At 46.0% G+C, this 288358-nt stretch overlaps 1 protein-coding gene across 3 annotated transcripts; it reads left to right on the top strand.

Annotated features, from left to right (window-relative positions):
- Nucleotides 1-36101: 36101 nt before the first annotated feature.
- Nucleotides 36102-42054, top strand: LOC125513733 (vesicle transport protein GOT1). 3 transcript variants are annotated; one of them, XM_048678913.1, is made up of 8 exons: nucleotides 36157-36366; nucleotides 37508-37598; nucleotides 38517-38609; nucleotides 40558-40649; nucleotides 40749-40829; nucleotides 41232-41329; nucleotides 41403-41478; nucleotides 41638-42054. In XM_048678913.1, exons 3-8 carry the CDS (start codon nucleotides 38582-38584, stop codon nucleotides 41665-41667), a joined length of 405 nt encoding a protein of 134 aa, XP_048534870.1. In that variant the 5' UTR covers nucleotides 36157-36366; nucleotides 37508-37598; nucleotides 38517-38581; the 3' UTR covers nucleotides 41668-42054. The 3 variants fall into 3 exon arrangements, with proteins under 3 accessions (XP_048534869.1, XP_048534867.1, XP_048534870.1); XM_048678912.1 differs by lacking the exon at nucleotides 37508-37598 and having other exon boundaries at nucleotides 36102-36362; XM_048678910.1 differs by lacking the exon at nucleotides 37508-37598 and having other exon boundaries at nucleotides 36105-36366.
- Nucleotides 42055-288358: the final 246304 nt, after the last annotated feature.

Here is a 288358-nt window from a genome sequence, read left to right as displayed (position 1 = left end):
AACATGTCCCGCCGCACGGCCGTAGCAGCAGAGAGGTCCCGTCATGCCACCGAAGCAGCATGGAGGACCCGCCGTGCCGTCAACGCAGCAGACTGGTCCGGCAGCGCCGCGGAAGCAGAAGAGATGCCCCGCCATGCCGCGAATGCAACAAATATATCCTCCCTTGTCGCGGCGGCCTGGGAAAATGCCTCGCGGGCAGGCGAGGACTCTTACAGGCGCATGCGTGCCCTCGTCCATAGGCACATGGATCAGATCTCCAGGTGGGCAAGGTTGCAGGATGACCTGCAAGCCTCGTTTGAACAGTCTACCAATGTCATCCGGCAACTAAATGAGAGCAATGCGAAGCTCCGGGCTGAGCGCGACCTGCTGAGGGCGAAGACCGTCGGAAGTGCGGAGTAGCTGGAGCAGACCACTGCCTTGTTGAAGAGGACCGGCGTCATCATCGAGAAACTTATGGACAAGAATAACAAATTGCGCATCGAGCGCAGAAGGCTGGTGGAGGAATCCGTGGATGCTCTCAAGCAGCATCTTGAGGACAAGAAAGAGCCCGCCGCCGCTCGCCACGGAGACTAGTTCCCGCGGCCTGCAGCAATGCATCAAGAAAGTAGAGATCAGCGAGCCAGATCATTGTCTTCCTTCTTCTTTTACCCTTGTGTATTTCGGGCGTTGCCGCATGTGGCTTTTTTAATTATGTTTCTAAATATGTAAGACAACTATTATCCACTGTCATCGTCTTTATATTCATCATGCTTGCTATAAGTCGTAGTCGATGCTATATAGGTCCGTCAGATCTTACATCAAGATCCATGCAAAGATTTCTTTTCAGATTTTCATTTTTCTCTCTTAAATCTCAGTCCAGTGAGACATATAGCCACGCCGTAGAACAGGTGCTCGGGAGGAGAGACGTTGGGAGGGAGGTGCGCAGCGGGTAGCGGTCAAACGGCTCTCCTCCCGATGAGCACGCGCAGGGGTCTGATCGCACACCTCCCTTACTCAAATAGCTACCCTGCAAGGCACCTCCTAGCCAATAAAAAAGGGGACGCGTGGCCGCACGTAATTGGTAAGTCAAATGCCCACAGTTTCAATAATACTTGTGTTTCCGATTTGTAACGTGATAGCTCTTGTTCCAAAATGACTTTGTTGATTGTTAATGTGTGGGCCCTCGCAAATCGGACAGAAAAATTACCACAGCATGTTGGTGCCATGCCATGAGACCATGCCAAGTTTCATGATTTTCAGGCGTGTTTTGGAATTACAGGAATTAAAAAACCGAGTTTATCAATCTTTCCGGCCGAGCCACGACGTCCATATGTTTGAATTTCACTCCCATCTCTTGCATGGGACCTAGAAATTCACCCCAAGGACACACATGTGATTTTTCAAACAACTTTGGTGCACTGGGGCATGTGCTTGTAGTTCAAATTTGAATTATGCACATTAAATGCCCAGAAACTCAATTAATGTATAAAAAAGGCCAAACGAATCCGGAATAATTCCAAATTTTAGCACGGTACTTCTATTTGGTCTAATTTAGCTGTGTAAAAAATACGGTGGGAGAAGGCAGTGTACGTATGTCGTTTCGCACATGGAGGTGACGCGTTCCATCTCAGAACCACGAGCCTTCTTGAGGGAAGCTCCGGTTTGTAAGAAGCTTACACCAAAGCTTGTCCCAATTCGGCCAAAAATATTACCGCAACATGTTGGTGCCATGCCATGAGACCATGCCAAGTTTCAGGATTTTCAGACGTGTTTTGGAATTACAGGAATTAAAAAACCAAGTTTCTCAATCTTTCCGGCCGAGCCACGACGCCCAGATGTTTGAATTTCACTCCCATCTCTTGCATGGGACCTAGAAATTCACCCAAGGACACACATGTGATTTTTCAAACAACTTTGGTGCACTGGAGCATGTGCTTGTAGTTCAAATTTGAATTATGCACATTAAATGCCCAGAAACTCAATTAATGTATAAAAAAGGCGAAACGAGCCCGGAATAATTCCAAAATTTAGCACGTTACTTCTATTTGGTCTAATCTGATTGTGTAAAAAAATAAGGCGGGTGAAGGCAGTGTACGTATGTCGTTTCGCACGCGGAGGTGACAAGTTCCCACTCAGAACCACGAACCTTCTTGAGGGAAGCTCCGGTTTGCAAGAAACTTACACCAAAGCTTGTCCCAGTTCGGCCAAAAAATTACCGCAGCATGTTCGTGCCATGTCATGAGACCATGCCAAGTTTCATGATTTTCAGGCGTGTTTTGGAATTACGGGAATTGAAAAACCAAGTTTCTCAATCTTTCCGGCCGAGCCACGACGCCCAGATGTTTGAATTTCACTCACATCTCTTGCATGGGACCTATAAATTCACCCAAGGACACACATGTGATTTTTCAAACAATTATGGTGCACTGGAGCATGTGCTTGTAGTTCAAATTTGAATTATGCACATTAAATGCCCAGAAACTCAATTAATGTATTAAAAAGGTGAAACGAACACGGAATAATTCCAAAATTTAGCACGATACTTCTATTTGGTCTAATATGTCTGTGCAAAAAAATTAAGGCGGGAGAAGGCAGTGTACGTATGTCGTTTCGCACACGGAGGTGACCCGTTCCCTCTCGGAACCAGGAGCCTTCTTGAGGGAAGCTCCGGTTTGCAAGAACCTTACACCAAAGCTTGTCCGAATTCATCCAAAAAAATTACCGCAACATGTTGGTGCCATGTCATGAGACCATGCCAAGTTTCATGATTTTCAGCCGAGCTTTGGATTTACAGGAATTAAAAAACCAAGTTTCTCAATCTTTTCGGCCGAGCCAGGACGCCCAAATGTTTGAATTTTATTCCCATTTCTTGCATGAGACCTATAAATTCACCCAAAGACACACATGTGATTTTTCAGCAAACTTTGGTGCATTGGAGCATGTGCTTGTAGTTCAAATTTGAATTATGCACGTTAAATGCCCATAAACTCAATTAATGCATAAAAATGCCAAACGAACCCGGAATAATTCCAAATTTTAACACGACACTCATGTACTAGTTGCATGTTCACTGTACATAAATGTTCTAGCAATTCAAACACCATCCTTTCCCTCCGTAATACCATTTGGTCTTTCAAAACATAATGAAAAAATCAGGTATACCACAAACAATTTACTAGAAAGAATCGTGTGGGATGCGATATAAAATATCTTGGCGCACCGTCTTGTCTGGCTTACGCAGGAAACTTCGTCGTCTACAGTCCACCGCCCCCGCTTGAACCACACTTGTGCGCCAGTTTCTCTCGGCACCGAGCAAATTTTTTTTGCCACTGCAGAAATATCTATCTCCCCGCCCCCTCCCTCCTACCAAAAGCCACATTTCCATTGTTCCTCCTTGCTTCCCAAGTTCAAACCTTCACTGCTGCTTACTGGCAGCTCAGCCTCCTCGCCGGTGACCCTTCTTCTTGCAGCGCCGCCTCCTCGCTGGCTACCCTTCTTCTTGCAGCGCCGCCTCCTCGCCGACGACCCTTCTTCTTGCAGCGCCGCCTCCTCGCTGTCGACCCTTCTTCTTGCTGCGCGGCCTCCTCGCCGCCGACCCTTCTTCTTGCTGCGCGGCCTCGTCGATATGGTCAGGTAATCCACACCCCACCCACACCATCCTCCTCCTTTCCCATCCCACATGCCCCGATTGACGGGGTGACACCTTCCACCGAAATCACTGCCCCTCCTCCAATTAAGCGCCGCCCACGGACATTTTACACGCAGTATAACGTGGAGGTGAGTAGCATGTGGCCGCACGCGCAAACAAGGTCGCTATGGCTGACATGCAGGGTCCTTTGTCTAATAGCACATTATTGTGCAGTTGCAGGAATCATTATAATATTTAGGTTTCTTACAATTTGGTCTTGCACATGTAGGTCCTGCTGTCAGAGGCTTAGACCCACTGTTCGACCCATTTTGCATATGGGGAAATGAGATGTCCATGTATATCAGTCAAGTCAAGAAACTCAGAAAGATTGTTAGGATGAAGAAACTTGCGACGAATAATAGCAAGATCTTTGTTTGCACAATGAAGAAGACATCAGTCAACTATAGGATGGTACCAACTCTTTTACCTTGTTTTTACCCCTTGCGCCATTTCAAAATTTACAACGGCGATTTATGCATAGCTTTGTTTTCAGTACTTTTCAAAGCAGTTTACCGATGATTACCTCTCAAACCACCTACATGGTCAAGAGGTGAGGAAGGTATTCATTCAACACCCACGGTACAATATTGAAGTCTTGCTGAAGAGGACGAAGGTTGGGCGAGCAATTATCCATGGCCACTGGCCTAAAGTTGGAAGGACATTCAACATCACCAAAGGCTCAATATTTGCCTTCCACTTCTGCAGTTTCCCAGATGAGATTCATTTGTCTATTTACCGTGTATGATGATACTTTCCAAAGGTTTTTGATGCTGCATGTGAAACTTGGTGCTGTTGTGTAATGGTGTAACTGAGTGCCGAAGCTATCTGATGTAATTCGATTATGAAATCCTGGTTGCTTTTATACGGATATGAAATATCTGGCGTGTTTTATAAGAAATAGCAGTTTGATTAGTACATGGATTATCAATAATAGGCTAATTACCCTACTTATTGGGGTTTTCTATTGCAAACGGTTACTCAGACAACACCGTGGGCGATGAACTCAAACAACCCGCACGGTTTCTAGAAAGTAGGCGTGTTCGATCAACTAACAATCACACACGGCTTCCGGCAGCGAACTATTTGCGTTAGGCCACCTTGCACACACGTTTCCACACAAAGAACTATGTGGGATGTACATACCTACGGAAATGATTTTTTGGGATTCACCGTGTGGGATGTACATACCTACGGAAATGATTTCTGGGATTCACCATGTGGGATGAACATACCTACGGAAATGATTTCTGGGATTCATCGTGTGGGATGTACATACCTACGGAAATGATTTCTGGGATTCACCATGTGGGATGTACATACCTACGGAAATGATTTCTGGGATTCACCGTGTGGGATGTACATACCTACGGAAATGATTGGGTTTTCATGCCTTGCCTGATCGCACACGGCCCCAGCCTGGGTCCCACGATGGCCTATCCCCGACGATTTCTGGGTCGTGTGGGAAGGACCCCCTATCGCCCACACTCACTTGGCAACGGTTCCAAATGTCGTCGTAGAAAGGGGTTTTAAACCGTTTGTTTAGGAGCTCGACGTACTAATGTCACCACGCCGTCGTGCTGACGAAACTCTCCCTCGACCTCAGCTGGATATAGAGTTCGTGGGACATCACCGAGCTGAACGTGTGCAGATCGCGGAGCTGCCGTACCTTCGGTGCTAGGATCAGTCGGATCATGAAGACGTATGACTACATCAACTGCGTTGTCATAACGCTTCCGCTTTCGGTGTACAGGGGTACATGGACAACACTCTTCCCTCTTGTTGCAATGCATCACCTAGATGGATCTTGCGTGTGCGTAGGAAATTTTTGAAATTACTGCGTCCCCCAATAGTGGCATCTGAGCCAGATCTATGCGTAGATGTTATATGCACGAGTAGAACACAAAGGAGTTGTGGGCGTGGGTATATACATATTGCTTGCCATCACTAGTTGATTCTTGATTCAGCGGTATTGTTGGATGAAGCGGATCAGACCGACATTACGTGTACGCTTACGCGAGACTGGTTCTACCGACATGCTTTGCACACAGGTGGCTAGTGGGTGTCAGTTTCTCCAACTTTAGTTGAATTGGATTCAATGAACAGGGTTCTTTTTGAGGATCAAAAAGCAATCACTATATCGCATTGTGGTTCTTTATGCCATAGGTAAGAATGTTTCTTGCTAAGCCCGTAGCAGCCACGTAAAACTTGCAACAACAAAGTAGAGGACGTCTAACTTGTTTTTTGCAGGGCATGTTGTGATGTGATATGGTCAAGACGTGATGAGATATAAATTGTTGTATAAGATGATCATGCTTTGTTAAAGTTATCAGTAACTAGCAAGAACCTTACGGACATGACAAGGAGTCTCGAAATGGTCGAGGCGTAAAGATCGATATATTAGAAGGCTATATTCGGACATCGTAAAGGTTTCGAGTGATTCGGGTATTTTTCGGGGTACCGGAGAGTTACGGGAATTCGTCGGGGGAAGTAGTGGGCCTTAATGGGCCATACGGGAAAGGAGAGAAGGGCCTCAAGGGGTGGTCGTGCGCCCCCCATGGGCTGGTCCAAATTGGACTAGGAGGGGGCGGTGCCCCCCTCTTTCCTTCTCCCTCTCCCTCTCCTTCCTTCTTCTCCTACTTGGACTAGGAAAGGGGGAAACCTACTCCTGCTAGGAGTAGGAATCCTCCCTTTGGGCGCGCCCCCTAAGGCCGGCCCTCCTCCTCCTCCCCTCCTTTATATACGGGGGAGGGGGCACCCCAAAGACACACAAGTTGATTATTTAGCCGTGTGTGGTGCCCCCCTCCATAGATTTCCACCTCGGTCATATCGTTGCAGTGCTTAGGCGAAGCCCTGCGCCGGTAGCTTCATCATCACCGTCACCACGCCGTCGTGCTGACCAAACTCTCCCTCAACCTCAGCTAGATCTAGAGTTTGTGGGACATCACCGAGCTAAACGTGTGTAGATCGCGGGGGTGCCATACCTTCGGTGCTAGGATCAGTCGGATCGTGAAGACGTACGACTACATCAACCGTGTTGTCATAACGCTTCCGCTTTCGGTCTACAAGGGTACGTGGACAATACTCTTCCCTCTCGTTGCTATGCATCACCTAGATGGATCTTGTGTGTGCGTAGGATTTTTTTGAAATTATTGTGTTCCCAAACAATGATACCGTGTGCACTTTGATCCAAATGATGACCAATCACAAAGATCTCAAGCCCACGGAAGTCATTGGTAGAATTTTTTCTCATGAGATGTCACTCAAGGATAAGGAAGAGCTCCACAACAAGTCAAGTGGTGCTTATAAAGCTTCAAGTGATGCTCCTACAACATCAAGTGATAAGCAAGTCTCTAATGAAGAATTGAGCTTAATGGTGAAGAACTTCAACAAGTTCTACAAGAATATAAGCAAAGAGAGAAGCTCCAAGTCAAGGTCCTACAATGACAAAAGATCTTCTAGTCATAATCGTAATTGCTACAATTGTGGAAGACCCGGACACTACTCCAATGAGTGTACGACTCCCTACAAGAAAAGAGAAGACTCACCAAAGAGGAGGAGTAGAAGAGATTACTCACCTCCAAAAGAGAGGAGTAGAGATGATCGTTACGAATAAATACCCTCTCGTAGAAGCAAGGATTCAGAAAGGAAGGACAATTCATCAAAGATCTACACAAGACAAAGACATCAAGCTCACATTGGTGAATGGGTATCTGGTTCCGACTCCGACAACTACTCCGAGAGAAGCTATCACTCCGACTCCGACTATACTCAAGATGAACTTGCTTCATGGCTAAAGTCCCTAAGGTATCACACCCCGAGTATGTTGATTTTAATAGTGATGAAGATGATTTGCTAGGTGATGATGATTTACATGTTGACAACACTAATGATGAAAACTATGATGAACTTGCTAGTAATCATGCTAATCAAGATGAAACGAATGACAATGATAAGAAGGAGATTGAGCGTCTAACTAAAGAACTAAACACTCTTAAGTTAGCTCATGAAACAACTCTAGAGGATCATAGAGATCTCTCAAAGACTCATGAGAAGCTACGCTTTGAGAAGCTAAATTTAGAGCAATAGTGTGAGTTTCTTAAAGCTATCAATGATGATCTTCGAAAGAAGAGTTCTTCTTATCTTGCCAAACGTCTCCTCTTGTCTACTTGCATGCCACAAGTAAAATCTGGCAACAAGAGCAAGAAAGATTCTTCCTCTAGTAGTAACAATAACCATGTTAAATCCAATATTGTTACTTCTAATAGTTCTCTTGATTCCACTATTGATTCTCTTAGCCAAGTTACACTTGAGCAAGAAAATAGCTCATTGAAGGGAATTATAGAGAAAGGTGTTTACAAGAGCCTTGCCGGGAGTACGCAATTTGAGGAAATTGTACGCAAGCAAGGAAGGCACCATAAGAATCAAGGTGTTGGTTTTGAACGGAAGTTCAATGCCAATGGAGTTGAGTGGGAAGAAGATAATACCCCAATACCAAGTTTGTTCCTCAAAAATATAAGTATGACCCCACTTCTTTCAAGGGAACACAAGCTCAATATGATCTTCCACCACAAGACCACAAGCTAAAAGGCAAGGACAAGCTTCAAGAAATGATTGACTCATTTGAAGAAGCTCCTAAGGCCATGGTCAAGTGGGTTCCCAATACTACGTCAATCTCTACGTCATCAAGTTCAACTACAACTCCAAGGATTCCCATCAAGTTGATGTGGATCCCAAAGAAAAAGAACTAGAGTGTTCTTGAGGGTGACTCCGCCATCATATTTCACTCACATTCATTTTGGCGAGGACTTGTGCAATCAACTTTCATATCTTGCACTAGTTCATGGAGTCACATACCCTCTTGTTGGTAAGACAAGGGACAAGGTAACCTAATGCTTTCATGGACATCATCATATGTGCAATTTACTCCATGTCTATGGATATCCTTTATGTTCCTTGTGGGACTAACCCATGTAGGTATTGAAAGTGCAAGTGCAACACTCCAATGGATTGCTCCAAAAGATCTACATCAACATTGAGCATCCACATCTTCACTATCTACATGAATTCATCATCGACAAAACCCAAGGTTAGTTCATCCCTCTTAGGGGGGATATCACATCTATGGGGAGCTTTGCTCTAAAATTCAGCTAAAGCAACTCTAATGGTGTGAACACATCAATGCTTTATATGAAAGTGGTAACCCCACTTGTGCTTAAATGATGAGTATGACCTACGATCAAATGTTCTCATTTGACTCCTTAGTCAATATACTCATATATAGATGACCTAGTCATCGCCAATTTCTTGATAGATGCTAGAATTGGTTGTGCATGCTTTGGCACATGTTTCATTTGCTATTTTATTGTGTGAGCATGTTGGTTGCATAATTTCTCCATTCGAGGACATCCATTTGTTGTTTTTGATTGTCTTGGTTTTTATTGGCCAAATGGATGGACAAGAATGCCTAAGAACCTTCTCTAGCTATCTATGCTTTTCTCATCTCAAAGTCTATTCATGCTACACCACGAAAATTGAACAAGTCCTTTTTAGACCCTCTGGCTGAGGAGCACTCGGAGTCACTGATCCATCAAGGGATGCTTTCCAAAACCCTCTTGTGTATTTCGGTTAGACCAATTCACTCGTATTCGGTCCCACCGAAATCACCAAACTGATCTAGATTTTCATCTCGGTGATACCGATTAGAATGACTCAGTCCCACCGAGTTGCACTAACTGCATGCAGTTTTGCATCTCGGCGCCACCGGACCATTCCATTTGGTGCCACCGACAGCAACTGGGTATATATCCAGCGAACCCGTACGGTTGAAAATTTCTTCAAACCACTCGTGCTCGCGCCCCAGTGCTGCCACCCCTTGGTCTCCGGATCGTCGCCGTCTCCGCCTATGCGCCTCCATCGCAGGTCTCCGTTGCTGTCAATGGAAATCTTCACCGTTGTTGTCGCCATAGAGAATCATCACCAAGTTAGGGTACGGTTCGACCTCTTTGTGCTATTCCCCTTTCCAATTCACTGCACAAAGATATTGCCCAGCTTCTTGCCATGAATGAAAACTTTCTATCCACACAAAAGCTCCATTAGATTAGATTCAATGAAATTTTTTAGGGTTAGGTTTCCACCGAGCTCATCTCGGACTGACCGAAATGAATCTTTTGGTCCCACCGATTGGCCCTAGCCATTGCGCTAAGTATAACTCGATGCCACCGAAGTGTACTGATCGGTGAGACCGAAAGCAAAACCTCAGTGAAACCCTAGCATCTCGGAATCATCGAACCAAAACTGGGTCTGACCGATCTTGTGTGTTTAGACTCTATTAATGCTTCAGTGTCACCGAGATTTCATATCGGTAGCTCCAATATGCTTTCTGCAGAAAACTAAAACTAAAGTTTTGATTCAAAATTTTGAAAAACCAGCTACTTTTTGTGATGTTCATCCACTCTGCCCATACCTATCTATTCATAGGGTCTGTCTGCAAGATGTCCGAAGCAAGTGACAACCATAATAGGTCAGAGGAAGAGGTTAATCTCGGTGAGGGTACAAGCCCTAGTGGAAGCTATGACGAGGGCAGCAAAAGTACTCCAAGCAATCTGCACAAAGCTGCCACAAGACAAAGGAAGAAGAGAACCTCAGACGGTGAGGATGAAGATTTTGTGGTTGAAGAAGAGGTCACTTCAACAAGGAAGAAAGTGCTAAAGAAAGAGTATGGCACTACTACTGCTACAAAGTCAGGTCTACAGAAGAAGGCCCCTGAAAGAGAGTTCCTATGTCTAAGGGCCAGAAAAACTACTCAAGAAACAATGACATTCACACTTGAATAGTCAGATGATGATGAGGTTGCTGTTGGAAAGAAGAACAAGAGAGCTAGGAAGACCACTGCCACAGTGCTTGGCAAGCCTTCCATGATAGAAGAAGATGAGGAGGAAGAGGAACCAGTTGCACCCCCTGCCAAGTCTCAAAAGCTCATGGTTGATGCCATGAAGTCTACAGGTGCACCCTCCAAGCCCAAGCCCAAAGCTCTAGCTCCTACACCTAAGGCTGCTCCCAAGAGATCCACAAGAAACATCCCTGCTGCTGAAAAGAACAAGGCCCTAGTGCCAGAGGTTCAAGAGGATAAAGAGCCAGAAGTGCTCAGAAAATTGAAGCTAAAGATTCCAGACCATGATGATAGACATCCAGTGGCCGAAAACATGAAGCTCGGGAAGGATAGTGGACTGAGAGAATGGAGGAAAATTGATACCTATTCTACAAGGAGAAGAACAGCATGTGACCATCATTTCCATACCAGAGAATAACAAGATTTCTATGAGACAGTGCTGCTTGATAAGAAGCCCATCATAAGAAACATGAAATGGGTGGATTGGAAGTATATAGATGTCAATGAATACTACTTCCCCCATGTTCATGAGAGCTTCAGGCTGACATGTGTTGATGCTTTTGTTGGACAAAAGCTCACCAAATGGAATGATGAGATGGTAATGTAGTTCTATTCCACAACACACTTTTACCCAGATGGAAGAATTGTGTGGATGACTGAGGGCACTAGATACCAGTCATCAATCTCTGAGTGGGATGCTCTCATCAATGCCCTAGAAGAAGGAGAAAATGATATTGATGTATATGGAAAGCCTGTGATGGATCACAACACTATGGCACACATGTACAAGACCATTCCTGATGAGGCTTTAGAAACTCACAAGTTTGGCTCCATTTACTTTCTGCTTGTTGGTTTGTCCACCATAAACTATATCTTGAGGCACACCTTGTTGCTCAAATCTGGAGATGAGAGGATGATCTGTGGCCACTCCATCAACCCACTCCATTTGTTTTGTTGGGGAACGTTGCATGGAAAACAAAAAAAATACGCACACACAAGATCTATCCATGGAGATGCATAGCTACGATAGGGGAGAGTATGTCTACGTACCCTCATAGACCATTATGCGGAAGCGTTTATCAACATGGTTGATGTAGTCGTACACCTTCATGATCAAACTGATCAAGTACCGAACGTAAGGCACCTCCGCGTTCAGCACATGTTCAGCTCGATGACATCCTTGCCTTCTTGATCCAGCAAGACGGGCGAAGTAGTAAATGAGTTCTAGCAGCATGACGGCGTGATGATGGTGGTGTTGAACTTGTCCCGTAGGGCTTCGTCGTGCACTGCAGAAAACTAGACGGAGGATGAAACCGGGGAGGGGGGCGCCACACACGGCTTGTGGATTGTCGTGTGTTTGTGTGGCGCCCCTCCCTCTCATATATATAGGTGGGAGGGAGGAGGGGCAGCCAGGGTGCGCCCCAAGGGTGGCCTCCAGCCCCCTTGAGTGCCTGCCCTATGGCCCCCCTCTTCCTTTTCTGGCGCCTGGGAGAAGGCAGGAGGGGTGGCGCCCCCTTCCCTTTTTCTCATGTGGGAGAAAAGGCAAGAGGGCTAGCCCTCTCCCCTTCCTTCCCTAGGGCTGGCGCCATGAGGTGGAGGTGCACCAACCCCATATGGGTTGGTGTGCACTCCCTCGTTGGCCCGTTTGGCCCATTAAACTCCATAGGCTTCCCAGAACCCCTTCCGGTGATCCGATGACTACCCGATACAATCTGAAACCTTTCCGGTGACCAAATACCATCGTCCTATATATCAATCTTTACCTTCGGACCATTCCGGAGCTCCTCGTCATGTCCATGATCTCATCCGGGACTCCAAACAACATTCAACCACCAGCTCACATAACTCATATAAAACTATATCGTCAATGAACGTTAAGCGTGCGGACCCTACGGGTTCGAGAATGATGTAGACATGACCGAGACACCTTTTTGGTCAATAACCAATAGTGGGACCTGGATTCACGTATTGGTTCCTACATATTCTACGAAGATCTTTATCGGTCGAACCTTTATGACAACATACGTAATTCCCTTTGTCTGTCCTTGCCCGAGATTCGACCGTCGGTATCTTCATACCTAGTTCAATCTCATTACTGGCAAGTCTCTTTACTCATTCCATAATACATCATCTCGTAATTAACTCTTTAGTAAATTTTCTTGCAAGCTTCTTGTGATGTGTCATGTGTATTACCAAGAGGGCCCAGAGATACCTCTTCGATACACAGAGTGACAAATCCCAATCTCGATTCATGCCAACTCAACAGACACCTTCGGAGATACCTGTAGAGCATCTTTATGATCACCCAATTACGTTGTGACATTTGATAGCACACAAGGCATTCCTCTGGTGTCCGGGAGTTGCATGATCTCATGGTCGAAGGAATATGTATTTGACATTAAGAAAGCAGTAGCAATAAACTGAACGGTCATATGCTAAGCTAACGGATGGGTCTTGTCCATCATATCATTCTCCTAATGATGTGATCCCGTTATAAAGTGACAACACATGTCCATGGTTAGGAAAACTTAACCATCTTTGATCAACGAGCTAGTCTAGTAGAGGCTCACTAGGGACACGGGATTTGTTTATGTATCCACACATGTATTTAAGTTTCCGATCAATACAATTCTAGCATGAATAATAAACCTTTATCATGAATAAGGAAATATAATAATAACAACTTTATTATTTCCTCTAGGGCATATTTCCATCATGTTTCACATACCATAGAAGTTCAAAGTCATGAGCCTGATTGTAGAGACAATCAAAAGGACTGTTGCTGATCAAAAGAGGTCATGTGGATATGCACCACACATCCAGATGCTTATCAACTCCAGGGTTGGTACATGCACATATCTACTTGACAGAGAGCACCTTCCTCTTCAGCCAAAGTTTGAAGATAATGAAGTGGTGATGGATCCTTCACATCCAACTTCTGTTGAGGCTCACGAGAAGGCTGAGAAAGCAAAGGCATCTAAAGAAGCAAAGGCAGCTAGTGCACCCAATGCATCAATAGTGAATCTCAAGTCAAAGCAAGACCAGCTAACATATCTACTAGAAGCAACTCTGAGGATTGAGTGAAGTCTAGCCAACTTAGCCAAGAATCAGGAGAGCCTAGAGCGGATAGTTGAGGACAAAATGTATAATCTTGATGTCAAGGTCACAGAGATACAATCTATTGTTGAGAAGCTGAGAGATGATGATGAGAGTGGAGATGATAGACCAACTACTGACAGATTCCAGACAGTGCCTAGGGCACAAAGGTCATTAGTTGTGCCAATTGCAGACACCAGGACTACACACTCTGCACCTGCTGCCACTACCAGAGTGCCACCACGAGTGTCAACACCACCAGCTCAACAGACATCAGCCTAGACATTTGCAAAAGCAGTTCTCTCAACACCGTATGCGCACACCGGAGCAATAAGCCAGAAGACCCCTTCAGGAGTTCCCGAAGATCGTGCCTAGAGTGGTGTATAACACTATACTTTTTCAAGCTTTTTGGTAACTTGTTGCCAAAGGGGAGAAAATGTATAGATCATAGGCTGAGAGAGAGAGAGAGAGTCTCGTTCTTTTGCTTGTTGGTTTTATTTGCCAGTTGCTACTTCGTCCGTTTGGTTTGTGCTACTCATTGTTTTATGCTCGTGAGATACTTTGCGTGGTTGTGTGTTTGATCATACTATGCTTAATGTGTGATCTATGCTTATATCTATGATTATTTGTGTATGATCATTCACTTATGTTTTTGGTGATGCGTGCATGTTATTTAACTCTTATCATTTTGTGCACTCCACCAAGATGTATGTGACATGGAAGAGTGACCCATGATCCTAATCGACTGTGCATTTGCATTCAAACACAAATTTTAAATAATGCACAAATTTAGGGGGAGATCTTGCTTATCATATACTTCTCAAAGCGACAATGTATTTCACTTACTTTATCATTTGTTGAAGCTTTGATCTATATGTTGTCATTAGTTACCAAAAAAGGGAGATTGAAAGTGCAACTAATCCCCGGGTGGTTTTGATAATTCATAACAACATATAGCTCATTGAACTAATATCCATTCAAGATAAAAAATTTCAGCAAGTTCAATGAATCGGTGAGAGAGAGCTGAGTGTTGGGGAGACTATCATTTGAAGCACAAGAGTTCATCATCAACACACCATCTATTACCTTTTGGAGAGTGGTGTCTCCTAGATTGGTTAGGTGTCGCTTGGGAGCCTCCGTCAAGATGTGGAGTTGAACCAAGAAGTTTGTAAGGGCAAGGAGATCGCCTACTTCGTGAAGATCTACCCTGAGTGAGGAAAGTCTTTCGTGGGTGATGGCCATGGTGGGATAGACAAGGTTGCTTCTTCGTGGACCCTTCGTGGGTGGAGCCCTCCGTGGACTCGCGCATCCGTTACCCTTGGTGAGTTGAAGTCTCCATCAACGTGGACGTACGATAGCACCACCTATCAGAACCACGCCAAAAATCTTCGTGTCTCATTGCGTTTGCCTTCTCCAAACCCTTCACTTTACCTTTATATGCAATGTTTTACTTCCCACTGCTATACTCTTAGAATTGCATGTGTAGGTTGATTGCTTGATTTGTGCTAATAGCTAAAATCTGCCTACAACTAAAATTGGGAAAATATTAAATTTTTATTTGGGCAAGTAGTCTAATCATTCCCTCTAGACATACTTTTGATCCTACAACACGTCGCAAAATCATGGGACTTCTTAACGGGATTGTAGAGATGCTCTAGATGCCTCAGGATCCGTTAAGAACAACAACTCCCAACAACTCCCGTAAACCTTAAATAACTATCATTTATGAAAAGTTGAGGCAAAATAGCTCTTCAACAATTTTCCTAAACTAGATATTTTTATGGGACATCGTAAAAACATCCCACCTTCCGGCAATTATATGGGAAGATAGCTCTTCGCGTATAATTTGACAGGTGCAAAACCACCTGAAAGTTTAGAGCACGCGTCGTGCGCCGCCGTGTCGCCGCCACGCTGCGCCGAGTCGATCTCCATGCCGCACCGCCTTGGCCACTGCCATTCTACACCGCGTCGACCGCCTTCACTACCCCGTCGCACCGTGCTGCCCGCTGCTGCCACCACGGGAGTCTCCGCTGCCCCGCCTCACCATGCCGGGAACCGCCACCGCGCCTCCCCTGCTGTGCCGCCTCACCGCTCCAGCTGCTCTGATGGCTATTGCCACACCTCCCAACGCCGTGTCACTAACTTGCGGGACCAAATGACCTTCATTATCTCTACCACTTAAAAAGAACGTAAGGTTCTCATTTCACCTTTCTTCCCATCATCCCTGTCCAACCTTTCATGTGTATCATAATCAATCACCTTAATTTACTTACCTTATGAACCAATTTCATTTTAATTTACTTACCAAACTTCTAATTTAAATATAAGGTAATTCACAGACAAAATTTGATGAACATTTATTTATACAATCGCATTATTATTGACATGTAAATCACAAACTAACGTACTAGAATATTTATATCCCGTTGCAACGCACGGGCATTGTTCTAGTATTAGTGAGAAATAGGAAAATGGTTTTTTTGTGGGAAGAAGTTTTATTGTAACCGAGAAATAGCTGTCTGACAACTTTACGTAAATTACTAGCTGACTGCCCGTGCGTTGCTACGGAGCAACACAATAATGTTTTATTGTTGTATTTGTCCCACTTCACCCTTCCCTTCATGTTTTCTTGACACACATCTTATTTCTCATCCCACCAATAACCAGACAAACATTGATCTTCCTGGTCCGCACTTCACTCTAGCTTTGATGTCCTGGTTTAACTTCACTTGATATAGCTCCAATGAGAGTATAAGCTAACACTTACGATGTTTGTCATTTGTTCTTTTATGGATAGTGCTCATGTGTATGTGTGTTTTCATGAGGATTTTTTACTAACCAGGCCATTAAAATAAATGCTTCCTGTGTTTTCCCTCTTTAATTCTCACGAAGCATGACAAAATTCTTAGAATAAGTGAATTCATCATTGTGCTCACTTGTGCTCCTGGTTAGCTAAGACCCTAAATGTACTTCCAGTCTGAAGTATGGCCGGACCAGTGAAATTTACTCCTAATGGCTTTTAGTATGAAAGTATGGGTTGGCAGCTCTTTGTTTCCCTCTATCTAGTGGTTCATATGTACAACAGAGCAACAACAAGCTTGTGATTAATCACTGTCCTCATCTTTACATTTCAGAACTTGTACACCTGATAGATTTGTTATGCCTTGTGCTAATTCCTCACCTAGCTACTGAATGTAAACTATCCCTTGTGTTAGTTCCTCACATAGATACAGAATGTACATTCTACTTGGTTCCTATTATCCATTTTATTTCTGATCACCGCGTTTCACATGTATACCCTTGTAGAAAGAATAACGAACCCAATTGCTTCCATCATAGGTGAGATAGTAGAGGTGATCAAGTATACCTTCCCTCTACTCTACGACAAGCTCCGTCTCTAGCAGACCCCTACTTTGAGTTAAACTCTGATGCTTATGCGCTGAGTATAGTAAACCAAATCGAAAGGAAGGCATATCAAGTTGGAAGTTGGAACCAACAGTTTCACCTAAAAAGGTAGAACTATTATGCAATAAAAAAACAACCTCAAGAAATTTAAGAAAATGTAAATTAATTCATCACTTTCTTTTTTAGAATTGTAACAAGGGCACAAGGCAATACCATTAAAACATTTCTTAATTACCATGTCAAACCATCCTACTAAACATGAAAAAACATGCTAGTCTGAGGCACGATGAACCAAAATCCAACTACAATATAAAAGTTTTGGAAATATTGCACGAAGGTAATAATGAGCTATATATAAAATAAAAATGAAAAGTAAGGCCATGTCCAATGTAAGTCGTACCTGCAATTTTGCTAACTTGCGGGATGCCTTATTATTTACTTCACATAAACTTGTACAGGATGTAAAAGCATGCACCTATGCAGTTTGTCAAGAATCGCATCCAGCGCCTGCTAGTGGGGCACCCACATTTGTCCTTGGGTCCTTGCCATCCCTAATTCCACAGGAAAAAATAGAATAGGAGGAGACTGAATAAATAAAAAACAAAGAAACTGAACCTGACACCAGGAGCCGCTTCACACTCCGTGCGCTGGTAGCATCGCTTCTCCTAGTCCCAACAATCTGAAAAAGAGCAGAAGTCACGTTACACCGATGAAATAAAATTTGGCGCAAAATGAATACATCGACACCTTTCATGACTTGATCCAACGCTTCTTGGGTGGCTTGGTCTGCTCCTCCCTGCCACTACTGTCGCTTCAGCTTGCGCCGGCAGGGGTTAGAGGTGGAGGACCCGTACATGCCGCTGCAGAGCTGGAGGCAAGGCGGCGATGAGGGGGAAAATCATCCACGAGAAGGCGAGAGGATGCGGCACAACGCATTGGTGGGGATGCCGAGGGCAGCGCTACGAGCTGACGTGATTCCCGCATCCTCCAACACGCGGGTAGTTCCTCTCTGGTGACAGCGACCGCGGCATGGCTGCTGCTGCCGTCGCTCTCTTGGATGCCCCCCTCGCCGTCGGCGACCCTAACATCCATGATCCAGCGGAGGAAGGATCTAGCATGCTCGACACCGCTGCCATGCCACCGCTGTAGAGCACCATGACCTCCAAGTCCTTGCACAGATGGTGATGGGGGTATCCCACGCAACCAGTGTGGATGAAGGACGATGCACATAGGCGGCGGCAGCGGCGAGTTTTCTGTTGAGACAGACGGGATCGAGAATGAGAGGGCTGGGGGAGGTCGGGCCTTGGACATGGGTCGCGGTTCTCGTTTTAGTTTTTTTCAAAGTGGAGATGGGAGCGTGGGCTGGTTTTCCGGTTTCTTTGTCCTCGTGCGTGCGGGGTGGACTATTTTTTTACTGCGCTTGATCGAGGGGTGGAACCAAGGAAATGAACGAGGCGGGGGGATAGAACGAGGTTGAACCATCACGACGTTCGATCCCCCTTTAATGGTAGAGAAATAAAAATGAAAAGTAAGGCCATGTCCAATGTAAGTCATACCTGCAATTTTGCTAACTTGCGGGATGCCTTATTATTTACTTCACATAAACTTGTACAGGATGTAAAAGCATGCACTTATGCAGTTTGTCAAGAATCGCATCCAGCGCCTGCCAGTGGGGCGCCCGCATTTGTCCTTGGGTCCTTGCCATCCCTAATTCCACACGAAAAATTAGAATAGGAGGAGACTGAATAAAGAAAAAACAAAGAAACTAAACCTGACACCAGGAGCCGCTTCACACTCCGTGCGCTGGTAGCATCGCTCCTCCTAGTCCCAACAATCTAAAAAAGAGCAGAAGTCACGTTACACCAATGAAATAAAATTTGGCGCAAAACGAATACATCGACACCTTTCATGACTTGATCCAACGCTTCTTGGGCGGCTTGGTCTGCTCCTCCCTGCCACTACTGTCGCTTCAGCTTGCGTCGGCGGGGGTTAGAGGTGGAGGACCCGTACATGCCGCTGTAGAGCTGGAGGCAGGGCGACGACGATGGGGGAAATCATCCACGAGAAGGCGAGAGGATGCGGCACAACGCATTGGTGGGGATGCCGAGGGTAGCGCTACGAGTTGACGTGATTCCCGCATCCTCCAACACACGGGTAGTTCCTCTCTGGCGACAGCGACCGCGGCATGGCTGCTACTGCCGTTGCTCTCTTGGGCGCCCCCCTCGCCGTCGGCGACCCCAACATCCATGATCCAGCGGAGGAAGGATCTAGCATGCTCGACGCCGCGGCCATGCCACCACTGTAGAGCACCATGACCTCCCAGTCCTTGCACAGATGGTGATGGGGGGATCCCACGCGACCAGTGTGGATGAAGGACGATGCGCATAGGCGGCAGCAGCGGCGAGTTTTCTGTTGAGACAGACGAGATCGAGAATGAGAGGGCTAGGGGAGGTCAGGCCTCAAACGTGGGTCACGGTTCTCGATTTAGTTTTTTCAAAGTGGAGATGGGAGCGTGGGCTAGTTTTCCGGTTTCTTCGTCCTCATGCATGTGGGATGGACTATTTTTTTACTGCGCTTGATCGAGGGGTGGAACCAGGGAAACGAACGAGGCGGGAGGATCGAACGAGGTCGAACCATCACGACGTTCGATCCCCCTTTAATAGTAGAGATACAGTCATCAAGTAAACTAATGTGTTTGACAGACTATCAGAAAACAGTGATTCATCGACGGACCGCGAAGAGAAGGGCCGCCGGACGCCATGAATTTCTTAGCCTGGAACTGTCGAGGCTTGGGGTTGTACTCGATGGTTGGCGAACTCAGGGACTTGATACGGTCATACAACCCAACGGTGGTTTTTCTTTCAGAAACTAAGAATAAGGCGAGAGTGATGGAGAAACTGAAGTGGAGTTTGGGTTTCAGAAGTGGTGTTGCGGTAGATTGTCAAGGTTTGAGTGGGGGTTGACTCTGTGGTGGAGAGAAAATGTGCAAGTTAACATTAGGCCTTGGTGCCAATATTTTATAGACGCGGAAATGATATGGGAAAGTAAGACCTATAGATTCACTGGTTTCTATGGGGAGCCCAAGACGGAGTTGCGCAAGAAATCATGGGATGCAATTAGGTTTCTAAAAGCACAAGATGATCTTCCTTGGATTTGTGTTGGGGACTACAATGAAGCTCTTTTCCAAACAGACCAACTCGGTGGTAATCAGCGGCCTTTTGTACAGATGGAGGACTTTAGAGATTGCTTGGCGGAATCCGGATTAGTAGATTTAGGGTTCTCGGGCTACCCATACACATGGGATAATAAATGTGACGGGACAGAGAACGTCAAGGTAAGACTGGACAGAGCCACGTGCACGGATAAATTTCTGGAGCTATTTCCAGAAACACATGGGGAACATCTAGTCACGGAGGAATCAGATCACCAAGCCATTTTGGTTAGAGTGTTGGAGACGACTCCATGCGCCAAAGACCGAGGCCCGAGACCTTTTCAATTTGAAGAGGCTTGGACGAGGCACGAGCAGTATGACACCATGATCGCACAGGCCTGGTCAGAAGCTGGTACAGATGAAAACTCAGTGGCAACGGTGTGGGCAAAGCTGAGCAAGATGACTGGGAGCATGCAGCGCTGGGCGCGAGAGGTGTTTGGGTCCATATGGCGGCAAATAGCAAAACTTAAGACGCAGCTCGCGGAAGCATGCAGTAGAGCGGATATGTCCGGTACCTCACTGGAGGTCAGAGAGATAGAAAAGCAGTTGCGAGAAATCTATGGGCGGGTGGAGCTACTGTATAGACAGCGATCACGCGTGGACTGGCTGCGGGCGGGAGACCAAAACACAAAATATTTTCAGAATAGGGCGTCGCACCGCAAGAGGAAAAATACCATACGAGCTCTACGCAGAGAAGATGGTACAAGATGCACGGTCGATGAGGACATGAGGGAGATGGCAGCCCGCTTTTATGAGTCTTTGTTTACTTTCGAAGTCGCGTTGTTTCAGATGGGGCCGATGAAGGCGCCGGGTCCGGACGGGTTACCCGCTCTCTTTTACCAAAGACACTGGTCATTGGTAAGGGTTGATGTATGCACGGCAGTTCGGGACTTTTTAAATGAGGCCTTGACCCCGGCTGAGTTTAATGACACGATTATCGTCATGATACCGAAAGTTATCTCACCGGAGTTACTTTCGCAATTTCGCCTGATTAGCCTATGCAATGTTTTGTACAAGATCGCCACAAAGGTGTTGGCAAACAGGCTGAAGGGTATTCTTCCACTCCTCATCTCTGAAGAACAAAGCGCTTTTGTGCCTGGGCGTCTGATCACTGATAATGTGTTGGTGACATATGAGTGTGTACATGTGATACGAAATAGAAAAAGGAAGAAGAGTTTGTGTGCGATTAAGTTGGATATGATGAAAGCGTATAATCGGGTCGAGTGAGTTTTTCTTGAGATGATTATGACACGATTTGGTTTTGATTCCCAGTGGGTCTCCATGATAATGAGATGCGTCACCTCAGCTCGTTTTTCTGTTAAGTTAAATGGTGGGCTATCCAGGAGGTTTACACCGTCTCGTGGATTAAGACAGGGAGATTTGTTGTCACCGTATTTGTTTCCATTCTGTGTGGAGGGATTTTCAACTCTCCTCAAGAAGGCTCAGACTGACAAACAGTTGTCATGTGTGAAGTTTGGGAGCACTGGCCCCCATGTAACTCATCTTTTGTTTGCACACGATAGTATTGTCTTCTTGGAGGGAACCAAAGAGAACATGGAGACTTTAAAACAGATTCTTGAGAAGTATGAAAAAGCGTCTGGACAAAAGGTAAACTTGCAGAAATCCTCGATCTTTTTCGGAAAAGGAAGTCAAGGTGAGATGAAGGAACAGATGAAGCAGATAGTGGGGATTCAGACCGAGGCTCTTAGTGAACGGTATTTGGGGCTTCCAACACTGGTTGGCAGGTCCAAGGATGGCACTTTTAAACATGTAACTGAGTGTGCTAAGGGAAAAGTAGGGGGTTGGAAGGGCCAAGGATTGTCCAAAGTTGCTAGAGAAGTGCTCGTCAAATCTGTTTTGCAAGCGACACCGATGTAACACCCCGGATGTAACTACCTTATTTGTATTCCAACTCTTGCCATTTCCGGCTCTAAGTTATTCTATTTCCTCATTGTCGGGTTTTTGTCTTCGTGTGTTTTCGTATTTGTCATGCATCTCATATCATGTCATCATGTGCATTGCATTTGCATACGTGTGCGTCTCATGCATTCGAGCATTTTCCCCGTTGTCCATTTTGCATTCCGGCGCTCCTATGTCCTCCGGTGCCCCTTTCTACCTCTTTCCGTGTGTGCGTTAATCGGATTGGACCGAGACTTGTCATGCGGCCTTGGTTTACTACCGGTAGACCGCCTGCCAAGTTTCGTGCCATTTGGACTTCGTTTGATACTCCAACGGTTAACCGAGGGACCAAAAAGGCCTCGTGTGGGTTGCAGCCCAACACCCTCTCCAAAGTGGCCCAAAACCCACATAAACCCCCTCCATCATCTCGGTCGTTCGATCACGATCATGTGGCCGAAAACCACACCTCATTTGGACTCTCCTAGCTCCCTCTACCTATAAATATGTGCTCTCCTCCGAATTTTCCGCGCAGATCAAACCCTAGCCCCACTCCTCTCGCGCCGCCGGACATGTCCGTTCCGTCGCCAGACATGTCCACCGCCACCGCCACCTCACCTCCACCAATCGGAGCACGCCATGTCACCTGCGTCGCCGCCCCGAGCCACTCACGGCGCGCCACCTGGCCCGCCGGCTCCCCTCCCACCGCGCCAGGCCCGTGGACCCGGATCTGGCCCTCCGGGCCCAAGCCGCCCGAACCGCGCCTCCGCTCCTCGCCTCTCGTGCGCCCGAGCGCGCCGCCGCCCAGGCTCGACATCGTCGGGTCTCGAGCTCCCTGTTACTCCGCCGCCAAGACCTCCCGCCGGCGAGGCTCGCCGCCCGATCTTGCTTCCGCCGCGCCGCAGGCCTCCTCCACCGCGTCTCGACGACCGAGCCTCCCTGTTGCCTCTTCTCGCCGCTGCATGCTTCGGCAGCCGCGCCGGCGTGCGCCGCCTCGTCTTTGACCTCGCCGGAGTTCGTCCCTCGCCGGCCGGATCCGGAGAAGAAGGTGGACCAGATCCACCACACGCTCCATCCAAACGCCTCCCTCCGTCCCGGATCTCGTCGTCCCGCACCATCCCGTCCCGGGTTGACTTCTCAGAGGGTATATTTCCACTAAGTCCCCGGTATTTTTGGGCATTTTCATCGCATCATAACTTCATCACCGTGGCTCCGATTCGTGCGTGTAGCATATCAAAATGTTCGTCTTGACGAGTACATCATTTAATCTCAATGCATCATTCTCATTTGAGCTCATCTTGATGCCCGAAATGCTGTTAGAAGAGGGCTATGTGGTGTTAGTTTCAGATGTGTTTCAGCAAATGCACTTTTGTCATTTTTGCCATGATTAATGTGTGCATGCTATGATCCTGAGCTCTACATGTGTTTTTAAGTATGCCATGTTATATTTACAGGGGTGTATGCCATGTATTTTTGTGATCTTTGTGGTTACTAGCACAAGAATGCAAAGTAGCTTACCTAATGTTGCTGATTTCAGGGACTTAGAAATATTCTAAGTCTTTGTCCTGCTGTAATTTTTATGCCATATGTTCATGTTGTTTCCTAGTGATCTGTGCCTCTTTTGAGCATGATCAGTAAGGATGTTTTGTAGATATTGTGGTGCTATATCCATACATGTCTTTGTTTGCATTTATGGAGCACCCTAGCTTGAGTCAATCGAGCTCTACTTTTGCTATAAAATGTTCTTGGCAGATTGTTAACATGTTTTGCAATTTTGCCAAGCTTGTTGTAGTTGATCCATGCATGCTATGATGTTGTTCTTTCCATGTCTAGCTTCTATGCCATGTCTATTTGCTAGGTGTATGCTTAGTTTGTCATGCAATGCCTCGTAGTGAGTGCATCGAGCTCGTAAACATGCCTACTCGTTATCTGTTTTGCATGCTCCAGTTTTTCACTAAGTCTGAATCTGTTAACGATAATTGCTATGTTCACTTTTGGCTCATGGTCACTAAGGTACTTGCAATTGTATGCTTTGAGTAGCTTCATACCATGCCTTGTTTTGCCATGATATGTTCCTTTAGCATGTAGTTTTCGTGCTCTAAACATTGCTTCCTGATGTTAAATTCCAGACTTGTTGTTATTTTCACTAAGTCTGTAACCTGTTATCATTTGCACTTTTACCATGCTTGTTTGAACCTGCTATTGAGTGAATTAGCCGTAGCTCCGTGTTCATCTTTTGTCAAGCATCATGAGTGGATCCCTGCCATGTATTTTGTTGTCATGTTGGAGTGCTGTAGCATATTGTTCTTGATGCATTTAGGTGGTCTCGTGCTGATTATCACAGACCGGTGCCATATTTGTTTTGCTTGCCATGTCCAAACCGTGCATCCGATTCCGGTGATCTTTATATCGATTTTGACCGAAATCACCTCCCCTTTCCAGTGGCACTCTTGGTTTTCCAAGTTGAGGCCAGGTTCAATCATTCCTTTCCAAACCATGCCTATGCATCACATATCGCATCCCGCATATCATACCATGTTTGCATCATGTTGCTTGAGCATTGCACGTGGTTGGTTCTGTTCCTTTTTTTGTTTGTTTTTCTTGCTTGGGTAGAGCCGGGAGACGGGTACGTGAACGAGGAGCTCGTTGAGTACGCTTACGAGGATCAAGTCAACTATGAGAACTTTGCAGGCAAGATGACCATACCCTCGAAATCACTTCTATCTTTGCTTGCTAGATGCTCGCTCTTTTGCTATGCCTATGCTACGATACCTACCACTTGCTTATCATGCCTCCCATATTGCCATGTCAAACCTCTAACCCACCTTGTCCTAGCAAACCGTTGTTTGGCTATGTTACCGCTTTGCTCAGCCCCTCTTATAGCGTTGCTAGTTGCAGGTGAAGTTTGGAGACCGTTCCTTGTTGGAACATGTTTATTGTTGGGATATCATAATATTATCTTGTTTATCTTAATGCACCTATATACTTGGTAAAGGGTGGAAGGCTCGGCCTTATGCCTGGTGTTTTGTTCCACTCTTGCCGCCCTAGTTTCCATCATATCGGTGTTATGTTCCCCGATTTTGCATTTCTTACACGGTTGGGTTATAATGGGAACCCCTTGATAGTTCGCCTTGAATAAAACTCCTCCAGCAATGCCCAACATTGGTTTTACCATTTGCCACCTAGACTCTTTTTCCCTTGGGTTTCCGAAGCCCAAGGGTCATCTTTATTATACCCCCCGGGCCAGTGCTCCTCTGAGTGTTGGTCCAAAACAGAGCCACTTGCAGCGCCACCTCGGGGTAACTTGAGGGTTGGTTTTAGTTGTACGTAGTGTTCATCTGAGTGTGCCCTGAGAACGAGATATGTGCAGCTCCTATCGGGATTTGTCGGCACATTCGGGCGGTGTTGCTGGACTTGTTTTACCATTATCAAGATGTCCTGTAACCGGGATGCCGAGTCTGATCGGATTGTCTTGGGAGAAGGAATATCCTTCGTTGACCGTGAGAGCTTGTGATGGGCTAAGTTGGGACTCCCCTGCAGGGATTTGATCTTTTGAAAGTTGTGCCCGCGGTTATGGGCAGATGGGAATTTGTTAATGTCCGGTTGTAGATAACCTGAAACTTAACTTAATTAAAATGCATCAACCGCGTGTGTAACCGTGATGGTCTCTTCTCGGCGGAGTCCGGGAAGTGAACACGGTGTTGGAGTAATGCTTGACGTAGGTTGTTCTAGGATCACTTCTTGATCATAGTTGTTTCGACCGTGCTGTTGCCTTCTCTTCTCGCTCTCATTTGCGATGTTAGCCACCATATATGCTAGTCGCTTGCTGCAGCTCCACATCATACCTTTACCTTACCTATAAGCTTAAATAGTCTTGATCATGAGGGTGTGAGATTTCCGAGTCCCCGTGACTCACAGATTACTTCCAAAACCAGATGCAGGGACCGATGATACCGCTCCAGGTGATGCGTTTGAGCTCAAGTGGGAGTTCGATGAAGACTCTCGTCGTTACTACGTATCTTTCCCAGATGATCAGTAGTGGTGCCCAGTTGGGGCGATCGGGGGCTATGTTGCATTTGGGGTTTATCTTCATTTTGGTTCCGTAGTCGGACCTTGAGTGTAATTGGATGAATGTAATGATATTTATGCATTGCGTGACGTGGCGAGTGTAAGCCAACTATGTATCTTTTCCCTTATTGTATTACATGGGTTGTTTGCGAAGATTACCTCACTTGCGACATTGCTTTCAATGCGGTTATGCCTCTAAGTCGTGCTTCGACACGTGGGAGATATAGCCGCATCGAGGGCATTACAAGTTGGTAATCAGAGCCTTCCCCGACCTTAGGAGCCCCCTGCTTGATCGAATCGTTGGCGTTGTTGAGTCTAGAAAAATGTTTTGAGTCATTTAGGATTATATATATCGGAGAGTAGGACTTCTTTTTACTCCTCAGTCCCTTCGTCGCTCTGGTGAGGCATCCTGACGTAGAGTTTTGACTCTTTCTCTTCTCAAATTTCACTAAATTTTTTTTAGGATCACGCGGGTATCTTGGAATTGTTCTGATGGTTTTGTGACAAGAACATTGTTCTTGGTGCCTCCTGACATTTAGGGGTTGTGGCAGTGTCCCGGGGAGTTGAGCTCCGAGGTGTTGCCGTCACAATTTTATCGTTGAGATTCTGGAATACCTGAGTTTCGCCGACATTGAAAATCTCTTTTATGCAGTTGTTGGTGAGATAACCTCGACGCCACCCAGTACTGGGGCGGGAGTTTGGGAGTATTGCCATAACTTGTATAACGGATGCTTTAAGAAGGTTGAGGTAAATGATTTCCAAAGTTTTCTTGGTTATGTGTTGAAGGGTGGATACAGCTGGATGTAGGATTTGCTAGTTTTGGGTGAGATATTATGCTTCCCCTGTATCCCCAACACCTGATTGCATAACCGGGAAGTTTCGGGAGTTTATAAGTGGGAATTCAAGTAGCTCTTAGGATATCTTTCCGACAGATGTATGATATGAAATTGGGGTTCGACGTCTAGTGGTCCGCCTATCCACGGTCGGTTTTATAGTGGTCTCGTTGTGTCTTAAAGAGTCCTTGGCTATGCTGACTTGGGGACGCTTCGTATGTCATGTGCACTGCCTTGTGCATGATGGTGCTGTACGATCAAGCCCGTGTAGGCCCCACCACGAAAACTTTGGACGAAATCTCTATCATATGTTTGTTCCGGCTTATTATGCAAGTCAATCCTTTGTTTTGTTTTTGAGCTGTGGTATTCGAGTTGCTTCGAAGTCAAATGTTGATTCCATACCTTCCCCAAGCGGTGTTCTCATACTCCTATGCGAATACTAATCCTTCTCGATAATTGAGATTGTCATGTCAATCCTTTTCACCGGTGTGTTTCTCTTCAAGTGGATCCGATCATTTCAACATCCGCAAGATCAAGTATCAGTTTCTTCTCAACGGTGTTTTGTTTCATCCGTCTCCAAGTTGCCTTTGTTTTTCCCGCCCACCCACCCTTTTTCTTCAAGGACTCAGATTTCTTATTCAAGTATCCTTTTATTGATATGAAGTCTCTCCATTCTTTTCAATCAATATTCTTACCCGGGGATTCTCATGAAGATTCTAACGGAGCTTCAAGTTCGTCACTCTTCACTCATTTTCTTCTCCGGGTGGAACCAATTCAAGCTTTGTTGATCATATCTTTTCCTTGTTTTCAAAAGCCTTCTCATACCGGTGCACCTTATATTCAGTCATTTCTCGCTATTCAATTATTCCAGAGTGCTCAAGATATCTTGAAGATTCGTGTTTCCACTCTGCATTCGTTCAAACTCTTTCGAGGATGTTATCTAATTCAAGCCTTTTAATTCAACCGGCGCAATCTCTCTTTTAAATCGTTCAACGGTGTATCTTTTTAGTGGGCCCTAACCCACAGGTCTTTTCCCAGGATCTTACCTGACTCTTCTTATTTTCCCGGAGCTATCCTAAATTCTTTTCAAAGTTTGACGTAAGAATGATTCATCATCAGTCATATGTATTTATCCAAGATCTTTCAAATTCTTTTCACCGTTGGCTCAACCTTTCCATTCTTCATTCCAGTGTGCCTCAATAATTCTTGGTGGTGTCTCTCGTCGTCATTCTCAACATTTGAAGATCGAAGAAGAGTTTTACCTCCATATCTTATCCGTTCTCTCAGAGATTCGTGGTTCTAGTTCGAGGCCATCCTCTCATAATTGTTTTGATTGTGAGAATTCTTTTCACCTATCCGGAGCAATTCAAGAGTCTTCTCAGTTTGATTATCCGGAGTCCGTCAATTCAGGTTTATTAATTCTCAGCTTTCAGTTATCATTCTCCAAACTAACCGGTGCATCATTCAAGTATATTCTCTAATCAGTTCATGATCTCTTTGTTCTCTCGTATCTAAACTCTCTCATGTATCTCCGTTCATTTGCTAATTCTTACCGGTGATTCACCCCTTTACTTCATTCGTTTTCAATTCTTACGGTGGTTCGTTCAAGATCTCTTCCTGGGTTATCATATCAATTCTTTCGTTTTTTCAAATTCTACCAGTGGTTCGTTGAAGACCTTTCTCAAATTGACGCTATATCTATCTTAACCCTTTCTACGAGAATAAGTAATATGTCAAATCCATTGATTGTCATCAATTTAATTGGTGAAGGATAAGCATTATGTAATTCTTATTTTTGTTTCATTGAGTAAATTCAATTCCTTATTCCGGAGTGGTCCATCATATCACATTCTCGGTTCGAGATGCCTTATCTTTTATTCCGGTGTTACGAGTTTCCACTTTATCTCATCGCAAAGCTTCATCCAATCATTGCAAGGATTCACCTTGCGTTTTCAACTTCTCTTTTCCTCTCGGTTGATCATTCTTTATTACCGGAGTTCTTCATGGAGGCTCTGCATGATGGTTCATAAAGGATGTAATTTCTTCTTGAAGTTTTCATCGAGATTCTTTTCAGAGGAGCTCAAGTATTCTTCATCTTGCATTCCGAGGTGCAATTCTTTCTAACTTATCTTTTGAGATGGTGTTATGTCTTTCTTGACAATTTCCCTTCATGTTTCATGATTCAAAAGTTGTCAAGAATGAAATATTTGAAATCCATCAATCTTGTCATTGGAGTTATCTGGGGTTATATTTCACCTAAAGCTTTCCCTAAGGATTGTTGCTATTAATGGTGATAATATATGATCCTAGTTCTTCATCTATCCTCCCAGTGAAATATTTTCTGGTCTCCTTGTTCATATCAATCCAATCTATTGTTTCCATTGGTGGCAGAATTTCACCTCATTATTTCGAGAAGTTTTCCATAAGCCCACTACAAACTTATTTGTTTCGTTGTTGTTTTTTTCAACAACTCCGTTCTAACCTTCTTGGAAGAGTGTTATCCAAGCCCAATTGTGGCAGAAGTTGGCATTTTCTTCTCCATCCTTTTCTTTCAATTATCTATCTTCTATTTCTTTCTTCCGGAGGCATTGTGAGGTTGCTCTCTTCAACCCATCTTCTTGTTTTGTCAGGATCGTGTTCTTTTCGTGTTTATCCATTTAACTGGAGTGTTGTGCCCTCTGCTCAAGTCCTTTTCATCCTACCAAGTCTTGCATCTCTTTTCAACTGGAGTGCTATACGAATTTGTTCTTCCTTGTTCCTCTTTTCTAACGGAGTGTTTTCAATTTCGTTCATCTCCATTGTATTCTTTCTCCAAGTTGTTCAACCTCTCAAGGTTCTTTGGTTTCACTCATTGGTCAAAGAAGCAACTTAGTTTTACCTCTTCTCTTTCTCTTCCGTTTTCCCTCCGGTGCCATTCTAGATCTCGGGACGAGATCCTTTCGTAGTGGTGGAGTGTTGTAACACCCCGGATGTAACTACCTTATTTGTATTCCAACTCTTGCCGTTTCCGGCTCTAAGTTATTCTATTTCCTCGTTGTCGGGTTTTTTTCTTCGTGTGTTTTCGTCTTTGTGATGCATCTCATATCATGTCATCATGTGCATTGCATTTGCATACGTGTTCGTCTCATCCATTCGAGCATTTTCCCCGTTGTCCGTTTTGCATTCCGGCTCTCCTATGTCCTCCGGTGCCCCTTTCTACCTCTTTTCGTGTGTGTGTGTGTGTTAAACGTTTTCGGATTGGACCGAGACTTGTCATGCGGCCTTGGTTTACTACCGGTAGACCGCCTGCCAAGTTTCGTGCCATTTGGACTTCGTTTGATACTCCAACGGTTAACCGAGGGACCGAAAAGGCCTCGTGTGGGTTGCAGCCCAACACCCTCTCCAAAGTGGCCCAAAACCCACCTAAACCCCCTCCATCATCTCGGTCGTTCGATCACGATCGCGTGGCCGAAAACCACACCTCATTTGGACTCTCCTAGCTCCCTCTACCTATAAATATGTGCTCTCCTTCGAATTTTCCGCGCAGATCAAACCCTAGCCCCGCTCCTCTCGCGCCGCCGGACATGTCCACCGCCGCCGCCACCTCACCTCCACCAATCGGAGCACGCCATGTCACCTGCGCCGCCGCCCCGAGCCACTCACGGCGCGCCACCTGGCCCGCAAGCTCCCCTCCCACCGCGCCAGGCCCGCGGACCCGGATCTGGTCCTCCGGGCCCAAGCCACCCGAGCCGCGCCTCCGCTCCTCGCCTCCCGTGCGCCTGAGTGCGCCGCCGCCCAGGCTCAACGTCGCCGGGTCCCGAGCTCCCTGTTACTCCGCCGCCAAGACCTCTCGCCGGCGAGGCTCGCCGCCCGATCTTGCTTTCGCCGCGCCGCGGGCCTCCTCCACCGCGCCTCGGCGACCGAGCCTCCCTGCCGCCTCTTCTCGCCGCTACATGCTTCGGCAGCCGCGCCGGCGTGCGCCGCCTCGTCTTCGACCTCGACGGAGTTCGTCCCTCGCCGTCCGGATCCGGAGAAGGTGGACCAGATCCACCACACCCTCCATCCAAACGCCTCCCTCCGTCCCGGATCTCGTCGTCCCGCACCGTCCCGTCCCGGGTTGACTTCTCAGAGGGTATATTTCCACTAAGTCCCCAGTATTTTTGGGCATTTTCATCGCATCATAACTTCATCATCATGGCTCCGATTCGTGCGTGTAGCATATCAAAATGTTCGTATCGACGAGTACATCATTTCATCTCATTGCATCATTCTCATCTGAGCTCATCTTGATGCCCGGAATGCTGTTGGAAGTGGGCTATGTGGTGTTAGTTTCAGATCTGTTTCAGCAAATGCACTTTTCTCATTTTTGCCATGATTAATGTGTGCATGCTATGATCCTGAGCTCTACATGTGTTTTGAAGTATGCCATGTTATCTTTACAGGGGTGTATGCCATGTATTTTTGTGATCTTTGTGGTGACTAGAAAAAGCATGCAAAGTAGCTTACCTAATGTTGCTGATTTCAGGGACTTAGAAATATTCTAAGTCTTGGTCCTGCTGTAATTTTTATGCCATATGTTCATGTTGTTTCCTAGTGATCCGTGCCTCTTTTGAGCATGATCAGTAAGGATGTTTTGTAGATATTGTGGTGCTCTATCCATACATGTCTTTGTTTGCATTTATGGAGCACCCTAGCTTGAGTCAATCAAGCTCTACTTTTGCTATAAAATGTTCCTGGCAGATTGTTAACATGTTTTGCAATTTTGCCAAGCTTGTTGTAGTTGATCCGTGCATGTTATGATGTTGTTCTTGCCATGTCTAGCTTCTATGCCATGTCTATTTGTTGGGTGTATGCTTAGTTTGTCATGCAATGCCTCTTAGTGAGTGCATCGAGCTCGTAAACATGCCTACTCGTTATCTGTTTTGCATGCTCCAGTTTTTCACTAAGTCTGAATCTGTTAACGATAATTGCTATGTTCACATGCTTGCAATTGTATTTTCTGATTCCTTTTGGCTCATGGTCACTAAGGTACTTGCAATTGTATGCTTTGAGTAGCTTCATACCATGCCTTGTTTTGCCATGATATGTTCCTGTAGCATGTAGTTTTCGTGCTCTAAACATTGCTTCCTGATGTTAAATTCCTGACTTGTTGTTATTTTCACTAAGTCTGTAACCTGTTATCATTTGCACTTTTGCCATGCTTGTTTGAACCTGCTATTGAGTGAATTAGCAGTAGCTCCGTGTTCATCTTTTGCCAAGCATCATGAGTGGATCCCTGCCATGTATTTTGTTGTCATGTTGGAGTGATGTAGCATATTGTTCTTGATGCATTTAGATGGTCTCGTGCTGATTATCGCAGACCAGTGCCATATTTGTTTTGCTTGCCATGTCCAAACCGTGCATCCGATTCCGGTGATATTTATATCGATTTCGACCGAAATCACCTCCCCTTTCCAGTGGCACTCTTGGTTTTCCAAGTTGAGGCCAGGTTCAATCATTCCTTTCCAAATCATGCCTATGCATCACATATCGCATCCCGCATATCATACCATGTTTGCATCATGTTGCTTGAGCATTGCACGTGGTTGATTGTGTTCCTTTTTTTGTTTGTTGTTCTTGCTTGGGTAGAGCCGAGAGATGAGTACATGAACGAGGAGCCAGTTGAGCACGCTTACGAGGATCAAGTCAACTCTGAGAACTTTGCAGGCAAGATGACCATACCCTCGAAATCACTTCTATCTTTGCTTGCTAGATGCTCGCTCTTTTTCTATGCCTATGCTACGATACCTACCACTTGCTTATCATGCCTCCCATATTGCCATGTCAAACCTCTAACCCACCTTGTCCTAGCAAACCGTTGTTTGGCTATGTTACCGCTTTGCTCAGCCCCTCTTATAGCGTTGCTAGTTGCAGGTGAAGTTTGGAGACCGTTCCTTGTTGGAACATGTTTATTGTTGGGATATCATAATATTATCTTGTTTATCTTAATGCACCTATATACTTGGTAAAGGGTGGAAGGCTCGGCCTTATGCCTGGTGTTTTGTTCCACTCTTGCCGCCCTAGTTTCCATCATATCGGTGTTATGTTCCCCGATTTTGCATTTCTTACACGGTTGGGTTATAATGGGAACCCCTTGATAGTTCGCCTTGAATAAAACTCCTCCAGCAATGCCCAACATTGGTTTTACCATTTGCCACCTAGCCTCTTTTTCCCTTGGGTTTCCGAAGCCCAAGGGTCATCTTTATTATACCCCCCGGGCCAGTGCTCCTCTGAGTGTTGGTCCAAAACAGAGCCACTTGCAGCGCCACCTCGGGGTAACTTGAGGGTTGGTTTTAGTTGTACGTAGTGTTCATCTGAGTGTGCCCTGAGAACGAGATATGTGCAGCTCCTATCGGGATTTGTCGGCACATTCAGGCGGTGTTGCTGGACTTGTTTTACCATTATCGAGATGTCTTGTAACCGGGATGCCGAGTCTGATCGGATTGTCTTGGGAGAAGGAATATCCTTCGTTGACCGTGAGAGCTTGTGATGGGCTAAGTTGGGACTCCCCTGCAGGGATTTGATCTTTTGAAAGTTGTGCCCGCGGTTATGGGCAGATGGGAATTTGTTAATGTCCGGTTGTAGATAACCTGAAACTTAACTTAATTAAAATGCATCAACCGCGTGTGTAACCGTGATGGTCTCTTCTCGGCGGAGTCCGGGAAGTGAACACGGTGTTGGAGTAATGCTTGACGTAGGTTGTTCTAGGATCACTTCTTGATCATAGTTGTTTCGACCGTGCTATTGCCTTCTCTTCTCGCTCTCATTTGCGATGTTAGCCACCATATATGCTAGTCGCTTGCTGCAGCTCCACATCATACCTTTACCTTACCTATAAGCTTAAATAGTCTTGATCGCGAGGGTGTGAGATTGCCGAGTCCCCGTGACTCACAGATTACTTCCAAAACCAGATGCAGGGACCGATGATACCGCTCCAGGTGATGCGTTTGAGCTCAAGTGGGAGTTCGATGAAGACTCTCGTCGTTACTACGTGTCTTTCCCAGATGATCAGTAGTGGTGCCCAGTTGGGGCGATTGGGGGCTATGTTGCATTTGGGGTTTATCTTCATTTTGGTTCCGTAGTCGGACCTTGAGTGTAATTGGATGAATGTAATGATATTTATGCATTGTGTGACGTGGCGAGTGTAAGCCAACTATGTATCTTTTCCCTTATTGTATTACATGGGTTGTTTGCGAAGATTACCTCACTTGCGACATTTCTTTCAATGTGGTTATGCCTCTAAGTCGTGCTTCGACATGTGGGAGATATAGCCGCATCGAGGGCGTTACAACCGACCTACACCATGAGTTGTTTTCACCTATCGAAGAAGATGTGCCGAAACCTGACTTCAATCTCGTCCAAATTCTGGTGGGGTGCAACGAATGGTGAGAGAAGGGTCCATTGGGTCGCTTGGCAAAAGATGTGTGCGAGTAAGAGGGATGGCGCATGGGGTTTCGTGAACCCGAGGCTTTCAACCAAGCGTTGTTGGTGAAACAAGCATGGCGTATCCTTCAAGTCCCAACTTCTCTATGCGCTAGAGTGCTTAAAGCGAGGTATTTTAAAGATGACTCAATCTTGTCCGCTTCCTGTCCTGCTTCGGGCTCTTTCACCTTCAGGAGCATTTTGCATGGTCGGGATTTACTGAGGGAAGGCCTGATATGGAGAGTTGGCTCAGGTGTCAATATTAACATCCATCACGACTCGTGGATACCAAGGAGCGGGAGCACTAAACCTCGGGGCCAAGTTTACATGCAGGGCATAACCAAGGCGGCACACTTACTCAACCCCGATGGTATGTCTTGGAACGAGCAGCTGGTGGATCAAATGTTCACTATGGAGGATGAGAGGGACGTGAAGCAAATCGCTATTGGGGGACCGGAGGCTGATGATTTTCTGGCATGGAACTTTACGCGTAATGGGGTATTCACAGTTAGGTCGGCATACCATCTGCGAATGTCTCTGAATAGGGCGAGGACCGGACAGCCGGCGTCCTCAAGCTCGGTGGCTATGCATAAAGGATATTTGGCGTTGTGGGATACGTGTGTGCCGGGCAAGGTTAAAATTCACATGTGGCGCATGATCCGCAACGGGCTCGCTGTGGGTTCAGAACTCCATTGTTGTTGGATCAAGCCGGGCGTTTTTTGTGTTGTGTGCGCCCGAGAAGAGACCATCATACATAGATTTTGGGGCTGCCAACATTCAGTCATGTTTTGGGAGATGTTGAGAGCACAGGTCGGGCTGGTTTTGGAGGAACCACCGAAATATACGGAGACTCGGCGAGCCATAGCATCTTGGCTACTTGACTGGTTTGCTCGGGCGAGTGGTGACGAGAGGGAGGTGATGCTTCAGGCGGCCTATAGCCTATGGTGGCGCGCAACGAGACAAGGAACGGGCGAAGGATCACACCGCCACATGAAATAACAACTACTGTGCAGGTCGCAGAGTGGAGAGCATCTCACGAGATGAGGGCGTCACAATCGGAGCCAAAGACTGTTAGCGCTGGGTACCACCGGCTGCTGGATGGGTAAAGATCAATTCCGACGGCGCGGACTCCAGGTATGGGGAGAAAGGAGGAGGAGGGGCGGTCATTCGCGATCACCAAGCGGCGTTCCGAGCAGGGCTGTGCCACTTCTTTCCAAACATTGCCGATCCTGAGATAGTTGGGGTGTTGGCCTGCAGACAGGCTGTTCGAATGGCGAATGATCTAAACTTCAGGCGGGTGCATGTCGAGCTTGATTGTCTGGCTCTGGTCAGGATGCTCAACGACCCGCAGAAGAATCTGTCTGCTGTCGGGCCTTGGGTGGAGGAGATAAAGGAGATGTTGCGGTCTATGGAGGAGTCCAAGGTGTCATGGATTCATCGTTCCGGGAATGTAGCCGCTCATAAGCTAGCAAAAGTAGGGGTAAGGGAGAAGAGATTTGGATGGGCTCACCACCAGACTTTATCTTAGATGTAATTTCAGACGAGATTCCCAACTTTGGTTAAATAAAGCGGCATGATTTCCCCTAGAAAAAAACTAAAACTATTTTTACCGGAGCTGTTGGAGTTGCTCCCTTGAGCTAAAGCTTTTCCCTTTTTCTTTTCAAAACGCTTTACCTCTCAGTTCTCTTCGTCCCTGGACATTCTTCCGGTCACCATCGGAGCCGGCGACCGGTGGCAACCGCGCGGGGACGCCGTTCCCTCTCATAACTGTCGCACGGCGGGACGCCGCGCGATCTCCTACCCCCACCCCCATCCCAGTCTACCACAGCGACACCGTGTGAGATCCGTGCTTCATCGGTAGGTAATAAACCCTAATCCCAGTCCCCTAGTTGCTTCCTCCCCGCAGCCGATCCATTCCCTCCATGCGCGCCGAGATTTCCGCCACCGCGGGCGGTGTGCTTCTTCTTGCCCGTGCTACGAGTGGTCGTGTTGGGGACAATCCCTCGCACCACGTGTCTCGGTCTCGTTACGCGCCGGCAACGCCGTTTCCACCCCATCGAAGTTTCTAACCATCCGAGCTGCCACTTCCCTTCGCGGTTTTGGCGCCGTATAAGCGAGCTCCTCGGTACTCACCCAGGCAAGCCCACAGCCGCGCGCTGTGTTGTGCGGCAGTGGGTTGGAAATGGGGAACCATGGACAGAGGCGCAGCACCTAATATCTGCCACTTTTGTGGTGACTTAATCATCTGGCTCAGCGTCTACTGACCTGGCATATAGGTGTAACTTTTCCAAGTAAAATGCCTGTAGCTCTTCTGATTTGATTGTATATCTGTTCTAGAGAAATAGATCTGTGGTAATATGCCAGACCAGTGCCTAGCTATTTGCTGTGGCAGAATCACTCTCCGGTAGCTCGCTCTCCTGCAAGAAGCTAGTGACTGCATCGGAAGCCTGGACATGGAGATTAGTTGACACTTAGTTGATCTTATATCTGTGAAGATTGGTCGTTAAACTCTGCTCCTCTTGGAGTTTGTTACTGCAAGTTATTTGTCTTGTGTGATTCCCATAGTTTTCTGTAGCAGATGGTGTTTTTTTATATAGCAATTGTTTCTGCAGAAATGCCTTTTAGTGCTCAGGCTCCATGGAACCCGATTTTTTTTTTTGAAAAATTCAAAAAACGTATTTTGAAGTTTCAAGAAATTCTGAAAAATATCCACATTGTTATATGGATGTATACTGCATTTATGTAAATTTTCATGATGAAATACGTTAAGAAGCGACAAGTGAGCTACACAAAAATGACAGAGTTGTGATTTTGAAAACAGTGAACAGTGTGTGTGTGTTCACTATAAAAAAATCAATGAGTTTCCCTTTATTGTGTAGCTCGCGTGTTAATGTATTTTCTCATTAAATTTTGCACACATATAGTATACATCCATATGAACGTGTAGTTTTTTTTTCAGAATTTTTGAAACTTTGAAATACGATTTTTGATTTTTTTTTCAGAAAAGAAGGGCGCCATGGAGCTCGAGCACACAAACGCCGCACTCTTGTTTCTTCACAAGTTTGGGAATATTATAAATTTGGGTCTGAAGGGGTAGGGATCCTTAGGCTATGGAACTTGCGTTATTTCCATATTTGTTTAAATTTAATGCATCAGGTACTCTAGGCATCAGCGCCGCTGTGCTACTGTTCTAAACACCTCAATTTCCTGCAAACCAGCACTGCATTTCTTCCAAATGTAGAAATAAATGTTGGTACTAAGTGATCTATGTGCAGGTGTGGATTGCTCATTGTATATCCTCACTTTCTGATATGGACCTATTTTGTTGTTCCCCTCCATCACAAGTTGTGATAGATTGTTGGTACCTGTTAGGAGCATTAACTCAGAAATAATATAGTTATTGTATAATATCTTTTCTGTTTGTATTTGACTTTTTTTTGTGAAATAGTACCACCATAGATCTGCTTAAGTGCCAGTTAAGAAAAATATCACCAAAATTTTCTGCCTTAATACTTTTGGAAAATGTGCAGTTAAGTTTGTTGTCATGGTGACTTAACTGTTGGCAAGGTTGGATGAATTTGATAAACACATTTAGGGATTGGAGAGGTTTGAAGGGGATTGGGGAGGAATTTGACTTACAGGGGATTTAATCCCTCACAATCTCATTTAATCCCCCTCAAACCCAATGCAACCGAACAAGGCCTTAGCTTCTTTGTCTTTTTGTGGTCCAACATCTCCTCAGGAAGGCACACACAGCCCTTGTGAAACCGCCCTTATTCCGAGTGGAATATCCCTAGCTCAAAAGGAAGAGTAAAAAGAGTTTGAAGAAACGTTTTTTATAGTGAGCATTTGTAGTTGGGTTTTTCGAGATGGGTATTTTGGTGCTCTGCTAATGTGGTGACTTTGGAGTTAAACCATACCAAATTTCCTTTCTTTGATTAATGGTTATATTTCTTTGGAAGGTTTGAAATCTGGACCCTTCTTGATGTATGCGTATTTGAAATTTTGTAGGCTCAGTTGGTGCCTTGGTGGACTAGTGAACTGAAACTGTATTAATATCTTCAGGCTCTGGTGCAATGGCCTACGAGATCAGTGAGATCAAAAGTAAAGTTCTGCTCTCATTTATGACTAATACTCACTGCAAGTGACCAAAGCACTTACTTGATTTATGGCATAATTGGTTTGGTGCCAAAAATTGGCATGCCATGTTTGGCATTGTGCCAAATATTGGCCACTAATTGGTTGGTTACCGAGTTGCCTTGCGTATCTCACATAAAGTTGCCAATAAGTCTTGGTATTGCCAACATTTGGCTAGCCAAATATTGGCAGCAAACCAATCATGCTCTTAGTTTGACATTCAATAAACCGGGTACATCTACCGTGTTCCCTTCCTTTTAGGTGTAATTCTCAAAATAGGAAATATCATTGAAATGGAAATTGTAAAAGTACTGTTGCCAATGTGTGTAATAGTATGTCTTTACAACTCTGGAAGACCTAATGGATACCAATGTTAAATGACCATTCATACGTACTGCTCTTACGAAATTCGAAGGGCATATTTCCAAATTTTGAATGTTCTAGAAAAATTCATAGCTATACATTTTTGGGTCCACAGTCACCAATTTATGTGTGTATTGATGTTTTAAGGAAGCTGCATACATGTACAGTTAATGTTTTAGACCAACCACCCTGTTTTTTTAGTGTACACATGAACGCATTTGTAGCTTCACTCTTCATGCTATAATGTGCATCTAGGATTTTTCAGGATTATCTTAAAACTTGGAGGTGTTCTTTTGACCTCATCTTGACATTTCCACCTTGAGTTTAGTAGTGCATTTTGGAATAAAATTGTTGCTAGCAATTGCAAGAGGACACTTACCACCTCGTTGCGAGGTAGTTTGGCAATTACCCTCTTTGCAATGGCATCTTGACTGTTGGATGTCTTCAATAGTATTTTGACAATTTTCTGTCCTATTTACGGCAAAACTGAGTGTTATATGACCACTTCATTATTGTTAGAAAACTATCCAGATAATTCCTGATCTTTGGGGTAAGTCCATTAAACCCCCAGAACTGAGAACTACATATTAACCCCTGCATTATCCTTAATGCCAAATCACTTAACTGTGTATGTCATTTTTTTATTGGTGGTTTTGCTTTGGTGGGCAAATGTGGCGAACTTTTAGTGCCAGTTTCAGAGGTGGTTACATGACTTGGGAGGAAGAGGGGGTGTATGGACTGCAAGGGTTTAATAAAATAAAAATATTGTCAGTTCTTTTTTCTAGCACACCCTTTGGCTCAGATACGTCTCAATGTTTCTCACGTTGAATTTATTAAAAATTTGAACCAAACTGAAATGTACATGTTAGAATAAACTATGGAGAAATGATGCATATTTTCTTCTCCTGGGCACATGTGCTCTTGTTATTTCGAAATGTTTGGCCGGTGTGTTTTGAAGTTTCAAAAAGTTTGTAACAAATTCTGACATGTACATGTTAGAATAAACTATGTATCTGAAAAGTTTCATAAAAAAATGAGATCAATTGTTGTTCTGCACCAACACGGTATTTGGCATTGTTGGTGGATTGTAATCCCTTTTGCCTAACCAGGTTTTGCCTATTTAACATTTTGTTAGTCAACCTATTACTGCTTTTATGGCTGTTTTATTGCAACAAGCTGTAAAACAATTTGAGTGCAATATAGTTCACCAACCGCAAACTGTGCCTAAAAGGGTGGACCAATAATGCTAGCAAATGCACATAATACTCGGTTATCTATATGTCTTAGTTGTCTTATAAATATTTGGAGCACGAGAATTGTTCTAATTAGCTAGCTTTATGTGAGCCCGAGCTCAGATTGAAGTTACACCTTGCATAAGGGCTTTAAGAACAGCAAATATAATTGCATTGAAAAAAAGGAGCCATTATATAGTATATGCGATGATTATCAAGTTCATGTTACATAAGTGTGGCACCTGTTCCTATTTTCTGATCTCATGTATTTTCCTCTTTTCACATGTAAGTTGAGTATTAATGATCATATTTCAATGTAGAAATTGGCATAGGTCTGGTGGGCTTTGGCATCCTGTTCTCGTTCCTAGGTGTTATCCTTTTCTTTGACAGGGGTTTGTTGGCTCTGGGTAATGTATGATACAACAATACACCAAACCTTCTTCAGTTTCGTTGCTCCTTATCAAATGAGATCATAGTGTCACCTTATTCTTTTCTATCCTGTTTCTTCAAGATTTTCTTCTTGACTGGAGTAGGCCTTCTTCTCGGTTGGCAATCTATGTGGCAGCTATTTACAAAGAAGGCAAACATTAAGGTACTCAACATTTGGATAGATACATGGCGCTATCCTTCTGCTTCTTCATACTTAAAATTGTAATCGGGTAAAGTGTGATGCTACATTATATTATTATTTATCCGTTGCTTACTGAAGTTAGATTTCTTTTCTTGCATGTGTACATAACAGATCACATTCTTTCAGACAACTATATTCATCGAGCAAAATTTGAATGTTCTCGGCGACAGTACAATATCATCTTGCTCTTTATTAGTCTTGTCCTTTCAATGCAATATCATGTTGCTCTTTATTAGTCTCGTTCATTCAATGCAATATCGTGGTGCTCTTTATTTGTCTTGTTCATTTATCAGTGGAATGCTGACCACATTGGTGTCTCTCCCAGTTCCATGTGTTAAATAGGGCATGCTATTTTTTCTGCAGGGATCTGTACCTTTCTTCCTTGGTCTCTTTCTTCTATTTGTCAGATGGCCTGTTGCTGGTATAATCCTGGAACTGTATGGATCTTTTGTCCTCTTCAGGTCATCACCTACATCAAACCATTTCTCTAATATTCATTTCTTGGTTGATACTGACTTTGCTTTTGTTTGGCAGTGGTTACGGGGCTCCTATCCAAGCCTTCCTATATCAGATTCCAATCATTGGATGGATTCTGCAATGCCCCTTTCAGGTAAATTTTCTCTTGCATATAGTAGACAGTATAATCTTAGCTGCTCCTCCTGACACAGTTGCCGATATCCTCTGCCCATACTTCTTTGGAGCACTTCCATTGTATTCGTTCTAGATTGTAGATATGACCAATGCTTCAATTTTCATCTTATTTCTGCAGCTATTTGGTCTGAGGCGTAAGCGTGCTTGACAATTATGGTGGCAGAAATTCATGATAATTCATGGGGAAATAGTATATTGCCCAATGTTAAATTGTCAGTAGAAAATTCTTGTAGCCTTCATCTTTTGTAACTATGCTCTTTAACACTGCATCTGCATGACATGGGCTTTCTAACCTTGGTTGTGATGACTTCTATTTAATCAACACTCAGTAGATGATAGTTTAATATTTCAAGTTCATACGTCAACAAAGTAATGCCATCAAATATGTGGCTGGATTATGGGTTTTGTTTGGACTTGAGAGACACCGACCTTCGTCCCTCGTTATGCCGTCAACCTGACAAACTGCACAGCATACTATTGGGTCTTGTGTATGTGTTTATGGATCCAGCTCCTCCCTTATTTTTCTTATTGGTAAGTTGTTTATGCTGTCATCGTTCTTTGTTTTGAAGTTTCAATCATGATTTTGGTGGAATTTGCCTGTCATGCCGAGGTCCTCTTGTGCTGGTATGATCGTAAGGTTCTGATGTGATGGGCGCAATTGGCGCTAGGCAATGGGGGCTATCATGGAACACTAAACCTACGACGAACTAGAAACTTCGTACTAGTATTGTCCTCAGTTATTTTTCTCTGAAATATAAATGTCATCCGTTAGGTGCATGGCACTTCGCCCCTGACCTTTTTTATGGCAATTTTGGTCATGCAGGAACTAAACTTGCCTTCGAAAATGTTAGGAGTTGTCATGTGCTCGTATCTGACATGTGACACTTACTAGGGTCCTATTTTTTTTTGAAGAATATTCTTCTCAGTTTTACTTTTGATAGCAATAGGAACCCACATAGAAATATCATAGCAAACCGCTTGAACCGTACACAAATACACAACCATCCAAACAAACTTCATGGTGATGGTGATGAGGCGAGTATGGTTTTATTAGGTTGTGTCGAAAGTGTAGGCTTGGCCTGGGGAAATGCTCGCTTCTCTGCATCATGCATCAGTGGCTCAGCTAGGATATGTTGATGTAATACAAGCCAGAAACCATGTTGTGCACATTGTTTGATAGTTTGTTATGTTTTAGCGGTGAGCAGATGCAAATCACAACTGTTTGGTTGTGTGCAGTTCTTGTTCTGCTCGCCTCTTGCAAGCCACTTTGCACCACACTTCACAGCAACATATATCACATACCAAACATGCGCACAATTAGCAGTACTCATGCATTTTATCACGCAATTAACATTGTACATTATCACTTAAACAAGAGCCCCCTGCACAACATCATAGTATTATTCCCTGAGCAAATATTCAGTTTAACAAGGATTGACATACAAGAGGACTAGATCGTGCGAGCCATGTTGCCTTGATAGATGTGCTTGGCACACCTGTGCCGACAAAGGATGGAGTTAGCGACGTTGTAGATCTTGACCTGGAAGCCAAGGTTTGACAATTTGAAAACGAGAAGGTCGCCGGGGATGAGCCTGTGCTTCGTGCAGAAGTAGGCTAAACCCCTCGGTAGCACGATCTGCTCCTAGACCTACACCTAGAACTCGCATCACTTGTTCACTGACAGCTTGACGATGCATTGAAGTCTGAGACGAGCCACCTCTTCATCACCGGCTAGAAGGCCTTCGGGATGACGAGCATGGCTATGTCTTCAGTGTCGTTGATCGACACGTAGAACCTTAGTGGCTCCTTTCCTGCTAGCTTATGCACAAGCCTTTGCCTGCAGCCAATCCCCAGAGGCTTTGTAATCTCCGTTATCCTCGAGACACATCCTCCCCTTAAGCCACATGTTCGCCAGGATAATGTCCTCAACGTCCTCCATGCCAACGACAAGATGCATCTCTTGATCATGCTATCCTACTCCATATTTACAACCTTGTCAGTTAAAAAGATCAGAGTGACTAACATGTTGTTGCAGTCGACAACGATGGCCTTGATCATAACAAAGGCCAATGAAATTGCGATGATGCACTATTTAGGGTGAGTGCATCATTTAAGGAAATTGTCATTGCCATGATTAGTGCATCACGCCAATGCCCAATTGCAATCGTCATGATCAGTGCACTCCCTTATCATGTGAATGCCCAATTGCAATGGCCATTTGTCCTAATCTGATCATGCATGCACATTTGTCCTACGCATATAACAAGCATGGTCCTAGTAATCATGCAAATGTAGCAATCATTTCGTTCCTAGCATTCCATTCAAACCGATAGCATTCCATTCATAGCAAGCACGGTCCTAATAATGGTATGCATGTAAGGACGTAAGCAAGAACATATTGTAAGCAGGCATAACAAGATCACACCATGAAGCACTAGGCTAGCAATGTATACTCATAGCAAAAACACAACATGTAGCCTGGATGAAATCGATTCAAATCGAATCCTATCAAATGGAAAACCCTAACGGAGCCAAAGGAGGGGTGTAGATCGGGGTCAAGATTAACTTACTGCCTATGCCGGAGCAACTGTCGGAGGGGCCTGCCGACGCGGACCAAACCCTGGCAAGAACAAGGGACTGTGTGACACGGATGACCCGACCAATGTTAAGGCCATAGTCGTCATTGCCTCGCTCCTCATCATGAGCACATTGGAGGAACCGGGCATCACCGACGAGGTTCCAGCCAAGGCAGCCTCAGCTTGCTCAAAGGAAGGGGAGAAAATCCTCACACGGGAGTTAAAATACCCACCCCGAGCACGGTTGATGTGCCTCCCATAGCTGCCGCCAGAACCGATGTACTACCCTCCGCTGCTGGAACGGATGAACTGCTCGCGACTGCACCGACCAGCATGAACACCGACAGTGGGTCAGTGGTCGCATACCGCAGCTTGGTGTAAATGGGGGACGATGCTCTGATAGGCGTGGGCATGTCAATGCCCAGCCTGGTGACGCCGACCAGCCACATGTCTTGGATTGGGTTGCCACCGGAGGGGGTGGAGAGGGGCGACACGGTTGATGCTCAACCATTGTAGAAACTATAGAGATGGTGAGAGAGTGAGGTAGTGTGGTGTGAATGCTGAGTGAGGGTGAAGGGAGAGAGGTGAGGGAGTTATGAGATGTCCCCTCGTATCGTATACTTCTGAACACGTGTAGGTGAGAGGCACGCGTGGCTCTGGAAAAAATGGTTGATTCGGTCGTTCCCCCTTAGCCTGGCTAGGGCCCACTTTAAGGTTTATGCGGGCTGAAAATCAGTGCAACCCAAACAACCAAACAGGCGAAAACTGCACCACATGGGCCTAGATGAGCAATCTGCAGTCTACTAGATGCGCCCTTACTGGTGTCCATGTGCAACTAGTCACTGGGCATCCATTCTGGCCCATGATCAGCCAGCAAGGCGATTGGGGCGCAACGCGCATGTAAGCACCAGACTAGCATGGACCAGTTTGAGACCGTGAGGCATTGAACATGTCTGCAGAGTGGGGTGGGCTAATTTTTTATCACATGATTAAAGATGTTTGTTGTCATCATGCATTAGATGTTTTTTGTTTATCATTGAGTTATGAGTACAATTATTGTATTAGTCTTCATTATAGTATTTCCCCTACTAGTGGGGATATAAAAACAAGAGCCATGGAGGCCACAGATAAAAGAGAGAGAAAGAGCCATGGAGGCCACTAAAAGAGAGAGGAAGAGAGAGGGAGGGAGGGAGGGAGGGAGAGATATAGATAGATAGAGAAGAGAGGGGGCACATGACTATCCCTTTTTCATACATATGTGCTTTCAAGTGGAGCATTGCATTTCATATAGAGAGTTTTCATATGCTTCACGTTCATATACAAATTAGGAATTTTCACATTATAGAATCTGGCTTGAATGCTCTAGGTCCCCCGGAGCAAGCAAGTTGGATGCACACCCTTAGTTCATTTGGAGAGCTTTCATACATTCATAGCTCTAGTGCATCCGTTCCATCACAATCCCTACTCCTCGCACCAACATCAATTATAAGGCCTCTGCATTGCCTAATGATCAGCCTGGTTGGTGTGAGAATTTATTCCACCTTTTTACTTCTCGTAAACCCCATTCATCACTCTCTTTTTCCATCAAGTGCAAAATCAAGGCTAGCACTCAAGTATTGCATAAGTTATTGATTGGTTGAAATAGGAGGTTATGTGATTGATTTGCTTGACCGACAGTCCATTCGATTTATGATACTATGCATACTATGCTTTCATGCTATGAAAACTTAGCATACTATGCTTTCATGATACACTTGACACTTCTTTCTATACCTAAAGGCGTTGATGAACATTCATTGAAAGCATTGATTCATGAATAAGCAATAGTGATTTTATTTGCATATTTTGGTGTTACTTGCTTACTATCAACTATAGACAATCGCCTTGAATGACTTTCCTTTCGAGTTAATTTTTTGTGAGATTGAATAAGATAATTGTAACATCCCAATTTTCAATTTGGAAATTATACATAGATCATCATGCATATCATATTTTTATTTGCATTTGGCTGTGATCCTAGAAATCTTAAGCAATTCAAGTACCCAAGGAGAGAGTTGGAGGTTTCACAAATTTTCCTATTTGAATTTATTTTCAAATTTGAAAAGAGGATCAATTTGATTTTTATATTTTTCTCTCCAATAATTTCCAATAACAAAAATAAATGAGAGAAGATAAAATGACTTCTTCAACAGAAGATAAATATTGGAGAAGAAATTTTAAAATCAAATTAATATTTTATTCGTATTTTATTTGTGATTTTATTTGAATTAGAGAAAACATGCATTTTTGAAAATTGCATTTTAGTCCAGAAAAATGTTCATCTTGTCCTAAATATTTAGTTTGGACGGTGAAAATTGTTTATGGTATTTTTAGAATTTTTCTTTTATTTTATTAGGATTTTTCTTCCGCGGCGAAATTTATTTTAAAAAAAAGTTTCTGGGCCGGCCCAGCCGAGCCAGGCCTTGGCCCAGCAGGCCGCCACCGCCTCCCCGTGCCGCGCAGCCGCCGGACTCCAGAGGAGTCCGAGCGCGCCCCGCCACCACCGCCCGACCCCTCCTCCAAGTCGGCCGCCGCCGCTGCCCCGACCTTTAAAAGCCGCCACCCCCCTCTCGACCTCCACACACCGCGCCGCAGCCCCACAGCCAAGCCGCTCCGTGCCGCCGCTCGTCCCCGCCGCCTAGCCACCGCCGCAGCAGCCCCGCTGCTACCTCTTGAGCACTGCGTTGTTTTTCCCTTGAAGAGGAAAGGGTGATGCAGTAGAGCAGCGTAAGTATTTCCCTCAGTTTTTGAGAACCAAGGTATCAATCCAGTAGGAGGACACACACGAGTCCCTCGCACCTACACAAACAAATTGGGATGGCCTAGCTTATTAGGGATGATAGACTACTCATATCAATAAGGAATTCCTTCTTTTCCGGGAGCCCATTCGGACAGAACTCCAAAGTTAAGCGTGCTCAGCTTGGAGTAGTGTCAGGATGGGTGACCGATCGGGAAGTTGCTCCCGAATGCGCACGAGTGAGGACAAAGTGCGCAGAGAAGACTAATATTGATCTGTGGGGCCAGTCTAGATCCCTCCAGGAGTAACGACCACCGGCGTGTGTGTCCGGGGAGTTACAAGTTGGTATCAGAGCCGACCCTCGCGGTTATACGAATGTTTGCGGACAGGTGCACGGTCATGTTGTTCATAACATTTGTGACCCGTCGTGGCACACGGCATGGTACATGTACCGGCATGGTACATGTACCGGACTGGATGCACAGACGTATGTACCAAGAGGGAACGTTCTTGTGGCCCGACGAGGACGTCGGTTCCTCTGAGTGGGGGTGTCTGTGATGGCCTGGCTTATTAGGGATGATAGACTACTCATATCAATAAGGAATTCCTTCTTTTCCGGGAGCCCATTCGGACAGAACTCCAAAGTTAAGCGTGCTCAGCTTGGAGTAGTGTCAGGATGGGTGACCGATCGGGAAGTTGCTCCCGAATGCGCACGAGTGAGGACAAAGTGCGCAGAGAAGACTAATATTGATCTGTGGGGCCAGTCTAGATCCCTCCAGGAGTAACGACCACCGGCGTGTGTGTCCGGGGAGTTACAAGTTGGTATCAGAGCCGACCCTCGCGGTTATACGAATGTTTGCGGACAGGTGCACGGTCATGTTGTTCATAACATTTGTGACCCGTCGTGGCACACGGCATGGTACATGTACCGGCATGGTACATGTACCGGACTGGATGCACAGACGTATGTACCAAGAGGGAACGTTCTTGTGGCCCGACGAGGACGTCGGTTCCTCTGAGTGGGGGTGTCTGTGATGGCCTGGCTTATTAGGGATGATAGACTACTCATATCAATAAGGAATTCCTTCTTTTCCGGGAGCCCATTCGGACAGAACTCCAAAGTTAAGCGTGCTCAGCTTGGAGTAGTGTCAGGATGACCGATCGGGAAGTTGCTCCCGGGTGCGCATGAGTGAGGACAAAGTGCGCAGAGAAGACTAGTATTGATCTGTGGGGCCAGTCTAGATCCTGCCAGGAGTAACGACCACCGGCGGGTGTGTCCGGGGCGTTACACAAATAAACTCCTCGCAACCAACGCGATAAAGGGGTTGTCAATCCCTTCACGGTCACCTACGAGAGTGAGATCTGATAGATATGATAAGATAATTTTTTTGGTATTTTTATGATAAAGAGAAATAAAGATACAGGTATAATAAATGGAAAACGAAATAACTAAGTATTGGAAGATTAATATGATGGAAAATAGACCCGGGGGCCATAGGTTTCACTAGAGGCTTCTCTCGAGAGTATAAGTATTACGGTGGGTGAACAAATTACTGTTGAGCAATTGACAGAATTGAGCATAGTTATGAGAATATCTAGGTATGATCATGTATATAGGCATCACGTCCAAGACAAGTAGACCGACTCCTGCCTGCATCTACTACTATTACTCCACACATCGACCGCTATCCAGCATGCATCTAGAGTATTAAGTTCAAGAGAACAGAGTAACGCTTTAAGCAAGATGACATGATGTAGAGGGATAAACTCATGCAATATGATATAAACCCCATCTTGTTATCCTCGATGGCAACAATACAATACGTGCCTTGCTACCCCTACTGCCACTGGGAAAGGACACCGTAAGATTGAACCCAAAGCTAAGCACTTCTCCCATTGCAAGAAAGATCAATCTAGTAGGCCAAACCAAACTGATAATTCGAAGAGACTTGCAAAGATAACCAATCACACATAAAAGAATTCAGAGAAGATTCAAATATTGTTCATAGATAAACTTGATCATAAACCCACAATTCATCGGTCTCAACAAACACACCGCAAAAGAAGATTACATCAAATAGATCTCCACAAGAGAGGGAGAGAACTTTGTATTGAGATCCAAAAAGAGAGAAGAAGTCATCTAGCTAATAACTATGGACCCGTAGGTCTGAAGTAAACTACTCACACTTCATCGGAGAGGCTATGGTGTTGATGTAGAAGCCCTCCGTGATCAATACCCCCTCCGACGGAGCTCCGGAAAAGGCCCCAAGATGGGATCTCGTGGATATAGAAAGTTACGACGGTGGAATTAGGGTTTTGGCTCCGTGCCTAGTAGTTTGGGGGTACGTAGGTATATATAGGAGGAAGGAGTACGTCGGTGGAGCAATGTGGGCCCCACGAGGGTGGAGGGCGCGCCTGGGGGGGGTAGGCCCCCCCCTTCCTCGTGCCTTCCTGGTTGATTGCTTGACGTAGGGTCCAAGTCCTCTGGATCATGTTCGTTCCAAAAATCACGTTCCCGAAGGTTTCATTCCGTTTGGACTCCGTTTGATATTATTTTTCTGTGAAACCCTAAAATAGGCAAAAAAACATCAATTCTGGGCAGGGCCTCCGGTTAATAGGTTAGTCCCAAAAATAATATAAAAGTGTATAATAAAGCCCAATAATGTCCAAAACAGGATATATTATAGCATGGAACAATCAAAAAATATAGATACGTTGGAGACGTATCAAGCATCCCCAAGCTTAATTCCTGCTCGTCCTCGAGTAGGTAAATGGTAAAAAAAACAGAATTTTTGATGTGTAATGCTACTTGGCATGATTTCAATGTAATTCTCTTAATTGTGGTATGAATATTCAGATCCGAAAGATTCAAGACAAAAGTTTAATATTGACATAGAAATAATAATACTTCAAGCATACTAACTAAGCAATTATGTCTCTTCAAAATAACATGGCCAAAGAAAGTTATCCCTACAAAATCATATAGTCTGGCTATGCTCCATCTTCACCACACAAAGTATTCAAATCATGCACAGCCTCGATGACAAGCCAAGCAATTGTTTCATACTTTTGGTGTTCTCAAACTTTTTCAATCTTCACGCAATACATGAGCATGAGCCATGGACATAACACTATAGGTGGAATAGAATGGTGGTTGTGGATAAGACAAAAAAGGAGAAGATAGTCTCACATCAACTAGGCGTATCAACGGGCTATGGAGATGCCCATTAATAGATATCAATGTGAGTGAGTAGGGATTGCCATGCAACGGATGCACTAGAGCTATAAATGTATGAAAGCTCAACAAAAGAAACTAAGTGGGTGTGCATCCAACTTGCTTGCTCACGAAGACCTAGGGCATTTGAGGAAGCCCATGGTTGGAATATACAAGCCAAGTTCTATAATGAAAATTCCCACCAGTATATGAAAGTGATAGCATAGGAGACTCTCCATCATGAAGATCATGGTGCTACTTTGAAGCACAAGTGTGGAAAAAAGGATAGTAGTATTGCTCCTTTTTATTTATTTATTCTTTTTTGGGCCTTTTTTATTTTTTTTATTTTGGGACAATACTCTATGAATGATGATCATAACACTTCTATTTATTTACAACTCAATGATTACAACTCGATACTAGAACAAAGTATGACTCTATATGAATGCCTCCGGCGGTGTACCGGGATAGCAATGATGCATGAGTGACTTATATGAAAGAATTATGAATGGTGGCTTTGCCACAACTAAAATGTCAACTACATGATCATGCAAAGCAATATGACAATGATGGAGCGTGTCATAGTAAACGAAATGGTGGAAAGTTGCATGGAAATATATCTCGGAATGGCTATGGAAATGCCATGATAGGTAGGTATGGTGACTGTTTTGAGGAAGGTATATGGTGGGTGTATGATACCGGCGAAAGGTGTGTGGTATTAGAGAGGCTAGCAATGGTGGAAGGGTGAGAGTGCGTATAATCCATGGACTCAACATTAGTCATAAAGAACTCACATACTTATTGCAAAAATCTATTAGTTATCGAAGCAAAGTACTACGCGCATGCTCCTAGGGGGATAGATTGGTAGGAAAAGACCATCGCTCGTTCCCGACTGCCACTCATAAGGAGGACAATCAATAAATACATCATGCTCCGACTTCTTAACATAACGGTTCACCATACGTGCATGCTACGGGAATCACAAACTTCAACACAAGCATTTCTCAAATTCACAACTACTCAACTAGCACGACTCTAATATCACCATCTCCATATCTCAAAACAATTATCAAGTTTCAAACTTCTCATAGTATTCAACACTCATAAGAAAATTTTATTATTTAATCTTGAACGCCTAACATAACTAAAGCAAATTACCATGCTGTTTTGTAGGACTCTCAAAATAATCTAAGTGAAGCATGAGAGAACAAAATTTTATATAAAACAAATCTACCAACATGCTCTAAAAGATATAAGTGAAGCACTAGAGCAAAAACTATATAACTCAAAAGATATAAGTGAAGCACATAGAGTATTCTAACAATTTCCGAATCATGAGTGTCTCTCTCAAAAAGGTGTGTTCAGCAATGATGATTTTGGAAAACTAACAAATAAAGACTCAAATAATACAAGACGCTCCAAGCAAAACACATATCATGTGGTAAATAAAAATATAGCTCCAAGTAAAGTTACCGATAGAAATAGACGAAAAAGGGGATGCCTTCCGGGGCATCCCCAAGCTTTGGCTTTTAGGTGTCCTTAGATTATCTTGGGTGTGCCATGGGCATCCCCAAGCTTAGGCTCTTGCCACTCCTTGTTCCATAATCCATCAAATCTTTACCCAAAACTTGAAAACTTCACAACACAAAACTTAAAGTAGAAAATCTCGTGAGCTCCGTTAGTGAAAGAAAACAAAACACCACTTCAAGGTACTGTAATGAACTCATTCTTTATTGGTGTTAAACCTACTTTATTCCAACTTCTCTATGGTTTATAAACTATTTTACTAGCCATAGATTCATCAAAATAAGCAAACAACCCACGGAAAACAGAATCTGTCAAAAATAGAACAGTCTGTAGTAATCTGTAGCTAACGCAAGATATGGAACCCCAAAAATTCTAAAATAAATTTTTGGACGTTAGGAGTTTATATATTAATCATATTAAAAAATAATTAACTAAATATCACTTTCCAAATAAAAATGGCAGCAGTTCTCGTGAGCGCTAAAGTTTCTGTTTTTTACAGCAAGATTAAAAAGACTTTCCCCAAGTCTTCCCAACGGTTCTACTTGGCACAAACACTAATTAAACACAAAAAACACAACCAAAACAGAGGCTAGATAAATTATTTATTACTAAACAGGAGCAAAAAGCAAGGAATAAAAATAAAATTGGGTTGCCTCCCAACAAGCGCTATCATTTAACGCCCCTAGCTAGGCATAAAAGCGAAGATAGATCTAGGTATTGCCATCTTTGGAAGGCAATCCATAAGTGGCTCTCATAATAGATTCATAAGGTAATTTAATTTTCTTTCTAGGGAAGTGTTCTATGCCTTTCCTTAACGGAAATTGGAATCTAATATTCCCTTCCTTCATATCAATAATTGCACCAATCGTTTTAAGGAAGGATTGCAATCTATGTCAAGAACAATAAAATCCACGGGCACATAATTCCTATTTGCAACAATAAGAACAACATTAATTATTCCCATAGGTTTCTTAATAGTGGAATCCGCAAGGTGCAAGTTTAAAGAGCAATCATCAAAATCACGGAAACCTAGCAAATCACATAAAGTCTTTGGTATCGTGGAAACACCAGCACCCAAATCACAATCATAGCATTCATGATCTTTAATCTTAGTTTTAATAGTAGGTTCCCACTCATCATAAAGTTTTCTAGGGATATAAGCTTCCAACTCAAGTTTTTGTTCATAAGATTGCATCAAAGCATCAACGATATGTTTGGTAAAGGCTTTATTTTGAATATAAGCATGAGGAGAATTTAGCACAGATTGCAACAAGGAAATACAATCTATCAAAGAGCAATTATCATAATTAAATTCCTTGAAATCCAAAATAGTGGGTTCATTAATATTTAAAGTTTTGACTTCTTCAATCCCACTTTTAACAACTTTAGCATCAAGATCTAAAGACTCCGAATTTTTGGAATGCCTTCTTGGTAAAGGTGGATCATATTCAGTCCCATCATTATCAAGATTCATATTACAAAACAAAGATTTAATAGGGGACACATCAATAACTTTTAGATCTTCATCTTTATTATCATGAAAACTAGAAGAACACACTTTTATAAAGCAATCTTTCTTAGCACGCATCCTAGCGGTTCTTTCTTTGCACTCATCAATGGAAATTATCATGGCTTTAAGAGACTCATTGATATCATGCTTAGGAGGAATAGATCTAAGTTTAAAAGAATCAACATCAAGAGAAATTCTATCAACGTTCCTAGCCAACTCATCAATCTTAAGCAATTTTTCTTCAATCAAAGCATTGAAATTATTTTGCGAGGTAATAAATTCTTTAATATTAGATTAAAAATCAGAGGGTATCTTATTAAAATTTCCATAAGAATTGTTGTAGGAATTACCATAATTATTAGAGGAATTACTAGGATACGGCCTAGGATTAAAGTTTCCTCTATACGCGTTGTTACCAAAATTATTCCTACCAACAAAATTCACATCCAAAGATTCATTATTATTCTCAATCAAAGTAGAAAAAGGCATATCATTAGGATCAGAAGAAACACTTTTATTAGCAAATAATTTCATAAGTTCATCCATCTTACCACTCAAAACATTAATTTCTTCTATCGCATGCACTTTCTTATTAGTAGATCTTTTAGTGTGCCATTGAGAATAATTAACCATAATATTATCTAGGAGTTTAGTAGCTTCTCCTAAAGTGATTTCCATAAAAGTGCCTCCCGCGGCCGAATCTAAAAGATTTCTAGAAGCAAAATTCAATCAGGCATAAATTTTTTTGTATAATCATCCACAAATTCAAACCATGTGTAGGGCAATTACGTATCATTAATTTCATCCTCTCCCAAGGTTGTGCAACATGTTCATGATCAAGTTGCTTAAAATTCATAATATCGTTTCTAAGAGAGATGATATTAGCGGGAGGAAAATACTTAGAGATAAAAGCATCTTTGCACTTATTCCACGAATCAATACTATTTTTAGGCAAAAACGAAAACCAAGCTTTAGCACGATCTCTAAGCGAAAAAGGAAATAGCTTAAATTTAACAATATCATTGTCCACATCTTTCTTCTTTTGCATATCACACAAATCAACAAAGTTGTTTAGATGGGTAGCGGCATCTTCACTAGGAAGGCCGAAAAACATATCTTTCATGACAAGATTCAGCAAAGCAACATTATTTTCACAAGATTCAGCATCGATAAGAGGAGCAATCAGAGTGCTAATAAAATCATTGTTGTTGGTATTGGTAAAGTCACACAATTTGGTATTATCTTGAGCCATCATGACAAGCAAGTAATCTGACACACAAGCAAACAAGAAACGAGCAAAAAGAGGCGAATAGAGAAAGAGAGGGAGGATGGAGAGAGAGAGGGCGAATAAAACGGAAAGGGTGAAGTGGGGGAGAGGAAAACGAGAGGCAAATGGCAAATAATGTAATGCGGGAGATAAGGGTTTGTGATGGGTACTTGGTATGTTGACTTTTGCGTAGACTCCCTAGCAACGGCGCCAGAAATCCTTCTTGCTACCTCTTGAGCACTGCGTTGGTTTTCCCTTGAAGAGGAAAGGGTGATGCAGTAGAGCAGCGTAAGTATTTCCCTTAGTTTTTGAGAACCAAGGTATCAATCCAGTAGGAGGCCACGCACGAGTCCCTCGCACCTACACAACCAAATAAACTCCTCACAACCAACGCGATAAAGGGGTTGTCAATCCCTTCACGGTCACCTACGAGAGTGAGATTTGATAGATATGATATGATAATATTTTTGGTATTTTTATGATAAAGAAAAATAAAGATACAAGTAAAATAAATGGCAAAGGAAATAACTAAGTATTGGAAGATTAATATGATGGAAAATAGACCCGGGGGCCATAGGTTTCACTAGAGGCTTCTCTCGAGAGCATAAGTATTACGGTGGGTGAACAAATTACTGTTGAGCAATTGACAGAATTGAGCATAGTTATGAGAATATCTAGGTATCATCATGTATATAGGCATCATGTCCAAGACAAGTAGACCGACTCCTACCTGCATCTACTAGTATTACTCCACACATCGACCGCTATCTAGCATGCATCTAGAGTATTAAGTTCAAGAGAACAGAGTAACGCTTTAAGCAAGATGACATGATGTAGAGGGATAAACTAATGAAATATGATATAAACCCCATCTTGTTATCCTCGATGGCAACAATACAATACGTGCCTTGCTGCCCCTACTGTCACTGGGAAAGGACACCACAAGATTGAACCCAGAGCTAAGCACTTCTCCCATTGCAAGAAAGATCAATCTAGTAGGCCAAACCAAAATGATAATTTGAAGAGACTTGCAAAGATAACCAACCATACATAAAAGAATTCAGAGAAGATTCAAATATTGTTCATAGATAAACTTGATCATAAACCCACAATTCATCGGTCTCAACAAACACACCATAAAAGAAGATTACATCGAATAGATCTCCACAAGAGAGGGGGAGAACTTTGTATTGAGATCCAAAAAGAGAGAAGAAGCCATCTAGCTAATAACCATGGACCCGTAGGTCTGAAGTAAACTACTCACACTTCATCGGAGAGGCTATGGTGTTGATGTAGAAGCCCTCCGTGATCGATACCCCCTCCGGCGGAGCTCCGGAAAAGGCCCCAAGATGGGATCTCGTGGATACAGAAAGTTATGGTGGTGGAATTAGGGTTTTGGCTCCGTGTCTGGTAGTTTGGGGGTGCGTAGGTATATATAGGAGGAATGAGTACGTCGGTGGAGCAACATGGGCCCCACGAGGGTGGAGGGCGCGCCTGGGGAGGGGGGGGGTAGGCGTGCCCCCTACCTCGTGCCTTCCTGATTGATTGCTTGACGTAGGGTCCAAGTCCTCTAGATCATGTTCGTTCCAAAAATCACGTTCCCGAAGGTTTCATTCCGTTTGGACTCTGTTTGATATTCATTTTCCGTGAAACCCTAAAATAGGCAAAAAAACAACAATTCTGGGCTGAGCCGCCGGTTAATAGGTTAGTCCCAAAAATAATATAAAAGTGTATAATAAAGCCCAACAATGTCCAAAACAAGATATAATATAGCATGGAACAATAAAAAATTATAGATACGTTCGAGACGTATCACCCGCCGCCCGTCGCTGCCGCCTAGCCACCGCCGTCGCAGCCCCGCCGCCGAGCCACGCCGCTGCCGCTAGCCGACGCCGCCACTGCCGCTAGTCGCCGCCGCCCCGCGTCGCACCACAGCCTCGCCGCCGTCGCCCCGCCACCGGATCTCGCTGCCGCTCGCCGAAATCCCGCCGCCGGTTTTCTCCGGTTAAACGATATAAAACCGTTCGGTTTTTCTCGGTTTATTTTTTAGACCAGTTTAGTTTAGATCGGTTTTTCGTTTTAGTTTTAGTTTATTTAGCGAACGTTCACTGGTTAGATCATTTTAACGAATGGACATTCGTCCGATAGATTTTTCTTTTTAATTTTATTTTCCGGCTAGGGACCTATCCATGAATACTTTTCTTACAGATTAGTCCTTGATCTTCAAACCCTCGTTACTTTTTACTTGTTTGTCCAAATCCATTGAAACCAATGCCAAAATCTTTGTCATGTTCCCCTTTGTCTAGATAATCAACTTGAACATGATTTTGGTAATTTAAAATTTGGTTTCAAGCAAATTTGAATTCGAACTTCTTTTGGTCGTAGTTTGAGTTTCGTAGCTCCGATTCGATTGATTCTTTTTGCAAATCGAAGCTCTTCACTTGAACTTTCAGTTTGGATCTTTTCATTTGAGTTTTACCTTTGAATCTTATGCTTGAGTGCTTATGTATGCTATTGTTTTTTCACGATAGAGTTTCCAGAGTGCGAGGCTTGCTACTACGAATCACTAGGGTTTTCCGATCGTCAGCAAGGCAAGTAACACTTTGATAATATCCCTTATTACCCAATTTTTTTGTGCATTAGTTTCAACCCTCAAACATTGCATGTGTAGGTTTGATTAACATGTGGGTATTGGGAAGTAGTTGATGAGGTAGCACCTATTGTCTTATATCAAACCCTGGGTATTTACTACGTATGCTTATACTGCTATGCTATGCTCGTAGACGTGGTTTGGTTTGAGAGAATTCATGAAATATGTGAGAGATTATTCTTAACTAAGGTTTAACTTAAGGTGGCTACTTTAATACACATCTGGGTGGATTGGTTTGTGGTCACCTAGGGAATCCAGTGTTTTCCAAGGAGATCACGGGGAACCCGTGTGATCATCCTATGGTTTGCCACCCAGGCCCAAAGGGATCATTATGTTATTCATGCTGGAAACTTCCGTGTGCAGCCACAAGCCATTATGGGCTCTGGCATAGTTGAATATGTTGTGTGACCTCTTATAGTGGTAGACTAGCAGATGTAGGGGGTGTAGGTGGTACTTTCTACCCGTCGTAACGAGCTAACGCTTCTGAAAGTCTGTGTCTCAGACATCTGTTTCTCAACCATCATGTAGTGCGAGAAATTTAACGGAGGAGATCGAGTCTTGTGGGGAGAAGTGCGCAAACCTCTGCAGAGTGTCACTGGTGCGCGTCGGTCCTAAACAAACGGGTTTTAACCCCTTTCCGCGACGGCATATGGAACCGTCTCCAAGTGAGTGTGGGCGATAGGGGGGTCCTTCCCACACGACCCAGAAACCGTCGGGGATAGGGAGCCTTGATGTATACAGTTGTCCCTGTATAACCGTTTCTGATATCTCGAATATCCCAAACACTTCATCCTTGCTACGCGTTTGTGCTCGCATTGCCATCGCAGTCGGAGTTTTGTGGTTCTGCCTAAAACTAGGTAGATTCTAGGCACGGGAGCTTTCCAGGCAGATTCCAGGCATGGGAGATTTACGATGCCTGGCACATCACAAACAGTTCATGATTATAAACCGTGTATGATAGGTAGACAATCACACACATTTAGTTTTCCGGCACCTATGTGATAGTGTCGAACATCACACACGCTTTGCGAACGGCAACTGTGTGCATGCTTGCACACATTTCCTCTCTATGAACCGTCTCGGATTACGGTGTATATCACAAACGTTTGTGTTTTACCAACCGCGTGTGCCTTAATGACCTGCACAACGTAATTTCGCCCTAATTTAATTGCTACTATTTATAATTGTACCTAATTTAAACTTGAAAGTAGGCTATAGCTTTATTCGTATCCATCATGTTGGAACAACCAATGCATTATTTGATTCACAGGTACATATGTTTACGAATTACAGAAGCACCAAATAAAGAATGATGTACCAGGGTTCTATACTTGTACTATTACAGATGGTAAAGAAAGAGACGACAGACATTCCAGTTGCTGGACAAGGTGAAGCGGAATGGCCCTATTGTGCTCTCCTGGATGCAGAAGGCATGCAGGACTCTAGTCCAACCCCTTGTGATGGCCGGCCGCCAATCATGTAGTTTGAGAGGTAATCTTGAGTAAACTGCTTCAGGATGCACTGCAAAAGAAAAAAAATCAAATATAGTCATCTAACACAACTCATTATGGGTAGTAAAAAGAAGGCTACAAGGTTCTTACTTACCATCCTGCAGTTCACTGTTGTCTTGCATAAAGTGTAAACAAATAGTTCGATTGACATCTTTTGACCCATTTTAGTAAAAATCTTTATCAGTTTCCTCACTTGATGCTGGTTCATGAATATCTCATTGCCCCATGCGCAGAAAGGGTCGAAGTGTGGATCTTTGGCAACGATATATGTACCTAAAAGCACCAAGTTAATATTAGAAGCTAAACAACAATTGAAAAATGATGCAGTACAACATTCCATCCATCCCACTATATAAGATTTTATTACATGTATATCTAGACATCATCAGAACATTAATGTAACACTCTTCCTTGTTGCTATGTAGCCTGAGATTGCATATTTAGTCATTCAGTACAATGCATGTTGGTAAACAACAATTGAAAAACGAAAAGGCATGTTAACTGCAATATCCTTAACAACAACCAAATATCGTAATTCATAGTGGTATTGTTGAAACTGTTATTGATGAAATTGAACTGCACATCAAATAGTTGCACATATAGAGCATCACATTGTGAAGAACTGAAATAAACAAGTCATAAGGACATCTCTAGGCGATCCTTAAAAAGTTAAAGGACTAAAACCCTTAGTGGATATATATATATATATACACTCCAGCAACTTTTGGACTTTTCTAGTCGATCCCCTAAACTTAAGGTTGTAAACTTCAATTTGATCAAGTTCAAAGCAGGTTCAACGGAAAGTAGCATGCATTCAAACATAAACATAGATAGTTTTGCATAACCGAACATAAAATATAAACTTAAACTAAGCTAAACTACTTTCGGTCGAAGTAGAGGTTGAGCCAATCCTTCCTCGTCATGTACGGTGTGCCGCGAGCCGGGTCCGGGCCAGAACCGTCGTCAGGGTCGTTGGGGAGGGCACTCCTCCACTCTTCGACGTCGATCTCCTCGTCCTGGGGGCCCATCTCGACACCCTCCGCTCCGCCGTCGCTGACGCCTTCGACCTCGCCATTAGAGGAGAGCGTGATAACCTCGTCGCCTGTAACGCCCCGAGACTGATGTGCCAGGTGTCCTCCAGTTATTCGCTGTTGTGCCTTGTCATTGCTTGCGTGTCATGCATGCCTTATCATGTCATCATGTGCATTTCATTTGCATACATGTTCGTCTCATGCATCCGAGTATTTTCCCCGTTGTCCGTTTTGCAATCCGGCGCTCCTATGTCACCCGGTGCCCCTTTCTACCTCTTTTCGTGTGCGGGTGTTAAACGTTTTCGGATTGGACCGAGACTTGTCATGCGGCCTTGGTTTACCACCGGTAGACCACCTGTCAAGTTTCGTGCCATTTGGACTTCGTTTGATACCCCAACGGTTAACCGAGGAACCGAAAAGGCCTCGTGAGTGTTGCAGCCCAACACCCTTCCAATTTGGCCCAAAACCCACCAAAACCCTAGTCCCTTCCTATTTAAGCAAACCCCCTTGCCATTTTGGGCGTCCCTAGCCCCTAAACCTACCCTAACCCTCCTCCCACCTCTCAGCCGGTAGCCACCTACCCCCGCCTCAATCTCAGCGCCGGCCTAACCCGCCGCCACCACTTGGCGCACCGCCATTTGCCCCCGCCGCCATCTGCGCTGGATGCAACCAAACGCCGCACGCCACCTCAGTGTTTGCCTCCCTCCACCTCCCGCAAATCCCGGCCAAGCCCATGGCAGACCCGCCGCGGGCCGATCTGGGCCCGAGGCCACCCGCCGCGAGCCCGGGCGCACGATCCACGTAGCACCCCACAAACCTCCCGCTGGCGACCCGATCCCCACCGCTGGACTCCGTCGGCGCCGTCCCGGACGTTCCTCATCACTCCGCCGCCGGCGAGCACCAACCCAGGCCGAATCCCGCCACCTGCTCCTCTTTCCTTCCCCTGCCTCTGTTTCTTCCTCTCACAAAGCTCTGTCTCCCCATGTTCCGCAGGACCCCGGAGCCTCGTCGCGCCGCCGCATGGAGTTTGCCGGATCTCGCGAACCCCGTCGTTCCTGCGCTCAGATCCGTGCCGCACCTTGCCGTCCTCGTCCACCTCCGGTCGGATCCGGTGCCCAGGGACCGGATCTGCCCATTCCCGCCGTCTTTCCTTGCCGCTGGAGTCCCAGATCCCGGCGGAGTTCATCCACGCCGCCGCTGCTCGTCTTCCTATCGAGAAGAGGAGGAGAACGTTTCTGCTCGCTGCGGCCTGTCCAGCCTGCATTCCCCCACCGACCGGCCCAGGCCCAGCTCGTGTCGGCCCAATGGCCACGCTGGTGAGCAGCCCCCGTTCCTATGCACTTTGGGCCGGCCAGATTCGGCCCAGTGTATATTTTTTCCAGATCAGCGATTTATCTTTTTATCCAGAGCCGTCCAGTTTTACAGAAAACCCCCCAAGCATCATGCATTTAATAACTGTTGAACCGTGCATCGGATTAAAACAAACTTAATATGAAAGTTGCTTAGAATCTTGTTTAGTTTCATAATATGCCACTTTCATCTATGTTTAAAATGTTTAAAATGATGTTTGCATATATTTTGCCATATTGCCATGTAAAATGATTTATTTCATAACTAAATAACCGTAGCTCCAAATTTAATAAACTTCATATGTAAATGGGGTGGAAAAATGCCTAGTTTAACATGGTGTACTTGTTTTGCATGTTTAATAACTCTAAAATTGTGTTTAGGGAAGAACAGTACCAAATCTAAAATAGGCATATGGGGATTTACTGGAATTTGTTGTTCGTTGTTTCCGGCCTCATTTAAACTTGCATAGATAGGTAGTTTTGTTTTTCTTCACCCCTTGCCATGCTAAACAACATTGAATATTTTTGAGTACATAAACGAGATCGAACTAAATAACTTGTTGTGGTGTTTCGTCAATATGCAACTCGTTGCATATTGATCTCCACTTAATTTGTAGAATTGCTTGTGCACTTTGCCATGCCATGCTTCATTAATCCGGACATGCATCATATTTGGTTGAGCATCATGTCATGCTTATGTGGTGGTTGTTTACTATGGTGTTTGCTTCTTTCCGGTGTTGCTTCTTCGGGTCGGTTTCAATAATGTCGCGTTTGTGAGGACCCGTTCGTCTACGTCCGTTTGTCTTCTTCATGGACTCGTTCTTCTTCCTTGCGGGATTTCAGGCAAGATGACCATACCCTCGAAATCATTTCTATCTTTGCTTGCTAGTTGCTCGCTCTTTTGCTATGCCTATGCTGCGATACCTACCACTTGCTCATCATGCCTCCCATGTTGTTGAACCAAGCCTCTAACCCACCTTGTCCTAGCAAACCGTTATTTGGCTATGTTACCGCTTTGCTCAGCCCCTCTTATAACGTTGTTAGTTGCAGGTGAAGATTGAAGTTTGTTCCTTGTTGGAACATGATTACTTGTTGGGATATCACAATATCTCTTATTTAATTAATGCATATATATACCTGGTAAAGGGTGGAAGGCTCGGCCTTATGCCTGGTGTTTTGTTCCACTCTTGCCGCCCTAGTTTCCGTCATATCGGTGTTATGTTCCCGGATTTTGCGTTCCTTACGCGGTTGGGTTATAATGGGAACCCCTTGACAGTTCGCCTTGAATAAAACTCCTCCAGCAATGCCCAACATTGGTTTTACCATTCGCCACCTAGCCTTTTTCTTTTCCCTTGGGAGTCGCGCTCCTGAGGGTCATCATTATTTTACCCCCCCGGGCCAGTGCTCCTCTAAGTGTTGGTCCAAACTAGAGCCCTGTGCAGTGCCCCCTCGGGGAAACTCGAGGTTTGATTTTAGTTGTATGGAGCGTTCATCTGAGTGTGCCCTGAGAACGAGATATGTGCAGCTCCTATCGGGATTTGTCGGCACATTCGGGCGGTGTTGCTGGTCTTGTTTTACCATTGTCGAAATGTCTTGTAACCGGGATTCCGAGTCTGATCGGGTCTTCCCGCTAGAAGGAATATCCTTCGTTGACCATGAGAGCTTGTGATGGGCTAAGTTGGGACACCCCTGCATGGTTTTGAACTTTCGAAAGACGTGCCCGCGGTTATGGGCAGATGGGAATTTGTTAATGTCCGGTTGTAGAAAACCTGAAGTTGATCTTAATTAAAATGCACCAACCGCGTGTGTAACCGTGATGGTCTCTTCTCGGCGGGGTTCGGGAAGTGAACACGATGTTGGAGTTATGCTTGACGTAGGTTGTTATAGGATCACTTCTTGATCATAGTTGTTTGACCGTGCTTTTGCCTTCTCTTCTCGCTCTCTTTTGCGTATGTTAGCCACCATATATGCTAGTCGCTTGCTGCAGCTCCACCTCATACCTTTACCCTACCTATAAGCTTAAATAGTCTTGATCGCGGGGGTGTGAGATTGCTGAGTCCTCGTGACTCACAGATACTTCCAAAAACCAGCTTGCAGGTGCCGATGAAACCGTGCAGGTGACGCAACCAAGCTCAAGGAGGAGCTCGTTGAAGATCTTGCCCCTTGTGTTGTTTCGTTCTAGTTGATCAGTAGTGGAGCCCAATTGGGGTCGATCGGGGATCTGTGTAGCATTTGGGGTAGTCTTCTTTTATTTTGGCGCCGTAGACGGGCCTTGATTGTAACTGGTTGATGTAATGCTTTATTCATGTAATTGTGTGAAGTGGCGATTGTAAGCCAACTATGTATCTCTTTCCCTTATGTATTACATGGGTTGTTTGCGAAGATTACCTCACTTGCGACATTGCTTTCAATGCGGTTATGCCTCTAAGTCGTGCTTCGACACGTGGGAGATATAGCCGCATCGAGGGCGTTACACCGCCGTCCTCGATGCCTTCGACCTCGTCATCGGAGGAGAGCGTGATAACCTCGCCGCCCTCCATGCCGGCAAAGACCGCCCTCTGGGCCTCCACGAGCTTCGGGTGCTACCGGCGGAGCTCTTGCATGTAGGCCTCGTCGACGGCCTCGGCTTTGAGACGCTCCCACGCCTCGCGGTCCTCCCGCGCCATAGCCGAGCTCACCACCCCTGGCTCCGGCGGAACGAGGTGGACCGAACGTGTGCCGAAGGGGAAATTGAGCCTAACCGCCGCGCCGTGGTAGCGGACCTGCCAACGGTCGTACTCCATGGCCGCGAGCTCGGCTGTGTGGAAGCTACCGAGCCACCGGCGGGTGTGGGTCTCTCGATCTGCAATCTCGGCGACCCACGTCCCCCACCGTCGCTGTCGGACCCTGTCGGGGATATACCCCGCGGTATGACCCGGCCGGAATCATGACCCGGTCGGACTTGGCGACTCACCAGAGACCTGGCTGGAGCTTGGCGACTCACTGGCGATCCGCCCGGACATGGCGATTTACATGTAACCCGCTGGGATATTGTGACTCACTGGAGACCCGGCGGACGGATCAGACGAACGACAAAGCCCAAGGCCCAGCGGGCCGGCTTATACTCTGGTGGGCCGGCTTAAGAGGAAAGGGATGACGAATATTTCCTTTACGAGGAAGCAAGACCCGGACTTGTATTCAACTTGTGAGAAAGGATAGACTAGTCCTAGTCCTACTAGGACTCCACATGTAATCCGCCCCTTCAACATATATAAGGAGGGGCAGGGCTCCCCAAAATGGGACAGAAAATAATCTCTAGGGCTAGACACAAAGAGCCGGCTTACCGGCGACTCCCTCATGATCATAATGAGACCTAGCCACAAACAACATGTAGGGTTATTACCGGATGATGTTTCCCGGGGCCCGAAGCTGTCTAAACCCTTGTCTTGTGTTGCGTCTCTCGATTCCGCTCAACCCCTCTCAAGCTACCACATAGATGCGTTGGCCTCGCGACTAAGTCCTCACACTAAGGACATCTGCCGTGACAATTCCACGACAGTTGGCACCCACCGTGGAGCTCACGCACGATGGTGTTGAGTTTTTGGAGGGATCTTTCCTAGGGATCAAGGAACTCGCAATTTTTTGGATAAAGAAGAGCCGGTTTAAAAAGATCCGCATTAGTTTCAAGTTCGTCGGATCTGATTTTTGATCCGTGAAATTTAAAGGTTAAAACAAAAAATTAAGGCTGTGTGCGTCGCCGTCACATCGTCTCAATCCGTCAGAGTCCGAGATGACATCTTCTGCACGAGGTACTTTATCTGCCACGTTACTGCTCCGAGGCTAACTGGAGTTCAAGCGATCCGTCTGACCACAAATTCTGCTAAGTTGCCGCAGCCGCACTCGTCCTGGCTGTTCCACCGCGATACCCAGTGGAAATCCCTAAAAGCTGCGGCTGTCCTCGCTGTTCCACCGGGTTGCAACTACTGATCTGTACGTATCAAGTCCCGAGGCAAAAATCAATCTGGCGCTGCTGCTTTGTGCGTGAAGACCAAAATCAAGTCAACAACTAGTACTACTCCAATATCCACTGTGACGTGGGAAGGTATTAGCCTTTTGCTTTTCCCATCAACTACTGATGCGTCTGCCAAGGCGTATTACCACCTGCAAAAAGTGGTCGTACAGAGGAAACCGATCTAAGCCAGCTTGCTCAGCCATGTTTAAAAAAAAGGGGGAGAGGGGCCACGACCCGGAGGAGGAATCAATGTTTCGCTTTCCTCTGCTGCCTGCTCGATCACGTTTCGCTTTCCTCGGCTGCCGTTCCGTGTCTGCCATGGTTCTTCTCGGCCTCTGTGCTACGAACCGCTGCCGCGCGGTGAGCTTCATAGGAGAGTCGCCCAGCGCCGTGAGCCGCCCGATCGCCCTCCGGGCTGTCCCGCGTTGAGCCGCCATGTCCTGCCGGAGCCTCTTCTGCTACTACCGTCGCGGCCTCCGAGCCGCCCCCGCCGGTGTTCCAAACCGCCGCTGCGGTCGGCCTGCTTCAAGTCTGACCCGCCGCCTGCGAGTGTTGCTTCTGCCACGCCTTACCGCGTCTCGGTTGACCTCTCCTTGCTCGACCGTCGTTGTTGCGCGCCGTCGAGCTGCCTAAAATTGCTGCCATGGTTGCATGAAGACCCGGTCCCTGCTAAGTCCACAGCCGTTGCCGTGAGCCACTGCAGAGCCGCCGTGCCGACCAGGCTTTGAGTCGCCACCACGGACCGCCCACTGCTGCTGTCCCCCCGAGCCGCCGCAGCGCTCCTCACTGCCCCGTTACTCCAGTTTGCACAGATTTTTGAGGAGTCTCCTAGCAAGGTGCTGCACAAGTTGAATGCCAAGTTCCAAAGGCTCAAGACCAACGACAAAACTTGTGCTATTTTAATTAAGAAGGGTCTGAGACTAATCATTGTTGGTGGTACGGCTGCCCCTCGAACAAAAAAGGTGTCAGTACAGAAACAATTCTGAAAAGGCTTCATCCCAGCGTCGCCGTCGCCGCCACGTTAAACCTTCGGGGCCACGTTGAGCTGCCTCTGTTGTGATGAGCCGCCGGGAGTCATCGATCTGCCTGAGCTGTCGAGATTATATTGAGTCGCCTCTGACGCGGCATATAGATCACCTATCATTCACAAACATCAGGTGATATCTATCTGAACTTATCTTATTAAATACTTATTGTTTTTTGTCAAAAGAACAATTACTCTGCCCTGTAACATTTTTACATAGGACAATTGTTTATGCCATTATATCGTGGATGCACGTTCGGCTGTGTCGCACAGCTTCACGGACATGTGTGCTGCGGTCCATTTTGCATCAACACATTGGCCGACTTGCCCGTCCGAACGGCTTACTTTGCCTGTGATTAACTAACCCGTCTGAACGGCTTATTGCGCTTGTAATTAACTCACCCGTCCGCACCGGCTTACAACGCCGCGGCCAACTCATCAGTCTACTCCTGCGGTCGACTTGCCCGTGATTAATTTCAACTTCACCATAGTGATCACCAACTCCGCGGCGGATAATTTCCGGCCTAACATATCAGGTGAAATCCATCCAGTATATTTTTATATTACATATTGCTTTCTTTAAGAGCAATTACTCTGTCTTGTGAGGTTCTCCAATGTAGGACAAGTTATATCACTGAGCTGTTGAAGGACTCATACCGGTTTATATCACGGTCAAAATATGGAGAGTCTCAAGCCAACAACTCAGGTAGTCTTAAGACTCGGGGGCTATAATGACATGACTCGGGAACTCTGGGTCATTGGAGGGAATGATAACCCGGTTTCGGAGGACACCGCCATATTGATGAGAATTTAAAGGCCGTCAGAAAATTGTCGGTTCAAAATAAAGATTTCGGTTTAAAATCCGGTTCAAGAGACATCTCTCTCCCGCAAAGCTTTGAAGCTCTCAAATCCGGTTCAAACATCCGGCTCAAGGTAAATTTGTCTCTTACAAAGCTTTTAAGCTCTCAAATCCGGTTCAAACATCCGGCTCAAGAACAATCTGTCTCCCACAAAGTTTTGAAGCTTTCAAATCCGGTTTAAAGTTCCGGTTTAAAAAGGATTAATCTCTCACAAGATTCGAGTTCTCAGAAAAATTAAAGGTTGCCAAAGAGAACTTGCTGCCATGATGCGCGGTTCAAACATGGGTATCCTGCCTTATGGCTTATCTTATTATGGTCACTTGGGGGCTTCCTGCTCATCGAGCATAGCTGTCGGTACCCTCTTGATTGGCGCGATGCCAAAATTTATATGGTCACTTGGGGGCTTCCTGTTCAAACATAGGTCGTATTTGAACCAAAGAGGACATAGCTGTCGTAACCCTTTTGATCGGCACAAAGCCAAACTCACTAGGGGGCTTCTTCATCGTATCCGAATCATAGCTTAACCCCTTTTGGGTCCGACTTGGATCGTATTCGAATCAGGGTCATTAAAAACCTCTCAAGGTCATTTGGGGGCTTCCTGTTCAAACATAGGTCCTATTCGAACCAAAGAAAACATAGCTGTCGGTACCCTCTTGATCGGCACAACACCAAAGCCACTGGGGGCTATATGATCGTATTCGAATCTTAGCTCAACCCCTTTGGAACGGTTTTCTGATCGTATACGAATCAGAAGCCTTAAATTTTTTAAGTCTTTTTTTGCGAACAATTTTGGGTTTGACTTGAGACCTTTTTTGGATTATATCTCAAATGTATATAAGTGTTTTATGCTTAACCCGGCTTGACTTTTGACTATAAGTCGCCAGCTTATGACAATCATCATCTATGTGGAAGCATTGGCTTCTAAGGATTGGGTTATCACCCTTACTGCACAGGTCATGTAAACCGACAGTACAAATTCAATATCATAGTGGTTATATGTGAGGTATTATACCCACCCTGCGGCAAACCGCCAAGGTTTCCTGTGATCTACTTGTGTGCAGGGTAAGACTACATTTGGGTGGCTACCTGCCCTGGCTCTTGACGTTAAGTCGCCAGGGCATATGTTGTTTAAACTCTGTGCAGGATTTGCAGAACTATGACTTATATAAATGCTTCAGTCCAAGCTCATCACTGAAATTGGTGTCTCAAAAGGGTTATCAATTATTGATTTTCTCAAGGGCTATAGGCCACCGGGTTACAAAAATTCCGGCTTACAATGAATGCACATTAAGTCGTCATTGGCCAAGAGCCGCCAGGTATTTAAACTCCGGATCTACTTATCAACCGATGAGGTATTCAAATCTTTAATAGCCAAAACTGGCTGGATTTTCATGATGATATTGAATGATTGAGGTTTTCGTACCGGATTATATTATTCAAATCTTGAATAGCCAACATGGCTGGATTTCTATTGTGATTATCAATAACCAGTGTTATGATTGAGGTTTTCAAAGTTGCTTTAGCGCAGTGGCTATTATTTTTATCAATGGGCATGATTTATTTTACAATGGAGGAAATAGTCCCGAGTCGCTGCAGGCTTACGACCCGACACTTGGGGGCTACATTGTTAAAATCAAGATTACATCGAATATACAAGTCCCATGTCACTGCCAGCATGCACCATGGCACTTGGGGGCTAATGCAAAGTCATTTTTTGCTCAATTTATTAAAGACCCGATTCATCACATTTTAAATGAGCTGGCCCTTGGGGGCTACCAATTGCTCCTGTCGGAAATTCAAGGTACACAAGCCTTAATCTATTATATTGAAAGATCCATTATTCAGTTGGTAGAGTACAAAGCTCTTAACCTTGTGGACGTGGGTTCAAGCTCCATGGTGGAGATTACATCATTTGATGGTATTATCAATGAATTATATACAAAGTCCCAGCTCAGTAATATCTTATTGAGCCGGCCCTTGGGGGCTACACGTCTTTACTCAAATTTACATGATCATATTTACAAAGTCCCTGCTCATTATGTCATAATGCCCCGGCCCTTGGGGGCTACACTGGTTGAAATCTTTATGAGCATAAGGCAATTACAAGTCCCAGGTTGCTGCAAGCATGACAACCCGGCACTTGGGGGCTACAGGTGATATGCATATAAGGGAGGAATAACTTCGAATTATCAGTTTTGAGTAAATCAGATTGACCCGGTGTCACCAATAACTATGACCTGGCGTCGGCAAGAATTATGACCCGGTACTATCAATATTTACAAACCGGATATTTTGGCAATGATAAACCGGCAAGTTCCACAAACCGGTTGAAAGTCAGATGAGTTTTTTTCAAGACCAATATTTTTTAAACCGGCGCTTTGGAAGCCGATTCAAGTGGATTATTTATTACAATATTTCTCTATAAGATACCAATGTCCGCAAATTGGCTTTGAAGCTGGCCTATTGACCCGGATTTCTCAAAAGAAGTATCTGGATTTTTGCATTGGCAAGGTTTGGGCATATCTGTTAAAAGAGATTTGCTATAAGATCTTTGAGTATGCATCCAGGAGGAAATGACAAGGACTTAAAGATGATTAGGTGTCGGTTCAGGAAAATATTTAACCCAGAGCACAACCTATCAAGTTTGTTCTTGTGTTTATTTTACAGGATCAGTTTAACATGGATAAATCCAAATTAAATTGGGGGCTAATGTCGGGGATATACCCCACGGTATGACCCGGCCGGAATCATGACCCGGCCGGACTTGGCGACTCACCAGAGACCTGGCTGGAGCTTGGCGACTCACTAACGATCTGCCCGGACATGGCGGTTTACATGTAAAAGCTGGGATATTGTGACTCACTTGAGACCCGACGGGCGGATCAGACGGACGACAAAGCCCAAGGCCCAACGGGCCGTCTTATACTCTGGTGGGCCGGCTTAAGAGGAAAGGGATGAAGAATATTTCCTTTACGAGGAAGCAAGACCCGAACTTGTATTCAACTTGTGAGAAAGGATAGACTAGTCCTAGTCCTACTAGGACTCCACATGTAACCCGCCCCTTCAACATATATAAGGAGGGGCAGGGCTCCCCAAAGTGGGACAGAAAATAATCTCTAGGGCTAGACACAAAGAGCCGGCTTACCGGCGACTCCCTCATGATCATAATGAGACCTAGCCACAAACAACATGTAGGGTTATTACCGGATGATGTTTCCTGGGGCCCGAAGCTATCTAAACCATTATATTGTGTTGCGTCTCTCGATTCCGCTCAACCCCTCTCAAGTTACCACATAGATGTGTTGGCCTCGCGACTAAGTCCTCACACTAAGGACATCGGCCGTGACAATTCCACGACAGACCCCGAGGTAGGACTTCGTCAGCTGCCGGGTCCGGGGGAGGACGGGGAAGTCCTCGAACCGGCGTAGGGGCATGGCGGCGGGCGGATCGGGGGACCGGCAACGGTGGACCAGGCCCGCGGAGGACGACGGGGACACCTCGGCGGCTACCTTGCCAGCGTCGGGAGACAAGGCCATGATAAACCTCTTTTTGTCCATTGGCTACTCGAGCTCCCCGGCACACAAGAAGAGGTTGAGGATGGAGGCGCCGGCGATGGCGGAGACCTACCAATGGTTTCAAGGGTTGTGTGTGTCTGTGTGAGCGGAGGTTGTGTTTGAGGAAATACTGTGGCAACTGAAAATTTTACTAGGCGGGAGTAACAAGGCGGGGCTACTGAAAATTTGGATCAAGGGCGAGCAGATGTTTTTGAGATTGCGAGGGATGGAGAGGTGGGAGTAAAATGCCGGGGCTACTGAAAATTTGAACCAAGGGACTGAAGCAGAGAGGGATGCAAAGGCAGGAGTTTTCGGGAAGCGAGCTAGTGTGCTTGACACGCCGGCTGTGGACTGTAGCCGACGCACCTTCTCGCGTAAGCCATAGGCGTACTATACTGTAACACCCCGGATGCAATTTACCTTATCTGTATCCCAACTCTTGCCGTTTTCGGCACTAAGTTATTTTATTTTTCTCGGGTTTGGGTTTTTGTCTCTGTGTGTTGTTGCCTTTTTCATGCATCTCATATTATGTCGTCATGTGCATTGCATTTGCATACGTGTTCGTCTCATGCATTCGAGCATTTTCCCCGTTGTCCGTTTTGCATTCCGGCGCTCCTATCTCCTCCGGTACCCCTTTCTACCTCTTTACATGTGTGGGGGTTAAACATTTCCGGATTGGACCGAGACTTGTCATGCGGCCTTGGTTTACTACCGGTAGACCGCCTGTCAAGTTTCGTGCCATTTGGACTTCGTTTGATACTCCAACGGTTAACCGAGGGACCGAGAAGGCCTCGTTTGTGTTGCAGCCCAACACCCTTCAAATTTGGCCCAAAAACCCACCAAAAACCCTTCCATCATCTAGAGCGTTCGATCACGATCGCGTGGCCGCAAACCGTGCTCAATTTGGAGCCTCCTAGCTCCTACCTATAAAAAGGTCTCTCCCTCAAAAATTCCCGGATCCCCTCCTTCCAAAACCCCAAAAATCGCCCGCCGCCACCGGACACGTCCGGCCGCCGCCGGGCGAATCCCGCCGCCGCGCTCGCGCTAATCAGCGCGCGACACGTGGCGCCGCCAGCCGTCCCCGCACTGAGGCCCGCCGAGCCCGACTCGGGCCCCCGCGGCCCATTCCCTCCGCCGCCGCGGTTCGGCGCCTTCTTCCTCGTCCGCGACGCCGCGCGCCGCCCTTCGCCGGCCGGCGCCGCCGCGCCCCATCGCCGGCCACCTCCGCCTTGTCCGCCCACCTCCTTGCCGCGCCACCTCGACGCCGGCGCTCGCCGCCTCGCCTCGGCGTCCGCACCCGCCGGCCGCCCGCGCCTCCCTGCCGCCTCGACCTCGCCGCCGCGCCGCCCCATCTACTCCGGCGAGCTCCTCCGCCGTCCAGCTTCTCCGGCGTCCCCATCTCCGGCCGACGAACCTCGGGCGACGTGCACGGCTACAGTAACCGCTTGGATGCAGATCTGGATCTGGGAGACGGTTGACTTTTTATCCCCGAAACCCTAATTTTTGGCATTTTTCATCATGTCGTAACTCTGCATCCGTAGCTCCGATTTGTGCGTGTAGCATACCAAAATGTTCGTCTCGACGAGTACATCTTTTCATCTCATTGCATCATTTTCATTTGAGCTCATCTTGATGCCCGAAATGCTGTTGGAAAAGGGCTATGTGAGGAATTTGTCAGATCTGTTTCAGCAAATAGCTATTTGTCATTTTTGCCATGATTAATGTGTGCATGCTATGACCCTGAGCTCTACATGTGTTTTGTTATATGCCATGCCATATTTATAGAGGTGCTTGCCATGTATTTTTGTGATATTTTTGGTGACTAGCACAAGCTTGCAAAGTAGCGTAATCGGTAATGTTGATTTCAGGGACTTGGAATTTCACTAAGTCCTTGTCCTGATTTTGTCGTTATGCCACATGTTCATGTTGTTTCCTAGTGATCCGTGCCTCTTTTGAGGATGATCAGTAAGAATGATTTGTTAACATTGTGGTGCTCTATCCATTCATGTCTTTGTTTGCATTTATGGAGCACCCTAGCTTGAGTCAATCGAGCTCTACTTTTGCTATAAAGTTAATCCTGGCAGATTGTTGACATGTTTAGCGATTTTGCCAAGGATGTTGCTATTGATACGTGCATGCTATGTTGTTGTTCTTGCCATGGCTAGCTTCTGTGCTATGTATTACTTATGGGTGTATTCTTAGTTTGTCATGCCATGCTCTGTAGTGAGTGCATCGAGCTCGTAAACATGCCTACTCGTTAACTGATTTGCATGCTCCAGTTTTTCACTAAGTCTGAAATCTGTTTATGTTTTTGCCATGTTCTCATGCTTGCAATTGTATTTTCTGATACCTTTTGGCTCAAGGTAACTAAGGGACTTTTGTTAAGTGCTTTGAGTAGCTTCATGCCATGCCTTTCTTTGCCATGTTAAGTTCCTGTAGCTTGTAGTTTTCATGCTCTAAAGTGTGCTTCCTAACGATAAATTCCAGACTTGTGTTAATTTCACTAAGTCTGAAACCTGTTATCATTTGCACTTTTGCCATGCTTGTTTGAACCTGTTATTGGATGCATTAGCGATAGCTCACTATTCATCTTTTGTCAAGCATCATGAGTGGATCCCTGCCATGTATTTTTTTGTCATGTTTGAGTGCTGTAGCATATTTATCTTGATGCATTTATATGGCTACTTGCTGATTATCGCAGACCGGTGCCATATTTGTTTTGCTTGCCATTTCCAAACCGTGCATCCGATTCCGGTGATCTTTATATCGATTTCAACCGAAATCACCTCACCTTTCCAGTGGCACTCTTGGATTTCCAAGTTGAGGCCAGGTTCAATCATTCCTTGTCAAATCTTGCATATGCATCGCATACCGCATCCTGCATATCATACCATGTTTGCATCATGTTGTTTGAGCATTGCACGTGGTTGATTGTGTCCCGTTTGCTTGTTGTTCTTGTTTGGGTAGAGCCAGGAGACGAGTTTGTGAACGAGGAGCCCGTTGAGTTCGCTTACAAGGATCAAGTCAACTATGAGAACTTTGCAGGCAAGATGACCGTACCCTTGAAATCACCTCTATCTTTGCTTGCTAGATGCTCGTTCTTTTGCTATGCCTATGCTACGATACCTACCACTTGCTTATCATGCCTCCCAAATTGCCATGTCAAACCTCTAACCCACCATGTCCTAGCAAACTGTTGATTGGCTATGTTACCGCTTTGCTCAGCCCCTCTTATAGCGTTGCTAGTTGCAGGTGAAGATTGGAGATCGTTCCTTGTTGGAACATTGTTTATTGTTGGGATATCACCTTATTATCTTGTTATCTTAATGCACCTATATACTTGGTAAAGGGTGGAAGGCTCGGCCTTTTGCCTAGTGTTTTGTTCCACTCTTGCTGCCCTAGTTTCCATCATATCGGTGTTATGTTCCCGGATTTTGCGTTCCTTACGCGGTTGGGTTATAATGGGAACCCCTTGACAGTTTGCCTTAAATAAAACTCCTCTAGCAATGCCCAACCTTGGTTTTACCATTTGCCACCTAGCCTCTTCTTCCCTTGGGTTTCCGGAGCCCAAGGGTCATCTTTATTTAACCCCCCCTGGGCCAGTGCTCCTCTAAGTGTTGGTCCAAACTGGGCAGCCTGTGGGGCCACCTCAGGGAAACTCGAGGGTTGGTTTTACTCGTAGCTTGACCTATCCGAGTGTGCCCTGAGAACGAGATATGTGCAGCTCCTATCGGGATTTATCGGCACATTCGGGCGGTGTTGCTGGACTTGTTTTACCATTGTCGAGGATGTCTTGTAACCGGGATGCCGAGTCTGATCGGAATGTCTCGGGAGAAGGAATATCCTTCGTTGACCATGAGAGCTTGTGATGGGCTAAGTTGGGACTCCCCTGCAGGGATTTGAACTTTCGAAAGCCGTGCCGCGGTTATGGGCAGATGGGAATTTGTTAATGTCCAGTTGTAGATAACATGAAACTTAACTTAATTAAAATGAATCAACCGCGTGTGTAACCATGATGGTCTCTTCTCGGCGGAGACCGGGAAGTGAACACGGTGTTGGAGTAATGCTTGACGTAGGATGTTCTAGGATCACTTCTTGATCATAGTTGTTCGACCGTGCTTTTGCCTTCTCTTCTCGCTCTCTTTTGCGAACAGGTTAGCCACCATATATGCTAGTCGCTTGCTGCAGCTCCACATCATACCTTGCCTTTCCTATAAGCTTAAATAGTCTTGATCGTGAGGGTGTGAGATTGCTGAGTCCCCGTGACTCACAGTTTACTTCCAAAACCAGATGCAGGGACCGATGATACCGTTCCAGACGATGTGCTTGAGCTCAAGTGGGAGTTCGATGAAGACTCTCGTCGTTACTATGCGTCTTTCCCAGATGATCAGTAGTGGTGCCCAGTTGGGGCGATCGGGGACCGTGTCGCATGTGGGGGTTGATCTTTATTTTGGTACCATAGTCGGACCATGAGTGTATTGGATGATTGTAATGTTATTCATGTATTTGTGTGACGTGGCGAGTGTAAGCCAACTTTGTACCTTTTCCCCTTTTATCTATTTACATGGGTTGTTGTGAAGATTACCTTACTTGCGACATTGCTTTCAATGCGGTTATGCCTCTAAGTCGTGCTTCGACACGTAGGAGATATAGCCGCATCGAGGGCGTTACATATACACCGATGGTGCTCCAAGATATTTTGTACTACATCTCACACGGTTGCTGATAATAAACTGTATGCGATCTACTTGATTTTTGATCTTGATTTGAATTACATAATGGGGTCACAACGGCAATGGACGGTGTTTGAATTGCTAGACCTTTTATCTGCAGTGAACATGCAACTGTATGTGTGTCGTAAAAGAATTGGAATTATTCAGGGTTCATTTGGACATTTCATACATTAAACTGGTTTTCTAGCCATTTCAGGTGCACAATTCAAAATTAAACTACATGCACATGCTCCAGTGCATACAAATTGGTTGAAAAATCAAATCTGTGTCCTTCAGTGCATGCTTAGGTCCCATGGAAGAAATGGGAATGAATTTTTCGGGGTTCGTTTGGCCTTTTTTATACATCAACTGGGTTTTCTAGGTATTTTATGTGCATAATTCAAATTTGAACTACAAGCACATGCTCCAATGCACCAAAGTTAGTTGAAAAATCACATGTGTGTCCTTGGGTGAATTTCTAGGTCCCATGCAAGAGATGGGAATGAATTTCAAACAGCAGAGCACCGTTGATTGCCGGCAAAACGTTGAGATGCCTGGTTTTAAATTTTAGTAAATCCAAAACTCGTTTAAAATTCATGAAACTTGGCATGCTATCATGGAGCGGCATCAACATGCCGTGGTGAAATTTTCGCCCCATTTGGGGCAGGTTTGGGTATAAGCTTCTCACAAATCAGAGCTTCTCACAACAAGCATGATGGTTTCGATAGGGAACGTACCGCCTTTGGGGACGAGACGATATCCATTGCCTCTTATTACTTTCAAAAAATTTGTAGTGTCAACATAGAACAACATGAGTGTTGTGTTCAATCTTGGAATTTTCCGGGGTTCGTTTGGCCTTTTTTATACATTAACTGGGTTTTCTAGGCATTTTATGTGCATAATTCAAATTTGAACTACAAGCACATGCTCCAATGCACCAAAGTTGGTTGAAAAATCACATTTGTGTCCTTGGCTGAATTTCTAGGTCCCATGCAAGAGATGGGAATGAATTTCAAACACCATGGCACTATTGATTGCCGGCAAAACATTGAGATGCCTGGTTTTTAAATTCTAGTAAATCCAAAACTCGTCTGAAATTCATGAAACTTGGCATGCTATCATGGAGCAGCATCAACATGCTGTGTTAAAAAAATTGTCCCATTTGGGGCAGGTTCGGGTATATGCTTCTCACAACAAACATGATGGTTTCGGTAGGGAACGTCCCACCTTTGGGGACGAAATGATATCCTTTGCCTCTTATTGCTTTCAAAATTTTTCTCGTGTCAACATAGAACAACAGGAGTGTTGTGTCATTTTTTGGGATTTTTCGGGGTTCGTTTGGACATTTTTATGCATTAACTGGGTTTTCTAGGCATTTTATGTGCATAATTCAAATTTGAACCACAAGCACATGCTCCAATGCACCAAAGTTGGTTGAAAAATCACATGTGTGCCCTTGGGTGAATTTCTATTACACATGCAAGAGATGGGAATGAAATTCAAACACCATGGCACTGTTGATTGCCGGCAAAATGTTGAGATGCCTGGTTTTTAAATTCTAGTAAATCCAAAACTCGTCTAAAATTCATGAAACTTAACATGCTATCATGGAGCGGCATGAACATGCCTTGGTGAAAATTTTATCCCATTTGGGGCAGGTTCGGGTATAAGCTTCTCACAACAAGCATGATGGTTTCGATAGGGAACGTACCACCTTTGGTGACGGGACGATATCCATTGCCTCTTATTGCTTTCAAAAAATTTCTCGTGTCAACATAGAACAACAGGAGTGTTGTGTCAATTTTTGGGATCTTTCGGGGTTCGTTTGGACATTTTATGCATTAACTGAGTTTTAAATGCATTTATGTGCATAATTCAAATTGGAACTACATGCACATGCTCCAGTGCATATAAATTGGTTGAAAAGTCAAATATGTGTCCTTGGGTGCTTGCTTAGGTCCCATGCAAGAAATGGGAATGAATTTCAAACACTAGGGCACCGTTGATTGCTAGCAAAATATTGAGATGCCTCGTTTTTAAATTCTAGTAAATCCAAAACTCGTCTGAAATTCATGAAACTTGGCATGCTATCATGGAGCGTCATCAACATGCCGTGTTAAAAAATTTGTCCCATTTGGGGCAGGTTCGGGTATATGCTTCTCACAAACCAGAGCTTCTCACAACAAGCATGATGGTTTCGGTAGGGAACGTCCCACCTTTGGTTGCCTCTTATTGCTTCCAAAATTTTTCTCGTGTCACCATAGAATAACAGGGTGTTGTGTCAATTTTTGTGATTTTTCAGGGTTCTTTTGGACATTTTTATGCAGTAACTGAGTTTTCAATGCATTTATGTGCATAATTCAAATTTGAACTACATGCACATGCTCAAGTGCATATAAATTGGTTGAAAAATCAAATCCGCGTCCTTGGGTGCATGCTTAGGTCCCATGCAATAAATGGGAATGAATTTCAAACACCAGGGCACCGTTGATTGCTGAAAAACATTGAGATGCCTGGTTTTCAAATTCTAGTAAATCCAAAACTCGTCTAAAATTCATGAAACTTGGCATGCTATCATGGAATGGCGCCCGACATGATGTGGTATTTTTCGTGTCCATTTTTAGAGAAGTCGCAGTCGAATAATGACAACCAACAAAGGCATTTTGAAAAAATAGTTGCCACTTAATATCTCAAATGTTTGTATAATTCAAAACGTGTGCGTTCTGTTAACCATTCACGTGACACCACGTGTCTTCGTTTTAATGGCTGTAGGAGGTACCGTGCGGACAACTTCTTGACCTTGACTGAACAGGAGGCGTGCGAGCGCAGTCCGGTGTGCAGGCTGACCGAGAGGCGTGCAAGCTGTCCTCCAATGCGTAGGCTCACCGGGAAGCGTGCGAGCTTTACGTTGCGCAGGCTCACTGTGAAGTGACCCCTTTGACTTCCATGGCCGCCCGCCTTCCTCTCCATTAATGGCGCCCGAGCCGCTGTTTAATATGGGCGGCCTTACTGTTCGCCTCCCATTCCCCTCTCCCCCGCAGACCTCCATCGCCATGGTGCAGAATGATCATCTGCCACTAGTCTTCAAGTTTGGTGAAGTCGACTCCGCGACGGAGGAGATAGAAAATAAGGAGGAATGGGGCCTCATGGACATGGCCCAGAACGAGCTGGCCGTGGCGGTTGCTGCCCCCGTTCTCGTCCAAGCTCCCATCCACGCGCCCGTGCCAGCGACCATCCCCGTAGCATTGACGGGCTGGTCGCCAAGCACTATCGCTGAGCTGGAAGCCGCGGGCGTCAGCGAGGTCTCCGCAGACCCGCGCGAGCTCGTGTACATGCCAGCGCCAACGCCCGTTCCCGTGCGCGCCCCTCCACCCACCATGCCGCCGGCCCCCGTGCATTTGGCTGCATCCACCGCGCCCATGCGTGCCCCTCCACCCACCGTGGCGCCGGTCCCCGTGCGTTTGGCTGCACCCACCGCGGCCATGCCCGTGCGCGCCCCCCCTCAGTGGCATGGGACGCTGCCGTCGACCGCTACCTCTCAGTGGCGCCAGTTGCTGTCCTCCCACGCACCGCCCGTCGATCGCGCGACGACATGATGTTTGATTTACAAGTGAAGAACATTTTGTGCTGCCTTGAAGATTTCAACAACCGCGTCCCGGAGGACGACAACGACAACGACGGCGCGGCACGCCGCCTCCGCCGCCGCTGGAAATAATTTTTTGGGGTTTAATACTATATCTCAAATTCTCGATCATATGAATATAAATTCGCAGTGTGACTGAATGAAAGATATGGTTTGAACGGACTTGCGTTTTTCTCTCTTAATGTACAGACTTATCAAACGATTTTCTTTTTAAAAAACATCAACGGTTTTTAAATATAAAACACTCATCGCAAACGTTTTAGTTAGAACACCCGTATGGATAGCTTCCCCAGGAAGCCAAGGGAAAATGTGCCGAGCAGGATTTCTGCATCCCTTCAACGCAAACAGTTGTTTTGCATGACCCGTGTGCAACCACGTACAAACAATTGGATAAGATTTGCATATCTGTCATTTTGGGTATGTTGCCATTTCTCAAACTGGAAAGATTGACATTTGTTTATCTAGTAACATTGCCATTTGTCAACCTTGTAACACTGTGATTTGTCAAAATATGCAGCTACAAATCACTAGCACTATCTAATTTTTGCAACTAAAATCACTAGCACTGTTCATATGGACACCACTAGCAAGCGTGAGTTCATGGACGCATATGCAAATGTACCATTGATTACATACAACTAGTCATCAACCCACAACGACAACGAGGATACACGTTGGATTAAAGATCATTTCCAACAAAACATTCTAGTAAAGTTTTTCTCACACAACAAATAACAAAGCAATGAAATGAACTTCAGCTCAACCACTCGTCGGCGTTGGAAACACTTGCTTTGAACCATAAGTGATTCTCTGGGAAGGGCCAGCTACTGTCAATCTCGAGACCAACGCAGGACTGATCATCCAGGCTGAAGTGGCCTATTTCAATACCCATATTGGGATGGTAGGGAAGCATAATAATGTTCGAGGTATAGATACAGCTGCTTCTCATAAATGGTAGTATGTTGTGTCAACAACAGTTGGATCGCCTTCCACCATCATTGGATAGTTTTGTCCAAGAAAGAGTGAGTTTCCTCCAAGAATTTCAATACTGAACCAGGGAGAAGGTGTTGGTGCTAGTACACCAGTATCCATCCCGAATACCCTACAACGAATGTTGGAATAGGTCCGGAGAGTGCAACCATACGAGACAACACCTGCTTCCTTAGTAACATCAGTAGTGCCCCGTATACAGACAAAAAGAGGTGATCCATCAGAATAAGTTGCCAGGCGCCACTGAGTATATGGGTCCTGCTCGTCCTCATGCTCGTGAATAAAATTTTCAAGTATAGGTGGTGGAATGTTCAAAGGACCTTGGAAACACAAGAAGGTTAATTAGTAAAGGGAAACTAGCTAACCCACATGCATGTGGATGAAACAATTATAATTATGGTGGAAGACAAACGTACCGAAATCATCAGGATTCCATGCAAAAACAGTGCCACGAGTGGTGGCAGCAAATACAAGATCCTCGTATTGAATTGCATCACAGTACTCATCCGTGTATAGAAACTGATTTTGAGCAATATCCATCGAGTCGAACCATGAAGGACGACAACAAGCTTGTCGAAGATAGCGACAACATAAGAATTCCTATAACCCTAAGAGCGGTTGGGGACTCGAGAAATTGCTATCTTCCATAGACGACAGTCAGCATGATCGTATTTGAACTCACGTAGAATACTGGTGTACTCAACCTCTGGGCAGTCATCTGAGATTTTTTGAAGTGGAACACGGTGACGAGTGTACACATTCACAAGTTCCCACTCACAGTTGTACCCAATATAAACAACTCAATCTTCATTTGCGCCTGCCCAAGCCTTGCCCTCAAGCGATGGCATCTTAACATCATACGTATCATTATCAAGCGGCATCAACTTACACAAGGTGAGACTTCCCTCGTCCCCGTGCCAGTCAGCAGGGTCACGACGAAGAAGATAGGGGAGATCAAACTGCTCCTGAACCCCTGGGTTCCTTGTAATGATGTTACTAGTTGAGTCGAGAATGGTCTTGAACGAACCTGCCATGCTAGCCGAGGTGATGATGTCGCACCAATCAATGAGTTCCTTCACCGCGTCATCATTCAGATCAGGGCAAGAATAACGGGGTCATTTCCGGCTTGTTCCCCCCATGGAGAAGACGATCAAACAATGGCAGAAGGAAGGGTGAAGGCAAATGGAGGAGGGAGGAAGAGCTAGCGTGCGACAATAGTTCCAAATTGATAGGGAAAGGCGAAGAGTCAGTGGACGGTTGCCACGGTACACGAAGAGGCGCCTGGGTAGCGAATAGTTGCCACAGAGGTCACACACTGACGACAAGGGCCAAGTGAACCACATGCAATCCCATCACACAACACACACATCTTGTTAAGTTGAACTGTTTCTGTACTCTTGTGTCAACGCAAACAGTTCATCTGAGTGAACCGCATGCCGTATATCCGACACACCTTTACCTGGCTGACCGTTTCTTTTGTGTTGCCTAATCACAAATAGTTCATCTGAGTGAATCGCATGCCATATATCACACACACCTTTGATCTGGCTCACTGTTTCTTTTATGTTGCCTAATCACAAACAGTTCATCCAAGTGAACCGTATGTTGTGTATCGCACACGCCTTCATCTGGCTGCCCGTTTCTTTTGTTCCTCCTCATCGCAAATAGTTCATTGAACTGAACCATATGCCCTTCATCGCACACGTAAATAAAACCTGAACCGTGTTTGATGCATCCGTCATCGCAAACATTTTATACGTTTCTGACGGTTTTCATACATCATCGTTTGCGATTATGGCATCGCAGACAGTTTCTCGAAGGGTCTCTGATTGTAGTGTGTACAAACTAATCATGGTTAGCCGTGTCCCCGGTTATGGACATCTTGAGTATCTGGTGCTTGAATTATTATGTTGATCTCATCACTCTACATAATTAATTTTGTCGGGTTATTAACTTTTAATTGGGATTGAGTAGGGGTTACCTTTTCAATGTTTTCAACCAACTTTGTAGTTAAATAAAATATATTCCATTGTTGTAGGAAAAAACTAGCTTTATGCAAATGATAACCGTAGAGCCTCCACCAGCCATATGTGCATGTAGTGATAGCTAATATTTGTTCATTGCTCTATAGTGTTATCTTGCCAACATATTCCATGTGCTGACCTACACAGGCTGCAATGTATTATGATGTAGAGTTTTTAGACGAAGAGTAAGGTGCGCTAGGTCATTGTCATGCACTCAGTTTTGCCGTGGAGTTGGATGGACTCTACTACCTTCAAAGCTTCCACTATTATCTTATTTAGATGGCCTTCAGCCATATTATTGTAATAAGTTCTCATTTAAGATATTCGATGTAATAAGTGTGTGATTGAACTCTGTTATAAATCCTTGAGTACTGTGTGTGTCAGCAATACCGATCTAGGGATGACACTTAAGCATAGAGACTTGACCATCTGAGGTCGGGTTGCTACAAGATGGTATCAGAGCACACGCTGGCTATAGGACGCGACCACTAGGATGAGCCACAGGATACTCTTGCCTACTCATTTCTGACTTCTCTGCATTTTCTACTCTATAGATGGCGGACCCAAGGAACAAGTTCACTCAACCAGATGAGGACACACCTTATAGCGACCCGATCCGAATGGATCAAGTCTCTGTGCTTAAGTGTCATCCCTGGATTGGTATGCTGACACACACAGTACTCGAGGATTTATAACAAAGGTAAATCACATGTATAAAATAACGTAAATACTATTACCTCAGATCCAAAATAGCGGAAGTAACAAGGTTGTGGATTCCCATCAACACCAACGGCAAAGTTGAGTGTAGAAATAGTAACCCTAACGTATTACTTACTCGTCGTAAGAAGTCCTGCAACATGAGACGTTGCAGCCACAAAGGGTTAGTACATTGAATGTACTGGCAAATTCACACCATAGGAGAATGATGAATAAAGGCTATCACTACATGCATATTTGACTGGTGGAAAAGCTCTATGGTTATAGTTGTTGCGAAAAGCCAATTTTCCCTACTTCAAAAGAATATATTTTATTTAACTACAAAGTTGGTTGAAAATATTGAGAAGGTTCCTCCAACTCAATCCCAAAATAATAATCATTAACCCAACAAATTATTTAAGTAACGTGATGAGATCAATATGATAATCCAAGTACCAGAGACTCAAGATTGTCCATAACCGGGGACACGGCTAACCATGATTAGATTGTACACTCTGCAGAGGTTTGCGCACTTTTCCCCACAAGACTCGATCGCCTCCGTTGGATTTCTCGCACTACATGATGTTTGAGAAACGGATGACCGAGACACAGTCTTTCAGAAACATTAACTCTCTACTCCGGGTAGACCATACCAAACCTACAAACCCACTACCTGCTGATCCACCTCTTCAAGAGCTTCACGTAACTTACTCAACTATGCTAGAGCCATAATAGCTTGTGGCTGCACACGGAAGTTTCTAGCATGAATAATCTTATGATCCCTTTGAGCCTGGGTGGCGAACCATAGGATGATCACACGGTAACCCCGGGATCTCCTAGGACAACATTGGTATATCCCCAGGTGTCCGGGCAAGTCCACCGGTATATCCCTAGGGTGCCCCAACCAATCCACCCAGATGTGTATTAAAGTAGCCACCTTAAGTTAAACCTTAGTTAACAATAATCTCTCACATCTTTCATGAATTCTCTCAAACCAATCCACGTCTACGTGCATAACATAGCGATATAAGCATAATATATAAGTAACTCCCAGGGTTTGATAATAAAATGGCAATAGGTTCTACCTCATCATCTACTTCCCAACCAACATGTTAATGACATCCTAACCATGCAATGTTTGAGGATTGGAACTAATGCATAAAAACTGGGTGATAAAGGGTATGATCAAAGTGTGAACTTGCCTGTACTGTTGATGAAGATGATTCGCACTCAAAACGCTTGATAGTTCTACTCGTCATACTCTGTTCAATCTATCATTGAGCAAGCAGTAGTAACCACACATAAGGAAATCACTCAAAAGATCGGGAAGAACGAAGAAGATAGTTCGGAAAACATCAAAACCAAGCAAATAACTCTTGCAACATAAAACAAGTTCTAACAGTACCAAAATTATGTGAATTTAGCCTTCTCAGAAAGTTTAGGTCAAGAGCTTCGATTTGCAAAAAGAATCAACTAAATCGGAGTTACGAAACTCAAGTTATGTTCAAAAGAAGTTTGAATATGAATCTAAACAAATTTCGAAATTTGAAAATTTTCAAACAGTTGATGTGCAGGTTCACTGGATAGTTGAACAAGACGAAGCTATAGGCGCTGGTTTCATCTAATTTGGATAAACGAGTGAAAAGTTATGGCTATTTGAAAAATCAGGGCCAAGCTATTTTACGAAAGAAAAATAACTACGGTTAAGGTATAACGTATAAATACATAGACTAATGGATAATCTAATTATTCTATCGTATTAGTTCAAAAAAATAATAAACTACGGAAGTATAAGAAGAAAAAAAACAAAGAAAGATACCTTTATAAGGCAGAGAAAAGACAACTTTGGAGAGAGGAGACAACTTCCAGAAGTCGCGCCGGAAAGGAGAAAAATATTTTTCTTAAATGAATCTAGTCAAACCAAAATATTGATTTAACCCGAATTGGATGATTTTTTGGAGGCTCTATGAATCTATATTTATTGGTGGAAAAGAAGCTTAGGGTCAAACGCTAGGCAATGTAGGACTAAACGTAGACGAAAATATACAAAACAGAGAAGAAAAGAGACGGATGGGCCTAAAGGCCTTTCGGCCGGCCGCACGCGCACGCTGCGGCTGCAGTTTTTTTTTAAAAATCGGCCTAAGAAAGAAAAAAAAATGAAAAAACTGGCTGGGCCTGGCCCATATAGGATAAAGAAAAAAAATAGGGCGCCCTCTGGTACTATGATGCGCACGTAGGCGACAGTTAGTTTCAGGCGCGCGCGCCGTTTTTTTAAACAGAATGTGATAAACTGAAAACGAAAATAAAAATAAAACTTTATATAGGCATAATATATCAAAATTTTCAGAAAAAGATTTTCTACAAGATGAACATTTTCCTAGCATTAAATAGAATTCACACAAATTCAGATAATTCCAAAGAGTGCTACTGGTCTAATAAAATCCAATAAAAATCATTTTAGAAAATACCAGAAATGAATTCAAATTATTTATCTTCCAATTTTCTGATGTAGGGAATCATGTTACCCTATTTTCCATATATTTTATTTTTGGAGAAAAATAATTTGAATAAAACTCAAATAACTCCAAATTGAAAAATAATTCCAAAAGACTTGGAATTTGATCCTTTGAAACTCCCAACTCATATTTCATATAATTTGAAGAAGTCATTTTATCTTCTCTCATGAAAATCATTGAGTTGCTTGAAGTTTCTGAATTAAAAATATTTCCAAATGAAATTCAAATCTTTTCAAAACCCTTTTCATTTATTTAAATAGAAGAAGTCATGTCATCTTCTCTCGAGGGATTTGTATTTGAAAAGAATTTGAATTCACAGAGACCACGAATGCAAAATGAAAGTTTGGGAAAGTCCTTTTATTCCCTCTCATTTAACTTTCAAAAAGTTTCGAATTCACTCACTTTCAGATAATCAATCAAACAATCAACAAAATGAAAGTTTGGGAAAGTCCTTTTATTCCCTCTCATTTAACTTTCAAAAAGTTTCGAATTCACTCACTTTCAGATAATCAATCAAACAATCAACAAAATGAAAGTTTGGGAAAGTCCTTTTATTCCCTCTCATTTAACTTTCAAAAAGTTTCGAATTCACTCACTTTCAGATAATCAATCAAACAATCAACAAAATGAAAGTTTGGGAAAGTCCTTTTATTCCCTCTCATTTAACTTTCAAAAAGTTTCGAATTCACTCACTTTCAGATAATCAATCAAACAATCAATCAAATCTATCTATTTATTATAACATTCCAAAATTTAGAATTTTGGGATGTTACAAACCTACCACCCTTAAAATGAATCTCGTCCTCGAGATTCAGAGAGGCTAGAAAGAAATAGGTTAGGTTTGGGGTCTCCTCAAAATCCATCAATCATCACCGGGGTCTGGGTGCTACCACCCTTAGAAACATCGTTACGGTCCCATCAATACTCATATACTCCATCCTTATTCTTGACAGGGCCGGTCTTCTCAGATCATAAGGATAATTCCTTCTCTAGCTCTTCCTGCAGCGGCATAACCTTTTCCTCAATTCTTCTGTACTTTCATCCTGGTAAGGTTATTCCGAGACTGGGTCTTCTTACCTGACGGGTCTAGCGCCAGTACTAAACAACTAATCGATATCTCATGGTGGTCAACAGTTTATGGTTTCTCCTGCAGGAAATGGGTCTGGGTTGATCCTCACCGTATAACCTACGGTTGGCAAAAGCTGCCTTGTACAAGGAAAAAATTGCTATACCATTCTAATGTTTAAACAAGGTTTGATCGTCGTCTCTCTACTATAGGTAAGTCTCTCAGATTTACCATCCCATATAGCAAGGCGAATAATAAGAGTAAGTCGGTATGGTGATCAATCCATCCCGCACCCAAATCATTACCTTGTATATGGTTTAGCGAATCTCGCATTCTAACACTCGGTCATCCTCACAAGCATTGCAGAATTTCTCTTGTCCATGAACCAAGTTCGGTTAAATCCATTAATTCTGCAAGCCAAACAAACATCTTTCGTTCCTTCACAACCCTCAGGTTTTGCGTTACTCTATAAGATCGTCTGCCGATAAACGTAACTTCTTCCAGGGTTTTTCCTTTAGCAAGAATGTGCTTTCTTCTTGGCAGGTCCTGGGGCATGTGGGTTATGGCCCATCTCATCACTTGTAGTCCTTGAACTTATCATCGGGCAACTGATCATTATTCCAACTTCCAACTTCCTAGTATTCTTAAATCCATCCAATTGTACTGTCTTCGTTCCTTCTATTGGCACCAAACTAGGACATGATTACTCAGACTCATCATGGAGTTTCCATTGATCCATATTTCCGACATCATACCTCCTTTATATCCAATAGTAATTTATCTCTTCATCCTCGTGGAATATCCCACATACCGAGATAAAAACTTATACCTATGAAGTCCATATCCCACTTCGTGGAACATCATTATCCTTTCCAGGGTCAAGCGTCCTTACAGGGGAATACTGGCCATCTCTACATGGCACTTCTTCAACTGGGAAATGTGAAACACATCATGAATTCCTGACAGTCCTTCGGGTGACTCCAACTTGTTGGCCACTTCTCCCATACGCTCCAAAACTCGGTATGGTCCTACCAATCTCGGGGCTAACTTTCCCTTAACTCCAAATCATTTAATTCCTCGCAGAAGGAACACATGATGACATGCTCTGTCTCCAATTTCTTAGACTACCTCCTTGCGTTTTTAAGTCTGCATAACTCTTCTGCCTGGACTGAGCTACCTTCAGTCTATCTCAAATCAACTTAACATTCTCTTCTGACTCCTTGATCACATTTGGTCCAGCAACTGACGGTCTCCAACTTCAACCTACACACTCTTGGGGTATCACATATATCAAGACAAAACTCGTATTCATTTTGTCCAAAATCCACTTAGTGGAGTATCCTTATCTTTTCCAGAGGTCAAGGGTTCTTACATGGTACTCCCACCCTTAAAATGCACAAATCTTCCATAGACCATATTTCTCATATCCTCAAAATGACCAAAAATCTTCTTCATAGAGTAACAACTCATAAATCCATATCAGTACCAACGATGCTAACTTTATTCATTCTCAAATGATCACAATCTCTCGCTTTTCCATTACATGTCTCAACTCAACACCTCAATATAAAAGAAATGTTCTCACTTCTGCTACTCCATTTCTTTTGTTGCAAACTCAACTATCTAGCACAAGTTTCCTTCTCCTTGGGGCATTCTCTGGCAAAGTTCCCTACTCCATTACAACTAAAACATATTACTTCTAGCAAGTATTGAGGTTTCCTTTTTGGGCAATTGTTGAGGTAGTGCCGTGACTCCTTGCACCTGTAACAGGTGATATGACTCAGGTTCTTCCTGGAATCCAATCTGCTTCTCTTCCTGGACCTTTCCATGCCAATCATGGCTTCTATTTCTTCTGGGTTATATTCTACTTCCTCTGTTGGGAATTCTACTAGATCCCCATTCAAACAATTTTGGGAGATGTGTCCTTCTTCTCCACATGAATAGCAAGACTTAGTGCAGGGTTTACTCGGGTCTTCTTTAGGTGTGTCCTCCACCTCTTCCTTCATCACAGTTTCTTCTAAAATTCCCATAAGGGCTCCTTTCATTACTTCTTTCTTCTGCTGGATGGTTCGTTGTACCATGGGGTAAATGTGACACTGAGAAGGATAGTGGGTAGTCCCTTCACACAAGAAACAAGTAATCTGCCTAGTTGGGCATTCTTCAACTGGGTGACTACCTTCACAATTAGGGCATTCATCCTTGTGTTCTTTATGGGTGTGTCCGATTTCTCCATAAATCTTGCATGCACAAGGTTTCTTCATATCCTTTCCATAAGGCTTCAACTTCTGGGACACAAGGTGAGATCTTTGCAGAGTCAACTTTAATTCTCTCCAAGTGGTTACTCCTTGCCAGCCATTCATGGTTTGGTATATCCTCCACCAAGTAGCAGCACCTCTTTCAAAGCACTGAAGAGCATGCTGGTCATATCATTTCCAACTATAGGGTTATTCTCCATGCGATCCTCCATGTTCTGAATCCATCGGTCTGTCTCCAACTGACTCATCGGTCCAGAAAATACAAGCTCATCTTCATTCATCCTCTATTGGGTCCATGGGTTTGGGGTGAGATAAGAGAGATAGAGAGGGATACACACAATACAAACAGAAGTTTTGAAAAGACAGATTTTATTTGTGGCTGTCGGGAAAAACATCAAACCAATGACAACTCACAAACGTCGCATCTAACGTAGGTATATAACAAGGGTTTGGTCTTCTAAAGGTCAATAAATCTTCAACATCTCCAAACTTTTCAAGCCTTGTTCATGCCTCCAATGGCTTCTTCTGATCATGCTTGTCCTTCAAGTTCTTTTGCCAGATCATCTCTGTTGACGCGAAGTCTCTCATGATGTCCTTTATTATTCTGGATTTGTGTTCCAAACTTCTGGTTTCAACATCCTTCACATGAACCATGGTCATACTATCCTTCAGTTCCTGACAAATCTCCGGTATCTCGAGGTTGTAGCTCCTCCATCTTGGCTACTTTCAGCTTTTGGTTCCTGAGTTCTTCACGAAATGCTTCCTTGTCTAATACGGCTTCATGGAGCTCCACCTTAAACTTCTTGATGTACTACTCCAGATCCTGGCGATACACCGGCTAAGGTTAAAACTTCATCTTACTAATAGGTGCTCCATCAGCCTTCTTCCATCAAATCCATTCTGAAGAAATGCATCCTTAACTCAGCACGGTGACAACAACATCAGCGGGCGATGACATCACGGATAATCGTGTTTCTGCTCTTGTCATTCCCATGAGCTATCATTCCATAGTTGATATCTCCTGCCTTAGGGTTTTCTTTGACAAAACTTCAAGGTTTTTAACTCTCCATGCTCGGTCTTTCTCCGATACACCTTGATCTCGGGTATTGACAACTTCCATAGTCTGCCAAGTTCCATAAGGGTAGCCTTCCTAGGTCATACAAATCTGGGAATTCTTCAGAGCCTTCAAAATCTCCTAGTCTTCGGTCTTCAACCGTTGTAGTTTCCATTATTTAGATGCACGAAAAATACTCTTCATTCTGAAGTGGTCTTAGTTGTCCGATATCTTGTACTTCTTGGAGTGGTCTGATCAGTCGAATCTTCGTGTGGTCAAAAGGGGAAAGGGGGTATGGTCTCACTAAAGGGATTTTTGAATAAGCTCAGAAGAGAAGAGAGTAAACGATCTTTTTGAAAAGAAAGTTGTAGAGAAAAATCTTTCCTATGGGCTTGCCAATTTCTAGGGTCACGTCCTACAGTCAACATATGCTTTGATACCATCTTGTAGCGACCCGATCCGAATGGTATGCTGACACACACAGTACTCGAGGATTTATAACAGAGGTAAATCACATGTATAAAATAACGTAAATACTATTACCTCAGATCCAAAATAGCAGAAGTAACAAGGTTGTGTATTCCCATCAACACCAACGGCAAAGTTGAGTGTAGAAATAGTAACCCTAACGTATTACTTACTCGTCGTAAGAAGTCCTGCAACATGAGACGTTGCAGCCACAAAGGGTTAGTACATTGAATGTACTGGAAAATTCACACCATAGGAGAATGATGAATAAAGGCTATCACTACATGCATAGTTGACTGGTGGAAAAGCTCTATGGTTATAGTTGTTGCGAAAAGCCAATTTTCCCTACTTCAAAGGAATATATTTTATTTAACTACAAAGTTGGTTGAAAATATTGAGAAGGTTCCTCCAACTCAATCCCAAAATAATAATCATTAACCCAACAAATTATTTAAGTAACGTGATGAGATCAATATGATAATCCAAGTACCAGAGACTCAAGATTGTCCATAACCGGGGACACGGCTAACCATGATTAGATTGTACACTCTGCAGAGGTTTGCGCACTTTTCCCCACAAGACTCGATCGCCTCCGTTGGATTTCTCGCACTACATGATGTTTGAGAAACGGATGACCGAGACACAGTCTTTCAGAAACATTAACTCTCTACTCCGGGTAGACCATACCAAACCTACAAAACCCACTACATGCTGATCCACCTCTTCAAGAGCTTCACGTAACTTACTCAACTATGCTAGAGCCCATAATAGCTTGTGGCTGCACACGGAAGTTTCTAGCATGAATAATCTTATGATCCCTTTGAGCCTGGGTGGCGAACCATAGGATGATCACACGGTAACCCCGGGATCTCCTAGGACAACATTGGTATATCCCCAGGTGTCCGGGCAAGTCCACTGGTATATCCCCAGGGTGCCCCAACCAATCCACCCAGATGTGTATTAAAGTAGCCACCTTAAGTTAAACCTTAGTTAACAATAATCTCTCACATCTTTCATGAATTCTCTCAAACCAATCCACGTCTACGTGCATAACATAGCGATATAAGCATAATGTATAAGTAACTCCCAGGGTTTGATAATAAAATGGCAATAGGTTCTACCTCATCATCTACTTCCCAACCAACATGTTAATGACATCCTAACCATGCAATGTTTGAGGATTGGAACTAATGCATAAAAACTGGGTGATAAAGGGTATGATCAAAGTGTGAACTTGCCTGTACTGTTGATGAAGATGATTCGCACTCAAAACGCTTGATAGTTCTACTCGTCATACTCTGTTCAATCTATCATGAGCAAGCAGTAGTAACCACACATAAGAAATCACTCAAAAGATCGGGAAGAACGAAGAAGATAGTTCGGAAAACATCAAAACCAAGCAAATAACTCTTGCAACATAAAACAAGTTCTAACAGTACCAAAATTATGTGAATTTGGCCTTCTCAGAAAGTTTAGGTCAAGAGCTTCGATTTGCAAAAAGAATCAACTAAATCGGAGTTACGAAACTCAAGTTATGTTCAAAAGAAGTTTGAATATGAATCTAAACAAATTTCGAAATTTGAAAATTTCAAACAGTTGATGTGCAGGTTCACTGGATAGTTGAAAACAAGACGAAGCTATAGGCGCTGGTTTCATCTAATTTGGATAAACGAGTGAAAAGTTATGGCTATTTGAAAAATCAGGGCCAAGCTATTTTACGAAAGAAAAATAACTACGGTTAAGGTATAACGTATAAATACATAGACTAATGGATAATCTAATTATTCTATCGTATTAGTCAAAAAAATAATAAACTACGGAAGTATAAGAAGAAAAAAAACAAAGAAAGATACCTTTATAAGGCAGAGAAAAGACAACTTTGGAGAGAGGAGACAACTTCCAGAAGTCGCGCCGGAAAGGAGAAAAATATTTTTCTTAAATGAATCTAGTCAAACCAAAATATTGATTTAACCCGAATTGGATGATTTTTTGGAGGCTCTATGAATCTATATTTATTGGTGGAAAAGAGGTTTAAGGGTCAAACGCTAGGCAATGTAGGACTAAACGTAGACGAAAATATACAAAACAGAGAAGAAAAGAGACGGATGGGCCTAAAGGCCTTCGGCCGGCCGCACGCGCACGCTGCGGCTGCAGTTTTTTTTTAAAAATCGGCCTAAGAAAGAAAAAAAAATGAAAAAACTGGCTGGGCCTGGCCCATATAGGATAAAGAAAAAAAATAGGGCGCCCTCTGGTACTATGATGCGCACGTAGGCGACAGTTAGTTTCAGGCGCGCGCGCCGTTTTTTTAAACAGAATGTGATAAACTGAAAACGAAAATAAAAATAAAACTTTATATAGGCATATTATATATCAAAATTTTCAGAAAAAGATTTTCTACAAGATGAACATTTTCCTAGCATTAAATAGAATTCACACAAATTCAGATAATTCAAAGAGTGCTACTGGTCTAATAAAATCCAATAAAAATCATTTTAGAAATACCAGAATGAATTCAAATTTATTTATCTCCAATTTTCTGATGTAGGGAATCATGTTACCCTATTTTCCATATATTTTATTTTTGGAGAAAAATAATTTGAATAAAACTCAAATAACTCCAAATTGAAAAATAATTCCAAAAGACTTGGAATTTGATCCTTTGAAACTCCCAACTCATATTTCATATAATTTGAAGAAGTCATTTTATCTTCTCTCATGAAAATCATTGAGTTGCTTGAAGTTTCTGAATTAAAAATATTTCCAAATGAAATTCAAATCTTTTCAAAACCCTTTTCATTTATTTAAATAGAAGAAGTCATGTCATCTTCTCTCGAGGGATTTGTATTTGAAAAGAATTTGAATTCACAGAGACCACGAATGCAAAATGAAAGTTTGGGAAAGTCCTTTTATTCCCTCTTATTTAACTTTCAAAAAGTTTTGAATTCACCCACTTTCAGATAATCAATCAAACAATCAATCAAATCTATCTATTTATTATAACATTCCAAAATTTAGAATTTTGGGATGTTACAAACCTTTTGGACGACACTTGAAGGAAGTCACTAGGTACTTAAGCATCGAAATACCAAGTTTCACCGGGACCTACACCGCCACTTTACTAGAAGAGGAGCGCTGGATGATTCGAGTTCATGTTCTAGGAAGGACGTTCACACCAGTTACTGAGCCCATAGAGTTTTCCTTTGATGCACCAACCTGGAGTCTAGGAAAGAGCATGGCCCCCCACATCGCCATCAGACGTATCGGTGAGGTATACAACAAGGATGTAGGATCGAAAGTATGTCTAGAGGGGGGGTGATTAGACTACTTGACCAAATAAAAACTTAACCTTTTCCCAATTTTAGTTCTTGGCAGATTTTAGCTATTGTAGGACAAGTCAAGCAATCATCACACAATTCAAGCAAGCATGCAAAGAGTATATTGGCAGCGGAAAGTAAAGCATGCAACTTGCAAGAATGTAAAGGGAAGGGTTTGGAGAATTCAAACGCAATTGGAGACACGGATGTTTTTCCCGTGGTTCGGATAGGTGGTGCTATCCTACATCCACGTTGATGGAGACTTCAACCCACAAAGGGTAACGGTTGCACGAGTCCACGGAGGGCTCCACCCACAAAGGGTAACGGTTGCGCGAGTCCACGGAGGGCTCCACCCACGAAGGGTCCACGAAGAAGCAACCACCCACAAAGGGTCCATGAAGAAGCAACCTTGTCTATCCCACCATGGCCATCGCCCACGAAGGACTTGCCTCACTAGCGGTAGATCTTCACGAAGTAGGCGATCTCCTTGCCCTTACAAACTCCTTGGTTCAACTCCACAATCTTGTCGGAGGCTCCCAAGTAACACCTAGCCAATCTAGGAGACACCACTCTCCAAGAAGTAACAAATGGTGTGTAGGTAATGAACTCCTTGCTCTTGTGCTTCAAACGATAGTCTCCCCAACACTCAACTCTCTCTCATAGGATTTGGATTTTTTGGAAAGAAGATTTGAGTGGAAAGCAACTTGGGGAAGGCTAGAGATCAAGATTCATATGGTAGGAATGGAATATCTTGGTCTCAACACATGAGTAGGTGGTTCTCTCTCAGAACATATGAGTTGGAATTGTGTATGTGTTCTGATGGCTCTCTCCACGAATGAAGAGGAGGTGGAGGGGTATATATAGCCTCCACACAAAATCCAACCGTTACACACAATTTTCCAATCTCGGTGGGACCGAATCAACAAACTCGGTCGGACCGAAAAGGTAAACCTAGTGACCGTTAGAGATTTTCGGTGGGACTAACATGCAACTCGGTAGGACCGATATGGTTAGGGTTTGGGCATAACGTAATCTCGGTGAGACTGTTTACACAAACTCGGTGAGACCGAATTTGGTAATTAGCTAACCAGAGAGTTGGTCAGGCAAACTCGGTGGGACCGATTTGTTCTTTCGGTGAGACCGAAAAGTTACAAAAATGAAACACTGAATTTACATTGCAATCTCAGTGGGACCGATCCGCTCTTTCGGTGAGACCGAAAAGTTACGAAAAGGAAACAGAGAGATTACAATCCCATCTCGGTGAGACCGAGATCCCTATCGGTAGAACCGAATTGCTAGGGTTTGGCAGTGGCTTATGACAAGTGAAACTCGGTGGCGCCGGATAGAAAGAATCGGTAGGACCGAGTTTGGCTTAGGGTTTAGGTCATATGTGGATATGGGAAAGTAGTTGAGGGTTTTGGAGCATATCACTAAGCACATGAAGCAAGAGGCTCATTAAGCAACACCTCATCCCTCCTTGATAGTATTGGCTTTTCCTAACGACTCAATGTGATATTGGATCACTAAAGTATAAAATGAAGAGTCTTGAGCTTTTGAGCTTGAGCCAATCCTTTGTCCTTAGCATTTTGAGGGTTCCACTTTCACCATCCATGCCATGCCAATCATTGAGCTTTCCTGAAATAATCATCTTGGAATAGCATTAGCTCAATGAGCTATATGTTGTTATGAATTACCAAAACCACCTAGGGATAGTTGCACTTTCAATCTCCCCCTTTTTGGTAATTGATGACAACATATAGATCAAAGCTTCGACAAATGATAATAAGCATGAAATATATCGTCGCTTTGAGAAGTATGTGACAAGTAAGAGCTCCCCCTAAATTTGTGCATATTTAAAATTTGCTTTGGACTGCAAATGCACAAAGAGTTAGAGTCATGGGTTACTCTTCCATGTCACATACATCTTGGTGGAGCGCTTAAAATGATAAGAATGAAATACATGCACTCATCACCAAGAATAGTGAATGATCACATAAGATAGATAAGATAATAGCATTAAGCAAACATTAAGTGTAGCTTATGATCAAACACATGATCATCAATGTCTCACGAGCAATGACATAGTATCTCAAGCACTCAAAAGCAAACAAAGTTCGAAAAACCACCAAATAAAGCAAGAGAGAAAAAAGCAACACTCTCTCTCTCTCGAAGCCTATGATCTATACATTTTTCTTCCCCTTTGGCAACAAGTTACCAAAAAGTTCCTAGAAAATGCATAGTGCTAGATCGACGCTCAGGCTTGATCTTCTGGTGGTGGTGGAGTCCGGAGCACTCCAAGGACGAAGCCTTCTGTAGACGTGGTCGGAGTCGAGGCTGAAGTAGATGCTGGAGCTGGTGGAACTGAGGCTGTAGCTGGTGCAGAAGTGGTGGCTCTGGTGTCAGCAACTGGCACTGCAGACGACCTCGGACCTCGTGGCACTCTGGCAAAGGCATCAGTTGTAGTCCTGCCTCTCCTCTCCTGCATGTCATCCTGGAGCTGCTCCACTGCAGTCTGAATCTCTGTCACCTTGACATCCAAGTCATAGAACTTTTGTTCCATGATTCTCTCTAGGCTTGCCTAGTTCTGAGTTAGGGTGGCTAGTCCTTTCTCAATCCGCAGGGTGGATGCAATTAGGTAACCAAGCTGCTCTTTTTTGGTTTTCAAGAAATACTCAGATGCCTCCTCTTGAGTTGGCATCTTGGCAACTTTCTCCTTCCTTGCCTTCTCCTTCTTTGCTTGTGCTTGGGCAGATGATGGCTCATTCTCAGTCATAACAACTTGATTATCTTCAAAATCTGGACGGATGGGCAGGTGTTCCTTGTCCAACAAGTATATGCCCGTGCCCATCTTGGAGTTAATGAGCTCCTGAATTTGTGGGGCATACCCACAGCTCCTCTTCTGATCTGCTGCAGTCCTCTTGATAGTCTCTACTATGAGGCTCATGACCTTGAATTTCTGAGGCACATCAAATACATGAAGCAAATTGATTGCATGGCCTCTGATCATCTTGTGATCACCTGACTTGGGCAAGAGAGTGTGCCTCAAAATCCAATTAATAGTTGGCAGCCCTGACAGAAGATAATGGACTGAGCCAAACTTGAAAGTATCAAGTGCTTCATTTGGAATTTCCTTGTACATATTGGACATAGAGTTGTGGTCCATCTTCTTCTTGGCATAAATGTCCAAATCATCTGCTTGCTCCTCTGGGGCATTAATCAGCTGAGCCCATTCAGCAACTGTGGACTGGTACCTCGTACCCTCTGACATCCAAATTATCCTACCATCTGGATAAAAGTGGGCTGTGGAGTAGAACTGCATGATGAGTTCCTCGTTCCACTTTGTGAGCTTCTGCCCAACAAAGTCCTCTACTCCACATGCCTTGAAGCTGTCCTGCACACCAGGGTAGTACTCTTCATTGTCCTTGATATATTGCCAGTCAACCCATCTCATATCACATACAATTGGCTTCTTATCAAGCAGCACTATCTCATAGAAGTCCTGCTGTTCCTTGGTGTGGAATCTGTAGTCAACAACAGTCCTCCTCCTTGAAGCATACGGATCTGCTTCTCTCCACTTCCTCAGCCCTGAGTCTCTCCCGAGCTTCATATCCTCAGCCACAGGATGAGCATCGTTGTGGTCTGGGATCTTGGGCTTGAGCTTTCTAAGAACTTGCTCTTCATCATCTTCTTCTGCAGCTTCAGGCACTGGGGCCTTGTTCTTCTCAGTAGCTGGGATGCTTCTTGTATTCCTCTTTGGTTTTGGCTTTGGAGCTGGCTTGGCCTTGGAAGCAGCTGCCCCTGATCTTATGGCATCACCCATCAGCTTGGGTGCCTTAGGTGCTGGTGCAGCTACCTCTTCTTCTTCCTCTTCTTCCATGATGGAAGCCTTTCCAAGCACTCTGGCTACGGTTTTCTTCACCCTTTCCTTCCTCTTCTTGCCTTCAGTAGCAACTGGCTCTATGGGAGTGGGCTTCTCAGAAATCTTGGTTGAAGCTCTGGCCTTTGGCATAGGCTGCCTACCTGCTGGCCTTTTGATTTTCATCCCTGGCTTTATGCCCTGTGCTGGATCAACTCTCTTGGAAGTTGCTTCCTCTTCTGCCACATAGTCTTCATCCTCAGAATCTGAAGTTCTCTTCTTCCTTTGTCTTGTGGCAGCTTTTGGCAGATTGCTAGGAGTACTTCTGCTGCCATCATCTGAAGAGCTGGAGGGACTAGTGCCCTCACTCATCTGCACTTGCTGCTCTGACAAGTTCTGGCTGTCACTCTGATCAGACATGTTGCAAACTCTGACTGCTGACCCTGTGAATAGGTTATAGATGAGATAGAGTGGATGAGCATCACAAAATGCAGAGATTTTTGCAAAAGAATGATCCAAAAACTTAGTTTTAGTTTCCCACTGAAATCATCTCGGATCTACCAATTTTTAAACTCAGTGATACCGAAGCAGTTTTGGCACCTAAACTAGTGAACTCAGTCAGACCGAGTCACAGTTCGGTGGCACCGAGACTGCTAGGGTTTCACAAAGTTCCAAAATGGGTCACACCGATAAGTAATTCTCGGTCAGACCGAGTCTCACTTGTGCAATGGCATAAGCCAAATCAGTGGGACCGAGGTTTTCAACTCGGTGGGTCCGAGATGGTTTCGGCGGAAACCTAACCCTAAAATTTTCGAATCAAACCTAATCTATGAGCGCATTGACTGGATAGGAGTGTTTCAATCGTGGCAAGAATCATGATGATCACAATGTGCTAAGAATCGGATTGGAGAATAGCACAAAGATCGAGTCCATACCCTAGTTCGGTGGAGACTCGCTACGGCGGCAACGGCGGGGTAGAATTCCGTTGACGGCGATGGAGACCAGCGACTGGAGGCGAGGAGACGATCCGGAGACCACGTTGGCAGAGCAGGCTATCGCGCGGGCGAAGGGGTTCGGAGAAATTTTCAAATTTTTGCCCGTGACTATATATAGCCCGACCCTGTCGGTGTGACCGAGTGGAACAACTCGGTGGCACCGAGATTCATAACTGCAAGCAGTTACTGAAACTCGGTGTGACCGAAAGGTTCAAATCGGTTGCACCGAGATCGAAAACCTAGATCAACTTAATGATCTCGGTAGGACTGAAAGTGGGGTATCGGTCAGACCGAGAATCATAAAGAGGTTTTGGAAGTTTAAGTCTATGACGAATCGGGGACTCCGAGCGCTCCTCACACAGAGTGGTTCGAATCTGACTTGATCAAATTTTGTGATGTAGCATGAATAGAGTTTGAGACGAGAAAAGCATAGATAGCTAGAGGAGGTTCTTAGGCATTCTTGTCCACCCACTTGGCAAAAGGAAATAAAACCAAACAATCAAAACAACAAGTGGATGTCCTCGAATGAGTAAAATATGCAACCAGCATGCTCACACAATAAGATGGCAAATGAAATATGTGACAAGGCATGCACAACCAATTCTAGCAGCTATCAAGCAATTTGCGATGACAAGGTCATCTATATATGAGTATATTGACTTAGGAGTCAAGTGAGAACACTTGATCATAGGTCATACTCATCGTTTAAGCTCAAGTGGGGTTACCACTTTTACATAAAGCATTGTTGTGTTCACATCTTTAGAGTTGCCTTAGCTCAAGTCTTAGAGTAAAGCTCCCCCTAGATGTGATATCCCCCCTTAGAGGGATGAACTAACCTCGGGTTTTGTCGATGATGACTTCATGTAGATGTTGAAGATGTGGATGCTCAATGTTGATGTAGATCACTTGGGGCTATCCATTTGAGTGAATTGCACTTTCAATACCTACATGGGTTAGTCCCACAAGGAACAAACAAGGATATCCATAGACATAGAGTGATGCACACACAAGATGATGTCCATGAAAACTTTTAGGTTATCTTGTCCCTTCTCTTACCAACAAGAGGGTTTGTGACTCCTTGAACTAGTGCAAGATGTGGAAGTTGATTGCACTTGTTCTTGCCAGAATGATAAGAGTGAAGTATGTTGGCGGAGTCACCCTCAAGAACTCTCTAGTTCTTCTTCTTTTGGATCCACATCATCTTGATGGGAATCCTTGGAGTTGTAGTCGTACTTGATGAAGTGGAACTTGAAGTAGTCTTGGGAATCCACTTGACTAAGGTCTTAGGAGCTTCTTCAAATGCATCAATTTCCTCTTGAAGCTTGTCCTTGCCTTTTTGCTTGTAGTCTTGTGGTGGAAGATCATCTTGAGCTTGTGTCCCCTTGAAAGAAGTATCATACTTCTCTTGTTGAGGGACAAACTTTGTCTTGGGGTATTGATCTTCTTCCCACTCAACTCCATTGGCATTGAACTTTCGTTCAAAACCAACACCTTGATTCTTCCGGTGCATTACTTGCTTGCGCACAATTTCCTCGAATTGCTTACTCCCGGCAAGGCTTTTGTACACTCCTTTCTCTATAATTCCCTTCAATAAGCTATTTTCTTGCTCAAGTGTAACTTTGCTAAGAGAATCATTAGTGGAATCAAGAGAACTACTAGAAGCAACAATATTGGATTTAGCATGACCATTGTTACTGCTAGAGGAAGAATCTTTCTTGTTCTTGTTACTAGACTTGACTTGAGGCATGTAAGTGGATAAGAGTAAACGCTTGGCAATGTAAGGAGAACTTTTCTTGCGGAGATCATCATTGATTGCTTTTAAGAACTCATGCTCTTGCTCAAGATTGAGCTTTTCAAAGCGTAATTTCTCATGAGCTCTTAAAAGTTCTCAATGATCTTCGAAGATAGTTTCATGAGCTAACTTAAGAGTGTTTAGTTCTTTAGTTAGAGCCTCAATCTTCTCCTTATCATTGTCATTCGTTTTATATTGATTAGCATGATTAATTGACGTTTCATCATAGTATTCATCACTAGAGTTGTCAACAAGCAAATCATCACCTAACAAGTCATCTTCATCACTATTGAAATCAACATACTCGGGGTGTGTTACCTTAGGACCTTTGGCCATGAAGCATCTTCCAATTCCTTCATTTGGTGAGTCAAATATGTCGTAGGAGTTGGTTGACACAAGTGCTAGACCGGCAACACCTTCATCTTGAGTATATTCGGAGTCGGAGTGATAACTTCTCTCGGAGTGGCTGTTGGAGTCAGAGCCGGATACCCATTCACCAACATGAGCTTGATGTCTTCGTTTTGTGTAGCTCCTTGATGATTTTTCCTTCCTTTCCGAATCCCTTGCTTCTCCGTGAGTATCTTCGTTCATAACGATCATCTCTACTCCTTCTCTCTCTTGGTGGTGATTCTTTGCTTCTTCTTTTTGGAGAATCTTCTCTTCTCTTGTAGGGAGCCGTACACTCATTGGAATAGTGTCCGGGTCTTCCACAACTGTAGCAGTTTCGCTCTCGACTAGAAGATCTTTTGTCATTGTAGGACCTTGACTTGAAGCTTCTATCTTTGCTTCTACTCTTGTAGAACTTGTTGAAGTTCTTCACCATTAAGCTCAATTCTTCATTGAAGTTTTGTTTCTCACTTGATGATGTAGGGGCTTCACATGAGGCTTCGTAGGCACCACTTGATTTGTTGTGAAGTTCCTCTTTATCCTTAAGTGACATCTCATGAGCAACAATTCTTCCAATCACCTCCGTTGGCTTGAGATCTTTGTAATTGGGCATCATTTGGATCAATGTGCACACGGTATCATATTTTCCATCCAAGGCTCTTAGAATCTTCTTGATGATGAATCTATCGGTCATCTCTTCACTTCCTAAGCCGACAATCTCATTTGTGATGAGAGCAAGCCTAGAGTACATTTCAGCGACACCTTCACCATCCTTCATTTTGAACTTGTCAAGTTGACTTTGAAGCACATCCAACTTGGATTCCTTGACGGAGTCGGTACCTTCGTGCATATCAATCAAAGTGTCCCAAATTTCCTTTGCATTCTCAAGACGGCTGATTTTGTTGAATTCTTCGGGGCACAATCCGTTGAAGAGAATATCACAAGCTTGAGCATTGTATTGCAACATGTTCAACTCATCCGCGGTAGCTTCACGGTTTGGTTCTTTCCCATCAAAGAAGTCACCTTGCAAACCAACACACACAATAGCCCAAACGGCGGGGTTATGTCCAAGAATATGCATTTTCATTTTATGCTTCCAACTAGCAAAATTAGTACCATCAAAGTAAGGACCTCTACGGTGATAATTTCCCTCGCTAGACGCCATACTCTCCTAGGTTGTGAAACCAAGGCTATGACCACCAAAAGCTATGGAGATCAAAGCAAATGGAAACCTGGCTCTGATACCACTTGTAGGATCGAAAGTATGTCTAGAGGGGGGGTGATTAGACTACTTGACCAAATAAAAACTTAACCTTTTCCCAATTTTAGTTCTTGGCAGATTTTAGCTATTGTAGGACAAGTCAAGCAATCATCACACAATTCAAGCAAGCATGCAAAGAGTATATTGGCAGTAGAAAGTAAAGCATGCAACTTGCAAGAATGTAAAGGGAAGGGTTTGGAGAATTCAAATGCAATTGGAGACACGGATGTTTGTCCCGTGGTTCGGATAGGTGGTGCTATCCTACATCCACGTTGATGGAGACTTCAACCCACAAAGGGTAACGGTTGCGCGAGTCCACAGAGGGCTCCACCCACAAAGGGTAACGGTTGCGCGAGTCCACGGAGGGCTCCACCCACGAAGGGTCCACGAAGAAGCAACCACCCACAAAGGGTCCATGAAGAAGCAACCTTGTCTATCCCACCATGGCCATCGCCCACGAAGGACTTGCCTCACTAGCGGTAGATCTTCACGAAGTAGGCGATCTCCTTGCCCTTACAAACTCCTTGGTTCAACTCCACAATCTTGTCGGAGGCTCCCAAGTAACACCTAGCCAATCTAGGAGACACCACTCTCCAAGAAGTAACAAATGGTGTGTAGGTAATGAACTCCTTGCTCTTGTGCTTCAAATGATAGTCTCCCCAACACTCAACTCTCTCTCATAGGATTTGGATTTTGTGGAAAGAAGATTTGAGTGGAAAGCAACTTGGGGAAGGCTAGAGATCAAGATTCATATGGTAGGAATGGAATATCTTGGTCTCAACACATGAGTAGGTGGTTCTCTCTCAGAACATATGAGTTGGAATTGTGTATGTGTTCTGATGGCTCTCTCCACGAATGAAGAGCAGGTGGAGGGGTATATATAGCCTCCACACAAAATCCAACCGTTACACACAGTTTTCCCATCTCGGTGGGACCGAATCAACAAACTCGGTCGGACCGAAAAGGTAAACCTAGTGACCGTTAGAGATTTTCGGTGGGACTGACATGCAACTCGGTAGGACCGATATGGTTAGGGTTTGGGCATAACGTAATCTCGGTGAGACCGATTACACAAACTCGGTGAGACCGAATTTGGTAATTAGCTAACCAGAGAGTTGGTCAGGCAAACTCGGTGGGACCGATTTGCTCTTTCGGTGAGACCGAAAAGTTACAAAAAGGAAACACTGAATTTACATTGCAATCTCGGTGGGACCGATCCGCTCTTTCGGTGAGACCGAAAAGTTACAAAAAGGAAACAGAGAGATTACAATCCCATCTCGGTGAGACCGAGATCCCTATCGGTAGAACCGAATTGCTAGGGTTTGGCAGTGGCTTATGACAAGTGAAACTCGGTGGCGCCAGATAGAAAGAATCGGTAGGACCGAGTTTGGCTTAGGGTTTAGGTCATATGTGGATATGGGAAAGTAGTTGAGGGTTTTGGAGCATATCACTAAGCACATGAAGCAAGAGGCTCATTAAGCAACACCTCATCCCTCCTTGATAGTATTGGCTTTTCCTAACGACTCAATGTGATCTTGGATCACTAAAGTATAAAATGAAGAGTCTTGAGCTTTTGAGCTTGAGCCAATCCTTTGTCCTTAGCATTTTGAGGGTTCCACTTTCACCATCCATGCCATGCCAATCATTGAGCTTTCCTGAAATAATCATCTTGGAATAGCATTAGCTCAATGAGCTATATGTTGTTATGAATTACCAAAACCACCTAGGGATAGTTGCACTTTCAAAGGAGCTTAAGGACACCATCTACCAGATATGTGGACACCGAGATGAGCAATGGGAGGTGATTTTCACTAGGAGGGATAGATCCATTGCAGCCTACATCCAGAAGTTAAATCAGCACATTCGTCGTCAGGAGAACCAGATGTGCGCCAGCATGATAGACATGAAGAAAGTGATGACCAGGAACGTGGAGCTAGAAGAGGAACTCAAGTCTACACATGATAGATATGAAGAGGAAATTGTTGTACTACAGGAGAAGAATGAAGACCTGAAGAAGAAGCTAGGAGTATTCATGGGAGATCCTGCGCCAGAAGAGGACAATCATCCAGAAGACTACATCATAAGCGACAACACCGACTCCGACCCCGATAGTGATGATGATTATGAAGACGAAGCTGGAGTAGATATCATGGAGTCTTCCACCGATCAAAATTTCTAGTCGACTACCATAATATTATTAGCATTCCCCCATGTAAATAGTGATAGTCCGAGCTTTTGTTTCGATAGCTAGATCGATTTTGTGGTCTTTTTTGAATTGAGTGGTGTGAAATGAATGTGTTTATCTCATGTGCATATGGGTAGTGAATTTCTCCTTAGACCTCATTCTATTCTGTTCTCACCCATCTAAACCTATCAGATGCCTCCGAGATGTGACCCCAAATTTGTCTTCCCACCAGAGCTCACTCAGTTGATTCAATAGCAGAATGCCTTGATGTAATTGCTAGTCCAGAACCAAGGCAACAACAACAACAATCCACCGCCACTACCTCCGGTTGACAACTTAGTGTAGGATCGAAAGTATGTCTAGAGGGGGGGGGGGTGATTAGACTACTTGACCAAATAAAAATCTAGCCTTTAAGTCTTGGCAAATTTTAGCAACTTAGCACTAGTCAAGCAATCAACCTACACATGCAAGTCTAAGAGTATAGCAGCGGAATGTAAAACATTGCACATGAAGGTAAAGGGAGGAGTTTGGAGGGAGCAAATGCAATGTAGACACGGAGATTTTTGGCATGGTTCCGAATGGTGGTGCTATCGTACATCCACGTTGGTGGAGACTTCAACCCACGAAGGGTAATGGTTGCGCGAGTCCACGGAGGGCTCCACCCACGAAGGGTCCCCGATGAAGCAACCTTGTCTATCCCACCATGGCCATCACCCACGAAGGACTTGCCTCACTAGGGTAGATCTTCACGAAGTAGGCGATCTCCTTGCCTATACAAACTCCTTGGTTTAACTCCACAATCTTGTTGGAGGCTCCCAAGTGACACATAACCAATCTAGGAGACACCACTCTCCAAAAGGTAATAGACGGTGTGTTAATGATGAACTCCTCGCTCTTGTGCTTCAAATGATAGTCTCCCCAACACTCAACTCTCTCGCTCCAATTTGGATTTGGTGGAAAGATGATTTGAGTGGAAAGCAACTTGTAGAAGGCTAGAGATCAAGATTCATATGGTTGGAATGGAATATCTTGGTCTCAACACATGAGTAGGTGGTTCTCTCTCAAAAAATGAATGTTCGAAGTGTAGGAATGTTCTGATAGCTCTCTCCATGAATGAAGGGTGGGTGGAGGGGTATATATAGCCTCCACACAAAATCTAACCATTACACACAATTCACCAAACTCGGTGGGACCGAATAATGAAACTCGATCAGACCGATTTAGTTCAAAATGTGAATGTTAGGCTTTTCGGTGGGACTGACATGTCAAATCGGTGTGACCGATTTCATTAGGGTTAGGGCCGATTACACAAACTTGGTGGGACCGATTTTGGCAATAAGCTAACCAGAGAGTTGGTCAGGCAAACTCGGTGGGACCGATTCGCTCATCTCGACGAGACCGAAACGTTACTAAGGGGAAACAGAGAGTTTGCATTGCAAACTCGGTGGGACCGATCGCTCATCTCGGTTGGACCGAAAAGTTATGAAGGGAAACAGAGAGTTTGCAATCCCTTCTCGGTGAGACCGAGATCCCTATCGGTAAGGCCGAAGTGACTAGGGTTTGTGGCAGTGGCTATGTCAAATGAACTCAGTGGCGCCGGATAGAAAATTTCGGTGGGGCCGAGTTTGACTTTTGGTTTGGTACATATGTGGATATGAGAAAGTAGTTGAGGGTTTTTGGAGCATATCACTAAGCATTTTGAGCAAGCAACCCATTAAGCAACACCTTATCCCCTTTTAATAGAATTAGCTTTTCCTATGGACTCAATGTGATCTTGGATCACTAAAAGTAAAATGTAGAGTCTTGAGCTTTAGAGCTTGAGCCAATCTTTTGTCCTTAGCATTTTGAGGGGTCCACATTTCTAATCCATGCCATGCCAATCATTGAGCTTTCCTGAAATATTTATCTTGAGATATCATTAGCTCAATGAGCTATATATTGTTAGGAATTACCAAAACCATCCAGGGATAGTTGCACTTTCAAACTCCCCCTTTTTGGCAATTGATGACAACATATAGATCAAAGCTTCGACAAATGATAATAATATTGAAATACATCGTCGCTTTGAGAAGTATGTGATCTCGTTGAATCAATGATGGTTATGTTTCCTTACCATAGACATGAGTTGTCATTTTATTAACGGGATCACATCATTAGAGAATGATGTGATTGACTTGACCCATCCGTTAGCTTAGCACGATGATCGTTTAGTTTGTTGCTATTGCTTTCTTCATGACTTATACATGTTCCTATGACTATGAGATTATGCAACTCCCGAGTACCGGAGGAACACTTTGTGTGCTGCCAAATGTCACAATGTAACTAGGTGATTATAAAGGTGCTCTACAGGTGTCTCCGATGGTGCTTGTTGAGTTGGCATAGATCGAGATTAGGATTTGTCACTCCGATTGTCGGAGAGGTATCTCTGGGCCCTCTCGGTGATGCACATCACTATAAGCCTTGCAAGCATTGTGACTAATGAGTTAGTTGTGGGATGATGCATTATGGAACGAGTAAAGAGACTTGCTGGTAATGAGATTGAACTACGTATGAGGATACCGACGATCGATCTCGGGCAAGTAACATACTGATGACAAAGGGAACAACGTATGTTGTTATGCGGTTTGACCGATAAAGATCTTCGTAGAATATGTAGGAGCCAATATGAGCATCCAGGTTCTGCTATTGGTTATTGACTGGAGACGAGTCTCGCTCATGTCTACATAGTTCTCGAACTTGTAGGGTCCGCACGCTTAATGTTCGGTGACGATTGGTATTATGAGTTTATGTGTTTTGATGTACCAAAGGTAGTTCGGAGCCCCGGATATGATCATGGACATGACGAGGAGTCTCGAAATGGCCGAGACATAAATATTGATATATTGGATGACTATGTTTGGACTTTGGAAGGGTTTCGAGCAAGTTCAGACAAATACCAGAGTACCGAGGGGTTACCGGAACCCCCCGGGGAGTGTAATGGCCTATTGGGCCTTAGTGGAGAAGAGGAGGGGCGGCCAGGGCAGGCCGCACGCCCCCTCTCCCTCTAGTCTGAATTGGACAAGGAGGGGGGGCACCCCCCTTTCCTTCCCCCTTTCTCCTCCTTCCCTCTCTCCTACTCCTACTCTTGGAAGGGTTGGAGTCCTACTCCCGATGGGAGTAGGACTCCCCTTGGGGCACACCTAGGAGGGCCGGCCTCTCCCCCTCCTCCACTCCTTTATATACGGGGAGGGGGGGGGCACCCCATAGACACACAAGTTGATCAGTTGATCTTTTAGCCCTGTGCGGTGCCCCCTCCACCATAATCCACCTCGGTCATATCGTAGCAGTGCTTAGGCGAAGCCCTGCATTGGTAGAATCATCATCACCGTCATCACACCGTCGTGCTAACGGAACTCTCCCTCGAAGCTCTGCTGGATCAGAGTTCGTGGGGCGTCACCGAGCTGAACGTGTGCTGAACTCGGAGGTGGCGTACGTTCGGTACTTGGATCGGTCGGATCGTGAAGACGTAAGACTACATCAACCGCATTCTCATAACGGTTCCGCTTACGGTCTATGAGGGTACGTGGATGACACTCTCCCCTCTCGTTGCTATGCATCACCATGATCTTGCGTGTGCGTAGGAAAATTTTGAAATTACTACGTTCCCCAACAGTGGCAACCGAGCCAGGTCTATGCGTGGATGTTATATGCACGAGTAGAACACAAAGGAGTTGTGGGCGTGGGTATATACGTATTTCTTGCCGTCACTAGTTGATTCTTGATTCGGCGGTATTGTTGGATGAAGCGGCCCAGACCAACATTACGCGTACGCTTACGCGAGACTGGTTCTACCGATGTGCTTCGCACATAGGTGGCTAGTGGGTGTCTGTTTCTCCAAGTTTAGTTGATTTGGATTCAATGAACAGGTTTCTTTTTGAAGATCAAAAAGCAATCACTATCCCACGTTGTGGTTTTTGATGCCTAGGTAAGAACGGTTCTTGCTCAGCCCATAGCAGCCACGTAAAACTTGCAACAGCAAAGTAGAGGACGTCTAACTTGTTTTTGCAGGGCATGTTGTGATGTGATATGGTCAAGATGTTATGTGATGATCATGTTTTGTTAAAGTTATCGGCAACTGGCAGGAGCCTTATGGTTGTCCCTTTATTGCATAAGATGCAAGTGCCATGTAATTGCTTTACTTTATCGCTATCCGATAGCAATAGTTGCAAAAGCAATAGTTGGTGAGACGACCATGTGATGACACATTGATAAAAGATCAAGATGATGGAGATCATGGTGTCATGCCGGTAACAATGGAGATCATGAGAGTACTTTGGAGATGGAGATCAAAAGCACAAGATGATAATGGCCATATCATGTCACATATTTTTGATTGCATGTGATGTTTATCTTTTATACATCTTATTTTGCTTAGTTCGGCGGTAACTTTATAAGATGATCTCTCACTAAATTTCAAGGTATAAGTGTTCTCCCTGAGTATGCACCATTGCGAAAGTTCGTCGTGCCGAGACACCACATGATGATTGGGTGTGATAAGCTCTACGTTCACATACAACGGGTGCAAGCCAGTTTTGCACACGCAGAATACTCGGGTTAAACTTGACGAGCCTAGCATATGCAGATATGGCCTCGGAACACTGGAGACTGAAAGGTCGAGCATGAATCATATAGTAGAATGATCAACATAATGATGTCCACCATTGAAAACTACTCCATCTCACGTGATGATCGGACATGGTTTAGTTGATTTGGATCACGTGATCATTTAGATGACTAGAGGGATGTCTATCTAAGTGGGAGTTCTTAAGTAATATGATTAATTGAACATTAATTTATCATGAACTTAGTCCTGATAGTATTTGCATAACTATGTTGTAGATCAATAGCTCGCGATGTAGCTCCCCATTTATTTTTTAATATGTTCCTGGAGAAAAACTATTTTGAAAGATGATAGTAGCAATGATGCGGACTAGGTCCGTGATCTGAGGATTATCCTCATTGCTGCATAGAAGAATTATGTCCTTGATGCACCGCTAGGTGACAAACCTATTGGTGGAGCAGATGTAGACGTTATGAATGTTTGACAAGCTCGGCATGATAACTACTTGATAGTTTAGTGCACCATGCTTTACGGCTTAGAACTGGGACTTCAAAAATGTTTTGAACGCCACGGAGCATATAAGATGTTCCAAGAGTTGAAATTGGTATTTCATACTCATGCCCGTGTCAAGAGGTATGAGACCTCTGACAAGTACTTTGCCTACAAGATGAAGGAGAATAGCTCAGCTAGTGAGCATGTGCTCAGAATGTCTGAGTACTACAATCGCTTGAATCAAGTGGGAGTTAATCTTCCAGATAAGATAGTGATTGACATAGTTCTCTAGTCACTATCACCAAGTTACTGGAACTTCGTGATGAACTATAATATGCAAGGGATGACGGAAACGATTCCCGAGCTCTTCATGATGCTGAAATCGACGAAGGTAGAAATCAAGAAAAGCATCAAGTGTTTATGGTTGACAAGACCACTAGTTTCAATAAAAGGGCAAAGGGAAGAATGGGAACTTCAAGAAGAACGGCAAGCAAGTTGCTGCTCAAGTGAAGAAGCCCAAGTCTAGACCTAAGCCTGAGACTAAGTGCTTCTACTGCAAAGGGACTGGTCACTGGAAGCAGAACTTCCCCAAGTATTTGGTGGATAGGAAGGATGGCAAAGTGAACAAAGGTATATTTGATATACATGTTATTAATGTGTACTTTACTAGTGTTTATAGCAAACCCTCAGTATTTGATACTAGTTCAGTTGCTAAGATTAGTAACTCAAAACGGGAGTTGCAGAATGAACAGAGACTAGTTAAGGATGAAGTGACGATGTGTGTTGGAAGTGGTTCCAAGATTGATATGATCATCATCGCACACTCCCTATACTTTTGGGATCAGTGTTGAACCTAAATAAATGTTATTTGGTGTTTACGTTAAGCATGCATATGATTTGATCATGTTCATTGCAATACAGTTATTCATTTAAAGTCAGAGAATAATTGTTGTTCTATTTACATGAATAAAACCTTCAATGGTCATACACCCAAGGTGAATGGTTTATTGAATCTCGATCATAGTGATACACATATTCATAATATTGAAGACAAAAGATGCAAAGTTAATAATGATAGTGCAACTTATTTGTGGCACTGCCGTTTAGGTCATATTGGTGTAAAGTGCATGAAGAAACTCCATGCTGATGGGCTTTTGGAATCACTTGATTATGAATCATTTGATGCTTGCGAACCATGCCTCGTGGGGAAGATGACTGAAACTCTATTCTCCGGAACAATGGAGCAAGCAACTGACTTATTGGAAATAATACAAACTAATGTATTCGATCCGATAAGTGTTGAGGCTCGCGGCGGGTATCGTTATTTTCTGACCTTCACAGATGATTTGAGCAGATATGGGTATATCTACTTGATGAAACATAAGTCTGAAACATTAGAAAAGTTCAAAAAATTTCAGAGTGAAGTGGAAAATCATCGTAACAAGAAAATAAAGTTTCTACGACCTGATCGCGGAGATGAATATTTGATTTACGAGTTTGGTCTTTAATAAAATAATGTGGAATAGTTTCACAAATTCATGCCACCTGGAACACCACAGCATAATGGTGTGTCCGAACGTCATAACCGTACTTTATTGGATATAGTGCAATCTATGATGTCTCTTACCGATTTACCACTATCGTTTTGGGGTTATGCATTAGAGACAACTACATTCATGTTAAACAGGGCACCATCTAAATCCGTTGAGATGACACCACACGAACTATGGTTTGGCAAGAAACCAAAGCTGCCGTTTCTTAAAGTTTGGGGTTGTGATGCTTATGTGAAAAAATTTCAGCCTGATAAGCACAAACCTAAATCGGAAAAGTGCGTCTTCATAGGATACCCAAAAGAAACTATTGGGTACACCTTCTATCATAGATCCGAAAGGCAATGTCTTTGTTGCTAAGAGTGGATCCTTTCTAGAGAAGAAGTTTCTCTCGAAAGATGTGAGTGGGAGGCATGTAGAACTTGATGAGGTAATTGTACCTTCTCCCGAATTGGAAAGTAGTTCATCACAGAAATCAGTTAGCAATCTCTACACCAATTAGTATGGAAGCTAATGATGATGATCATGAAACGTCAGATCAAGTTAGTACCAAACCTCGTAGGACAACCAGAGTATGGTCTGCACCAGAGTGGTACGGTAATCCTTTCTGGAAGTCATGTTACTAGACCATGATGAACCTACGAATTATGAGGAAGTGATGATGAGCCCAAATTCTGTGAAATGGCTTGAGGCCATGAAATCTGAGATGGGATCCATGTATGAGAAAAAAGTGTGGACTTTGATTGACTTGCCCGATGATCAATGAGTCATTAAGAATAAATGGATCTTCAAGAGGAAGATGGAAGCTGATAGTAGTGTTACTATCTACAAAGCTTGAATTGTCGCAAAATGTTTTCGACAAGTTCAAGGTGTTGACTATGATGAGATTTTCTCACTCGCAGCGATGCTTAAGTCTGTCCGAATCATGTTAGCAAATTGCCACATTTTATGAAATCTGGCAAATGGATGTCAAAAACTACATTCCTTAATGGATTTATTAAATAAGAGTTGTATATGATGCAACCAGAAGGTTTGGTCGATCCTAAAGGTGCTAACAAAGTGTGCAAACTCTAGCGATCCATCTATGGACTGGTGCAAGCATCTCGGAGTTGGAATATACGTTTTGATGAGTTGCTCAAAGCGTACGTTTTAAACAGACTTGCAGTGAAGCCTGTATTTACAAGAAAGTGAGTGGGAGCACTACAACATTTCTGATAAGTATATGTGAATGACATATTGTTGATCGGAAATAATGTAGAATTTTCTGGAAAGCATAAAGGAGTATTTGAAAGGAGTTTTTCAAAGAAATACCTCGATGAAGCTGCTTACATATTGAGCATCAAGATCTATAGAGATAGATCAAGACGCTTGATAAGTTTTTTCAATGAGTACATACCTTGACATGATTTTGAAGTAGTTCAAAATGGAATAGTCAAAGAAGGAGTTCTTGCCTGTGTTACAAGGTGTGAAGTTGAGTAAAGACTCAAAACCCGACCACAGCAGAAAATAGAAAGAGAATGAAAAGTCATTCCCTATGCGTCAGTCGTAGGTTCTATAAAGTATGCTATGTTGTTTACCAGTCCTATTGTATACCTTAGCATGTTTCTGGCAAGGGAGTACAACAGTGATCTAGGAGTAGATCACTAGACAGCGGTCAAAATTATCCTTAGAGGACTAAGGAAATATTTCTCGGTTATGGAGGTGATAAAAGAGTTCGTCGTAAAGAGTTACGTCGATGCAAGATTTTTACATCGATCTGGATGACTCTAAGTCTTGATCTAGATACATATTGAAAGTGGGATCAATTAGCTAGAGTAGCTCCGTGCAAAGCATTGTAGACATAGAAAATTTGCAAAATACATACGGCTCTGAATGTGGCAGACCCGTTGACTAAATTTCTCTCACAAGCAAAACATGATCACTCTTTGAGAGTTAATCACATAGTGGTGTGAACTATATTATCGACTCTAGTAAACCCTTTGGGTGTTAGTCACATGGAGATGTGAACTAATCACATAAAGATGTGAACTATTCGTGTTAAATCACATGACGGTGTGAACTAGATTATTGACTCTAGTGCAAGTGGGAGACTGAAGGAAATATGCCCTAGAGGCAATAATAAAGTTGTTATTTATATTTCCTTATATCATGATAAATGTTTATTATTCATGCTAGAAATGTATCAACCGGAAACTTAGTACATGTGTGAATACATAGACAAACAGAGTGTCACTAGTTTGCCTCTACTTGACTAGCTCGTTGATCAATGATGGTTATGTTTCCTAACCATAGACATGAGTTGTCATTTGATTAACGGGATCACATTATTAGAGAATGATGTGATTGACTTGACCCATCCGTTAGCTTAGCACGATGATCGTTTAGTTTGTTGCTATTGCTTTCTTCATGACTTATACATGTTCCTATGACTATGAGATTATGCAACTCCCGAGTACCGGAGGAACACTTTGTGTGCTGCCAAATGTCACAATGTAACTAGGTGATTATAAAGGTGCTCTACAGGTGTCTCCGATGGTGCTTGTTGAGTTGGCATAGATCGAGATTAGGATTTGTCACTCCGATTGTCGGAGAGGTATCTTTGGGCCCTCTCGGTAATGCACATCACTATAAGCCTTGCAAGCATTATGACTAATGAGTTAGTTGCGGGATGATGCATTACGGAATGAGTAAAGAGACTTGCCAGTAACGAGATTGAACTAGGTATGAGGATATCAAAGATCGAATCTTGGGCAAGTAACATACCGATGACAAAGGGAACACCATATGTTGTGATGTGGTTTGACCGATAAAGATCTTCGTAGAATATGTAGGAGCCAATATGAGCATCCAGGTTCTGCTATTGGTTACTGACCGGAGACGAGTCTCGGTCATGTCTACATAGTTCTCAAACCCGTAGGGTCGGACACTTATCGTTCGGTGATGATCGATATTATGAGTTTATGTGTTTTGATGTACCAAAGGTAGTTTGGAGCCCCGAATATGATCACGGACATGACAAGGAGTCTCGAAATGGTCGAGAAATAAAGATCAATATATTGGATGACTATGTTTGGACTTCGGAAGGGTTCCGGGCAAGTTCGGACAAATACCGGAGTACCGGGGGGTTACCGGAACCCCCCGAGGAGTGTAATGGGCCTATTGGGCCTTAGTGGAGAAGAGGAGGGGTGGCCAGGGTAGGCCACACGCCCCCTCTCCCTCTAGTTTGAATTGGACAAGGAGGGGGGGGGGGGCGGCGCCCGCCTTTCCTCCCCCTCTCTCCTCATTCCCTCTCTCCTACTCCTACTCTTGGAAGGGTTGGAGTCCTACTCCCGATGGGAGTAGGACTCCCCTTGGGGCGCGCCTAGGAGGGCGGCCTCTCCCCCTCCTCCACTCCTTTATATACGGGGAGGGGGGCACCCCATAGACACACAAGTTGACCAGTTGATCTTTTAGCCATGTGCGGTGCCCCCTCCACCATAATCCACCTCGGTCATGTCGTAGCGGTTCTTAGGCGAAGCCCTGCGTCAGTAGCATCATCATCACCATCATCACGTCATCATGCTGATGGAACTATCCCTCGAAGCTCTGCTGGCTCAGAGTTTGTTTGACGTCACCGAGCTAAATGTGTGCTGAACTCGGAGGTGCCGTACGTTCGGTACTTGGATCGGTCGGATCGTGAAGACGTACGACTACATCAACCGCGTTCTCATAACGCTCCCGCTTACAGTCTATGAGGGTACGTGGACAACACTCTCCCCTCTCGTTGCTATGCATCACCATGATCTTGCGCGTGCGTAGGAAAATTTTGAAAATACTGCGTTCCCCAACAACACTTTGGAGTGATTCTTCATCGCACTTTGAGGGGTGGTTATATGATCCAATTATATTAGCACTGTTGAGAGATTGCACTAGTGAAAGCATGGACCCTAGGCCTTATTTTCAAGCATTGCAATACCATTTTTGTGCCCGTTTACTATTTGCTACTTTGCTGTTTTTATTTATTCAGATTATAAAAATATATTTCTACCATCAATACTACACTTTTATCACCACCTCTTCGCCGAACTAGTGCACCTATACAATTTTCCATTGTATTGGGTGTGTTGGGGACACAAGAGATTTCTTGTATTTGGTTGCAGGGTTGTTTGAGAGAGACCATCTTCATCCTACACCTCCCACGGATTGATAAACCTTAGGTCATCCACTTGAGGGAAAATTGCTATTGTCCTAGAAAACTCTATGCTTGGAGTCCCAACTCGTGTCTACAAGAATAAAGTTGTGTAGTAGACATCAATGTTGTCTTCCTCCCGGATCTCAAGTATAACAAAGTCAGTTAAGATAGTAACATTTGCAACAACAACAATGGGCACATCCTCACAAATACCGATAGGTATGGTAGTTGATTTGTCAGCCATTTACAAAGATATTTCGGTAGGTGTGAGTTTATTCAAATCAAGTCTTTTATATAAAGAGAAAGGCATAACATTAACACCAGCTCCTAAATCACACAAAGCAGTTTTCACATGATTTCTTTTGATGGAGCAAGGTATACTTGGTACAAAAGATCCCATCCGGACTTACCGAGATGATCCATATACTTCCACATGCCAAACCCTAACACCTGGTACAGCCGAAATGGATCTCGGTATCACCAAGATGGCCTGAACAAGTTTCTGTGATGAAGTCGCTTCATTTCGGAATCACCGGGATGAATGGATCAGAATTTGTGAAGGAGCCCGGAGAAGGTGCATAGGCTCGTCAACGAGGAAAGTCGCGACCTCCTCGCACAAGCGTCGACATGTGTTTTCAGCCATCTTCTTCGCGCTGATCCCAATTTTGACTTCGAGGCCATGATCGATCCCGTCCCTAGGGTAATTTGCGATGCCCTGGGGGAGTGGGTGTAGGATCACGTGGATGAACCGATTGCGCGGTTCGCCCCCGACAACCATGAAGACCAGCACGGAGCCGAGGAGCACGGGGCTGCCGCCAACGATGATGATGACACCTCCCTTTAGGACGCCTTTCTTCCATTTTCCTGCTGACATTTTGAATGTAAACCCGCGGGGATGTAAAGGGTTCTTGGTGGAAACTCCTTAACGATGAATGAAGTAGTGCTGGACCCCTTAGGCTGCCTTTCTTTTTTGCTTATTCCACACTCGTGGCCCCCCAAGCGAGGGTCGATCGTCACTGGTCTGCTAGGTCATGATGCCCAGTCAAGGCCAGGAGATGAGTGCTCTAGAGGTCAATGGCCGAGGGAAATGCGTGCCTGCTGGCTCACTTAAGAGCGTCGCACGAGGATTCAGGCACCAAATTCTTGGTGAGGTGTGCGTAGGGGCAGGCCCGTGGCCAATGCGGCTAGCCCGAACGCAGGCACCGGCCCCAGCCCCGGCTCGTGGGATGATCGGGAGGTGGGCACTAGGCAGCCATTGCTGCTCTTGGGAAATTCGAGGGATGAAAGCACCGCCAGAAAAAATCTCGATCCTCTTTCTGAAAAGTATGCAAAAACTCCAAACTTTTTTTGAGGAAATCGCAAATGGTTTACAAGAAGCAAAGGAAACTGCCACGTCCGACGCCTAGACTAGTCGTACCACCAGCACGGAGCATGGGGCCTCCACTTGGGTGTTGGCATAGCCGATGTTCGACCATTCTGCCAGCAGGGAGCATGGGGCTTCCACTGGGGCATGGGTGGGAGCTCCTGCGGGGCCGTGAGGCGGTGCGTCGGGAGCTCCGAGGCATGTACAGCCCCACTCATTATTATGTGAGAGTGTCACGGGTAGAACTTGTGGACACTACAAAAAAAGACACATCCGTGACATTTTGGGCCAAACGATTTTTTGTCATGCTTATGACACTTCTATGACGATAATTGTGACAAAAGCACGTATCATCATAGATGTGGTGGGCTCCTACTTCTATGACAAAAAATCAAGACAAAAAATGGGCTTTTCATCCTGGGCGGGCCGGGGACGCACCTGCATGACATTCTTTGGGCCATCCATGACGGAAAAAATCGTGGTAGAAGCGAGGGCGAGGAAAATATTGGGGAGTTCCTACTTACGGTGGGTGGTCGAGGCCGAGCGATGCATAGAGGTTTGCATGTTTCTCTCTTACATGTATGCGCGTGTGTGCGAGGCGCTGGTCTCTAACTGAACCCAGGTGAGGTGTTCGCTTACTCAACCCGAGCGATTGCACTAGCTATGCGTGTTACTAAACCCGAGCGATCGATCCCTTGGCTGTTAACTGAACCCAAGCGATCGATCCCTTGGCTGTTAACTGAACCCGAGCGATTCCTTCACTACTGCTGCTAACTGAAGTCAATTGAACCTACCGCCTCTTGATGAACAGTGACCGTTGTTGGGGGTTGGATGAATAGTTCCCGATGGGGGTTGGATGAACATGACCCCATGGTAGTAGTAGTCCGTTGCCGTTGGATGAACAGGACCCCGACCGAGGAGGTGGGGGTGGATGAACAGGATGCTGTGGAGGGCTGGTTGAACAGTAGTCGGTGGAGGATGCGTGAACAGTAGACCATGGATGAACAATACCCCGTGGAGGCTGGAGTAAGTCGATGGTGGATGAACAGTAGTAGGTGGAGGCTGGAGGAAGTTGACGGTGGATGAACAATAGCTCGTGGAGGCTGGAGCGAGGCAGTAGACGGTGGATGAACAGTAGCCCATGGAGTACTGTTTTGCGGTAAGCCACACCCCTCCTGATGAATAGGACCCCATTTAAACCGTAGGCGATAGGCGCTCCAACACAAGTCCGTTTCCTCTGTTTTGTGGTACGCCACACCCCTCCTGATCAACAGGATCCCATTTCAACCGTAGCCGGTCAAACACAAGTCCGTTTCCTTCATTCTGCAGTACACCAAGCCTCGTTTCGGCTGTTCTGTCCAAGCCGGTTGGCTCCCGATGAACACGACGCATTTCGTTGCCTCCCGATGAACACGATGCAGTTTATCCATTCTGACCCAGCTGGTTGGTGATACGTCTCCAATGTATCTATAATTTTTATTGTTCCATGCTATTATATTATCTATCTTGGATGTTTTATATGCATTTATATGCTATTTTATATGATTTTTGGGACTAACCTATTAACCTAGAGCCCAGTGCCAGTTTCTGTTTTTTCCTTGTTTTTGAGTTTTGCAAAAATGGAATATAAAACGGAGTCCAATTGACCTGAAACTTTATGACGATTGTTTTTGGACCAAAAGAAGCCCATGAAGTGCCAGAGATGCACCAGAGGAGTCCCGAGGCCACCACAAGGGTGGAGAGCGCCCCCACCCCCCTAGGGCGCGCCGTCCATCCTTGTGGGCTCCTCGTGGGCCCCCCTGACTTGTTCCGAGGCTAACGCCTCTTATAAATCCCCCAAACCCTAGAACATAACCTAGGTCGGGAGTTCAAGCCTCTGTAGCCACCAAAAACCAATCAGGATCCTGTTGCCATCTTCATCATCCCGGCGCTCCCCATGACGATGAGGGAGTAGTTCACCCTCGCGGCTGAGGATATGTACCAGTAGCTATGTGTTTGATCTCTCTCTCTCTCTCTCGTGTTCTTGATTTGACACGATCTTGATGTACCGGGAGCTTTGCTATTATAGTTGGATCTTATGATGTTTCTCCCCTCTACCTTCTTGTAATGGATTGAGTTTTCCCTTTGAAGTTATCTCATCGGATTGAGTCTTTAAGGATTTGAGAACACTTGATGTATGTCTTGCATGTGCTTATCTGTGGTGACAATGGGATATTCACGTGATCTACTTGATGTATGTTTTGGTGATCAACTTGCGGGTTCTGTGACCCTGTGAACTTATGCATAGGGGTTGGCACACATTTTCGTCTTGACTTTCTGTTAGAAACTTTGAGGCACTCTTTGAAGTTCTTTGTGTTGGTTTCAATAGATGAATCTGAGATTGTGTGATGCATATCATATAATCAAACTCGTGGATACATGTGGTGACATTGGAGTATCTAGGTGACATTAGGGTTTTGGTTGATGTGTGTCTTATGGTGTTATTTTAGTATGAACTCTATGGCTATTTGTGACACTTATAGGAATAGCCCAATAGATCAATCTGAAAGAACAACTTTGAGGTGGCTTCATACTCTACGATAGTCTCTTCGTTTGTTTTCTACTATTAGTGACTTTGGCGTGACTCTTTGTTGCACGTTAAGGGATTTTTATATGATCTAATTATGTTATCATTGTTGAGAGAACTTGCACTAGTGAAAGTATGAACCCTAGGCATTGTTTCTAAGCATTGCAATATGATTTTTACTCACTTTTATCATTAGTTACCTGGCTGTTTTTACATTTTCAGATTACAAAAACCTATATCTACCATCCATATTGCACTTGTATCACTATCTCTTCGCCGAACTAGTGCACATGTACAATTTACCATTGTATTGGGTGTGTTGGGGACACAAGAGACTCTTTGTTTTTTGGTTGCATGGTTGTTTGAGAGAGACCATCTTCATCGTACACCTCCAACGGATTGATAAACCTCAGGTCATCCACTTGAGGGAAATTTGCTACTGTCCTACAACACTCTGCACTTGGAGGCCCAACAACGTCTACATGAAGAAGGTTGCATAGTAGACATCAAGCTCTTTTCTGGCGCCGTTGCCGGGGAGGCTAGGTAAGTGGCACTCACCCCGTCAACTAAGCTCTTTTTTGGCGCCGTTGTCGGGGAGGTTAGCGCTTGAAGGTATATCTTTAAATCTTGCAATTGAATCTTTTAGTTTCTTGATTTATCACTAGTTTAGTTTACAAGAGAAAATTACAAAAAAATGGAATTGAGGTTGTCTCATATGCTTCATCTTTTTAACGTCTTTCGTGAAAATAAGGATTCTGATAATTGTGCCATAGTGTTAGAAGAAGAATGCATTAAAATGTTTGGCACTAAATCTTTGAATGATGAGCATGATTGCAATCTTGTCAGTGTGAATTCTTTGAATATCCATGATGCTAATGATATGCAAAGCTACAAACTTGGGGATGATATGTTTGATGAAGATGATATTTTTAGTCCCCCAAGTTTTGATGGGCAAATTTATTTTGATGATAACATGCCTCCAATTTACGATGATTATATTGATGAAAGTGGTTTTGGAAGAGTGTTAACTTTAGGAAGTAATGATCCCACTATTTTGGAGGATGTTGAATCTTATTGTGATAACTATGAAAGTGGATTTGGAGAGGTCATGACTTTATTTAGTGATGAATCCACTATTTTGGAAGAGGTTCCAATTGATTATGAGAACAGAGTTGCTATCTATGATGATTATTGTGATGACACATATGCTATAAAGAATAATGATAACCATGAAACTTGTCTTCTTGATTACAATTTTCAATCCCATGAGAGTTATTTTGTTGAATTTGCTCCCATTATTCCAAATGAGAAGAATTTTGCTTATGTGGTGAGTAGTAAAATTTCTATGCTTGTGCATCATGAAAATAATATGCTTTATGTGATGGTTATATTGTTGAATTCATTCATGATGCTACTAAAAATTATTATGAGAGTGTAACATATGCTTCTACATATTGCAATAATATCAAGTTTCCTCTCTATGTGTTGAAAATTTTGAAGTTGCACTTGTTTTGCCTTCCTATGCTAGATGATTCTTGTTCCCATGAAATGTTTTCTCACAAAATCCCTATGCATAGGAAGTGTGTTAGGGTTAAATGTGCTAGTCATATGCTTCATGATGCTCTCTTTGTGTTTCAATTCTTATCTTTTATGTGAGCATCATTGACATCATCATGCCTAGCTAGAAAGGCAATAAAGAAAAGCTCTTGTTGGGAGACAACCCAACACCATTACCTACTGTTTTTGTGTGTTCACATGATTAAGCTACTGTAGTAATCATGTTTTATAGATTTTGTTCAATAAAGTGCCAAGTAAGACCTTTGGGATGGCTTATGGTGATAGTTGAACAACAGGAAAATGCAAGCCAACGGCAGTGGTAGCTGACACCCCCCTCTCATCTCCCACTGTCAAAGTGCGATAAAAGGCCTCAAACCCAGCCGGTCTAGGCCTGGCCAAGCTCCCATTAGAAGGGATCATGCATATGTCAGAAAATTCAGGAAGTGGTATCTGATGATTTTCAGCATATAAATCAAAGCTCACTTCAGGAGGATTATTCCTAGGCAGGAAAGTAAAGCTCTGAACAAAGATCTTTGTGAGGATTTGGTGCTGTTCACACTCATCTACGATGAAGTTGGTGAGGCTGGCATTAGCAGCATATTGCATGAATTCCTGAAGGATTCCAGCCTCTTCCAGGAACGGGGTGTGCGGCCATTCACACGGCCGTACCTCCGCCAACCTCCGAGGATGGAGATCACTATCAGATGACTCCCCAACAACACCCTTGGAGTTCTTCTTGGAGAAAAAATTCCTAAAGATTTTCAGGATTTTCCTATGAACAAAATTCTGAAATTTATTAGCCCACAAAATTTTCTCAACAACTTCACAAAAATGATACCAAATACTCATAGGGATACATAGAGGCCATATCAAGCATTCAAACTACTTAGAACAGTAAGAATTAAACATGCAAGCTCATCTACAGCAGCACCAAGAGTAGCTAATTATTCAAAATATAAACCACTAAAACAAAAACTAATTAGACAAATGGTGGAGTCACATACCAAGCAACAATCCCCTGAAACAGTTTCGGAAACGGAGCTTCAAGCAAAGAGATTGAAATTGTAACATCCCAAAATTCTAAATTTTGGAATGTTATATTAAATACATTATTATGATTGTTTGTTTGATTGTTGTGTGATTGATTGTGTGAAACTGAGTGGAAATTGAAACTTTTTGAAAGTTGAATGAGAGGGAATAAAAGGACTTCCCCAAAAATTTTCATCATGCATTTTGATCTCCATGTATTCAAATTCATTTCATCACAAAACCCTAGAGTGAAGATAATATGACTTCTTTCATTTAAATAAATGAAAAGGGGGTTGAGAAGATTTGAATTCCATTTGAGAATGTTTTAACTCAGAAACTTTATGCCACTCAAGGATTTTCATGAGAGAAGATAATAGGACTTATTCAAAATATATGAAATAGAGTGGGGAGTGATGAGGACCACTTTTGAAATTTATTTGAATCACTTCTGAAAAAGTTTTCCATTTGGAGTTTCAAGATCTTTCTATAAAATAAAGAGAGGGATAAAATGACTTTCCCAAATATAAAAGAGTTGGGAAAATTCTGTAGAATATTATTTGGAGTTATTGGAGTTTATTTGGTATTTATTATTTTGACCAAAAGTGCATTTATTGCATTATAAAATTATTTTCAAAATCTTATAAGCTTGAATAATGTTCACTATGCTATAGATATTCTGAGATAATTTTAGAAATTATCGTGGTATTTTTAGGATTTTGTTTGGTTTTGTTTTGGGCTCCAAAAGCTTTTCTGTAAAAAGAAGAAGAAGAAGACACACGCACGCACGCGCTGGCCAGCCGGCCCAGCAGCCACCCAGCCGCGCGGCCCACTGGCCTAGTGCCCCAACCGGCCAGGCCGTCCCAGGCCGCCCGAGCGCCCTTCGCTCGCCCGGCTCTTCTCTCGCCCACATGCCGCACCCACTGCCAGATGGGGCCCGCCCCATCGTCCCCAACCTCCCATTCATCCCGCTCGGGATAGAGCACGAGCTCACCGCCCGCAACAGCTGCCCGCCATACGCACGGATAACGCATATCCGCAGCCCCAAGCACCCCTCCTCGCACCTATAAATGCCCCTGATGCCCCTCGTTCGATTCTGCCACTTCGCTCGCCCCCTCACTCATCACAGCCGCTGCCTTCGTCAGTTGGATCTCGCCGGAGCCAGAGGACTCGTCATCGTTTTTGTTGCCCGTAGACCACCCCGGCCTCCACTCTCTCTGTCAATCTCATTCTCTCGATCTACCGCATCCGGTTGACATCGTTTTTGCCCCTAGGGACCACCGGAGATGACGCCCCGATGACCTGCGTCCTCGCCGGAGCACCGGAGCTCTGCCACCTCCCTCCACTTGTCACTGGCCACCCCGCCGCCCGCCGACCCCACCAGCATGCCGCCGACGGCGCGCCCGACCTCCCCGACCCCTTCACCGCCGCTGAGGACCGCCGGAGCCGCCACCCTGTCCGCCGCCCAATGCCCGACGCCTGCGCCGCCGTCTCTTGTCGTCGTCGCCGCTGTAAGCCGAGGCTCCCGCTTCGTTCATTAGTTTAGTTTTTTTATTTATTTGGATTAGATCGGTTAACCATGGTTTTCAATAAACCGTGCGGTTTAGTTAAAAACCGGTCTCCGGTTTTTTTTGCCGCGGTAGCTGTTTTGCTTAGGTAGCGGCCGTTCGCCGAATAGCTTCCGCAGCGAATGCTGCTCGGCCAGTAGGAAGCCGCCACGTGGCCAGGGACCTGGTCACGAATAAAACTTTCATAGTCAAGTCCATGAGTTTTCAGTTTAGCCCCTAAACTTTGAATGGTTGTATCTTTTTAACCTGAACTCCAAATTCGACGAAACCAATGGCAAAATGTTCATCTCGAATAGCTTTATCCAGAGAACCAACTTTGAAAACTTTTGCCCAATTTCAAATTTGAATTTATTCAGGTTTGAATTCAAACTTCAAGTGGCCATATCTCCTAAACCGTAGCTCTGATTGATGTGATTTTTTTTGCACCGTGTCACTATAGCCAAACTCTACCATTTGGACCATTATCACACATTTTTCACACAACTATGATCTATCTATGATAGTTTTAGTACTATGCTTTATATGCACGATGGATCACATCACGGTTTTGCACCTTATGTCACCTATTGTTTTGCAGCTAGAATTATTTGCATGCAAGTTATGTGTGCTGATTTCCCATTTGGTTTTTCGAGTCGGTTGTGTTGCATGTTATTGCTCTCTGGAATGATTGCTTATGTATGTTATTTTACTTTGACGATAGACTGTCCAGAGTGCGAAGCCGAGTACTATCGATCTTTAGAATTCAACTACCGGTATCCAGGCAAGTTTACATTTGATCATTCCTTCAATTACCTATGTTTTATATTATGCACTTAGTCCTTTTGTGGTAGGATTGAATGGTAGGATTTATTGTTGCCAGATGGCTATGCCGTTACCTAGTAGTTCATTTGAGGTAGGTCTGATCTATACATCCTTGTCACCACCGTGTAAGTTTATTTTTGCCTCGCTAAATGTAGACGTGGTTTGGGAAGCGAACATGGCGAGACATGAGTGACAAAGTAGTAATCAGGACCAAGACTTGTAAATGAACTACCTGGGCGGTATTTGGTTTGAATGGTGGTGAAGTACAGTGGGAGCATGCATGGTTAATCCATGGTGGTGCACCACTAGTGGTCGGCCGCCCAGGCTCAAAGATATCAATCGTATTCTCATGTCTAGAAGCTTATGTGTGCAGCCACAAGCCAATATGGGCTCTGGCTTAGTTGAGTAGTTAGTGTGACCCCTTCTGGGATGGGCTAGCAGATGTAGAATGATGTAGGTGTACCGGCCTATCCGTGGGTTAAGGGGGAACATTTTCGAAAGACTATGTCTCGGTCATCCTGTTCTCAAACGCCAGGCAGTGCGAGAACTTCACCGGAGGCGATCGAGTCTTGTGGGGAAAAGTGCGCAAACCTCTGTAGAGTGTTAAAACCTAATCGATTAGCCGTGTCCCCGGTTACGGACAACTTGAGCATCTAGTAGTGGAAATGCTGGGAGATCTCATCACTCTTAATTAAACAGTTGGGTTTTAAATGAAACTTTGGGAATGGATTGTGTTGGGTTTACCAACTCATTCTATGCTATACATTAGTGGTAGAATAATTTCTTTTATCCCAGGAAAAAAACTAGCTTTATGCAAAAACTAAACTTAGAGCTTTCCACCAGCCAAATTGCATGTACAAATAGGTTCATTATTCATTTGACGTGACTTGCCAGTACATTCAATGTACTGACCTACAGGGCTGCAACATCTTATGTTGCAGGAATTTTCTACGACGATTAAGAGTTACGTTGTAGGGTTACAGTCTACACTCAACTTGTCGTTGGCGTTGATGGGACTCCACACCCGTTCGATTGTTTCCGCTGAGATTTATGAGGTATATATCAGTTTTACGTTATTTATACATGTGATTGCACTTTGATATATACATTGATGTACTGTGTGTGCCAGCATACCGATCCAGGGATGACATGAATACACAGAGGCTTGACCGTTTGAGGTCGGGTCGCTACAGAGATGGTATCAGAGCACATGTTGACTGTAGGACGTGACCCTAGAATCTGGTATGCCCTTTGGAAAGGATTTCTCTTAAACTTTATTTTCAAAAAGGTCCTTTACCTCTCTTCTTTTCTGAGCTTTATCAAATCTTTCCTTTCACCTCAAATAGTTAGACAATACCCCATTTCCTTTAGACCACACGGAGGATGAACTGAAGGCACTCCGAGAACGACAAGATATCAAACTTCACCATACACTAGAAGAACTAAAGCTACTACTGACGAATCCTCTGAAGAATTGAAGAATTTGAAGACACTGACATATTCCAAGATTTATATGAACTTTAGAGGACCAAACCCCTATTGTATACTCACGTTAGATGCGATGTTTGTGAGCTGTCATTGTTTGATGTTTTTCCTGACAGCCACAAATAAAACTTATTTTCAAAACTATATTGTGTGTATTGTGTGTATCTCTCTATCCCTCTTATCTCATCCCAAAACCCTTGGACCCAATAGATGATGAATGAAGATGGACTTGCATTCTCTGAACCGATCACTCAGTTGGAGGCATAGCTATGGATTCAAAACATGGAGAATCACTTTAGGAGAAATTTGGTTGAAAGGAAGTATGAGGTTCAATACGTTCTTCAGTACTTTAAAAAAGTGCTGCAACCTGGTGGAAAATGCATCAGGCCATACAAGGATGTAATGGAGCAAAAACTTGGGAGGAATTCAAGATGACTCTACTGAGGTCTCGTCTTATTCAGAAGCCCTATGGCAATAAAATGAAGAAACCTTATGCATGCAAGATTTGTGGTGAGATAGGACATACCCATGAAGAACACAAGGATGGATGCCCTCATTGTGAAGGAAATCACCAAGCTGAAGAATGTCCAACCATGAAGGTTACTTGTTTCTTGTGTGAAGGAACTACGCACTACGCTGCCCAGTGCCATATTTATCCCAAGGTACAAGAAATTACCAAGCAGCAGAAGGAAGAACTGAAATAAGCCCTCGGGGAAAGTTTAAGAAAACCGGTGATGAAAGAAGATGTTGACGACCCTGATGGAGAAAGCCTAAACATATTTTACTCCATTGCTTGCTATTCATGTGGAGAAGAAGGACATTTTTCACAGTATTGCACGAAGGAGAGCCAAGAGTATCTGAGAGACTTCCCGACGGAAGAAGTGGAGTTTGATCGACAAGAGATAGAAGAATTGATCGGAACAAAGAAGTCCAGGAAGAGAAAGAGCATGTGTCCCCAGAACAACCCAATTTCAGCAGAAAAGGACCTAAGTCATATCACTTGTTACAACTGCAATGCTTTAGGTCATTATGCTAGCAAATGCCCAACAAGGAAGCCAAGAACCCAAGGAGCCAAGATAACCACCAAGAAGCCCCTAGATTTGTTTGAAGCCATTTGTTTACGCTGCAAAGGAGTAGGACATTTTGCCAAAGAATGTTCAGACTTGAGGAAAGCTTAGGCTGAGTAGTTGAGATCTTGATATTGGAATGAAGCATGTAATAAATGTGGAATACACTTTTATTTTTGGGGATGTTGAGTTGATTTATGAAATGGAAATTTGTAATAGTTCATGAAGAAATGAAAGTTGATATGTTTGAAACCTCATATGAGGTGTCATGAGTTCTTTGTTGATTGTGAGTGCCTCCCTCACTATGTCACCCAGACTTAAAACTTGAGCCCATGGACAAGCTGACCCCAAACGTTTCCCCGAAAAATAACCACATTTCACCCGAGGAAATACATACAGTATCCTGAGTACCCCTTCTATCTTATACCTGCAGATGTCAACCCTTTACAAGTCTTTTCTCAAGGGCCCGAAAATGATCATGACCCTGACTAGTGATCAGGATTACCCAAAAATCCTGAAGGACATGATGAAGCATATTCATCTTGAAGGAGATGCAGTCTACAAGGGTTATCCTTTCATGGAGAAGGGAGTTGAACTTTGGTATGTGGAGGTACACCTCCACCGTGTGAAGGGAGTTTGCCCAAAGACTATGGGACAATACTTTTTCATTTCTCGAGTACCACGAGCAACATTCTTCGACTCTGTTCGTGAAGCTGCTATGGAAGCCATACGTCAGATTGGAGAAATACTTGAAGCAAGACCCCGTCACACTCAGGAATACCTAAGAGAGGTGCATGCATAGATGATGGAGATGAAGCTCATGGCCACCATGATGAAGCAGAAGATCGATGATTTCAAGGATCACATCGCACAATTCCAGTGAAACTGAAAAACATCTTCAAGAAGGACGAATGAATAAAGATGGAAGTAATGCTTGACCATACCAAACTATGTGGGTGGCAGCTTTTGTAATAGAGTACTTTTCAAATTTGAGTTTTGAGTAGTGGTTAAGGATGTAATAAAGGATTTGATATGAAGAGAATATGAATTATGGATGAACCAGTGCATTTTATTTTGGCGATACTTCTTCGTGTGAACACTTGAACAATGGAAAAGAAAATGTATTCCATAGAGTGGAGTTTGGACAAATGAGTTGGAGTTTGGTTTTAGTTATGATGGTTACCCCAAGAGTATGAAGGAATGATGTGATATTGGATTTAAAGGGGATGTAATGTTGGACTATGGAACAATAGTAGCTCCAAGGATGAGTTAAAGATATATAAGTGTTGAAGTGGGCCATAACCCACAGGACCCAGGATTTAGAAAGGAACAAGCACAACCTTGTTGAAGGAAGAATTCTGGAAGAAGTTGTGATTTCATTAGCAGACGTTCCATAGGAGGTTACGTAAACCCGAGAGTTGTGAAGAAATGATACAAATTTTGTGTGGCTTGCAGAACCAAGGGATTTACCCGAACACAGTTCGTGGAGAAGAGAAGTTCTGCAATGCTTGTGAGGATGCCCAAGTGTTAGAATATGTGATTCACTATCTGCGTATGTGGTAATGGTTCAAGTACGGGATGGATTGGCCCCCATACCGGAGACTTCTATCATGAACTATCATATGTTGATGCGAAAATCAGAGAGACTTGAAATCCTTTGAAGAATGTCGACGCGATAAGCCATAAAACCATAGAATGGTAGGACGATGGAACCCTTTACAAGCAATCGTTGCCAATCATAGGTTATACGGTGAGATTCAACCTAGACCCATTTCCTGCAGGAGGAACCAGAAATTGTTGACCACCATGAGATTTCGATAGTTGTTTAGCATTGGTGACAGCCTGACAGCTAAGAAGACCCAGACTCGGAAGGACCTTATTTGATGCAAGGACTCCATATTTTGAGGAAAAAGGTCATGCCCCTACCAGAAGAGCACTAGTGAAATAGTTATCCCAGAGAACATGAGAAGACTGACACCGTCAACCCAATGGATGGGTACATGAGTTTTGTTGGAAGCGTAACCATGCTTCTAAGGGTGGTAGCACCCCATACCTTGTGTGGATGAATGGATTTTCAAGGAGACCCCCAAACCTAACCTTCTTTCTAGCCTCTCCGAATCTTGAGGACGAGATTCATTTTAAGGGTGGTAGTTTGTAACATCCCAAAATTCTAAATTTTGGAATGTTATATTAAATAAATTATTATGATTGTTTGTTTGATTGATTGTGTGAAACTGAGTGGAAATTGAAACTTTTTGAAAGTTGAATGAGAGGGAATAAAAGGACTTTCCCAAAACTTTTCATCTTGCATTTTTATCTCCATGTATTCAAATTCATTTCATCACAAAACCCTAGAGTGAAGATAATATGACTTCTTTCATTTAAAGAAATAAAAGGGGGTTGAGAAGATTTGAATTCCATTTGAGAATGTTTTAACTCAGAAACTTTATGCCACTCAAGGATTTTCATGAGAGAAGATAATAGGACTTCTTCAAAATATATGAAATAGAGTGGGGAGTGATGAGGACCACTTTTGAAATTTATTTGAATCACTTCTGAAAAAGTTTTCCATTTGGAGTTTCAAGATCTTTTCTATAAAATAAAGAGAGGGATAAAATGACTTTCCCAAATATAAAAGAGTTGGGAAAATTCTGTAGAATATTATTTGGAGTTATTGGAGTTTATTTGGTATTTATTATTTTGACCAAAAATGCATTTATTGCATTATAAAATTATTTGCAAAATCTTATAAGCTTGAATAATGTTCACTATGCTATAGATATTCTGAGATAATTTTCGAAATTATCGTGGTATTTTTAGGATTTTGTTTGGTTTAGTTTTGGGCTCCAAAAGCTTTTCTGTGAAAGAAGAAGAAGAAGAAGAAGACACACGCACGCACGCGTTGGCCAGCCGGCCCAGCAGCCACCCAGCCGCGCGGCCCACTGGCCAACTGGCTAGCTGGCGCAGTGCCCCGACCGGCCAGGCCGTCCCAGGCCGCCCGAGCGCCCTTCGCTCGCCCGCCTCTTCTCTCGCCCGCATGCCGCGCCCGCTGCCAGATGGGGCCCGCCCCATCGTCCCCAACCTCCCGTTCATCCCGCTTGGCGTAGAGCACGAGCTCACCGGCCGCAACAGCCGCCCGCCTTGCGCTCGGATAACGCATATCTGCAGCCCCGAGCTCCCCTCCTCGTGCTTATAAATGCCCCCGATGCCCCTCATTCGATTCTGCCACTTCGCTCGCCCCCTCGCTCATCACAGCCGCCGCCTTCGTCAGTTGGATCTCGCCGAAGGCGGAGGACCTCGCCGTCATTTTTGTTGCCCGTAGACCACCCCGGCCTCCACTCTCTCTGTCAATCTCATTCTCTCGATCTACCGCACCCGGTTGACATCGTTTTTGCCCCTAGGGACCACCGGAGACGACGCCCCGACGACCTGCGTCCTCGCCGGAGCACCGGAGCTCCGCCGCCTCCCTCCTCTTGTCACTAGCCACCCCTCTGCCCGCCGACCCCACCAGCACGCCGCCCACGGCGTGCCTGACCTCCCCGACCCCTTCGCCGCCGCTGAGGACCGCCGGAGCCGCCACCCTGTCCGCCGCCCGACGCCTGCGCCGCCGTCTCCTGTCGTCGTCGCTGCTATAAGCCGAGCCTGCCCCCTCATTCGTTAGTTTAGTTTTATTTATTTATTTGGATTAGATCGGTTAACCACGGTTTTAAATAAACCGTGCAGTTTAGTTAAAAACCGGTCTCCGGTTTTTTTCCCGCGGTAGCTGTTTTGCTTAGGTAGCGGCCGTTCACCGAATAGCTTCCGCAGCGAATGCTGCTCAGCCAGTAGGAAGCCGCCACATGGCGAGGGACCTGGTCGCGAATAAAATTTTCACAGTCAAGTCCCTGAGTTTTCAGTTTAGCCCCTAAACTTCAAATGGTTGTATCTTTTTAACCGTAACTCCGAATTCGACGAAACCAGCGGCAAAATGTTCGTCTCAAATAGCTTTATCCAGAGAACCAACTTTGAAAACTTTTGGCCAATTTCAAATTTGAATTTATTCAGGTTTGAATTCAAACTTCAACTGGCCATATCTCCTAAACCGTAGCTCCGATTGATGTGATTCTTTTTGCACCGTGTCACTATAGCCAAACCCTACCATTTGGACCATTGTCACACATTTTTCACACAACTATGATCTATCTATGATAGTTTTAGTACTATGCTTCATATGCACGATGGATCACATCATGGTTTTGCACCTTATGTCACCGATTGTTTTGCACCTAGAATTATTTGCAAGTTATGTGTGCTGATTTCCCATTTGGTTTTTCGAGTCGGTTGTGTTGCATGTTATTGCTCTCTGGAATGATTGCTTATGTATGTTATTTTACTTTGACGATAGACTGTCCGGAGTGCGAAGCCGAGTACTATCGATCTTTAGAATTCAACTACCGGTATCCAGGCAAGTTTACATTTGATCATTCCTTCAATTACCTTTGTTTTATATTATGCACTTAGTCCTTTTGTGGTAGGATTGCATGGTAGGATTTATTGTTGCCAGATGGCTATGCCGTTACCTAGTAGTTCATTTGAGGTAGGTCTGATCTATACATCCTTGTCACCACCGTGTAAGTTTATTTTTGCCTCGCTAAATGTAGACGTGGTTTGGGAAGCGAACATGGCGAGACATGAGTGACAAAGTAGTAATCAGGACCAAGACTTGTAAATGAACTACCTGGGCGGTATTTGGTTTGAATGGTGGTGAAGTACAGTGGGAGCATGCATGGTTAATCCATGGTGGTGCACCACTAGTGGTCGGCCGCCCAGGCTCAAAGAGATCAATCATATTCTCACATCTAGAAGCTTACATGTGCAGCCAGAAGCCAATATGGGCTCTGGCTTAGTTGAGTAGTTAGTGTGACCCCTTCCGGGATGGGCTAGCAGATGTAGAATGATGTAGGTGTACCGGCCTATCTGTGGGTTAAGGGGGAACATTTTCGAAAGACTATGTCTCGGTCATCCTGTTCTCAAACGCCAGGCAGTGCGAGAACCTCAAGGGAGGCGATCGAGTCTTGTGGGGAGAAGTGCGCAAACCTCTGCAGAGTGTTAAAACCTAATCGATTAGCCGTGTCCCCGGTTACGGACAACTTGAGCATCTAGTAGTGGAAATGCTGGGAGATCTCATCACTCTTAATTAAACAGTTGGGTTTTAAATGAAAATTTGGGAATGGATTGGGTTGGGTTTACCAACTCATCCTATGCTATACATTAGTGGTAGAATAATATCTTTTATCCTACGAAAAAAACTAGCTTGATGCAAAACCTAAACTTAGAGCTTTCCACCAGCCAAATTGCATGTACAAATAGGTTCATTATTCTTTTGATGTGACTTGCCAGTACATTCAATGCACTGACCTACAGGGCTGCAACGTCTTATGTTGCAGGAATTTTCTATGATGATTAAGAGTTACGTTGTAGGGTTACGGTCTACACTCAACTTGCCGTTGGCTTTGATGGGACTCCACACCCGTTCGATTGTTTCCGCTGAGATTTATGAGGTATATATCAGTTTTACGTTATTTATACATATGATTGCACTTTGATATATACATTGATGTAATGTGTGTGCCAGCATACGGATCCAGGGATGGCACGGATACACAGAGGCTTGACCGTTTGAGGTCGGGTCGCTACAGAAATCCGCGGGCTTGAGGGTAAGAACACCGGAGAGAGAGCAATGGAGATTTTTTCTGGAGGTAGGTGATGATGTGGTATGAAGAGATAAGTGAGGGGGCCCACGTGGGGACCACAACTCACCAAGGCGCGCCTGGGGGTCCTGGCGTGCCCAGGTGGGTTGTGCCCACTGGGTGCACCTCCCTCTGATGTTATTTGCACAAAAAATCTTAAATATTAAAAAAATCATATTAAATTTTCACAGCATTCTGAGAACTTTTATTTTTGGGCCATTTTTTATTGCACAAGAAAATCAGAAAACAGACAAAACATGGCATTTTATTTTATTTAACTAATAAAAACAGAGAATAAAAAGTAGGGATAGAAAGTAGTGCTTACTAAATTCATCAACTTCATACCATTCAAAAATGATCCATTAATAAGGTTGATCAAGTCTTATTAACAACCACTTTCGATTAGCATGAAACCGAAGAACTTTCGTAAATCACTAAGTTACCTCAATGGGGATATGCATGTCCCCAACAATAAGCTTTTCATATTTCCTTCTGACAGTAGGTAGAGGTATTTTTCAATAACATTAATACCATTCACTTGGAATTATTTCTTCGGAAAGTGCACCGCATGCTCATTACCATTAATATGAAAAGTGACCTTGCTTTTATTGCACTCAATAATAGCCCCTGCAGTATTCAAGAAGGGTCTGCCAAGGATAATCGACATGTTGTCTTCCTCGGGCATCCCAAGTATAACAAAGTCAGCCAAAATAGTAACATTAGCAACAACAACGGGCACATCCTCACAGATACCGATCGGTATGGCAGTTGATTTATCATCCATTTGCAAAGATATTTCAGTAGGTGTGATTTTATTGAAATCAAGCCTTTTATATAAAGAGAAAGACATAGCACTAACACCTGCTCCTAAATCACACAAAGCAGTTTTCACATAGTTCTTTTTGATAGAGCAAGGTATAGTTGGAATTCCCGGATCTCCAAGTTTTTTAGGTACTCCATCTTTAAAAGTATAATTAGCAAGCATAGTGGAGATTTCAGCTTCCGTTATTTTTCTCTTATTTGTGATGATGTCTTTCATATACTTTGCATAAGGAGGCATTTTCAAGTTATCAGTCAAGCGAGTACGCAAAAAGACTGGCCTCAGCATTTTAGCAAAGCGTTCAAATTCTTCATCATCATTCTTTTTAGTTGACTTAGGTGGAAAACGCATAGGTTTTTGAACCCACGGTTCTTTTTCTTTACCGTGTTTTCTAGCAATGAAGTCTCTTTTATCATACCTTTTATTCTTAGGTTGTGGGTTATCAAGATCAACAGGTGGTTCTATCTCAACATCACTATCTGGTTCTTTATTATTTGGTTGAGAGTCTTCATGAACATCAACATTATATTTTTCATGATCACTAGGTGAGTGTTCATTACCAGACTGAATTTCATCATCAGAGATAGAAACTTCATTATCTATCTCAGGAGGTTTCTCTATTTCAGGTCCACTAGGAGCATGCAAAGTCCTATCATTATTCTTCTTCCTTTTCTTTTTATAAGAACTAGGTGCACTATTGTTGGCTCTTTGTGAATCTTGTTCAATTCTTTTTGGGTGTCCCTTAGGATAAAGTGGTTCCTGAGTCATTTTACCTCCTCTAGTTGCAACTCTAACAGCAAAGTCATGCATATTATTATTCATTTCATCAAGCAATTCTCTTTGAGATTTAGCAACTTGTTCTAACTGAGTTTGAACCATAGAAGCATGCTTTCCAACACCTCTAACATCATTTGTTATTCTAAATAACAAGTCACTCAAGCGAGTAATCATATCAAAATTGTATTTCAATTGTTTCATAACATTTTGCATTGAAGTGATCTTGTTTTCTAATATAATTTTCAAACTCATAAAGGAATTGACTAGGATGCATGAACGCCCTCGATGCGGCTATAGCTCCCACGTGTCGAGGCACGACTTAGAGACATAACCGCATTGAAAGCAATGTCGCAAGTCAGGCAATCATTACAACATCCCATGTAATACATAATAAAAGGGGGAGATAACATAGTTGGCTTACACTCGCCACGTCACATCAGAGTACATAAATAACATCCATCAAACAAACACTCATGGCCCGACTACGGCGCCAAAATGGAAAAGAACCCAACATGCGACAAGGCCCTGAATCAAACCCCAACTAGGCACCACTACTGATCATCGGGAAAGGAAACATAATAACGTTGAGAGTCCTCGTCAAACTCCCACTTGAGCTCGTACTCGTCACCTGGAGCGGAATCACCTGGACCTACATCTGGAGTTATAGTATCTGTGAGCCACAGGGACTCAGCAATCTCGCACCCTCGCGATCAAGACTATTTAAGCTTATAGAAATGGATGAGGCAAAAATATGTGGAGCTGCAGCAAGCGACTAGCATATATGGTGGCTATCTTATACGCAAAAGAGAGCGAGAAGAGGAGGCCAAAGCACGAGCGAAATCTAGAAGGAAACCTGCGGCAAGCATCACTCCACACGTGTCCACTTCCCGGACTCCGCCGAGAAGAGGCCATCACGGTAACACACTCGTTGATTCATTTTAATTAATTAAGGTTTTAAGTTACTTGCAACCCCGGACATTAAAATTCCCAATCTGCCCATAACCGCGGCACGGGGCTTTCGAAAAGTTCAATCCCTGCAGGGGAGTCCCAACTTAGCCATGACAAGCTCTCACGGTCAACCGAAAGGATAGACCTCCTCCCAAGACGTTCCGATCATACTCGGTATCTCGGTAACTCAAGCACATCTTCGACAGGGTTAAAACAAGACCAGCAACACCACCCCGCTGTGCCGGACAAATCCGATAGGAGCGGCACATATCTCGTTCCTCAGGGACACCGGGATAAGCTAAGCGTGGGAGCCAACGTAACCCAAGTTGCGAGGGACGGCCCCGCACGGTGCTCTAGGTTGGACCAACACTCAAAGGAGCACTGGCCCGGGGGGAGTAAAATAAGATGACCCTTGAGTCTGCAGAACCCAAGGGAAAGAAAAGGGTAGGTGGCAAATGGTAAGACCAATGTTGGGCATTGCTGGAAGCTTTTAATCAAGGGGCGAACTATCAAGGGTTATAACCCAACCGCGTAAGGAACGCAAATTCCGGGAACATAACACCGATATGACGGAAACTAGGGCGGCAAGAGTGGAACAAAACACTAGGCGAGAGGCCGAGCCTTCCACCCTTTACCAAGTATATAGATGCATTAAGATAACATAGCAATATAATGATATCCCAACAAGTAACTAAAAGATGTCCCAACAAGGAACGGCCTCCAAACTTCACCTGCAACTAGCAACGCTATAAGAGGGGCTGAGCAAAGCGGTAACATAGCCAATCAACGGTTTGCTAGGACAAGGTGGGTTAGAGGTTGACATGGAAATTAGGAGGCTGACAAGCAAAAGGTAGGCATCATAGCATTGGCATAGCAAGAGCGAGCAAACTAGCATAGCAAAGATAGTAGTGATTTCGAGGGTATGATCATCTTGCCTGCACAGTTGTCAGAGTTGACTGGATCCTCACAAGCAAACTCAACGGGCTCCTCGGTAGCGAACTCGTCTCCCGGCTCTACCCAACAAGACAAACAAGCAACAAGGATACAATCAACCACGTGCAAGACCAAGCAATAGGATGAAATGATGATATGCTATGCGGGATGCGATGCGGGATGCAAAATGCAAGATATGACAGGAAATGCATGAACCTGGCCTCAACTTGGAATTCCAAGGGTGCCACTGGATAGAGGGGATGAAATCTCTTGAAAACGATATAAAGATCATTGGAATCGGAGTTACAGTTTGGAAATGGCAAGCGTTTTAAGATATGACACCGGTCTGCGATTTACAGCAGGTAGGCATCTAAATGCAACGAAATGAACATGCTACAACCACCAAACATGACAACAAAATACATGTCAGGGATGACCACAAGATGCTTAACAAAAGACTAGCACTGAGCCACGGCCAATTCATCCATTATGAGGTTCAAACAAGCATGGCAAAAACGCAAATGCAAAACAGATTCCAGACTTAATGAAATTAACACTAGTCTGAAATTTCAGATCACGAAGCCCTCTTCGGAGCAGCAAAAAAACATGATAAATGACCTGAACATGACAAGTAAGAACCTGGTATGGAGCTACTCAACAAGCTTAACAAAAGTCCCAAAGTGACCTGGGGCCAAAAGGGTTCACAAAATATATTAACGGGCACACGAACATAGCATAAAACACAATCAGTTTTCAGACTTGGTGAAAACTGAGACATGCTGAAATATAACTCACGAAGGCATGTAAACGAGCTCGATGCACTCACCACGGTGCAAGTCATGGCAAGGCAAGCATACAGACATTAAGAAGGAACAAAATACAAGCTAGACATGGCAAGAACAATGGCATAGCATACACGGGTCAACTACAACAACGCCGGCAAAATCGCAAACGAGTTGACGATCTGCCCAGATTCACCATGAAGCAAAAGTAGAGCTCGATTGACTCAAGATATGGTGCTCGGTAATTGCAAACAAAGACATGGATGGATAGAACATAACATGAATAACAAAACTCCTTTACTGATCATCCTCAAAAGAGGCACGGATCACTAGGAAACAAGCTGGACATATGGCATCATGAACTAAAATATCCCAGACTTTGTGAAAACAACTAAGTCCCTGAAAACAGATTTACCGGGTGCCTCACTTTGCGAGATTGCACAAGTCACCACACACATCCTAAAAATGCATGGGTTGCACCTATGGAAAGAAGAAAAAATGCTTAACAAAACATATGAAGGACTCACAGGCATAGCATGCACACAATAATCATGGCAAAAATGACAAAAGTGTAAGATGAACTAGCAGATCTGACAATTAACTCACGAAGCCTCCTACTAACATCATTTTGGGCACCAAGATGAACTCAAATGAAAACGATGCAATGGAACGAAATATGTACTCGTCGAGACGAACATTTTGATATATCATATGCCCAAATCGGAGCTAAGGATGCAAAGTTACGGGCAGTCAAAGTATGCATAAAAAACTAGGGTTAGGGACGAAAAAGTCAACCGAGAAGGATATTTCCAGACCTGGATCGGCACGGTTCCCGAGGCGGTCGCCGGACTTCTCTGTTAACGCCAGAGACGTCAGGGATCGCCGGAGTTCGAAGAAGCGGCGGGGTCGCGCGGGAGAGGAGGATGGGGCGGCGGCCTTCGCGGGCGGCGGCGTTGGAGCTCGGCGGGGTGGCGGCGACCTCCGGCTCGGGCGGCGGCGTGCCCCGCGGCGGCGACGAAGTCCGGTGGCGGCGGGGTCGAGCCGGCGTCGGGGAAGAAGGGAGGCGCGAGGCGGCGGGGAAGTGGCCCGCTCGGGCGGCGCGGGGGCCGGGCGCGGGCTCCCGCGGGCCGGCGGCGGCGGCGGCGGTTGGCGCCACGTGGCGCGCGGCGAGTGGGCGAGGGGTGCGGCGGACGTTGTCCGGTCCGCTCCGGACACGTCCGTTGGCGGCGGATCTGGAGTTTTTATTTTTTTTAGACTAGGGTTTGGACGGGGAAGAAGATTCGAATTGGAGGGGGCTATTTATAGGCATAAGTGGAGCTAGGAGAGTCCAAATGAGGTGCGGTTTTCGGCCACGCGATCGTGATCGAGCGCTCTAGGACATGGAGCAGAGTTTGGTGGGTTTTGGGCCAAATTGGAGGGGTGTTGGGCTGCAACACACACGAGGCCTTTTCGGTCCCTCGGTTAACCGTTGGAGCATCAAACGAAGTCCAAATTATACGAAACTTGACAGGCGGTCTACCGGTAGTAAACCAAGGCCGCATGGCAAGTCTTGGTCCAATTCGGAGATGTTTAATCCCCACACACGAAAGAAAGCTAGAAATGGCCACCGGAGGAGAATGAAGCGCCGGAATGCAAAACGGACAACGGGGAAAATGCTCGAATGCATGAGATGAACACGATGCAATGCAATGCACACGATGACATGATATGAGATGCATGAAAACGAAAACAACACACGGAGACAAAGACCCGAACCCGACAAATAAATATAACTTAACGCCGGAAACGGCAAGAGTTGGAGTACAAATTGGGAAAGTTACATCCGGGGTGTTACAACACTCCAACACTAAGAAAAGATCTCGTCCCGAGATCTAGGACTGAAAGAACTCTGGGTACTCAGAACGGAGTTGATCCTCGCGTTCCCAGGTAGCTTCACGGTCGGAATGGTGAGACCACTTGACTTTGAGGAATTTGATTGACTTGTTGCGAGTCTTGCGTTCAGTCTCTTCAAGAATAGCAACTGGGTGCTCACAATAAGAGAGATCTTCTTGGAGCTCAATGTCCTCGAAGTTGACGGTGCGGTCAGGCGTCTTGAAGCACTTTCGAAGCTGAGAGACATGGAACACATCATGGACATTTGCAAAGTTTGAAGGGAGCTCGAGTTGATAGGCGAGGTCGCCTCTCTTGCTGACAATCTTGAAAGGTCCCACGTATCTAGGGGCAAGCTTCCCTTTGATACCGAAGCGACGAGTACCTTTCATAGGAGAGACACGGAGGTAAACATGATCTCCGATCTCGAAAGCCAAATCACGGTGCTTACTATCATAGTAGCTCTTCTGGCGGGATTGGGCTGCTTTGAGGTTATCACGAATGACTTTGCACATTTCTTCTGCTTCTGTGATTAAGTCATTACCCAGCAGCTGACGTTCACCGGTTTCAGACCAGTTGAGAGGGGTACGGCACTTCCTGCCATACAGAATTTCAAATGGGGCCTTGCCCGAACTTTCTTGAAAACTGTTGTTATAGGAGAATTCAGCATAAGGGAGACAATCCTCCCACTTCATGCCGAAGGAGATCACACAAGCCCTGAGCATATCTTCAAGAATCTGGTTGACACGCTCGACTTGACCGCTTGTTTGAGGATGGAAAGCAGTGCTGAAGCGGATGTTAGTGCCCATGGCCTTCTGAAAAGAATCCCAAAACTTCGAGGTAAAGATGCTGCCACGGTCTGAAGAGATCACTTTAGGAATACCGTGCAGAGAGACAATGCGAGAGGTATAGAGTTCCGCCAAATGAGCTGCAGTGATCGACTCTTTGATAGGCAGAAAGTGAGCCACTTTGGTGAGCTTGTCGATGACAACAAATATAGCATCATTGCCACGCTTGGACTTTGGAAACCCAGTCACGAAGTCCATTTCAATGTGGTCAAACTTCCATTCTGGAATGGCAAGAGGTTGGAGGAGACCAGCTGGCCTTTGGTGTTCTGCCTTCACTCTTCTGCAGACATCACATTCATTCACGAATTGAGCGATCTCGCGCTTCATTCGAGTCCACCAATAAGCTTGCTTGAGGTCCTGATACATCTTCGTACTCCCAGGGTGGATGGAGAGGAGAGAATTGTGAGCCCCGTTCATGATCACTTTACGAAGTTCACCTTTGGGCACAAAAATACGATCCTCGAAGAAGAGAGTGTCCTTGTCATCAAGGCGGTAGCACTTGTACTTGGACTGACTCTTGGCAATCCCAATCTTCACCTTTTTCACCATAGCATCAAGAAGCTGGGCTTGGCGAATCTGGTCTTCTAAGGTAGGAGAGACTTGAAGGTTGGCGAGGAAACCTTGAGGAACAACTTGCAGATTAAGTTTGCGGAAAGCTTCACAAAGCTCGGGTTGATAAGGCTTGAGAATCAGACTGTTGCAGTAGGCCTTTCTGCTCAAAGCGTCAGCAATCACATTGGCCTTGCCTGGAGTATACTCAATACTCGGATTATACTCTTGAATCATTTCGACCCATCGAGTTTGCCTTAGGTTGAGATTAGGCTGAGTGAAGATGTACTTGAGACTCTTGTGATCAGTGAAAATGTCCACTTTTCTTCCCAATAGGAGATGTCTCCAAGTCAAAAGAGCATGCACAACTGCCGCCAACTCGAGATCATGAGTGGGGTAGTTCTTCTCATTAGGCTTCAACTGGCGAGATGTATAAGCAACAACTTTCTTCTCTTGCATCAATACTGCGCCAAGACCTTGGAGAGAGGCATCACAAAAGACCTCGTACGGCTTGGATTCATCAGGTGGAGTCAAAACTGGAGCAGTGATCAACTTCTCTTTCAAAGTGTTGAAAGCAATATCACACTCCGGAGACCAAACGTACTTGACGTGCTTCTGAAGAAGATTTGAGAGAGGCTTCGCGATCTTGGAAAAGTTTTCAACGAATCTTCGACAATAGCTTGCGAGACTGAGAAAACTGCGGAGTTGCATCACATTCTGAGGAGGTTCTCAATTCACAATTGCGGATACCTTCTCGGGATTCACGGAAATGCCCTTGGCAGAGATGATATGACCAAGATAAAGAACCTCATCGAGCCAAAATTCACACTTGGAGAACTTGGCATAGAACTGATGTTCCCTGAGCTTATCGAGAACCAAACGCAAGTGCTTGGCATGATCTTCCTTGTTCTTGGAGAAAACCAGAATGTCATCGAGATAGACCAAAACGAAGTCATTGGTGTAGGCGTTGAAGATGAAATTCATCATGCGAGAGAACGTCGGAGGAGCGTTGGCGAGGCCAAAAGACATGACAGTGTATTCATATGAACCAAAGCTTGTTCTGAATGCTGTCTTGGGAATATCTTCTTCACGAATGCGAATCTGGTGATAACCCATACGGAGATCAAGCTTGGAGAATACTTGAGCACCTTTGAGTTGTTCGAACAGCTCATTGATGTTGGGAAGTGGGTATTTGTTCTTGATGGTCTTCTTGTTCACTGGACGGTAATCAACACAAAGTCGGTCCGTTCCATCCTTCTTCTTCACAAAAAGAACACCACAACCCCACGGAGAAGTACTAGGCCGGATGAGACCCATTCTTTCTTGCTCATCGAGTTGCTTCTTCAGCTCCTTCAAATCTTCAGGTCCGAGCTTGTAAGGAAGTTTGCACACAGGTTCTGTGCCAGGTTCAAGTTCAATAACGAATTCAACTGGCCGGTGCGGAGGCATTCCTGGGAGCTCTTCTGGAAAGACGTCTTGATATTCGCAAACGACTGGAATTTGAGAGATAGCATCCAATTCACCCTTCTCATTGAGAGAAAACAGACGAATGGTATTATCCCGAGCGGCAAAGACAATTACATCCTCAGACGAATGAGTCAATTGAATCTGCCTGGCAGCACAATCAAGCTGAGCCTTGTGCTTAGAAAGCCAATCCATCCTGAGAATAAGATCAATATCCGAGTTACCAAGAACCATTGGAGAAGCCAGAAACTTGAAATCACCCATCATGATAGAAACATCCGGAACTATTAAAGTAGCCCTCATAGACTTAGCCGGAGAAACCACTCCCATAGGTTTACCCAACATTTGTGAAACGAAGTCATGCTTGGAAACAAATGATCTTGACATGAAACAATGTGATGCACCAGAGTCAAAAAGAACTTTTGCTGAAAAAGAGTTAACCGGAAAGTTACCCATGATCACATCTGATGAGTCCTCTGCCTGAGCTGCATTCATCAAATTCACCTTGGCATGCTTGGGGTTATGCTTGACCACAGCTGTATTGCCGATCTCACAGGAGGAGGAGGAGGAAGACGCCTCTGGTTGAAACACTTGTTGGCATAGTGACCCTTCTGTTGGCACTTGTTGCACGTGACCTCTGAAAGCGGACGGTGATACGGAGCACTCGATCTTGGAGGTTGAGACGAAGTCTTGTTCTGAAAGCCTGGGTTGGGTGGGTGGGAAGAACCACTGCCACCTTTGCTCTTCTGCTGATACGGCTGACGGAACGGAGGAGTAGGAAGCCAAAACTTCTGCTGCTTGGTCACTTGAGTAGAGGAAGAAGGAGTAACATCTCTGACTCGCTTCCTGGAAGCATCACTCCTCAACTGAGCAGCCTCTTGCTTCAGTGCCATGTTGTAGAACTCATCGTATCTCAAAGGCTCAAAGAGAACAAGAGCGAGCTGAATATCTTCTCTGAGACCACCCCTGAACTGATATATCATGCTCTTCTCATCAGGCACGTCCTGCTTGGCAAAGCGGGCAAGCTTCTGGAACAATTTGTTGTAGTCATAGACAGACAAAGAGCCTTGCTTCAGATTGCGGAATTCCTCACGCTTGCTTTCAACCACGCTCTGCGGAATGTGATGAGCTCGGAAATCTCGACGGAAATCATCCCAAGTGATAACACGTCCACCTCTGGAATCCTTGTACTGCTGGAACCATTCTGCAGCTTGATCTTTGAGTTGGAAGGAAGCGAACTTGACAAAGTCCTCAGGCCTAACGTTGCTGCACGCGAAATGCTTACACAGATCCACAAGCCAATCGTCAGCATCGGTTGCCTCAACACAATTACTGAAAGTCTTTGGCCCGTTAGCAAGGAACTGGTTGAGTGTCGCAAAGTGACTCTGATTGCTGCCTTGATTCCCTTGACTGCCTTGATTGCGCTCTTGGAGAATTTGCATGATCAGCTGAGTGTTTGCATTGGTTGCGGCCATCACAGCTTGCCATGCCTCTGGAGGAGGTGGAGGCGGTGGCGGATCAGGATTCGGAGTCGTGCGCGTTGGAGGAGCCATCCTGAAGAGGTTGACCACCATTAGCACATTGATAGATAAATATTGAAGCTGAATCCAACGGAATGAAAAATTGCAACATATAGTCTTCACATCCGAACAAAATGAACGAATGCATTCCTCTTCAAATGGTCACATATCCATAAATTGAGAAGCCACGTAGAATTAAGGTAGAGAAATAAATCAATAAGGTACGGATCAAGAACGAATAATCGGTAAGAAATCCCAATCTTAAACCAATATCCGTGGAAGAAGAACTAGAGCTACTAGAATTCCCACCTATGAAACTCCCGAACCTTTCCGGTTATGCAATCAGGTGTTGGGGATACAGGGGAAGCATAATATCTCACCCAAACTAGAAAATCCTACATCCAGCTGTATCCATCCTTCAACCCATAACCAAGAAAACTTCGGAAACCATCTACCTCAACCTTCGAAAAGCATCCGTTATACAAGTTATGGCGATACTCCCGAACTCCCGCCCCAGTACTGGGTGGTGTCGAGGTTATCTCACCAACGAACTGCATAAAAGAGATTTTCGATGTCGGCGAACATAACTCAAGTATTCCAGAATTGCAACGATAAAATTATGATGACAACACCTCAGTGCTCAACTCCCCGGGACACTTCCACTAAACCCCTAACAGGAGGCACCAAGACAGTATTCTCATCATAAGCCATCGGAACAAATCCAACATACTCGCGTGATCCTAAATTTTTTTTAGTGAAATTTGAGAAGAGAAGAGTCAAAACTCTACGTCAGGATGCCTTACCAGAGCGATGAGGAGACTGGGAAGTAAAAGAATTCCTAAGCTCTCCGATATATAATTCCTAAAGACTCAAAACATTTTTCTTGACACAACTCGGCTGCTAAAAACGATCAAGCAATGGGGCTCCTAAGGTCGGGGAAGGCTCTGATTACCAACTTTTAACGCCCTCGATGCGGCTATAGCTCCCACGTGTCGAGGCACGACTTAGAGACATAACCGCATTGAAAGCAATGTCGCAAGTCAGGCAATCATTACAACATCCCATGTAATACATAATAAAAGGGGGAGATACATAGTTGGCTTACACTCGCCACGTCACATCAGAGTACATAAATAACATCCATCAAACAAACACTCATGGCCCGACTACGGCGCCAAAATAGAAAAGAACCCAACATGCGACAAGGCCCGAATCGATCCCCAACTAAGCACCACTACTGATCATCGGGAAAGGAAACATAATAACGCTGAGAGTCCTCGTCGAACTCCCACTTGAGCTCGTACTCGTCACCTGGAGCGGAATCACCTGGACCTGCATCTGGAGTTATAGTATCTGTGAGCCACAGGGACTCAGCAATCTCGCACCCTCGCGATCAAGACTATTTAAGCTTATAGGAATGGATGAGGCAAATATATGTGGAGCTGCAGCAAGCGACTAGCATATATGGTGGCTATCTTATTCGCAAAAGAGAGCGAGAAGAGGAGGCAAAGTATGAGCGAGAATCTAGAAGGACAACCTGCGGAAGCATAACTCCAACACCGTGTCCACTTCCCGGACTCCGCCGAGAAGAGGCCATCACGGTAACACACTCGTTGATTCATTTTAATTAATTAAGGTTTAAGTTATCTGCAACCGGACATTAACAAATTCCCATCTGCCCATAACCGCGGGCACGGCTTTCGAAAGTTCAATCCCTGCAGGGGAGTCCCAACTTAGCCCATGACAAGCTCTCACGGTCAACGAAGGAATAGACCTCCTCCCAAGACGTTCCGATCAGACTCGGTATCTCGGTAACTCAAGACACTTCGACAGGTTAAAACAAGACCAGCAACACCACCCGCTGTGCCGACAAATCCCGATAGGAGCTGCACATATCTCGTTCTCAGGGCAGACCGGATAAGCTAAGCGTACGGGAGCCAACGTAACCCAAGTTGCCGAGGGACGGCCCCGCACGGTGCTCTAGGTTGGACCAACACTCAGAGGAGCACTGGCCCGGGGGGAGTAAAATAAGATGACCCTTGAGTCTGCAGAACCTAAGGGAAAGAAAAGGGTAGGTGGCAAATGGTAAGACCAATGTTGGGCATTGCTGGAAAAGCTTTAATCAAGGCGAACTATCAAGGGGTTCCCATTATAACCCAACCGCGTAAGGAACGCAAATTCCGGGAACATAACACCGATATGACGGAAACTAGGGCGGCAAGAGTGGAACAAAACACTAGGCGAGAGGCCGAGCCTTCCACCCTTTACCAAGTATATAGATGCATTAAGATAACATAGCAATATAATGATATCCCAACAAGTAACTAAAAGATGTCCCAACAAGGAACGACCTCCAAACTTCACCTGCAACTAGCAACGCTATAAGAGGGGCTGAGCAAAGCGGTAACATAGCCAATCAACGGTTTGCTAGGACAAGGTGGGTTAGAGGTTGACATGGAAATTAGGAGGCTGACAAGCAAAAGGTAGGCATCGTAGCATTGGCATAGCAAGAGCGAGCAAACTAGCATAGCAAAGATAGTAGTGATTTCGAGGGTATGATCATCTTGCCTGCACAGTTGTCAGAGTTGACTGGATCCTCACAAGCAAACTCAACGGGCTCCTCGGTAGCGAACTCGTCTCCCGGATCTACCCAACAAGACAAACAAGCAACAAGGATACAATCAACCACGTGCAAGACCAAGCAATAGGATGAAATGATGATATGCTATGCGGGATGCGATGCGGGATGCAAAATGCAAGATATGACAGGAAATGCATGAACCTGGCCTCAACTTGGAATTCCAAGGGTGCCACTGGATAGAGGGGATGAAATCTCTTGAAAACGATATAAAGATCATTGGAATCGGAGTTACAGTTTGGAAATGGCAAGCGTTTTAAGATATGACACCGGTCTGCGATTTACAGCAGGTAGGCATCTAAATGCAACAAAATGAACATGCTACAACCACCAAACATGACAAAAAAACACATGTCAGGGATGCCCACAAGATGCTTAACAAAAGACTAGCACTGAGCCACGGCCAATTCATCCATTATGAGGTTCAAACAAGCATGGCAAAAACGCAAATGCAAAACAGATTCCAGACTTAGTGAAATTAACACTAGTCTGAAATTTCAGATCACGAAGCCCTCTTCGGAGCAGCAAAAAAACATGATAAATGACCTGAACATGACAAGTAAGAACCTGGTATGGAGCTACTCAACAAGCTTAACAAAAGTCCCAAAGTGACCTGGGGCCAAAAGGGTTCACAAAATATATTAACGGGCACACGAACATAGCATAAAACACAATCAGTTTTCAGACTTGGTGAAAACTGAGACATGCTGAAATATAACTCACGAAGGCATGTAAACGAGCTCGATGCACTCACCACGGTGCAAGTCATGGCAAGGCAAGCATACAGACATTAAGAAGGAACAAAATACAAGCTAGACATGGCAAGAACAATGGCATAGCATACACGGGTCAACTACAACAACACCGGCAATATCGCAAACGAGTTGACGATCTGACCAGATTCACCACGAAGCAAAAGTAGAGCTCGATTGACTCAAGCTATGGTGCTCCGTAATTGCAAACAAAGACATGAATGGATAGAGCATAACATGAATAACAAAACTCCTTTACTGATCATCCTCAAAAGAGGCACGGATCACTAGGAAACAAGCTGGACATATGCATCATGAACTAAAATATCCCAGACTTAGTGAAAACAACTAAGTCCCTGAAAACAGATTTACCGGGTGCCTCACTTTGCGAGCTTGCACAAGTCACCACACACATCCTAAAAATGCATGGGTTGCACCTATAGAAAGAAGACAAAATGCTTAACAAAACATATGAAGGACTCACAGGCATAGCATGCACACAATAATCATGGCAAAAATGACAAAAGTCTAAGATGAACTAGCAGATCTGACAATTAACTCACGAAGCCTCCTACTAACAGCATTTTGGGCACCAAGATGAACTCAAATGAAAACTATGCAATGGAATGAAATGATGTACTCGTCGAGGAGAACATTTTGATATATCATATGCCCAAATCGGAGCTACGGATGCAAAGTTACAGGCAGTCAAAGTATGCATAAAAAACTAGGGTTAGGGACGAAAAAGTCAACCGAGAAGGATATTTCCAGATCTGGATCGGCACGCTTCCCGAGGCGGTCGCCGGACTTCACTGTTCACGCCGGAGACGTCGGGGATCGCCGGAGTTCGAAGAAGCGGCGGGGTCGCGCGGGAGAGGAGGATGGGGCGGCGGCGTTGGAGCTCGGCGGGGCGGCGGCGACCTCCGGCTCGGGCGGCGGCGACCTCCGGCTCGGGCGGCGGCGTGCCCCGCGGCGGCGACGAAGTCCGGTGGTGGTGGGGTTGAGCCGGCTTCGGGGAAGAAGGGAGGCGCGAGGCGGCGGGGAAGTGGCCCGCTCGGGCGGCGCGGGGGCCGGGCGCGGGCTCCCGCGGGCCGGCGGCGGCGGCGGCGGTTGGCGCCACGTGGCGCGCGGCGAGTGGGCGAGGGGTGCGGCGGACGTTGTCCGGTCCGCTCCGGACACGTCCGTCGGTGGCGGATCTGGAGTTTTTATTTTTTTTAGACTAGGGTTTGGACGGGGAAGAAGATTCGAATTGGAGGGGGCTATTTATAGGCATAAGTGGAGCTAGGAGAGTCCAAATGAGGTGCGGTTTTCGGCCACGCGATCGTGATCGAACGCTCTAGGACATGGAGCGGAGTTTGGTGGGTTTTGGGCCAAATTGGAGGGGTGTTGGGCTGCAACACACACGAGGCCTTTTCGGTCCCTCGGTTAACCGTTGGAGTATCAAACGAAGTCCAAATGATACGAAACTTGACAGGCGGTCTACCGGTAGTAAACCAAGGCCGCATGGCAAGTCTCGGTCCAATCCGGAGATGTTTAATCCCCACACATGAAAGAAAGCTAGAAATGGCCACCGGAGGAGAACGAAGCGCCGGAATGCAAAACAGACAACGGGGAAAATGCTCGAATGCATGAGATGAACACGTATGCAAATGCAATGCACATGATGACATGATATGAGATGCATGAAAACGAAAACAACACACGGAGACAAAGACCCAAACCCGACAAATAAATATAACTTAACGCCGGAAACGGCAAGAGTTGGAGTACAAATTGGGAAAGTTACATCCGGGGTGTTACATGTCATTATCATTGAACTTCATAAGAGAATTTACATCTACCACCTTAGGAGGTGGTGGTGTATTAAGTCCATGTATTTCTTCAATAGGAGGTAAATTTTTAACATCCTCGGCTTTAATACCTTTTTCCTTCATAGATTTCTTTGCCTATTGCATATCTTCAGGACTGAGATATAATATACCCCTCTTCTTCGGAGTGGGTTTAGGTGGTGGTTCAGGAAGAGTCCAATCATCATAATTTTTCAATATATTATTCAATAATTCTTCAGCTTGTCCAACAGTTCGTTCCCTGAAAACACAACCAGCATAACTATCTAGGAAGTCCCTAGAAGCATCGGTTAGTGCATTATAGAAGATATCAAGTATTTCATTTTTCTTAAGAGGATGATCAGGCAAAGCATTAAGTAATTGGCAAAGCCTCCCCCAAGCTTGTGGGAGACTCTCTTCTTTAATTTGAACAAATTTAAATATTGCCTGCAAGGCAGCTTGTTTCTTATGAGCAGGGAAATATTTTTCACAGAAGTAATAAATCATATCCTGAGGACTACGCACACAACCAGGAGCAAGAGTATTGTACCAAGATTTAGCATCACCCTTTAATGAGAAAGGAAATAATTTGAGAATATAGTAATAGCGAGTTTTCTTATCATGAGTAAAAAGGGTAGCTATGTCATTCAAGTTAGTAAGATGTGCCACAACAGTCTCAGTTTCATAACCATGGAAAGGATCAGATTCAACCAAAGTAATTAACTCTGGGTCGACAGAGAATTCATAATCCTTATCATCAATAAAGATAGGTGAAGTAGCAAACTTAGGATCACATTTCATTCTAGTATTCAGAGATTTTTATTTATACTTGCATAATAATTTCTCTAGATCATCTCTATCTCTGCAAGAAAGAATATCTCTAGTTGTTTCTTCACTCATAACATAACCTTCCGGTACCTTAGGCAATTCATATCTAGGAGGGCTAGTTCTAGTAGGTGTTTCAGGAGATTCAGTTTCAAGCTCATCATCAGATTCAACAACATCATGTTGTATAACTCTAGCAATTTGTTTATCAAGAAATTCACCAAGTGGCACATCATCATTATCAAGTAAGGTACAAGCATGATCATAAGCATTATCCATAGCAGAAGTAGCATCATCAATAACTTGTGACATATCAGAATTAATAACATGTGGTGGTGTTGCAAGTTTACTTATAACAGAAGGTGAATCTAAAGCAGAACTGGATGGCAAGTTCCTTACCTCCCCTCGTCTTTGAGGGAAATATCTTAGTCTTAACATCCTTCAGATTCTTCATAGTGATAATATGATAATAATTCCAAGTGACTCAACAAATATAGTTATGCTCCCTGGAAACAGCGCCAGAAAAAGGTCTTGATAACCCACAAGTATAGGGGATCGCAACAGTTTTCAAGGGTAGAGTATTCAACCCAAATTTATAGATTTGACACAAGGGGAGCCAAAGAATATCTGAAGGTATTAGCAGCTGAGTTGTCAATTCAACCACACCTGGAGATTAATTATCTGCAGCAAAGTGATCAGTAGCAAAGTAGTATGATAGTTTTGATAATAGTAGTAGTAGCAACAGTAAATGTAACAGTGATAGCAATAGTTTTATAGCAAGTGTAACAATGATGATAGCAATAGTAACTTAGCAAGAACAATAAAAGATAAATTCGTAGGCATTGGATTGGTGACTTTTTGGATGACATTCATCATGACACAGTTATAACCTAGGGCGATACGACACTAGCTCCAGTTCATCGAGATAATGTAGGCATGTATTCCGTAAATAGTCATACATGCTTTATTAAAAGAACTTGCATGACATCTTTTGTCCTACCCTCCCATGGCAGCGGGGTCCATATTAGAAACTAAGGGATATTAAGGCTTCCTGTTAATAGAGAACCGGAACAAAGCATTAACACACAGTGAATACATGAACTCCTCAAACTATGGTAATCACCGGAAGAAGTCATGGTTATTGTCACTCCGGGTTTACCGGATCATAACACGTATTAGGTGACTATAACTTGCAAGATCGAATCTAGAACATGGATATAATGGTGATAACATAAATGGTTCAGATCTGAAATCATGGCACCCTAGCCCAAAGTGACAAGCATTAAGCATGGCAAAGTCATAGCAACATCAATCTAAGAACATAGTGGATATTGGGGATCAAGCCCTAACAAAACTAACTCGATTACATGATGAATCTCATCCAACTCCTCACCGACCAGCGAGCCTACGAAGGAATTACTCACTCCCAGTGGGGAGCATCATTGAATTGGCGATGGAGAAGGGTTGGTAATGACGAAGAATGAAGATCCCCCTCTCTGGAGCCCCAAACGGACTCCAGATCTGCCCTCCCGAGGAAGAGCAGGGCTTGGCGGCAGCTCCGTCTCGTGGATCGCGATAATTCTTTCTCCCTGATTTTTCTCTTGGAAAATAGGATTTTATAGCGTTGGTTTCAGGGTCTGCTGGGCCACTAGGTGGGGACAACCCACCTGGGCGCGCCAGGAGAGGGGGGCGCGCCCTGGTGGGTTGTGCCCACCCAGGTGCCCTCTCCGGTGGATCTTGCCTCCAGAAATTCTCATTTATTGTATAAAAAAAATCCTCGCAAAGTTTCGTTCCATTCCGAGAACTTTTATTTCTGCACAAAAACAACACCATGGTAGGTTTGCTGAAAACAGCGTTTCCGGGGCTAGTTTCATTCAAATCATGCAAATTAGAGTCCAAACCAAGAGGAAAAGTGTTAGGAAAAGTAGATACGTTGGAGACGTATCAGCAGGCAGGGTGGAGCTGTCCAGGGGTGACCACGCGTTGCATCCTCCTGGCAGGAGGAGGAAGAAGACCTCCTTGCCTCTAGTGGGCTGGGCCAGAATAGGAGTTGGGCCGGATGCTACAGTAACAGGCCATAGAGGTAAGCTTTCTTCCTTTTTGTTTCTATTTTTCTAATTCTGCAATTGTTTTAATTTGGTTTTCAAACCAAATCACTTTTAAAAACTCTGAAAATAATTATGGGCACTAAATGAATTATTTCAGATGCCCTCAACTAATTCCATAATTGTTGGAGCATTTAAAAATATTTATAGTACTAGCAAGATGCCCATGCGTTGCACGGAACATCAAGATGCATTTGTATGAGTAGTTTATCTTATGGGAGAAAATGATGAATGAGGGAAGGCCTTATTTGCAAATGTGGAGAGGGGTATGGGTATCTTTTTACAAAATTGCCATAGTTTCCTTCCTATCCGTCAGATATAAATTGGACGGCCTATATTGGAGGATGGCAGGCACACCATTATCACCAACTCTGTTTTTTATAAGAGTAGAGATTTAAATGCCCCACTGCAAATACAATATGAGTTAATTCAAAAATCCAGAAATGACTAGAAAAATGTGCACCATTTTTGGCAAAGGTTTTCACCCATCTAAAAAATGATGAACTTGTCAGAAGGGAATTTTGGGTTCATTGAAAATATTTTTATTTTGATCCTAGTTGAATTCCATTTGATGCTAGGGTTTAAACATCCACATTTAAAATTTCCAAAATTTTGCATGGTTGCTTATGCAATGACAGGCAAGGACTAAGCTAGGGCTGTGACAACTCACCCCCACTAAACAAGAATCTCGTCTCGAGATTCAAGACGTGAGGTAAGACAGAGGGGACATGTAGCTGACATAGTCTTCATGATGAATTGAATTTCTCATGGACATTGATTCTTTGCATCATATTGCTCCTGACGTCTTTGCTTTCGAGATCTTCACCCAAACACGACGACAAAAGGAACAAGGGAAAATCTATGAGAAACGACCTTCACATAGATTGTGCAACTCACGATGAGCTCATGGAATGAGACATGATAACGTCTCTCGAGATGAGGCATAAAACACACATCAAGAGGGATGGGAAGGATTAGATGACGCGGGTTCAATTTTGTAAGCAACAATTCCATGCTTAAGTAAGATGGTGCATGGTTTCAAGTAGCGAGGAGATAATTGCCATGATTCCATAACGGGGCACCTTAGAGGAGGTGGCTCACTGAATTATTCCCTTAAGTGGCAAAACTAATTACTTTTGATACATGGATCTTTGAGACTCTTTATACCAGCCCAAGGCAATTCACAAAAAAACGTTTGAAGGAGTTTGAGGAGATGGCATACTCAGCCTGGAAAGAAAACTAGAGTTATAGGACAACTCGGTAAACGGAAGGCACTTCCAATTGATATCGAGGATACAACCTAGTGTCTGAGCATGCTTTCAAGAACTTGAGCATTTCCATATTCATCAGGGTTTTACCAACATCTGTTACAAGATCTTGGTAACTCTTCATACTACCATGATGAATAATGATGGAGGATGCAGATGCAAAGGAAGACAACACTTTCTCAGATTTTACCTTAGCAATGCCAAGGAAACAAAATCTGGATGATTAACCGACAGACATTTAGCACTCCACTTCTAATGTTCTCCTTGATGTTTAAGATACCACGCTCATGCTTAAAAGTGGCATCAACATGGTCATCAAGTAAAGTTCAGACTTCGGGAGCTCAAGAATCCATAAGGATCAACTTCTAGAATAAGTCAAATCCTCATGGGGAGTGGATGATATCTTGACTCAGCAAAATGACCACTACATTGACTTACTGGGATTACAGGAAAAACCAAGATCAAAATCTTTGAAATGTGCCAACCATCATATCTGTCTGAGATTCAGATTTGGTTGGTGGCAAGATGCTTTAGACTCAGCATGTCTGAAGAGAAAGGTTGCAACACAATTCGACAAGATGACGTTGCGAGATTCTCGAGAAATGAACTACGATAGCAAGATCCAAAACATGAGTTGGTTCTGCTACACATATCTGAACATGTTGTCCTAGACAAGCATGACCACATAGTAGTCTTACAACAAAAACACTACCGAGTTCTGGTTGGGAACCATAATTAATGATATCGAAGTCTCCGCGCGGAGGTCTAAAGTATTAACCTTAGAATAGACTCCTTTATCTTGAACAAATCAATTAGTGACTTGGTGTGCTAGGGAATACATATGGAATGGAGGTTGCAAGTCTCCAAACCACAAAATACTTCACACATATGCATGACTAACTTGCGATGATTCCATAGGAAGAAAAACTAACTTTCTTGAATCCACAATGACAACTTGCACCAAGTGCACGTGAACTAGAGGAAGTTACTTCTCTCATCCAAACATATGCTTCATGAATGAAACATGAAGTAAATGCTTACACAAGTTTCCAACGCTAGCTTTAATGTTCATCATGAATCATGGAGAAGATAGAAATATTGCCAATGGGCTCAACAACATTTCATCAAGATTTCCACATAGATGGAATTCCACAATTAAGTGAGCACGGTGATAGCATTGATCAAACCAAAAGATATAATGGTGTATGCTCGGGGTTCAATCACGAGTAAGACAACATTATAAGAATCATTGGTTCTGGTTTTGATTTAACGATAGCCCATACTCAAATCAAAGTTTGACAAGACAATAGATCCAACAATTGATCGCAAGGATCAATCGATGAAGATATCTTCTTTGCAACACACACAAACAAAAATATCCTTTTAGATCGAATTAAGTTAGGCAAAGCTTTTATCTTCCAACTCGCCAAGTTATGTTCGGCTTAACCAACTAGTTCAGGGATATCCAACACAAATTCTTAGAGAAAGGGTGGTTTATAGGAAAACCATCTTGATCACGAACTCAACATAGCGGTCAGGGGACAACCTGGTGATACTTCTGAGAAGATATTCAAAATTCACGAATCACTGATATGTTATTAAGCTTGGGAACAATCCTTCTTTTCAAGGCAAGATGATATGACCAAAAGAGCAAGGGATTGACACAATCCTGACTCAATGGTCGGAGAGTGCACCAGGAAAAATGGACTAGGTAGCACGGTCAATCTTAGGATGATGATTCAATAACCAATGCGCTATGAATGAGGATATTTTCCATTAACTACTAAGCAATGGGATTGCTAGGAGTATTGATTTCACACATCACGGTTCACTTGTCGGCATTCCGGTTACAAAAACATGGAGACCAAGGAATAAATGATGATGGCAAGAAGTATCACTATATCAAGAGGTTGTACAATTATCATGACATTCTTGACATAAAGAGGGTAATAATCCAAGGTAGAACAGAACAAAAGCTGGATTGGTCTTTTGATCTGCGGAATACAACTGCTTTGACTCAATCCTAGATGTGGATGAGGTACTGGAGTTTGTTTCTCCTAGTCATTCTGAAATAGAATGGCTTGACGGACCACAAGATTAAAAGTCATCGATGAACATGAATGCACACATACTCTTGACTATCAATTGATAGACGATGGTCGGAATACTGCTGAAGAGGGACAACTCAAAGGAACATATGGTTTTCTGAGTTGTGGATTCATAGATTAGTATGTCGAGCAAAGCTCAACATTTCTTCTGAAGAACCCATGCAAAAAGTAGGATTGGCAGAGTCACAAATATAATGGAGAACTCGTCCGGATCACTCATATTGTAATCTTTTGGTTCATGAGAACTTCTTCCATGATGGTTCATGCTATTGGAAGAATGATAAACCACGAACCTTGAAGACTATCATAAAGGTTACTAATATCCTAAAGGAACAAGCAAGCACTATCAACAAGAAGTAAGTAGGGTGAATCTTGGGTTCAAGAACCCAGAAAAGGAATACCTACTAACTAAATAACATCACATGATGCTTTCAAGAATGGTGGCCAGAATCATCACACTAGAAATACAAAGCATTGCTAGATTACTGGGTGGTTCTCAAAGATACCCTAGTGTCATAACGATAGCTTCAACATATATGTCGAGGTAAAGGAGTACCTCAACACACCAATTAGTGTGCTTAATCTGACCCAAAAGGACATCGGGAACATGGAGGAAAGATTTACAAATGCATCATAGTGTTTAGAAACCTGGGACAACTCAAACAACATAACAGTTGAAAATGCTCAAAAAAGATTTTGAGGCATCCTGCAAAATGGTAGCATAACCACTCAACATCACAATATCAAGGTTTCAAGACCAGCTATTAACACACACAAGTAGTAGAAACGGAACTGATACTTGAATCCATCATTCCTACAAGTCTCCAGCATAGAAATTAGTCATCCTGATAGATAGATGAGAAAGCCTAGATTCTTATCCCCGTAGAAAAGATGAGGGTGACTCAGAATAGAATGACACAAGGTAATAAGGAGTAAAAAGAGCCTTACGTTCCCTTCCACAATCAATTCCCTTATGTAACTAAAGCATTACTACACTCGACTTCGATCAGTTTGGCTTGATAATCCTACAGGCAGTCAGGCTCTGATACCAAAGCTGTCAGGACCCCGATCCTAAGTCACACTGATCTAGCATGTAACACATCATATCACTTTGCGGCCTCACGCACGATATTCCCACGGCTATAGCCTTACCTAGGCCGGGACCGTTTGCGCCTTTTGGCTTACGTATATGATTGTGTCGCTAGCATCCATATGACAGAGAACCCGAGCTGACATGACTAGTTGTAAATGCAAGGTGGCACAAACTTACAGGGACAAGCATACGTAACCCAGCAATGAACGTGTCGGTCATCAACACATGAACCCAAGTCGTGGCAAGCTACAAGGACTTAAAGGAACAACGCGAGACATTCCCCGAAGAGACAGACATAGGAACAAAGAAGGATACATGCCGGCCAACCTAAGTGTTCCGGAGTAGTAGCGAACTACCATGGCTCGGTGGAAGAACTAGGAGACATTTCCCCATAAGGAAGGCTACCAAGAATAAACAACTAGGTGTCCGATCACACACATACCAAGCATTTCAATAACATACACACAATATGCTCGATATGTGTACATACAACATGACATCACAACAAAACTCTATGACTCAAAGTATTTATTCAATAGGCTCCGAGGAGCTAGATATTACAAACATGGGTCTCATGACCCAGCATTCAAGTCATACAAGCAACAAGCACAGACGAAAGCATAAACATGTCTAAGTACAGACATCTGAAAGAAAGAAGGCTGGAAAGCCTGTCTATCTACAAGATCCTCCAAAGGAGCCATACCTCTGTCTGGGATTCCCAAGCTAATTGTCGAAGCCCACGTGGAGCTACTAGTGAGACTGAAGTCTCTCTGCAAAAACATAAATTAAGCAAACGTGAGTACAAATGTACCGAGCAAGACTTACATCAGAACTAGCTACATATGCATTAGTATCAATAAGGGGTGGTGGAGTTTAACTACAGCAAGCCAGCTTTGACTCGGTGGCTATCCTATACTACGAGTACTTTCTTGAGGTGGCACACACGACTCCACATATTCACCAAATAAATACACCACTATGGATCCGCTCCCGTCTCCCTACGAGAAGGCCATCCATAGCACTCATTCTTATTTTGCGCATTTTAGAGTATCCATTTAACTTGTCTATGAACAATGTAAGTGTTCCAAGTAGTCCATATCCGCGGACGCGGCTATTAGAATAGATCATATTACCCTGCAGGGGTGTACTTCTTCACACACACTCTCACCACTTACCACCGTTTATACGACATGTACTCGGTAACCTTCAAGCGGAAGCCCAGTGAGGGTGTCGGCCATGACCTGACTAACACACTTAGCTATCAACTGTAGGACATGTTCAACACCATTCCAATCCATCCTAGATGAATCAAACCTGACACAACTCTAAGCATAGCAGGCATAACAAGCAAGCATAAATGAGTAGGCACATCATGGTTCAAACAACTCCTACTCATGCTAGTGGGTTTCAACTATTTACTGTGGCAAAGACAGGTCATGCAGAGGTATGGGTTCAGCTACCGCAACATGTAATAGTTGAATCATTATTGTCCTAATGCAGTAAAAGAGAGTAAGTGCGAGAGAGTGGGATTGTATCGGAATGCTCAAAGGGGGTTTGCTTGCCTGGCACTTTTGAAGATAGTATTGTGTCTTCATCAATGTCATCGATCACATCATCGGAACATCGTCTACTATGAGGGAGCAAACACCAGCAAACAAGAGGGAACACAATCAATGCAATGCAACAATATGATGCATATTCATGACATGGCAATATGCTATTGATTGAGCTAATGCAGCTAGCATCCATATTAAATGAAGTTGGTTTGAACCAAAGATTCAAATTCAAACTCCATATGTGATTATTCGAATGCAATTTAATTGATTTTACCTGATCATCAGGTTTAACTTGTTTTGTCATGCATGAAACTAGTGCCATTAGAAAGATTGGATTTTTTGATCATTTTTCATATATAAATTATTTCATTTGGAGTTACAGTTGAATCTCTATGATTTTCTGAAGTTTAAACAATTTTATGGAATTTATAAATCATTTCTGAAATATAAACGCCAAGAAATCATTTATGGCATCATGCTTGCGTCAGCAAGGTCGACAGGGTCACCTGACGGCTGGGACCCACATGTCATTGGCTCATTGTTAAGTGGATATTAAACCGGGGTTAATTATCTACGGGGCCCACATGTTAGTGAGTGTGGGGGTTAATTAAACACATGATTAGCTCTAAAATAATGATGCCACGTCACCTAAACCGGGGTTAACCACCGGTTAGATGCCGACGACGTCCAGTCACAACGGAGGCTCGCTGGAAATGCGCTACGGGGCATTGTTTCACGCACGGCTTGCGGCTAAGAACGTTGGGAGCGAGGTACATCTGGTGGAGCATGCGGGGCAAGCTGGGGTGGCCGGAGCTCGACGACAGCGAGCTCGTGGCAGCGGTTGGAGTACGGCCTCGAGCTGGTGCAAGCTATAGGGCATGGGGAGGCCTACCGAAAGGCTCACCGGATTCCTGGAGGTGCCAGGAGCACGACGACGCGCTCAGAAGCGGCTAGTTCGGGCTCTGGCCTCATCGGCGACAAGACCGGCGGTGAGATGTTCACGGGCTGGGTGGCTAGGCTAGTTAGAGCTCGTGCGCGAGCGTTAGAGAAGAGGGGAAAGGAGCGGGAGCTCACGTAGAGTCTGTAGAGGTGGTCAGCGGGCTCAAGGAGGCCTTGAGGCCGGGGAATCGGGCGACAACATCCGACGGCCATTGACGGGAAACAAGGTCGCGATGTTGTCTTTGGATCGTCCAAGCTTACGTGGGTCGGCAGAGAGGTGGTTGGAGTCTGGGCGGAGCTCGGGGATAGTTTGGGGAGGTGAAGCGGTGGCCGTGGTTACGTGGACGGCGAGCGGCAGCGCTTGGTTGGTGTGTGTGTGAGATAGAGAGAGGGCCAGGGGAGGGGATGGGCTTGAGGGGGAGGCCCAGGGAGTTCCAGGGTGTCATGGCGGCCTAAGACGAGCCGGGGAGGAGGCAGGCAGGGTGGAGCTGGCCAGGCGCGTGTGCGCGCGGTGACCACATGCTGCATCCTTTTGGTAGGAGGAGGAAGAGAACCTCCTTGCCCCTAGTGGGCTGGGCCAGAACAAGAGTTGGGCCGGATGCTATAGTAACAGGCCACAGAGGTAAGCTTCCTTCCTTTTTTTCTAATTCTGCAATTGTTTTAATTTGGTTTTCAAACCAAATCACTTTTAAAAACTCTAAAAATAATTATGGGCACTAAATGAATTATTTCAGATGCCCTTAACTAATTCCAGCATTGTTGGAGCATTTAAAAATATTTATAGTATTTAAATGCCCCAAGTCAAATACAATATGAGTTAATTCAAAAATCCATAAATGGCCTAGAAAAATGTGCACCATTTTTGGCAGTGGTTTTCACCCATTTAAAAAATGATGAACTTTTCACAAGGGCATTTTGGGTTCATTGAAAATATTTTTGATTTGATCCTAGTTGAATTCCATTTGATGCTAGGGTTTGAACATCCCCATTTCAAGTTTCCAAAATTTAAACATGATGCATGGATGCTTATGCAATGACATGCAAGGAGTAAGCTAGGGCTGTGACAGTCTCGATATTGACAATAGCTGGCCCTGCCTAGAGAATCACTTATGGTTCAAAGCAAGTGTTTCCAACACCAAGGATTGGTTGACCTAAAGTTTATTTCATCGCTTTGATATAGGCCGCGTTAGCCTAGAAGGTGAGTCTTGTGTTGGTTTCGATATTGAAAATAGATGTCCCTTCCCAGAGGATTATTTATGGTTCAAAGCAAGCATTTCCAATGCCAAGGATTGGTTGAGCCGGAGTTCATTTCATTGCTTGTTATTTGTTGTGTTATAAAAACTCTTGTATTTACTAGAATGTTCTGTTGGAAATAATCTACAATCCAACATGTATCCTCGTTGTTGTTCTGTGCTGATGACTTGTTGTATGTAATGAATGGTACATTTGCATATGCATGTGATAAACTCAGTTTATGAATGGTTTTCGAGTCACTTCTTGGAGTGTGAGTATCGTAGTAGTATAGCCAACATCTGGTTATATGAATTTGCCACATCACATAGATCCAACCTAATAGTATGCTAGTACAATAGTTAGTCCTAGTAGTAGTGTACCATCAACTAGAGCTAGGTGTCGCACAGAGGCCGAGAAATATGGTGATAGCATGAGGTGGGCTTGTACATATGATGTAGGCACAGGGCTTGCCGTGTTTCCCACTCCTCTGATCTAAATGTGGAGAAGATTTGGTTGAGTTCTTCCTCCTTTTGCTGACACGTGGGACATCCAGCATCCAGGTCGTGTCATGCAAGAAAATGGAGTGTTAGTTGAAGGTACGTGTTGTGCATCTTGGGTTAAACTGTAAATAGAATCTTACTCTTGAGTAACTCCAAAAGTGGCCACTGAAGATCTTTATTGGATTTTTTTTAATACCGACATGTCGAGGTGAAAGTAGTGCAGGTTCAGTGGGTCGTCTTGCATTTTCACGAACATGTGGGACCGAATGTGAGCAAACAGATGATGGGCACACTTCACGCGTCTGCTGGCTGGCTGAGAAGAGAGAGGAGGGATGAGCACGGACTCTAGGAAATTTTGCGACAATGTGAGTAGTACTAGTGGTGTACCGTATGGCCTAGTGGTATTCGCTCTATGTAACCAGCACCTTGATTAATAGTGGGGTGGCATGGGCCACAACTAGCATTCATGTCTATCAGTACGGCACACGCCACCCACACGAGTCCCATCTGCACCAATTTTCTTGGAGTCTGTGCTACAACTATGTCTTCTCCCTCCTATTTTCTCTAGCTCAGCCATCGCATGGTGGGCGGGGTGGGGGTTTGCTGATAGTCGTTTTGCTCAACTACGGTCCCAGTTGTAACTGAAAATGCAACACAACATGGATCCCCCCTTAAGCGGCATGTCAGACCAACCGTGTGGGGGTGCGGTGCAAACACGGCAGTCTTTTCCCTTTTTTGTGAGGAACCGATAGGAGAACAGCCTTTTTCTTATAGAAGGGATGGCGAAAAGACGCAATTTATAGAGGGGCAAGGCTTTTCCTTTTGAACTTGTAACTTGTAAAATTTGGTTCTACTCCTTGGTGCGACCGATAGATAGAAATAACAATTTTTCCTAGAGTAATGAGAAGTTTGGTTCTGGCGCGGTTTATGCATGGTACGTATGAAAATTATGAAGTTGATGCGAAAGGTAAGATAATTACAATATACTACTACATGGAATTGACGGAAAGATAAATATACATACGGATCCATCAATGACATCCTCATGCCCTACTGCGTCGGGTCACCAACCGGCGTGTGTGGATCCGCGGTGTTGGCGGCGAGCTTAACGTGCTTCTGAACAATGCCATCCAAGGTTGCCCTGTGGTCTAAGAAGGCCAACGTCCTATCGTCCTCCTCTTGCATGTACTAGTCCTTGTGGACAATTTTCTCGTAGACGTGGGTGATTATGTCGATGGTGTCTTGCTGCGCCAGGCGCTCCGCGGCGAGCGCGACCTCGAGGTGGACATTCTCCTTCGCGACGGTGAGCAGTCATAGGGCCACCAGTGCGTTGAAGAGGTTGTCACCATAGAGGCCGTTGAGGGTGGAGGGCATCGCAGAGCCTGGGCGCGCGGGCTAGAGGCGTACGTCAAGGTCGTCCATGAGCTTCTTGACGATCATGAACTTGTCGAGGAAGCCAACGAGGACCTCTTTGAACAAGGAGACGAAGTTGTCGTCCCAGAGGCCTCTCGCCCTGGAGGCCTCAAGTACGACCTGGCGATGTTCCTCGGTGTCCGGCCGCAAGCCGGTGTCGGATCATGGGTTCCAACAAAACCCTCAAGGTTCGAACACTGGGGTGCGCGCGAAGATCTCCCCCCTACCGATCCACGTCCTAGCTCGGCTAAGATCTTATGAACTAACTTGACAAACTCACAACACAAGGAACACAAGATTTATACTGGTTCGGGCCACCGTTGTGGTGTAATATCCTACTCCAGTGTGGTGTGGTGGATTGCCTCTTGGGCTGAGGATGATTAGTACAAGGGGAAGAACAACCTCCTGAGGAGAGGTGTTCTTGTGCTTGGTGAACTCGTGGTTGTCCTGGTCTCTCTTGGCCAGAATGGTATATCGATCCTCTCCCTAGCTACGGTGGTGCCTAGTCCTATTTATAGAGGCCCTGGTCCTCTCCCCAAATATTGAGTGGGAAGGGAGCTAACACCGACCAATTTGAAAGGGGATAGCTAGTACGTCTTATCCTGACAAAAGCAGTCTTCGCCTGTCAAAGGCTCTGGCGGTGACGCCGCCTTGGGCTCCACGGTGACCTCTGTCTTGCTGTCCTTCTGGTCTTGGTCATGTTGCACTGATATGGAAACCTTTGCTTGACGCCTCGGTACTCCGCGCCTGCGCCTGCTTCCTTAGCACCTAAGAGGAAACAAGGACACTGTGCGCGTTGGCGCCCGCCTGGCCTTGGTCGTCATGGCTCATGTCACCGGAACCTCGCGAGGTTTGCCTAGCCTTGAACTCTCCACCCCTCGCGAGCCAGCCTGGTGAGGCCGCTCCGGAGGAGATCTTGTGTCATCCACCTCTTGAGGCTTGGCCCCTCATGAGGGTCTTGCGTCTTTGCTGGTGAAGATGGGCTGTACGGGCCCACTCGTAGAGCCACGCCGTGGGCCGCAGGCAGGCAAGTCTGGGGACCCCCGTTCCTAGAACACCGATAGTAGCCCCCGGGCCCAAGGAGCGCTCGGGCTTGGCTTAGAGGTGAAGCCAAAGTCCAAGTGCGGAGCACCGCGGGCCCCAATAGCCTGCGGCCTTGGTTGACGCACGACGGTTGATTGGACGTGGGCGTCTCCGCTTCCCCACGCTGCCTCGGCAACTGCCCGACTTGACGAGTCCCTGCTGCATGCAAGGGAAATCCATCATTACTATCTTAGATCATGGAGGCCGGTGGTTGGCCTCCCCTTGGCTATAAATGGGAGGGGGGCGGAGCCCCCGTCGCCCATCTCTTCCCCTTCCGCTTGCTTCTTGCTCTTTGCTCCATCTCCAGTTGCAACACCAATGGTGCCGTCGAAGAGGTTTTCCACCATGGAGAAAGGGAAGGCCCCTCGCGAGGGGCCCGGCTCTCCGGCACCCAAACGTGGACGCGGCCGCCCCCGCAAGCACTCTGCGACCCCGCCGCGGCCCCGCGCAGCCGTGGCGGTGTCACTTCACGTGGCAGGGGCCGCTCCGGTCACGGCGGTTCTGTTGATGAAGGGAGACGTGCTGTGGTCGCGCGGCCTCCCCGGCCACGCTTCCACTCGGCGGAGGTGATGCCGAAGTTCGTCATCTGGTTGGAGAACCCGGCCGGCAACTGGCTTCAGCTCCCGTGTTTCTTCGCCGACGAGCTGCCAGCCTCTGGTCCAGGCGGGCTCTGGCTGCAGGCAGACAGCTGCTGCAGCAGGGCTTCCTGGGTCGCGGTCGAGGTCTCCGTTGCGGGAAGCATAGCTCTTGCCCGTGGCTGGTAGGCATTTGCCCGCATGCACGGCCTGGGCAGGCGGTGCACCCTCCACTTCAAGTATGACGGTGATGCGACCCTTTACGTGAGGGTGTTTGGGGAAGATGGTCGCCGTGCCGGGTGTTGCCCCGAGGTCAAGGATGGCGAGGAGGCGCTCGGCCTTGGCGATGGTCGTGATGAGGACGAGGGCGAACCCGCCCTTGGGGCCGACCACGTCTCGTCCAGCTACGACGGCTCTTCCTCCAGCGACAGCCCCAACAGCGCCGATTACAACCAGCCGCCACGCCGCCGTGCCTGCTTTGAGTGCAGCAGTGGGTCGTCTCGTCGCCGCACCTCCATGAAGCGCGAGGAGGTGTCCAGCTGAGCTCAAGACGGTGCTGGGAGCCTGACGCGTGAACCGTTGTAGGGGCAGATGCCGCTTTTATTTTGTTCTTCCGCTCCTTCCCGCATCAAGAAGAAACTAGAATGGGCCTCAGAGGGGCGTGTATCGAACTGTAATCTCAATCACTATGCTATGTTTGTTGCTCTTGTGCTGTGTCACAACTTCGTCGTTTTGCGTAGGGATAACTTAGCTTGACTTGTTTGGAGTAGCCTCCTCTTCATGAGGAGCTTGCTTGCTTCCTGGTGCGAGGCGCTTGCTTTCTTCCCGGTGCCTGTCGAGGCTTCCTTGATCCGATAGGCGCTTAGGAACTCGTGAAGAACAGAAGAAGGAAGCTCACGAAGGTACCTGTTCAGCCCCCTCGCGAGGAACGTACGAGAGAGAGTCAGGCCAACCAAAGAAACGAAGGCAGAAATAGAGGTAGAAGGCGAAAGGGCGAGACCAGCAAGAGACACCAGAAAGCAAATTTCAATTAAAGAGGGGCAAGCCAAGTTCGGAAAGAAAATGAAAAGCTGCGTCCGGCACCTAGTCTAGTCTTTGACGTCTTCTCACCAGCACGGAGCTAAGTGCTGCCACTAGGACGTGGGAGGGAGCCCCCGAGGCCCAAGGGCGACACTCCCGAGACTCCGGGTCGTGTACGGCCCCACTCGTTATTATGTGAGAGTGTCACGGGCGGCGATCTTCACAGGCGCTAGGCCTTCTTCACAGGCGCCGTGCCTTCTTCACAGGCGCCGTGCCTTCTTCACAGGCGCTGGGCCTTTCTTCAGGGGTAGAACTTCCGGAGGTGCTGAATGTTCCAGGCGTTCTGGATGGGTACCCCATCCTGTGTCTCCAGGCACACGACGCCAGGCCTGGAGACATGGACAACCTTGAATGGGCCCTCCCACATGGGTGATAGCTTGTGCAACCCTTGCCTGGAGAGGACCCGCCTCAAGACGAGGCCACCCACCTCGAGCGTCCTGGAGCGGATGCTACGATAGTGGTACCACTGCAGCACCTGCTGGTACCTTGCCGCTCGTAGTGCTGCTTCGCGGCGACGTTCCTCCCCCAGCACGAGGTCCATCCCCCTCCTGGCGTCCTGTTGCATTTCATCAAACGCCAGGACCCATGCAGAGCGATACTTTACCTCGTGAGGGAGGACTGCTTCCGCTTCGTAGATGAGGAAGAATGGGGTCTCGCCCATCGGCTTGGTGGCGGTGGTGCGGATGGACCACACCACAGACTTGAGCTCATCGTGCCAGCCCCTGCCGCAGGCCTCGAGCTTCTTCTTGAAGGTCCTGGTCTTGAGGCCCCTCAAGACCTCCGCGTTGGCATGTTCAGCCTGGCCATTGCTCCTGGGGTGCGCTACTGAAGCGTAGCAGATCTGTGTTCCAAGGTTAGCACAATATGACTTGAAGAGATTACTAGTGAACTGTGAGCCATTATCGGTGATGATGTGGTTGGGGACCCCAAAACGGCTCACGAGGCCCTTGATGAACTTGACCGTAGAGCCAGCTGGGATGGTGCAGATGACTTCAACCTCCGCCCACTTAGTGAATTTGTCGATGGTGACGTAAAGGTATCAATAGCCCCCAGGCGCCCGAGGAAACGACCAGGATATCTAGCCCCCACACTGCAAACGGTCACGAGAGTGGAATGGTCTGGAGGCCCTGAGCTGGCTGATGGATCTACTTGGCGTGGAATTGGCAGGCCTCGCAGGACTTCACTAGCTCAGCTGCATCATTGAGTGTCGTAGGCCAGTAGAATCCGCTGCGGAATGCCTTGCGGACGAGGGTTCGCGATGACGAATGGTGCCCGCAGTCCCCATCGTGTATGTTGGCTATCAGCTCTTTCCCCTGCTCCCCGCAGATACAACACAGTGAAACGTCATTTGGCCACTTCCTGTATAACTCACCGTCCTGGATGCAGTATGTTGTGGCCTGCCAGGCCACGCGCTCCGCGTCCTCCTCCTTCTCTGGCAACGTCCCTTGCATCAGGTATTCCTTGAATTCCTTGGTCCAACATCCCTCCTGTGGCTCGAGCACCAAGAGTAGGCGCGCTCCCGAGGTCGGGCCACAGGCCGGGGTTCCTGTGGCAGGCGGCTGCGGGAGTTCCTCCCGAGGCTGAGCTGTTCTTGGAAGCGGTGGCATTGCCGATGGCTTGAAGAGCCGCTCCTCGAAGACGCCAGGCTCCTGGGGCTATCGCTTGGATGCTCTTCTGGCGATGTCGTCAGCCTCCTTGTTGGTTCCACGGGGCACGTGCTGCAACTCCAGGCCCTGGAATTGTTTCTACATCTTGCGCACCTCCGCGAGGTATGCTTCCATGTGTTCGTCCCTTGGCTCGTATATCTTGTTGGAGAAGTTGATGAGGAGCTACGAGTCGCCCCTAATGGTGAGGCGCTTTACCCCCAGGGCCACTTCAGCCTTCAGGCCGGCTATGAGGCCTTCGTATTCTGCAATGTTGTTGGGGACCTTCTCGCCCTGCTGGAAGCAGAGCTGCACAACGTAGTAGAGCTTGTCCTGAGTGGGCGAGATGAGCACTGCTCCAGCCCCCGTGCCCTAGCGCGCGAAGGCACCATCGAAATACATGACCCAGCCGTCAAGCACCTTGCTTCCCAGCGAGAGGGACCGGTCTTCGCCTACTCCAAGTGCCGGGGCGTCTGTCCATTCTGCCACGAAATCAGCGAGCGCGGCTCCCTTGATGACCCTGGTAGTGCTGAACTCCAACTGGAATGCTTGCAACTTGATGTTCCACTCAGCGACCCTTCCTGCAGAGTTGGGGCTCCCGAGCACTCTTTCCAATGGGTAGGCTAAGATGACCTTGATGGGGTGGCCTTGAAAGTAGTGCCACAACTTTCGTGATGCCACTAGGAGCGCGAGAAGGAGCTTCTGAGGCATGGGGTACCGTGCTCTTGCGTCCCGTAACACCATGCTGACGAAGTATACTGGGTTCTTGACGAGGGTAGGCGTGCTGATGAGGCTTGCGTCTTCCGGAAGCTGGGGTGCCTCCTGAGGTGGTGGAGCCCCCGACGCTTGATCACTTGCCGAGGCCTTTGGGGGTCCAAGAGCGTCGTATTGCTGAGCTTGCTCTTCTGCTGTTGCTGCGGCGGCCCTTGTGGCGCCCTCCTGGTCTCGCGTCGTCTCTGCTGGGGGTGTAGCTCGGTGCGATGCGCCCTTGGCTTGGTGTTCTTCCCGAACCGCTACTAGGGCCGCGCTGGCGGAGTAGGGAGTGGCGGCAAGATAGAACACTAGGGGCTCGAGGGGCTGCGGCGCCACCATCACTGGGGGGCTAGTCAGGTATCTCTTGAGGTCTTGAAATGCTTTATCTTCTTCCAGGGTCCACTCAAACGAGCCCTTCTTCTTCATCAGCTTGAAGAAGGGTAGGGCTCGTTCTCCCAGATTGGAAATAAAGCGTCCCAACGCAGTCACCCGTCCAGCAAGCTTCTGCATTTCCTTGAGGGTTTGCGGTGGACTCATGTCTTCAATGGCCTTGACCTTCTCTGTGTTGGCCTCGATCCCCCTGTGGGACACAAGGAAGCCCAACAGCTTGCCAGAAGGGACGCCAAACACACACTTCTTCGTGTTGAGCCGCAAGTGCATCTGGCGGAGGCTTTCAAAGGTCTCCTCCAGGTATTGGATCAAGGTCCTCGCCTCCCAAGACCTCACCACGATGTCGTCGACGTAGGCTTCAGCGTTCCTCCCGAGCTGCCGGCCCAAGGCGATGTGCATGAGCCGCTGGAAGGTTGCGCCTGTGTTGCGTAGCCCGAAAGGCATGCAAGTGTAGCAGAACACCCCACACGGGGTCAGGAAGGCCGTATTCTCCACATCCTCTACCGCCATCTTGATCTGGTGATATCCTGAGAACGCATCCAGGAAAAACAGCAAGTCGCACTCGGCAGTGGAGTCGACGATCTGGTCGATGCGCGGGAGCGGGAACGGATCTTGGGGGCAGGCCTTGTTGATGTTGGTGAAGTCGACGCACATCCACTCCTTCCCGCCTTTCTTGGGGACGACGACGGGGTTTGCCAGCCACTCTGGGTACCGAACCTCATGAATGACTCCCCCGGCCTCCAGCTTGCGGGTTTCTCGGACGATGAAAACTTGCTTCTTAGTGGACTGCCGCCTCGCCTTCTGCTTCACGGGGCGTACGTTGGGGCACACTTTCAGGTGGTGCTCTATCACCTCTCTTGGGACCCCCACTAGCTGATCGGGCTCCCAAGCAAACACTTCCTTGTTTGCGTGCAAGAACTTCACCAACGCCTCCTCCTGATCAGGCTCGAGGTTGGCACCTATGGTAAAGGTTGCCCCTGAGGACCCCTCCTCCTCAACTAGCACTCACTTGGTTTCTGCTTTGTCCTGAGTGAAAAACTGCTTCTTCTTGGTTGGTGCGGCTCCCTTGGCCTTGGAGGTGTCCGAGTCAGAGGGCTGAGCTGCTGCGGCGGTCTTGAGGGCGAGCTTGAGCGTCATCAAGGCTTCCTTGGCACCCCCCTTGATGGTGAGGACACCCTCGCTCCCCGGCATCTTCATGAGGTTGTAAGCCGGATGGGTTGTTGCCGTGAACTGGGCTAGAGCTAGGTACCCGAGGATGGCGTTGTACGGGAGGCCGATGTGGGCGATGTCGAAGTCAATGAGCTCGGTGCGGTAGTTGTCGCGCGTGTCGAAGGTCATGGGGAGGCGGATCTGACCCAGGGGGTGGGCGGAGCCTCCACTGACCACCGAGAAAGGCTTAATAGGGCGGAGCCGCTCGAGCGGTACGTGAAGAAGGCTGAAGGCCTCGGTGGAGAGAATGTTGAGGCCGGCGCCGCTGTCGATGAGCGTCTTGGTGATGGATACGTGGCAGATGGTGGGCGTGCAAAGCATTGGGAGCGCACCCGAGCCGACGGTGGAGGCGGGATGATCCCCTGAGTCGAAGGTGAGGTCGGCCTCGGGCGCGGCCCAGCCCGGCGGAGCCCCCAGGCGCTTGGAAACGGCGTTGATCTGGCAAAAGAACGGCTTGACGTGACGATCTGAGGGTGGTGCTTGCGAGCCGCCGAGGAGGGCCGCAACCGCATGGTGCGTCGGTGCCCCATAGAGCGCAACAAAGAGGCCGCACAACTCCTCCCAGGATGCCATCGTGGATCCGGGGAGGTTGAGCAGCCAGGCGCATGGGGCGCCAGTGAGGGCCATGGGAAGCCAGTTGGCCATGACCTTGTCGTTGCCCCCGACCTTAAGGACGGTTTCCTCATACTCCAGCAAGAAAGCCGATGGGTCCGCCGCGCCATCGTAGCGCGACGGCATCTCCGGCTTGAACTTGGACGACCACTTTACCTGCCACAGTGCGGGAGCAAGGGCTTGGAGCCCCCGAGCGCCACTGTGGGCACCCGTAGACCCAGTCGGCGGAGCTGCGCCAGCCATGGAGAATGGGTGCGAAGATGGTGGAGCGCGAATCGACGGAAGGACACTCCGGTGCACCCCCTACCTGGCGCGCCAAATGTCGGATCACGGGTTCTAGCAAAACCCTCAAGGTTCGAACACTGGGGTGCGCGCGAAGATCTCCCCCTACCAATCCACGTTCTAGCTCGGCTAAGATCTTACAAACTAACACGACAAACTCACAACACAAGGGACACAAGATTTATACTGGTTTGGGCCACCGTTGTGGTGTAATACCCTACTCCAGTGTGGTGTGGTGGATTGCCTCTTGGGCTGAGGATGATTTGTACAAGGGGAAGAACAGCCTCTTGAGGAGAGGTGTTCTTGTGCTTGGTGAACTCGTGGTTGTCCTGGTCTCTCTTGGCCAGACTGGTCTATCAATCCTCTCCCTAGCTACGGTGGTGGCTAGTCCTATTTATAGAGGCACTGGTCCTCTCCCCAAATATTGAGCGGGAAGGGAGCCAACAATGTCCAATTTGAAAGGGGGCAACTAGTACAGCTTATCCTGACAAAAGCAGTCTTCGCCTGTCAAAGGCTCTGGCGGTGATGCCGCCTTGGGCTCCACTGTGACCTCCGTCTTGCTGTCATTCTGGTCTTGGTCTTGTTGCACTGATATGGAAACCTTTGCTTGACGCCTCGGTACTCCGCACCTGCGCCTACTTCCTTAGCATCAAAGAGGAAATAAGGACACTGTGCGTGCTGGCGCCCGCCTGGCCTTGGTCGTCATGGCTCACATCTCTGGAACCTCGTGAGGTTTTCCTGGCCTTGAACTCTCCGCCCCTCGCGACCCATCCTGGTGAGGCCGCTCCTGAGGAGGTCATGTGTCGTCCGCCTCACGAGGCTTGGCCCCTCGCGAGGGTCTTGAGTCTTTTCTGGTGAAGATCGGCCGTACAGGCCCGCTCGCAGAGCCACGCTCACTACAAAAAAAATACACTTACGTGATGATACGTGTTTGTCATAGTTGGTCGCATTTTTTGTCATGCATGTACATCCATGACGATTTTATGACAGAATCAAGATAGTCATACCTGTGCTGTTGTAGAAGTGTTCCATGACATTACCAAAATTATCATCACGGAAGTGTCCACTTCCATGACGATAAATCGCGCGTCACAGAAGTGCTTTCGTCAAGTGTGACTGACACGTGGCATCCACCGTAACAGAACACCATTAAACTATTGGGTCGGGTTTTTTTGGATCCGATAACCCGTTAACAGCCCTGACCAATGGGGATTTTCCACGTGTAAAATCATCATTGGCTGGAGGAAACACGTGTCGGCTCACCGTTGGGACAGATGTCATCCGCTCATTGGACCGAAAGGCGCCTATGATACGGCGACACGTGGCACGGCCCAACAGAGGCCCATTCCTGTGAAAAGGTCGGCCCATTTGACTTGGTCAAAAGGTGGCGGGCCGGCCCATGGAAAGCCTGTTAACGGCCTGTTCGCATATAGCCCATTTACAGCCTGCTAACCCAGGGCCCATTACGCCCTATTCGAATTAGGCCCAGTAGCGTCATCTGGGCCGTCCAATATGATTCAGCCCGTTTGAACTTCTGGCCCATGTGTGGCGCATGACTTCTTTCGACCCATATGAGGACCTTTGTAACTCTTGGCCCATTAACGGCCCGTGGTGAAACTGGCCCGTAATGAACAGTGTATCACTTTATACCCATTAACGGCCCGTTATTCCATTGGGCCATTTCCAGCCCAAGTTATCTTTCGGCCTTCTCAGGGCCCATTGATTCTTGGGCTCATTTACAGCATTCGGTTACATACGGCCCATTACTGTCATTTTCTGCTTGTGGGCCAAATTCAGCCCGTCGTTACAGTCGGCCCGTTTGCAGACCGTTAATACGTTGGGCCGTTTTCATGTCAAAAAAACCATTGGGCTGTTGAGGGAGTCCTGGATTAGGGCGTGTTCGGATAGCCGAACTATACCTTCAGCCGGACTCCTGGACTATGAAGATACAAGATTGAAGACTTCGTCCCGTGTCCGGAAGGGACTTTCCTTGGCGTGGAAGGCAAGCTTGGCGATACGGATATATGGATCTCCTACCATTGTAACCGACTTTGTGTAACCCTAACCCTCTCCGGTGTCTATATAAACTGGAGGGTTTTAGTCCGTAGGACAACATATAGAACAACAATCATACCATAGGCTAGCTTCTAGGGTTTAGCCTCTCCGATCTCGTGGTAGATCTACTCTTGTACTACCCATATCATCAATATTAATCAAGCAGGACGTAGGGTTTTACCTCCATCAAGAGGGCCTGAACCTGGGTAAAACTTCATGTCCCTTGCCTCCTATTACCATCCGGCCTAGACGCACAGTTCGGGACCCCCTACCCGAGATCCGCCGGTTTTGACACCGACATTGGTGCTTTCATTGAGAGTTCCTCTGTTACATCGCCATCAGGAAGGATGCCTCGCTCCGTCTTTAAAGACGGCACCGTTGCTAAGGGAGCTTTGGCTGTCGGCCAAACCCTCCGGCTAGGTGGTTTTCTTATGACCGCCTGTTTGGCTTCTGCACCGACGATGACCTCTCGAGCCATCAAAAACAATCTTCATGTCAGCTCGAAACTCGCCGAGCAGTTAGATCCAATGGAGCTCCCCTCCATAAACGAGCTCTTGGATCGCATCGCCTCCCTGGGAGTCGCTACGGATTACGACCAGATTGGGCCTAAACCCGATCTGAGAGAGATTAACTCTCCCCAAGTCACCCATCACGTTGCCGTGGTAGAGGGACAGTGCGGCGACCCTTCATCTATCTTAAGGACTAGCTACGTCCGGATTCCCGATCCCTCCAAGCTGGATACCCGCGGAGGGGAGGATATCACTCAAGACCTGAACTTAGAGTTAGGCGACGGGCTGGATTCATTGGACAATATCCAGGAATCCAAATTTTTGAGTTCGGAAATTCCTCGGCCTCTTAGCCTCAGATTGGGCGAGGCTTTGGATTTAATTCCACCCACCCACCCGAACATAAGCGATCTATCCCAAATCAGGCAAGAGCCCGAAGAAACAGTACATCATTACTGGGCCAGATTCCTCCTGGTTAGGAACAGGATAAGGGACTGCCGCGAGGAAGACGCAATCTCAATCTTCTGCAATAATTGCACGGACAAGGGAATCCTCAACGCCATAAGTCGCCGTGATATTACACGCTTCGCTGACTTGGCGTCCATTGTACGAAAGTACTGTGCGATGGAAAGCGCCTGGAAAACCGAAATAAAATTTTGGGACGATCCGGCCCTGAATACAAACCCAGTCCGAAATAAAAGGGTGCATCATCGCCAGACACCCGGGTCAAACACCAAAAAGCAAAAACCCTCTACAGGGCATGGAACCGTACTAGAAGGATGGCTTAATGGACCCTGTAAAATTCATAGTACAGAGGACACCGCACCAACTCACAGCCTTAGAGCATGTTGGATACTCCGGCAGGTGGCCAAAATTGGCGAAGATCTCCTAATTCCGGAGGCCACAGAAAGCCACCCAGAGACACCAATACGGTATTAACAGTCTTCGAGACTTTCGCATCAAATAATATGCGAAAAAGGACACTCCACAGCCTTGCCGAAGTCTACCAAGTAGAAACAATAAACCCATGGAGTGACACGGCTATTACCTTTAACGCTAGTGATGAACCTAAATTCTGAATAGCCCGAGCACTAGCCGCATTGGTCCTCAGTCCAATAGTGGATGGATTTCGTCTTACCAAGGTACTCATGGACGGCGGCAGCGGATTGAACCTCATTTATGAGGAAACCCTTCAAAAAATGGAAATAGACTAGAACCGCATTGAGCGAAGTAGAACAACCTTTAGAGGAATAATCCCCAGTCGGGAAGCGCGCTGTACAGGAAAAATCACATTAGATGTGGTGTTCGGCACGCCGGATAATTACAGGTCCGAAGAGGTCACGTTCCATGTGGCTCCGTTCAGCAGCGGTTATCACGCTCTGCTAGGGCGGGAAGTGTTTACAATCTTCCAAGCAATACCCCATTACGGGTACATGAAGCTCAAGATGCCTGGGCCTAACGGGATCATCACTCTTGCTAGTGATCCAGACATAGCACTTCGCGCCGAAAACAAGACAGCCGCACTGGCCCTCGAGGCACTATCCGAAGCCCTAGCGGCTGAGGAACTGACTGCGCTGCGCTCCACAGTGAATAGGGACGATGTGGTACTCGACAAAAGATCCAAGTCGACCTCCTTTAAACCGGCGGACGAAATAGTCAAATTCCAGGTCCATCCAACGGACCCCAATAAAACAGCTTCCATCGTGGCACAGTTAAACCCTGATGTAGACGCCGCACTGCGAGAGTTCCTACGAGAGAACTGGGACATTTTCGCCTGGCACCCTTTAGACATGCCAGGAATCCCACGCAGGCTGGCCGAGCACAGCTTAAATATCCTAAAAGGATTCAAACCTGTCAAACAAGCTCTTCGGCGTTTTTCCGAACCTAAGAGACAGGCCATGGGAAAGGAGCTAGCAAAGCTATTGGAGGCCGGATTCATCAGAGATATAAAACATCTGGACTGGCTAGCAAACCTGGTGATGGTACCAAAGAAGGACAAATCCTGGTGCCTGTGCGTTGATCAAATTATCGACGCTACCGCAGGACACAATTCGTTGTGTTTCCTCGACGCATATTCTAGCTACCATCAAATCAAGATGGCAGAATCACACCAAGCCGCAACGGCATTTAGCACACCATACGGCCCATTCTGCTTCAACACAATGCCCTTCGGGCTCAAAAACGCCGGCGCAACATATCAGCGCATGATTCAGACATGTCTGGCAAACCAGATCGGCAAAACAGTGGAGGCATATGTAGATGATGTGGTCGTCAAAACAAGACATGTCGAATCTCTAGTAGACGACTTGAGGCTCACATTTGATAACCTCCGAACATACGACATCAAGCTCAACCCGGAAAAATGCGTTTTTGGCGTTCCAGCCGGAAAGCTCTTGGGCTTCATTGTATCCGGTAGAGGAATTGAAGCAAATCCAGCCAAGATCCGAGCTCTGTCGCAACTGGATATCCCAGAGGACCTCAAACAAATACAAAAGTTAACCGGATGCGTGGCGTCTCTAAGCCGCTTTATCTCCCGCTTGGGAGAAAAGGCCCTACCCCTTTACCGCCTCCTTCGGCGCACCGAACACTTCGAATGGACGGATGCAGCCACGGCCGGACTCGACGAAATAAAAGCCATATTGGCAACAAACCCAGTCCTGGCCGCGCCAAACATTGGCGAACCAATGCTATTGTACATTACAGCAACACATCAGGTTGTAAGCACAATGCTCATCATCGAACGAGAAACGGACGGACACAAATCCCCCCTTCAAAAGCCGGTCTATTATGTGTCCACTGTCCTCACTCCGTGCAAATCACGGTACCTGCATTATCAAAAGATTGCATATGCAGTATTCATGGCATCCCGGAAGCTACGACACTACTTTCAAGAGTGTTCAATAACAGTAGCCTCGGAAGTACCACTTAATGATATTATAAACAACCGTGACGCAACGGGCCGGATTGCAAAATGGGCCATTGAGCTCCTCCCGTTCGACATAACTTATAAGCCACGGCAAGCCATCAAGTCGCAAGTTTTGGCCGACTTCATCGCAGAATGGACGGAGGCCGAACTCCCTAAAGAGTACGACACATATTCAAATTGGATCATGCATTTCGACGGCTCCAAGATGTTGGCCGGACTAGGGGCTGGCATCGTTTTGACGTCCCCCACAGGAGACACAGTTCAATATGTATTCCAGATTATGTACACAGACTCCAACAATGCAGCCGAATATGAGGCCCTATTACACAGACTCCACAGGGGATGGCAGTATCCATGGGCATTCAACGCCTAGAGGTGCGCGGGGACTCGAACCTCGCAATATCCCAAATAAATGGAGACTTCGATGCCAAGGATCCAAAAATGGCAGCTTACCGCAACGCCATCCTAAAAATGTCAGCTCGGTTCGAAGGGCTTGAATTTCACCATATAGCCCGGGAAAATAATCAGGCGGCAGATGTCCTGGCACGCATCGGCGCAAAATGCGTTGTAGTCCCCCCAACATCTTCTTGGAAAGGCTGTTCAAGCCATCCGTAGTATGGGAAGGGGAGCCGAACAATAACAGCCCGGACCCAACCGCACTGCCCGACACCGAACATTCTGACACAATCGGAGGCTCTGCAAATGAAATAACACCTTCAACCCATGTAATAATGGCCGTCATCGCCTCATGGATAGAACCATTCCTCGCCTACCTTACTAGGCAGGAACTCCCCGAGGACCAAAATGAGGCACGCTGCATAGTGCGGCGATGCAAAGCCTACAAAGTCCACGAGGGAGAGCTTTATAAGAAAAGCACTACCGGAGTCCTTCAAAGGTGCATCTCCGAAGAGGAAGGGCGGAACCTCCTGGCTGAAATTCATGCCGGACTCGGCGGTCATCACGCTACAGCTCGGTCCCTTGTAAGCAAGGCCTTTCGTACAGGCTTTTATTGGCCGACGGCCCGGGCAGACGCCCAGGACTTAGTCCAACGATGCGTCGGTTGCCAGCTCTTTGCAAACCAAAGCAATATGCCACCCACCGCCCTCCAAACTATCCCCATCACTTGGCCCTTCCGGTCTGGGGGCTTGACATGGTTGGACCCCTTAAAGGCGGAACCCACAAGCAAAAATACTTACTGGTCATGGTGGATAAGTTCACCAAATGGATAGAAGCCAAGCCTGTTAAGACGGCCGAATCCGGACCGGTGATAGACTTTGTATCCGGGGATGTACACCGTTACGGCGTCCCCCACAGCATCATCACTGATAACGGCACGAACTTTATGGCCGACGAGGTAAAAATCTGGTGCAAAAACATGGGCATCAAGCTCGATTATGCTTCCGTCTATCACCCACAAACTAACGGCCAGGTCGAACGTGCAAATGGTCTTATCATGAGCGGCATCAAACCCAGATTAGTGTGGTCCCTCAAGGAATCTAACACGCACTGGGTAGAGGAGCTCGACTCCGTACTCTGGGGCTGCGGACCACGCCGAATCGCACCACCGGATACACACCATTCTTTATGGTGTACGGCGCAGAGGCAGTTTTGCCTTGCGACATAATTCATGACTCACCTCGAGTGCGCATGTACGAAGAAAGAGAAGCCGAGCTCGATCGGCAGGACAGTTTGGACGCATTGGAGGAGGAGTGTGACGTGGCAAAAGCCCGTTCCGCATTCTATCAACAGCAAGCTCGAAGATACCAAAGCAGAGAAGTACGGGCCAAAAATTACAACGTTGGTGAATTAGTTCTACGCCTGCCGGACAAGAAAAAGGACAAACTCAAGCCCAAGTGGGAAGGTCCCTTCATAATTGACCAAGTCCTGACTGGTGGAGCATACCACCTGCGGGATGCATCGGATAACTGACTCGAGCCGAACCCATGGAACGCAGCCCGTCTCTGAAGATTCTATGCCTAGCGCTGGACTCTGTGTTCGTCTCCTTCCTCTGTCCATTTTTTATATACTGTCTGTCTTACATTTCTCTCCTTCTCCCCTTCCTTTCTCTTATAGCCTTTAAAGGCTCATCAAATGACGTGCTATTCACACTCATTAAACCTGGGGGCTTCTTTTAACAGAAGCTTATTTATACGGGCTTCATGCCCAACACATGTGTTACACTTCCGCATGTACCTTTTATTTTACCATTATATGCATCGATATGACTTAAGTTTTGGCCAAGCTGGGTTGCCTGGCTCCTGTGCTTACCCCTACGTTCCTGATTGTTCGGCTAAGCGGTAAAGGGAGCACCTCTGCGATTGTTACTGCCGGATCAGCCGGATGTGTACCTCAGACTGGGTGAAGCCGAAAGCTAGCGTTCTTAAGGGAATATTCGGTCGGTGACCTAAAAGATGATCTTTTCACTTATTTATTTATGCGCCCCCAGATGCTTTTTCCCGCATCTTTTTCGCAGAATGGGCATGCACTTTAGGGCATGCCTCCCAGGGAAAGGAACCCCTAACGGAACTATTCTCCCTGAAAGATGTTTCTTACTAACCATGTAATATAACATAACTAGTCGGGCACTTGTCTGTTCACGCACTAATGACCCCTACGCCTGGTCTCTATGCATTCCCCGGTTCTTACATAACCGCATGGGAATTTGGACACACTCCGGCCCGTCAGGTCCCGAGGCTGAAGCGAAAAGGTCGGCCATGACAAAAGATCTACAATCCGGCTAGAAGGCATTATAAATGTCAATGAAATTACATAGTCATTCTGACTGATTGTATTCCTCTTCAATACCATCTAACAAGCTGTCTAGTTTACAGTCCTGCTGGGAATACTTTGCGGCCAATTCTACTTGGCCGTATACTAAGCTTATAGGGATCTCCTTCCCGTCGGGCCCCATAGGACCGACCTCGGCCATGTGGTTGGGGTCAGCCTTTGTGTACTGCGTCTTCACCATGGCCCAGGCCTCCCTAGCGCCTTGATGGCAGGCCGATATCTTCCACAATCGGAAGCGCCGCCGTGCTCCCTTTAGCTTCTCCGCAAGCTCTCCAAGACCTTCGGGCATGGAGATGGATGGCCACAAGGCCTGGGCGACGCCTTGCATCGCCTGCCGAACTTGCTCGAGCAGTTGCGAGAGCTCGGGAAGAAGGTCACCCGTAGAACCGGGCATCTCCTCTGCAGGACGACCTGTTAGCACACCTACAAACATTACTCTGTTAGTCAACTTCCCCGCCGAACTTTTTTTCAAAGGTTCGTTCAAGCACTTACTAAATATGCCGCGCCGAAGCCGCTGATTCTCCTTAACGGAGTCTGACAGCTGGGCACGAACATCTTTCAGGTCGACGCCCAGCTTGGTGTTGGCATCTTGGAGATCGTTCTTCTCCCGCCTCACCTTTGTCAGCACCTTCTCACCAGCCTTCAGCTGGCGTAGGAGTTGTTGCCTTTCCGGATTCAATCCAGCGCCATCTGCAATTTCATTTGTCAGATTCGCACCCATGCCGTGCTTCGCAAAATACTTATCTTTCGAAGCGTATATTACCAGAGGGGGTCTCCTTGGGCTCCACTGCCGCGGCTAGTGCGGCCTCAAGTTGGGCTTTGCACTCTTCCAGCACCTGGGACAGTAGGGAATTCTTTTCTGTAAGACCCTGCATAACAAATGATCCTTAAATCAGTTATTCTAACTGTTTCAAGTCTCGGGGGCTACTGGTATATATATATATAATTACCAAAATTTTCTTACCCGTATGTCTTTTACATATTGCTCCGTGGCTCTGGCTAGACCATTTTGAGCGGCACGGAGGTACGCCTCTCCCGAATTGAAGGCATCTAATACCTCTTGGGAGAAACAAGCATCGCGAAGAATTGTCCGGCGATGCCTGTGGTTCATGGCACTCTCCACCTCAGAGTTGGCGGCAGACAACCTATCCACATCCTCCGTCGGAGGAGTGTCCGGTGCACGCCTTGTGTTCGCCTCCGCCTCCGGACCAGGCTTTGGAGCCTGGCTGGTGGAGGCGCGATTGGCAGCCTCTCCGGATATAGTCCGGCGAGGTCTCTTTGTCCTGAAGAGAGCACGAGTGTTAATATGCCTTGAAGGTATAACACCTGGGATAAGGGGGCGCGCCATACCTTTGCGCTGACGCCTCGGTCTGGACTGCACCTCTTTTCTGCCCACGGGGCCCTGCGGCCCCTCGTTGGCTTGTCGCCACAGGTTCGGCCTCCCGTCTCAAAAACCTCCCCTGCAAAGCTCGGTTGTAATCAGGAAACTGAAAACACGAGAGGGCGGACCCCTATTCGGGGTACTGGGACTTCAATCTCAGTTACCTGGGAGGCCGGGATTAGCCCTGGGTAATCGACCGTAATGGCCACCAAGGCGTTGTCCTTGCTCAATTGATGGAACACTCCATCAATCAGCTCCACAGATAAGTCCGGATCCTCTTGAGAGGCCGGGTCGAGGGACCGTCCTGGGTCCTCGGGTTGTGGAGGAGGGCTGTTTATTTCTTTAACAGCCTGACACAGTTCCTGCGTTGAAGTCGTTAGACTGAATATTTAACAATGGGAATATAAAACGGATGGGCAAGTAAATGTGACCGCTTACCCAGCTTGGGTGATTGTACATAGAAAATCCACCCTGTGGGTCGACGCGGAGAAATTCCTCCTCTTCTCCCTTGTACAAAGCGGACAAGGTATTTGTTAGAGCCGCAGCCGAATCCGGCCCCTTACGGCCGTAGCGGGTGGCGTCGTCCTCCCCGTTGAAGTCCCACATGGGGTGGCCTCTATACTGTAGCGGCTGCACCCCTTGCATGATGCATGCGGCCATGACCCCGATCATGGTCAGTCCGGAATGAGCTAACAATCTTATCCGGCCCATCAGGTAAAGAACGTCCTTGTCACTTTCCCTCTGAGGGCTCCGTGGACGCCAACTTAGGCGCTTCTTTAGTGGAGCAATGTCGAACTCAGGGAGGCCGATCTGGACAGGATCCGGCAGCGGGGCGTCCTCTATGTAAAACCATTCCGAAGGCCAGTCCTCGGACGCCTTCTTTGGGGTTCCGTATAGATATCCGGTCCCGGCGATGCGCCACACTTCGGCTCCGCCCACTTGATATATTGACCCCTTCTGAGAACGGGGCACAAGGCAGAATGGCTCTTTCCATAGCCCGAAATGAGCCTCAACACCCAAAAACAGCTCGCAGAGGGCTACGAAGCCCGCGATATGCAATACGGAGCCAGGCGTAAGATTGTGTAGCTGGAGGCCATAGAACTCCAGGAGCCCCCAGAGAAACGGATGGATTGGAAATCCGAGCCCTCTTATTAAATAAGGGACAAGGCATACCCGCTCTCCTTTGGAGGGATTAGGGGCACTCTCTGCTTGCTCTCCGCCGTTATAGATGGCAAGACCGGCTCGAACCGGGACCATATAGGCCGGGGGGATAAATCCCTTTGTTTGGAGCGTCACTAGCTCGCTATGCGGGATGGAGCATCTCTCCCAATATCCAGGCTGAGAGCTGGAAGGGCGAAAGGAGGAGTTGCGACGGCTGGCCATGGTGGAATGGACCTTTGTCGGATGCGCTCTGATGAACACTCGCGAAGGGGAGAAGGTGTGTTTTGGATCTAAATCCTCGTCCCCTTAAATGGGCTGCTCATTTACGCGGCTAGGGGTGTGGATGTAAAAACACTCAGACTTTTCATATTCGTTTGACACGTGGGAGACGGCCATTATTGGGCGTAGAAGCCAAGGAGCGCAACATTTACAAGAAGCCATTATCGGCCATTATTCCTTAGCTGTTTTATCAGCTTTGTTGGAGACCAACAAGGATGTGTCACTATCCTGAACCTTATCTGCATTACTTCCTTTACCATTGCTTAATAAGGCACTCTTCCCCAATATTCTGTCAGCATTTTAAAAGAAGAAACAAGCAGACACATAATAAGTTTAGCATGTACTAGTATAGAAACTCATTTCGGTGAACCAGTTCATTAGTAAGGTAGACAGGATTAAACTACCAAGTCTTCTATTGCCAAGTACTAGTACATAATAAAAGCATCAAACAAACATATATCTATGTCCTATGGTCACTGCATTGTCTTGCCAAATCAAAATAGAGACATGGTTCAAATCATATCAGTTCAAGACAAAGAAGAAGTGAAAGAATACAAAGCGTGGGAAACTACCCGGCACAACAAGATTTTAGATGGGTACCACGGGTCTACATGTATAACAACACTATTGGCTCTGTTGTGATGCTAGTAATGTGCATGATATGAAAGTCAACTGTATACACAATTGAAATTGAAATCAAGAGAGCTATTGATAAGAGCAAACTTGTTAAAGAAACATGCGTGAACATACCTGCTGTGCCATTGGAGTTTTGATTAGATCCTTCAATTTAAAAATAAGTTTGTATGAGTAAATACAATGATACAAGAGCAAAGCAATCATAGTTAAAAAAGGTGCGCCTAAGCGAGCGCTTAAGCGCGCCTAGGCTCTAGGCGTTGGCAAAACGCATTGTGCATAACTACGCATAATCTGTGCATAACTAAGCATAAGCATGCGCTTTGGTCAGTAAAGCGCAAGGCGGTGGCAAAACGCACAATTAATGCCTAGCACTTTTTTGAACTATGATAGCAATGGAATCCTAAATTAGAACATTTGTTCTTCAGGTTTAGGCACTTGTTCTACATGAACAGAGTATAGTAAGACGCAAGAATATAATACTTAAAAATAGAAAATGAGCTCATAGACCATACCACATTCTTGGTTCGGGACCAGTAAAGAACAAGGCATTCCCAGTCATCGTCCAGTAAATGTGTCTCAGGAGAACGTAAGGGAATTTGATGAGTTTCTTTGCCGGTGAAGTATGTTTTCTTAAGGTAATTCCGATACTGCCACCAAGCATTCTTGAAGATAGGAGAGGTATTAGCACAGGTTACCTCATCCCGAGTTTCCAAATCGGTCCTTCTCTATAGAGAAAAATGGGAAAATTTGCTGTATTATAACCATCATGGAGGTAGGATGTATGGGACAAAGCAAAGTAATTGCCATGAATAACATTACTTACACATAACTCCTGGACAAACACCTGCAACTAGCATTTAACTTCATCTTTAGTATAATATTTCCAAGATGGGAAGATGCGCACATACGATTTAACAACATCAAATGCGATAGATGCTAAACTACGACTAGCTGGTTGTGCTTCCTCCACAGGAATAGGCGTACTAACTGGTGGAGTTGGGGTTCGCCATGATAGTACTGGCCCTTTGGGCACTGGAGCTTCCTTACTAACTGCTCTTGTTTGGGAGCTCTGTGGTGGAGATGGTGCTGTGTCAACAGGAACTGGGTTAATATCGGCTGGGGTTGGGGTTAGATTGGGTGAAGCTGGTTCTCTGTCCATCGCAGTAGGGGTACAATCTGCGAGAGTTTGGGTTATGTGTGGTAGGGCTAGTTCTTGTGCATGTACAACCGGGGTGCTATCTCCACCAAGAGGTAGCACTATTTTATTTGAAGACCGTATTTTTAGTCCGCTAGATATTGGTATCACCCGCTCCAATTCAAATGGCCGATAAACAGGAAACATAGTTGAATGTACAAACATTGTATGAGAGACAGATGCAATAAATAGTGTGGAAAAAAGAGGGCATGAAATAGTTGACATGTATATTGTTTAACTAAAACGGATAGCATGACATAATTTCACATATATGATGTCTATCTAAACTGGATAGCATAGCATAACATAATTCAAAGATATGATGAATTATTAAACAGGATCGCATGATATAATTCACCTACATGTTATCTAAGTAATCAGGATCGCATCATTTAATTCACATATGTGATTTATATGCTAAACAGAGGGCATTCGATATGATGTCTGAACTAAGAACATGGTGTTGAATATTGTGTATATGATGTCTAACCTATGCAATGCAAGACACCGTATGCATGATATGAGCAGTATAACCGTGCCAAGTTAGAGCATACACCTCAGTGGGGGAATAGGACTGTTCATTTGTCTCTGAATCCATCTCTAAGGAGCTATCGGGACCCAACAAGAGATCTGCTTCGACAGGTAGCACTGTCTGCTCTGAAGGCCTTGTTTTCACTCCAGATTTTTCCATCTCCCACCCAAATGGCTGATTCACAGGAAGAGTAGTTTAATGTACAAACATTGTCGACAAATGGAAATGTAATGAATAAAAGGATGGGCAAGATATCATTCAAATATATGATGCCTGGTTAAACAAGATGTCATTGCACATTTCACATATATTATGGCTGGCTAAAAGACATAAGACTGCATAATTCCCATATATGATATAGAAACTAAACAGGTGGCATTACAGAACATGTCTAAACTAAGCAGATGACATATATGATGTCAAAAGTAGGCACTGCAAGGCAACATATGCATGATATGACTAAAATCATCATGCCAAGGTAGAGCAAACACCTTGGGGGGTAAATAGGAGTGGTCAGCGGCGTCTGAATCCGCCTCATAACAGATATCTTCCTCTGGATTACAATCTGGAGACGGGTGGGGAGGGTTTGCCATTGAACCCACCATGGAGCGATGTCTGCATGACATTGTATTGCCACGCAAAACTCTTCTCTTTTTCTCTATATGTTCAGCATGACTGTGTACAATATCTGACATGCATACGAAAAAAATATGGTGAGATTATGTAAGGAGAGCATGCAGATATTTAGAGTGATGGTAACAACCAGTGGATCGACGTTTTTCCGTTGAACCAAAATAGCCCTAATGGATCGACGTGAATGTATAGTAATAAGTGATGCAACAAGTGTACAACCTCTTTGCCATAGCTGTGTCGACCTCAGCATAATTGGGTTGGTCGCTGAAGCAGTTGAGGCAGAGGTGGCTATCGGGGGTGTGGAGGAAGATCTGAGTAATCTGTAGACGGTGTCCAGGGCACTGCTCTGTTGTGATGGACAGTTCTGTCGTTGGAGCAGCTCCGGTGAGCCGTAAGACGTCAAGGCTGAAGCAGCACAAGACGAACATCGTCAATCTCAAGTGGGATTCTAATAGCATCTCCAATAGATGGTGTAAAATGGATGTAAAATTAACATCACCAAAAACCACCTGACTACAACAGATGAGGTAAAAACTATTGACTCTGAACTTAACTGTCGAAACTGAAATTTACTGTGGAATCTGAATGCTACTGTCGAAACTGAACGCAATGGTAGCAGAGAGGCACTTGACATGTAGTTTAGGGAGGGCCTGCAGTTCATCTTCAACCTGCACCCTCCTGAGCCGCCAGCCACCATCGGCCGAACCGCCGGCCCCAGCGCCGCCTCGCCGCCCCGAAACAACTCGCCACCGCCTCCCCGGCGAGCCCTCTAGGCCCCCCGCCCCCACCCTGAACCCTAAGATAGATAGTGGGGTACCTCTTCGACGAGCCCCCGTCCCCGCTGTGGGTGGTTCTTCCTTAACTCTGGCGAGCCCCCCAACCCCTGAAAATCGACTGACCCAAAAGTCGATTCAGTCGACTGAAGTGTGGCTTAATCGGAGCAGAGCAGCAGCACGAGCGAGGGGGAGAGCAGCAGCAGTAGTTGGGAGAGCGAGCGATCGAGCGAGAGCCGGAGCAGCAGCAACAAATCCGGCTGGTATGGACGCTGCCGCCTCGCACTGGGGAGAGCTGCCGTGGAGAAGTTGCCCGCGGCGCCGGCTTCAAGGTAGCCGCTCCATGGGGGGGTGCGGGATGGAGCACCATCGGCGCCGGGAGGTCGAGTTAAGGAGAAGGTGCGATGCGATGAGTGTACAACCTCTTTGCTGGCACCGAGTAGGCCTCGGCTTCGTCCGAGGAGTCGGTGAGGATGCTACGGTTCCGGTGGAGCAGGTTAAGGCGATGCTGTGGGGATGGAGCAGCCGCGATAGACGACGCGATCGTCGGAGCAGCTCCTTGGAGGTGGAGGACGGGGCGGCTGAACCGGCGGGACGGCGAGATGGATGACGGATCCTCATCCGGGGAGGTGGACGAGGGACGTCGAGCTGTTGCGGTGGACGACGTCGTCGGGGAAGAGGCTCCGGCTAGGCGGTGGTGACATGGCGGACGGAGGAGGGTGGGGTTTCGCGGCTGGAGCGGAGAGGTTATGGCGGCCTGGGATTTCGAATGGCGAAAAGGGGGCGATGGGAGGGGGTGAGGCATGACTTAGGAACACGCTTGTCCAAAATGTAGGGTGTGTTACAAAAGTACCCCCCACCGATTTGAACCAGCGGCCCTTTCGGCTCAGGGTTAGAAGGGGGATTTCGCGTGTCGGGATTTGGCAGCTGGAGGGAGTTTTCATGCGTGTTGTAATTTCGGGATAGCAAGGCGCGGGTTGTGAAGGCGCCAGTTTTGGGAGCACGATATCTGAATTTTCGGGATATAACAAGACGCGGGTTGAATTTTAGGGACAAGCCTAACGTGTAGTAATATTGTACTTGTACGTACCAAATCAATTCGCACTTCCCTCAACCAAAAAGAAAACGAAAAATAAAACTATTCATGCCACACAAAGAGAGAGTCTTGCCCCGTTTTACTATACAAATGCTATTCAAAGATACTCCCTCCTTCCATCTATATAGGGCCTAATGCGTTTTTCGATGCTAACTTTGACCAAATATTAGAGCAATGATATATGACATGCAACTTACACAAAGCACACCGTTAAATTCGTCTGTGAAAGGTTCTTTCAATGATATAATTTTCACATTGTGCATGTCATGTACTATTAATCTTGTCAATAGTCAAAGGCGGTCTTAAAAATCTCATTACGCCCTATATAGTTGGAAGGAGGGAGTATGAATCCATGTTATGTCCGAGTAATTTTTTTTGCTTGCTGTATAATGCATATAACCTACTCATACCGACATTTTTGTGCATTCCAAATGTCTATACTATCGCTGCAATTCGAACTAAATTTGAATTCGTTTCTCTATTTCAACAAGAATCTACAATCATGATTGTTCGCAACTTCAACCATCATAATTTCCTTGCTATCTGCCAGATATAAATCGGACGGCCTATAATGCAGTATGGCAGGCACACCATCATCAAGAACTCCGTTTTTTATAAGAGTAGAGATAAAATATATTAAATGTAGTATAACATGTTCATAACCACACCATGTGTATCACCGTTATATATATTCACACATGCGTCGGTTTGAAACACTATGATAAATTCTTCAAATATCCGAATTCGCTTTTTATAATGAAGTATATATGATCTCTATTCGTCTTTTACACCCACACAACCCTCTTATCTTTGTAGCTAGCACTAACTTTCTCTTGTGCATGCACACGCCCGCATCCCTCTCACCCTCCCTCAACATTCTCTAGCTCCATTGCGCAAATTCGTCTTTTCACTTTAGGTCATTCACCCACGGTGTGTGTAGGCCCCCCAGCTCCTTCTTTACGGCACACATCGATCGATATGCCTCTCTAGCCAGGTGTGCCTAGCACAAACACAAGCTTCCCCTCTTCTCTTGTCACCGTCCATGCCTCACTCCCACCACTCTTTTCATCGTTCTCGTACTCGCACACTCCTCCCCCCTCGATATAGTATGCCTCTCGTACCACCTCCTACATGTATCCCTCTCTCTCTCTATCCTTCTCCTCCTGCCTCATTTGCTTCTAGCGCACACATGCATGTATACCGATTGATCTCCCAACATATACCTAGATCGACTTTAACTACCCCCCATCGATCGACGTACCTCACAAGTTATGTCTCTCCTTTCTCTAACAAAGGGCGATTGATCTTCCTAGGTAGTTACGTCTGCTTACCACAGCCACATCGCCCCCCTCATCATTCATGCATGCCTCCTAACCTGTCTCTCACACGCACGTGCACAGACATCAAGCAGCCATCTCCTCTCTTATTGATATTGCGGGCATGCCCTCCGTTTGTCTAGCAAGCCTATCCCACCATTTGTTAGAAGCAACTCCACTATCACCCCCTCCAACACTCTAGCTCTATCTCTCTCCCAACCTTATTCCTCTCCTGCACATATGCATGGATGCCGATTGACTCCCTTAATACATGAGGCAGATCGATCTCCTTAATACATGAGGTAGGCCTCTCTCTTCCTCCACACATATACCAGCCAATGTACCTCTATAGTTAATTGGGCCTCCCTCTTCCCCCACCACACACCAATAGTCGAGCGCTGCAGGTAGGTATCCATGCCATAGAGACAAACTGCACATGTCCCATCTCACATTCCAGTAGGCCAGCCACTCTATATCTTTGACATGGGCACACACAAATTCGATGGCACTCTTTATCGATCGTGCGTGCACACACACACATCATCCCTCTCTTCGATTCTGTGGACACCTCAAGCCGATGATACCTCCACTCTCTTCTCATGGATCACCCCCTCTATATATATGTTATATCCAGGACTCTATTCCACACACATTGCATATGTTACATTTTTTGATTGACCCCCCCAAAAAAACTCTCAAGAACCCACACACTATATCTCTCTAGGTTTGTATCTCTCTCACACAACCCCACGTAGGTGGTGTACGTATACAAGAAGAGAATAGGTGCACCGTGCACGTACTCACGCTTCGTGCCCAGCCACACCCGCGCGGGTACACGGTGGAGCTCATTTCTTTACGAAATGGCAGCCCACATGCTAATTTGAATGCCTGTAGCGGTTGTTTACCTAGGGAGGTCGTGTACCACGCGTGCACGAAACAAAGTTCGACTTGACGCGTTGCTGCGTTATTTTTAAATAAAGTTATAGCGCTCAATGACACGTACACAGAATATAAAACGATTTTTATGGAGAAAAAGGTCACTATATACAATTGAGCCCGCCTGCCTGGTTTGTCGCTCTTCAGAGTATCTCACACAAGGCTGCGGTGGCCTCTCTCTCTCTCACCGTTGGTCACTGATCCGGCCGCATCCCGTCCGCCGGGGGAAAGGGAGTGCGGTGGCCTCTCTCTCTCTCTCTCTCACCGTTGGTCACTGATCCGGCCGCATCCCGTCCGCCGGGGGAAAGGGAGGAAGTGCATCGTTTCTCCGTTCGACGGCGCCGAGGCAGAACGTCTCGATCTGCGGTACACGCCGTTCTCTCTGACCAAGCTCCGGCGCGGCAGGGCCTACGCCACCTGCTCGCAGATTCCGCCCGCCGTCGCTCACCTAGTTACATCCTGACGACCTCCAGGTATCCTCTCCGGCCTTGCTCCACTGCCCGTCTTCCCATGTCGCTGCATGTGGATCTTCCATAGTTCTTTGCCCAAAACGTAGCTCGTCCGGCGTACTTTCCATATTGCATTCTCGTCCTCAGACCGTTTTAGACAAACACAACCGTGTTGTTATCTTCCCTTAGGACAAGGAATATGCTTCTTTTTTGTCGTCGCATGTGTCATCAACTGTTATTGGCCAATAATTGTTTCCTTTCTACCTCTTTTTTGCAAACAGGGCTATCCATTTCACCTTGTTGCTATTGCAACCTTTTGATGAACTACACAAATCACTTTTTTCTTAAGAGTGTTTTGTGCAGTTGTACTAAAATGTCACACGGGCAACGTCTCTACATTTCAGTGCGACTGCACAAAGGAAGATTGGTTTTGCTCTATCCTCCTCATCCAACTCCGAGCCTAATCTTAAGAGAGACCGCAAAGGTGACCGGCTTCTATTTGTGTGTTTATTGTTTCATCAGCAGTCCTCTATTATCGTAATCACACTTAATATCTTTGGAACAGGGACACTCAGCTCTATTTTAGTGGAACTGCACAAAATGATCGGAATGTTGCATGCTCCAGACAACTACTCTTTTTTTCCGAACATGCCTTGTTGATTTAGACAGAGTTGGGGGACGTTGCTGCCAATGAAAGCATGGATCAATTTTAATTTAACACCTTCTCACAACTCTGTATTCAGTTGTGATGTAATTATTAGCTCTGATCTGCTAATAATTGACATGCATTAGCAAGGAAGTTAGTTTTTTATTGTTTCCGAAAGAGCATCGATGGCAAGACACGCGAAACAAAAGCTGAAGGCTCACACCATTGTACAATTTCATGTCGCTGGAAAATTATTTGTATAGTACATAAATTATGTAAACAAATGATGGAAGCTTGATAGCATTGCCAGAAGCCTCTTCATCATCCGGGTCCATGTGCCATGCACAAAATTATACTCCTTCGTTCCTAAATATTTGTATTTTTACAAATTTCAAACGGGAATATTTTAGAGTGTAGATTCACTCATTTTGCTTCGTATCTGTACTCCCTCCGTTCCTAAATATTCTATTCGTCTTTCTAGAGATTTCAACCGGTGACTACATATGGAGCAAAATGAGTGAATCTGCACTCTAAAATATGTCTATATACATCCGTATGTGCCTAAAGATGGCAACGGGGCCCCGAAACCCGTGTCCCCGTGGGTTTTTACCCTATTAGGGGACGGGGATGGGCATATTTTCATCCCGCGGGGCTGTTGTTGGGCGCATTATACAACCCGACACGTTTCATGGCTTTGCACCCGTTTCGGTAGTCCCCGAACCCGAAACCCGGCAAACCCGGCAAAATACATTTTTTTACTGAAATATGCTCCTCTTTGTTGCTGAAATATGCTTATCTTCGTTGTTGAAATGGGCTATAGTTGTGCTGAAATAGGCTTCTTTTAGCTGATGTTATTCCTGAGTATTGTGCTGAAATTTGCAGTTGTTTTGCTGCTGAAATATACTATGTTGCTGCTGAAATGATATCATTGTTGCTACTATGTTATATTTGCTGCCTCCGAAATATACTATGTATGTTGTTTAATTATGCTAAAATACACTCTATATAGCTGTTGAACCATCTACTATTGTTTTTTGTTGAAATTTGCTCCAGTTATGCTGCTGAAATGTGCTTGTTTTGCTATTCAAATGTTATTCTTTGTCGCCACTATGTTTGTTTAAATATTTTTATTTTCTCATGGGTTCCCCGTGGGTTCCCCGAAACCCGATGGGTTTAGGGGACGGGCGAGAAACTAGCCCCGCACATGGTGATGGGGACGGGGATGGGTTTGCGATTTTCTCATGGGGATGGGTTCGGAAGGCAAAACCCGATGGGTTTCGTCCCTGTTGCCATCTGGATATGTGCCAGTCCATTTGAAATCTCTAAAAAGACAAATATTTGAGTAGTCACTCATTGAAATCTCTAGAAAGACAAATACTCTGGAGTATATTTAAGAACCGAGGGGGTAGTGCACAACCGCATGGGAGATTCAGCCCGGTCGTTGCGCCGCATTAATAGTGAGTAATGAGCAGTCAAATCATAAGCCCCACCTTTCCCACTTTAAGTTGCTCTGAAGAAGCAACCATCAATACGCTCTTCTTTGAATCCGCTCATACTACTCCATCCGTCACTGTTTATACAGTGCGCTTCAGAAAAAAGAAAAAAATTTGTGGGACCAAGGCGACTAGTGATCGGCCTGAAAAATAGAATTGGTAGGTATAGCATGTCGTCTATTACTAGAGGGACTAATGCGTACACACATGCATGCAGTGCTTCCACCCCGGGTACACACATGCATGCACTTACTCCACTCCGTAGTAGTACAGTACATGGAGAGAAAATTGTGGACTTGATTGCGGTTACCACGCCCTAATTAATTGAGCATTAAACCAAATGCGTCTTAAGTCTCTCTGGTGGTGAAATGCATTGAGAGAAATGCATCATAATGAAGCGCGCCCTGTAAACTGTGACGGAGGGAGGAGTAGTATGAAGGTGCAAAACCAAGTACGCGTATGGCCAGTCGGTCAACGCACCTTCTCTTGGCATATCACTGACATGTGGGACAGGAGTGTGACCAAACCGATCTCAATTGACGGCAAAGAGCCAACCCGCCGTTCCTTGAGAGAGATGAGGAGCGAGAGCACACAGACGGGCTCGCACGGAGGCCAAGATATATTCGAGCATGGTTGGTTGATCGATATCATTCATTACATGTTGGGCTGCTGTTTTCCGCCCTTCTGCGGAATAAACGTGTACTTTATTAGAGATAAAAAAATAAGAGTACAGACGCTCCACCATGCGGTTCTAGTAGTAGTACAACTCGTACTACTGCGCTTGGCTCTTCGCCTCTTCGTGAAGTCGAACAATGATGGTACTCCGCATGTTGGGTACTAAAGTGTATGCCTCTGACAATTTGACACCGAATGGACTGATGCATGTCCACCGAGGGAAGGTTGCATTAGTCAAAAGGCGTAAGAGAGCTTCACCTTGTCCTGCAAGCTTCTCCTCGTTCTGCGAGTTGACGGGACACACCAAAAAGTAGTGCTAGTCCATACTCCTTTCCGGTTAATATGGCTTAATATTTTTACGGGTAAATGAGAGAGCTTTATTCATATATAAGCATTCTTAGGACGATCAGCCAAGACACTGGTCACTAGGAAGCGAGGTACCCCGCAAAAAAGAAGTAGGAAGCGAGGTGTTTCATCAAGCCAGCTCTCGGCCACATTCAAAGTGCAGCAATCACGGTTCGCACGAAGATGCACCACAAGGTTTGCTGACCTGTTTACATGCTGAATAACAAAAAAAGAGGAAATATTACCAAGCGCTACTATTTGTAACAGGATATGAGCCAGAATTAAGCGAGAATTGTGGCGAGTGTTCCATGCAATCAACTTCCATTATCACATGCGAGAACCCTCGAAGAGAACCGAATGTGTTGAAGATTGCTTTATCACATTTTAAAATTATAATAAGAGTGCAGACGCTCCTCCATCCGGTTCCTAGTACTAGTATAGTACGTACCTTTATAGACTATAGTAGTAGTACTAGTAAACTTTGCGCTTGGCTGTTCGCCTATTCGGGAAGTTGAACAATAATAGCACTAGTAGTATAGTCTATGCTTCTTGCAATCTGACACTGAATTAACTGTTGCACGTCCACCGCCTGAGCGAGGGAGAGCTTGCATTAGTCAAAAGTTTCTCCTTGTCCTGCGAGCCACCGCGCGCAAGCTTCTCCCGTCCTGCAACCTTCTCCTCGTTCGGCAAGTTGACGGGACACAGCAAAGTAATGCTAGTCCATACTGCCTCCTCTCTGGTTAATATGTCTTAATTTCAAATGAGATAAATACACTGTCTGTCACTGTATATTTGTAAAAATACGGTCAGTGGACTTCATAATACGCTCATTGTGCTCAATATATATATTTTCCGGTGTTTATACGGTCACTAGCTCACCCTGACTGAGTATGTGTGTGCATGCACGTGTAGGTTGAGCATTTGAGTGTGACCGTGTGTGTTCCGTCGTGTGCTCGGACATGCATGCATTAGGGCGTCGCGCACGTTTTTGCGTCCATGTGTACATGTGACTGTTGCATACACGTAGGGGGAGTACGTGTAGGGGCCACTAAGGAGCAGTCAAATCACACAGTAAGTTAGTCGGAATAAGCAACCATCATTTCACTCTTGAATGACACGTACGCAATATAAAATGGTTGATATGGAGAGAAAAAGAAAACCACTATATATACACTAGCAGGGGCCTAAGCTACAAGCCTACTTACTTAGGTTTCTCTCTTCACAAGCACATAACGGTGGGCCTGATCCCGCAGCTGGGGGAAGGGAACAATGTTCTGCGTAGACGCGGTCGACATCGGCGAGGGAGAAAACCCACAGTCGATGCGTCCCAATCAGGGGTCACCGCGGTATGGGCCGATGCCGCGTCCCAACCGCCTTTCTAGCTACAGCCCGACGTCCCAGGTAGTCCATCTTCCTTTTGGAGCCGGCTTGCTCCACTGCCGTAGCTCCATCTCCATGTTGATCTTTCTCTACTTCTACCGGCTTCTACTTGTGATGAGTTTATGTCTCATGAACTAGTGCTAGTACTATTATTCTAATCACACTTATTCAATATCTTTGCCATCATGGATGCTCAGGTCGATTTTAGTGGAACTGCACAAAAGCATCGTATGATCCGAGGGTGCCAGCCGTCTTTCCTTTGACAGGTTCTACCTGGCCAGGAAATCAAATCATGTTTAGGGTTTAGGGTTTAAGTCGTAGTGACCCCATCAGTAGTTTTTCTTTCGTACACGCTCTCACAACTTTTTTCTTTAGTTGTGAAGTAAATATTGGCTATGATCTGTGAATCATTGAGATGCATCAGCATGCATGTTAGTTTTCCTTTGTATTTGATGGAATGTTGTAACGGGGCAACCTTGGAATAGGAATGAAAATGGAGTGGAAAGTTTCCGTTTTCCAGAGAAAAAATGGAAACGGAGAGAAACCAACGTTTCGTTTCGTTGGATCGCGCCATTGAGCAAAACCAACATTTAAATCACGTGTGTTGTGTTCGTCTCTCACCCTCCTCCACGGCTCGACCCCACACGGTCGCTCGGCATGCCACTCACCGCAAACCGAGTATACGATAACTTTCCCGCCTGCTTGTTGATGGATCACGCCATGGAGTACTAGCACTACTGGAAGAGATTGACGAGTTGGGGGAGGACAGCTAGCTATAGCACAGACTCCCAAGAACTTTATACATGCATGTTGTAGCCGGCTATTGTGACCTTTGAACGCGGAGCAACCACGTGCACCCGTAAGCGGCGCAGGCGATGCTCTCTCGGCCGGCGCGCCGCTTCAATGCCGGCGCCCGTGAGAGGTCGCGTCCGCTCTGGCCGGGCATGAATGCGGCACTGACCGTTTCGGGCGGGAAGCACGCGCGGGTGATGAGGGCATCTCCAGCCGTTGGCCTCCTAGGGGGCGCCTAAAATCGCCGCCTGGGGGTGAGCCGGCACAAAAATTGGGCCTGGGGGCGAGTTGGTCCCCAGCCGCCGGCCCCACGGCCGCCCCCAGGCACGTTTTAAAATAAAAGAAGTTCGGCGAAGTTCGGCTTAAACACGATAAAAATCGGCCAAACACGATAAATTTCGGCACATTTCGGCGAAGTTCGCGGATTTTCATTACATAGCACATATACATAAACTAATCTAAAGGAAAAACTGGCTGAAGTCGCCGCCGTCGCCGCCATCGTCGTCATCGGCCTTCTCCTCCTTGACGCGGGCGCCCCTGCTGGACCCCTACCCAGCGTCGCCATGGCGGACTGGTGGCGGCGCATCGTCGTCGTCGTCGTCGCTATCGCAGATGACGACGACTCCGCCTTTGTCGCGGCCGCGTCGACGTTCCGCGAAGCGAAGCAGGGCGGCACGCTGGCGCTCCTTCGCCTTCTCCAGGCGCTCCTTCTCCATCGCTATGGAGTCCCTGCGCGCCCATTCCAGGGACACGTCGTCGTCGACGAGCTCCGTCGTCACCGGCACGGCCGGCTCCTTCTTCACCGGTGCGAGCCCCGGCTCCGTCTTTGGCTTGACGAAGCGCGGAGGAGGAGCCAACAAGGAGGCGCGCCGGCCACCCTCGTTGATGACGATGACGATGCTGCGAGTGCGCCGGCCTAGCAGCGTCTCCGCCGCGGGCTCAGCCTTGATGTCGAGCAGGGCCGGAGTGCCGGAGGAGTGCGATGAAGATCGGGAGGAGGAAGAAGAGGAGGAGGACCCGAACCTCCTTGGCACCCATGGCCCGGTGCGTCGGTGCTGCGCTGGGGCGGCCGCCCTTGCTGGGTACGCCAACGGCGGGTCGTTGCCGCCCTCGGGGTACGTCAGCACACCCTCGAGTGTGCGGCCGGGGACGCCCCACCACAGGTGGTGCCCCTCGCTGTTCTGCCGGCCGCTAACCACCGGCGCGCCGTTGATGGATGCCAAGCACTGCTGCTGGCGGCGCTCTAAATACGCCTCCCAAGCCGCGTGGTTGTCGGCGGCGTACTGGGGGAGGGAGAGTTGGGCGTCGGTGAGGGAGGCGTGCTCGACCTCGACTTCCTCGGTGAAGTACGTCGGCTTCGCCACGGCGTCGGGCAATGGGGGAATGGGCACTCCCCCGGCGCTGAGCCTCCACCCCATCGGCCCAGCGCGCATGTCCGGCGGCACCGGGATGTTCGCCTGGAACAGGAGCCAGGACTCCTGTTCGCGGAGCGAACGGCGGCCGAAGCCGTTGGCCGCCGCCTCGTCTCCGGGGTAGTGTTCCGCCATGGCGACGGGCTCGGGAGAGGTAGTGAGATAGAGGGAGGGGCTGGGCGGCGGCGCTCGGGAGAGGTAGGGAGAGGGAGGAGCTGGGCGACGGCGAGGGGCGGGGCTGGTGTGGGCATAGGCGAGTGCAGGCCACCGGCTATATAGCCGCGCCGCACCCGCGTGTATGCGTGCGAGGGAGGGGAGGCATCGGCGCGCCGTCCCGTGACGCGCCGCCCGTGAGGAATCAATGGCAAGGCTGATCGGTGGCAGCCTTGGCATTGATTCCTTGCGGGAACTGAGGCCGTTGGGGGAAGACGAGGCGCCGTGTCGCTGACGCGGCGGGCCCACGGCTGTTTCGCGCCAAAATAGTTCGCCCCGGCGCCCCCGGGCGCCCCCCAGCGCGCCGGGTTCGGCCTGGGTCCGCCGACGCTGTTTTCGGCCCAGGCCTGTGAAAATCGGGCTCCTGGGGGCGCGACTGGGCCGTTTTTTTGGCGCCAGCGTGAAAAAATCGCCTGGGGAGGCCTTCCTGGGGGCGCGGCTGGAGATGCCCTGAAGAGGGTTCGGGTTGGTCAGGACCGGCCGTGGCAGCGGTCCGGACGTGCGCAAACAAGAGATGATGTACGTTAATATTGCTGCGTATATAATTAACAACGTAAATAATATGCCAGTTGTACAAATATGATTGGAGATGGAGATGGAAATGGAATTTTACGTAAACACGGATATGCATGTCTATGTCTATGTGTGTGTGCGCGACGACTCTCGCGACCCGGAAGGGGGGCGTGTTTTTGATCGAGTTTTCTTTCTTGGTACGTTAGAAAATCAGTTTGTATAATTCACATCTAGATGTTATTTAAGGATATCACATCTAAGCTCCCACAAGTATATAATGTAGCAACAAGAAAGAAAAATAAACTAGGAAAAAAATAGACCACAAACAGAGTGGACATCAACTTAGATGTGACATAACTATGTCACATCTAGATGTGTCCTAGACAGACCCTTATAAAATTGTCTGCCAGTTTTCGTTTCTTTTTTCCGGGAACACACGTATTCTATTTAAAACAACTGCTATGGAGAATTTTTTTTACTCCATTATAGCCTCTTGTTTGATAGAGTTTCTCGCGTCTCGCTCTCTCACCCTCTCCATATCAAAACAAGATGACAGTGTCCACTCTATCTCTCTCCTCACCGGTGGTCACAGATTCGGCTGAATCCCGTCCACTGCAGGAGGTGAGGAGGTGCAGCGTTGACGTTGTCGCCGTCGGCGACGGAGGAAACCGATGCGCACCGTCCTCTCGGAGCCGGCGCTGGCGCGGACGAAGATCCTCCGCGCCCTTATTCGCTGCCGTTGTGTGGGCAGATCCTGCCCGCCCGCCTAAACGACATCTCTCCCACCTGAGGTATAACTTCTTGTACTGGTCCAGCTCCCCAGGTTGCTGCGTGCGGGTTTTCTTCTATGCGACTACTCCCTAGCTCCCCATGCATAGTAGCTAGGGTTTGTCGGCTGGTCCAGCATCACCTACTAGTACTATTATAGAGGAAATGCCACACGAAAAGTTGTCCTGATTTATGCCTCGATGGAGGTATACATGTTGTTTCGACAAAAAGTACATGGTGGTTGTGCGGTCATTGTCCATATGATGGTAGTACTATCACTGGTTAAATGAAGAAATACTTTTTTTCTCGGGTATCCTGGTTTAGTTCCCATCAAGATAATTATGATGCTTTTGTTTGTTGGTGTACTTTTCATTAATTCTTATTGACAATTGAGATGTCGTTGCTAACCCTTTTTTATATCTTTGGAAACAGCGATGTGTGTCTCCATACCCGGGCATGTCTTCCTCAATTTTAGTGGAACTGCACAAAATTGGATGGCCATTGTTGTTCCGCCTCACTGTCCTCTGCCACGTGGTTCTTCCTTCCTCGAGCTTGATTACTGAGAAGAAACATACCACAGTGAGGATTTGTTGAACTTCATAGGTGCCTCACCCAAACTTGATGCCAAATGGATGATGCATCACCACGATGACCTATTGATGCTCATGGTTGCGCCTCATGGTTGCGTCGGCTGGTGAAGCTGATCGATTTTCAATGAAAAACAAGCTGTCTTCCATCAGTGCTCTTTGCGTGTTACGCACAAAGATGATATCCTTCGTCAGTTCACCTTGGTTGCGTTGGAGACGCAGTCGTCTTTCACGTTGGTGCAATTTTATCACACAATTGGCTATGAACCAAATGTTTCCTCGAAGAAGGATCGACGTTGGTATTAAGAGCATAAGTTTTGTATTGATTTCTAAGCCTTCTCACAACTTTGTCTCCAGCTGCCCTGTAATTTTAGTTGTCCAGCTATTAACTTTGATTTAAAAAATGGTGTGGACTAAAAACCCGGATGGACGTAGTAGCCCTCCATTTTTATTTACTCCGCATATTAGATTTGAGTGAAGTCAAACTTTGTAATACTCTCAAACCTTTCCGGTAATTGAAATTAAAATTCTTTATTTGTACACACTCTCACACGTTTCCGATAATTTGGCGCATGTGTGGTTGTTCACTTAAGGGTAGTGTACCACACGTGAAGGACAGGAAGTTCGACCAGGACGCGTGGGCGTGGATCGTTAGTTCATCAGAAGTAGTACTAGTTTTCTTCACTGTACATTAGATAAAGAGTTTCGTTTCATACTTACACAATTTAAAATGATTTTTATGGAGAGAATAAGAAAACCGCTCCACTATATATTAGTCGTATACACGAGAGTACTATATGGACGCAGCTTCATTGACTTAGTGCACCTGCCTTTGGATTTATGACAGGTGGGCCCAAAATGTGGCTGGATCACCTGTCATACAGCCAAAAGCAGGTGCAGTGAAGGCACCGGAGCTCAGTCCGTACTACAGCGCTTGTTCGCTAGGGTTTGCACTCTCCACACGCTCGCCGCACTACATATATGTTACACACTGGAGGCTCAACGTTCATTTGCTAGGGTTTCCTATATTCACAGCCTCTCACCCTCTCTTCACCAGATCTAAACAAGACTGTGTTGGCCCCTTGTCTCTCTCTCCCCCCTCACAGCTGGTGAAGGAGGCGTCCGTATCCCGGCGCACCGAGAAGGGGAGGAGGTGCAGCGTTCACTCTATCGCCTTCGGCGAGGGAGGCAATCCACTGCTGGCTGCGCTGTTCTCTTTCACCCAGTGCCTGTGCGGGAGGGCCACCGACCCCTTCTTCCTCGCTGCCGTACGTAGTGTGGGCAGATCCGGCCTCCCGCCGCACGCCTTGCCACATCCCGAGGACCCTAAGGTATAAGTTTCTTTAAAACCGTCGTTGCTCTAGCTGCATGTGGATATTTTTCGATCTGTAGTCGAATCTAGGTCTTGGTTCAAAGAGGAAAGAAGGGTGCGGTGTGCTGGAGCAAGAATCTAGGACGTGGTTCAATGAGGAAAGGAGGGGCGGAAAGTAGTATAGAATGGCTATCCAGCCGCTTTGTAGGTCAAAAAGGGAAAAAGGGGGTAACCCAGTACACACATCTGTAAGGAACCGACCTCTTTGTTGAAAAGGGAAAGAAACTGGGGGGTCGGGTAGTTTGTGCAGGACTAGATTTGCTACCCTCACATAGGAAGAAGGTTCAAAGAGAACAAATATGGGACCAGCGCATATATGCTGCTTGGCTACATACTATGCATCACCCATTTATACGTGTGGACGCACATGGTGTTGGCATGTCCCATACAGCTATTTTGCTGTTGTTAATCTAAGAATGCCACCGGAAAATTGAAGCAACGCCACTGTTAAAAGTAAATTACATTTTTTAACGAATGTTGTTTCAAGAGAATGTCTCTGTTAATATGAATCAATGCAACCATTTTAGAAATGCTACTGTCCTACTTTGTTTTCCATCCAAGATAAGTTAGATGCTTCTTTCTGTCACCGTTTGTTTCATCCTCCTTTATCGGCAAGTAATTGTTTCCTTTTTTGCCTCTTTTAAAACAGGGGTGTCGATTCAACTTGTTGCTATTGCGACATTTTGCTTCTCTACTCGAAACACTTATGTTTTAAGAGTGTTTTGTGCAGTTCAACTTGAATGTCACATCGGTGACTTTGCTTAATTTTGGTGGAACTGCACAAAAGGAGATCGAGATTTGTTTCCAGTCTACGTGGCGAGTTGTTTCAAATCTTGGTCTCAACCACATGATGTGCAGTGTGCTTTGAGATGTTGTGCTACATGTTTTGGTACTATTTTAAATAAATGTTGAATTGAAGCTATTGTATTGCTGTCTTTTCCCATTAAGTAGTGAACAAAAATGGGACCAACCCAGACATGATGCTTGTTGCTTTGTTACAACAAATTCAACATCACCCCCTTTATAAGCTAGTAATTGATGCCACTCTCAGAATTAACTACTGAATCTTATTTCAAAACTGCAACACTTGTTAGGGATTGGCGGGATTACCATTTTTGTGGCCGCATGTTTCACCCTCCTTTATTAGCCAGCAATTGATTCCTTTTTTGCCTCTGTTTAAACAGGGATATCTATTCAACTTGTTGCTATTGCGACATTGTGCTTCGCTACGCGAAACACTTTGCTTGATTTCAGTGCAACTGCACAAAACGAGATTGGATTTCCAATTCGTGTTGGCAGATTCGTATTTTATCTTGTCCGTCTCATGAAAGCTCAGTACAGGCCTTCATCCACATGATTGTGCAGTGTGCTTTGAGATGTTGTTCTACTTGTATTGGTACTGTTTTAAATAAATGTTGAATTGAAGCTATTGTATTGCTGTTTTTCCCATTAAGTAGTGAACAAAAATGGGACCAACCCAGACATGATGCTTGTTGCTTTGTTACAACAAACTCTGCATCACCCCCTTTATAAGTAGATGGAAGAACATACTGTTGTTGGACCCAGTCTCCCCTGGAACTGTTTATGCTTTTCGTTAATCTAATGCCGCTGGTAAAATGAAGCAATGCCACTCTCAGAATTAATTAACTACTGAATCTTAGTTCAAAACTGCAACACTTGTTAGGAATGGTACTATCCTGCTTTGTAGTTCTTTCTACATGTCTAACCAAGGTATTGTTAAGATAATGTCTCTGTTAAAATGAATCAGTTGCATTGTTTTAGGAATGGTACTTTTTTCTTTGTCGTTCTTTATACATGTTGAAACAAGGCATTGTTAAGATAATGTCTCAGTCAATATTAATGAATCACACTAATGGATAATTGCTACTCTCCTGGTTTGTTTCCCATTAAGATAAAGTAGATCAGTAGATGCTTTTCTTCTGGGAGTACAAGTCATCAACCGTTATTTCTTAGTAATTGTTTCCCTTATACCTATTGTTGCTTATAGGGATATCAAAATTAAAGCTCGATTTTATTCCAACTTCAATTTTAGTTGAACTGCACAAAAGGAGCCAATGTGTCCAAGGCAAACTGCTGCATTACTGGGTCCAGTTGGTTGTTCCACTTTGCAGAAAGAAGCAGTCACTGTTTGCACTACATTACAGAAGGAATGACCGAGAAGCTTTACAGAATATTATTAGACACCGGTGACATGACTAGTCTGCAGAGACCATTGGCAATTTAACAACACGTGGAGTTCCCTGGGCAAAAAGTGCCCAAACAAGTACAAGAAGCTATGACAGGACTCCACGATCATAGGCATTACATATTTTGAATGGGAAAAGCTTGTCAAAGTTTAATCATTGATGTTAGCAAGAAGACGTTAGTTTAATATATTGGAGTTGGAAAACCTTGTCAAAATTTGCTCATTGATGTTAGCCAGAAGACATGCATTTGATATTTTTGAGTGGGATGCCCTTGCTGTGAGCAGCGTCGAGTGTTTTTTCCTATTCCTATGTTCAGTTTAGAAGTAAATAGTTACTCTGCTGAGATATTCCTATATGAAGAGTTTGTTCTGAATATTGTCTATGTAATGCCAGGCCTTGTGTTTGATTGCAAAGTTGAGCTTGGAATGTTGTGGCATGCGGCATCACGAGCTGTTCAACGTGCCTCCTGAGAATAATGCTTCGCATTGTTTTGCATGTCGATCTAATGCCTCTGATTTGCTTGTTAAGAAGATCATCCTCTTCTGTTGTTTCTGTGCTTAAGAAGTTCATCGTCTGATGTTTCATTCATAGCCTATATGACAAGTCGGGTAGGTTAGACGTGAAACCATATGATCTTCCGACCAACTAATGATATTAGGCCGTGATTGGATCGTCGTTTTCCAACCAAAACCGCTTGTAAAACTGATGCTTCTAAATTAAAGCAGATGGTCTCGGGCGAAGGCGCTTGGTTGGTCGATTTCGACTAGTAAAATATTGGAAGTACTTCACATGCGATAGAAATGCTGAACGACACTCGAACGATTGCTAATCCAGCCGTTAGCTGCTGTTTCAGCCTTGCCCATGGATGGCATGATACGCACGTCGTGCATGTATCGTCTGGTAATGTCGTCCATATAGCAGTGCTCATAAAATATACACCGGTCTCTCAAATTACATGTGTAACCCACCGGTTTTACTTACAGACCTTGGGCCCTCGGTTTCTGATGTTTTACGCGTTGTTTCCGATGACGAGTAAACTACACTTGTATGTTAATATAGGTTTGAAATAGACCAGAGCTCCCAAGCGCGGCCTTACCGTTTCATGCCGTCTCAGTTTCTCGAAGGTGCTCATAGGTGTCCGATGATCCTGGCTTCCTGAATGAGCAGAGGGCGCTGTATCAGACCATCCGTAGGGCCCGCGAGGCCCTCTCCGTTGTCCTTTGAGTTGTTGCGCTCGCCGTGGCGCCGAGCATTGTTAACATCGTCAACGAACATGAGGGTTCAGGAGATGACTTTATTTTGACTGGATGACACTAGGGACCCACTAGGGCCATAGCCGTACTTATGCAAGTGCCTCCTTATTATGTACAACTATATTTTTTTGCTTTCTCCTGGTTTCCTGACATCACGGTCCCACACCATTGCCAACCTATGTAGTCAATATAAACGAGAGAATTGCACAAGGTGCGGCCGACAGCTGGGACCAAGCAGCTCGAGCAGTATTTTTGTTTTTGAGGCGTGAGCACTACAGAGTTTTTCTTGGCGATGATTTCGTTGTTGTTTAGAGGAGAGCAGGGTAATAACTGGGCAGGTTGTGGCCCGTCTAGCCCAGGCCAGATATCCAGCCCAGATACTAATTTTTTCAAGATGAAAATGGCTAGCCCAGCTATACGTCTTTCTGAGGAATACCTAGGCAAGGTCAACTTGTTATTCTCCACCCCGCTAGGCCGCAAATCTTTCCTAGGAGGGATGCATTAGGCTTAGCAGGAAAATGGGCTTTAAAAAATAATAAATGGGATGTAATTATAAAAACTGGGCAGCAACTATAAAAAAATGCACCAAACACAAAATTAGTTTATAAAATATTATTTATGGATTTTGAAAATCTTAAATTTTCATTGTTGCGCATGCAATGTTTTGTTGGATTTTTACGTAATACAAATTTATATTTAATCTAACTAGAAATTTCGGGATAAAAATATTTCGGATCCCATCAAAATGTGGGAAATTTTATTGAATTCTGTCTTCAACGGTTGGTTGAAATTATTAATCGTTGTCCTAGCTAGAAAATGGGCTATACTTTTAACAAACTGTAAATGGGCTGTTGTAAATTCCATTAGAATTCAAATATGGGTTGTACATTCTTACAAAACGCAAATGGGCTATAAGTTCTCTGCCACACACTTGTGGGCCTACTAAGTGATGCGTCCCCTAAAAAAATAAGTTGACGCGTATGAAAGGCTTTGTGAACTTATTATAGTCAACACACGGTTCTAGCAGCAGTGGCCGTTGGATGTCTATCCAACGAATGTCGTGCTTCTTCTTCAATCTCGGATATTCTTAGCTTTGGCCGCCCAAAAAATTATTCCTCCCCCTGACATCTCGGGCGCACCGTTTCGGAGGCTGACCTGTGGGCCTACTAAGTTGGAGCGTACCAAGGGCTTTGTCAACTTAGTCAATATAAACGATTCTAGCTTCAGTGACTGTACGATGTCCATCCAATGGCCGTAGTGCTTCTTCAACCTCTGGTCTTCTTGGTCCAGCTGCCCAAAGCAGCGCCGGTCGTGCTGCCTGCTCTTGCCTCCCGTGGCCGGCTGTGTTGCCGCGGAGGCCTCACCGCCCCCATACTACTCCCACCGCTGGCCAGGCCATCCCTCCACTCACCCACACCCCCTGTTATTCTGCGGCGATGGCAGCCTCACACGGCAGCCGAACTAGTGGACACTCGTACTCCTCTCCATGCGGGCTTCCACTGCTGCGTCTTCCCCGGCTCCGCCTCGTCCCCTTCCTAGGCCTCGCTGTCGTCCACCGCACTGGTGCTCTCGGCGCGGTGTGGTTAACATGGTCAATGACCGACTTCCATCGGAAGAGTACTATACGTGGAGAGGCTGACATCTGGGTCCACGGCGGCCGCAAGAAAGTGCCTCCTTATTACACGCAAAATAATTATTCCTCCACCTGACAGCGGGGACCCACCGGACGGGCCACCTTATTTCGCGAAAAAACGTTTCCCCCCTGACTGCTAGGACCCACCGGACGGGCCACCGTATTTAGCAAAAAAAACATTCCCCCCGTTGTTAGTTCGGACCCATCGGAAGTGCCTCCTTATTACGCACAAAAAATTGAATACTTCCCCTGCTAGCTAGGACCCACCTTGGTGGGAGGCTGACTTGTGGTCCTACTAAGTTGACGGGGACGGAGGGCTTTGTCAACTTAGTCAATATGAACGATTCTAGCTCCGGTGACCGTACGATGTCCATCCAACGGCCGTAGTGCTTCTTCAACCTCTGGTCTTCTTGCTCCAGCCGCCCAAAGCAGCGCCAGTCGTGCCGCCTGCTCCTGCCTCCCGTGGCCGGCTGTGCTGCCACGGAGGCCTCACCGCCCCCTACTATTCCCACTGCTGGCCAGGCCCTGCGGTGATGGCAGCCTCACATCGCAGCCGAATGAGTGAACCCTCATACTCCTCTCCGCGTGGGCATCCACTGCCGCGTCTTCACCAGCTCCGCGTCGTCCCCTTCCTAGGCCTCGCCGTCGTCCACCGCTCCGGTGCTCTCGGCGCGGCGTGGTCAACATGGTCAAGGAACGACTTCTATTGGACGTGGACTGTACGTGGAGAGGCTGACAGCTGGGTCCACGGCGGCAGCAAGGAAGTGCCTCCTTATTACGTGGAAAATAATGATTCCTCCACCTGACAGCAGGGACCCACCGGACGGGCCACCGTATTTTGCGAAAAAACGTTTCCCCCCTGACTGCTGGGACCCACCAGCTACAGCTTCACATGCAAGGAAGTGCGTCTGGGCAAAAAAAAGACAATTCGCCCCCCTGACTGCTGGGACCCACCATCTACATCTTCGCACGCAAGGAAGTGCGTCCGGGAAAAAAGAACCAAAACGATTCGCCCCCTGACTGTTGGGACCCACCAGCTACATCTTCGCAGGCAAGAAAATGTCTGACAGTCGGGACCCGCCTGGTCGAAGCATACGTAGCGTTGTCATTCTAGTCGCGAACGTGTATGTAAATATATACTAGTCGATGTAGAGGCCCGCACGTGTCGTAGTAGAGGCGCGCACGTAGCATGTACACGTATGTACAGCGGCCAGGGTGCAAGAAAGAAAATACGGCCACGTACGTACATATGGGCAGGGTCTCGAATGCCTACTCGCGCATACGTACGACGAGGGATCATGTACATGGCTGGGTCGGAACAGAGAAACAACGTCGTCGTGTTCATGGGGAGGCTACGGAATGTGTCATGTTCATGGGGAGGCACTGGAATGCGTCGTCTTCATGGGGAGGGGTGTGGCATACCGCAAAACGGAGGAAACGGACCTCCTACGGTCGAAACGGGGGTCCTGTTGATCGGGAGGGGTGTGGCATACCGCAAAACGGAGGAAACGGACCTCCTACGGTCGAAACGGGGGTCTTGTTGATCGGGAGGGGTGTGGCGTACCGCAAAACGGAGGAAACGGACCTCCTACGGTCGAAACGGGGGTCCTGTTGATCCGGAGGGGTGTGGCGTACCGCAAAACGGACGAAACGGACCTCCTACGGTCGAAACGGGGGTCCTGTTCATCGGGAGGGGTGTGGCGTATTGCAAAACGGGACTCCAAGGATACTGTTCATCTCCACCGTCGACCTCCTCCAGCCTCCACGGGCTCCTGTTCATCCAGCCTCCACCGCACGCTACTCCACCGGCTACTGTTCAACCACCACTCCACGGGCACCCCTCCACCGTCTACTGTTCATCCAGCCCTCCACACCACGGGGTCCTGTTCATCCAGAGGCAACGCCACCGCTCACTGTTCATCCACCCCCCCGCAACGTTCACTGTTCATCCAATCGATCGGCTTCAGTTAGCAGCAGTAGCGAAGGAATCGCTCGATCGGTTTCAGTTAACAGCCATCGATCGATCGCTTGGGTTCAGTAACGCGTAGCCTGTAGTGCAATCGCTCGGGTTCAGTTAGAGCCCAACGCCTCGCTCGGGTTCAGTTAGAGCCAACGCCTTGCACACACGCGCGTACATGTATGAGAGAAACACGCATCGCTCGGCCCCCGACCTCCCACCGTAACCGGGAACTCCCCGAAATTTTCCTCCCCCTCGCTTCTACCATGGTTTTTTCCATCATGGACGGCCCAAAGAATGTCATGCAGCTGCGTCTCCGGCCCGCCCAGGACAAAAAGCCCATTTTCTGTTATGATTTGTTGTCATAGAAGTAGGAGCCCATCACATCTATGATGATACCGGGTTTTGTCACAATTATCGTCATAGAAGTGGCATATGTATGACAGAAAAAAAATTTGTTCGGCCCACAATGTCACAGATGTGTCTTTTTTTTTGTAGTGGCTGTGGGCCGCATGCAGGCAAGTCTAGGGACCCCCGTTCCCAGAACGCTGACAGCCGGCATCATGGACCATCTAGCATAGCCGGCTCATGCTCGCACTCATCGCCTCCATCGGTCTAGCTTCTAGTCAATTGATCTTGCGATTGGAGTGATCACTCTTTCCCTTGGTTAGGGTGCGTAGGTGCGTAGGATTTCGTATATTGGACTGGCGTGGAGCCTTTATATGAGAAATGGAGATTGCGTTGCATTCACGTGTGTGTTGGACATATACTCCTTGGCCCTCCCTATGTACCGGTGCAGTATAGTCATCTCACCGAGACCAAGTTGGGGCAAAATGAGAGAACTTTGATGTAATTAATGTCATTGCATGCAGAGAATTAAGCACTGCATTTTGTGCAAAGTAGTCTCAAGTCATTGAATGCATACGCATCCCATGTCTCTTATTGGCTGATTTATTTTTTCGTGGCAAAAAACTGGGAATGAGGTGGGTAGTTAATGCACCGCGCCTAAAAGTTTTAGGATTATTTAGTGACATGCATTACTAGATATTGCTAGTCAAATACTAAATCTAGAGGAGGTGGTAGTACTACTAAATCCAGACGGTGGTGCTAGTACTAGTAGTACTACCAATGTAGTAGTACTGTACTACCCGTTGGTCAAATTATTACGTGTTGCTCCTCACAGTGAAGTGTCAAGACCCTATGCCGGAGATGACACCTGAGTGTAGGCGCCGTCTTCGGCATACCAAAGTCAGCTTCACCGTGTGCAGTCACTATCATCATGGATGTAGAGCTATCGTGCTTACAACTAGCCGTGTTCGACATAATTTTCCGTGCGTTGCCACGAGTATCTCTACTATTCTTATAAAGAAACCGAGTAGGTGATGCTGGTGCGCCTGCCATCCTGCAATATAGACTATCTAATCTATATCTGACGGATAGAAAGCAAACTATGGCAATTTTGCAAAAAGATACCCGCAACCCTCTCCACATTTGCAGATAAGGCCTTCCCTCGTTGCAGCACCTATGCACGTGAACATTTATCATAACATAGTACCTCGTGCTAGATAGTCGTTATATTACAAGTTTCAAACTGATATTACAAATGCTATGAGTAATGCTGCACCTATGAAGAGGGAATTGTTAGGAAGTTAATGTAAGAACTTTCGTTACTTTAGGTGGATGCAGCATTATCGTACAAACTAAAATCCACCATCCTGACAAGTCACAAATGGCAAATAAATTTTTGAGTCTCTGGCGACTTGATGTTTCAAAAACAAATTCAGCTTCCGCGGAGCCTTTGTCATTTAGGCTTAGACGCTTCCGGTGATCAGCACGCCATTAATTGTTGCACCATAGAACGCCAAACCTCATTACCTTGAGCACACTTGCCTCTAGAACAAATAACCTGGACAATTTAATCTCAGATGTGCTGCCTCGGTAGTCGATCAAATCAATTTCGGTAAGATGGAGATTAATGCATTCGATGAGATTGTTATATTACAACACATTTTTCACTTTCGGGTATTTTTTATCTGCAAAAGAAGAGAATATATTAGAGCAGCTGGCTGTATAAGAGTGATATTTTTTCACTCTCTCTCTCTCTTTCTCTTTCCTCTCATTTACCTAGGAGCATGTGAAGAGCTTGGGCATTTGTTGCCTTCCACTATGTGACCGATGCCATATTTCTCAAAAGTATGCCACATAATACGCATCAATGTCAAATCAAAAGATTTTGGCACCGCTCTAGCAATGTGAGAGAGTTGGCACCGCTATGCATACAAACCCACATGTATAAATAAATCAATCAAACCAACTACACCAGCCTCTCCCTCTCCCAAACAAGTGTTTTTTATTGCCTCAGTCCTCTCCCTCTCCCACACAAGTGTTTTTTCATTTCGTGAGTTAATTTGGCACCGAAGCAAAGTAGGTGATCCAGATTGGGGCACCAGGTGAGCAATGGAGGGCATCGGTGCCAAATGCATCGGAAGTGAATTTGGCATGTGTTTTGGCCTACATAGTGGAGGGCAGTTATAGCCCACTTTTGTACTACCTCGTATTTAGTGCAAAATTTTGACCATAGATTTACCTAAGAAAATTCCAATGCATGTCACCAAAAATTGTACCATTTGAAATTATGTTCAAATACAAATCCAAAGGTATAATTTTTAGTGACATGCATTAACATTTTGTCAGTTAAATCTATGGTCAAATTTTGATACTACAAAATACGAAGAGTAAACTAGGACGGAGGTAGTACTTGATCTTAGGCTAACCATAGAGTTACTAGTCTAAGTTACTTGCCACTATGACTAGCCTAGGCTACTAGTATAACAAAAAAATGTTGCAGGTGATCACATGAGAAAAAACTAAAACCATTTCTTTCGGTGCAGTGCATAGATGTAGTTTTGAACACTACACTTGTCATCGTAATTTGGGAAAATTACGAAAAAAATTGAGCTACATTGTGATTACCATTTACTAATAGGAAAGAAGTTTCACCTCGATGAGTAGCTTCTCTGTGCATGGAAAGCATGTAAGGAATCCAACAACTTGATCCAGATTGGGGACGATAGATTTTATTGCCAAGATCTTCAATGTGCGCATAGACTGGGTCATGCTAGTGGGAATCATTTTCTGGATGACAATTGTAAATACATCAAGACGAAAGTTAAAAATGTGAATTTCAAGAAGAGGGATAAGAAGATGAGTGTTGTACCAAAACGATTACTGATCCAATAAAGAGTTCAGAGAATTTGGCAGACGAGTACACCAACACTGTCAATTTTGGCACATCAATGACCCTGATTTTTTCGGGACCTTCTAGATCAGATACAAGCAATCTCTCATGGAAAGGCGCATTCTCAGTGACCATAACATGGAACAACTCGAGTGATTTCTTCCCAATTGATGTTTTGTTGCAGGGCCAACAAGACACATAAATCCATCGGAGATTCATCGAGGTGATGTGGATGCTAATGAACCCGTGGATCTGCCGAAGATGAAGGTACTCGAGCACAGTACAACTGCAGAGCAGGTGCTCATAGCCTTCTTCGAGATGCCAACATCAAAGAGGTCAAGCTGCTTGAGTCGACGGAGAAGAAGGGCAGGCGTGACATTAATATTGGGAAAATAGCAGGAGCTGAAGCTGGCACGGCGCAGCGTTGGCATGAGGCAGAGCGCGGACGGTGGTAGAGAGCAACATCGTCCAGCTTCAAACCTGAGCTCCTCGAGCTGATCTAGGGCAGGGGATAAGAACTACTCGTCGAACTTGGTTTGGACCTTGCAGTTGGTACTGAACATGAGGATGTCAAGGCGTCTGGCTGGCCCAGGGTGCAATGGAAGGATCTTGGAGATTGCGGCCATGCGTTTGCAATCCCCATCAAGAGGAAGTTGTCGACGGTGAGGTTGATGGGGATGCGGCGCCAGAGGGGATGCCACCGCCAGGTGAGCAGGGTGGTCCACTCAACAGATTTGGTGGGGAGGAGGCTGATGATGATGAGTAGCATGTCGTCGGGGAGGCTGCTGATGAAGTCCAGGCTCGTCGGATGCAGTTTTGGCTCGAGCTGCCACCGCTTGTTGGCTGCCTCGCCGTCCATCTCAGTCGGCGGCGATGCTGGTGTGCACATGTGATGGAGTGTATTGTGTGCTGGGTGTGCGTGAGTGCGTCCTTGTGTGCATTCCTCCGCGCAGTGGTGTAGTGTGCACAAGTGCGTCCTTCACGCGGAAGAAGTGTGTCCTCAATTTACTAGCGTGCCGGGTGCTACCGCGAGTGGTTTCAACTTTGTTTACTTCACCGCATGTCAGATGGTCCTCTAGTTTACTTATTTTCACCCACTGCCACATGGGCTAGCACACGAAGATAGAGAACACGAGCTAACAAGGCAGCATGTGGACTGGTTGACCGGTCAACTAAACAATATACGAAGCTATAGGTGATGCGGCTTGAACTACGTCGGTATTTCCCCAAAGAGGAATGGATGATGCAGCACAGCTACAGTGGGTATTTCCCTCAGTGATGAGACCAAGGTTATCGAACCAGTAGGAGAACCATGCAACACTAATCTTGCTGCATTAGGATTTTTTCCCCAGGCCTAGCCCTTGCAGATCAGGTGAGAAGACAATTTGGGTCTACTATTCATTTCTCCCCCTCTCGAGACACCAAAGAGTTCTTTTTGGTCGTTTCTTTCTCATCGGCCTCGTTCCCTCTCTCTGTGGAAGCGGTGGGTACTGCTTTGCAATGTTGTCTTGGTGGGATCTCCTCTGGCTTCAAGGTGGTCCCGATCACCTCTCGATCTTTTGGCTTCTCGGTTGCTAGTAACAAAGTGGGGCATTTTGTTTATGGGCTCAAAGACCATATTTGGCTGGATTTTGTGTGTCATTTTCATTTGTTCAATGGCCGTTTTACCAAAGCTCATTCTATTGATCCACATTGGCATGCTGATACGGAGTTGGTTGATATTGCGGACCAGAAAACCATAGCTATCAAATCCCCACTCAAGTTTCTAGCCCCAAAGGGAAAGTTGGAACAAGATTCATCGAGGGTTCTTAGCAAATTTGGGCTTATTAAGCTGGATAACTGGAATTTTTCAAACAAGAATGCCCATGAAGCTTCATCATCTTCAGATCCAAAGCATCATTTCCATATTCATTTTGGCTCTTTTCCTTCGGTCTAAAATTCGGGCATGGTTTTGTCTTAGAGCACTAATCGCAATGCGTTAATGCATCATTATTTGGCTCAGGAGCAATATGAGGAAAACCAGGTCATTGATTACCTTGCCTTAGGCGAGTTTAATTGCCCTTTGAATTTTCCTTATGCCCCGCTCCCCCTATGCTTTTTGAATTCGGCATTCAAATATGCCCCTCCCCACGATATTTGGCCACCTAGGCTCAAGGCGCAACATAAGGCGGATTTAGCTCAAGCACGTTACTCGCAGCAGGATATTGAAAATCTTGCCACCAATTGGGCTGCCTTATGCTCCAAATGCCTTCAATGGGGGCACACCCGGATCAATTGCGAGGCTAGGCTCATCTGCATTAACTGCTCCGGTCCTGATCACAAAACAATTAATAGCCCCAAACGTGTCATTGCTTCTCATATTAATAGGCAAGTTCCATCAATCAGCAACCCCATGATCAATCCTACTGGACCTTTTGGAGCATCCATTTCTGCTCACAAGCCTACCCGCCCATCCATGCCATCCATCCGCTATGCTACGTGTGGCTTCTACGGCCATGAGGTGAGGGCCTACAAAAAGCTGAAATTTCAAAATAAGTGGAGGTGGGTAGTCAAAAATTCACAGCCGCCCCGTCCCCCCTCATGCTACGTCTTCCACCTCGAAAACCCAAAAGCCCTCCCTCTGCCCTGTCCCGTCAACATTGCAGTCACTCCATCCCTCCCCATCATCGACCATGGCCAACTACCCCCTGAATCCCGTCCCCTTCCTCCCGTCGGGGTTCATGGTCAAGCCCGGCCCGGCGGATAGACTGGTGCGCAGCGGCATGGTGGTCGGCCCCATTGCTCTACTCAACCACGACTACCTGGCTATCGCGGAATCCAGCCAATATATGCCTCTGCATTGCAGAGCCATCATCCGCAACCAGATTGTCACGATGCTTCATGAGCTGTAGCTGTTCACCACTGAGGTCAGTGATCACCCATTCGGGATTGGGATCTTTGGGTTTGCGGATTCGTTCTGAAGAGATACAACAGTGGCCACCCCTACTAAGTTAGATACTGAAGATTTGTTGATCTCGTTTGTTCCCCACAATGAGGCGCTCAATAGACGCACTACCTCTTTTGGCCCGGAAGTCTGGTTGATGTTTTTTGGATTCCTGTTTGATTATTGAACTGACTACTATATCACCAAAGCGTTGGGTGGGTATGGTTCCTTGGTATCTTGGTATAATCCGAGGCAGAACCATAGGTTCATGCTGATCAAAGCTCTGGTCATTCGACTCCGCCTGATCCCCAAAAGTTTCATTGTCTGGCAATTTGGTGGTGCACGAGACTGCTGGACTGTGCAGGTTACCATCCCGTGCTGCAATGACTGGAACAACCTGCTGACTGAGGTATTACCCGCTGGAGAAGAACCACCACCTCCAGATGGAAATCCTCATCCCTAGTTTGGCCCTGAGCTCACGGCAGAGCAGCTGTACCAGCAGCAAGTCCATAATTGGCTGGTTCAGAACGGTGCGCCGCAAGCAGGCAACAATGCTGAGCAAGACCCGACCCCAAATGCTCAAGACAATGGAGGTTGGGGTCATTGGCAGGTTCCTCAACCTGTGCAGCTGCCTCCAATGCCTCCTCACTTGGTGAATTATCAGGCATGGCTGGCTGCACGGGGCCTGACTGTCCAACATGGTCTGGTGCCGGAAGACAATCTCATAGACAATGCTTATCAGGCCTGGAATGATTCTATCACCGTCTCTGACAGCTCTAGTTCTACCTAGCCTGTTGTGATTTTCGATGATGATATGGTTTCTGACTCTTTGTCTATCACAGTAGATTTTCACTCTCAGGGTATTAGATTTGGGCTGTCTGCACATGGTGATGAGCTCTTGTCCATACTTTTGAATGATCCCATCCCCAGGCAGCATCTCAACAGTTTCATTTTCAATGCCCTGTGCCCGATCATTGCTACTATTGGCCCTTGGAGAGAAGGATATGGTATGAGGAGCAATTCTGTTGCTGTGGATGTCAGAGTTTCTCAGGATGCTGCAGGATTACACTTCTCCCAGATGCAGTCTGACAGTCATGCTCTGCTCACTAACTCATCTATGGTCATTGAGGAGATTTCCGAATCTACTAAAGGGGCAAACAATGCTGACACTAATCTGAACTTTGGGGAGGTTTATGAATCTACTGTTCAGGCTAGCAATGATGCAACTAACGTAGTGGCTCCACCAGTTCCTAATGTGCCAAGGGCCAGGCGTGCCCGGGCTGCAGCTCCTATTTCTACCTCAGAGATCAGGTTTAGCCAGCGTTCCAACAAGTTTAATGGCTTCAAGACTCATGCTCCCACTGATACACGTGTGGCTTCCTCCAAGGTTAAGCCTCGTGTTATGCCCACAATTGGTTCCTCTAGCAATGCACCTAGGATTGATGATGGAGTTCCTCCCCCAACCCCAATCTGCACACTGCAAGAGATTGGTGTTAACAGATGTGCCATTCCTAAAGATGAGCTGACCACTGAAGCCTTGCTTGCTACCGCGTCGGCTGCTAGTCCTTCTGAAGATCAGGGGCAGGCGGCCTCTCCCTCCCTGGAGTGATCTCTGCTTTTGCCATGTCACCTCTGCGATGCTGGAATGTGTTGTCTTGGAACATCAGAGCACTACTAGGGAAAACCCTAACAGTAGCGCGGGTATTTTGCCTATCAGTAGCACGGGACGACGCGCTACTGATAAGGCGCTACAACTAACATGTAGCAGTAGCGCCTGTCATCCCACACTACTGCTATACATGGCTAGCAGTAGCACGCTTTAGTGCAGAGCGCTACTACTAATATCTGCAGCGCTTTTTAGCAGGAAGCGCTACTGCTAACTTTGTTCCCCTCGCTACTGCTAGTTTTATTAGTTTATGTTTTTTCTGCATATTTGTTTTGTATTTGAATAGGCTTTATACAATAATCTTTAGCATATCATACACATACAAATGTAATCGTAGCATATACATACAAATAGTCTCATCAAATCATGTCATCATCATAATCATCATCCAACACAAAGTAGTAGACATATCTACAAGCACCTGTTTTCCGGCAGCTACCGCTGTTGCGACTGTCTTAGATGATTTCTTTTCAACCGCAATCTCAACCTTCCTGTCGATGTTTTCTTCAGTTAACCTCTGTCTTTCCTTTCTCTCCTTCGTGGTCTCACAGTAGTACTTCTTCCACGTGGTGTCGTCTCTGACACCGTGCGCGCGTCCATACGATGGTCAAGTCTCCACCAGGAGTCTTTTCAATATGTTCAACGCCCGGTTGAATGGAGTGTCCCTCTTGGACCTCGCCAACGCCTCAAACAGCGAGTCGCTTTCGGCTGCAATCCTGTGCTGCTCTCTCCGCAAAAGGCACAAGGATCGTTTACAAATATGACTAACATGCAGTCAAGTTGATCAGAAACTAAAATTAATAGCAGTCTCATGAACTCTGTTGTGACCGCGTTCTTCTCGAAAACCTTCTTCACTAGGTCCCAACGGTGTCGGGACCTGAGGACGTCACGCTCCTGCGGGACGGTGAACTCTGCCAAGGGGTCTGGGATGCCGAGACTCGTGGCTTCCGCGTCTTCCTTGGCCCATATGGACCTCTTCCTGCCGTAACCACGGCTTCCGAGGTGGTGGCACCCAATGTTCTTCTGTTGAAGCCCCTTCATGTACTTTGACTTTTTTTTTGGCATCTTCGGCCTCGCAAGCCGCCTTGAATATTTGAAAGTGCTCTGCCGTGATTGTCGGATTATCCTTTAAAATCTCGGAGTAGGGTTCCTTTTTGTTGACGATCCGATATTTCACCCTTGATTTCCAGGCGGCCAACACATCGCTAAACTTGCTCATGGCATGTTTGTTTATCTTCTTCATTGCTGGGTCCTTATCTGGATCTTTATAATCCTTTTTATTCTGGCCCGGGAACAAGAATATCTGGTGCAACTTCTTTAGGAGGGAGGGCCTCATATTATCTATCTTGTTTAGTTTCTCATCGTTGATGGTGGCGGTTGTCCGTATGATGCAGCTATTTGATCACCGTAGCACGCGCACGTTTCCTCGGGCGCGTTTGGCTCAAAATTGCCATCGTCCACCTCCGTGACCACCAGTCTAGTAGCCCTGAGCTTATTAGGAAGCTGTCGCCTCTTTGCTTTCGGTTCTATACCGGCTCCGCTAGTCTCGGCGCCGGTCTCAGTCTCAGCGCCGGTCTCGATGCTGATCTCAGTCTCAGCGCCGGTCTCGATGTCGGTCTCAGCCTCAGCATCGGTCTCAGTCTCAGTGCCGGTCTCGATGTCACTCTCAGTCTCCGATGTGACAGGTGGACCCAGCAACATCAACTGTTGATCGTCGGCTTCCCTCAAAAATTCCTCTGCCGCTAGGTACACGTTGTCACAGTCACCAGAACCCTGTCCTTCATCCTTGCTAGCCATGTTTCCTGTGATTAAATCTAGTCAATTACTAGACCTAATAAAATGAATAATGACATAAAAAAGGCCTATGCTTCGCCGGAACGTTGACTCCTTCCCGGTGGGGCAAATCTCGAGCCCTCGATATGTCCTAGTTTGTAGCACAAGTCATGCCGAAATTCACGGAAAATTTTGTCATGACTTTTGCTAAAAAGTGGACAAATCGAGAACCTGAAATTTGCCGGAACGGAAATGAATCAACATTCCGGCAAAAAAAAGGCCACTCGGCTTCATTCCATGGAAACAACAAAGCCACTTCGGCACAATCGAAACATGTGCAAACACAATTGAGGAATTAGGATATATCCTGACCACTTCAAATTTGCATCTCCTAGCATTTGACACTTCAAGAAAATCTACACAAATCTCATGCTCTCTCAAACTAAGGCCCTGTTTGGTTCGGCTGTGGATTGCTAAAAGCAGCTGTAAGAAATCTGCTGTGGAAAAACAGCTGTGGAAAATCTGATGTGAAAAAGATGTAGGTCAGTTGGCAAACCAGCTGATACAGCTTTTTCTGATTTTAGCCCGCAGCGGAATCAGATTTTGGAAAGCACGTCTTGGGTTGCTTTTGCTTTTGGTTCAGATTTTGGCAGCGGATTTCTGGAATCGGATTCTGCTGGGTTCGCCCTTTGATTCAGATTCTGCCGCGCGGCAGCGGAATCCGTCGATAGTAGCTGAACCAAACATGGCCTAAATTCAAAAACCAAATATAGATTATATTTAGTTAACTACTGAACTAAATTTTACTCTAAACTAAACCCTACTGCCCTAATTAACATCTAGTTAAACAAACTCAATTAAAAAACTAAACCCTACTGAACTAATTAACATCTACATTATCTACTACTTAACATCTATTATTACCCTAACTGAAAACATCTACTATTAACCATTCTGCCCTAGTTAACTAGTACCATCACTACTACTAATTAACATCTACTACTACTACTAAAAATCATTATCTATGAACCCTAGTACTAATTAACATCTACTACTACTGCTAATTAACATGGTAGAGGAAGAAAAAGCAGAGAGAGAGGGGGTGGGGGCTTACAGAGAGGGGAGAGACGATGGCGGGGAGGTGCTCGACGATGGAGGTAGGGGCGGCAAGGGCGGGCTCGGGATCGGGAGGCGGCGGTCCTGGGTGGGCTCGGGCGTCGGCGGTGAGGTCAAGGGCGGCGACGGTGAGGTCGAGAGCGGCGGCGGTGAGGGTAGGCTCGCGGTCGGGCGGCGGGGGTGAGGGCAGGATCGGGCTCGGGCGGAGGCGACAGAGGAGGTAGGGGAACAGGGGGGAGAGGGGGGAAGGAGGACTTAGCAAAATTTTGAGCCCGCGGGTGGTTAAGTCAAACTAGCAGTAGCGCTTTTTCGGAAACGTGCTATAGCTAAGTTAGCTATAGTGCCTTTTAGCAAAACACGCTACTGCTATAGCAAGTAGTTATTTCTTTTATTTTGCTTATATTTTCTTTTTTTCATTTCTCTGTTTCCTACTTCTTTCATTTTCATTTACTTTTCTATTTTTTCAATTTTCTTTTCTTTCTTAGCAGTACCGCTCTATGCAGGAAACGCGCTGCAACAACGACATAGTGGTAGCGCGCTTTGCACGGAACCGCTACTACTATTTGTAGCCTACCACCAACACGGTGGGATTTATAGTGGTAGCGCTTTTTGCTGCACACGCGCTACTACTATAGTTGTAGCTATAGCGCGCTTTCCTGGAACGCGCTACTAAAAAGTAGCAGTACCGCCCTATTTTAACCAGCGCTACTACTATACCTCTATGTATAGGATTTTCCCTAGTAGTGGAGGTCTCAATTCAGAGAAGAAGCAGTTGGCCCTCTCTAATGCCATCAACACCAGTGGATGTGTAGTGGTTTGCTTGCAGGAAACCAAAATGCCTGAAGTTTCTTTTGCGTTCCTTAAAACTTGTTTACCTAGACAATTCGATCGCTTTGCTTTTGTTCCTTCCCTCGGATCATCTGGTGGTATTCTTACGGTTTGGGAAAACGCTTTATTTATGGGTATGGTTGTGTTTTCTAGCATCTTCGTGCTAGTCGTCAGTTTCGTCAGTACTCAGTCCTCGCAGACTTGGTCGCTAGTTAATGTTTATGGTCCATATTGCATTTACTTCCTGGTTGTATAATGTCCAGATTCCTAATCCTCAAGATTGGTTGCTCCTCGGTGATTTTAACTATATGCGAGCTCCTGACAACCGCAACAAACCTAGGGGGGGGACCTGAATGACATGATCACATTTAACGATATAATTCGCAAGCAACAACTCATTGAGATTCCGGTTCAAGGTAGATATTATACATGGAGTAACATGCAACTTGATCCACTTCTTACCTCCCTGCACTGGACCCATTCATACCCCAAAACCCTAGTTAAACCCCTCGGCAAGCCAGTCTCAGATCATATACCCTGCATGGTTACCGTCGAAACCAAGATCCCTCGAAGTAAGCTTTTTCTTTTTGAATCGTAATGGATATTACACCCTAGGTTTATGGATGTGGTGCAACAAGTTTGGGACAAACCAGTATACAATAAAAATGTTGCGGCCACGCTAAGTCACAAGTTCATAGCCCTCCGTCACGCACTTAAGATTTGAAGTAAGCATATTTCTCGGCTATCTATTACGATCACCAATTGTAATGAGGTCCTTGCTGAGTTAGACGCAATGGAAAACAACCATTGTCTCACACTTATAGAAACATCCTTAAAGCTCATCTTATTAGGCTGCTCACATACCAGAAGCTTTACTGGAAAAAGTGTTGTACCATCCGTTGTCGGTGTCAAAACTAGCGGATCTCGGGTAGGGGGTCCTGAACTGTGCATCTGAGGTTGATGGTAACAGGAGACAAGGGACACGAAGTTTTACCCAGGTTCGAGCCCTCTTGATGGAGGTAATACCCTACGTCCTGCTTGATTAATATTGATGAGTATGGGGGTTACAAGAGTTGATCTACCACGAGATCGTAATGGCTAAAACCCTAGAAGTCTAGCCTATATGATTATGATTGCCTCTACAGACTAAACCCTCTGGTTTATATAGACACTTGAGGGGACTAGGGTTGTACAAAGTCGGTTACAGAGAGAGGAATCTTCATATCCGAACGCCAAGCTTGCCATCCATGCCAAGGAGAGTCCCATCCGGACACGGGTGAGAGAATCTTCGGTCTTGTATCTTCATAGCCAATCAGTCCGGCCCATGTCCAACAGGCTGAACACCCGAGGACAACTTAGTCTAGGACTCCCTTAGTAGCCCCTAAACTAGACTTCAATGACGAGGTGTCCGGCGCGTAGATTGTCTTCGACATTGCAAGGCGGGTTCCTCCCCCGAATACTCCAAAACAGCCTTCGAACACAAAGGACGTGCCCCGCTCTGCAAAAGAAGCACCACACACAACCGCAAAGAGTATAATATTTCAATAGTCCAATCTACTGACAACTTTTTGTAGCGTGACACCACATCACCACCCGGTCATTATTTCAAATCGTTTTTCGGCCTGCCGCTTCATATTTCGAGATGTGTATTTACTGGCACGTCTTGTCAAAGTAGAGATCGTGTCCCCTTATTGCGGGATTCTCATCAATACAGGCGTGGGTAATCCAACCGTGCCATCTGCGCGGCCCTTGGGAAACAGGCGAGTTTTAGGGCGAGTGGGGAGGCGCTTGATATTCGCTGCCTTTATAAAGGGATAAGGATTCACCTCTTTCACCCACACCCTCTTCCTCTCTGCCCATCCATTCTCGAGCTCCAGCGCCCAAGCTTCCATCCTTTCCGCCTCCAAAAAGCACTCCAGTCATGCCCAGATCTGGAGCGCAAGGCAAGTGGATGGTTTCCTCTGTCAAGGAGAAGGACATCACCAGGCTCCGGGAGGCCGGGTACCTAGCCAAGGAGATCGCCCACCGGCTTCCGACCAAGGGACAGATTGTCCCCACCCCAGAGCTCCATGAGAGGGTCGTGTTCATCCCCCACTTTGTCCGCGGGTTGGGATTTCCTCTCCACCCATTCGTTCGCGGGGTCATGTTCTACTACGGGCTAGATTTCCACGATCTGGCCCCCAACTCCTTCCTCAATATCTCGGCATTTATTTTTGTGTGCGAGGCCTTCCTCCGTATCCCTCCCCACTTCGGACCGTGAGTGAAGGTCTTTAATGTGAAGCAAAAGGTGGTGGATGGCCAGCATGCAGAGTGTGGAGGCGCCATGGTGAGCAAGTTGCCCAACGTCACATGGCCCAAGGGCACCTTCGTGGAGACCGTCAAGGGGTGGTAACAACAATGGTTCTATGTCACAGAGCCTCGTGACACCACCTGGGCCGTGGCTCCCGAATTACAGTCTGGTGCCCTGATGCGGCTCACCTCCTGGCTAGAGAAAGGCCCGGACTGGTCTTCGTCGGACGAGCTGACTGCACTCTAGACGCGCATCAAGCGCATGATGGACAAGAACGTCAAGCTTGTCAATGTGATCCAGGTAATGCTCGCTCGCCGGATCCTGTCGTGCCAAAGCCGGACTTGCCATCTGTGGGAATATGATCCGGCCAAGCACCAGACCTTGCAACAGTTCTTCTGCACTACGCACGAAGACATCTGGAAGGTGCTCTTCAAGGCCAACGAGACATGGCCAGTGACGACCGAAGACCGCGGGCACGACCTGGCCCATCCCGCAAGTGCGGTAAGTTTTCCATATTTCAAGGTGTACCCTTTACTTGCATACTCCAGGAAGATGTCTAAACTTCCCTATTTGTTTTTCCAGGACTGGACAAAGAAGGCGAAGCGGATTTAGTGTCCGGCTCCGCTGCCCGAAGAACGAGCTATCCCGCTTCTGATGAAGATGCTGGTTCCGGCGCCCTATCAAGCGGCAGAGAAGAAGGCCAAGAAAAAGGCCAAGGGGACCAGGGGTGGTCTCCGCCATAAGGGCACTTCAGACATGACGTCCAAAGACGCCGACACCCACTCCCCTCCCGCCACCGACGACGAGGAAGAGGAGGAAAGCGATTCTCCCCCTGAGGGGTGGGGAGGAAAAGGGCAGCCTCCACGCATCTGGAGGCAGAGGCGTCCAAGAAAGGGAAGGCCTCCGCCGCGGACAACCCCGCGTGGGACGTTGACAGCATCTCAGAGTGGCGCCCCAGGGATAAGCCCCTGGCCGAATCGTAAGTACTCAAAGACGCACTCAAATATCCAGCTTCTTTACATCATAGTTTTAACATGTTGAATCATGCATTTACAGTCCAGCTCGTTCCGACCTCGAGAGATCCTCATCTTCAGGAAACTCGCTGGTTCTGAAGGTGATGGACAACGGGTCTCTCCCGGCGGCCTCCTCTTCCAAGATGGTGGAAGACACTGAAGTGTTGTCCCAAGGACACCTCCAGCTCAGGGGGAGGCACATGAGGCCATGACGGGGGCACTAGAGGATAACATCTCGGCCGCCGGATACATGGGGGAGCAGATCCCCATGGAGACTGGCGATGGGGGCCATCCTCAATTCAGCCCCCAGCCGAATACGATCCCGGAGACCTATATGGCTCCCGAATCCGGCAGGCAGCCTCCTTCGAAGGAAGGAGGTTGCCAATTCCACCGGTGACCTCTGTCCATCCAGAGGCACCGGATGCTCTAATGGAAGCGCTGCGAAGTGCTTCCATTGTGGAGGAACATCGTACCCTTATGGCTACTGTGGTTGAGAGGATTCAGTCCGCCAAGAGCAGACTGACCGAAGCTGGCACAAGTCTTCTAATAGGTTTTGAGGTAAGCGACGCAATAAAAAGAACGTCATAGTATAGATAGTAGCCCCTGAGACTCTGTCCGGTGTTCAGAAAGAAAAGCCAGACAGAGGATCAAGTAATTTCCGCGGGAGACTAACTAAATATGTCTTATGTGAATAAGCAGGCATCAGTGCTGGCCGCAACCTCTCATGTTGCTGAGGTCTCTGGACTAAAGCAGAGTCTGGAGCGGGCCGAGGAAGAGCTCGGCCGTGTAAAAAAGCAGCTAGAAGACAAGCAAGGTATGCAATGACCTTGTTTATATCCGGAAAGGATGAATGATTTGTGCTGATCATAGTGCCATGATATTTATTAGGGGCGGTGACCGAAGTGGAGGCCGTCAATGCGCTGGAAGAGGCCGAGGAGAGAGCAGCAAAGGAAGAAGCTGCTTGTAAGAAACACGAGGCTAGGGTTGGCGAGGTCTAGCAGGAGCTCCGGGATGCTGTGCGGAAATGCGAGTCCTTGGAGCGCAATATTGCGGATCAAGAGTCCGAACTTACCAAGGCCCGCCAGAGCGCACACGATGCCCGAATTGAAGCGTAGGGCGCTCTCCAGGAAATCCAGGAGGCCAGGAAAATCACGGCGGGTGAGGCCTTTATTATGCAAAGAAAATATGTGAAGAAGAGGTATCTCTTACTAACTCCGATTTGGAGTTCTCCAGGAGCGTTTGCGGATTTACCGTGTAGTGTTGCCGATGCTGCGGACTTTTTCTGAGCCGAAGAGGGGAGCTCGATGGAGAAGCTGTTCTGGTCGCAGTACCTTGCGCCAGAACATCTGGTGCCATTTAGCGATCAACTAAAACAACTGGTCGAACTGCATAGGGTGGCCAAACTAGCCATGAAGGATTTAATAATCTGTCTATGGCATGTCGAAGTCATACCTAGAAGCTACTTCGGACTCGTGAAGCGGCTGGTCAATGCCTGCCCCCGGCTTGACGTCATCAAGCGGTCGGTCTGCATCGAAGGTGCGCGGATGGCCTTCGCCCATGTCAAGATACAGTGGGCGAAGATGGACGCCGTCAAGCTCGCGATCGAGGGACTGCCCGCTGGCAAGGAGCACCGCACGCCGGAGCACTATTTTGATGATGCCCTCAAGGGATCCCGCATTGTTGAGGGCCAGTGTTCAAAAGATATTATCTTTGAATGAGTACCTTCATATTATCCCGCCCTGTATGATGAAAACAAGACTGATATGTAATATAATGCTTGTTGTTTATTTTGGAATTTTACCTCCTGTGCATCCATTTTTTTATTAAATCTGAGAGGTGGTCAGTCGTCGGCTTCAGCCCCCATGAAGGTAGTATGGGGGTGTTCAGGATGGAATCTAAATAGTCTTGATCCAAGAAATTGGTCCTTGAAGGAGGTGTTTAGCGCAACGAACCAGGCAATCGGACTATGCGGCTTTATCGCCCTCACTTAGCCATAGGAGATTGACCATTGAAATGTAGGCGCATCCCCTAGTGTCCGTTAGTCCGGACTAGGGTGCTGTAGACAACTGATCGGGTGAAGGCTGATCCGTCGCATAATGCAGAAAAAATCGCAAGATATTTTAACCTCCGAAGAGCTGACCGGCTCACGCCGCATCATGATAGTCAGTTTCGGCTTTCTCTACTGAGGTGCTCATCCGGATAAACCAGGACACAATTGTAGTAGTTCTCCCTTTACTACCCTAGCCGATAGAGCGGAACGTAAGGTAGGAGCCGGGTAACCCAACTATTGACCAAAGACATGATTCGGAGCCGATGCATATAATGCTAAATTCGGGGGCCGAACTATACTGTAAAAGTGTTCGGACTTGTTGCCATAGTATGGGGCGCAATAAAGCCCCTAGCGAATTACGGCGTACCAAGGTGTACGGATGGAAATAAAAATGGCGAAATAAAAATAAAGTAGTAAGCTAGTGCCACATAAGTTGGGCCGCAAATTGTTTCCATTATAATTTTGATTAATACGACAAAGCGTATTTGTACGAATAGTGCGATAAGCAACATTGGCTATTACATATGCCAAGACCAAGGGGGGGCTGCGTATGGGTCCTGAAAACAGGTAGAATGATCGCTAAGAAGAACATCTAGAGATTCCCCCATAAGTCTGTGTGAAATGCCCTCGATGCGGCTATATCTCCTATGTGTCGAAGCACGACTTAGAGGCATAACCGCATTGAAAGCAATGTCGCAAGTAAGATAATCTTCACAACAACCCATGTAAATATATAAAAGGGGAAAAGATACATAGTTGGCTTACACTCGCCACGTCACACAAATACATGAATAACATTACAATCATCCAATACATTCATGGTCCGACTACGGTACCAAAATAAAGATCAACCCCCACATGTGACACGGTCCCCGATCGCCCCAACTGGGCACCACTACTGATCATCTGGGAAAGACACATAGTAACGGCGAGAGTCTTCATCGAACTCCCACTTGAGCTCAAGCGCATCGTCTGGAACGGTATCATCGGTCCCTGCATCTGGTTTTGGAAGTAAACTGTGAGTCACGGGGACTCAGCAATCTCTCACCCTCGCGATCAAGACCATTTAAGCTTATAGGTAACACAAGATAATATGTGGAGCTGCAGCAAGCGACTAGCATAGATGGTGGCTAACCTGTTCGCAAAAGAGAGCGAGAAGAGAAGGCAAAGCACGAACTAAGAACTATGATCAAGAAGTGATCCTATAACAACCTACGTCAAGCATTACTCCAACACCGTGTTCACTTCCCGGACTCCGCCGAGAAGAGACCATCATGGTAACACACGCGGTTGATTCATTTTAATTAAGTTAAGTTTCATGTTATCTACAACCGGACATTAAAAAATTCCCATCTGACCATAACCGCGGGCACGACTTTCGAAAGTTCAAATCCCTGCATGGGAGTCCCAACTTAGCCCATCACAAGCTCTCACGGTCAACGAAGGATATTCCTTCTCCCGAGACATTCCGATCATACTCGGCATCTCAGTTTTACAAGACATCCTCGACAATGGTAAAACAAGTCCAGCAACACCGCCTGAATGTGCCGACAAATCCCGATAGGAGCTGAACATATCTCGTTCTCAGGGCACACTCAGATGAGACTAGCTACGAGTAAAACCAACCCTCAAGTTTCCCCGAGGTGTCCCCGCAGGCAGCTCAGTCGGACCAACACTCAGAGGAGCACTGGCCTACGGGGGATTAAATAAAGATGACCCTCGGGCTCCGGAAAACCCAAGGAAAAAAGAGGCTAGGTGGCAAATGGTAAAACCAAGGTTGGGCATTGCTAGAGGAGTTTTATTCAAGGCGAACTGTCAAGGGGTTCCCATTATAACCCAACCGCATAAGGAACGCAAAATCCGGGAACATAACACCGACATGACGAAAACTAGGGCGGCAAGAGTGGAACAAAACACTAGGCATAAGGCCGAGCCTTCCACCCTTTACCAAGTATATAGGTGCATTAAGATAACAAGATAATATAGTGATATCCCAACAATAAACAATGTTCCAACAAGGAACGATCTCCAATCTTCACCTGCAACTAGCAACGCTATAAGAGGGGCTGAGCAAAGCGGTAACATAGCCAATCAATGGTTTGCTAGGACATGGTGGGTTAGAGGTTTGACATGGCAATTTGGGAGGCATGATAAGCAATTGGTAGGTATCGTAGCATAGGCATAGCAAAAGAGCGAGCATCTAGCAAGCAAATATAGAAGTGATTTCGAGGGTATGATCATCTTGCCTGGAAAGTTGTCAGAGTTGACTTGATCCTCGTAAGCAAACTCAGCGGGCTCCTCGTTCACGAATTCGTCTCTCGTCTCTACCCAAAAAAGGACAACAAGCAAACGGAACACAATCAACCACGTGCAATGCTCAAACACATGATGCAAATATGGTATGATATGCGCGATGCGGTATGTGATGCATATGCAAGATTTGACAAGGAATGATTGAACCTGGCCTCAACTAGGAAATCCAAGAGTGCCACTGGAAAGGTGAGGTGATTTCGGTTGAAATCGATATAAAGATCACCAGAATTGGATGCATGGTTTGGAAATGGCAAGCAAAACAAATATGGCACTGGTCTGTGATAATCAGCAAGTAGCCATCTAAATGCATCAAGATAAGTATGCTAAAACATTCAAACATGACAACAAAATACATGGAAGGGATTCACTCATAAAGCTTGACAAAAGATGAACACCGAGCTACGGCTAATTCATCCATTAACAGGTTCAAACAAGCATGGCAAAAATGCAAATGATAACAGGTTTCAGACTTAGTGAAAGTAACACAAGTCTGGAATTTAACATCAGGAAGCACTCTTTAGAGCATGAAAAGTACATGCTACAGGCACTTAACATGGCAAAGCAAGGCATGGAATTAAGCTACTCAAAGCACTTAACAAAAGTCCCTTAGTCACCTTGAGCCAAAAGGGATAATAAAATACAATTGCAAGCATGTGAACATGACAAAAACATAAACAGATCTTAGACATAGTGAAAAACTGAAGCATGCAAATCAGTTAACGAGTAGACATGTTTTTGAGCTCGATGCACTCACTACAGAACATGGCATGACAAAATAATAATACAACCATCAAGAATACATATCATAGAAGCTAGACACGGCAAGAACAACAACATAGCATGCACGGATCAATAGCAACATCCTCGGCAAAATCGCTAACAAGTCAACAATCTGCCAGGATTCACGATATAGCAAAAGTAGAGCTCGATTGTCTCAAGCTAGGTTGCTCCATAAATGCAAACAAAGACATGGATGGATAGAGCACCACAATATTAACAAATCATCCTTACTGATCATCCTCAAAAGAGGAACGGATCACTAGGAAACAACATGAACATATGGCATAACGACAAAATCAGGACAAGGACTTGGTGAAATTCTAAGTCCCTGAAATCAGCATTACCGATTAGGCTACTTTGCAAGCTTGTGCTAGTCACCACAAATATCACAAAAATACATGGCAAGCACCTCTGTAAAGATGGCATGACATATAACAAAACTCGTGTAGAGCTCAGGAGCATAGCATGCACACAATAATCATGGCAAAAATGACAAATATCTATTTGATGAAACATATCTGGCAATTTTATCACATAGCCCTCTTCCAAAAGCATTTCGGGCATCAAAATGAGCTCAAATGAAAATGATGCAATGAGATGAAACGATGTACTCGTTGAGACGAACATTTTGATATGCTACACGCACAAATCGGGGCTACGGATGCAGAGATACGACATGATGAAAATTGCAAAAAAAATAAGGGGAGAGGGGGAAAGTCAACCCTAGGGTTTACTGTGCTCCCGATCCAGATCCGGGTCGCGGTACTGTAGCTGGCGCGAGGTACGAGGTTCGTCGGCGTGGATGAACAGCGCGGCGGTCGGAGCTGAGGGAGCTCGTCGGCGCGGAGGGGCTCGCCGGGGTGCTGAGTAGGCGTGCTACTTGCCACCTTGGTATATCCATCCTTCGAAAGGACCGATTATAAGGCCATCGAGAGGGGCTCGCAGAAAAGAAACCTGAAAAGGATAAAAAGAAAAGTAAAAGTATGTGTGTCCAAGGAAGGTCGAGCCATATTGTGGACCACAGTCTGGTTATGCCTCCGTCTCTGCCCATGGTATTTTTAGTGCGTAGTTATGTACGCGCGGTACTTTTGCCACCACTTGGTCAGGACTGAGACAGAGGTCGAATTGCTAGTCGAGCTCTTGACGAGCTGGACTGTCCCACCGCAGAGTAGTCCGAACTCGTTTGACAGTGTCCGGGAGCATGGCCGCAAAATTAAGGTTCTGCTTGTGAAGGCCACTCTGTACCTCACCTGCCAGGGCAGCGGTGTGCTCCTCGGTACGGAGGGAGCGCTCCGTGTTTCCATTGACTGTTATGACACCACGTGGTCCGGGCATCTTGAGCTTGAGATAAGCATAGTGCGGCACCGCATTGAATCGGGCAAACGCGGTTCATCCGAGCAGTGCGTGATAGCCGCTGTGTTAGGGGACGATATCGAAGATTAACTCTTCTCTTCGGAAGTTGTCCGAAGATCTAAAGACGACCTCCAATGTGATTGAGCCCGAGCAGCGGGCCTCTACACCTGGTATAACTCCTTTAAAGGTAGTTTTGGTGGGCTTGATCCTTGATGGATCGATGCCCATTTTGCGCACTGTATCCTGATAGAGAAGGTTGAGGCTGCTACCAGCGTCCATGAGGACTCATGTGAGGTGGAATCCACCAATTATTGTGTCAAGAACCAGTGTGGCTGAACCGCCATGATGGATACTGGTCGGATGGTCCCTGCGATCAAAGGTGATCATGCATGACGACCATGGGTTGAATTTTGGGGCAACTGGCTCTATCGCATAGACGTCCCTGAGCACGCGCTTGCGCTCCCTCTTGGGGATATGGGTAGTGTATATCATGTTCACCGTTTTGACTTGAGGGAGAAACTTCTTCTGTCCCCCTGTGTTCGGTGGATGTGGCTCCTCGTCGTCATTCTCGCTTTGCGACCCCTTCTCCTTGTATTCGGCATTTAACTTGCCGGCCTGTTTGAAGACCCAACAACTCTAGTGAATATGATTGGCTGGTTTATCAGGGGTGCCATGGATCTGACATGGATGATCGAGTCTGCGGTCCAGGCTGGAAGGGCCCTGATTATTTCTTTTACATGGCTTCTTTCGCTGACCGGATTTGGAGCCACTGAATCCGACGTTGACCGCCGTGTCATCGGTATTGTCACCATTGTTTCAACGCTTGTGCCTGTTGCGTCGGGGTTTGCCGTTGCTATTTTTGGCTTCCGAGGTTCCAGGTTTGCTTGCATTGTTAGTGCTGCGGGCTAGCCAGCTATCTTCACCCGTGCAAAAGCGGGTCATGAGTGCCGTGAGGGCCGCCATGGACTTCGTCTTTTCTTGGCCGAGGTGTCAGGCGAGCTATTCATCCTGGATGCTATGTTTAAAGGCCGCTAGGGCTTCGGCATCCGGACAGTCGACGATCTGGTTCTTTTTGGTTAAGAACCTAGTCCAAAATTTCCTGGCTGACTCTCCTGGCTGTTGAATTTTGTGACTTAAGTCGTCGGCATCCAGAGGTCGAACATATGTACCATGGAAGTTGTCAAGGAAAGATTCTTCCAAGTCCTCCCAGCTGCTAATGGAGTTTTTGGGCAGACCGTTCAACTAGTTCCGAGCTGGTCCTTTGAGTTTTAGTGGGAGGTATTTGATGGCATGGAGATCATCAGCGCGGGCCATATGAATATGGAGAAGAAAATCCTCGATCCATACAGCGAGGTCTGTTGTCCCATCATTTGATTCGATATTTACGGGTTTAAACCCTTCTGGGAATTCGTGCTCCATTACCTCGTCACTGAAGCAAAGGGGGTGTGCAGCGCCTCTATATCGGGCCACGTCGCGACGTAGCTCGGATGGAGTCCGTCTGCGGTTCTCAGCCCGGGCATGATTATGATTGTTGCGTCCGACTAGGTAGCCGCTGTCGTGTGCTGGGGCACGCCCCCGCGATCCATTGATCGATCTGTTCGGACCTGCTCTACTATCCAAGTCATGCCGCATGTCATATGTATGTCCCCGAGCTGTTTTATCTCTGCCTTTATGGTGAGGTAGTACGGGATGGTGTTAGGCTTGAGTTGCCGCTTTGTCCTGGCCACGTGGTGGTAGGTCAGCTGCATTGCGTGATGATGGTACGGGCTCCAGCGCCTCGTCATCGAACTGAGGTAGCAATTTGCGCTTGGATAACTTTTGGCTGGGCGCTCGAGGCCGTATTCCTCGGCTGCCAGGACATGAGTCCATCTATCGTTGAGCAGATCTTTGTCAGCTTGAAGCTGCTGCTGCTTCTTTTTCAGGCTCCTTGCAGTGGCTATTAGCCGGTGCTTGAAGCGCTCCTGCTTGAGAGGTTCCTCAGGCACGATAAAATCCTCGTTGCCGAGGCTCACCTCATCCTCGGAGAGCGGAAGATAATTACTGTCCTCCGAGTCTTTGTTTATGGCCTGTTCAACAGGGCTAACTTGCCTGTTTTCCCGTTTGTCTTGTTCTGAAATTGGCTCAATGGGGTCTTCATTGTCTTCGGCATTGTCCAGAGTATTGTTTTCTCCTGTGCCGGTATTGCTGTCTATTCCACAGCGTGACTTGGAGCGGCGCCGCTGATGTCGACGCTTTGGTTGTATCTCAGGAGGTTTACCCTCAACTAGGTCTTCCTTGTCGTCGTCGCTATTCTCTTTGGGTGTATCCACCATGTACACGCCATAAGAGGAGGTGGCCGTCCAGTCTGTGGTAAGCGGCGGTTTTTGGGCCTCCTCTTCTCCAGCATCGTCATCCATACCATCGATGTCTTCGGAGCCGTAATTGAGCATGTCGGCTAAGTCCTCGACAATGGCTATGAAGTGGGACGTGGGTGGGAAGCGATATTCTCCGTCAGCAGCCCTTAGTTAGAGCCGGATATAATTCAGCTGTGAGTACCCTACTAAGGAGAGGGATTTTAATGAGTTCAGCCCATCGCTTAAAGGTTCCGATGAACCTGTGGCCGGAGAAAAATCCGAGGTTCCGATGACGCAGGTCATGTTCGAGGTTGGGTCTGTGTGCGGCTCGAGCATCGCTGAGTCTGTGGCTCCCGTGCCGGGGTTGAGCTTCCCGTCCTCGAGTGGTGCAATCTGCTCCAGATTTAGTGCCGAAGCACTCACAGGTGCTATCTCCTGGGTATGGTCCGATGACAGATTTAGGTCATGCTCATCGCGGTGACAGGGAGCGGCTGCCGTGGGCTCGAACCCGTCGAAGATCATGTCTCTCGGGTATCAATAACGTAGTTCAAGCTTCCAAACTTGACCTGATGGCCAGCGGCGTAGCTTTCGATCTGCTCTAGATGGCCAAGCGAGTTGGCCCGCAGTGCGACGCCGCTAAATACGAAGATCTGTCCGAGGAGAAAAACTCCCCCCAGACAACATTATTATAGATGATTGACGGGGCCATCGAACCTCTTGAAGACGATGCAGCGGAACTCTCAACGAAAGCACCAATATCGGTGTCAAAACCAGTGGATCTCGGGTAGGGGGTCCCGAACTGTGCGTCTGTGGTTGATGGTATCAGGAGACAAGGGACACAAAGTTTTACCCAGGTTCGGGCCCTCTTGATGGAGCTAATACCCTACGTCCTGCTTGATTAATATTGATGAGTATGGGGGTTACAAGAGTTGATCTACCACGAGATCATAATGGCTACAACCCTAGAAGTCTAGCCTATATGACTATGATTGCCTCTACGGACTAAACCTCCGGTTTATATAGACACCGGAGGGGACTAGGGTTGTACAAAGTTGGTTACAGAGAGAGGAATCTTCTTATCCGAACGCCAACCTTGCCATCCACGCCAAGGAGAGTCCCATCCGGACACGGGTGAGAGAATCTTCGGTCTTGTATCTTAATAGCCCATTAGTCCGGCCCATGTCCAACAGGCGAGACGCTCGAGGACCCCTTAGTCCAGGACTCCCTCATCCGTTGGATCAAGTTTGGAGACGAGAACACTAAGTTTTTTCAAGCGATTGCTACAGAAAGATATCATAAGAACAACATTGCTTTGTTCCGCACTGAGGATGATCATGTGGTTGAGGACCACTCTGGTAAGGAAGAGCTCTTACACTCCACATACAAAACCAGATTGGGGACCACTGCACAATGTGATATGAAGTTTGACTTGCCTTCATTAATCCAACGAGCAAATAATCTTGACCTCCTCACTGAACCATTCACTCCGGAAGAAATCGATGGAGTTGTCAAGGAAATGCCACCTGATCGTGCCCTTGGACCTGATGGTTTCAGTGGAGCTTTTCTCAAAGCCTGCTGGCCGATCATCAAACATGATTTTTACTCACTTTGCTCGCAATTCTATGAAGGAAATCTTGAAATCACCAGCGTCAATGATGGCCTCATTACTATGATCCCCAAGGTAAATGTGCCCACATTAGTCAATGACTATAGGCCGATCACCCTACTTAATTGCTGTCTGAAACTATTGACGAAGCTCCTAGCCAATAGATTGCAATGCATAATTTTACAACTGGTACAGCGCAACCAATATGGCTTCCTTAAGGGGAGAACCATCCAAGACTGCCTTGCATGGGCCTACCACTACATTCATCAATGCCATGCCTCTATTCGGGAGATCATTCTCCTCAAGCTTGATTTTGCCAAAGCATTTGATACAGTAGCGCATGAGCCAATGATTAACATAATGCGTCATATGGGCTTCAATGATCGATGGATATCCTAGATTAATTGCCTATTCTCCTCTGGCCAATCATCAGTCCTCCTTAATGGCATGCCCAGCCAAGAATTCCCTTGCAGATGCGGGGTCAGACAAGGGGACCTGCTTTTGCCGCTAATCTTTGTCCTTGCAGCAGAGTTACTTCAGGCAGCAATTAATGACGCTTTCCGACAAGGCATGCTTGACTTACCTTTTCCTTGCATTGGATAGACTGAATATCCGGTCCTTCAATACACAGACGACACACTCATTGTCCTCCCTGCATGCACTCGACAAGCCATCCTAGTTAAGCATATTCTTTCTGACTATGCCCCGGATAGGGGAGACATGCCCCTTAAGGCGTATCGACCCGATGCCGAAGGACTGTTCCTAGCCTCGAGGAGTGAATCCGAGAGGCGTGACTAGAGCAACTGAGTGGGTACTGGGAACCGTAGAGATGAGGATAGATCTACCGGAGAGGGGGAACAAGATCTCTCGGAGTGGAGCGCACTCCTCTAGTCCTGTCTTGAGCTTAGCTTTCTTTTCTGTTAAATTAGTTTCCTGTTCGAATCTTCCTTTTCAAATAGTTGACAAAGCTAGACTTTATCGAACGAATAGGTCTAGCTTTCACCTTCTATTCCTTTTGGAAGGGGGCTCGGGGGAAACCTTTTATCGGAAAATATAACTGAGTCAATTTGCCCCAATTTTCAATTCGCAAAATTCATGTGACTAAAATACATACATTTCTTTAGTCTTCCGGTATAGCGTCACGTCGGTCGATGTTGCAGAGTCCAATCCTTTTTTGGACTTGAACTCAGTGGGTTCCAGCAGCTAGCGTATGCCGGAGAAGAACCACAACCTGTGTCGTCTCATTCTCAACGGTGACAGTCTCTTTTTCAGTTCATTACCAGGGAGATAGATGACACTAATCCAATCTCAAATTGGTCTAATTGTCATGATCTTTCCTGGTTGACTGAAGCAACTTGCATTCAGGGAATGTCTGATAAGGCCGGCTGCCTTGCAGTTTCACCTTATCCCTGGGAGATTATTTTACTCGATAGGATCGTGGCAGTTCGAAAGCTAGTCTACCGAATGTTTGTCGAAGCAACTGTCGTACACGCTGAGAGTTCACAGGTCAAGCTATGTCAATTCATAACGGCCTAAGTTTGAATGAAATTAGAGATCTGAAATAGGATCAGTTTATGTACTTCTTTCTTTTTCAGAAAGTAAGGTCTGTCGGTTTGCAACTCCAAAGCTGAAAAGTAAAAGTAACGTTAGCCAGTTTCCAGTTCGTTACCTGACTGCTCCGCCTTAACGCGAAAAGATAGGAAAAGTGCCTTTCTTATTTTTCGGTTCAAGTTCCTTGCACCTGAAATAGGGTCCTACTTTGTTTTTTGTGGAACACGTTTGAAGGCGGATTCCTTTAGTAAAAGAGGCGTTGTGGTACCTCTTATTTCCCTTGTGAAAACAAGGCTTCGATAGGTAGGGTCTCGAAGGGGCCTCCCTCGTTCTTGCTCATAAAACAAGTGTCTCCTTCGGTTTTGCTTTTTTTGGCTTCCTTAATTTGAGGAAATCAAGCTGTTCGATCATGACAGAGTGAGGGATTATGGTACTTGGGGGGGGGTGCGTGCCATGATGACCCACAAGTATAGGGGATCTATCGTAGTCCTTTCGGTAAGTAAGAGTGTCAAACCCAACGAGGAGCAGAAGGAAATGATAAGCGGTTTTCAGCAAGGTATTCTCTGCAAGCACTGAAATTATCGGTAACAGATAGTTTTGTGATAAGGTAATTGGTAACGAGTAGCAAGTAATAAAAGTAAATAAGGTGCAGCAAGATGGCCCAATCCTTTTTGTAGAAAAGTACAAGCCTGGACAAACTCTTATATGAAGGAAAGCGCTCCTGAGGACACATGGGAGTTATCGTCAAGCTAGTTTTTCATCACGATCATATGATTCGCGTTCGGTACTTTGATAATTTGATATGTGGGTGGACCGGTGCTTGGGTACTGTCCTTACTTGGACAAGCATCCCACTTATGATTAACCCCCATTGCAAGCATCCGCAACTACAACAGAAGTATTAAGGTAAACCTAACCATAGCATGAAACATATGGATCCAAATCAGCCTCTTACAAAGCAACATATAAACTAGGGTTTAACCTTCTGTCACTCTAGCAACCCATCATCTACTTATTACTTCCCAATGCCTCCCTCTAGGCCCAAACAATGGTGAAGTGTCTTGTAGTCGACCCTCACATGATACCACTAGAGGGATGACAACATACATTGTTGGCGAACGTAGTAATTTCAAAATTTTCCTACGCACACGCAAGATCATGGTGATGCATAGCAACGAGAGGGGAGAGTGTTGTCTACGTACCCTCGTAGACCAGAAGCGGAAGCGTTAGCACAACGCGGTTGATGTAGTCGTACATCTTCACGGCCCGACCGATCAAACACCGAAACTACGGCACCTCCGAGGTCTAGCACACGTTCAGCTCGATGACGATCCCCGGACTCCGATCCAGCAGAATGTCGGGGAAGAGTTCCGTCAGCACGACGGCGTGGTGACGATCTTGATGTTCTACCGTCGCAGGGCTTCGCCTAAGCACCGCTACAATATTATCGAGGATTATGGTGGAGGAGGGCACCGCACACGGCTAATAGATCTCAAGGATCAATTGTTGTGTCTTTGGGGTGCCCCCCTGCACCCGTATATAAAGGAGCAAGGGAGGAGGAGGCCGGCCCTAGGAGGGGGCGCGCCAAGTGTGGTGTCCTACTAGGACTCCCTAGTCCTAGTAGGATTCCACCTCCCATATGGAATAGGAAAAGAGGAAGGGAAAAGGAGAAGGAAGGAAGGTGGCGCCCCCCTTCCCTAGTCCAATTCGGACCAGACCAAGGGGAGGGGTGCGGCCACCCTTGAGGCCCTTTTCCTTCTTTCCCGTATGGCCCAATAAGGCCCAATACGTATTCCTGTAACTCTCCGGTACTCCGAAAAATACCCGAATCACTCAGAACCTTTCCGATGTCCGAATATAGTCGTCCAATATATCGATCTTTACGTCTCGACCATTTCGAGACTCCTCGTCATGTCCCTGATCTCATCCAGGACTCCGAACTCCTTCAGTATATCAAAACTCATAAACTCATAATATAACTGTCATCGAAACCTTAAGCGTGCAGACCCTACGGGTTCGAGAACAATGTAGGCATGACCGAGACACGTCTCCGGTCAATAACCAATAGCGGAACCTAGATGCTCATATTGGCTCCCACATATTCTACGAAGATCTTTATCGGTCAGACCGCATAACAACATACGTTGTTCCCTTTGTCATCGGTATGTTACTTGCCCGAGATTCGATCGTCGGTATCTCAATACCTAGTTCAATCTCGTTACTGGCAAGTCTCTTTACTCATTCCGTAATACATCATCCTGCAACTAACTCATTAGTTGCAATGCTTGCAAGGCTTAAGTGATGTGCATTAACGAGAGGGCCCATAGATACCTCTTCGACAATCGGAGTGACAAATCCTAATCTCGAAATACGCCAACCCAACAAGTACCTTCGGAGACACCTGTAGAGCACCATTATAATCACCCAGTTACGTTGTGACGTTTGGTGGCACACAAAGTGTTCCTCCGGTAAACGGGAGTTGCATAATCTCATAGTCATAGGAACATGTATAACTCATGAAGAAAGCAATAGCAAAAAACTAAACGATCAAGTGCTATGCTAACGGAATGGGTCAAGTCAATCACATCATTCTCCTAATGATGTGATCCCGTTAATCAAATGACAACTCATGTCTATGGTTAGGAAACACAACCATCTTTGATCAACGAGCTAGTCAAGTAGAGGCATACTAGTGACACTCTATTTGTCTATGTATTCACACATGTATTATGTTTCCGGTTAATACAATTCTAGCATGAATAATAAACATTTATCATGATATAAGGAAATAAATAATAGCTTTATTATTGCCTCTAGGGCATATTTCCTTCAGTCTCCCACTTGCACTAGAGTCAATAATCTAGTTCACATCGCCATGTGATTTAACATCAATAGTTCACATCACCATGTGATTAACACCCATAGTTCACATCGACATGTGACCAACACCCAAAGGGTTTACTAGAGTCAATAATCTAGTTCACATCGCTATGTGATTAACACCCAAAGAGTACTGAGGTGTGATCATGTTTTGCTTGTGAGAGAAGTTTAGTCAAGGGGTCTGCCGCATTCAGATCCGTAAGTATTTTGCAAATTTCTATGTCAACAATGCTCTGCATGGAGCTATTCTAGCTAATTGCTCCCACTTTCAATATGTATCCAGATTGAGACTTAGAGTCATCTGGATCAGTGTCAAAACTTGCATCGACGTAACCCTTTACGATGAACCTTTTGTCACCTCCATAATCGAGAAACATATCCTTATTCCACTAAGGATAATTTTGACCAATGTCTAGTGATCTACTCCTAGATCACTAGTGTACTCCCTTGCCAAACTCAGGGTAGGGTATACAATAGGTCTGGTACACAGCATGGCATACTTTATAGAACCTATGGCTAAGTCATAGGGAATGACTTTCATTCTCTCTCTATCTTCTATCGTGGTCGGGTTTTGAGTCTTACTCAACTTCACACCTTGTAACACAGGCAAGAACTTCTTCTTTGACTGTTCCATTTTGAACTACTTCAAAATCTTATCAAGGTATGTACTCATTGAAAAAATTTATCAAGCATCTTGATCTATCTCTATAGATCTTGATGCTCAATATGTAAGAAGCTTCACCGAGGTCTTTCTTTGAAAAACTCATTTCAAATATTCCTTTATGCTTTGCAGAATAATTCTACATTATCTCTGATCAACAATATGTCTTTCACATATACTTATTAGAAATGCTGTAGTGCTCCCACTCACTTTCTTGTAAATATAGGCTTCACCGCAAGTCTGTATAAAACTATATGCTTTGATCAACTTATCAAAGCGTATATTCCAACTCCGAGATGCTTGCACCAGTCCATAGATGGATCACTGGTGCTTGCATATTTTGTTAGTAACTTTAGGATTGACAAAACCTTCCGGTTGCATCATATACAACTCTTCTTTAATAAATCCATTAAGGAATACCGTTTTGTTTATCCATTTGCCAGATTTCATAAAATGCGGCAATTGCTAACATGATTCAGACAGACTTAAGCATAAATACGAGTGAGAAACTCTCATCATAGTCAACACCTTGAACTTGTCGAAAAACTTTTCGCTACAATTCTAGCTTTGTAGATAGTAACACTACTATCAGCGTTCGTCTTTCTCTTGAAGATCCATTTAATCTCAATGGCTCACCGATCATTGGGCAAGTCAATCAAAGTCCATACTTTGTTCTCATACGTGGATCTCATCTCAGATTTCATGGCCTCAAGCCATTTCACGGAATCTGGGTTCATCATCGCTTCGTCATAGTTCGTAGGCTCGTCATGGTCAAGTAACATGACCTCCAAAACAGGATTACTGTACCACTCTGGTGCGGATCTCACTCTGGTTTACCTACGAGGTTTGGTAGTAACTTGATCTGAAGTTACATGATCATCATCATTAGCTTCCTCACTAATCGGTGTAGTAGTCACAGGAACAGATTTCTGTGATGAACTACTTTCTAATAAGGGAGCAGGTACAGTTACCTCATCAAGTTCTACTTTCCTCCCACTCACTTCTTTCAAGAGAAACTCCTTCTCTAGAAAGGATCCATTCTCAGCAATGAATAACTTGCCTTCGGATCTGTGATAGAAGGTGTACCCAACATTTTCTTTTGGGTATCCTATGAAGATTTACTTCTCTGATTTGGGTTCGAGCTTATCATGTTGAATCTTTTTCACATAAGCATTGCAGTCCCAAACTTTAAGAAACGGCAGCTTAGGTTTCTCGCCAAACCATAGTTCATACGGTGTCGTCTCAACGGATTTAGATGGTGCCCTTTTAACGTGAATGTAGCTGTCTCTAATGCATAACCCCAAAACGACAGTGGTAGATCGGTAAGAGACATCCTAGATCGCACTATATCTAATAAAGTACGATTATGACGTTCGGACACACCATTACACTGTGGTGTTCCAGGTGGCGTGAGTAGTGAAACTATTTCACATTGTTTTAACTGAAGGCCAAACTCGTAACTCAAATATTTTACTTCTGCGATCATATCGTAGAAACTTTTATTTTTGTTACGATGATTCTCCACATCACTCTCAAATTCTTTGAACTTTTCAAATATTTCAGACTTGTGTTTCATCAAGTAGATATACTCATATCTGCTCAAATCATCTGTGAAGATCAAAAAATAATGATACCTGCCATGAGCCTCAATATTCATCGGACCACATACATCAGTATGTATGATTTCCAACAAATCTGTTGCTCGCTTCATTGTTCCGGAGAACAGAGTCTTAGTCATCTTGCCCATGAGGCATGGTTCGCAAGCATCAACTGATTCATAATCAAGTGATTCCAAAAACCCATCAGCATGGATTTTCTTCATGTGCTTTACACCAATATGACCTAAACGGCAGTGCCACAAATAAGTTGCACTATCATTATTAACTTTGCATCTTTTGGCTTCAATATTATGAATATGTGTATCACCACGATCGAGATCCAACAAACCATTTTTATTGGGTGTATGACCATAGAAGGTTTTATTCATGTAAACAGAACAACAATTATTCTCTAACTTACAAGAATAACCATATTGCAATAAACATGATCCAATCATATTTATGCTCAATGCAAACACCAAATAACACTTATTTAGGTTCAACACTAATCCTGAAAGTATAGGGAGTGTGCGATGATGATCATATCAATCTTGGAACCACTTCCAACACACATCGTCACTTCACCCTTAACTAGTCTCTGTGCATTTTGCAACTCCCGTTTCGAGTTACTACTCTTAGCAACTGAACTAGTATCAAATACTGAGGGGTTGCTATAAACACTAGTAAAGTACACATCAATAACATGTATATCAAATATACCTATGTTCACTTTGCCATCCTTCTTATCCGCCAATTACTTTGGGTAGTTCCGCTTCCAGTGACCAGTCCCTTTGCAGTAGAAGCACTCAGTTTCAGGCTTAGGTCCAGACTTGGGTTTTTCACTTGCACAGCAACTTGCTTGCCGTTCTTCTTGAAGTTCCCCTTTCTTCCCTTTGTCCCTTTACTTGAAACTAGTGGTTTTGTTTACCATCAACACTTGATGCTTTTCTTGATTTCTACCTTCGTTGATTTCAGCATCACGAAGAGCTTGGAATCGTTTCCGTTATCCCTTGCATATTATAGTTCATCACAAAGTTCTACTAACTTGGTGATGATGACTAGAGAATTCTGTCAATCACTATTTTATCTGGAAGATTAAATCCCACTTGATTCAAGCGATTGTAGTACCCAGACAATCTAAGCACATGCTCACTGCTTGAGCTATTCTCCTCCATCCTTTAGCTATAGAACTTGTTGGAGACTTCATATCTCTCAACTCGGGTATTTTCTTGAAATATTAACTTCAACTCCTGGAACATCTCATATGGTCCATGACGTTCAAAACGTCTTTGAAGTCCCGATTCTAAGCCGTTTAAGCATGGTGCACTAAACTATCAAGTAGTCATCATATTGAGCTAGCCAAATGTTCATAACACCTACATCTTCTCCCGCAATAGGTTTGTCACCTAGCGGTGCATCAAATACATAATTCTTCTATGCAGCAATGAGGTAAACCTCAGATCATGGATCCAATCCGCATCATTGCTACTAACATCTTTCAACTTAATTTTCTCTAGGAACATATCAAAAATAAAACAGGGGAGCTAAACGCGAGCTATTGATCTACAACATAGATATGCTAATACTACCAGGACTAAGTTCATGATAAATTAAAGTTCAATTAATCATATTACTTAAGAACTCCCACTTAGATAGACATCCCTCTAATCTTCTAAGTGATCACGTGATCCATATCAACTAAACCATGTCCGAACGTCACGTGAGATGGAGTAGTTTCAATGGTGAACATCACTATGTTGATCATATATACTATATGATTCACGCTCAACCTTTCGGTCTCCGTGTTCCGCATGTTATATGCTAGGCTCGTCAAGTTTAACCTGAGTATTCCGCGTGTGCAACTGTTTTGCACCTGTTGTATTTGAACATAGAGCCTATCACACCCGATCATCACGTGGTGTCTCAGCACGAAGAACTTTCGCAACGGTGCATACTCAGGGAGAACACTTATACTTTGATAATTTTAGTGAGGGATCATCTTATAATGCTACCGTCAATCAAAGCAAGATAAGATGCATAAAAGATAAACATCACATGCAATCAATATAAGTGATATGATATGGCCATCATCATCTTGTACTTGTGATCTCCATCTCCGAAGTACCGTCATGATCACCATCGTCACCGGCGTGACACCTTGATCTCCATCATAGCATCGTTGTCGTCTCGCCAATCTTATGCTTCCACGACTATCGCTATCGCTTAGTGATAAAGTAAAGCATTACAGCATGATTGCATTGCATACAATAAAGCGACAACCATATGGCTCCTGCCAGTTGCCGATAACACGGTTACAAAACATGATCATCTCATACAATAAAATTTAGCATCATGTCTTGACCATATCACATCACAACATGCCCTGCAAAAACAAGTTATACGTCCTCTACTTTGTTGTTGCAAGTTTTACGTGGCTGCTACGGGCTTAGCAAGAACCGTTCTTACCTACGCATCAAAACCACAACGATAGTTTGTCAAGTTGGTGCTGTTTTAACCTTCGCAAGGATCGGGCGTAGCCACACTCGGTTCAACTAAAGTTGGAGAAACTGACACCCGCCAGCCACCTGTGTGCAAAGCATGTCGGTAGAACCAGTCTCGCGTAAGCGTATGCGTAATGTCGGTCCGGGCCGCTTCATCTAACAATACTGCTAAACCAAAGTATGACATGCTGGTAAGCAGTATGACTTATATCGCCCACAACTCACTTGTGTTCTACTCATGCATAACATCCACGCATAAAACCTAGGCTCGGATGCCACTGTTGGGGAACGTAGTAATTTCAAAATTTTCCTACTCACACGCAAGATCATGGTGATACATAGCAACGAGAGGGGAGAGTGTTGTCTACGTACCCTCGTAGACCGGAAGCGGAAGCGTTAGCACAACGCGGTTGATGTAGTCGTACGTCTTCACGGCCCGACCGATCAAGCACCGAAACTACGACACCTCCGAGTTCTAGCACACGTTCAGCTCGATGACGATCCCCGAACTCCGATCCAGCAGAATGTCGGGGAAGAGTTCCGTCAGCACGACGGCGTGGTGACGATCTTGATGTTCTACCATCGCAGGGCTTCGCCTAAGCACCGCTACAATATTATCGATGATTATGGTGGAGGAGGGCACCGCACACGGCTAATAGATCTCAAGGATCAATTGTTGTGTCTTTGGGGTGCCCCCTGCACCCGTATATAAAGGAGCAAGGGAGGAGGAGGCCGGCCCTAGGAGGGGGTGCGCCAAGTGTGGAGTCCTACTAGGACTCCCTAGTCCTAGTAGGATTCCACCACCCATATGGAATAGGAAAAGAGGAAGGGAAAAGGAGAAGGAAGGAAGGGGGCGCCCCCTTCCCTAGTCCAATTCGGACCAGACAAAGGGGACGGGTGCGGCCACCCTTGAGGCCCTTTTCCTTCTTTCCCGTATGGCCCAATAAGGTCCAATACGTATTCCCGTAACTCTCCGGTACTCCGAAAAATACCCGAATCACTCGGAACCTTTCCGATGTCCGAATATAGTCGTCCAATATATCGATCTTTATGTCTCGACCATTTCGAGACTCCTCGTCATGTCCCTGATCTCATCCGGGACTCCGAACTCCTTCGGTAAATCAAAACTCATAAACTCATAATATAACTGTCATCGAAACCTTAAGCGTGCGGACCCTACGGGTTCGAGAACAGTGTAGACATGACCGAGACACGTCTCCGGTCAATAACCAATAGCGGAACCTGGATGCTCATATTGGCTCCCACATACATCTCATCAAAATATTGAACGAATACCAAATTCACATGACTACAAATAGCAAGACTTCTCCCATGTCCTCAGGAAAAAGCGTAACTACTCACAAAGCATATTCATGTTCATAATCAGAGGGGTATTAATATGCATAATGGATCTGAACATATGATCTTCCACCAAGTAATCCAACTAGCATCAACTATAAGGAGTAATCAACACTAGTAGCAATCCACATGTACCAATCTGAGGTTTGGATACAAAGATTGGATACAAGAGATGAACTAGGGTTTGAGATGAGATTGTGCTGGTGAAGATGTTGATGGAGATTTACCCCCTGCCGATGAGAGGATCGTTGGTGATGACGATGGTGATGATTTCCCCCTCCCGAAGGGAAGTTTCCCCGGCAGAACAACTCCGCCGGAGCCCTAGATTGGTTCCGCCAAGGTTCCGCCTCATGGCGGCGGAGTCTCATCCCGAAAGCTTGCTTATGATTTTTTCCTCAATGAAAGACTCCATATAGCAGAAGATGGGCATCGGAGGGCCACCAGGGGGCCCACGAGGCAGGGGGGCGCGCCAAGGGGGGTAGGGCGCGCCCCCACCCTCGTGGCTGGTGGGTGGCTCCCCTCTGGTACTTCTTGTGCTCAGTATTTTTTATATATTCTGGAAATAACTTCCATGAAGTTTCAGGACTTTTGGAGCTGTGCAGAATAGGTCTCTAATATTTTCTCCTTTTCCAGCCTAGAATCCCAGCTGCCGGCATTCTCCCTCTTCATGTAAACCTTGTAAAATAAGAGAGAATAGGCATAAGTATTGTGACATAATGTGTAATAACAACCCATAATGCAATAAATATCGATATAAAAGCATGATGCAAAATGGACATATCAACTCCCCTAAGCTTAGACCTCGCTTGTCCTCAAGCGAAAGCCGAAATCGAAAAATATGTCCACATGTTTAGAGATAGAGGTGTCGATAAAAACAAAATACGGACATGAGAGCATCATGATCATTCTTAGAACAACAATATATATATATATTGTCATATGATCTCTTATGCTAAAGTAACAGTTCAATCACAATTTCAAGTATGAATCATAAACTTCATTGAGAACCAACAAACTCTAATCTCAGTCATTGAGGCAATTGCAATTTATCATAACATAGGAAAGAGTCAATATAAGAGCTTTTTAGCAAGTCCACATACTCAACCATCCTTTAGTCTTTCACAATTGCTAACACTCACGCACTATTTATGGGTATGAAGTTTTAATCGGACACAGAGAAAGATAGGGGCTTATAGTTTTGCCTCCCAATGTTTTACCTCAATGGTAATGTCAACAATAATAGTTCATGAAGACTCACATCCAATTAGCTATATATATCAGGATCTTTCCAACACATTGTGCTTGCCAAAGGATAAAATGTAAAAAGGAAAGTTGAAGATCACGATGACTCTTATGTAAGGTAGAAGATAAAAGTAAAAGATAGGCCCTTCGCGGAGGGAAGCAGAGGTTGTCATGCGCTTTTATGGTTGGATGCACAAAATCTTAATGCAAAAGAATGTCACTTTATATTGCCACTTGTGATATGGACCTTTATTATGTAGTCCGTCGCTTTTATTTCTTCCATATCACAAGATCGTATAAAGCTTATTTTCTCCACATTAATAAGTCATACATATTTAGAGAGCAAGTTTTATTGCTTGCACCAATGAAAACTTACTTGAAGGATCTTACTCAATCCATAGGTAGATATGGTGGACTCTCATGGCAAAAAAAAGGTTTAGGGATATTTGGAAGCACAAGTGGTATCTCTACTTGGTGCAAAGAAATTGTCTAGCAAGAGAGGGAAAGGCAAGCTCAACATGTTGGATGATCCATAACAATATAATTTATCCTAGATGAAAGAAAACATAAACCCATTATGTTGTCTTCCTTGTCCAATATCAACTCTTAGCATGTCATACTTTAATGAGTGCTCACAATCATAAAAGATGTCAAAGATAGTATATTTATATATGAACCTCTCATTCTTTATTATTTCCTATTCATTGCAGCGATGACCAAAACTATGATTGTCAACTCTCAACAACTTTTATTCATCATACTCTTTATATGTGAGCTCATTACTCTCCATAAGATTCATATGATCTCTTTATTTCTTCTCTTTTATTTTATTTAATTCCCTCAAGATCATAGCAAAATCATCAAGCCCTTGACTCAACACTACTCTTTATTATATAGCTCACGGACTCGATTACATAGAGGGATCATAAAGCAAAACTCACAACTAGATCATACTAAAACTTTATTCTACTAGATCAAGATATTATCAAAAGGATCGAACTAAGAAAAATGGTAAATATAAAAGTTCTGATGGTGGTACGATACCGGGGCACTCCCCCAAGCTTAGCAGTTGCCAAGGGGAGTGCCCATACCCATGTGATTATGTCTCCTTCTTTGTTGGTGGAGAAGATGATGGTTTTGTTGATGGCGTAGGCTTCTTCCTTAATTTGCGCTTGAGGACAGAATTTTGATCCCTCAGGTCATCAATCTCCTGCTCCAAGCTTAATATATTTTTTCATAATTCCTGCTTGTTTTCCTGCTAAGGCGAAAAGGGATAAACTCAATCTTAAGTTTCTTTGCTCTATCAGGGAGGCTTGACTTTTTGAACTCCACATGCATGTCCCTAGGTTGAGGTAATGGAACTTCATCTTCATCTGAGCTCGTCTCCTCCTTTTCCTTGGGTTCATAGTCCTCTTCTTCTTCCATAGTCCAACCACAATGCTCCACATCCCCATAGACCTTAGGATCTGCAAGGTAATCAGCCACATAGCTTTCTCCTTCCTAATCCTGGGACGACATGTTGCTCTAATCTATAGCAGGACATCTCAAAACAAAGACAGGTGATATTTGCGTGATACGATGGTCGAAACCTTCGGGAGATTATATAATGAATTTTTACCGACCAAAATGAGTATCGTGCAAGAAAATGGAGTCCGGAGAGCACACGAGGTGCCCACGAGGCAGGGGCGCGCCCAGGGGGGTAGGGCGCCCCTCCCACCCTCGTGGAAGCCTCGTGTCCTTCCCAGACTGCTTTTATTTTCCTTTTTTTCTAAATATTCCAAAACAAAGAAATATTGCCATAAGATCTATTTTGGAGTCGGTTTACTTACCGTGCCACGTACCTATTCCTTTTCGGAGTCTGAAACGTTCCTGAAAGTGTCCCTTATGTATTCCTCCGGGGTTACGGTTTCAATAACATTAGTTTCAACATTTATGGGATTACCTAAGATATAATGTTTGATTCTTTGACCGTTCACCACCTTCGGATTTGTGCCTTCGAAGTTGTTGATTTTTATGGCACCGGAACGATAGACCTCCTCGATAACGTAAGGACCTTCCCATTTAGAGAGAAGTTTTCCTACAAAAAATCTTAAACGAAAGTTGTATAATAATACATAATCTCCTACATTAAACTCACGCTTTTGTATCCTTTTGTCATGCCATCTTTTAACTTTTTCTTTAAACAGTTTGGCATTCTCATAGGCTTGGGTTCTCCATTCATCAAGTGAGATAATGTCAAAAAGCCTCTTCTCACCAGCAAGTTTGAAGTCATAGTTGAGCTCTTTAATAGCCCAATATGCCTTATGTTCTAAATCAGGAGGTAAGTGACATGCTTTACCATAAACCATTTTATACGAAGACACACCCATATGATTTTTATATGCAGTTCTATAGGCCCATAATGCATCATCAAGTTTCTTGGACCAATTCTTTCTAGATCTATTAACAGTCTTTTGCAAAATTAATTTGAGATCTCTATAATTCTACTTGACCACTAGACTGTGGGTGATACGGAGATGAAATTCTTTGATTAACGTGATACTTAGCAAGCATTTTACGAAAGGCACCATGAATAAAATGTGAACCACCATCAGTCATTAAATATCTAGGGACTCCAAACCTCGGGAAAATAACTTCTTTAAGCATCTTAATAGAGGTGTTATGATCAGCACTACTAGTTGGAATAGCTTCTACCCACTTAGTAACGTAATCAACAACAACTAAGATATGTGTATACCCATTAGAGGAAGGAAAAGGTCCCATATAATCAAAGCCCCAAACATCAAATGGTTCAACAACAAGTGAATAATTCATAGGCATTTCTTGACGACTACTAATATTACCAATTCTTTGACATTCATCACAAGACAAGACAAACTTATGGGCATCCTTGAAGAGAGTAGGCCAATAAAAACCGGATTGCCATACCTTATGTACAGTTCTATCTCCAGCATGGTGTCCTCCATAAGCCTCGGAGTGACACTTGCGTAGGATCTGTTCCTGTTCATGCTTAGGTACACAATGTCTAACAATACCATCTACTCCTTCTTTATAAAGATGTGGGTCATCCCAAAAGTAATGTCTCAAATCATAGAAGAGCTTTTTCTTTTGTTGGTATGTGAAACTAGGTGGTATAAATTTAGCAACAATATAATTATCATAATTAGGATACCATGGAGTAGTTCGAGAAGCATTTATGACATTTAATTATTCAGCAGAAAGCTATCATCAATAGGTAGTGGGTCATCAAGAACATTTTCTAACCTCGACAGGTTGTCTGCAACGGGGTTCTCAGCTCCCTTTCTATCAATAATATTCAAATCAAATTCTTGTAGCAAGAGAACCCATCTAATAAGTCTAGGTTTAGCATCTTTCTTTTCCATAAGGTATTTAATAGCAGCATGATCAGTGTGAATAGTTACTTTAGAATCAACAATATAAGGTCTGAACTTATCACAAGCAAATACAACTGCTAACAATTACTTTTCAGTAGTAGCATAATTTCTCTGGGCATTGTCTAGAGTTTTACTAGCATATTGAATAACATTCAATTTCTTATCAATTGTTTGCCCTAGAATAGCACCTACATCATAATCACTAGCATCACACATAATTTCAAAGGGTAAATTCCAATCAGGTGGCTGAACAATAGGTGTAGAAATCAATGCTTTCTTAAGTATTTCAAATGCTTCTACACAATCATCATCAAAGACAAAAGGAATATCTTTTTGTAATAGATTAGTCAGAGGCCGAGAATTTTTTGAGAAGTCCTTAATGAACCTCCTATAAAAACCGCCGTGACCGAGGAAGCTTCTTATACCTTTAATGTCCTTGGGACATGGCATCTTTTCAATAGCATCAACTTTAGCTTTATCAACTTCAATACCTCTTTCAGAAATGTTATGCCCCAAGACAATTCCTTCATTAACCATAAAGTGGCATTACTCCCAATTCAGAACAAGATTAGTTTCTTCACATCTCTGCAAAACTCGATCAAGGTTGCTCAAGCAATCATCAAAAGAGGATCCATAAACGGAGAAATCATCCATGAAAACCTCACATATCTTTTCACAGAAGTCAGAAAATATAGCCATCATGCATCTTTGAAAGGTAGCAGGTGCATTACATAAACCAAAAGGCATACGTCTATAAGAAAAAGTACCGAAAGGGCAAGTAAAGGTGGTCTTTGCTTGATCATCAGCTGACACAGGTATTTGAGAGAAACCAGAGTAACAATATAGAAAGAAAAATGTGTATGTTTGGATAATCTTTCTAGCATTTGATCAATAAAAGGTAAGGGGTAATGATCCTTTTTTTAGCCTTATTTAATTTGCCGAAATCAATTACCATCCTATAACCTGTAATAATTCTTTGCGAAATCAATTCATCTTTATCATTAAGAACAACAGTAATACCTCCCTTCTTAGGGACACAATGAACAAGACTTACCCACTTACTATCAGCAACGTGATAAATTATACCTGCCTCAAGGAGCTTTAATATTTCCTTTCTTACCACTTCTTTCATCTTAGGATTCAGCCGTCGTTGGTGATCAATAACTGGTTTGGCGTCTTTCTCTAAGTTTATTTTGTGTTGACATAGAGTGGGACTAATGCCCTTAAGATCATCAAGAGTATATCCAATAGCAGCACGGTGCTTATTCGAAGTTTTCAATAATTTCTCTTCCTCCTTCTCTAAGAAGGTTAGCAGTAATAATAACAGGATATATTTTCTTTTCATCAAGATAAGCATATTTAAGAGTATCAGGTAATGGTTTAAGCTCAAACACGGGATCGCCCTTGGGTGGAGGAGGATCCCCTACGATTTCGCAGGAAAATTGTGTTTCAGAATAGGTCCCTATTTAAAGAATACTTCATCTATTTCCCTTCTTTCATTCATAAACATATCATTCTCATGGTCTAGCAAATATTGTTCTGAAGGATCATTAGGAGGCTCAGCAATAGAAGAAAGACCAACAATTTCATCTTTACTAGGCAATTCTTCATCACGGGGTTGTCTACGAAATTTAGAAAAATTAAACTCATGATACATATCATCCAAACCAATAGAAACAATATCCTTATTGCAGTCTATCTTAGCATTAACAGTGTTCAAGAAGGGTCTACCAAATATAATGGGACAAAAGTCATCTTGTGGGGAACCAAGAACAAGAAAATCAGCAGGATATTTAACCTTCCCACACAAGACTTCAACATCTCTAAAAATCCCAATTGGTGAAATAGTATCTCTATTGGCAAGCTTAATGGTAACATCGATATCTTCTATCTCAGCAGGTGCAATATCATGCATAATTTCTTTGTATAAAGAATGGGGTATTGCACTTGCACTAGTACCCATATCACATAAACCATGATAGCAATGATCTCCTATTTTAACAAAAATAACAGGCATGCTACAATAGGTCTATGTTTATTTTTAGTATCAGGTCTAGCAATTCTAGCAGTCTCATCACAGAAGTAAATAACATGCCCATCAATATTGTCAGCCAAGAGATCTTTAACCATAGCAATATTAGGTTCAACTTTAACTTGCTCAGGGGGTTTTTGTGTCCTAATATAACTTTTGTTGACTACGGTTGAAACTTTAGCATGATCCTTTATTCTAACAGGGAAAGGTGGTTTCTCATCATAAGCAGTAGGAACAATAGGATCATTATAAGTGATAGTCTTTTCTTCAACTTTAATAGGTGCAACTACTTTTACTTCAATGGTAGGATTATATTTAAACCACTTATCCTTAGGGAGATCAACATGAGTAGTGTCGTGGATCTAAGACTGACAGTAGAATGGGGGGTAGGTATGAGGAGGCAAGATCCTAGCTATCGAGTAGTTGTACACACAAGTTTTACGAGTTCAGGCCCTTCTCGAAAGAAGTAACAGCCCTACGTCTCAGTGCCTTGAGGCCGTCGACTGGATTATATGTGTGTGTGAGTTTACAAAAGATGCGAACCCTTGTGCCTGTGGAGGGGTGTCGGTGTCAAAACCGGCAGATCTCGGGTAGGGGGTCCCGAACTGTGCGTCAAGGCCGGATGGTAACAGGAGACAAGGGACACGATGTTTTTTACCCAGGTTCGGGCCCTCTCGATGGAGGTAATACCCTACTCCTGCTTGATTAATATTGATGATATGGGTAGTACAAGAGTAGATCTACCACGAGATCGAGGAGGCTAAACCCCAGAAGCTAGCCTATGGTATGATTGTTGTGTATGGAGTTGATTGCCTACGGACTACAACCCTCCGGTTTATATAGGCACCGGATAGGGTTAGGGTTACAAAGAGTCGGTTACAATGGTAGGAGATCTTGAATATCCGCATCACCAAGCTTGCCTTCCACGCCAAGGAAAGTCCCATCCGGACACGGGACGAGGTCTTCAATCTTGTATCTTCATAGTCCTGGAGTCCGGCTGAAGGTATAGTCCGGCTACCCGAACACCCCCTAATCCAGGACTCCCTCAAGGGGGGTGGCTTATATAGAGTGCGCCAGGACCCCAGCCAGCCCATGTTTCAGAGGGTTTAAGGTACATTAAAGGGGAGACATTACTGGTAACGCTAGTAAATAAAGAGACATAATGACCATTAAAGCTATGGGGTGATGTCCGACCGTTGCAGTTTGGAGTGACCTTAGACCTTCTGATGGTCGAGTGACAGTCTCCGTGGTCGAGTGACTTCAAGTCTTCCGAGTGGAAGTCCTCATGGTCGAGTGGATGATGACTCCTCTTCGAATGCTTCTGGTTTTAGGGTGACGTCCTAGGGGAGGGTGTCTAGGTCAGGCCTATGACCCTACCCTAGGTACATATCATCATCATTAGCCCCCGAATGGTTCAGGGTTCGAGTGGGGAAGGAGTTGATAACCTCTCCGTTTCAGCTTTTGCGCTTCGGAAATGTCTTGTCCAAAGGTCGAATGAACATTCATGATGACTTCAACTGCTTGTTCAGTTGCCTTGAACCATTCTTGGTTTTGTCGAGTGCAATTTCATTACTAAGCTTCGTGTGTTGATATGGGAAAAATCTTCCATTTGACGGGTTGTTCTGTTGTCTGCGGATTTCACGGGATTTGAATTTTGGGAAGCGCGCCGGGCAGGGGAGGCCACAGTAATCGGGACGGATTAGGCAGGACGCCTCGATCTCTATGCCACCTTTTTCGCCACGTATCGCGTGTGCGACTGTTGTGGGATTTGATCGGATAGCCTGGGCCCACAAGTCAGCCACTCGGAAATGATCTCATATAAGGCGTTGGACGGGGTTTTTTCGCACAGTGTGTTCTCATTCTTCCCCTTCCTCCTCTATTTTCTCCATCGCATCTACCTCTGCCCTCGGCATCATCGCCCCGTTTGAACTCGATCGGCTGCCATGGGGAAGGAGAAGACGGTGGCGTTGGAGCATGCAAAGAAGGCGACAGCGAAGGTGAAAGGGAAGAGGACCAGCCGGGGCGGGTCTTCGTCGAGGTTCGGCCTGCCGCCTGGCTGGATCCAGTGCGACTGGATTTGCTCGACAATCAGCCAAGACGATATCAACGACCTAGTCGAGGGGGGACTGATCCCCCATGAATCGGTGCGTCTCCCGGGGAACGAGACCGAGCCGCAGCCGTAGGAGGGTGAGTGCGTTCTCCTTGCCACTCATGTCGACCGCGGGTTTTGTTTGCCTCCTCGTCCTTTCTTTCGAGGTTTCTTGAACTTCTTTGGGGCTCAGCCCCACCACTTTTCCCCAAACACCACTGTGTACCTTGCCGCTTTCGTGTCTATGTGCGAGAACTTCATGGGTTGTCGACCACACTGGGGTCTCTTCAAGCACATATTCACATGTTGTTCTCAGACAGTCAAGAAGGCCAACCCGAGTGACGAGAGGACGCAAGTGATACAGATGTGCAGGGGTCTTGGAGTTCAGATGAGGAATAAAAGCACTTTCCCAACCATGATCCTTCCCGAGTCAGTCCAGGGTTGGCAGTCGACCTGGTTCTATTGCAAGGACCAGCCGACTCCGAGTCAGTCGACTGGACTTCCCCCCTTTTCCATGGCCCGAGTGGAGAAGCCCTCCACCTTGAGAGTGATCCCATAGGAGAAGGCACAGGTGAAGGTGATGGTCGAGCGGGTGGTCCAACTCGTCCGCGACGGAGTGACCAGTATGGACCTGCTGGAGGTCTTCCTCAGTCGACGTATCCAACCACTCCAAGCTCGTGACCATCCGATGTGGATGTACTCAGGAATCGAGGATTCCACTCGGATCCACCCGGAGGATGTCAGTGAGGACACGGTGGAGCAGTGGCTGAGAGGCATTACTCGCAACAAGGATACCCCCGGGGGGGGGGGGGCAGGAGGGTGGTTCCATTCGACCATTTGCGCCGGCTGGAACATGTACGATTCTGCATTGTCGAGTGTTTTCTTGATTAACCATGTAACATCTTGTTGACGGTCGACTGTCTTTCTTTTGTTCGTTGTCTTTCAGGCCCTTGTTGATATGTATTCAGTGCCCAACGGAGAGCAGGAGCAAGATCCCGAGGGGGAGGCGAGAGTGGCGAGTGGCACTCGGATGAAGAAGAGGACGAGGAGAGCGACGACCCGAGTGATGACGAAGAAGTCGTCTCGCCTCCTCGCAGAGAAAGGAGGTCCAAGCACACTCACGACCCGGCAAGCATCCCCGACCTGGTGGCCGCACCAACTAGGCAGTCTTCAAAGCGCCCTCAGACGTCTTCTCCAGTGCCGACTGAGAAGGCATCGAAGCGGCCCAAGACTACGCCGTCTCCAGTGCCGAAACCACCGAAGGCCGCACATTCCAAACCACCGAAGGCTTTGCCCAAAATCAAAGTAGTCATTCCCACTATCTCTGGGTAACAATCTAACCTGATCCTTTGGTTGACTTGTGTAATAGAATGTGACCGACTGAATGTTGACATTTGTAGTGCTGCCACCTCTGGAACTTCTACCCGCCAGTACCGAGACGAGGAGATGGAAGATGCGGTTACCTCCCACACAGGTACAATTCTCGTGATCTTGTTCTTGATTACTTGGTCGATTAAATTTTGGGGATTCACTTGGGGTCGACTGATTTCTTTGCATCCCCACTCAATGTTATCGAGCTTCTGGATGATCATGAAGACGTGATACCGAGTCCCAGAAGGAGCAAGAAAGCAGCAGCTGGCAAGATATCTCAGTCAGAACTGGCGACAGAATCAACAGTCCAACAGCCCGAAGATGCAGGTAGAGCCTCTGTAACTTTTGCTATCCCAGTGTCGAGTGAACGCCTCACACCGTCGACTGTACAAGTGTTTTCTTCATCCATCCAAACTCATGCCTTGGAGCTCCAAGCTGCTGCATCTGGACCATCTGTCCCCTTCTTCACCACCTATGATGTTCCGGAAAGCCAGTCGGACGCTGCTGCGGAGGCTATCTGTCAAGCTAGCGTAATGATGGAGCGTATGAAGGTGGTGCACGACAATAGCTAGGCTGCTTATGATGCCAGCGCGGCTCTTCGAGCCAATGTCCAGGTAAATTGACTTTCGACTGAACTTGTTCTATTAGGATATGCTACCTGAATATTTCCCTTCGAACAATCTCTTATTGTCGGCTTCGAATCTGTACACCAAGTGGGTGTTTTGTTGTCTTTAGTATTTGCACTCTTCCACTCGATTTGGTCAAATGGGATCTGAACCAGTGGGCGCACGCTAAGTGCACCCACTGGGTGTAGTCCCCGAGACCGCAGTCGACTGCTGGCAGTCGGCAGGGGTCTGAGCACTTCTCTCTTTCCTTTCTTCCACTCGACCTGGGCGGACCGGCCGAGTGGAATCTGAACCAGTGGGGGCATGCCAAGTGCACCCACTGGGTGTAGTCCCCGAGACCGCAGTCGACTGCTGGCAGTCGGTTGGGGTCTGAAGTAATCTTTGAAGCTTCATTCACTTGGAAGTAAATAATCTTTGATCCTGTCGATTGATGTGTCTTTTACTCTCTGCAGAAATCTTGTACTCTCATTTCCAAGTTCGCCAAATTTGAGGATAAGCAGAGGCAACTCAACCTTGACCTGGAGCTGGCCCAACAAAACTTGAAGAAGGCTCAAGATGAAGTTGCCGGTATGGAAGGTAACTGCCTGTCGACTGCTCATGTCGATCGTCCTTTAAATTATCCCTTCGATCTTTTGTTTGATCTAAATGCTTATTTTTTTAGAGAAAATGAGGTTGGCTCTGGAGAAGAAGGATTTGGACCTTGCAGCTGCGCAGAAGGAGGCTCAAGAGAAGACTACCCTTGCTGACAAGAAGCTGGCTTCAGTCGGAGCACTGGAAGAGGAAGTAAGCAAGCTGAAGTGCTCTCTCACTGAATCCAACCGAGAGGCAACTCGTCTGCAGAAGGATAAGGTGGCTCTGAACGAGAAGCTGGAAGACATGGCTCGTAAGAGAAATGACTTGGAAGCTTATCTGGAAACCCTCACCAAGAAGCTCTTTCTTATGCTCGAAGGTACCCCTTTTAATCTGACTGCTTTACTGTTTCAAAGTTAGTCTTGTCCAGTCGACTCACTAACTCCTTGACTGCAGAATTCTGCCAAAACTTTGAAGAGGAGACTGGACGGATCGAGACGGGTTTGGACCCTATCCTTTCTCCAGTCGGCGACGAGGCTGCCATGAATGTGCTTCGACTGGAATCCCGCGTCGCCAGTGTTACAAGTTATCTTGCTCGTCTGAAGGTGGCAGTTTGATGCATTGACTCATTGCTCTGGCCAAGGGCAACGCTTCAAAATGATCTCGAGTCTCTAATGGCTCGACTCAACGAGGTCCCCGTTCGGGTGCAGGAATGGAAGAAGTCCTCTGCCCGATGCGGTGCTGACGTGGGTCTGTCGCTGGTAAGAGTCCACTTCAAGGAAGCCCGCGAAGATAAGCTAGCGGCGATCAAGGTCGCCAACACCAAAAGGCATGACTTCCAGTCCTTCATGGAGAATTTCATCGCTGCTGCCACTCGGATCGCTGATGGAATTGACTTGGACGAATTCGTCGAGCCTGCAAGCCCTCCTCCTGCCTTAAATTTGCCTCGGAATGCCGAGTGGTTTTTGTAACCGTTAAACTCCTTCGGGCCCGATGCCCGAGTACTTTTATCTTCGTTTTGGAACTCTTGAGATTTTATCCGATCTTGGTTTATCTTCTGCATATGCTTGCATTCGTCTTCGAGTAAAACTTGTTCTTCACTCGGAATATCTTTCGAGATGCAACTCTGAAGGAGATATCCCAGTCGACCTGCACCTCGCCGTCCTTGCGGATAAGGATGGAGCGCACATTGTATTTGTGGCGCAACCCCAAGGAGAGAGTTGCGGTCGACCTACACCTCGTCATCCCTGCAGATAGGTATGGAGCGGACATTGTACTTGTAGCGCGGCTCTGTGAGAGGATTGCATGCGACCTGTATCTCATCATCCTTGCGGATAGGGATGGTGCGGGCATTGTACTTGTAGTAGCGCAGCTTCATGAGAGGATTGCAGTTGACCTGCACCTCGGCATCCTCGCAGATAAGGGTGGTTTTTCGACTTAGGTGTCTACTACGCTGCAGCTAACTCCCCGAGTGTGAGGTTTGCTCATCACTCGGTAAGATTTTTGAAACTTAGGCGAGCACGAGGCTGCAACTAAGCCCCCGAGTGTGAGGTTTGCTCATCACTCGGTAGGATTTTTGAAACTTAGGCGAGCACGGGGCGGCAGCTAAGCCCCCGAGTGTGAGGTTTGCTCATCACTCGGTAGGATTTTTGAAACTTGTGTGAGAACGGGGCTGCAGCTAAGCCTCCGAGTATGAGGTTTGCTCATCACTCGGTAGGATTTTTGAAACTTAGGCGAGTACTAGACTGCAGCTAAGCCCCCAAGTGTGAGGTTTGCTCATCACTCGGTAGGATTTTTGAAACTTAGGCGAGCACTAGACTGCAGCTAAGCCCCCGAGTGCGAGGTTTGCTCATCACTCAGTTGGATTATTGAAACTTAGGCGAGCACTAGACTGCAGCTAAGCCCCCGAGTGTGAGGTTTGCTCATCACTCGGTAGGATTTTTGAAACTTAGGCGAGTACTGGACTGCAGCTAAGCCTCTGAGTGAGAGGCCTGCTCATCACTCGGTAGGATTTTTTTCAACTTAGGCGAGTACTGGACTGTAGCTAACCCTCCGAGTGAGAGGCTTGCTCATCACTCTGTAGGATTCTTGAAACTTAGGCGAGCACTGGACTGCAGCTAAGCCTCCGAGTGAGAGGCTTGCTCATCACTCGGTAGGATTTTTTCAACTTACGCGAGTACTGGACTGCAGCTAAGCCCCTGAGTGAGAGGCTTGCTCATCACTCGGTAGGATTTTTTCAACTTAGGCGAGTACTGGACTGCAGCTAAGCCCCCGAGTGAGAGGCTTGCTCATCATTCGGTAGGATTTTTTCAACTTAGGCGAGTACTTGACTGCAGCTAAGCCTCCGAGTGAGAGGCTTGCTCATCACTCGGTAGGATTTTTTCAACTTAGGCAAGTACTAGACTGCAGCTAAGCCTCCGCGTGAGAGGCTTGCTCATCACTCGGTAGGATTGTTTCAACATAGGCGAAACGGGTTGGCAGCTAAGCCCCCGAGTGAGAGGTTTGCTCATCACTCGGTAGGATTTTTCAACTTAGGCAAGTACTGGATTGCAGCTAAGCCTCCGAGTGAGAGGCTTGCTCATCACTCGGTAGGATTCTTGAAACTTAGGCGAGTACTGGACTGCAGCTAAGCCTCCGAGTGAGAGGCTTGCTCATCACTCGGTAGGATTTTTTCAACTTAGGTGAGTACTGGACTGCAGCTAAGCCTCTGAGTGAGAGGCTCGCTCATCACTCAGTAGTATTTTTTTCAACTTAGGCGAGTACTGGACTGTAGCTAAGCCTCCGAGTGAGAGGCTTGCTCATCACTCGGTAGGATTTTTTCATCTTAGGCAAAACGGGTTCGCAGCTAAGCCCCCGAGTGAGAGGTTTGCTCATCACTCGGTAGGATTTTTTCAACTTAGGCGAAACGGGTTCACAGCTAAGCCACCCACTAGGGGATTTCAGAAATAGACATAAACAATTGACAATCTTTTTAGAACACTGTAAAACTCTTGTCTTTGATAAACAAAATACAAATACAATGGTGTTTTTTATTACATCTCAGCAGACTGAGTGTTTAAGTATAAAAGGGCCAGAGCAGCTCCGCATTCCAGGCGTGCGGCTCGTCTTTCTTGTGCTCGACATCGTAAAGGTGGTACACTCCATTGAGGATCACTCTGGTGACCACGAAGGGGCCTTCCCAAGAGGGAGCAAGCTTGTGTGGTTTCTGCTGATCCACTCAGAGAACTAAGTCTCCCTCTTGAAATGCTCGACCCCTCACGTTTCTGGCATGGAATCGACACAGGTCTTGCTGATAGATGGTTGATCGGATCAAGGCCATCTCTCTTTCTTCTTCAAGGAGTTCAACTGCATCCTGTCATGCTTGTTCTGCATCTTCCTCTGTGAAAATCTCAACTCGGGGTGCATTGTGGAGCAAGTCACTCGGAAGTACAGCTTCGGCTCCATAAACCAAGAAAAACGGGGTTCTGCCAGTCAACCGATTGGGAGTTGTCCTCAATCCCCATAATACTGATGGAAGTTCATCGACCCAGGCTCCTGTTGCGTGTTTGAGGTCACGCATCAGTTGGGGTTTCTGTCCTTTGAGAATCAATCCATTTGCCCTTTCAGCCTGTCCATTCGACTGGGGGTGGACGACCGAGGCATGGTCGACTCGAGTACCTTGTGAAGCACAAAAAGTCCTGAACTCATCAGAATCAAAGTTTGATCCATTGTCAGTGATGATGCTGTGTGGAACACCATATCTGAATGTTATCTACCTGATGAAGCTGACAGTAGTACTGGCATCAAGGTTCTTGATAGGCTTGGATTCAATCCACTTGGTGAACTTGTCGACTGCTACAAGAACATGAGTGAATCCACTCCTGCCAGTCTTCGAAGGTCCAACCATATCCAAATCCCAAACAGCAAAAGGCCAGACGAGTGGAATGGTCTTCAGGGCTGACGCAGGCTTGTGAGACATGTCGGAGTAAAACTGACAACCTTCACATTTGTCGACTATTTCTTGTGCCATCTCATTTGCCCGAGGCCAGTAAAATCCCGATCGGTATGCTTTGGCCACAATGGTACGAGAGGACGCATGGTGACCACAGGTCCCCGAGTGGATATCATTGAGGATCACTCGACCTTCTTCAGGTGTTATGCATTTCTGGCAAACTCCAGTCACACTTTCTCTGAACAACTATCCTCTTATCACAGTGAAGGCCTTAGATCCACGGACGATCTGTCGAGCCTCTTCTTCATCTTCTGGGAGTTTCCTTTTAAGAATGTATGCGATATATGGTACTGTCCAATCAAGGGTGATGACCAAAACTTCCATGATCAAGTCGACCATGGCTGGAATCTCGATTTCAGTCGGACCAGTGGCACTCTTCGGCTGTGGGGGCTCTTCAGTGAAGGGATCTTCTTGAACTGAAGGTGCATGAATATGCTCCAGGAACACATTACTCGGAATGGCTTCTCTCTTGGAGCCTATCTTTGCTAGATCATCGGCTGCTTGATTTTTTAGTCGAGGAATGTGATGCAGCTCTAACCCTTCAAACCTCTTTTCTAACTTTCTTAGTGCATTGCAATAACCAGCCATGGCTGGGCTTATGACGTCCCACTCCTTCATCACTTGGTTGACCACTAAATCCGAGTCGCCATAGACCATGAGGCGACGGACGCCGAGTGAAATGGCCATACGCAACCCATACAGAAGTGCCTCGTATTCAGCCTCATTGTTGGAGGAGTCAAAGTGAATCTGGAGAACATAACTGAGTTTGTCACCACGGGGGAGACCAACACCACTCCAGCACCAGAACCATTCAGCATCTTGGACCCATCGAAGAACATGGTCCAATGCTCCGAGTGAATTTGGGCCGGAAGTTGCTGTTCGATCCACTCGGCGAGGAAATCAGCTATTGCTTGGGACTTAATAGCCTTCTTTGCTTCAAACTTGATATCCATGGGAAGGAGTTAAATCGCCCACTTTGCCACTCGACCAGTTGCATCTCTGTTGTTCAAAATCTCCGATAATGGAGCGTCGCTGACGACTGTAACGGAATGATGAGAGAAATAGTGTGCAACCTTCTTTGTGGTCTTTGCTTTGACGGAGTCAGAACTTCAGAAACGTAATATACTGGGCGCTAAACTTTATAAGTTTTTCCTTCTTGTTCCCGCTCGACCGTGAGTAATGTACTGACAACTTGTCCAGTGGCTGCAATGTAAAGCAGTAAAGGCTCTTTGCTGATTGGTGCAGCAAGCACCGGCTGGGTGGAAAGCAGGGCTTTGAGCTCTACAAACGCTGCATCAGCATTGGTAGTCCATTGGAACTTATCAGACTTCTTCATCAGTCGGTAAAGAGGCAGTGCCTTTTCACCGAGACGAGAAATGAATCGACTCAAGGCGGCCAAACAACCAGTAACCTTTTGGACATCGTGCACACACACTGGGCGTTTCATCCGAAGAATGGCACCAACTTTCTTTGGGTTAGCATCGATCCCTCGTTCGGAAACAAGGAAACTGAGTAACTTTCCACCAGGAACTCCGAATGTGCACTTTGATGGATTAAGGTTGATATCATAGCTTCTAAGGTTGGCAAAGGTTTCGGCAAGGTCAGCCAGCAGGTCGGAACCTTTACGTGACTTGACTACAATGTCATCCATTTATGCTTCCATATTCTGACTGATTTTAGTGAGCAGACACTTATGGATCATCCTCATGAATGTGGCTCCGGCGTTCTTCAGGCCGAATGGCACAGTGACATAACAGAAACATCCGAATGGAGTGATGAAAGCTGTTTTTATCTTATCGGGTCCATACAGTCGGATCTGATGGTACCCGAAATAGGCGTCCAAGAAGGACAAACGCTCACACCTCGCAGTTGAGTCTACCATTTGGTTGATGCGGGGAAGAGGAAAATTATCTTTTGGGCAGGCCCGATTGATATGCTTGAAGTCAATGCACATGCGAAGTGAATCATCCTTCTTGGGGACCATGACAACATTGGCGAGCCACTCGGAGTGGTAAATCTCTCGGATGAACTCAGCTGCCAGGAGCCGAGCCACTTCCTCGCCAATTGCTTTTCTCTTCTGGACGGCGGACCGTCGGAGATGTTCCTTGACTGGTTTTACTTTCGGGTCGACTCGCAAACGATGCTCAGCCAGTCCCCTGGGTACACCCGGCATGTCAGAAGGTTTCCATGCAGAGATGTCCCAGTTCTCACAGAGGAACTGGATGAGCGCTTCTTCCTATTTGCTATCATGTGTTGACGAGATATGGGTCGAAGCAGCATTGGGATCGGTCGGGTGGATATGAATCGGCTTCCTTTCCCCTGACGACTGAAATGCGGACTCTGTGGCAGGCTTCTTGGCTCGCAGCAAATCACTCGGATCTCCATTCTTCTGGTACTCTTGTAGTTCCACTACTGCCATCTGTGCATCGGCAATTTTTGAGCCGTTCTGGAAGCACTCTTCTGCCTTCTGCCGATTGCCAGTGACAGTGATTACTCCTTTGAGGCCAGGCATCTTCAATTTGAGATACACGTAACATGGCCGAGCCATAAAACATGCATAAGCGGGTCTCCCCAGAATGGCATGGTAAGCACTCTTGAAATCCACTACCTCAAACATCAACTTTTCCTTGCGGTAATTCTTGGAATCACCAAAAACCACATCAAGTGCGATCTGGCCGAGTGACTGAGCCTTCTTGCCGGGTATAACACCGTGGAACTCATGTTGCTTTCACTAAGCTTGGACATCGGAATGCCCATTCCCTTTAAGGTTTCAGCATAATGGATATTCAGGCCACTGCCACCATCCATCAGCACTTTAGTCAGTCGAGTGCCTTCGACTACTAGGTCGAACACCAGTGCTTGCCTCCTAGGGGTGGCTATATGCGCTGGGTGGTCCGACTGGTCGAATGTGATGGCAGTCTAGGACCACTTCAGATAACTGGGTGTTGCAGGAGCAACCATGTTTACTTCCCTGTTAATAACCTCCAACCGACTTTTGCTTTCAACATCAGCAAAAATCATCAGTGTGGAATTGACATTGGGAAAACCATCATCATATTCTTCCCTATCTTCACCTTCGTCCGACTCCTTTTCCTTTTCCTTGGGTTCTTTCTCTCGGAACTGCTGGATTAGGAAACGACACTGTCGAGTGGTGTGTTTAGGGTAAATGATGTTCCCCTCATCATATTTTTTGGTATGAATATGGCATGGTAAGTCCAACACATCATTCCCATCTTTATCCTTAACTTTTTTGGGAGTCCAGGGCCCTTTGGGCTTTCATTTGAACTTTCCTTGGGCAACAACTAAAGCTTCACCAGGAGCAGCTGGTTCAGCCTTTCGCTTCTGTTTTCGACTAGAATTCCCTCCTCCGGTTTCTTGGGCGACTATTTTATGTTTGCCACTCCGGAGTCGGTCTTCCTCTTTACCATTGGCATATTTGGTGGCAATCTCCATCATCCGAGTCAGAGTCATATCTCCTGTCCGAGCGAATTTCAGATTCAACTCCCGATACTTGACGCCTTCCTTGAAGGCACAAATTGCTTGGTGATCTGACACATTCTCCACTGTATGGTGTAACGTGATCCATCTCTGAATATAATCCCTCAAAGTTTCATTCGGTTTTTGGACACAACACTGCAATTCTGTTAACCCTGCCGGCCTTTTGCAAGTGCCTTCAAAGGTCCTAACAAACACTCAAGCAAGTTCCTCCCAACTATATATGCTGCCAGGAGCCAACTGATTCAACTACGCTCTGGCAGAGCCCTCCAACATCAAGCGGAGGTGCTTCATGGCCACATCATCATTGCCACCACCAATCTGCACAGCCACTCGATAATCCTCAAGCCAAGTGTCTGGCTTGGACTTGCCGGTGAACTTGCTGACTCTAGTCGCCAACCTGAAGTTGGGAGGAATCACTGCTGCTCTAATGGCTCTGCTGAAACACTCGGGTCCTGAAACGTGCACCCTGCTTCGAGTCGGATGATCTCTTTCGTGGCCTTCTCTGTGAGCTCTGTTCCTATCAACCAGACCTTGAACGAGGATAGACCTTGCATCAAAACCTGGCTCTCTGGGGTCGACTGGAATTCTTCGTTCGTCGTTGTGGGGGCGCCTGTCATCTTGCCACCGAGGCACGTATGACCCACTCCTTGGAGGAGGCGTGGGACTCGACGATGGTCATTGTGGTCGAGTCTATGATCAAACTGCTCATGGTTCCTGTACTGATCTTGCTGGTACCCACGTCCCTCACACCGCGGAGGCGATCTCGGGCTATGGGCAGACTGGACAGTATCCGCCACCATAGACCTGCTATGAATCCTATTCCGCGACTGAGATACTGCTGTATTCTGCTCCCCCGCTGCCCGGAGTAAAGCCCGGATCTGCATCAAACCTCGGCCAGCTTCTGACTAAGAAGGTTGAATTGACTCTGCTATTCGAGCTACAGCTGTGAGATTGTGGATCGGAGTTCGGTATACCTGAGTCGGAGGCGAAAAAAGTTGTCGTCGACTAGACTCGGGAATCTGCTGCCGAGCACGCTCGTCGAGTGCGTGCTGGAGGTTCTCCAGTCGAGTGCGCTCAGCCAAGTTGGCCAGGCGCACCTCCTCCAAGGCCTGGGCCTCAGTGGTTTCTCCAACGATAGGAGTGTGAAGCGCATCCATATTACGGCGGCGAAGATCTTCCCTTCACTGCGAAGTGAGGGGTTCGGGGCGGTACTCCTCGTGAACACGCGACGGATCGCCGCCGCCATCGCCAGCGCCTTCACGGGTGAATCCAGGAGGACTGCGTGGTCCATTGACCATCAAGACTTCCGCCGCGGGGTCGCTGCTGTCGCATTCGGACGCAGTCTCGACGGAGCCAGTCGACAGATCAAATAGGCTGTAGAGAGTTTCATCGGGCTTGATTGCCGCGATTTGTGGGGTGGCCGATTGGCGGGCCACTGCGTGCCTCACCCACCGCTGAAGCCGCGACCGACCAAATCGCAGGCACCGGCGAACAACAGAAAGGGAGGTTGCCATAGGAGTCGATTGATATGGATTCGATGGTTGCCGAAGAAGGACGCCGCGAACGCATGCACGGAAGTGCGTTGCCCCATGGACGGGGAGCGCCTCGACGTCGAGTGGAGCCTCTTGGAGCCAAGCGGAGTCGTCGGCGGTGAAGACGAGCGCGCCAAGACGGATCTCGCGGCCATCAGCCAATCCTCCGCCGGAAACCATGATGATGGGAATTGGAAGAATCGCAACTTCTCCAATAAACTGCTAAGACACCTGCCCCACGGTGGGCGCCAACTGTCGTGGATCTAAGACTGATAGTTGAATGGGGGGTAGGTATGAGGAGGCAAGATCCTTGCTATGGAGTAGTTGTACACACGAGTTTTACGAGTTCAGGCCCTTCTCGGAAGAAGTAACAGCCATACGTCTCGGTGCCCTGAGGCGGTCGACTGGATTATATGTGTGTGTGAGTTTACAAAAGATGCGAACCCTTGTGCCTGTGGAGGAGGGTGGCTTATATAGAGTGCGCCAGGACCCCAGCCAACCCACGTTTCAGAGGGTTTAAGGTACATTAAAGGGGAGACGTTACTGGTAAAACTAGTAAATAAAGACATAATGACCATTAAAGCTATGAGGTGATGTCCGACCGTTGCAGTTCGGAGTGACCTTAGACCTTCTGGTGGTCAAGTGACAGTCTCCGCGGTCGAGTGACTTCAAGTCTTCCGAGTGGAAGTCCTCATGGTCGAGTGGATGATGACTCCTCTTCGAATGCTTCTGGTTTTAGGGCGATGTCCTAGGGGACAGTGTCTAGGTCAGGCCTATGACCCTACCCTAGGTACATATCCTCATCAAGTAGCAAAGGATTCACAGAAAGAAGCTACTATCTCAAATTCAAGTCCATATTTAGTGCTAATTTTACGAAAAACATCGGTATCCATAAAATATTTAACACAATCAAACTTAGGTGTTATACCTGGCTCCTTACCTTTGTCGAGATCCCAATCTTTAGAGTTGCATTTAATCCTCTCCAATAAATCCCATCTGATTTCAATAGTCTTCATCATAAAAGAACCAGCACAAGAAGTATCAAGCATGGAGTGATTGTTGTCAGAAAGCCGAGCATAACAATTTTGAATAAACATTTCTCTTCCGAGCTCATGATTGGGGCATGAATATAACATTGACTTAAGCCTCCCCCAAGCTTGAGCGATGCTTTCTCCTTCGCAAGGCCAAAAATTATATATATAATTACGATCACAATGAACAAGATGCATAGGATAAAACTTCTGATGGAATTCCACTTTCAACCGTTTGTAGTCCCATGATCCCATATCATCACATAGCCTATGCCATGTCAATGCATCTCCCTTCAAAGATAAAGGGAAGACCTTCTTCTTGATAACACCATCGGGCATACCTGCAAGCTTAAATAATCCACAAACTTCATCCACATAGATTAAGTGTAAGTTGGGATGCAATGTTCCATCTCCTGCAAAAGGATTAGATAACAGTTTCTCTATCATACCCGAAGGAATTTTGAAGTAAAAATTTTCATTTCAGTAGGTCCAGTAGGTTGAGGGGCAACTATTTGCTCTACCGGTCGGGGTGAAGATACCCCAAACAAGCCCCTCAAAGGATTACTTTCCATAGTAACAAGTGACAGTAAATTTCAGCACACTATATAAATTTTTCCTTACCAAATTCCACCTACCAAAGGCGCTTCACTCCCCGGCAATGGCGCCAGAAAAGAGTCTTGATGACCCACAAGTATAGGGGATCTATCATAGTCCTTTCGATAAGTAAGAGTGTCGAACCCAACGAGGAGCAGAAGGAAATGATAAGCGGTTTTCAGCAAGGTATTCTCTGCAAGCACTGAAATTATCGGTAATAGATAGTTTTGTGATAAGGTAATTGGTAACGAGTAGCAAGTAATAAAAGTAAATAAGGTGCAGCAAGATGGCCCAATCCTTTTTGTAGCAAAGGACAAGCCTGGACAAACTCTTATATGAAGGAAAGCGCTCCCGAGGACACATGGGAATTATCATCAAGCCAGTTTTCATCACGATCATGTGATTCACGTTCGGTACTTTGATAATTTGATATGTGAGTGGACCGGTGCTTGGGTACTGTCCTGACTTGGACAAACATCCCATTTATGGTTAACCCCTATTGCAAGCATCCGCAACTACAACAGAAGTATTAAGGTAAACCTAACCATAGCATGAAACATATGGATCCAAATCAGCCCCTTACGAAGCAATACATAAACTAGGGTTGAAGCTTCTGTCACTCTAGCAACCCATCATCTACTTATTACTTCCCAATGCCTCCCTCTAGGCCCAAACAATGGTGAAGTGTCATGTAGTCGACGTTCACATGACACCACTAGAGGGATGACAACATACATCTCATCAAAATATCGAACGAATACCAAATTCACATGACTACTAATAGCAAGACTTCTCCCATGTCCTCAGGAACAAACGTAACTACTCACAAAGCATATTCATGTTCATAATCAGAAGGGTATTAATATGCATAATGGATATAAACATATGATCTTCCACCAAGTAAACCAACTAGCATCAACTACATGGAGTAATCAACACTACTAGCAATCCACGGGTACCAATCTGAGGTTTGGATACAAAGATTGGATACATGAGATGAACTAGGGTTTGAGATGAGATGGTGCTGATGAAGATGTTAATGGAGATTGCCCCCCTCCTGATGAAAGGATCGTTGGTGATGACGATGGTGATGATTTCCCCCTCCCGGAGGGATGTTTCCCCGGCAGAACAGCTCCGCTGGAGCCCTAGATTGGTTCCGCCAAGGTTCTGCCTCGTGGCGGCGGAGTCTCATCCCGAAAGCTTGCTTATGATTGTTTCCTCGACGAAAGACTCCATATAGCATAAGATGGGCATCAGAGGGCCACCAGGGGGCCGACGAGGCAGGGGGCACACCTAGGGGGGTTGGGCGCGCCCTCACCCTCATGGCTGGTGGGTGGCCCCCTCTGGTACTTCTTGCGCTTAGTATTTTTTATATATTCTGGAAATAACTTCTGTGAAGCTTCAGGACTTTTGGAGCTGTGCAGAATAGGTCTCTAATATTTGCTCCTTTTCCAGCCCGGAACCCCAGCTGCCGGCATTCTCCCTCTTCATGTATACCTTGTAAAATAAGAGAGAATATGCATAAGTACTGTGACATAATGTGTAATAACAGCCCATAATGCAATAAATATCGATATAAAAGCATGATGCAAAATGGACGTATCATGCCACATAGAGAGAGAACAAGGGCGGAGATTGTTAGATGGGTCTATGTAGCACGAGCGAGATATGTGTATGTGTGAACTAGTGAAATATAAAGTTTGAGAGAGATAGAGGAGCCCCGATACGACTGAGTGGTGCGTCAGATAGCTGAGAGGGGGAAAGAGATAGTCCATTCGTTCGATAATGCAGCGCATATAAATCTGTTAGAAGTCAAACTTTGGAAACTTTGACCAGGTTTATGCAAATATTATTTATATCTACAATACCAAAGATACATCATACGAAACTACATCTCATGATGAATCTAATGATATATGTTTGCTGTTCTAGATGTAAATGTGTTTCTCCACGTACCTGGTCAAACTATGTGAAGTTTGACTTTTCAATAAATCTATATGCTATGGACCGGAGAGAGTACCTAAGTCGAGAGAGATCAAGTGGGTGTGAAGGATAATGAGTGAGTGTGCAAAAATAGTGTGTGTGTGAAAGAGAAAGGGACAACAAACGATAAAATAGAGAGAGTGTGTGTTCGTTTCTTATGCAAACATATCACGCATGCATCTCCGAGATAGAAAAGCGAGGTGAGCAGATACACAAAGATAGCTAGTACGTGATTGTTTGCAACGGAGAGAGACACCCATGTAGCACATGTCCAATAGAGGTCTGGTTAGCAAGGGACAAAGGTCGAGAGGGACGCATGGAGAAGATGGACGCATGGGGAGGGAGAGAGGGTGCGTTTGTGATAGATAAATCTCCTCGAGATCGTGAGGGGACTATATGGGTGAGAGATCAAGGGATGAGGTGTGTGTGCGATAGAAAGATGCCCCGGGAGAAATCGAGATAGACCAAGTGAGGGAAAGAGACAATGCATATGTCTGTGATGGAAACTAAGAATTAGTCATATCCATAGGGGGGACCGCGTGTGCCTACAATTGAGTGAGAGACAATCATACTTAGCTAGGCATGAGATTGTGTGTGCATGCATGTGAGATGGAGAGAGAACGAGGGAGAAAGTTCTAGATGGGTCTATCGAGTGCGAGTGAGATATGCATGTGTATGTGTGACCCAGGGAGATGGAGATTTTGAGAGAGAGAGAGGGGGAAGAGCTCCGAGACGGCAGAGTGGTGCGTGAGAGAGTTACGGGAAATGAGCTAGGGAATTTGTGTGCGTACGATGAGTGCACCCTATATATTTAGCTTCGACTAGAGAATCATACATTGTGTGCCAGAGAGACCTATACATGGAGTGCGCATGCGAACTAGAAAGACCCCCTCCCACACACACAGAAGAGAGAGAGAGAGAGAGAGAGAGAGAGAGAGAGCGAGAGAGAGAGAGATAGAGAGAGAGGGAGAGGGACCGACGAGGTTTGTGTTTGGATGCATGCGATAGAATTGAAGACTGACGACAAGAGAGAGTACAGGAGTCCGGGAGAGGGGGAGGTCACGTTTATGCATCAAAGACTAATATAAACCATGTTTTGATATAAATTTGCATTCAAATATTTGAATTGGAGAGCATGTTGTCTGCAATCCACACATGAACGGATATATGCGTATCAAACAAGTTCATTAATTTGACTTTCAGCATGTCCATGGAGTACTATCATACAACATGCTACTCAATTGAGGTGTTCAATTTTGGATTCAGTTCACTATTTTGACCTAGTGAACGCGCTATTTCTGAATCGAGACATTTCATTTTGGGTTTGATTCCCGTTTTTGAGTGGGTCAACTATTTGTCATATAGTAAATCGTTAGCAATGAGCATGTAAAAACACATTAGTGCCGAGCACCATCTCACCATCTAAAAAAGAAGTGGCAAGCTAATATTTCAAAATTTGATCCGAATCGACTTTTTTTGAAATGGAACACTCTGATTCCATACTTAAACTGGCCCAGTTAAATTGCTCACCATCCGAACCGACTTGGTAAGGTAGACGTGGATGCTCATTCTCCCTAACTTTGAACAAACCCCTAAACACCCTCTGCTCGGTGGAATTCACCCGAGCAAATAAATGGGAGATGCGAAATTACTGGCCTATGTGGGACACACACCAATTGGCCCGTTGTACATCGAGGGTAGGTTCGTAAATTCATCCATGCGTGCCTTCTCCTCGGCGGAAATGATAGGTGCTGAATAATTCATAACCATGGGCGGCAAAACACCCTCTCCTTGGCCGAAATCGCTCACGCTCACTATTTCAAAACACGTCCTCCTCATCCGAAATCGCTTGCGCCCACTATTTCAAAACACACCCTCCTTTCTCGAAATCACTCGAGCCCACTATTTGGGAGAAGCAAAGTTACTCTACTATCCTCGACCCTCAAGACAAAGACCCAAGCCCAGAAGCCTAAAGGCAGGGGTAGAACTGTAACTCCCCCCACATTTCAGACAAATGCGTCTGTAAGACATGGTTCCCCCTCCCAATTCCCCATTCATACGTCGTGGGTGCCAAATCACCTTCAACCCTAAAGCTCCTTTCTCCCCAACCACGAAACCTCAGCCCCTCCTCCATGGCGCCCCCACCATACCAAATTCACAGCCACCCTCCTCCCCATTGTCGGAGACGCTGTCCATTTGCCGTCATGCACTGGGACATGTGCCTCTTACTCTATCCTGCCAGAGCTGCCTCGATGACGACTGCGTGAACCGTACCGGAGCGAATTCACCCGTGCCGTTGTGCACGGCGCTAGAGCAGCTCCAAATTCGGATGCGTCCAGGGCCCCGGTGCTGCTTCCCCTTAGCCGTCGACCGTCGCGACATATCTGCTTTCCTATCGCTGGGAGCCACCGCAACCGCGCCGACCTCACCGACTCGGCAACTGGAGCTGCCTACTTCACCGGGCCACAAGATAGGTCGTACACTCATCTTAAATCACTTTATTTAGGCGTCAGTCATCTGAATTTTTATTTTGGGCCAATCGATTCCCAATGGGAAGCACCACCCCTCGAGGCGGCGGAGCTCCTAGGCTGCCTGTTGGCTGGTGTCTATCGTAAGGGTGTGGGGGTGCAAGTTCACCGTGGAAGCAACACTTAGGTGGCTATCTTAGAGTTGTGTGCGTTGAAGGTACTACTGTGGCCGGATCTGCATGATGGTGAGTCTTTGTGGATTGGCCGGGGGCAGCGCAACTACGGCTATGCGGTGGGGCATGGACGGCAGAGGCAGGCTGCTCTGCTGGTGGTCGCTGGCTCTTCGGGGAAGATTCCGAATAGTGTCAGTCGGAAGGCACAAGAAAACTGAGGGAGTCCTGGATTAGGGGGTCTCCGGACAGCCGGACTATCTCCATTGGCCGGACTGTTAGACTATGAAGATATAAGATTGAAGACTTCGTCTCGTGTCCGGATGGGACTCTACTTGGCGTGGAAGGCAAGCTAGGCAATACGGATATGGATATCTCCTCCTTTGTAACCGACCTTGTGTAATCCTAACCCTCTCCGGTGTCTATATAAACCGAAGGGTTTTAGTCCGTAGGACAACAATCACAACATACAATCATACCATAGGCTAGCTTCTAGGGTTTAGACTCTCTGATCTCGTGGTAGATCTACTCTTGTACTACCCATACCATCAATATCAATCAAGCAGGACGTAGAGTTTTACCTCCATCAAGAGGGCCCGAACCTGGGTAAAACATCGTGTCCCTTGCCTCCTGTTACCATCTGGCCTAGACGCACAGTTCGGGACCCGCTACCCGAGATCCGCCGGTTTTGACACTAACATTGGTGCTTTCATTGAGAGTTCCTCTGTGTCGTCTTTGTTAGGCTTGATGGCTCCTACCATCATCGATAGCGATGCGGTCCAGGGTGAGACTTTTCTCCCCGGACAGATCTTCGTATTTGGCGGCTTTGCACTGCGGGCTAATTCGCTTGGCCATCTGGAGCAGATTGAAAGCTACGCCCCTGGCCGTCAGGTCAGACTTGGAAGTTTGAACTACACGGCCGACATCCGTGAAGACTTGATCTTCGACGAGTTTGAGCCACAGCCAGGCGCGCCGCACTGTCGCGATGGGTATGACCTACCTCTGCCGCCGAACAGTACCCCAGAGGCTGCGCCCGCATCAGTTCCGACCCTTAGCCCGGAGCCAACTGCGCCAGTCGAGGACGGGTGGTTAGACACCGCCTCAGGGGCTGCAGTCTCAACGATGATTGAGCCGAACACTAGCCTAACCCTCTGCGCAGCCCGTGACTCCAAGGCGCCGGACTCTTTTCCGGACTCCGAACCATCCGCGCCCCTGCCAATTGAATCCGATTGGGCACCGATCATGGAATTCACTACCGCGGATATCTTTCAGCATTCGCCCGTCGGCGACATTCTGAATTCACTAAGGTCTCTCTCTTTGTCAGGAGAGCCCTGGCCGGATTATGGCCAACAGGATTGGGATGTGGACGATGAAGAAATTCGACGCCCACCCACCACCCACTTAATAGCCACTGTCGATGACTCAACCGACATGCTCGACTTCGACTCCGAAGACATCGACGGTATGGACGACGATGCGGGAAGCAAAGAGGAACCACCGCGCACAGGGCGTTGGACATCCACCTCATCATATGTATACATGGTGGGCACACCAAAAGAAGACGACGACGAGGAACGGAAGGACGCACCGAAGGCTTGTTCCCTCGAGAAGCAGTCAAAGCGGCAGCGCAAGCGCCACCCCAAATCCCGCCTCAGCAGAAATAACGATCATACAGACCCAGCGTTGGAGCAGGGCGAACCACTGCCGGACTACGGCAATACGGAGAATCAAACCGAACAAACTAATTCTATCAAAGATAATAGTCTGGACGACATAACGCCAGACAGGCACCCGGAGCAGCAGAATGCCCGTCAAAGGCTTGTTGCCACCGCGAGGAGTCTAAAATAGCAGAAGGAAAGGCTCAAGGCTGCGCAGGACACACTCCAAATCAGATGGAGTAAAGTACTCAACACAGCAGCGAAGTACGGCGACAATCGCCCCACCAAGAGCTACCCAAAGGGGAAGTTGCTACCTGAATTCGATGGGGAGGCCTCAGACCCCCCCACAACCAAAAATCAAAACAGCCACCTGGCTGGATAGACGACCTCACGGCCAACATCGAGTGGCAACAACGCCACTCACAAGCCAATACGCGATCCACGCGAGGGCTCGCACCAAAAGGACGACGCAACCAGATCCATCTATGGACCACGCAAGCGCGCCCCAGCATACGATGTAACACAACAAACATCCGAACAACGCGGTACACCCAGATACAGGGGTGCCGCACACCCCCTATGTTTCACCGACGAGGTGCTGGACCATGAATTTCCAGAGGGATTCAAACCCGTAAACATAGAGGCATACGACGGAACAACAGACCCTGGGGTCTGGATTGAGGACTATATCCTCCATATCCATATGGCTCGAGGAGATGATCTCCATGCCATCAAGTACTTACCCCTCAAGCTTAAAGGGCCAGCACGTCACTGGCTTAAAAGCCTCCCCGAAAACTCCATTGGAAGCTGGGAAGAGCTCGAAGACGCTTTTCAGGAAAAATTTCAAGGGACTTATGTCCGACTTCCGGACGCGGACGATTTGAGTCATATAACTCAACAGCCCGGAGAGTCAGCCCGAAAACTTTGGAATAGGTTTCTTACTAAAAAGAACCAAATTGTCGACTGTCCGGACGTCGAAGCCTTGGCATCTTTTAAGCATAGTGTCCGTGACGAATGGCTTGCCAGACACCTCGGCCAAGAAAAGCCGAGAACAATGGCAGCATTAACAAGCCTCATGACCCACTTTTGAGTGGGTGAGGACAGTTGGCTAGCCAGATACAGCACCAGCGATCCCAGTACATCTGAATTTAGAGATAGAAACGGGAAATCATGGCGCAACAACAATAACAAACGCCGGAATAAAGAAGACAACACGAAGAGCACGGCAGTAAACGCCGGATTCAAAAGCTCTCAGCCAGGTCAGCAAAAGCCGCCCTCTAAAGGCGCCAGAGACGAACTGTCCAGCCTAAACAAAATTCTAGACCAAATATGTCAGATCCATAGAACCCCTGGTAAACCCGCTAATCATACCCATAGAAAATGTTGGGTCTTCAAGCAGTCCGGCAAGCTCAACGCCGTACACAAGGGGGAGGATACACCAAGCAAAGACGAGGATGAGCCTCTCAAGCAAGACACTGGGGAACAAAATAAATTTCCACCAGAAGTCAAAACAGTAAATGTGTTACACGTGATCAAAGGAAGAAACAAAACGGCACTCCCAGAAAAATATGCCCAAGGGCCTATCACCGCGGAGTCCTGCCACTGATCGTCTCAACCGATCACTTTCGACCATCGTGATTACTCAGCAAGTATCCGGCGTGCAGGATGGGCTGCCCTGGTATTAGACCCAATAATTGACGGATACCACTTCACACGAGTCCTGATGGACGGCGGCAGCAGTCTAAACCTGATATACCAGGACACAATCCGCGAAATGGGGATAGACCCAACAAAAATTTGCCATAGCAATACTACCTTTAAAGGAGTAACGCCAGGCCAAGGGGCTCATTGCACGGGCTCCCTGCTACTAAAGGTTATATTCGGCTTCCCCGATAACTTCCGTAGCGAACATTTAACCTTCCACATCGCTCCGTTCCAAAGTGGCTATCAAGCACTACTCGGACGTGAAGCTTTCGCTCGCTTTAATGCAATACCGCACTATGCTTCCTTCACACTCAAGATGCCCGGCCCACATGGCATCATTACAGTAAACAGAAGTATTAAGCGATATTTGCGCGCCGAAGAGAGTGCGGCTGCCTTGGCAGCCACACACTAAAAACGGCCTCACCAACTAAAGCATTTAACAGGTCGTCAAGACCTCGGACACGGTTAGACGAGTCCGGCGAAGCTATATGTAATTCATACCGGATCAATGGTCACACCCCTATTACAAATACAAGGGGCTCGACGCGCGCAGACAAGTGGCAATTTTTACTCATCTTGAATTATATATGGTTTCTTTAAAAACTATGTTTTTGCACGACAACTTTTCCACCTAAGTTCCTCTCTTTTACAGATGATCATCGTGCTACACCCGTCCAGGATACGGGACAACAGAGACACAGGCGCAGACGTGCAGCAGGGACCCGCTCCAAGGATTCTTTTTAGATTAAGACCCTGCGTAAACCTTTTTTACTGTCTCTTGTTGATACATATCCACCAAATTCTCACCATAGTTGAGAAGGATGCTGACGTCTTGGCATGTGGCCACGTCAGAATAATGCACGTACCTGGACACAAGGGGCTTCTTACAAAGGGCACTATTTAGGCCCGGTTTATACCATAAAGATCGAATACCTTAGGGAGTGTTCGGCGTCGTGAGTTTGGCCTTATATGCATCAGCTCCGAATCATTGTCTTTGGTCAAATGTTGGTTTTGCCTGACTCCTGTGTTTTGGTGCCTTACGTTCCGCTTTATCGGTTAAGGTAGCACCAGGAGAACTACTGCGATTGTGCCCTGGTTCATCCGGACGAGCACCTCAGTAGAGAAAGCCGAAAACTGACTGTCATGATATAGCGTGAGACTGGTCAACCACTCGATGACCTATCGGAATGTTAGAATTCCTCCGCCTTAACAAAGGGTCGTTTTCCGGCCAGGCATGTACGCACCCCGCGATCGGGAGAGTGCGGAGCCACCAGGGGCTATCTAGTAGCCCCACTGTCAAACTCCTATGACTAAGTGAAAGTGTTAAAGCATTATAGTCCAGTTGCCTCGCTCGCTAAGCTATCACCTCCTTAATAGGACCAAGACATTGGGTTAAGTGTGAACACGCGTTTTTTGCGAGCACCTCCGCATTATATGCGTGGGGGTTGAAGCCGACGGCTGCAATCTTTCAGGTTATACACATGTATACATAAACGGCCGCACAGGAGGCATCATACTACTTTCAGGCAAAAGTATAAACATAGCCTTATAAAAACTTCATAAAAGCATTGTGTTTACAATGAGAATACATATCACTCAAACATAATATTCTTCGAGCACTGGGCCTCTATCAAACGAGCACCCTCGAGAACCTCCTCGAAATAATGCTCGGTAGCCACTCGGCCTATGGCCGAACCCTGCGCCGCAACAGTGGTAGCGTCCATCTCCGCCCAGTATGCTTTAACACGGGCAAGGGCCATCCGCGAGCCTTCTATGCACGCCGACCTCTTCATCGCATTAATGCACGGCACCGCACCAAGGAACTACTGCACTAAGCTGAAATAGCTGTTCGGCTTTGGCTTTTTCGGCCATAGCTGATCCACAACAGACCTCATGGCGAGTCCGGACAACCTATTCAGTTCGGCCCATTTGGCTAGCTGGTCAGTCAATGAAAGCGGACGCTCTGGAACATGGAATTGCGACCAGAACAGCTTGTCCACTTCACGATCTGTCTGACCTTGGAAGTACTTGGCCGCATCGGCAGCGCTCACCGCCAAATCCATAGACGCATCTTCCGAACTCCACAGCCGATCCAGAGGGGCATACCGTGGATCTCTGAACTTCCTCCATAACATGAAGGGTTTCCCAGCCGCAATATCCCCGGCTTCCCGCAGCTCCTCCTTCTTCGCTCTCATAGCAGAACGGGTGTCTTTGTCCGCCGCCGTGGCCTTCTCAAGGTCCGCTGCCTTCGCTCGGTTTTCTTTTTCAAGGACTCGGCAACGGTCGGCAGTGTCTTTTAATTCTACAGCCATCTTGGCCATCTTCTCTTGGCTCTTGCAATGTGCGGCCTTCTCGGCTTTCAACTCTTCGACCGCCTTCAAAGCAACGGCATTACTAATCCTCGCTTATTCCTTGGCTCGGGCAAGTTCTGCCCACAAGGTTTCCACGATGGCAGCTCCATCTGCAGTCACAACATATTAAAGATACTGGCATTATGCTGCTCTTACTATGTGGCATTCACCAGATAATAACACTTACCCTGTGCCTCGTCAAGCCTCTTGTTAACAAGCTCGATGTCGGCGTCTGCCGCATCCAGTTGCCGTTTTAATTTGGCAAACTCACTAGTCCGGCTAGCCACTGGAGCTTCCACCACCTGCACATAGGGGCAGTCTGGTTATTGCCTGGGAATATGATCCTCTATTTGCCGCCATTCTCGACGACAACCAGAGTCTCAGGGGCTACTATCTACATAGGGCACACCTAACATGTGCAGTACTATCACATATTATCTCACGTACCTCAAAGCCTGTCAGTAGACTCATAAAGGCTTCATGTAATCCGCTTTCGGCGGATGAGATTCTCTCCATCACCGTACCCATCAGCATACAGTGTTCTTATGAGATCGCCGCTCACCCCACCAACTCCCTCAGAACGTCCGACCGCACACCAGACGGTGCCAGACTCTTTTGTCTGCTCTCTTCGGGAGCCGGACGCTGGGGACTTCGGGGGTCTATGGGATTATCTTCTGGCCTCACCGGATCCATAGAGGCCCTCCGTGACGACACTTTGGGGTCGCCCGCTTCTTGAGCAGAGGAGTCCGGGGGAGGCGTTTCGCTCTCCATCATCTCTGGAAGAAGATCCCCCGAAGACGAGCTCAGCTGAGAGGGGCTAAGGCCCGAACTGCAAGATATATGCGGTGGTTATTTTCTTAGAAAAAAGATAGCATACCTTTACTATTAAAGTATTTTGGATCACTTACGACTCGTTGGAGGGCTGATCCCCCGGCGGACTTTGTGCGGGAAAAGCACCGCCCGAGGCAGGACCCTCTATGGGAGACTTCTCCTGTTTGGAGGCTTCGGCTTTCGAATCCTCGAAAGCAGTCCTTTTCCTCCCTCGGTTGTCCTCCTTCGTGGAGACGCTCATTCCCTCGGTTGGAACGGGCATGTAACACCCCGGATATGATTTTCCCAATATGTACTCCAACTCTTGCCGTTTCCGGCGTTAAGTTATTTTATTTTCTCGGGTTCGGGTTTTTGTCTCTGTGTGTTGTTATCGTTGTCATGCATCTCATATCATGTCATCATGTGCATTGCATTTGCGTACGTGTTCATCTCATGCATTCGAGCATTTTCCCCGTTGTCCGTTTTGCATTCCGGCGCTCCGTTCTCCTCCGGCGGTCATTTCTACCTTTCTCTCATGTGTGGGGATTAAAAATTTCCGGATTGGACCGAGAATTGCCAAGCGGCCTTGGTTTACTACCGGTAGACCGCCTGTCAAGTATTCGTATCATTTGGACTTCGTTTGATGCTCCAATGGTTAACCGAGGGACCGAAAAGGCCTCGTGTGTGTTGCAGCCCAACACCCCTCCATTTTGGTCCAAAACCCACCAAAACCCTCTCCATCATCTAGAGCGTTCGATCACGATCGCGTGGCCGAAAACCGCACCTCATTTGGACATTCCTAGCTCCCTCTATGCCTATTTTAAGACACCCCCGAATTTCTCCTTCCCCTTCCTCCTAAAACCCTAGATCCACTTCGTCCGCCACCGCCGGACAATTTCTTTCACCAACGGACATGTCCGGCTAGCGCCGCCGCCGCCACGTGGCGTCCTCCCATTGGTCGCGCCGCCCTTGCCACCGCATCGCTTGTCCCCGCCGCCGCACGGCCCGGGAGCCCGGAGCCGGCCCCCGCGGCCGGCTCCCTCGCGCCGCCCGCCCGCGCGCCTCTTCTCCCGCGCCGGCGAGCCTCCAGCTCCGGCCGCCGCCCGCCATCGTCACCGGCAACCTCCGCCGCCCGCCATCGCCATCGCCGACCTCCGCCGCCGCTAACCTCCGTCGGCGCCGCCCCGGCCACCGGTGCTCGCCGCCTCGTCGCATCGCTCCGGCCCCTCACCGCCCGGATCCGACGCCCCAAGCCCTCTCCGCCCGGCCTCGACTCCGTCTCCAGCGAACCTCGTAGATCACGCCGGCCAGATCTGGATCCGGATCTCATCTGGGTTGACTTTTCTGCCCGAAACCCTAATTATTTGCTCATGTTCATCATGTCGTAACTCCTCATCTGTAGCTCCGTTTGGGGCATATGGCATATCAAAATGTTCGTCTCAGATAGCACATCATTTCATCTCACTGCATCATTTTCATTTGAGTTCATATTGATGCCCGAAATGCTGTTAGAAGAATGCTATTTGAGATAATTGTCAGATCTGCTGCTCCAATTAGATATTTGTCATTTTTGCCATGATTATTGTGTGCATGATATGCCCAGGAGTTCTACATGAGTTTTGTTATATGTTTTGCCATCTATCCAGAGGTGCAACCCATGTATTTTTGTGATGTGTGTGGTGACTAGCACAAGCTTGCAAAGTGGAGCATTCGTTAATGCTGATTTCAGGGACTTAGCATTTCCACTAAGTCCTTGAGCTGTTTATCTCATTATGCGATATGTTCATGTTGATTCCTAGTGATCTGTGCCTCTTTTGAGGATGATCAGTAAGGTTGTTTTGTTAATATTGCAGTGCTCTATCCATCCATGTCTTTATTTGCAATTATGGAGCACCCTAGCTTGAGTTAATCGAGCTCAACTTTTGTCATTTCGTGAATCTAGGCAGATTGTCTACTTGTTAGCGATTTTGCCAAGGATGTTGTAGTTGATCCGTGCATGCTATGCTATTGTTCTTGCCATGTCTAGCTTGTATTTTGTGTATTCTTGATGGGTGTATGCTTAGATTGTCATGACTTGCTCTGTACTGAGTGCATCGAGCTCGTAAACATGCCTACTTGATATCTGTTTCAGCATGCTCCAGTTTTCACTAAGTCTGAGAACTGATTATGTTTTTGACATGTTCACATGCTTGCAAATGTATTTTCTGATCCCTTTTGGCTCAAGGTCACTAAGGGACTTTTGTTAAGCTCTTTGAGTAGCTCCATGCCATGCTTTACTTTGCCATGTTCAGGTCCTGTAGCATATTGTTTTTCATGCTCCAAAGAGTGCTACCTGATCTGAAATTCCATACAAGTGTTAATTTCACTGTCTGAAATCTGTTTACCAAATGCATTTTTGCCATGCTTGTTTGAACCTGTTAATGGATGAATTGGCCGTAGCTCAGTGCTAGTATTTCGTTAAGCATCATGAGTGGATCCCTGCCATGTATTTGGATGCCATGTTTGGGTGCTGTAGCATGTTCATCTTGTTGCATCTAGTTGGCCACTTGCTGTAAATCGCAGAACGTGGTCATATTTGAATTGCTTGCCATTCCCAGACCGTAACTCCGATTCCGGCGTTCTTTATATTGTTTTCAAGCGATTTCATCTCATCTTTCCAGTGGCACACTTGGATTTCCAAGTTGAGGCCAGGTTCATGCATTCCCTGTCTAATCTTGCATATGCATCCCCTATTGCATCCAGCATAACATACCATGTTTTGCATCATATTGTTTGAGCCTTGCACGTGGTTGATTGTGTCCTTGTTGCTAGTTTGTCTTGTTTGGGTAGAGCCGGGAGACGAGTTCGCTAACGAGGAGCCCGTTGAGTTTGCTTTCGAGGATCCAGTCAACTCTGACAACTTTGCAGGCATGATGATCATACCCTCGAAATCACTACTATCTTTGCTTTGCTAGATGCTCGCTCTTTTGCTATGCCTATGCTATGATGCCTACCACTTTCTTATCATGCCTCCCAAATTGCCATGTCAAACCTCTAACCCACCATGTCCTAGCAAACAGTTGATTGGCTATGTTACTGCTTTGCTCAGCCCCTCTTATAGCGTTGCTAGTTGCAGGTGAAGATTGGAGACCGTTCCTTGTTGGAACATTATTTACTTGTTGGGATATCATTATATTGCCATGTTATATTAATGCATCTATACAATTGGTAAAGGGTGGAAGTCTCGGCCTCTCGCCTAGTGTTTTGTTCCACTCTTGCCGCCCTAGTTTCCGTCATATCGGTGTTATGTTCCCGGATTTTGCGTTCCTCACGCGGTTGGGTTATAATGGGAACCCCTTGATAGTTCGCCTTGAATAAAGCTTTTCCAGTAATGCCCAACCTTGGTTTTACCATTTGCCACCTAGCCTCTTTTCCTTGGGTTTCCGGAGCCCGAGGGTCATCTTATTTAAACCCCCCGGGCCAGTGCTCCTCTGAGTGTTGGTCCGACCGAGTAGACTGCGGGGCCACCTCGGGGCAACTTGAGGGTTGGTTTTACTCGTAGGATGTCTCATCTAAGTGTGCCCTGAGAACGAGATATGTGCAGCTCCTATCGGGATTTGTCGGCACATTCGGGCGGTGTTGCTGGATTTGTTTTAACTTGTCGAAGTGTCTTGTAGAACCGGGATACCGAGTCTGATCGAAATGTCTCGGGAGAAGGTCTATTCCTTCATTGACCGTGAGAGCTTGTCATGGGCTAAGTTGCATGGGCTAAGTTGGGACTCCCCTACAGGGATTTGAACTTTCGAAAGCCGTGCCCGCGGTTATGGGCAGATGGGAATTTGTTAATGTCCGGTTGTAGATAACTTGAACCTTAATTTAATTAAAACTGAATCAACTGTGTGAGTTACCGTGATGGTCTCTTCTCGGCGGAGTCCGGGAAGTGAACACGGTGTTGGAGTAATGCTTGCCGCAGGATGCCCTCTAGTTACTCGCTCGCGCTTTGCCTCCTCTTCTCGCTCTCTTTTGCGAACATGATAGCCACCATATATGCTAGTCGCTTGCTGCAGCTCCACATATTTTCCTTGCCTTTACCTATTAAGCTTAAATAGTCTTGATCGCGAGGGTGCGAGATTGCTGAGTCCCTGTGGCTCACAGATTACTTCCAAACCAGATGCAGGGCCTGATGATCCGTTCCAGATGACGTGCTTAAGCTCAAGTGGGAGTTCGACGAGGACTCACGCCGATACTACGTGTCTTTCCCTGATGATCAGTAGTGGTGCCCAGTTGGGGTGATCGGGACCGTGTCGCATGTTGGGTTTATCTTTTATTTTGGCCGTAGTCGGGCCATGAGTGTTTGAATGTTGTAATGCTATTTATGTACTTTGATTGACGTGGCGAGTGTAAGCCAACTATGTATCTCCCCTTTTTTATCTATATTGACATGGGATGTTGTGAAGATTGCCTAACTTGCGACATTGCTTTCAATGCGGTTATGTCTCTAAGTCGTGCCTCGACACGTGGGAGCTATAGCCGCATCGAGGCGTTACAAGTTGGTAATCAGAGCCTTCCCCGACCTTAGAGCCCCCATTGCTTGATCGTTTTTAGCAGCCGTTGTTGAGTCTAGAAAAATGTTGAGTCATTTAGGAATTATATATCGGAGAGTTTAGGAATTCTTTTTACTCCCCAGTCTCCTCATCGCTCTGGTAAGGCATCCTGACGTAGAGTTTTGACTCTTCTCTTCTCAAATTCACTAAAAAAATTTTAGGATCACGCGGGTATCTTGGAATCGTTCCGATGGTTTTGTGACGAGAACATTGTTCTTGGTGCCTCCTGTTTAGGGGTTGTGGCAGTGTCCCGGGAGTTGAGCTCCGAGGTGTTGTCGTCACAATTTTATCATTGCAGTTCTGAAATATCTGAGTTTAGTACGCTGACATCGAAAATCTCTTTTATGCAGTTCGTTGGTGAGATAACCTCGACGCCACCCAGTACTGGGGCGGGAGTTCGGGAGTATCGCCATAACTTGTATAACAGATGCTTTTCGAAGGTTGAGGTAGATGGTTTCCGAAGTTTTTCTCGGTTATGTGTTGAAGGATGGATACAGCTGGATGTAGGATTTGCTAGATTTGGGTGAGATATTATGCTTCTCCTGTATCCCCAACACCTGATTGCATAACCTGAAAAGGTTCGGGAGTTTCATAGGTGGGAATTCTTGTAGCTCTAGTTCTTCTTCCACGGATATTGGTTTGAGATTGGGATTTCTTACCGATTATTCGTTCTTGATCCGTACCTTGTTGATTTATTTCTCTACCTTAATTCTAAGTGGCTTCTCAATTTATGGATATGTGACCATTTCAAGAGGAATGCATTCGTTCATTTTGTTCGGATGAGAAGACTATATGTTGCAATTTTCATTCCGTTGGATTCAGCTGCAATATTTGTCTGTCAATGTGCTAATGGTTCTCACCCTCTTCAGGATGGCTCCCGCTAAGAGTACCAATCAGAATCAGAATCAGGATCCGCCACCACCTCCACCTCCTTCGGAGGCATGGCAAGCTGTGATGGCCGCAACCAATGCAAACACACAGTTGATCATGCAAATTCTTCAAGAGCGCAATCAAGCGAACCAAGGCAACCAAGGTAACAATCAGAATCACTTTGCTACGCTCAACCAGTTCCTTCTAACGGGCCAAAGACTTTTCAGTAATTGTGTTAGGCAACTGATGCTGAATGATTGGCTCGTGGATCTGTGCAAGCATTTCGAGTGCAGTAACGTCAGGCCTGAGGACTTCGTCAAGTTGCTTCCTTCCAACTCAAAGATCAAGCTGCAGAATGGTTCTAGCAGTACAAGGATTCCAGAGGGGACGTGTTATTACCTGGGATGAATTCCGTCAAGATTTCAGAGCTCATCATATCCCTCAGAGCGTGGTTGAAAGCAAGCGTGAGGAATTCCGCAACCTGAAGCAAGGCTCTTTGTCTGTCTATGACTACAACAAGTTGTTTCAGAAGCTCGCCCGCTTTGCCAAGCAGGACGTCCCTGATGAGAAGAGCATGATATACCAGTTCAGGGGTGGTCTCAGAGAAGAAATTCAGCTAGCTCTTGTTCTCTTTGAGCCCTTGAGATACGATGTTCTACAACATGGCATTGAAGCAAGAGTCCGCTCACGAGGTCACGTGCAACAAGTGCCAACAGAAGGGTCACTATGCCAACAAGTGTTTCAACCAGAGGCGTCTTCCTCCTCCTCCTGTGAGATCGGCAAGTACAGCTGTGGTCAAGCATAACCCCAAGCATGCCAAGGTCAATTTGATGAATGCAGCTCAGGCAGAGGACTCGTCAGATGTCATCATGGGTAACCTTCCTGTTAACGATGTTCCTGCAAAAGTTCTTTTTGACACTGGTGCATCGCATTCTTTCTTGTCATGCCCGTTTGCATCGAAGCACAATGTTGATACTGAGATTATGCCCAAATTCATGCAAGTTGTTTCTCCCGGCAAGCTTTTGACTTCGAGTTTGGTTGCTCCCGATATCTCTATCACGTTGGGCGACTACAAGTTTCTCTCTTCTCCGGTGGTTCTTGATAACTCGAATATTGATCTTATCTCGGAATGGATTGGCTTTCCTAAACAAGGCTGCAGCTTGATTGTGCAGCCAGCAGATTCAATTGACTCATTCGTCTGAGGATGTAATTGTCTTTGCCGCTCGTGATGATACCATCCGTCTGTTTTCTCTCAATGAGAAGGGTGAACTGGATGCTATCTCGCAAATTCCAGTCGTTTGCGAATATCAAGACGTCTTTCCAGAAGAGCTTCCAGGAATGCCTCCGCACCGGCCAGTTGAATTCGTCATTGATCTTGAGCCTGGCACGGAACCTGTGTGCAAGCGTCCTTACAAGCTCGGACCTGAAGAGTTGAAGGAGCTGAAGAAGCAACTCGATATTCAAGAGAGAATGGGTCTCATCCGACCTAGTTCTTCTCCGTGGGGTTGTGGTGTTCTTTTTGTGAAGAAGAAGGATGGAACGGACCGACTTTGTGTTGACTACCGTCCATTGAACAAGAAGACTATCAAGAACAAGTACCCACTTCCCAACATCAACGAGCTGTTCGAACAACTCAAAGGTGCCCAAGTATAAGAACGAATGGGTCTCATCTGACCTAGTTCTTCTCCGTGGGGTTGTGGATTTCTTTTTGTGAAGAAGAAGGATGGAACGGACCGACTTTGTGTTGACTATCGTCCATTGAACAAGAAGACTATAAAGAACAAGTACCCACTTCCCAACATCAACGAGCTGTTTGAACAACTCAAAGGTTCTCAAGTATTCTCCAAGCTTGATCTCTGTATGGGCTATCACCAGATCCGAATTCGTGAACAAGATATCCCCAAGACGGCGTTCAGAACAAGCTATGGTTCATATGAATACACACTCATGTCTTTTGGCCTCGTCAACGCTCTTCCGACTTTCTATCGCATGATGAACTTCATCTTCAACGCCTACACTAATGACTTCGTCTTGGTCTACCTCGATGACATTCTGGTCTTTTCGAAGAACAAGGAAGATCATGCCAAGCACTTGCGTCTGGTGCTGGATAATCTCAGAGAACATCAGTTCTATGCCAAGTTTTCAAAGTGTGAGTTTAGGCTCGATGAGGTTCTCTATCTTGGGCATCTCATCTCTGCCAAGGGCATAGCGGTGAATGCTGAGAAGGTGTCTGCAATTGTGAATTGGGAACCACCTCAGAACGTGAAGCAACTCCGCAGCTTCCTTGGTCTCGCAAGCTACTATCGAAGGTTCGTTGAGAACTTTTCAAAGATCGCAAAGCTACTTTCCAACCTTCTCCAGAAGCACGTAAAGTACGTTTGGTCTCCTGAATGTGACATCGCTTTCAACACCTTGAAAGAGAAATTAGTCACTGCTCCAGTTCTGACTCCTCCTGATGAATCCAAACCGTTCGAGATATTTTGGGATGCCTCTCTTCAAGGTCTTGGTGCAGTGTTGATGCAAGAGAAGAAAGTTGTGGCCTATACTTCTCGCCAGTTGAAGCCCAACGAGAAGAACTAACCCAATCATGACCTCGAGTTGGCGGCAGTTGTGCATGCTCTTTTGACTTGGAGACATCTCTTATTGGGAAGAAAAGTGGACATCTTCACTGACCACAAGAGTCTCAAGTACATCTTCACTCAGCCTAATCTCAACCTCAGGCAGACACGTTGGGTCGAAATGATTCAAGAGTATAATCCAAGCATCGAATATACTCCAGGCAAGGCCAATGTTATTGCTGACGCATTGAGCAGGAAGGCTTACTGCAACAGTCTGATTCTCAAGCCTTACCAACCCGAGCTTTGTGAAGCTTTCCGCAAACTCAATTTGCAAGTTGTTCCTCAAGGGTTCCTCACCAACCTTCAAGTCTCTCCTACTTTGGAAGATCAGATTCGCGAGGATCAACTTCTTGATGCTATGGTGAAGAAGGTGAAGATTGGGATTGCCAAGAGTCAACCCAAGTACAAGTGCTATCGCCTTCATGACAAGGATACTCTCTTCTTCGAGGATCGCATTGTTGTGCCTAAAGGTGACCTTCGTAAAGCCATTATGAATGAGGCTCACAATTCACTCCTCTCTATCCACCCTGGGAGCACGAAGATGTACCAGGACCTCAAGCAGGCGTATTTGTGGACTGGAACGAAGCGCGAGATTGCTCAGTTCGTGAATGAATGTGATGTCTGCAGAAGAGTGAAGGCAGAACACCAACGACCAGCTGGTCTCCTCCAACCTCTTGCCATTCCAGAATGGAAGTTTGACCACATTGAGATGGACCTCGTGACGGGTTTTCCAAACTCCAAGCGTGGCAATGATGCTATATTCGTTATCACCAACAAACTCACTAAAGTGGCTCATTTTCTGCCTATCAAAGAGTCTATCAGAGCAGCTCAATTGGCAGAGCTTTATACCTCTCGGATTGTCTCCCTGCACGGCATTCCACAGTTGATTTCTTCAGACCGTGGCGGCATCTTTACGTCCAAGTTTTGGGATTCTTTTCAGAAGGCCATGGGCACCAACATCCATTTAAGCACAGCTTTTCATCCTCAAACTAGCAGTCAAGTCGAGCGTGTCAATCAGATTCTTGAGGATATGCTCAGGGCTTGCGTTACCTCTTTCGGTATGAAGTGGGAGATTGTCTTCCATATGCCGAGTTCTCCTACAACAACAGCTTCCAAGCGAGTTCGGGCAAGGCCCCATTTGAAATTCTCTATGGCAAGAAGTGTTGTACTCCTCTTAACTGGTCAGAGACCGGTGAACGTCAACTTCTTGGAAATGACTTGATCACAGAGGCAGAAGAGATGTGCAAAGTCATTTGTGATAACCTCAAAGCAGCGCAATCGCGCCAGAAGAGCTACTATGATAGTAAGCATCGTGATTTGGCTTTCGAGATTGGAGACCATGTTTACCTCCGTGTCTCTCCAATGAAAGGTACTCGTCGCTTCGGTATCAAAGGGAAGCTTGCCCCTAGATACGTGGGTCCTTTCAAGATCGTCAGCAGGAGAGGCGATCTCACCTATCAACTCGAGCTTCCTTCGAACTTTGCAAACGTGCACGACATGTTCCATGTCTCTCAGCTCTGCAAGTGCTTCACGACCCCTGACCGCACCGTCAATTTTGAATACATTGATCTCCAAGAAGACCTCTATTATTGTGAGCACCCCGTTGCTATCCTTGAAGAAACTGAGCACAAGACTCGCAATAAGTCAATCAAATTCCTCAAAGTCAAGTGGTCACACCATTCCGACCGTGAAGCTACCTAGGAACGCGAGGATCACCTCCGTTCTGAGTACCCGGCATTTTTCCAGTCCTAGATCTCGAGACGAGATCCTTTCATAGTGGTGGAGTGTTGTAACACCCCGAATGTAATTTACCTTATATGTATCCCAACTCTTGCCGTTTCCGGCGCTAAGTTATTTTATTTCCTCGGATTTGGGTTTTTGTCTCCGTGTGTTGTTGCCTTTGTCATGCATCTCATATCATGTCATCATGCGCATTGCATTTGCATACATGTTCGTCTCATGCATCCGAGCTTTTTCCCCGTTGTCTGTTTTGCATTCCGGCGCTCCTATCTCCTCCGGTGCCCCTTTTCTACCTCTTTTCGTGTGTGGGGGTTAAACATTTCTGGATTGGACAGAGACTTGCCATGCAGCCTTGGTTTACTACCGGTAGACCGCCTGTCAAGTTTCGTGCCATTTGGACTTGTTTGATACCCCAACGGTTAACCGAGGGACCGAGAAGGCCTCGTTTGTGTTGCAGCCCAACACCCTTCCAATTTGGCCCAAAACCAACCAAAGACCCTTCCATCATCTAGAGCGTTCGATCACGATCGCATGGCCGAAAACCGCACTCATTTGGAGCTTCCTAACTCCTCCTACCTATAAAACTAGACCTCCCCCTGAAATATAATTTCGGGTCAAAACCACCTTAAACCTAGAGCCCTTCGCCCTCAGCGCGCCGGACACATCCGGGCATGCCGGACACCTCGCCGCCGACCAATCCGCGGGCGCCACTTGTCCCGGCTGGGACCGCTTCGCCGCCGATCCGCGCCAGGCCCGCGGGGCCTAGAGCAGGCCCTCCCGGCCCGGTCTTCTCCGCCGCCTCACGCCTGCGCCCCGCCCCCACCCTTCCTCGCGCCGCCGCCCGGAGAGCGCGCCGGCCGCCGCGCCGCCATTTCCGGCCGCCACCGCACCGACCTTCGCCGGCCGGACCTCCCGCCGCCTTGCCCGGCCGCGCCGCGCTGCGGGAGCTCCGCTACCGAACCGCGCCGCACCGGCGACGCCTACTCAGCACCCCGGCGAGCCCCTCCACGCCGACGAGCTCCCTCAGCTCCGACCGCCGCGCTGTTCATCCACGCCGACGAACCTCGTACCTCGCGCCAGCTACAGTACCGCGACCCGGATCTGGATCGGGAGCACAGTAAACCCTAGGGTTGACTTTCCCCCTCTCCCCTTATTTTTTTTGCAATTTTCATCATGTCGTATCTCTGCATCCGTAGCCCCGATTTGTGCGTGTAGCATATCAAAATGTTCGTCTCAATGAGTACATCATTTCAACTCATTGCATCATTTTCATTTGAGCTCATCTTGATGCCCGAAATGCTTTTGGAAGAGGGCTATGTGATAAAATTGCCAGATATGTTTCATCAAATAGATATTTGTCATTTTTGCCATGATTATTGTGTGCATGCTATGCTCCTGAGCTCTACACGAGTTTTGTTATATGTCATGCCATCTTTACAGAGGTGCAACCCATGTATTTTTGTGATGTGTGTGGTGACTAGCACAAGCTTGCAAAGTGGAGCATTCGTTAATGCTGATTTCAGGGACTTAGCATTTCCACTAAGTCCTTGAGCTATTTATCTCATTATGCGATATGTTCATGTTGATTCCTAGTGATCTGTGCCTCTTTTGAGGATGATCAGTAAGGTTGTTTTGTTAATATGTAGTGCTCTATCCATCCATGTCTTTATTTGCAATTATGGAGCACCCTAGCTTGAGTTAATCGAGCTCTACTTTTGTCATTTCGTGAATCTGGGCAGATTGTCTACTTGTTAGCGATTTTGCCGAGGATGTTGTAGTTGATCCGTGCATGCTATGCTATTGTTCTTGCCATGTCTAGCTTGTATTTTGTGTATTCTTGATGGGTGTATGCTTAGATTGTCATGACTTGCTCTGTACTGAGTGCATCGAGCTCGTAAACATGCCTACTTGATATCTGTTTCAGCATGCTCCAGTTTTCACTAAGTCTGAGAACTGATTATGTTTTTGACATGTTCACATGCTTGCAAATGTATTTTCTGATCCCTTTTGGCTCAAGGTCACTAAGGGACTTTTGTTAAGCTCTTTGAGTAGCTCCATGCCATGCTTTACTTTGCCATGTTCAGGTCCTGTAGCATATTGTTTTTCATGCTCCAAAGAGTGCTACCTGATCTGAAATTCCATACAAGTGTTAATTTCACTGTCTGAAATCTGTTTACCAAATGCATTTTTGCCATGCTTGTTTGAACCTGTTAATGGATGAATTGGCCGTAGCTCAGTGCTAGTATTTCGTTAAGCATCATGAGTGGATCCCTGCCATGTATTTGGATGCCATGTTTGGGTGCTGTAGCATGTTCATCTTGTTGCATCTAGTTGGCCACTTGCTGTAAATCGCAGAACGTGGTCATATTTGAATTGCTTGCCATTCCCAGACCGTAACTCCGATTCCGGCGTTCTTTATATTGTTTTCAAGCGATTTCATCTCATCTTTCCAGTGGCACACTTGGATTTCCAAGTTGAGGCCAGGTTCATGCATTCCCTGTCTAATCTTGCATATGCATCCCCTATTGCATCCAGCATAACATACCATGTTTTGCATCATATTGTTTGAGCCTTGCACGTGGTTGATTGTGTCCTTGTTGCTAGTTTGTCTTGTTTGGGTAGAGCCGGGAGACGAGTTCGCTAACGAGGAGCCCGTTGAGTTTGCTTTCGAGGATCCAGTCAACTCTGACAACTTTGCAGGCATGATGATCATACCCTCGAAATCACTACTATCTTTGCTTTGCTAGATGCTCGCTCTTTTGCTATGCCTATGCTATGATGCCTACCACTTTCTTATCATGCCTCCCAAATTGCCATGTCAAACCTCTAACCCACCATGTCCTAGCAAACAGTTGATTGGCTATGTTACTGCTTTGCTCAGCCCCTCTTATAGCGTTGCTAGTTGCAGGTGAAGATTGGAGACCGTTCCTTGTTGGAACATTATTTACTTGTTGGGATATCATTATATTGCCATGTTATATTAATGCATCTATACAATTGGTAAAGGGTGGAAGTCTCGGCCTCTCGCCTAGTGTTTTGTTCCACTCTTGCCGCCCTAGTTTCCGTCATATCGGTGTTATGTTCCCGGATTTTGCGTTCCTCACGCGGTTGGGTTATAATGGGAACCCCTTGATAGTTCGCCTTGAATAAAGCTTTTCCAGTAATGCCCAACCTTGGTTTTACCATTTGCCACCTAGCCTCTTTTCCTTGGGTTTCCGGAGCCCGAGGGTCATCTTATTTAAACCCCCCGGGCCAGTGCTCCTCTGAGTGTTGGTCCGACCGAGTAGACTGCGGGGCCACCTCGGGGCAACTTGAGGGTTGGTTTTACTCGTAGGATGTCTCATCTAAGTGTGCCCTGAGAACGAGATATGTGCAGCTCCTATCGGGATTTGTCGGCACATTCGGGCGGTGTTGCTGGATTTGTTTTAACTTGTCGAAGTGTCTTGTAGAACCGGGATACCGAGTCTGATCGAAATGTCTCGGGAGAAGGTCTATTCCTTCATTGACCGTGAGAGCTTGTCATGGGCTAAGTTGGGACTCCCCTGCAGGGATTTGAACTTTCGAAAGCCATGCCCGCGGTTATGGGCAGATGGGAATTTGTTAATGTTCGGTTGTAGATAACTTGAACCTTAACTTAATTAAAATGAATCAACAGTGTGAGTTACCGTGATGGTCTCTTCTCGGCGGAGTCCGGGAAGCGAACACGGTGTTGGAGTAATGCTTGCCGCAGGATGTCCTCTAGTTACTCGCTCGCGCCTTGCCTCCTCTTATCGCCCTCTTTTGCAAACAGGATAGCCACTATATATGCTAGTCGCTTGCTGCAGCTCCCCATATTTACCTTGCCTTACCTCTTAAGCTTAAATAGTCTTGATCGCGAGGGTGCGAGATTGCTGAGTCCCTATGGCTCACAGATTACTTCCAAACCAGATGCACGGCCTGATGATTCCGTTCCAGATGACGCGCTTGAGCTCAACTGGGAGTTCAACAAGGACTCACGCCGATACTACGTGTCTTTCCCTGATGATCAGTAGTGGTGCCCAGTTTGGGGTGATCGGGACCGTGTCGCATGTTGGGTTATCTTTTATTTTGGCGCCGTAGTCGGGCCATGAGTGTTTGATTGTTGTAATGCTATTTATGTACTTTGGTTGACGTGGCGAGTGTAAGCCAACTATGTATCTCCCCTTTTATTATCTATATTACATGGGATGTTGTGAAGATTGCCTAACTTGCGACATTGCTTTCAATGCGGTTATGCCTCTAAGTCGTGCCTCGACACGTGGGAGCTATAGCCGCATCGAGGGCGTTACAGGGCAGCGATGGGGGCCCGCGTCCGCCCGTATTATCCCCCCCCCCCCCCCCCCCCCGCCTGGAGGGCCGCAGCCAGATCCTCGTCAGTCAGGGCCTCAGAGCTGAGGCGCAGGGCAGCGGCTGGTCCTCCAAGCCCCCAAAGTGTGAGCGGGTGCTCTTGGAGCGGAGCCACCCGGTGCTCCAAGAACTCCCTCAGGAGCGTGGCCCAGTTAGCTTCGCCGCCTCCGAGTTGCTTGGTCTCAGGTCCGCGTTCATCCTCCTCAACACCACCTTCGCGCGAGGGTCGACGAGCTCCGCGCGGGACCATGCATCAAGGGACTTAGGTTGCCCCGTGGGCAATACCAGACGAGGGTGGAGGCGCCCAAAATCCATCATGACCCACTTGCTCCGGTAGCCTTCAATCCTCTTCCCAGGCTTCGAGATGGCGTTGGAGTTGGAATAGGCAATGAACCTCGCGCATGCAGAGACCTGAGCACCAGAAACCCGGAGGAAGAAAAAGTGGCGTAGCAAGGCCACCGAGGGCTTCACACCAACATGAGCCTCGCAATAGTAGGCGAAAATCGCCAGGAGAAGGACAGAGTTGGGGTGGAGATGCACAACCTACAGGTTGTATTGGCGGAGAATGGCATGGAAGAACTCAAACAAAGGAGGCACCAGACCAGCAACAATGGCGCTCACGAAGAACGGGTAGAAGGTGCTCCCCTTGCCCTCAGGCTGATCGGAGCCGACCTTGAGCACAGTCGCTCCCTCTCTGCCCCGTGCCATTGTCATCAAGCGTGCGAGGGCGAGGTTCTTCTCCGACAAATTCAGGGAATCCAGGTCCGGCGAGTACCAAGCATCAGCCGGGGACTTGCGAGGCGCCATGGCGTGCCGGATGCGAAGGGTTATCCCCCCCCCCCCCCGGTATCTTCCTTCGAGGGCTCCAGGCAAGGTGCGACCTCGAGCATCTTTTCCAATACCGGATTTTCCAAACCCTCAGGGAGGGGGGCCAAACACCGACTCATCTTCGCCTTTGTTAGCCAGTCCTGGTCAAAAAGCAAACTCTCAGAAATAACTTCGTGACGAATAAAAGACAGTGTGTTCGGCCAGAGGATTTCTTACTTGTTCGGCGGCGCGGTTACTGCTCAGGCCCACGTCCTCGGTAATATCTGGACACTCTACTTGAGGTCCGAAGAATGACTTGTACATCTCCTCATGCGTCAGGCCGAGGAAACTTTGAATGGCACGCGGTCCCTCTGGGTTGAACTCCCACAAGTAAAGGGGCCGGCGTTTGCAAGGCTGGACTTGACGAACCAGCATAACTTGTATTACCACAGCCAAACTAAAATCTCCCTCGAAGAGATCTCAGATGCGGATTTGCAGTATAGGCACGTCCTTGGCTGGACCCTAGCTCAGACCTCTGCTAATCCATGACATCAGTTGTGGTGGGGGGCCCGAGCGGAAAG

The sequence above is a fragment of the Triticum urartu genome, chromosome 6, assembly GCF_003073215.2.
Source record: "Triticum urartu cultivar G1812 chromosome 6, Tu2.1, whole genome shotgun sequence".
Lineage (NCBI taxonomy): Eukaryota > Viridiplantae > Streptophyta > Magnoliopsida > Poales > Poaceae > Triticum > Triticum urartu.
The sequence above is the reverse complement of the archived record's forward strand: the minus strand, read 5'-3'. Positions and strand labels throughout refer to the sequence as shown.

Excerpts from the sequence above, each read along its gene's own strand:
- LOC125513733 (XM_048678912.1), top strand. The coding sequence starts at position 38,582 with ATGGCCTACGAGATCAGTGAGATCAAAA. Across the intron at positions 41,330-41,402 it reads GGATCTTTTGTCCTCTTCAG|TGGTTACGGGGCTCCTATCC; the intron begins GTCATCACCTAC and ends TTTGTTTGGCAG. Across the intron at positions 41,479-41,637 it reads TTCTGCAATGCCCCTTTCAG|CTATTTGGTCTGAGGCGTAA; the intron begins GTAAATTTTCTC and ends TTATTTCTGCAG.